The sequence below is a fragment of the Schistocerca piceifrons genome, chromosome 8 (genome assembly GCF_021461385.2).
Source record: "Schistocerca piceifrons isolate TAMUIC-IGC-003096 chromosome 8, iqSchPice1.1, whole genome shotgun sequence".
NCBI lineage: Eukaryota > Metazoa > Arthropoda > Insecta > Orthoptera > Acrididae > Schistocerca > Schistocerca piceifrons.
The window spans coordinates 368,125,640-368,377,740 of record NC_060145.1 but is presented as its reverse complement, the minus strand read 5'-3'; the positions used below and the strand labels follow the sequence as shown (position 1 = coordinate 368,377,740).

The 252,101-nt window shown below is 40.6% G+C and overlaps 2 protein-coding genes across 3 annotated transcripts; one reads left to right on the top strand and one right to left on the bottom strand.

Moving 5' to 3' along the window:
* Nucleotides 1–36,783: 36,783 nt before the first annotated feature.
* LOC124711378 (vacuole membrane protein 1) lies at nucleotides 36,784–145,895 on the bottom strand. 2 transcript variants are annotated; one of them, XM_047241430.1, is made up of 9 exons: nucleotides 145,670–145,895; nucleotides 145,229–145,510; nucleotides 105,245–105,465; nucleotides 76,257–76,347; nucleotides 68,573–68,763; nucleotides 64,707–64,935; nucleotides 63,646–63,726; nucleotides 63,279–63,560; nucleotides 36,784–40,692 (listed from the first exon to the last, which is right to left on the bottom strand). In XM_047241430.1, the coding sequence occupies exons 2-9, from the start codon at nucleotides 145,442–145,444 to the stop codon at nucleotides 40,546–40,548; spliced, it is 1,458 nt and encodes a 485-aa protein (XP_047097386.1). In that variant the 5' UTR covers nucleotides 145,445–145,510; nucleotides 145,670–145,895; the 3' UTR covers nucleotides 36,784–40,545. The 2 variants fall into 2 exon arrangements, with proteins under 2 accessions (XP_047097386.1, XP_047097387.1); XM_047241431.1 differs by lacking the exon at nucleotides 145,229–145,510.
* Nucleotides 145,896–148,038: 2,143 nt separating this feature from the next.
* LOC124711350 lies at nucleotides 148,039–234,076 on the top strand. Its single transcript, XM_047241388.1, has 9 exons — nucleotides 148,039–151,622; nucleotides 160,731–160,943; nucleotides 190,059–190,222; nucleotides 196,139–196,295; nucleotides 200,764–200,884; nucleotides 219,455–219,591; nucleotides 220,308–220,373; nucleotides 220,475–220,635; nucleotides 225,237–234,076. Exons 1-9 carry the CDS (start codon nucleotides 148,353–148,355, stop codon nucleotides 226,303–226,305), a joined length of 5,358 nt encoding a protein of 1,785 aa, XP_047097344.1. The 5' UTR covers nucleotides 148,039–148,352; the 3' UTR covers nucleotides 226,306–234,076.
* Nucleotides 234,077–252,101: the final 18,025 nt, after the last annotated feature.

Sequence of the window (252,101 nt, the reverse complement as noted above, 5' to 3'; positions counted from 1 at the left end):
TTCTTTCCAGTCCACTTTGACCTTCCTCCCACCCCCTCCACCCCACACCCTTCCGAGGAAGGCATTCCATCTCATGGGAGAGTCATGCTGCTCATCCTGGATTACATTCATAGTCAAACCATCTCCCTGACTACCTTGCTTCAACCTGTTGCAGTCCACACCTTCCTTCCTGGCTTCACCATTTCATTTTATACTGTTTAGCTCCCCCCATCATTCGGTGCCACCAGGGCAGATTTCTCCAGCTTATTGGGCAAATCCTCACCCCTTTTTTGCTGCTTGATGACTTTAATGCGCACTATCCCCTATGGGGCTCTCCCATAACCTGTCAGAGAGGTGTCCATTTGGGTGACCTCAATCACCTTAACCTCATCTACCTTAACACAGGAGCACCCACATTCCTTCCAGACACCACGAACACCTATTCCCATTCGGACCTCTCCTTCTGCACTGCCCAACTTGCCCATCGTCTAGAGTGGTCTGTTCTCTCTGACACATACTTGAGTGGCCATTTCCCAGGTGCTATCAGTTTCCTGACTCATACTCCACCTACATGCACACTGAAGTGGCAACTTTCTAAGGCTGACTGGAGGCTTTACTCCTCCTTGGTGACCTTTGATGAACAACATTTCCCCAGTTGTGAAGACCAGGTAGAATATCTCACAAACATTATCCTTACACTGCAGAACATTACATTCTCCGCACTTCCTCTTTACCTTACCTTGTCTCAGTCCCTTGGTGGACTGAGGCATGCCACACCACCATTCGCACGTGGAGATGTTCTCTCCACGTTTTTAACCATAATCCTACAATGGCAAACTGCATTTGCTATAAAGATTTGCATGCACGGTATCATCGCATTCTTCAGGATAGCGAAAAAGCTTGCTGAATTTCATTTACTAGTTCTTTTAACAGTTCCACTCCCTCTTCCGGCTAACCTCAGACGGCTCTCTGGGACCAAAGTCCATACCCAAATTTGTGTCCTGACCATATCAGATGTCATAGTGGACCCTACTGCTATCTCCAACACCTTGGGCCACTATTCCGTGGAGATTTCAAGCCCCACCCACTATAACTCTGCCGTCCTCCATTGGAAATGAGTGGAGGAAACTCAGGTGATACCATTCTCTTCTCAGAATCATGAGTGCTACGATGCTGCCTTTACTATGAGGGAGCTAGATCATGCTCTCAGTGGATCCGGATCCTCCGCCCGAGGGCCTGATGACGTTCACATTCAGATGTTGCAGACCCTTTCTCTTTTGGGCAAGCACTTTCTCCGTCATACGTACAATCACATCTGGGCAGCAGACATTTTTCCTAGACAGTGGTGCGAAGCCACTGTCATATCCGTACCTAAAGCCGGTAAAGACAAACATCTTCCTTCTAGGCATCGATCCATTTCTCTCACCATCTGTGTTTGCAAGATGATGGAATGTATGATTCATGGCCAGCTAATATGGTGGCTGAACTCTTGCAATTTACTAGCCACTGCACAATGTGGATTTTGAGCACGCCTACAGATGACCATCTCGTCTCTTTGTCAGTCCATGCTGTGAATAGTTTTGTGGAGGAGTTTGTGTCCTCTGTGCACTCTACACATGGGTCTTCTGTGGCCACATGCCTCATTTCCTACAGTAATCTTTAAAAGATTGAGTTTTGAAGGTGCATGTAGGCTTTGCCATGTTGGACACCTTTATCAAGGGAAATGGTGTGCCTCAGGGTTCTTTCCTGAGCGTGATCCTCTTTGCTATTGCCATTAACTCGCTTGTGGCCTGTCTCCTGCCGGGCATCACCGGCTCCCTTTTCATTGACGATTTTGCCACATATTGCAGTTCTCCACAACTTGTCTCCTTGAGTGGCGTCTCCACATTGTCTCAATCGTCTTTACTCATGGATAACTGACAGTGGCTTTCGAATTTCCACTGGCATCCCGTTTGTATGAATTTCTGGTGGCACAATTGGTTTCTTCCACTGTCTTTAGATCTTGGGCTTTTTGCTCTTCTGTTCGTTGAAACTGCTAAATTCCTGGGGATCACACTCGATTGTAAACTTTCTTGGTCCTCCCACGTGTCTTATCTAGCCACCCGCTGTACGCGGTCCCTCATTGTCCTACACGTTCACAGCATTACTTCCTGGAGGATCGGATCACCCTCCTCTGTTTGTACCAGTCCCTGGTCCATTCAAAACTAATCGACTATGCATCTGCACATCCATCCCTCTTATGCCGTCACAATGCTATTCACCATCGTGGCATCTGTTTGGCTACTGGTGCCTTTTACACTACCAGAAGCTACCAAACTACCTCTACCATGCCTCTGTGATTTTCTCCTCAGCAGATATGTGTGCCGTTTGTCTACCATGCCTGTCCACCCATCCTACGCCTCCTTCAATGACTCCTTTGATCGCTAGTATGGGGCACATGCCTCATCTCTGTTACCTCCTGGAGTTCACTTTAAGCTTTCACTTTGGCAGCTTAAATTCACGCTACCTGCCACTTTCCCAGTGAGTGTGAACCCTTCATCACCTTTGCTTCGTGCAGCAGCCCATGTTTACCTTGGCCTTCATTCGCTTCTTAAGGTCACTACTTCAGCCTCACTCTATCACTGTAAATTTATCGACCTTCACATGGAACTTTGCAATAGGACCTTTGTGCACACTTTTGGACTGACTGACTGACTGGTGTCAGGTGAGTCTTTGTCATTGGCACCGACGTTTTATGGTATCAGTTTCATGAACACTGCTCAGCTTTTACAGCAGAGCACTTCTCTCTGTATCAGGTCATGTAGTACATCTGGCAACACAGGCTTTTCTATTGCATCATCTGCTCTGACTCTCACAGTGCCCTTCAGAGCCTCTGTGTACTGTACACCGTCATCCCTTAGTGCAACGAGTCCAGGAAAGCTGTCACTTGCTCACTCTCAATGGAGGCACTGTGTTTGGGCACTATCTTTTTAGCCATTGCCATTTGTTAACATTTAAATCTTAAATAGAAACCCCCATTTTTATTGCAGATTTGGATTCTACATAATAAAGTAATCAAGTTTTGTCTGAAACATTTCTTTTAAACCAATGACAGATGGTGCTGAAATCGAGAAAAAGTAAAATTGGGGAGAATTCAGATATATGTAGAATGATCCAATAAAGACCCATCAAATCGATGCAAAATGTGCACCAATTCTTTCATTATGCTAAATTAAGATTTTTTTACAAAATGTATCCTACCCGCCACAGTTTTTGATGGAGGGAGGTGGAATGGTATTAAAATCTTGTTAGGGGACTCTTCACAATTGAATTACTCACCTGCACCTGACTGTGGCGCTACCATGGCCAAACTGTGAACTATGGCTCATTATGAAGGTCAGTGCAACGCGATCAGATGTCACTTTGCTTTCAGATTGTGAACTGTAAACATCAACTGACAAAAGTAAATTATTCTTTAGCAAAACATGGCTCACTATCCTCCTACAGAGATTGTTGGTATGATATTAATTTTAGGTGAATGCCATAACAATTATGCTGCAGCCGTGCAATTGTATGTGGATTGTGTCCCAAACAGACAACATCCAAGCGAAAACATTATTTGAAATTGCACACAACGAGCTTGAAATCGATACATGCGCCGTCCACCTCGTCATCGCGAATACAATGAAAATGACGCTCGTACCCTCACCGTTCTCGCCTGTGTTCAACTGGATCCCAAAATTAGTAGTCCTGCAATTCAGAGACAAACTGGAATACCGTTTTGAGGATTTTGAAGGCACATAAATATCATGCGTATGATATCACACTGACAGGTATTAATGCCGAAAGATATGCATATACGCGTGCATTTCTAACAAAGGGCCTTGGAAATGATACGAGGTGACAACGATCTTTTTAGATATGTTGTGTTCACCGATGAAGCCACGTTAAAAAACAAGGTTGAATTAAATTGTCATGATTGGTCCCCTGTCAATCCACACTGGCACAGACCCATTGACAATCAACACAAATGGTCGTAAATCATCTGGTGTGGAATTTTAAACGGTTGCTTGTTAGGACCGTATTTTTTTTACTGAAATGTTAGTGTGAAATTTTATTTACAACTTCTCCGCGCTGATTTGTTGGAGCTAATAGATGGCGATTTAGAAACTAGGCAACGAATGTGGTTCCAACAGGATGGCGCAGCTCACCATTATGCTTAAAATGTGCAGAATGTTCTAAATTTATGGTATCCTGGTCAGTGGATAGGACGCGGCAGACCAATTCAGTGACCTCCATGTTCACCAGACCTGACATCTCCTTACTTTTTTTCTTGTGGGGTTATTTAAAAAATACTGTTCATGAAAGCCAACCCACAACCCAAAACAATATGGAGCAATGCATTCGAAGAGCATGTGCAGCCGTACCATGGGATGTGCTGCTCAAAATTGTGGACAAGTTTAGCAGATGATTGACTTTGTGCACTGAAGCAAATGGGGATAGTTTTGAACAGTTTATTCGTGGCTAATTTCATTAATTAAGCACCCCAAATTGTGAAAGGCAAGGCGACTCAACACTAATGAAGAACCCCATGGGAACATCATTCTACTACGTCCATGTCGTCGTTCCTGTGTAACGCTAAAAGTAGGATAAGTACATTTTGTACAAAAATAAGTTTAATTTGGTGTAACGAAAGAACTGGTGCACGTTTTTTATCGATTTGATGCGTCTTTCTCAGATAATTCTAAGTAAATCAGAGTTCTTCCCCAATTTTACTTTTTCTCAATTTCAGCGCAATCTGTCAATAGTTTAAAAAAATGTTTCAGACAAAACTTGATTACTTTTTTATGGAGAATCCAAATCTGCAATAAAAAAAATGGGGGTTTCCATTTAAGATTTAAAAGGTGCTCCTCTGCCCCACCCAACTATTTTAGATGTCGATTTATAAACTCAAATGGCAGACTGCAAGAGAGGCGCTCTGCATCGCGGTGTAGCTTGCTGTCCAGGTTTCGAGAGGGTGCGTTTTTGGATGACGTATCGAATATATTGCTTCCCCCTACTTATACCTCCTGAGGAGATCACAAATGTAAAATTAGAGAGATTCGAGCGCGCACAGAGGCTTTCTGGCAGTCGTTCTTCCCGCGAACCATGTGCGACTGGAACAGGAAAGGGAAGTAATGCAGTGGCACGTAAAGTGCCCTCCGCCACACACTGTTTGGTGGCTTGCGGAGTGTAAATGTAAATGTAGATGTAGAAAGCATTTGCTACTACATTGTCCTTTCCACAGACATGTACTTTTTTAAAAATTGTATTCATGTAAGAATTGGAATCTACATGCCAGGTGTGCATTAAGCAGTTCACACATCATAAGAAAACTTAGTTTGGTGATCACAGAAAAGTTCAATATGTTTGCCATAAATATAGCAATTAATCATTTAAATGCCCAAACTAAGCCAGGATTTCTAATTCTATGGCAGAATAGGCCCATTCATGTTCAGAGAGTGTAATACTAGCAAAACTTATTATATGAGTATCACAATTAATATTTTCTTCATGAAACTGAAAGCAACACTTAGAAAGAGCCATCATTGACAATACAGATTCTTTTTTTTATGTGTCAGGGTGGTACAAAATTTCAGAATTCACTAGTGTTTGTGAGATTGCCTCAGAGTCCACCTGAAAGTTTTTTTGACCAACTCCACTGTCGGTTTTTCTTCAATAAACTTAATAGTGCTTTATTTTTAAGAAGTTGATCAAGCAGAAAGCCTATAAAAATGAACATAATTGCAGGAATGCATTAAGCTGTTTCGTATTTCTTGGAATCGGACAATTCTTTATTGTCCAAATGTTATTTAGATACAATCTTACACCTGTGGAAGAGATCATGTGGCCCATAAATATGATTTTGTCTCTCCTGAACTTTGATTTTTGGAGATTTGCAGCATTTACTGCATTTGAAAACTTTTAATGTCCTCACAAGTAAATCAATACATTCTTCCCAAGGAGGAGTAATTATTAACATGTCACCTATATGTAAGCTGCTTAGTCCAATAGGTCAGGTCCTAATTCAAGGTCTAACGCAGAGATACACTTAAACTTACATTTACTCCCAAAGTTGACACACAAAATTTCTAGCTTTTTCCTGGAAATATGAATGCCTTGCGAGGATCTAGATCAGTGCTTGTAAGGATCTTAACACCATGAAAATTTTATGGTTGTTCGTCTAAATTTTTTAGTACAACACAGGCATTACCACTGGGCTTGGGTACTGCTAATAAAAGGTTGCAACAAGGTGAAAGTGATGTTCTATAATTTTCCATTGTAAGAACTGTTATATCTCTATGGTAACCACCTCTCATTGTGTTCATGGGATGGAGTATGAGGCTTGGCAGCAGATTTTGAGTAGAAATACTTCCGTATGATATTGATAAGTACTTACAATACCATGCTTGTTATTAAAAACATGTATATACTTCAGTACTAATTCTTTTAGTTTGGCCTGCTGTTGTGTGTCAAGTTAAAGATTCAACTGCTATCTCATTTACGTGATCTTCATTCTTCACAGTACCACAGTGAGGTGGTTAACTACTAGTTTGTGAAGCTTTCATCTCAGCAAACTTCTCTGTTAAGCTCCGGCAATATTTAGAATGTTCCGCTTTTGCCTTTATGAAACCTGCATCTTCATCATCGATAGTCAGATAGCACTTGCCCAAGGGAAGTCTAGTTTTACATCCTTCTCCATCAGAAACACTGTGCCAAAAATGCATTTGACCATTAATCCATTTACGACTAGGAACGTGTAGCAGTTCTGCCTGCTTTTATTATTGTTTTTGTTGTCCTCGGTGTCGACATGCTGGCTGTAAAACTAGGGGGTGTCTACAGTACACTGTTGCATTTCACAGTCTTTTACTTTCACTTTTCATAACCCCCATATACAAATTTATATTTGGCCTGTGCAATATTGTTTATCTTTTGATAAGCCTCTTTAATAGGTTGCAGGCAGACATCCGCATACTGCTACAATAGTTTCCTGTTGAACATCTACGAGCAGCAAAACTTCACCACAAAGTTCACAGTTCTTGAAGAATAATCAGGTACGTATGGAGCAGATACTCATTGGTTTAACACACGGCCTATTGGTGTAACACTTATTTCACCGTTAAGTTGATGAATTTTTGTCATTCTAACCAACACAGGTTCCTCATCTGAAACTCGGCCGTGGGCTGACTGTCTCGGGACCAAACATCAGACCCTTACATATCCTCACAATAATAGGTACTGAAACTATACATTGTTTGAAGTTAAAGTTACAGAAATTGCAATTAAAAATTAACTCATTAAATTAACTGAATACATCAAAAAATTGATTCTTTTTAACGGTTCCTTCTACTGCAAGGGTGAAGCCAAATTATTTTTTTAAATCATGAAACTAACAAATATAGTTAGGTAAACAAAACTATTAATTACTTTGGAATTAATCAACATCTGGCTTTGCTAACATGTTTTTGAGTAGAACCAATTAAATACTTTAAGAATGCTATTAGTTGTTCCTCCAAATGTTTATAACTAGTACAGGATTTATATTTGTTTATACGTCAACAATAGAATTTAAGTTACGAAACAATTACTGATTTCACCTTATAACAAAAGATACTAACTAGGAATAGTCATAATAAATTAGAAAATCAATTACATACATAAAACTACCATCTGGTGAGCAAAATGTATGAGACAGGCGAAATACCCTCAGACTTCAAGAATAATATAATAATTCCAATCCCAAAGAAAGCAGGTGTTGACAGATGTGAAAATTACCGAACTATCAGTTTAATATGTCACGGCTGCAAAATACTGACACGAATTCTTTACAGACGAATGGAAAAACTGGTAGAAGCCAGCCTCGGGGAAGATCAGTTTGGATTCTGTAGAAATATGGGAACACGTGAGGCAGCACTCACCCTACGGCTTATTTTAGAAGCTAGATTAAGAAAAGGCAAACCTATGTTTCTAGCATTTGTAGACTTAGAGAAAGCTTTTGACAATGTTGACTGGAATACTCTCTTTCAAATTCTGAAGGTGGCAGCTGTAAAATGCAGGGAGCGAAAGGCTATTTACGATTTGTACAGAAACCAGATGGCAGTTATGAGTCGAGGGACATGAAAGGGAAGCAGTGGTTGGGAAGGGAGTGAGACAGGGTTGTAGCCTCTCCCTCATGTTGCTCAATCTGTATATTGAGCAAGCAGTAAAAGAAAAATTCGGAGTAGGTATTAAAAAACATGGAGAAGAAATAAAAACTTTAAGGTTCGCCGATGACATTGTAATTCTGTCAGAGACAGCAAAGGACTTGGAAGAGCAGTTGAATGGAATGGACAGTGTCTTGAAAGGAGGATATAAGATGAACATCAACAAAAGCAAAACGAGGATAATGGAATGTAGTCGAATAAAGTCGGGTGATGCTGAAGGAATTAGATTGGGAAATGAGATACTTAAAGTAGTAAAGGAGTTTTGCTATTTGGGAAGCAAAATAACTGATGATGGTTGAAGTAGAGAGGGTATAAAATGTAGACTGGCAATGGCAAAGAAAGCGTTTCTGAAGAAGAGAAATTTGTTAACATCAAGTATGATGTAGATGTTTTCAAATGATACTTTACAAAAGAAAATCCAAGAGACTTGCCCCAATTTAATCCTTGTGCCACTGAAAACTTGAGTGAAATCATTATTAGTGTCAGTGGTGTTGAAAAGTAGCTGAAATGGTTAAAACTGAACAAAGCTTCAGGACCCAAAGAATTCCTGTCAGATTCTGTACTGAATTCCTGGCCAAGTTAGCCCCTCTTCTAGTTAGTTCCTTCAAATAAAGAACTGTGCCCAGTAGTTGGAAGAAAGCACAGGTCACACCTGTCTACAAGAAGGGTATTAGAAGTGATACACAAAAATTGCTGTCCACGATCCCTGATATCAACTTATTGTAGAATCTTAGAACATATTCTGAGCTGAAACATAATGAGGTATCTTGAACAGAAGGATCTCCTCAATCTCAACCAGCGTGGATTTCGAAAACATCAGTTGCGCAAGACCCAACTCGCACTTTTCTCACGTGAGGTGCTGAAAGCCTTGGATCCAGGTGTAATGTTTCTTGCAGCGGTCTCTCCGCGATATTTTCAGAAATTTTATAAAATATATAACTCAGTACATATCTCGAAATGTCTCTTCTTATCTTACCGATTCCTAAACTTTAATATACGATGATTATCAATGCAAAGTAGTTTCAAGCCCTATTATTCCTTTGAGCGTCCATTTACTCCATGGAATAGCTTCTCTGCTATCTATGTTTTCTCTTATGAAAAGAATGGGAGAGCTGGCGGGTTAGCCGCGAAAGGAGGAGGATGTATATGTATGTATTGTTGAGCTAGTCGCCATCTTGAAGAGATTCTGTATGAGAAGGAACTTAATACATGAACTAAACTAAAGTAAGTGTGTTCACGCATTATTTAACTGATTATTATTGACAGTGTCTGCTTACTACGCTGTGTTGCACAGGATCAGTGGGCAACGTCTGATTTACACTGGACGAACCTGCTGTTTTTGTATGCTCGAGATATCCAGTTACTTCAAATAAACAGGATAACACGGTCTTACCAGCAGATCTCCGGTCTCCCCATGTGATCACCGAAAGTTAATAATTATTACAGATGTTTTCAGGAGATCGACTGACAATTTTCGTCGCACCGAGACTTCGAAATTGCTTCACTGCCTTATGGAATTTAAGTTAAGCTCAATTTAATCAGGATAGAACAGTATTGAACTGTGTGAATGTGATAAGCCTGCTTTGTGAATGAAAATTCCCTTAATATACGCATGTCTTTTACTATCCTGATCAGTGAAGCTAAATCAGGCCGGTGTGAGAGAGGTTTTCAAATTTTAGATCCCACAAAAAATATTAAACTGGCACTTGGGTAAATGCAGTATTTCTTTATTTCCAAAAAGCATTTGACTCAGTACCACATCTACACTTATTGTCAAAAGTTTGACTGTATGGGGCACTACGTGAACTTTGTGACTGGATTGAGGACTTTTTGGTTGGGAGGAGAGTCATCGTCAGATGTAGAAGTAACTTCAAGTGTACCCCAGGCAAGTGAATTGGGACTCATGCTGTTCATGTTGTATATCAGCAACCTTGTGGACAATATTAACAGTAGCCTCAGACTTTCTGTAGATGATGCAACTATCTACAATGAGGCACATCTGAAAAGAAGCTGCATTAACATTCAATCAGATCTTGATAAGTTTTCAAAGTGGCAACTGCTTTAAATGTTCAGAAATGTAAAACTGTGCACTTCACAGAATGAAAAAAAAATAGTACCCCATGACTATAATATCAGTGAGTCACAGATGGAATCAATGAACTCGTACAAAAACCTCGATCTACCACTTTATAGGGATATGAAATGGAATGATCACATAGGCTCAGTCTTTGGTAAAGCAGGAAAGCAGGTGGTATGCTGCAGTTCATTTGTAGAATACTGGGGAAGTGCAATCAGTCTACAAAGGAGATTGGTTACAAATCACTTGGGTGACCCATTCTAGAATATTGCTCTAGTGCATGGGACCCGTACCAAATAAGACTAACGGGGGATATTAAACATATACAGAGAAGGACAGCATGAAGGTCACAGAATTGTTTGACCCATGGGAGAGTGTTAGCAAGATGATGAAGTAACTGAACTGGCAGACTCTTGAATACAGGTGTGGACTACTCTCAGAAAGCCTACTAACCAAGTTTTAAGAACAGGCTTTAAATGAAGGCTATAGGAATGCACTACAATCCCCTATGTATCACTCACATAGGGATTGTGGGAAAAAGATTAAGAATAACGGCACACACAGAAGCATTCAAACCATCATTCTTCCTGCACTCCATACATGAATAGACTGGGAAGATACCCTAATAACTGGTCCAGTGGGATGTACTGTTTCCTATACACTTCAGGGCGGTTTGTAGAGTGCAGGTGCAGGTGTAGATGTAGACTGCAATCTGGGGATGTTCATTTTTCTCAGTGTCTCCACCCTTGGGTATATCCATCATAATGCTATAAGTAGCACTGGGACTTGCTGAAAAGGAAAAATGGTGTACTCCTGCTACCCGTGTTGCCATTGTGTGCATTACTGTCAGTGCACACCACTGCTGCTATTTCCAGGGAAGCTGTAACAATTCATCAACAATATCTGTGGTGTTCCATATTTCATAACACAGCCTGTGTTGTTACTTGTCTTGCTGCAAACAAGCCTATTTTTGGACTCAAAATATGTGATATTACTGTACAAACATGCACAGCCTGAATCAACAATATGTCTGCTAGTTGTGCAAGGCCACTGAGACCCTTCAAAGTGTTGAGTATGGCCTCCCTGAATCCATCAATTCTATATTTTCATGATATTTGCGAGGTCCTGACCAGTATGAGCAGCAATCGTGGAACAATAAATATAGTCTTGAGTGTCTATGATGCTGTCACTCTCAAATTCTTACATGAGCTGGTAGACACTCATAAGAAATTTAAGAAATCTAACATTCTCTTAAAAAACAATTTCTTTAAACATTTATGAAAAGAAATGGGTCTGTAATTTTTTCTTTTCTTATGAAGTGATTTTACTTTCACAATTTTTAAGCAGTCTGGAAATATGCCAGTAGGGTAGAACAAATTTTTAAGTCAGTTGTTCAAATATTATGTGTGCATATTTTAAAAAATAAAGTCTTATTACATTATCTAATCCTGCAGACTGTTAAAGTTTGTACCTTCTGCCTGTCCTTTTATTTTTCTATATGAAGATTAGAAGTTCATCCTTTTTATTAATAAAGTTTGTGATGGAAAATATTAAAATAAGTGTTCATGAATTCTGCTTTTATTAGACTGTGTGCTAAAAAATCTTGCACAGACTGTTATTAAAAAGTAAAACATACCCATTACGCTACAAAAATGCATTACAGGACTAAAGGAAAACAGTATGAAATATTATTCAACAAGAAACAAATAACAACAGCAAAGCAAATTAAATATTGGCCAACAAATTAAATAATTCATTCCTTGCAGTTGCAGCAAACTTTCCTCCTCCTAATAAACAACCAAATAAAATGCATTAGATTTACTTCAGTGAAACTTTATGCATCACAAACAGACATCAGTTTAATAATTACAGCCATTAAGGAGGTCACAAATTTCATCAGGCCATTAAAATGTAGTAATTCAGCTGCAGAATATGAAAATCTTGTCTAACTTGGTAGGAATATCTTTAAACTATCTTTGTACAGTCAATGATAGAGAACAGATTTTCTGACAGACATAAATATTATAGAATAACTCAGATATGAGAAACTGGAAATGAGAAAACAACCTCTACTTACAGACCCATTTTACTCCTACTGACCTTTTCAAGAGATTTTGAAAGAATTATCTGGATAGAATACTGACTCATTTTTCCAAGCACAGCCTATTAGTTTGGCGTTTGTAAAGGATTTTCCACAGAACCAGAGGTTTCCGAGAGAGCATTAGGGAACAGTTGTCAAGAACAGGGGAAATACAGCAGAAGAAGAATGGGTAGCATTGAGAGATGAAACAGTGAGGGCAGCAGAGGATGAAGTAGATAAAAAGACGAGAGCTAGTAGAAATCCTTGAGTAACAGAAGAGATATAGAATTTAATTGATGAAAGGAGAAAATATAAAAATGCAATAAATGAAGCAGGGGAAAAGGAATACAAACGTCTCAAAAATGAGATCGACAGGAAGTGCAAAATGGCTAAGCAGGGATGGCTAGAAGACAAATGTAAGGGTGTAGAAACATATATCACTAGGGGTGCCTACAAAAAAATTAAAGACACCTTTGGGGAAAAGAGAAGCAGCTGTATGAATCTCAAGAGCTCAGATGGAAAACCAGTGCTAAGCAAAGAAGGGAAAGCGGAAAGTTGGAAGGAGTATATATAGGGTCTTTAAAGGAGTGATGTACTTGAAGGCAATATTATGGAAATGGAAGAGGACGTAGATGAAGATGAAATAGGAGATATGATACTATGGGAAGAATTTGACAGAACTCTGAAAGACCAAAGCCGAAACAAGGTCCTGGGAGTAGACAACATTCCATTAGAACTTCTGATAGCCTTGGGAGAGTGACCCATGACAAAACTCTTCCATCAGATGAGCAAGGTGTATGAGACAAATGAAATACATTCAGACTACAAGAAGAATACAATAATTTTAATCCCAAAGAAAGCAGGTGTTGACAGGTGTGAAAATTACCGAACTCTCAGTTTAATAAGTTACTGTTGCAAAATACTAACATGGATTCTTTACAGATGAATGGAAAAATTTGTAGAAGCCGACCTGCCTACAGGAAAATTAAAGACACCTTTGACAAAAAGAGAAGCATCTGAATGAATATCAAGAGCTCAGTTTGGATTCCACAGAAATGTAGGAACACATGAGGCAATACTGACCCTATGACTTATCTTAGATAGGTTAAGGAAAGGCAAACCTATATTTCTAGCATTTGTAAACTATGAAAAAGCTTTTGACAATGTTGGCTGCAATACTCTCTTTCAAATTCTGAAGGTGGCAGGGGTACAATACAGGGAGTGAAAGGCTATTTACAGTTTGTACAGAAACCAGATGGCTGTTATAAGAGTCAAGGGGCACACAAGAGAAGCAGACATTCAGAAGGGAGTCAGTTAAGTGTCAGGAAGTCTTTTCTGAAAGTATTTGTATGGAGTGTAGCCATGTATGAAAATGAAACATGGATGATGAACAGTGTAGACGAGAAGAGAATAGAAGCTTTCGAAATGTGGTGCTACTGAAGAATGCTGAAGATTAGGTCGGTAGATCACATAACTAATGAGAAGGTACTGAATACAATTGGGGAGAAGAGGAATTAGTGGCACAACTTGAATAGAAGAAGTGATCGATTGGTAGGTCAGGTTCTGAGGCATCAAGACATCACCAATTTAATACTGGAGGGTAAAAATCATAGAGGGAGACCAAGAGATGAATACACTAAGCAGATTCTGCAGGATGTAGGTTGCAGTAGTTATTTGGAGATGATGAGGCTTGCCCAGGATAGAGCATGGGAAGCTGCACCAAACCAGTCTCTGGGCTGAAGACCACAACAGCATCAAAGTAATAAGACATTACAAGTCAAGTCCTGGGAGACCCAACCAAGGAAAAACGTCCTACTGGTGTATTCTGTGACCTTGTCAAGGAATTTGACTGTGTGGATGACAGCAGTTTACTCAGCTCACTAAAGTATTATGGCATTAAAGACATCCCTCTTGGATGGATGCAGTCTTAGCTCCATAACAGAAAGCAAAGGTTCAAATCAACTGCCTGTGTCATGGGACAGAAACCTACCTTAGAGTGGGTGAACAAACTGTACAGAATCCCACAAGGATTAGAACTGGGGCCACTCTTGTTTTTAATCTACGTAAAAAAATCTTACAATGACTTCAGATAATATTTCAAAAACTGTAATGATTGCTAATGACACAAATATGCTAATCAATGGTCTGAACCCCACCTTACTAGTTACATCTCCATTGATAACTGAACAGGCCTATAACTGGTTAACAGAAAACAGTAATGCCTGGAAACACTCATATTACAAAAATAATATGAAAAGAGCAGGTAGCTGGATGGCACAACTCATACACACATGGCCACTGTTATCTCTAGATTCTAATACCTTAGCATCCATTAATGAAATTGGCTGTGTGTGTGTGTGTGAGAGAGAGAGGATTCTGTCCAATTTCTCTATTAAGTAGAGACTGGTAACAGGAAACTCATTGCTTCATTTGATATTAATAACAGTAACTGTAAAGCCTAAACAAAAATGATTGGATTTACAAATCCTCTGCAAAATCCCTTGGCATCTGACTTGGTAAACAAATAAAAATAAAGTCAGCAAATTGATAAACTAGTCAAGAAGTTTAGTTCAGCATATTTGTCCTTAATGGTATCTCTCACTGTATTGACCTTAAGACAAATGTGTTGAATTTTTTTATGTACACAGCCTGACGAAAAAGTGAAGTCCCCAACAGACGTCGTTGGCTGTTGATGTACCCTCATACACATAAATACCATCAGTGGGTATGTAAATGATTAGAGTTGCAATTTTCTGTGACAGGTTGAGCAGCCACCAGAGCGTGTTAGTATTGTTTGTATTTAGTATTGTTACAAGGCATGGTGGGGTGTATATAGACACACGAACAGTGTTGGGTGTTGAGTGATCACTGTGAAGGACATGGAGATGCTGCATACTTATATCAGACTGCGTTAACAACACCTGACAGGGTTTGAAATGACCCTCATGTGGGTCTCCATTTGGCTGGCTGATTGAATCATGCAGTATTCACATTTTTGCGGCATTCAGATGTGACAGTAGCCTAACATTGGATAGTATGTGAATGTGATGGCAGTGACAGTCATGGTCAAGATTCTGGTCAATGACATCTGACCATAAGAGAGTATTACTGTATTGTGCACCATGCTTTGGGGAGGCACCATGGTGTTACTGCTGGCATCATGGGTGAGGAGCCATTGGGTATGACTTCAGGTAACAGCTGATAATGATTGAGGGAACTCTGATGGCAAAACAGTATTTCACAAACATTCTGTGTTCTCATTTTATCTCTCATGCAAAAATAGTGTGCTACCTTTTTCAACAGGATGATGCTTGTCCACACATGGCATGTGCCTCTATGAACTGTATGTGTGATGTTGAGGTATTTCCAGGGCTAGCAAGACCTGCAAATGTGTCCCTGATAGAACATGTGTGGGACTAGCTCAGATGTCAACTCTATACCGATGCCAGTATCCAGGATATAAAGGACCTGTCACAATAGTTGTGAGCCAACTTGGCTCTGGAGAGGATACAACAGCTTTGTGACAACCTTCCAATCAAATTAGTGCATGCATCCAGGCCGGATGGGACACAATGTCATACAGCTAAAAGGGCTCATATTGCCAAGTTATAGACTTGATATTGTGTCGATATAACATCACACACCCTCTCAACCCATGGAGATTCATTTTGTTTCCTCCTCCACTTCTGAGTCCTTCACTTTCTCATCAGGCAGCATAGATATTTTAACTCCTTGTTGTCTTATGGATTATCTTCTGCGCTGCACCTAAAACAAATAATTACACTATTCTGTAGAAGTGAACAGTGAGAATACTATGTAAAGTAGACAACCGTACATCTTGCAGAAGATTTTTTAATGATCCTGGAATTATTAAATTCATTTTCCAGTACATTTATTCTTTAATGTCTTTCTCTGCTGGCAATGAAACTCAGTTTGAACTGAACTGTGATCTACACTGTTACAACAGAAGGAACAAAAACAATTTTCAGTCAGACATTTGGAAAGGTATTCAACAAATTCCCACCCAACACGAAGCTAGAAATTGAGAAGCCTTACTTATTAAAAAGAAAATGAAAAATGTACTATATTTCATTAAACCCTCTTTTTTTTGTAAATTATCTGAATATCAGACAATTTGTGGAGAGGCACAGTAGTTAATGAGGTATGTTTATCGTTTTCTTTTGGGACTTCCAATTTATTTCATCATATTAGATGGGAGTCTGTTCAATACCTTTCCCAGTGTTTTCTATTGTAACTGTGTAGAACACAGTTCAGTTCAGACTGACTTTTATTGTCAGGGTAAAACAGATATTAAAGAGTAATTTAAAGGTACTGGGAAGTGAATTTAAGAATTCTAAGGTCCTAGAAATGGCTTCTGCAAGATGTTGGCATACAGAGTAGAAATTCAGCTTGGACATCAACAATGTAACAACTCACTGTCAACTATTAGCACCCAGCTTTAATATTTGTATACACAAATTACAATACAGTCTAGTTTTCATCGCAAGATTACTAACAATAAGAGGAAGCTGAGTGTGTAGAATGTAAACAACCAACTTACATGATAGATTAGAATAAGATGCCAATACTGAAAAAATCCTATTGGTGTAAGTGTTAATGAATCAGATGAACATTTGAGTGAGGGTTCAAAAGTAGACAACACCAAATACGAAATTATGAGCAGGTCGATACAGTATCAGTCCGAACAACAACAATAAAGTACAAACTTAAATTCTTCAAGATCCTTCAGTATTTTTATTTAGAGAGAAAGAGGGTTTGAATGTAGACTTCCAAATTTTTTGTGCCAATGCACTTATATATATTGCAATCTGTTATGGGAGGGAATATGGATCAGCTGTCAATGAGTTATTTTCACTTCCCAGACACCTCACAGGGGTAAAAACAGGCTTTTGCATTGTGTCAGTGACTAGGCCATTTGTTTGTTTAACAATGTCTGAAGAAACAAACGCTGATGATGATCTTCCAGCTGTACTAAATTTATGAAATTTATTTGCAATTGCAGAATCTTTCTGACATTGGCTGCATTAGATATTAAGATATTACCTGTTTATGATGTGTGAAAATTAGTATCAGATTGGGACTCGCACCCAAATTTCCCGCTTGTTGTGAGCAGTTGTCTTAACAACTTTGACTATCCAAGCACACTTCCAGGACCAATGCAAACTTCCATATGTCATACTGTCTTCGATGCCGCTGCTAACTACTTTACTTGGATTCTCAGAACAAGGTTTCAAGGACACAAGCATGTGCAACATTAGTATTATGATTGTATTTTGCCTGTTGAGGCTTGTAATACTTATTTCTAACAATGTCTAAAGAAACAAACCAATGCCTGTTTCTTCAGACATTATTAAAAATAAGTATTCCGAGCCGCAATGGGCAAAATGAAGATGGAATATGTTTGTCTCCTTGAAAGCCTGTGAAGGGAAACGAAGTAAAATAGCGAGCAATTAGATTCTAGACAGTATGATATATGAAAGTTTGAGTCAGTCCTTGAAGCATGCTTGGATAACTTAAGTGGTTAAGCCAACCACTTGCAACAAGTGGGAAATCAGGGTTCGAGTCCCAGTCCAGAACAAATTTTCATCAAAACTATGAATCCAGTGAAGTGGTTTTCTAAATAAAAATATACTGCGGCAAGTCAGAGGAAAAGACAAAAATTGGTCATGAACCTGGAGTTATTTTACATTTGGTGGAAGCCAACTTGAACAAATGATACTTGCTTTGCATGGGCAACTATTGTAACTTTGTAACTCTGATAAAACTGTTCTCTACCCTAAAACACAAGGTTTAGGGGGCATTACTTAATAATTCAAAGGATTTTAAAAATCATCAGTTACTTTGTAACTGAAGAAAGGTCAGATGGCTAGGAAAAGAAATGACTATGTAGTTTGCAAGTTGAAAGACAAAAGGAAAATCCACAGGATTTATATCATATACATGATATGATGGTCAAAGGTCCTAATTGAAGCAGGAAAACTTTCTTGAAACATAAATGTAGTAGTAGTAGTAGCAGTAGTAGTAGTAGCAGTAGTAGCTTTATTCATCCGTAGATCTCTTTTTACAAGGATATAGGACATGTCAAAGTATTTACAAATTTATCTAAAAACAAAGATGCTATAACTTACCAAATGAAAGTGTTGGTATGTTGATAGGAGACAATAAAAAACACACAAACGCACACACAAATTTCAAGCTTTCGCAACCCAAGGTTGCTTCGTCAGGAAAGAGGGAAGGAGAGGGAAAGACGAAGGGCAGACGTATGTAAATTGGGGATTGGAATGACTCCTTACCCTCTCCCTTAAAACCCACATCCTTTCGTCTTTCCCTCTCCTTTCCTCTTTCCTGATGAAGCAACCTTGGGTTGCGAAAGCTTGAAATTTGTGTAGGTGTTTGTGTGTTTTGGCATTTACATATGTCTGCCTGTGTCTGTATATGTGCAGATAGATATATATCTGTGTGTGTGTGTGTGTGTGTGTGTGTGTGTGTGTGTGTGTGTGTGTGTGTGTCCTTTTTTCCCCCTAAGGTAAGTCTTTCCACTCCCGGGATTGGAATGGCTCCTTACGCTCTCCCTTAAAACCGGCATCCTTTCGTCTTTCCCTCTCCTTCCCTCTTTCCTGATGAAGCAACCTTGGGTTGCGAAAGCTTGAAATTTGTGTGTGTGTTTGTGTGTTTTTTATTGTCTCCTGTCAACATACCAATGCTTTCGTTTGGTAAGCTACAGCATCTTTGTTTTTAGATATATTTTTCCCACGTGGGATGTTTCCCTCTATTATATTCATATTTACAAATTTAGATCAATTTAAAATAAGCTAATTCGTATACACATATATTTACAGACTTCTAGTTAGAAACAATCATTAGATTTAGTCCTGGTATACAATAATTTTTTTGCAAATAACTTATTAAATAATGTAATGCCACATTGTTCACTCATATCTCACTATCAGTCACTGCACACACTATAAACACATTGTTTCATAACACTTCACTCACTACACACACACACACACACACACACACACACACACACACACACTGGTTATCTCTGGGCCAATTTCTGTACAACGACTTCACATTTGCTATCCTGAAAAACTGAGTCAGCATTCCTCCATAATGAGTGAGATGTTGAGCTCAGAAAGAGGAAGAGGTCTTAGTATTGTGGTATGCATAGTTTGGGGGTAAGTATTTCTAGAAAGGAAAAAAAACATAAAGTGAAGGTGTAATGTGAAATGTTGGATATTTTATAATCACTATTATTATTATTATTATTATTATTATTATCATTTGTATAACATTTTTTATCAAATCCCTACTCTGTCTTAGCTAAGTAATCCTTCAATGTATAAAACGTATTGCATAACAGGTACTTTTTTAGCTGCCTTTTAGCAAGAGATTACACAACAGCACATCAAATGATTTCCTATTATTCATTTCTGCGATAAAACTATCACATGACTGACAAAGCTTCTGCCACGTAGCATGGAAATATATCTATTCAATGCTTATTTGATTTTCAGTCTACAACTGGAAAGTATATTTTTAGAGAAAAATTTGTGTAGATGTAAATAATAGAGAAGATGCTAGTAACCCAGAAAAAACTAGAACAGATGGCAAGGCTCATTATTTAGAGGCCAGACTGAGAAGATTCAACAATGCCATGCAGAGTGCGAACTGGATATACTGTCCCATTTATGAACTAATATATTGCCGTTTGCAGTACACTGAATACATATTGTCTCTAACACATATTTTTTTATGAGCCTTTGTATACGGTTTAGCTACTTCATTTTCATTCTGAAAAGAAAAATTCTGTTCCATCAAATCCAATTTATGATACCTGTCTCTGGCAATGGCAACCTGTAAATCAGATATGTTTGTTATGAATCTTTACATATCTGTTTTTGTACATGTACTCACTTTGTATGAGTTAACTTGTAGTTAAAGCCAGCTGCCAGATCATCAAGAGTGAGGTAACTTGTAGATGGCTCCAAATGTGTTAAATTTAGTGTATTGGAGTTGACCTGGTGGATTCCTCTCATCCTCAGACCTGCCTAACTAGCCCCACGTTTTAAAACTTCCTCATCCATTGCTTTCCCTTCCCAGTTCTCTCATAATTTTGTAGTTGTCTTGAGAGAGGATTTTAATCTTGTTACCATTAAAGATATTGTCATCCAAAGTGGTGAATGACATCTTGTGCTTGCTTTGCAGGTGATTTTGCTATTCTTTGCTCTTCCTCTAGCCAGTGGCATTCAATTACAATTTTTGATAGTCATTGAGGGAGTGAACAGATAGTGCCATTTTTAACTCTTTTTGTAGAAAAGTCTTTCCTTTCATGTAGGATAAACTTTAGTGGCCACTACATCTAAGGCTCTTGAAAGACAAAAACATCAAGCTATTCAATTTCCAAAAGTGCCCTAGCCACATGCTGCACTGAGGCAGCTCTTAGCCTGTAACAAACGTATAGTTTAGTGAGGCCAACATACCTCAGAGTAAATATGGTAGGAAAAGTTCTAGCAGAATGTAAATAATTTAGCACTAAAGGGGACAATTTACTGGTAGTAGAAGCATTGAGTCGTTGACCAGCACACACAAAAGAGTGAGAATTTTTATAGCTTTCAGATGAATCCTTTAATGAGCTACAATTCATCAGTTCAGCTGGCACAATATGTTCAGCTGGCACAATGTAGTGACATACACACACCAGAGAAAGAGAGAGAGAGAGAGAGAGAGAGAGAGAGAGAGAGAGAGAGAGTTGGGGAGGGGGGTTAATTTTTTTTTTTTTTTTTGTGTGCCTGACAATGACTCAAGGCTTCTATAACTCACTGAGTTGTCTACTGTACTCCTAAATTATTTATACCTCACAGTAACATGAGTATACAACATCAGGATACAGAAGTTTCTAAAAACAGTTTTACAACTGCACACAGAAACAAAGTACAAGTTAGATATTCTTGACACCAAGTCAGTTGTAAAAAATCTCCATGTATCATAATTTAGATGGACCCAGTGTACACTGGTAAGACCACAGAAGGGTCTCCCTATGGTTTTCTGTGGTATTACTTGGAGCTTTCATCAAGGTTCAGCACAGAATAAATTCATGTTTTTGATGTGTTGTTACTGTAATCAAAGGACTACTGGTTCCAACGAGATATAATTGTGTCGTAAAATTCATAAGGCCTTAATTGCCTTTAAAATTACCCAGGACATGTACCTAGGAGAGATACAAGTCCAGCCTACAACAGCAGTGCAAGTTTGGGTCATCCTGATCAGAGTTAGGACACATGATTATCTTATTTTAGCTGTTATTCTACTAACAATTTTCTTCAGAATGACACTGAATGAGTGTTAAGTCACCCCACCCCCTTGTCCTATGACCTCCTCCCCATTCGTCTGCCAATCTCTTTGTTTGCTGCCCTCTGCCAACATACCCTCCCTCCCTTTTCCCGCTCCTCTCCAGTTTGCTCATTGGCATTCTAATCCCTGCACACTCTGCCAGACAGCATTCCTCTGACCCCACACCCATACACTACTATCCCTCCCCCTTCCACTCCAGAATTCTGCTGCCATCCCACGTGATAGTTGCATTCTAGCCTGAGCTACCGAAGTTGGCAGTCATGTGTGCATCAGGTGTGCTTGCTTGTGTGTATGAATGGTGTGGGTTTCTCTTCTGCAAATGAAGGCTGTGGCCAAAAGCTTTGTGTGTCTTTTAACTGTGCCTGTTTGCAACTTAAAACGTCTTCTTTATGGTGAAGTAGCAATCTATCTCTTCATATATTGCTGAATGTTAATTTTGAATGGTCAAGAGTAAATGAATGAGAATAGCAAGAGAGGTCAGTCTTAACTAAGTTATTTTAAATTTTATAAATATTATGGCTCTGACTGTAAAAATTTTCTAAATGACTTCCAAAACTACACTTGCAGCAACTGTTTCAAAAACCTATAATTTTATTCAGTTTTGTTCATCTTATGATATGTTTCAGTAAAGTCTGCAGCTGTCACATCCACAATTTAAATAATGGAAACTGCACAAGTCACTTATTTTTTGATGCTTATCATAACATGTTTCAAGAATTTGTCCTTATTTTCAAGTGTATTTGTGCATTTGTTTACATGGCTATGTTTAGTGATGTCTGTATGTGTGATTTTCTGACTCTATTGCATCTTTTTGAAGTTAGCAAGTGTTATGCATCCTCCATCATACAGAATATTACATACACGCAAATCATAGCACGTTTTGTAAACAAACAGTGTAAGTGATGATTTGTGTGATATTCTGTATAATGAAGGAGGCACAATACCTTCTAACTTAAAGAAGAAGCAAGAGAGGTATAAAATCACATGTGAACATCAAACATATTCATGTAAACAAATGCAGAAATACTCTTGAAAATGAGAATAAATTCTTGAAACACATTCTACTATGCATCAAAAAAATAAGTAACTGGTCATGGTGATCCTTCCTTGAACTAAACTTAATCCTTTTATTTTTTTAAATATACCACTTTTGTTTTAATGGACTGTAACTATTAAGGACTATATATTCCTCGTGGCTTGAAATCTTCTGATATCAATAAAAATTAGTCAAACATAAGCTCATGAAACTCCTCAGAAGACCACTTGACATCCACACCTTTCAACAGTCTTTTTATGCTAGGTGAATAAACTGCCATTTTTTCAGTCTCGAATTTTTCAAATGATGTTCTCCATTTAAATTTTTTTCCCCCGATATATAATCCTCTCTATAATAAATAACCAAAGAAGAAATATACATAACAAAAGACATAAAAATAAGAGACATTCAATCCAAAATTAAAGTCATAACAACCATAGAACCATTTAAATTAAAAAGTTCTCATTCAACAAAAATTCTATAATCAATTATTAAATAATAAAATGCCTCTTCATCTACTACACACAGATCTCAAGATATATCTTGGTCCAAGGTCTAGGTTTTTGAGGTATTGTCTGTGAATCTGAACAAGACAAGGTTCTTCCTATTTTGTATGACTAGGAAGGACTCCTCTGTGTGTCCCCATAAACAGACTTGCATTTGAAGGTGCCATGCAAGTGCCCACAAATATGCCACTAATTTGTTGTATATCTTCTCCATGAAGGTGAAAAGTTGCAGGTAAGGATACCATTTATTGTTTGTGTAAGGAGGGAATCAGTAGAGTTGCATCTGAAAGGTTACAAGGGAGTGTATGTTTGACATGTAGCAAAGTTGAGCTCCTATACTGGCTCTGGTGTAAATGATCTTTTCTTACTTGTAATTTACTTTTAGATAATTACCTTGTAGTAGCTCCACTGCCCGGTCCAGATGTTGGAGCTCATTCTACAAGAGGAGAAGAGGGTGGGGGGCAAGGTGGAGGAGTAACAACTTCACATAAAACTTGGGGTCATCTTTATTCAGATGATAGCACTTTGTAATGGCCACTGCCAAAGGCTGTAGGTGTAAACTGGTCAATAGACTTAGTGGCCGAAGAGGACAGTGCTCTGTGTAGAAAAGCCTAGGACATGGACCAAACAAGGGAAGCTATGCAAGACCAGAAGTTCAAAGATAGCAACCCAGCACTGACCTACTCCAGACGATACTAGTAATGTCCTCAGACTTCATATTGCTCAGAAGTCACAAAGGAAAAATAAACTGGATGGATACACTGGTAACAAACCTGGATCAAACAAAAAATCATTTGGTATTCCTGAAAATTTTAAATCAGGCTACATGGAATGTTGTACCCTTCTCTTGCAGAAAATTATTGCCTAGTAAATATAAAAATTATTTTACAGTCTATATTTCCCAATAGACCCTACCAATCCAAAAAGTTTTGAGACTAGATTAATAAAAAGTAGAGAATGTTCTACATCATCCCCCCTTTCCTACCCTATTTGAGAACAATGACTAAAATATTTGCTTAACCATGTGAAACTGTCAGAACCATTTTCCTTTGAGATGATGATCAGCTCACACTTCACTCTGGCTTGAATGTAAGTTATGTCACTAAAGGGTTGATCCTTCATGTGAACTTCTGCACTTTTGTGTTAGGTTAGTAATGACGACACCTTCTCGTCACCTGTGATTCATTTTTTCAGGGAATAATTGTTTGCACTTTGAATTTCTGTAAATCTCAGCAGGCATCCATGTTTTTCTTCAGGAGTAAAGGTGGGCATGGCAGACTTTGCACACAATTTTCTCTCCTTCAAAAGATACTGTAGAACATCCTTAACACTTGATTTAGAGATGTTTCACCACAGAGATTTGTAACAACAACGACGTTTACACACTACAGCCACATGCCTAATACTTGACACTGCCTGTTCCCAAGTGACTCGTTGAATGCGTATCTGTTGTTTACAGTTGTTATAGTAGAAAGCACGTAAGAAGGCAGCAGCATCATGGGTTCCGCGCAGGGAAAGACAGAATACTTTGTGGCACTATGTGCACTCCTTCTGTCCCACACACACTCCAGCTGATGCCTACCCTATTAACTGGCAACACATAGGTGAGTGCTACACCTGGCCACTTTCCTACTTCTGACTTTGCCTAGCAGAATCTATATGCTCATAAAAGTGTGTCACTTCTTGCTGTAATACTTGTGTTTGCTTTATGTTACCCATAATAGACATTAAATCATCTCAATAATCTCACCATATTTAAACTAACATAAAAATTAATGCAAAATGTCCTACATGCCCCCAATGTATGTGCTATTGGCTCAAGCATCATGTGGTATAGTGCACACAGAATACCGTGGCTGGTAGATGCGCAGATGGCAGGGCACGCATGGGGAGAGTGGTAGTAGTGGGCTCTGTGGGCAGGCGCTGCAGGTGAAATTCTGAGCACTGAAGGGGAAGTACCATTCTAAACTGAAAACTACATTTAAAAAGATCTGTCACCTCTTTTTTAGTTAGCATCTAGAAAGAACTCTGCCAAAAATGCAGCAACTTATTTTCGCCTGGTTTGCTAACCATTTATAACTTTCAGAGAAATGTCACAAGTGGGGAATTTTGAGTAAAACCTACACATTTCTCTCATTGCCATGTTAAAATTTGCTTCTTTTGCCAAAACTCAGCAGAGTTCACTCAGTTTCACCTCACTAACGTGTTGTGCAGATGCAATTGTGAGAGAATTCTGAAACAGTGTTTTATTAAGTGAGGAACCGAGGAAAAATAACCTCAGCATCTTATGAAAAAGCATATCCTTAGTACAAAATAAATGTCTGATGAGCTCACTTATGTTGTTCCAAGACCCATAGTATTTCTCGTTTCATTAGTTATTGTTGGTCCTTAAAAATTACAATATTTCATTGGAAAAGTCTGTACCAGTGGAATAGCGCGGTAGATAATGAAGTTTTTCATAAAAAAACATTCAGAAGAATACTGTCCTCTCTGTGAGCTATCATTTGCCAAAATCTCATTTCAATATCTCAAACCATTTATGAAATGTGAGGTATGTTGAGGGTATTTCACTCTGGCTTTATCGCTGGTGTGGTACGATAGCAAATAAGTGCACTACATCAGATCAGTTTTCTTGAGATTGGTGACTGACAGAGACCTCCATCCAAGTCTACAGAAAAATTCAATACGTTTGCTAAGTTTCATACGCAGCAACATATTATGTAATATGCACTAAATGCAAAATCATAGCGACCCATATTTTTCATTGTAAACTCTTTCAAATTTCGTGCAGTGTCTTACTTCCACTTGCAAGTTACAATAACTATGACAATTAACAAAATGCTGGGCACATGGTAATGAACCTGACATATAAAGCTACAACTAAAACAAAAATGAAATTTTTTAAAAAGTAGTTACTGTAAAATTGTTTAAGAAAGATTGCAGAGTGTGCGTGTCGATTCTGTCATCATTAACCAGCCAAAAGATGGCCTCCCATTCTGAGCAAACGAATAAACTCACCTAGCACTTTGGATGAAAATTGGTCACTGCGCATCAGCCACTGTATCCTGCGCCATCTGTGCGCTGCTCCTTGCCACTGTGCATCGCCCCATCATCTACCTTCATATGTGCACACCAATATAGTTAAAGTTGAAACTGTAGTTACTGTCCTTATATGCCAGTAATAAAAATCAGTCTTGGAACTTTTTTGAGGGATGGTGTCTTCTTATTCTTATTCAGACAGTAATTTATGTTTTGTTGGTTCCTATAATGTAGTTAGTTTTGACCAGGAATTTTAATTTTCTGAAGAGCATAATATTTAAAGCTTCATCATAATATATTTTCTAAAAAAAATTGTCTCATATTAATATACTACTGGAACATAGAGCTACAATGATTTGAAGTTCAGGGTGATCAATCTGTAATGCAACCAGCTGGAGATTTTTTTCCCTTTGGCAGCTGCACTGGTGAGGTCTTTGTTGTAGCACGTGTTTGATAAGCAATGCACTACAGTGTGATGAGTGAAAGTGTTTCAAGTGAAATTGCAAAACAAGTTTTATATTCTCCAAAGAGTATTCGTATATGATTCATATGTACATACGTAATCAGTGCATGCAACAAACAGATTGTTTGAAGAGGAATTTCCTAATATTACAAGTTCTTAATCAGAGTACGATTCATCCATTGATAAATAAATTTCGTGAAGTGGGATGCATTATTGACAGGCAACACTGACTATCCTGTACAGCGCTCACAGAAGAAACTCTGGATAACATAGGGCATGTTCTGGAATGGTCTCCTAGAAAAGCAGTTAGATGTCTTTCTCCTATAAAATAACTACAGTGCAAGAACTTAAAAGTGAGTGACCCTGCGAAAACCTTTTTGGACAAATCATGATTCCACCAAAGTGGGTATGTTAATTAAAAAAAATAACTAAACTGAAGTTCTGAAAAGCCTAACACAATACATAAGGCACCACTGCATGATCAAAAAATTGGAGTGTGGTGCACTATTAGAGAGAATAGTACAACCTATTTTTTCCAGGAAACTCACAAGAGTGAGAGATATGTGAAAAACATTTTGCAGCCTCTTTTTGGACAATTAACTGAGCGAGAACATGATTTCATGATCTTCCCGCAAGACCCTGCAACAATACATAAAGCCGATGTCTTATTACAGGAAATTTATGATAAGTTTCAAGGCAGTGTTATCACTAACAACATATGGCCTCCTCGTTCCCCAATTTATCCTGCGATTATCATAAAGGGGAGGCATTAAAAGAGGAAGTGTAAAAATCAAATCCACACGCTTTAGATGACATCTGTCAAGAAAGTGTTGCCATTTCTCAGAGGAAACAATAGAGTTTAATGATGAATTTTCTAAGCAGGTGTCAGAAATGCTTCAACAACAAAGGGAAGCAGTTACATCATCTCCTTTATTAATATGAGGGTTGTACCAAAAGTAAGGTTCCCATATTTTTTACAAATAGAAAACATTGTTTATTGTTATTAATTTATATATCGTTGAAAAGCGTACACTTTTGTCTATTTTTCAACATACTCTCCATTTTTTTCGACACACTTTTGAAGACGGTGCTACAGCTTTTGTCTTCCTAAGTCGAAGAAGTCTCCTGCCAACCCGTTGAGGAAGCGTGCGACCTCTGCTAGGACTTCATCGTCACTCTTTAAGCCTTCACCTAAGTGTTCCTTTAGCTTGGGGAAGAGACGACAATTGCTGAGGGCTAAGTCCGGGCTGTACAGGGGATGGGGCATAACAGTCCACCCAAATTTCTTCAGAAGCTCCTGTGTTTGATGAGCAGGGTTCGAGTATTGTCGTGAAGAAGCACTACTCCCTCCTTCAGTCGTCCTCTCCGGCGATTCTGGATTTCTCACCGGAGTTTGGTCGATGTTTCACAATATCTGTAAGAGTTTATCATCCCAGGTTGCATGAAATCGATGAGGAGTGCCTCCTTCTGATCCCAAAACAGTCGCCATAACATTTTCTGCCAACTTGGTGGTGGTGAACCGGAGTGACGTCGCTGACGAGATTGTTGTGTTGTTTCACGGGTGTAATGAAACACCCACATTTCATATGTGATGATAGAGTCCAACAACTTCTCCTTGTTGCCTCCCTCCTCACATTGTTGAAGAAACTTGCAAGCACAGTCAAGCCGCATTGCTCCTTGTGTCTGTCAGTCAGCATCTGGGAGACCCAGTGAGCACGTACTTTGCGATAACCCATTGTTTCTGTTAAAGTTTTTTTCAATTGTGCTGTGGGAAACTTCAGGATTGCATTCAACAAGTTCACGGACAGTGCCCCTCCAATCTTTGAGCAGCTCACTGTTGATCTTCTGGGCAATCACATCTGAAACCGGCAGTCTTTCACTCTTTTCTTCAGCATGAACTTCTGTGGGACCTTCAGCAAAATGCCGATGAATGTCCGAGGGCAGTAAGTTCCTTGCGTGGAGAAACCGGAATACTGCTCGAACCTCGCACTTGGCGGGAGCGGCAATCAACACTTCCATCTCCAGCGGCTGCCAAGCCAACACTGAGTGACATAGCGAGTCGTGGACAGGTGGGCTCAAGAGTGAGAGAAACACTGCGCACAGCACTGTCGTCAGATTTGGCCTAGCACCTTCCCTAGAGACTGTAGGTCATTGGGAACCTTACTTTTGGTACAACCCTTGTATATGCGTGTTATTTATTTTTAAATGTTTATGTTATGTACATTAGAAGTGATTAACATGACAAACCATACTATTTTTACTGTGGACCTCCTGTCACCTATACTGTGGGCACAGCAGCTGGCCTCGCCAGCCACCTTCACATTGCGAAAGCAATTGCATAAACAACTGATCAGCCTGTAGTAAGTTTCTTGATATATACATACTGTATATTTAATTTATGAGTAAAGACAACAATTCATCAAAGAGTAGAGGCACTGAGACAGAATGTGCACAGGATAGGAAAGTGACTTATGGGCACTGTGAGCTCGTGTAGCGCACGATGACAATGGCGTGGACTAGCTTGGGATAGGTTGATAGAACAGAAGAAGGGGAGACTGAAGACGAGAGTGTGGTGGCAGGCTAAATGAAATTAAGCTCCTGAGATAGGGTGGAGTTGGGTACAGGGCAGGGTACTAGTATATGCTATTCTGTCGGTTCCTCACAGTCCACTCTTCCACAACATTGTCATTTTGTGCTACACAAACTCACCTGTGTAAGTGTCCATGTGCTGCATTCCGCTGCCTACCTCTGAGCTGTCAGCTGCCCTTTCTAAACACTCTCACGGACTCTTTGCATCCTTTGTGCCCTCTTCCATCCCACCTACCACAATCCCTCAAATCAGTAACCTGCATCTTGGCATTTTGTATTCAGCTGACTCAGGTGTAGCTGTATAGACATGTGTGGGTGTGCGCATGCACCCAACTTTAGCAACAAATTTTTAGGGGAAAAAAAACTACATTTTCATTTTTAAAGTGACTGAACAATAATTACACAATGCGCAAACAAATGAAATTCACATTTGTGTGTTCTTTTATGAAATCAGCCGTTTTTGGTTAAACCAAGAAACAATGAGTCAAGAAGTTTGTTGGTGCTTCTTGTTTATATGTATCTTTTTTAAATTATGTTTGGTGTCAGCCAGTTGATTCTGTATGTCATGCTCCAGTTTCATTCAGTTACTCATTATTCTTCTAAGTTGGTGGTGAGTATCCACAACTTTTGCATAAATGTTCTGTTTAATGAAATATGTTTTAAGTGTGTTGTTTTCTCAGAGCCCAATAAAGCTTAGAACCCAGGAATTATTTAGTAAATTTTGTGGTTCTGGAAAAAGAGTTGCTAATAATATTTATTAGTGAGTCAGCTACTGACTACTATGAGTGGACACATAGCAAAAGAAACAAGATGATAAATAGCCTCGAGTGCTTTTAGTAAAATATAATTTTAAAAACTAAGCTTCCAACTCATTTGAAATTGAGTTTGTAATCAGGATGTATTATTAGTTTTGACTTAGAACAAAGATGTAGATTTATTGATGCAAAAACCATCCAAGAACTGATTGTGGTGCAGAAAGCAATGGAGACCTACCTGAGGGGTGAAATATGAAAATAAACATATATATCATGAAACAGACTAGAGTGGAGTATGTAATTATAACTTCCATGTAAATGAAATGAAGGTAAGTGGGAGAGACAGCCAAATGAATAGATCGCAAGTGACTCAGAAAGTTCTCTGCTGCATTCTAAAATACAAGAGAAGAACTAGACAATCACAAGGGAAGATCATTAGATATAGAAATGGCATGGGTGCCTGTAACTGAAGACAGTAAATGAATAGAGAAGTCAGAGAGCTGCTTTATCCAGCAGTAGATGTGAAATGACTGACGATTATGGTAAGACTGATTTTTTAATAGCATTTACAGCTAGTATAATATTATTTTTTTCAAATTATTAGTGTTGTGACTCAACCATAGTTGAACACTGTTATTATTCCTCACAAAATTTCATTTGCTGATTTCCAGAAAAAAAGGAAAACTTGTAAGCACTTGGAACATTTGTGTCCTCTTTCAAAATATAATTTTCCATTAATAGCATTGCACAATAAATTGTTATGCAATAGGTAATTCACCTTCACTAACTGAGTCCACTTAGCTTGAAACCCAATCTGTCAATTTATTTTATGTTATTACTCTTTAAGTTTCAATATGCCACATAGTGGGTAGATAACACCAAATACTCAGAGTATTGTACTTATTAACTTGTCTCCATGACTGATACGTATGCCACAAATTTGTGTGTGTGCGCGCGCCTCACAATGTATGTATATTTTATTGATACCTTCTCTGCAGGATATTGGTTTTCTTTTGCAGTGCTGCTCTCTCAACAAGCAGTGTTCTCTTGTGCAGATTTAAGCCAACCAGAATGATTAGGGTATAATGTTCGATCAATCATTACATTGTTAAGACTGAGCACAAGGAGAGATGGAACAAGGATAGGATGTGAAATAGGCCCATCCTTTTTTTAAGGAACTATCCTGTTACTTGTCTTAACTAGTTCATGAGAATTACAATAAACCTACATAAGAATGCCTGGATAGTGATTTGAACACAGTTCCTTCCAAATGCCAGTCTTGTACTTTAACCACTGTGCTATCTTGGCTCAGCTACAGCTACCTAACTGCAGATTAGATTAGATTAGATTAGATTAGATTAATACTAGTTCCATGGATCATGAATACGATATTTCGTAATGATGTGGAACGAGTCAAATTTTCCAATACATGACATAATTAAGTTAATTTAACAACATACTTAAGTTAATACAACGACTTTATTTTTTTGTGTTTTTTTTTTTTTTAATATTTTTTTGTTTTTTCTTAATTTATATCTAAAAATTCCTCTATTGAGTAGAAGGAGTTGTCATTCAGAAATTCTTTTAATTTCTTCTTAAATTCTTGTTGTTTATCTGTCAGACTTTTGATACTATTTGGTAAATGACCAGTATAATTCACCCCTTTCTGTGCCAAAGTTAGATTTAATCTTGAATAGTGAAGCTCATCCTTCCTCCTAGTATTGTAGTTATGCACACTGCTATTTCTTTTGAGTTGGGTTTGGTTGTTAATAACAAATTTCATAAGAGAGTATATGTACTGAGAAGCTCCCTAGATCCTTAAATAAATGTCTGCAGGATGATCTTGGGTATTCTGATTACACGCTTTTGTGCAATAAATACTTTATTCCTCAGTGATGAATTACCCCAAAATATGATGTCATATGAAAGCAATGAGTGAAAATAGGCGTAGTAAGCTAATTTACTAAGATGTTTATCACCAAAATTCGCAATGACCCTTATTGCGTAAGTAGCTGAACTCAAACGTTTCAGCAGATCATCAATGTGTTTCTTCCAATTTAATCGCTCATCAATGGACACACCTAAAAATTTGGAATATTCTACCTTAGCTATATGCTTCTGATTAAGGTCTATATTTATTAATGGCGTCATACCATTCACTGTACGGAACTGTATGTACTGTGTCTTATCAAAATTCAGTGAGAGTCCATTTACAAGGAACAACTTAGTAATTTTCTGAAAGACAGTATTGACAATTTCATCAGTTAATTCTTGTTTGTCAGGTGTGATTACTATACTTGTATCATCAGCAAAAAGAACTAACTTTGCCTCTTCATGAATATAGAATGGCAAGTCATTAATATATATTAAGAACAACAAAGGACCCAAGACTGACCCTTGTGGAACCCCATTCTTGATAGTTCCCCAGTTTGAGGAATGTGCTGATCTTTGCATATTATGAGAACTACTTATTTCAACTTTCTGCACTCTTCCAGTTAGGTACGAATTAAACCATTTGTGCACTGTCCAACTCATGCCACAATACTTGAGCTTGTCTAGCAGAATTTCATGATTTACACAATCAAAAACCTTTGAGAGATCACAAAAAATCCCAATGGGTGGTGTTCGGTTATTCAGATCATTCAAAATTTGATTGGTGAAAGCATATATGGCATTTTCTGTTGAAAAACCTTTCTGGAAACCAAACTGACATTTTGTTAGTACTTCATTTTTACAGATATGTGAAGCTACTCTTGAATAGATTACTTTCTCAAAAATTTTGGATAAAGCTGTTAGAAGGGAGATTGGACGGTAATTGTTGACATCAGATCTATCTCCCTTTTTATGCAAAGGTATAACAATAGCATATTTCAGTCTATCACGGAAAATGCCCTGTTCCAGAGAGCTATTACACAGGTGGCTGAGAATCTTACTTATCTGTTGAGAACAAGCTTTTAGTATTTTGCTGGAAATGCCATCAATTCCATGTGAGTTTTTGCTTTTAAGCAAGTTTATTATTTTCCTAATTTCAGAGGGAGAAGTGGGCGAGATTTCAATTGTATCAAATTGCGTAGGTATGGCCTCTTCCATTAACAGCCTAGCATCTTCTAATGAACACCTGGATCCTACTATATCTACAACATTTAGAAAATGATTATTAAAAATATTTTCAACTTCTGATTTTTTGTTCGTAAAGTTTTCATTCAATTTAATGGTAATACTGTCTTCCTGTGCTCTTGGTTGACCCGTTTCTCTTTTAATAATATTCCAAATTGTTTTAATTTTATTATCAGAGTTTCTGATTTCGACATGATACACATACTTCTGGATTTTTTAATAACTTTTCTTAATATAACACAGTAGTTTTTATAATGTTTGATAGTTTCTGGGTCACTACTCTTTCTTGCTGTCAGATACATTTCCCTTTTCCGGTTACAAGATATTTTTATACCCTTAGTAAGCCATGGTTTGTTAGAAGGTTTCTTACGAGTATATTTAACTATTTTCTTGGGGAAGCAGTTTTCAAATGCATTTACAAAAATGTCATGAAATAAATTATATTTTAAATTGGCGTCAGGTTCACGGTACACCTCATCCCAGTCTAACTGCTGTAGGCTTTCCCTGAAATTTGCAATTGTTAAATCGTTGACTGAACGTACTACTTTGGAGGACTGTTTAGTATTGCTGAATGGAGCTATGTCATATATTGTAACTAGCTGTGCACCATGATCAGAAAGACCATTCTCAACGGGCTGAGCATTTATCTGGTTAAACTTATCTTGGTCTATAAAGAAATTATCTATCAGTGAGTTGCTATCCTTTACCACCCGAGTAGGAAAATCAATAACGGGTGTCAAATTGAAAGAACCGAGTAATACTTCAAGGTCATTTTTCCTATTACCCTCTTTCAGAGAATCTACATTGAAGTCCCCACAAATAATAATTTGCTTCCCCCTGTCTGACAGATAGCACAACAAGGAGTCCAAATTTTTCAGAAATAGATGAAAATTTCCTGATGGGGACCTATATACAGTTACAATTATAACTGTGCCTTTATTTAATTTAAGCTCATAGGCACATGCTTCTATATGTTTCTCTACACAAAACTTTTTTGTTTCTATACTTTTTGCACAATGATAACTTTTGACATATATGGCAACTCCTCCTTTCTCCATATTTTCTCTCATTACATGTGCAGAGAGCTTATATCCACTTACATTTACCTTATCCATATCAGTAACAATGTGATGCTCAGACAGGAATAGTATATCTATTTCATCCTCAGCTTCTAAATCTTCTAAACAAACCAGAAGCTCATCTATTTTATTCTTTAAACTCCCAATATTTTGATGAAATATACTTACATTATTTTTAATTATACTTTTATGAGAACCTTTCCTTATTATAACATTTGCAGTACTCTCCTGTCTGAGTTTCTCATTGTGCTTAGGCCTAGTTCCTATACCAGTGGTCACATGGTGTTCAGAGAGGCAGATTATGTCAACTGGGTTGGGTGACTAATTCATCAATGCAATTACCTAGGACTGAGATACAACTTGGTGGAGATAAAATTTCTGGTGACTGGTGAAAATTTATAATTGACAGCTGTGATTGGTGATCCAATGTGCTAGAATTGTGCTGTTTAATTTCTTTCCTAAACCGAAGATTTGTTTCAATCCTGACCTCTCGTAGAACTTGACATCTTTCTATCTTACCTATCCTAAAAAAGGTGCAGCTCCAACACCTGTAACCACTGGTATTTTACCATTCATGGCAGTGCCTCACCCCCTTAAATTTCCTGCTATTACCCCAGCCAGTTTCCCCTTCCCTTTCCTGTTGAGATGTAGGCCGTGCCTGGTATAGTCCCACTTACCGAGAGAATCAACAGGAACCACACCAATATGAGCCCCCGCACCCGACCCAAGCAGCCATTTCAACTCCAAATTAACTCTCCCAGCAGAAGAGTTCAAATGAAGCCGGTCATGGTGTCTCAGGACAGATACAAACTCAACATTGGTGTGTCTCGATGCCGACGCGATCTTTACCAGGTCACACTCTATACTGTACCCAGGATCTCTGTCGATGCTGTTCCCTGGCCCTCCCACGATAACCACGGTGTCTTCCCTGGTAAATCCTTTACAGAGTGAAACTAAATCCTCAGTCACCTGATCCAGACTAGCACTTGGTTTGAAAAAATTTGTTACCTGGTATTCTGGTCCTAATTCCTCCTGCAGAAGTTGGCGTACACCTCTGGCATGAGAACTGCCTAGCAACAAAACTTTCTTCTTTTTCGATGACTTTCCTACATTCTTTTTCAATTTACTATTGAAGGTTTCTAGTGTCCTGTCTACACCTACTTCTGCTTGAGGCTCATCAGTTTCTAACTGAAGCAACAGGTCAAACTTATTTTTGACATTCACCACAAAACTGTCAGACTTAGTTCTAGGCCTGTTCCTTCTGCTACCTGTTGCCACTTCCCACCTCTCTTTGCCCTTCTCCCTCCTTAACCTGTCCAGATCTTCCCTAGCCTGATCTAGCTCAGCCTGAAGGGCAGCAATTTTCCCCTCCTGTTCGACTATCTTCATATCTCTGCTGCGAATCCTACATAACCACTGATGAGCCTGACCCACTTTCCCGACACCCACGCCACTGCAGTCCCCCCCCCTCCCAGTGAAAAAAACTACTGCATCCATCACACCAAACCCCGGAACTAACAATTCTATGGCAAGTCAGGCACTTCTCACTCATGGCAAAAATAATACTTTAGCTAGAATAAATCAATTAAATTACCGAAAATCAAAAAGACGTTACAAGAATTAAGCCTATTCACAAATGTATATAAGCAAGTTTCTGATTTAAAATTCCGCTGTTTGTCTGAGATCTGTATTAAATCAATGAAGGTATACGCTATTTATTATATATTTCACTCGATGGAATGAAAAAAAGGACAATTAAATGAGATACTTTAACTTTGATTCTCCAAAAACGTTACGAGAATTAGGCATATAAACAAATGTATATAAGCAAGTTTCTGATATAAAGTTACGCTGTTTTTCTGAAATCTGTATTAAAACAATGAAGTTATACGCTATTTACGGTAGTTTACTTATTTGTTACCATGAAACAAGAAACAAACAAGTTTACAAAATTTAAACCTAAGCGCGACTTCGCGAAGTTACGATCTTTTCGTGTTTTCTGAAAAAATACGCAAAGAGAAGTCAAACCTTTAACGGCAAGACTAAACGATACACTAATACACGTATTTAATTTGTTGTCTAAATCACTTAACTTTCTGGAAATGGTTTCTGGCATCACTTACTGAGTGGCCATCTTGGAAGAGATGCCTTCAAGACGCTTCTGACTGCAGAATGGTCCATGTTTTGCTCTCATCAATTCTTTCTCTGTTTATAATTATATGACAAAAATTAACTGGAAGAACTTGTCAATGTGGTGTGCTCACCTGTACGTATCATTGTTTCTAATGTGTCAAGTTACTGTTAAAATTGTCGGAGACACTATTTTATAAATGCTATGCCACACTTTTTTGGGCCATACAGTACCAGTTTGAAGTGAAAGGAGATCACAAAATTTACAGAAAGCAATATCTGTTTACATTTATGTTGTGTCCTGCAGTAATCACAAACTTAAAAAACAAATTATACAATAAAACATTGCATTTATTTATCTGTAGCAATGCTACATACCCTCACACATGTACAAAACATTACAAAAACTGTACATATGTTCCACATGAAGTGACGAATTTATGATACATTATCTTTAAGAAACAATACATTTCAATTCCCCTTTGGCATTCCAATTCTAGACGAATGTCTTTTTTTTTAAATTTACCATAAAGTGGTAAAACTTTACAAAAGAGTCAAGCATACATGTAAAGTTGTATGTTTCTATATACATGTATCACTCAGTGTGTGAGATCACTTTTAATAACGTGTAACTCGCTTTTTCCAGGATGTGTCTTATACATGAACTATATATAAGTGCAGTTTGAATATCATCTTAGATCACATTGGTATAGAAGAACACAAAACAAAAGAAAGGGGGAGTCAAAACACTCCTGGCATCTCTGTATTTCATTGTAAGAACATACAGCAGTGAAAACATACTTTAAATATACAATTCAATACAACTAATTTTTAAAAACTTACGGATAGGATACACTATAGTAAAAGTGGCATGCAACCTAATCCATTACAAAGTGAAAAGTATTTCAGAGACATATCTCAAGAATAATTTCATCACAGGAAATGCCAATTTCAAGTTTTTCCATTGTGTTTTTCCATTTAGGGATTGACTCAAACTATAAAAAATACAATGAACCATTTCTATTTACGAGAAACAAGTAAAGATTGTGCGTTGCTACGACTAGGCAGAAAGAGAGAGTTCACAGGGTTTTTTAAACTCTCATTCAGCTATGGCATATTTACATTTAGTATGGTATAATCTCCAAAGCCACAACAGTAATATAAAAAAATAAAAATTGATCGGTGCAGACTTTAAGATGACAGATATTTCATTGCTGTATGCCATAAGGAAATTTAAATTGCTTCGTAACAGTTACTGGTTATGGCTACAGTGAAAACTGATAGGCGGAAGTATTTTTTATTCCACATACATTGTAGAAAAGAAGCAGGTAACTTTAAGGCTTCCCTGTACAGATTTTACAGAAATCACACAACTCTTTGAAATGAGGAAAATTGGATGCACTTCTGAGAATTCTGGTCAAAGGTTTATAGTATAAAATATTGCACAATTCTTTATCATATATTAAGAAACAGTTTGTCTGAAAGACTTTTTACACTGAAGTGCTCTTAGATCAGCAATTTTTCTTTCAGCCTTGAATTTAAAAATGTTAGTGTAGAAATATGGAACATTATAAAAACTTTGGTCATTGTAAAATGTACATATATATGTATATAAAAGCTGCAACAGGTTCCCTGACATAAAAGGCAAAAAAATAAAAAAAGAACAGTAATGTGGTTCATTTCAATGTGAAATTTAATGTGCACAAGCCTCAGGTTTCAGTTTAACAATAACTGAAGTGCTTCAAACACAGCATTTGTAACAATACCTAAATAAACATACCATTAACACATATCACAATGGAATGAGGAAAATAAATATTTCTATTAACAATACAGACATAGGACTCAAACATTCAGTAATGGACAAAGTCACAAAATGATCCTCATACTGAATAAGACAAAATGCAATTACATTTTTCAATGAGGTAGAGGGTAATTCAAAATTAAATTTAAACAGATCTCTTCTACATTTCTCAAATTTTATGCATCCAGGTATCAAATTCTCTGCCCAAGCTTTCACGCTGACTTCCTGTTTTAAATTTTTTAATATTCCAGTACACAATCAAAAACGCTTTTCATCTCTTATGATGATTATGAACAAAGAATAATGCAGTGAGAATATTTTTATGAACATCTCTTCAATTACATAAGAACATGATGCACAGTAAAGAATTTCAACTAACTTAATAACTTAAACAGACTTCACTGTATTGTTAATTCTTTGAAAAATTTTTCTTGACCTGCAGCATGGAAACGATGTACAATCAGAGTAATAATAATGAAAGGTATGAACACAATATCGCTCTCTGTTAGTTTGTGTCACGCGTATTGTAATAATTAGTGCATAGAATACCTTAACAGTTACAAAACAGAAGTAAGTAAAAGTAAATACAAATAAAAATCATGGAAAGACAAAGAAGTGTATTCTTTAAACATACTGGGAACATCTTTGAATTCTGAAGAGCACTTTCTGTCTTAAAATACTACGGAAAGACATAAGAAACAAATGTGGTGAAATCTAACAGAGGTGCAAATTCAGTTGGAACTACAGATCAAACAATATAATACGTCGATTCCATAATTTGTATTTTCTCTGTTTTGTATGTAATATTTATCTTTGGGAGTAGGACTAAGTAACTCATCATAACTTACATTATTTTTCTACGCTCATTCCTTGCTTACATTATACCACAGAACCAAAATAAATTTAATAGCTCCAACAAATCTCGATTCAAAGCTTATCTGGAAGGCCTGACTGATTTTAAGGCAATATCAACACAAATTATCACCTTTTTCTATCTAGTTTATCAATGTTAATAGCATACTACACAAGAAGGAAAGTGTTATTTACACGAATTTGTGTCACTTAACATTTGCAACCTCCCATTACTATGACATAAATGAGCAGAATATAGTGAATGCAATTACCAATTTCAATAAACAGGCTCAATGAAACTGGAATAATAAATGAGCAAAAGGTTACAAGTATGGCAGTATACAGTACAACACTTAAGGAAAACCAGAACATTAAGGAAACAAGTATTACAGCCAATCTGGTAATGTCACCAGCCAAAAATGCAGCATTCAGTTTTTCAAAAAAGTCTATAAACCTTTTATTTCAAGCAATCTCTAATTTGTGCAAGAAGTTCCTTAATTTATGTGCTAAAATTTAACATCAAACAGAACTAAAATGAGAAAAATCAAATTGGAATATGTATAAAAAAAAAACATGAATTATTACCAAGTACAGCCTGGGCAGAAAATTTGATGGCATTCGAAATACGGAATTCATATACAAACACACAAAGAGAGACTGTTTTGAACTTGTATGATCAGTCAAAATTCAGCCACAATTCAATTAGGTAATATAAACAAAATAACATTCCATCATTTCACTTTGAGGGCCATCTTTACTAAATAACAAATGGAGCTTGACACTTCTTGTCCTCAATGTATCTACACAGTTTCTGGTCCTATTAAGAAATGTTGTCTCTATAGCTCTTACGAAATCTTACAGCTAAAATTATTCACCCAATAAGAGGAAAGTATTTAAGATACTACAAAACTATAACTTGGCTTTAAGTTACTGTATACCAAGGAAAGAAAGGTATAATAATACTGCAAAAGTGTTTTAAAATTATTATATAATGGAATGTTAAAGGGAAGTACATTTTCTTTAAATTCAATGTAAATGAATATTCTATGGAATAGGTACACAAAGGTTAAATTTGGCTTTTTATTTAAAAACCAAAATGAAAGCCAATACTCCATTACACTCTTTCTTCATGCAAAGGACCTGTGTTCCGATTTATGCAAGTACACCTTAATATGGGATTTAGTCAAGAAACTGTTGAGTCTGTGTGCAACATGAGGAACTGTATTCTCAGAAAAATAAAACAATCTACTTGGATCTTAACAATGACTAATTATACACATTGAGGAAGCTGAAGTCAAGTTTCATTTGCTACACACACACACACACACACACACACACACACACCACTTCCATCAGTATGGCAGCAGATACGTGAAATGAGATACTGCATATAACACCATACCCCATCAATAAGAAATTGCTATATTGAGTGACCACTGTCAATCAGATGCTTGTTTCCCAAGTTTTCTTCTTTTATGCAGTCGTTTATGATAACTCTGAGCTAATGAGTTTATTATTGAAATGATAAAATACAAAACCATTGCAATAACAAATTTTTCAAATATGGATGCCAGCAAATTACTTTCCTGAAAAAGAAGAATGTCACTTAACAAAACAGCTATTACACATTAAATAATAATTACAAATAATTTTACAGCAACATATGACGAACTTCACTTTTCATAGTTGAAAATAACTGGTGACATTACTATAAAAAGATGTGACAGGAGGCTTTAAATTACAGAATTGAAACAAATGAAGTTCAGAAGAAAAAGTAGTAGTACCGATATAAGTGGAACCAATTTTTATAATGACCATTACACTGAAACTCACTCCCCCTCCCCCATCCTGCTCCCCCCTTTCCCACATCCACATATGCAACAGAGTTGTGTGTAAGCAAGTGGGCAAGTGTGGGACGTGTTCTGCACATTTTTGGGTTGTCACTACTGTGCGCTCTGTTCCTGACCAATAACACCAGCCTTAGCGTACAGCAGCAACTGGAAACAGCAGGTTGGGGTCACATTCACTCTTACAGAAAAATACAATGCACATTCCGTATTTGACATTACAGTCAGAGGTGGCATGATGACACTATTGGCTGGAGCATAACATGGCACACTGCTCTTGCTACTGTGCTACAAGACACCACCCACATTCTTATGTGCAATTCCTTTTACACTTGAAACTTTTTGAATTATTGTGATGCAAATGGTGTTCTCATTTGGAGAACATTTTTTCCCCTCATGGAGAGACTGCCCCATCGCTCTCACCCACAGATGGTCAGATTGTAGGTGGTGGTGGTGGTTGTTGGGATGTTTAAGGGGGACTAAACAGCGAAGGTCATCATTCCCCCATTCCAAAACCAGGCGAGCCGAAAATCTACGGAGCAGGTAAAAACCAAAGGGGGAGGAGACGTCCCCCCAGGCGCTAAAAGAACACAAATGCAGCAACAAACACGACACACAAGAACAGGACAGAGGAACACCAGACAGAAAGAAACAGGAGAAAGGAGGATGGCCGGAGACTGGTTGACTGACCACGAGAAAAAAAAAAAAAGGGAAAGAGTCAACCATCTGACGGCACACCAGAACAGCAACAGACACAAGGACAAAAGACACAGAAAGGGAAAGGCGCAGGACCTCCCTAAATCAAACCATAAAAAGGACTACTACGGATAAAATGTAAAACATTGTCAGCCATGGAGGCATCGTTGGATAAAACCAAAGCCAAAGTGCCCGGGAGATTAAAAGATTGCCGGAGGGTGCGCAGTCGAGGACACTCCAGCAAAATGTGGCCGACCGTCAGCTGGGACCCACACCGACACAAGGGGGGATCCTCCTGACGCAACAGATGGCCGTGCGTCAGGTATGTATGGCCGATGCGCAGCCGACACAGGACTACCGAGTCCCTGCGAGAAGCCCGCAGGGAGGAACGCCACACATCGGTCGTCCCCTTGACAGCCCGCAGTTTATTCGGGGCTGTCATGCCACGCCACTCAGCAGCCCACATCCCAATCAGTTTACGGCGCAACACCAGCTGCTGGTCGCGAGCCGTAAGGCCGATCTCCAAAGCCGGGGCGTCGATCGCCCCTTTGGCCAGCCTGTCACACGTTCGTTCCCTGGGATGCCAACATGACCAGGCGTCCAAACCAAGACCACCGAACGACCAGAACGGGCAATGGCGGAAACAGACTCCTGAATGGAGGACACCAGAGGAGAGGAGGGATAGCAGCGGTCGATGGCCTGAAGGCTGCTCAGGGAGTCACTGCAGATCACAATGGACCTACCTGAGCAGAAACGCATATGCTCAAGAGCGCGCAATATGGCCACCAGCTCTGCAGTAAAAATACTGCAGCCAGCTGGCAAGGAGCGCTGCTCAACATGGGCAGCATGAGCAAAAGAGCAGGCAGTGCGACCATCAACCAGGGAACCATCAATGTAGACAGTCTCACAGTCCGAAAATGAGGCGAGGAGCGCAAGAAAACGGCGATGGAGGGCCACAGGCGGAACCGAGTCCTTGGGTCCCTGTGCCAAGTCCAGACGGACGGACGGCCGGCCGGGACAAACACCAGGGAGGCGTAGGTGCACGGACCCGGAAGGGAGGCGGAAGAGGGAATGAACCCAATTCCGACAGCAGGGACTGAACGCGGACAGCGACGGAAAGCCCAGACCTAGGTCGCCGTTCGGGCAGATGGAGGACCATGGCAGGGAAAAGCAGGCGACGATTGGGATGGCCTGGCGAGCAATGCACGTGGACAGCATAGTCGGCGAGCAGTCGATGGCGGCGAATCCGCAGCGGGGGAACCCCGGCCTCCACCAGGAGACTATCCACGGGGCTCGTACGAAAAGCGCCAGTTGCAAGCCGGACCCCACAGTGGTGTATGGGGTCTAACAACTTCAACACTGAGGGTGATGCAGACCCATAGGCCAGGCTCCCATAATCAAGCCGAGACTGCACAAGGGCTCTGTACAATCGCAGCAGCGTGCAGCGATCCGCACCCCAAGACGTGTGGCTAAGGCAGCGGAGGGCGTTGAGGTGCCGCCAGCATTTTTGCTTCAGCTGAGTAACATGAGGAACCCATGTGAGCCGGGCATCAAACACGAGTCCCAAGAAGCGGCAAGTGTCCACCACGTCAAGCAGGTGGCCGTCGAGGTAAAGTTCAGGATGAGGGTGGACCGTCCGACGCCTGCAGAAGTGCATAACTCGTGTCTTGGCTGCAGAGAACTGAAAACCGTGAGTCAGAGCCCATGATGCTGCCTTCCGAACGGCTACCTGTAGCCTGCGTTCGGCGACTCCCGTAGTCGTGGAGCTAAATGAGATGCAGAAGTCGTCGGCATACAAAGAAGGAGACACCGACGACCCCACGGCTGCAGCCAGACCATTAATGGCCACTAGAAATAAGGACACACTCAACACCGAGCCCTGCGGGACCCCATTTTCCTGTGTATAAGAAGAACTAGAGGCGGCACCGACTTGCACCCGGAAAGAGCGGTGCAATAGAAAGGTTTGAAGAAAAGCCGGGAGCCGACCATGAAGACCCCACTCATACAACGTGGCGAGGATGTGATGCCTCCATGTGGTGTCATACGCCTTCCGCAGATCGAAAAATACAGCAACGAGATGCTGACGTCGGGCAAAGGCCATACGAATAGCAGATTCCAGCCGCACCAAATTGTCCGTGGCAGACCGGCCCCGACGGAAGCCACCCTGGGATGGAGCGAGGAGACCGCGCGACTCAAGGACCCAACACAAACGCCGCCCCACCATACGTTCGAGCAATTTGCACAAAACGTTGGTGAGGGTAATGGGACGATAGCTGTCCACCGCCAGTGGGTCCGCACCGGGCTTCAAGATGGGGACAATAACACCCTCTCGCCATTGCGACGGGAACACGCCTTCGCTCCAAATGCGATTAAATATCGCGAGAACGTGTCTCTGGCAGTCCCTGGAGAGATGCTTCAGCATCTGCGCGTGGATGCAGTCTGGGCCTGGTGCTGTATCAGGGCAATCGGCGAGGGCAGCGAGGAATTCCCTCTCGCTGAAAGGAGCATTGTATGTTTCAGAACGACGCGTGTGGAATGAGAACGGCGTCCGCTCGGCTCGTTCCTTTAGAGAGCGAAAGGCGGGGGGATAGGATGCAGTCGCAGAGCTCTGAGCAAAGTGCGCGGCAAGCCGTTCAGCAATGGCGGCAGCGTCCGTGCAGACAGCGCCAGCCAAGGAGAGCCCAGGGACACCCATAGGGGTCTGGTATCCATAAATCCGCCGGATCCGGGACCACACGAGTGAGGGGGAGACATGGGAGCCCAAGGATGAAACATACCTCTCCCAGCACTCCTGCTTACGCCGTGCAATAAGACGACGGGCCAAGGCACGGAGCCTCTTAAAGGCGATGAGGGTCTCGAGAGACGGGTGCCGCCTATGACGCTGGAGAGCCCGCCGACGGTCGCGAATAGCCTCAGCAATCTCCGGCGACCACCAGGGTACAGCCTTCCTCCGAGGGAGGCCAGAAGATCGGGGGATGGCAGCCTCGGCCGCTGAAATGATGGATGTGGTTAAAACACGGGCCACCTCGTCAATGTCACCCTGTGGGGGAGACTCAATGGCAGCAGCAGCAGTAAAAGCCGGCCAGTCTGCCCTGTGGAGAGCCCAGCGGGGCAGGCGCCCAGAAGAACGACTCTAGGGTAGTGACAAATAGATGGGAAAATGGTCACTACCGCACAGGTCAGGGTGCACCCTCCAGTGGAGGGATGGGACAAGTCCGGGGCTGCAAAGAGAGAGATCGATGGCCGAGAACGAGCCATGGGCAACACTGAAATGCGTGGGAGCACCGGTGTTCAAGAGGCTAAGGTCGAGCTGAGCCAACAAATGCTCCACGGCCCGACCGCGGTCATCAGAGACAGTCCCACCCCATAGAGGGTTGTGGGCATTGAAATCGCCCAGAAGCAGCAATGGTGGCGGGAGTTGAGCCAGCAGCGCAGCCAAGACATGTCGGGGGAGCTCCCCATCCGGAGGAATGTACACAGAGCAAACAGTAATAGCCGGCGAGAGCTCAACCCTGGCAGCAACTGCCTCTAAAGGCGTCTGAAGGGGTACTGGCGAACTACAGACAGAGTGGTGAACAAAGAGGCAAACCGCACCTGACGCTCGTTGACAGGCAGCACGGTTCTTATAGTATCCCCGATAACCGCGAAGGGCGGGGGTCCGCAGTGCAGGAAACCAAGTTTCCTGCAGAGCAATGCAGAGAACAGGGGAATCACTCAGAAGCATCCGGAGCTCAGGCAGGTGGCGGAAATAACCACCGCAGTTCCACTGGAGAATGGAAGCAGGAAGGGACCGGGAGGGCGTGAATGCGACTAAGAGGCAGACAGCGCCTCAGAGCCAACTGCCGCCACCGGGGGAGAGTCAGCTGAGTCCATAGGAGAGGCCCCCAAGGGTTCCGTGAGGGCGAGATCCGCGGCAGAGGCGAGGATCTCCACCTCATCCCCGGAGCCAGGACTAGGTACAGCAGGCAGTGCTGAAACCGCCGGAACGTCCTTTTTCTTGGACACATGCCGTTCCTTCTTCTCACGTCGGCCCTTAGGGTGAGAGGGCTGGGAGAGCTTCTCTGAAGGAGCGTCGGAGGCTGACGACGACGCAGAAGCCCTACGACCAGCAGGTGGCGGAACCTTCAGCCACTGGCTGACATCTGGTGAGAAGGAGAAGAAACGGAGGAAGGGAGAGCCCCGAGAGACCCCTTCCGCGAGAGAGGAACCGGCTGAGGCAACGCCGGCGGAGAAGGAGGGGGAGGAATCGAGCCTCCCGGTTGTGGAGCAGATGTCACTCCCGAACTATGCGTGGGGGGAGCGACAGAAGAGGGTTTGCCCCCAACTGCTAAGGGGGCAACAGAGGAAGGCTTGCCCCCAGGCACGAGGGGGGCAGACAGAGATACACGGCCCCGAGGGCCCACTGAAGGCGGCACAGATGAGGCGACAACCGTCGCTCGCGTGGGCGACGATAACGTGGCTGCAGCATAAGATGGTCGAATGGAAGCAGGATACAACCTTTCATATTTCAGTTTTGCCTCTCGATAAGTAAGCCGGTCCAGGGTCTTAAATTCCATGATCTTCCACTCCTTATGAAGAACGGGGCAATCCGGCGAGCATGGAGAGTGGTGCTCCCCACAGTTGACACATACAGGCGGAGGCGCACATGGAGAATCGGGATGAGAGGGGCGTCCGCAATCTCGACATGTAGCGCTGGATGGGCAACGAGAGGACATATGCCCAAACTTCCAGCACGGGAAGCACCGCATCGGGGGAGGGACGTATGGCTTCACGTCGCAACGGTAAACCATCACCTTGACCTTCTCGGGCAAGACATCACCCTCGAAGGCCAAGATAAAGGCACCGGTGGCCACCCTGTTAGCCTTGGGCCCTCTATGTACACGACCGACAAAACGTACGCCACGTTGTTCCAAGTCGGCTCTCAGCTCGTCATCGGATTGTAACAAGAGGTCACGATGGTAAATAATCCCCTGGACCATATTTAAGCTACTGTGGGGAGTGACGGTAACAGGGACGTCACCCAGCTTATCGCACAAGAGCAACGCTCGTGACTGGGCTGGGGAGGACGTCTTGAGGAGGATGGACCCATTCCTCATTTTAGACAACCCTGCCAGTTCCCCAAACTTATCCTCCAGGTGTTCCACGAAAAACAGAGGCTTTGTCATAAGAAAGGAGTCACCATCAGTCCTGCTGCAGACAAGGTATTGAGGTACGTAAGGCTCCCGCTTAGCACTAGATCGGCGTCCCTCCCATGGCGCAGCCAACGAGGGGAACGACTGAGGGTCATATTGTGCAGCATCAAAATCGACTCTACCACGCTTAGAGACGCTGGTGGCCGTGCGACCACCAGCTTGGTGTGATTTATTGCGCTTCATTGCGCCACATCCGCCCAGATGCCACCTACTCCGAACGAGGGCTCTCCCCAAGGGCGCCACCCAGCCAAAGCAACGGGTACCTGGCCGATATCCCGTTGCCTGGAGTCCCCGTGCCCCAGACGAGATGGGCACATACTCCTTGGCATGCATGGGGAGGAAACAGCTCTGGCATCTGTAGTGCGATCCCAGCGTGGTCAGGGGGCTACCACCAAGAGGGTACATGACGACCCCACCACAACGGACTGGCTACCGTGCTGGATTTTAGGTGTTGAAAGGGTCCACAGTTGTCGTAGGCACTAAGAAGAAGAGTGCGCACAAGGCAAGAAGGAGACAACCCAGAAGATGTTGGGCGTAGTCCCCCCCCCCCCCCCCCCCCACACGACAATAGGTAACATGCAAGATGGTGGAGCATGATGGACCAATAGAAAAACACCACGTAAGGTGTCCTTCCCCAAATGGCACGCACTAACAACAGAAATTTGGAAAAAAAAAAAGGAGGTCAAACCCAAGAGGGGACCATCACAAAAGGCCGAAACGTTTGAGACTCCTTTTAGTCGCCTCGTACGACAGGCAGGAATACCGTGGGCCTATTCTTACCCCCGAACCCGCAGGGGGTAGATTGTAGGTTCCAGAGGGACAACGAGCACATACATTACCCCAGAACCTCAACAGCTTTTCACCTGTTTGTTTTACATGGTCCACATCTGCAGTGTAGGTCACTTTCCTGCATGTAAAACACTGCAATCACTGGTTCATAAGAACTGTCTACATCAAATCCACCAATGGCTGGCAATACCTCCACATGACTGTTGTGTCACATTCAATACCGAAACTTATCTACCACTACGGCGTAGTGATCTGGGAATATCGCATGACAATCAGTCCTCCCAGCATTCTGTAAGTCTCGCTGATGCTTTTGCAGGTCAAAACTACTCTCCCCAACCTGACCAGGAAGAACTTTACTGTGTTAAATTTAAAACTTGCCCAGTGTACAGATTGTTCCATAATATTTTGGGAAAGCTGCCAAGTGTCTGCAACTTGCTGCCATGATATTTCAGAGCAGAGTCTTCTGGCCATCTTCAGGTGAATACTGACAAAAATGCATTGAGCTCATGCAGTTAAGGCCTCACTGGCATGCATTTATGTTCTAAGTAGATGTGCTGCACTGCGTACCTTTCATGGTGAGAGATTGCCACATCAATATCAAATCTAATATCTTCATACAATAAAATTGCAGAGCACCAACTATGAAGAGCATGATGTTTTTTTATGACAGGATTCCATGTAGAATTTAACTGGAAGCCACTGTCTCGATTGATAAGGGACTCAAGCAATTGAATTTCTACTGGTTCATTTATGATGGAGCTCCAAAAGTTTCACAAATAGGGCCACAATTTTTGGTTCGTTGTATTTCACCAAATGACCAGTGGAAAAGCAATGTTCAGTACTTCTTGGCTTCCAGAAGGCAAGTATGCTGCTGATCTACAATGTGATCCTGCAGAGTGCACGTAGCTTGCCCTGTATAAGCCGCGCAAGACTTGCACATTCACATGAAATCCTGTAAACACCTGCCTTGCGCAACTCTAAATCATCTTTAAACTTTAGGTCTTTATAGTATTACGTCTATTTTCACCAAAACATTTTCAGTATATGGTAGATAAAAAGTAGTTTTGAAGGCCTCATCCTCTTGCTCTGTCGTTCATATGTCTGCAACACTTTCTGTACTTGCCAAGACAAATATCTGTTGTTCAGGAGCACAGTCTGCATATGTTCCTACTCCTTTTGCAAATTATCTGTATCCAAGATGGTACACATTAGGTGGATTAAGGTCTTTAGAATGGCCATCATTTGTACCAGATGGTGGCAACCATTAGCCTGTAAGTACAGGTCTGTATAAAAGGGTTTTTTAAACACCAATTGCCAAGTATGCCATTGCTCTTATGTTAAACCAAGATGTCAAAAAATGGCAAGCAACCATCTTTCTGAATCCCGGTAGTAAAGTTTATTTTTTCTTGTATGGAGTTCAGATGTTGAAGGAACTCTGAAACCGTACAAACCGTAAGGCCACACTATAAAATTGTTGTCAATATGTCACAAAGTTGCTGTTGGTTTTAAAATAACTGAGGCGAGAACTTGCCCCTCAAAATCTTCCTTAAAAAGATGGGCCGTCAAGGAAGACAAACGACTCCACATGGTGACACTGTCAGGTTGTTAAAAACCTCACTGTTAAACACAGAGTACATCTCATGGAGTGGTTGTGTTCAAACAACACTGTAATATCAAGCCCCAAACATGCTGTCGATGAGTCCACCAAAGGCACATTAGTAAAACACAAAACAACAAAGCTGACTAATCAGTCATTGATTCCCAGCTTAAGTGACTGAAGTCTGCTAACAAAAATCACTACACTTTCTTGTATGGTACAGACACTTGCCTACAGTAAAGGTAACGTCAGTAAAGGCATCAAATACTTTAAGAAAATCATATGTGGCTGCTGCAATACTGCTCACTACAGGGTGTAAAGGCACACCTTCTTTGTGGATCTTGTGCAGTCCGTACTGTCCAAGTGGAACTAAAGTATTTGATCTCAGTCCTTAATGACCTACTTTGGTACTGAAATGTTAGATATAAATCTGTTGTATATTACAACGGTCTTGGAACACTATACAACACTGATTTTATTAACACAGACCTCCAGTGGTATGGACTTTAATAGTACTGTACCCATGTCTGCTGTGAAGTTACGGACAGGCCTCTCCATAGGCAACATGCTGCTCTTTGGTGGTGCAGCTCTCGTCAACATGTGGCAAGACTCCCAACATATTTTCTCTACTGCGTCTGTTACAACACAGCGCACAGCCTCTTCGATGGAACTGACAAAAGTCCACTAGTTGTGGTGAAATCAAAGTAGGAGTAAAATTAAGATCTCCTGCCAATATGCACACAGTCACATCATCCATAGATTTCCCTACCAATCAATGCACAGCATTCTAAGGTATGGCCACGTCAAACTAGATCAATTATTTGTGGAACATAATGTTTTTGTCAATGGCTGCTTCACTATCTGAGTCATCTGGATTCTGCCCCTAAACACACACAATTTCGCAGGTGGAGACTCTTCTTATGATATATACCTCATAACTGCAATCCAATGGTCTTAATGTCCTATACTTCCTTATTGCCATTCTTTCTAACCTGTCTACTTTTTTAATTATCTGCTTCAACCGAACTCACTCGTATCTTCCTTTCTCTACACCTTACTTCAGACAGTTCACCTTCCCACTGTATTTTATTTCCAGAGTGCCGTCTAATATACCATTACACCACCACTAAGCCTCCTAGTGTGAGTGCCAGTTAACCTCACCATGCTCCCAACTGGTATGATCTTTTGAAACCCACTCCCCCTTACTGTACCTCCCTTTCCCAATCCCATGTTCCTTACATGTTTATTTCACCTACACCAACCACTATGGTTACTTGCCACACTAAGGTAACAATCATGCAGACAACAATATGTCTGGTAGAAGTGAAGACATGAGTGTTTGCAGCTTTTTTACTACCCTTCGTTGATTACAAGTATGTTACTTAAATGTACCAAAATGCTGTGGTAAAATGGAATATGAAACCAGATTGATTGAGGTGGGTTATGAGACTAAACAACGAAGTCATTAGTGACAAAATTCAAGAGTTACTTGCATAAGACAAAGGCGCCTGCTAAAAGTGGGTGCTAAAAGTGAGGAAGCTAAAAACACACACAGTACAAAGGCATAAAAGGGTAGACCAAATCTAAAAACTGGAAAAACAGAGGGATAAAAGAACAGTCTTTGCAAAGGGTAGTGGCCATGGGTCCCAACCCCAAAAACACGAAGAGAGGCCCCAACCACAACACTCCTACTCCTGCTCCTGCTCCAGGAATAAAACAAAACCTTATAACAGAAAATAAAGACCATTCCATGAAGGAAACTGATAACCAGTTCAACCATGAATTATCTGCCAATATTAAAGACAAGGAATCTGGAAGGCTATACGTATATGAAGGGCCAAAAGAGGGGGACATTCCACCAATACATGGGATACTGTCAGTGTGGCCCCACAACCACACTGTGGGAGTGGTTCATTACACAAGAGAAAACAATGAGTCAGCCTAGTATAACCGATGCATAGATGGTATATGACAGTGAACTCCTTCCATGGGAAGCGTAAGGAAGAGGGCCAAACTGCACTAGTTTCCTTGGATGTGTGGAGTTTATTACTGAGACAATAGTGCACCATAAGTCATTCCACTTTTGGGCAAAGAGAGATCTCCCATGTAACCACATATCTGCACTGGGAATATTGAAAGGGAAGGGGGTAAGCATCTGTCTCTCTAGCCAAACAGTCAGCCAGTTCATTACCTGGGATGCCCACATGACTTGGGACCAGAGAGAGACAACAGAGCAGGTGGGACGGTCAAGGGCAAAGAGAAGGTCATAGACAGCAGAGACCAAAAAGTGATGAGAATAGCATCAGTTTATAGCCTGCAGGCTACTCGCTGAGTTGGCACACATTAAAACACTGTGGAGGGAGGCCTGAGTGTTGGAAAAAAAAACAGGGCCCAGCTAATGGCTAGCATCTCTGCTATGAACACACTACATGATCACAGCAGTAAATTGTGTTCCAATAGGAGTAGGAGACGTAAAAGCGTATTCCGTCTTGTGTATCATTTTAGAACCGTCAGTGTAGAAGATATTAGCATTCTGGGACTCTTCAAGGATGGAATGTACAAGACACCACAATATCATAGTGGCAACAGACCATAGGACCCTGGAACAGGTCGGTCCTAATCCACAGTCGAGGCACCCTCTAAGGGAGGGAAGAAATACATGGGGCACTTCCCAGTAAGCGGATATGGAGATCCGGACAGAGGGAATTGGAACATGTTCAAATTGGCAATCACACCCAAGGCTGGGTGTCAGGTAGATACATCCCTTGTTTGCAAAGAAAGAGCAGTACACAGGATGGTCAGGGAATTGTCTGATGCAATCGGATAAGAAAACAAGAGTTGAATTCGTCATATTTATAGAGGGGGAATCCCCGATTCTGTGAGGAGACTGTTGACGGGACTAGTGCAACAGGCACTGATAGCTAGATGCACCTCGTACTTATGAACAGGGTCAAGTAGTTTCAGATTGGTTGGAGCCATTGAGCCATAAACCTGACAACCATGATCTAGTCTGGACAAAACCAGAGTGCGGTAAATATGGCGAAGAGTAGCACACTCTGGACTCCAAGATGCATGGGCCACGAGGTAGAGAGCATTAAGTTTCTGCAAGCAGGTAGTCTTCAGGTGGGAAAATGGGGCAGCCACATCAGCTTCCTATCAAAAAAGAGGCCCAAGAAACAGGACAGTACTACATCACCTAGGTGCTGGTTGCCTAAATAAGTTCTGGATCAGGTGTACTATGGGTCAATGGCAAAAATGCATAACCCGCGTTTTGGAGGGAGAAAACTGGAAGCCATGGGAAAGGGCCAGGACGCCAGTCAGATGGCACTTTGGAGCTGGCATTCAGCAGATGCTACCATGTGGGAGCTGAATCAGATGCAAAAATCATATAACGCTGGGGAAATCAGAGGGCCAACAGACAGTTCAAGCTCATTGATGGCAATAAGGGACAGTGTGATACTTAACACAGAACCCTGTGGGGTACTGTCTTCCTAGACCCAAGGGGTGCTGAGCGAAATGCCAACTCTAACTCAGAAGAGCCAGTGAGACAAAAGCTCACAGATAAAAACCAGAAGGGGGCCACTAAAGCCCTAGTCATGGAGGGTAACTAAAACGTGATGGTGCCAAGCCACGTCATATGGCTTATGTAGGTCAAAGACAGCAAGGTGATGGCAGTTATTAAAAGCCTGTTGGATTGTTGTTTCCAATCTGTATAAATTGTCTGTAGTAGATCGTCCTTCTTGGAAGGAACACTGATACGGGAACAAAAGGCCCTGAAATTCGAGTACCCAACAAAATCTCAAGCTAACCATCCTCTCAAGCAGTTTACAAAGTACATTAATCAGGCTAAATGGGCAGTAGCTGTCGAGAGATGCTGGGTTCTTCCTAGGCTTAAGGAAAGGGATAACTATACCATTTGCCACTGCGAAGGGGAAGGCACCTGTGAGCCAAATGCAGTTGAAGACACTGAAGAGAGATTGCCTTTAGATGATGTCAAAGTGTTGGATCATCGATGGATGGAATCTGGGCCTGGGGCCATGTCATGTGAAGAGGTAAGAGCCTGTAAGAATTCCCATACTGTGAAGAGCTCATTATAGGGTCCAGCTTGGTATGGGTTGAAACGGGAGGGAGGATCTATTCATCTCAGTGTTTCTACCAGAGAAAGGTAGCAGGATAGGAAGAGGACGCCGATACTGTTGCAATCTGTGTCATGAGGTGTTCTGCAATGACCAATGGCATCAGTACACAGATGACAAGACACTGGATAGTTGACTGTCGCTGGTGGCTCACAAGGCTATGGAGCTCGGACCAAACATGCGATGAAGAGGCATTCATCCATAGAGAGGAAACATAGCACTCCCAGGATTCCTTTTCACTCTGCTTAATAAGGTAGCGAGGCTCAGCACAGAGATGCTTAAAAGTTGGTTAGTCTGGGAATGGTGTCACTTAAATCACTGCACCGCCCGTCGGCGGTCCTGGACAATGAATGCTACGTTCTTGGTCCACCATGGTACCAGTCAACAATGAGGGAGTACTGCAAATAGGGACAGTAGTGTCAGCAGCATGAAGAGTAGTGGCAGACACATCCCGCTCAACCACATCAATGCAATTCGAGAGAGAAGTGTCGAACTGCACAACAGATGCATATAAAGGCCAATTGGCTCTGCAGGAAGCCAAACATGGGGACTGTCTGCCTGGTGGGAGCAGGTGAACAATTGAAGCACCGGGAAGTGGTCACTGTCACAAAGATCATCTTGGGGTGACCAATGTAGAGAAGCCACAAGAGCACGGGAGGAGACTGTGAGATCAATAGCAGAAAAGTTGCCATGAGCGGTACTGGAGTGGGTATGGGAACCGCCATTGAGGATACACAAAGCAAAGTCTGTAAGAAGTTGGTTAAATATTGGTTAAATATTCATAGAGGAGGAATCCCCAATTCTGCGAGGAGACTGTTGACAGGACTACCGTATTTACTCGAATCTAAGCTGCACTCAAATCTAAGCTGCACCTGAAAAATGAGACTCGAAATCCAGGAAAAAAAAGTTTTCCCGAATCTAAGCCGCACCAGAACTTTGATATTCGAAATTCAAGGGGAGAGAAAAGTTTTAGGCCGCACCTCCAAATAGAAACAAAGTTGGTCCACTGTAATATGAGACACAATTTAGGTCGAATGAATGACGATACAGCTACAGTAGTTTGGTTCGAGTCGTAAGCTTAGAAGTTAAGCTTTACCAGGTAGCCATTACTATGTGTCAGGCGCTCCGTCCGTATTTATACGAGTATCCTTCCTTTTTCACGTGCTTCGTCTCGTTTGAATTGATTGCTATTTTTCTTTGACCTGATAAGTGCCGTTCTCTTTGTTATAGGTGTTTACGTCACTCTAAGCTGAAGATGCATTACTGTACTGTGTCCCGCATTGTTTGTCGCATTCTGATAATGAGTGTTTACGGCCTGTCGCCGCTCGCAGCATGGCTTGCTTTTGTGCGTGCTACCGCCACTTACTACTAAAAAATAGCGAAACAATGGCAAGAGACTGCTATTTGTTGTTACTTACACTGCTGCTTTCTTTGATAATGATCAACAAGAACCAAATAATAGACTGCCTATGATAGAAGATGTTCTGAACGAGAGTTTAGCGAAAATTTTTCTCCGTTTGAAAATCTTTGCAGATGCCTCTTTAGTACATTCTGCACAGGAATTAGAGTCATCTTAGATTTAAAAATCTAGTCAATTGCCGTGCTTGATTTCTGACTATCACTATTACACATAAGAATAATATGAATATAAACATGAAATGATATGTATATTCTTCCGCATTTGAAGAATACATGGCAAAATGTTTACATTCATATTATTCTTATGGTGAAGAGAATACTGCATGTGATTCACAATTCATATAAGTTCCTATTAGCAACCATCTCTTCTCACATGTAGAAAAAATTCAGAACGTAGGGATGTTTGTCAATATGGCCAACTCTAACAGCCTTGCCAGTCGGATTTTCGTAGTACATTGAAACATGGTAAGATTCGAAGATGAAACAATATGGGATTTGTATTTACTTCGATGGATAATGTATGAAAATGCAGTGGTCGAAACTCGGGGCGCAGGCAAAAAATCTCGTCTTCCACCTTTTTTTTTATTTTTAATTTTTTTACTGACGCAGAGGTTTTGGCGCCAGTATTTATCTTTGTGCCTGCAAAGCATGCCTGTGTAGCGCTACATATATTTGACGGCAGAAGTGGCGGCACCTCCCAACATTTTTCAGAACTTCCGCTTACTTTGCACTCGATTCTAAGCCGCAGGCGGTTTTTTGGATTACAAAAACCGGAAAAAAAGTGCAGCTTAGATTCGAGTAAATACGGTAGTGTGACATGCACTGATAGCCAGATGCACCACGTAATTATGAACAGGGTCAAGTAGTTTCAGAGTGGAAGGATCCATTGAGCCATAAATCTGACAACCATAATCTAGTCTGGACAAAACCAGAATGCAGTAAATATGGAGAAAAGTAGCACAGTCTGGACTCCAAGATGCATGGACCACGAGGCAGAGAGCATTAAGTTTCTGCAAGGTGGTCTTCAGGTGGTAAGTTGGGGCAGCCACATCAGCTTCCTATCAAAAAGGAGCCACGAGAAACAGGACAGTACTACATCATCTAGGTGCTGGTTGCCTAAATAAAGTTCTGGATCACATGTGCTATGGGTCGATGGCAAAAATGCATAACCCGCGTTTTGGAGGAAGAAAACTGGAAGCCATGGGAAAGGGCCAGGAGGCCAGTCAGATGGCACTCTGGAGCTGGCACTCAGCACATGCTACCAAGTAGGAGCTGCATAAGATGCAAAAATCATATAACGCTGGGGAAACCAGAGGCCCAACAGATGGTACAAGCTCATTGATGGCAATAAGGGAGAGAGTGATACTTAACACAGAACCCTGTGGGGTACCCATCGAAGTGGCACTCCCCACAGGGGATGGTATGCATTAAAGTCCCTGTGGAGGAGATACGGGAGTGGGAGTTGCTGTATTAAGGCAGGCAGTTCAACGTAAGGAAGTGGCACACCTGGGAGGGAGGTAGACATTGCAAATGGTGATTGGTAGGGTTGTCTGCACTCGTACCGCTATTACTTCTAGATTGGTATGAAGGGAGATCCAGTAACTAATTATATCAGTGCAAACCAAGGTGCAGACCCCTCCAGATGCAATCTTGGGGCCAAACTACAGAGTTATCAGTCCATTTTTCCTGACGCAAGCAAGGCTCAAGGTACAAAAACACCAAAAGAACATTTGAGAAAATAAAAGAGGGAAAAGGAATGGGGAACCACACCTAAAAAGAAAACGAATGGAACAAACAAAAAACAGGGAAAACATACACCACAAGGAAAAGCATAAGAGGTTATTAAAACCATAGAGCATATGGTCTAGGGTGGCTGATCACAATAATAAAAGAGGATGAGCCAGCCTCCCTGCAACACATTAAAATTTCCACCATAAAAAGACAAGGCAAGATGAACACATGTAGGGAAAAGATGATCACCAAGACAAACAAACACAAAGAAAGTGCAACAGAGTTAAAATGGAGGGAGGGTGGCGGACTTCGAGAGAAGGCTAATGCCCACCCTTAGATGATATGATAACCCCCCTTTCCCGCTCAAGAATAAAATGTGAAACAAAATCTGCTGTTGAGGCATTGTTGCCCAGCACCTGAAGGTAGAGTGCTGGGAAGGTTAAAAGGCCACCACAGAGGGGCTAAAAGTGGGCAGTCCAGCAAGATGTGGACGACAGTCATATGTGAGCCACAGTGACTCTGAAGTTGGTCCTCACAACTGATGAGGTAGCCATGTGTTAGCCAAATATGGCCAATGCGGAGCCGGCAGAGAACCAGAGAATCCCTGCGAGAGGCCCGCATGGAGGACTTCCACACTTTCGTAGTCTCCTTAACGGCACACAGTTTGTTGTGCATACTGATATTGTGCCATTCCGTCACCCAAAGCTGAAAAACCTTGTGGCAAACAAACATCACAGAGCGACTGGTCTGTTCCAGGGCATAGATGGACTCCTGAATGGTCGCTAGCAAAGGATGGAGGGGGGTAGCATTAGTTGATAAATTGTAGGCTACTCAAGGAGTCAGTATACAGAAGTGTATTGCTCCCTCCTACGCATATATCGCGAAGAGACCATGAGCATAAAATCAGAGAGATTAGAGCCCACACAAAGGCATACCGACAATCTTTCTTTCCACGAACAATACGAGATTGGAATAGATGGGATAACCGATAGAGGTACTCAAAGTACCCTCTGCCACACACCATCAGGTGGCTTGCGGAGTACGGATGTAGATGTAGATGATGAAATGACTCCCCAGGGCATGAATGGATGTGATCAAGACCACAAGATATAGCCACCAGCACTGCAGCCATTGGGCAAGGAGTGCTGTTCAATATGTCCTCCAAGAATATACACAAATCCAACATGACCATCAGCCATCAAGCCGTCAGTGTAAACCACTTCATGGTCAAAAAATGGGAGGAAGCACAACAGCAGAGAGCTGTGGGGGTTAAATGAATCCTTAGGACCATGTGAAAGGTCCAGGCAAAGCTTCGGCCTAGGTGTACACCATGGAGGTGTATGTGAATGGACCTGGACTATAGGTGGTAAAGGCAAGGACTCCACTTCAGACAGAAGAGACTGGGTAAGAACTGCAATCGTAAGCCCTGACCTGGGCCTTCAATGTGGGAGATGAACCGCCGTGGGTGGGAAAAGGAGACGGTAATTAGGATGCTCAGGATGGTACGATGCCAACAGAAGTGCATGACACATGACTTCGGGGCTGTACACTGGTAGCTCTGTAGGTGCCGCTCAGCAACACCTGTACTGGAGGAGCAGTACAAAGTCATCTGCATACAGAGAAGGTGAGATGGACAGCCTGACAGCTGCTGCTAGACCGTTAATGGGCACTAAAAATAGAGATACACTCAATACAGAACCCTGCGGGACCCCATTCTCCTGGATGTGGGGGGAACTAGGAGAGGCACCAACTTGGACTCAAAAACTACAGAGCTATAGGAAATTTTGGATAAAAATCGGAGACCCCACTCACATAATGTGGCAAGGATATGATGTCACCATGTCGTGTCGTAAGCTTTTCGTAAATCACAAAAGATGGCAACCACGTGTTGGTGTCTGGAAAAGGCTGTTTGGATGGCAGACTCAAGGGAAACTAGATTATCAGTGATAGAGCGACCCTTGCAGAAACCACCGTGGCACGGAGCCAGTAGGCCATGTGACACCAGGACCCAACACAACCACTGACTTACCATATGTTCTAACAGCTTACAATGAACGTTGGTGAGGCTGATGGGTCGATAGCTATCCACATCAAGTGGGTATTTGCTGGGTTTGAACACTGGAATGATGGTGCTCTCTTGCCATTGCAATGGAAAGATGCCATTGCACCAGATCCGGCTGAAGATGATGAGGAGATGTCGCTTGTAGTCGGACGAAAGATGTTTGATCATTTGACTGTGGATCCGATCTGGCCCAGGAGCTGTGTTGGGTCAATGTGCAAGGACACTGAGAAGCTCCCACTCTGTAAGTGGAGCGTTATAGGGTTCACTGTGATGTTCAGTGAACGAGAGAGCTTTCCTTTCCATCCGACGTTTGAGGGTGCCAAATGCTGGGGGATAATTCTCTGACCTTTAAGGTTGGTTGTATCAACCGGTTGGTGGGTCGCGCACTGAGACACAAGATGCCTTGTCCGTCTTGAGCGTCGGTACATGCGAGGTCGCCACATGGCAGCCAGTGGGCCACGCTGTGTAGCGAGTAGTGGCTTCATGGCCGACACGGGAGCAACAGGAGTCAACCCACGACATTGGTCTGGTCGGCGTGAGCTGTGACGCCGTGAGATGGGAGATTGGCGCAGCTTCCTGTGTCCATTGAAGCGGCTGGCAGCGGACGGTTCGGGAGAGCGTTTTGGGGGTGCTGCGCTAGGTCTTTGCCAGACATCGCCGTTTATTAGGAGTTAAGTGATTGCTAATATGTTGTTTCATTTACTTGTTAAATTCTACTTGTGTTCTGGGTCAGTCTCTCGTCCCCAGCTTGCTTGTCTGTCTCTAGTTCGCATTTGTTAGGCAGTTAGTGTCTGTCTGTCGGTCTGCCATACGTTAATAGCTGCCTCTGTCATGTTTGTTGGGTTGGGTGTTAACGAATTTATTCCTTGAAGTGAAGTGTAACGGCCGAATTCCTGAAATATGTTTTTATCTTGCCTATCATCTTGAGAGGCGGTATATGTGTAATGTAGAACATGTTTGTATATTTTTTGTGAGACTGCATTTCACGGGTTTTTACTTAAATGGCCATTTTAGTGTATAATGTTGCCACCCTTCCACCATAAGAGTTTTTTTTTTTTTTTTTTTTCCTAAATCAAGTTGCACCTTCGGTGGCAAGGTAATTTTTCTAATGTTAGTGTTTTGTACCATTTACATCCCTCCTACGCGGTGCATAGTTTATGTCCTTGTGTGAGTTGTTAAAATTTTTAGTTTAAAGTAATCTGGTGTGTTGCAGATTTGCAAAAGTGTAGTCTTTCAAACGTTGTTGCGAGCAGTCGTGACTACGGCCGTGTTGAAAGGGAGCGGCAAGCTTCTCAGCCCAAAGGCTCATACTGTCAATATTGTTCTTTCTGCCTCTAAATAAAATTGTAACTTGATGTTTCAAGGGGGTTTTTCTGCTTATAAATTTTTAATCTCTTTTGAAAAGGCTTTTATGAATAAAATTCCCATTTGTTAAAGGTGATTTCATTTTCATCAGTTACTCCCTGGCAATTACTTCCATGCTCACCTAGTGTGATTAAATGTGTTAATGTTCTTGATGAACCGCAAGTAAATAAAGTAAATTCTTCAAGAAAAGAAGTTGAAAGTAAAATCACGGTTCATACCACATCGATGGTACCATATAGGTGGAGATTCAAAGGTGACAGCAGAGGTGAAAGCTTCCCAGTCTGCCTCATTTAAAGCCCAACTTGGTAGACGTCCGGGGGAATGGTGCTTGGGGAGTGACAGGAAGATGGGAAAGTGGTCACTACCACGTAAGTCATCATGGGCTCTCCAGTGGACAGATGGGAGAAGTCCTGGGCTGCAGAGTGATAAATCAATGGCCGAATAAGTACCATGAGCCACACTGAAATGTGTGGGGGCCCCAGTATTTAAGAGGCAGAGGTCGAGTTGAGACAAGAAAGTTTCGACATCTCTACCTCGGCCAGTAAGCACAGTGTCACTCCACAATGGGTTATGGGTGTTAAAATCTCCCAAAAGTAGGAAACGTTTAGGGAGTTGATGAATCAATGCAGCCAATGCGTTCATAGGTACTGCACCACCTGGAGGAAGATAAATGTTGCAGACTGTTATTTCCTGTGTCATCCTTATCCTGACAGCCACAGCTTCAAGAGGGGTTTGAAGGGGCACAGGTTCACTGCATATTGAGTTCAGGACATAGACATAAACTCCACCTGACACTATTATGTTTACTACAGTTCTTGTAATATCCCCTACAGCCGTGGAGGGCAGGGGTCCACATTGCTGGGAACCAGGTTTCCTGGAGGGCAATGCAGAAAGCACGCATAAAGCTTAAAAGATGCTGTAGCTCAGCCAGGAGGTGGAAAAAGCTGCAGCAATTCCACTGGAGGATGATGATATTGTGAGTCTGGGAAGGCATGAAGCATGCAAGGAGGCAGGTTACACCTCACGATCACTTGCTGCCGCCGATCGAGTATTTGTATCCATTCCTATTGTGGATGAGTCATCAGTGAGATTCTGGCCCTCAGGGGATGCTAAGATCTGCACCTCATCCTCAGGTACAGAACTTGTAGGGAGCGGTGGTGTTGGGGCCACCGGAGGGTCCTTTTCCTTAGCAGACTTCTTTCTTTGCTTCTCCTTATGCACTTGCTGGGAGGACTTCTCCAAAGTAGCTTCAGGCACAGAGGAAGACTGTGAAGCTCTTCGTCCAGCAGCTTTTGGCTCGCCCAAATTACCAGCACTTAAAACACCATAAGGGGAGGGACGTATGGTTTAACACCACAGCGGTACACCATCACCTTGACTTTTTCAGGAAATGAATCACCCTCAAAGGCCAAGATGAAGGGACAGTAGCAACCCTGTTGTCGTTGGGTCCCCTGTAAATGTGCCAAATGAAATGAACACCCCGCCGTTCTAGATTGATGCAGAGCTCATTGTCAGATTGCAACAGGAGGTCATAATGGAAAATAATCTCCTGGACCATGTTGAAGATTTTATGGGGTGTGGTGGAAACAGGAATATCACCCGATCGGTCACAAGAGAGTACCGCCCTGGATTGGGCTGGGGATGCTGTCTGAATTAAGACTGTACCAATTCTCATCTTGGACAGCACTGTCACTTCCCCAAACTTATCCTCAACATGTTCAACAATAACTTGAGGCTTTGTAGGTAGAAAGGAGTTCCCGTCCATTCTGCTACAGACTAAATACCAAGGTGAATATGGCTCTCTTCTTTCTGTAGCCCTATGTTCCTCACGTGGTGTAGCGAGGGAGGTGAACAATTTAGGGTCATATCTGTCACCACTGTACTCAATCTTGCCCTTCTTCGAGACTGCTGGTGCCATATGGTCACCAGCAAGTCATTTCGGGTCATCCGCCCTGATGCCTCCCATTCAGATCCGGGCCTCTCCCTACGGGTGCCACCACCCAGCCACAGCAAAGGCCCTTGCTGGCAGTCCTGATGCCCCAGAAAGACAAGCATCTACTCCTTGGCATACGTGGGCAGTTTACAGCTCAGACATCAGCAGTGCGATCCCTGTGTTGTCAGGTGGCTACCACCAAATGGGTACCTGACGGCCCCACCACAACGGACTGGCTACCGTGTTGGATATTGGGTGCAGAGAAATCCGATATTGTCATGGGGGCAAAAGAACACAGGAGAGAAAACGGAAGAAGGTGACATACCCCAGATATTTTAATTGCAGGTGGAGATGCAAAGCCATGACAAGAGGTTCAGGAGATTGAATCGAAGGGCACTATGGATAACTCATGCACCACGTAAGGCGTCCTTCCCCATATGGCCTGCACTTCTGTAGAATTTGGAAAGTGGCAGGTCAAACTATAAAATGGGACCTTAACTTAGGGCCAAAAAGTGAGACTTCTTTTAGTTGCCTCTTACGACAGGCAGGGATACCTCGAGCCTATTCTAACCCCTGGACCCACAGGGGGGCCACAGATGGGAGTGGCATTGCATAGGGAGGACGTGTGACCGAACCTGAAGTGACCGAAGCAATGCATGGGAGATAGAATGGATGATTTGATGTCACATCTGCATACCATCACCCTAACTTTCTCGGACAGAGTATCCCCCCCTCAAAGGCTATGATGCATGCACCAGTGTCTACATGACTGCCCTTAGCACCTCTGGATATGCTGGATGAAATGAACACCACATCGTTCAGATGAGCCCTAAGTTCATCATCAAATTGGAGGAGGAAGTCCCTATGGAAAAGTACATCCTGTGTCATATCAGTAAGACTTGTGAGGAGCAATATTCACTGGAATGTCTCCTGAATGGTTGCAGGTGTGGAGGAAGGCATCCTGGATGGCAAAAGAAGGGAGCCATATCTCATCTTGTTTAAGGGATCAACTTCACTGGACATGTCCTTAATGAGCAAAAAGCTTGGGGACCTATGCACACCACACACACACATACCCACCGAAGAGTTGTTAGGCCCCTGGGAAGAGGGGGGGGGGGGGGGGGGGAGACGAAGTCATACATACGATTAGTGGCATCATTATACACATGCCTCTCGAACATACAAAGACTCAGCAGGTTACCATGGTGCTTGTCCACCAATCATTTTTTGTCACATACTGTGTTCTACACACAACATTAATACCAATTACATTATTTCTACTCATATCAACATTTGGAGCTTTCACATTTAGTTTACTAAAATTCAAACACTTGTAATGTCGAATATTGTAATTCTATAGTGAAATTGTGTTTTATGGAATTATGAGATTAAAAGATATACTCACTGATGGCAAAGGAGATCCTGATCTTCGATGTAGTTTCAGTTTCTGCTTTACAAGATATTCTTTAAAGGGTTCCTGGAGTTTGGGACCGATGTAAGGAACATATGCCAACATGCTTACTGCTTTCTCCACCAGTGTTTCATTAAATGCAATTATCACAAACATCTTCTGAATGTGCATTTTTATCACAGCCTTCCCAATCAGTGTAGCACCAAAGAACGTCCAAAAAGGAACTAAGAAATGCCCACAGGTTATTCCAGCTAAGTCAAATAATGGATTTGGTATCTGGAAAGTGTAGAACAAATAAGGTTTCACAGAAATAATACCAAATAATGCAACAATAAAACTATCAATCTGTCTGAATACTTACTGATGCACATGCTAAGATCCCAAGAAATCCAACCTTCTCAACCATCCTTTCAATGAACAGCTTTGCAGCATCAAGAGTCGTCTGCAATTCAAAACATTCGTGATCACTAGAAAATAGAGAGAGAGAGAGAGAGAGAGAGAGAGAGAGAGAGAGAGAGAGAGAGAGAGAGAGAGAGAGAGAGAGAGAAACTTCAGTAAAGAAAATGTATGTCATGACAGCATTAAGCATTTCATTTCACTGCTGAGATGTAAGTGCTCCAAGAGAAAACATTTGTTGTTAGCGATGTGTGCATTTACAATCATAAGTTTCCAATTATTTTTTGTATGGATGCATTCTTTCTCTCTGGATGCATTTTCTCTCTTCTCAAAGTTATTCACTGAAGTCACATGTTCAGCCACAATGAAAATATTAATTGCTACACTATCTGAACAATTTTTAGCAATAGGCTGTACCACTTCCTCTGCTAATACATCTTGTGGTTTACTGTTTAAGTTTTCTTGAACAGAAAAAATTTCCTTCAAAACAAAAGCATCTGATATTTCTCCATCCATCAGGTCATCATAGTATATCCACCACATGACATAACTTTCAATGGCATAAGTTACGTGAGAAATATTTACGAATACAGAAAGCAAAACATTTAAAGTACTATCTGTACAGAAATGAAACCCAACTTATTTGAAAAGTGATAAGTGTTTGCTGGAACCTGAAAATTATGATTTGGGGCTACAGAAATACAAGTATAGCAAAAGGTAATAGAGTTAGCATGTTGATTAAGTAGCAACAGTTAACGACAAACCCGAAGACAGGAAAGAAATAGGAGCAAAGTACGCGAAATTTGAAGTATGTGGTGGTTTAATGTAAAAAGCTATTTTAAACAAAAATATATGTTACTCATTTAATATCATTTTACATCACACGAAGTTACTACAAAACTTCAAAATATGTGTGTGTTTTTTTTATTGTTTCAGAAAGTTGTAAACTCTGAAGAAAATTGCTGACAAGTCCATCAAAATCTGAACAGAATATAGAGTTAGTATAGAAAATGTAAAGCACCCTACCATCCGCTGTGGATCATTCTTCTTGCGCTGCAATTCTTCAAATTCATTTAAATCATCCTCATCATCAGGATCATAGCCAGAAAGTCTAGCTGCACGTGCCATGAAGTACGGAGGCAGTTCACCTAGGGCTGTGCCCGCACCCCACATCATTGCCTCCAATCGCACCTTTGCCATGATATTCAAGATGCTGGCCTTCCACTGTTGGTCTGGGTGATCACTGCATATGATTCTGTGCAAGAATGATATTTATTTTGGTACACTCAAATAACATGTAATATTTCAGAATAATATACATGTATTGCCTCTAAAAACACAATATTTTCTCGAGCCATTCAATCTTTCATTTACACTAGGTGATACTACACATATTTTACATTATTGTAGTAAAAACTAAACGAGTAGCGATAGAAATACACCGTTTGTTGCAATATGCTTGGGACAACAGTACATTTTCAGGCAGACAAACTTTCGAAATTACAGTGGTTACAATTTTCAACAACAGATGGCGCTGCGGTCTGGGAAACACTATAGTACGATATTTTCCACATATCCACCATGTGTAGCAATAATATGGCGTAGTCTCTGAATGAAATTACCCGAAACCTTTGACAACGTGTCTGGCGGAATGGCTTCACATGCAGATGAGATGTACTGCTTCAGCTGTTCAATTGTTTCTGGATTCTGGCGGTACACCTGGTCTTTCAAGTGTCCCCACAGAAAGAAGTCACAGGGGTTCATGTCTGGCGAATAGGGAGGCCAATCCACGCCGCCTCCTGTATGTTTCGGATAGCCCAAAGCAATCACACGATCATCAAAATATTGATTCAGGAAATTAAAGACGTCGGCCGTGCGATGTGGCCGGGCACCATCTTGCATAAACCACGAGGTGTTCGCAGTGTCGTCTAAGGCAGTTTGTACCGCCACAAATTCACGAAGAATGTCCAGATAGCGTGATGCAGTAATCGTTTCGGATCTGAAAAATGGGCCAATGATTCCTTTGGAAGAAATGGCGGCCCAGACCAGTACTTTTTGAGGATGCAGGGACGATGGGACTTCAACATGGGGCTTTTCGGTTCCCCATATGCGCCAGTTCTGTTTATTGACGAAGCCGTCCAGGTAAAAATAAGCTTCGTCAGTAAACCAAATGCTGCCCACATGCATATCGCCGTCATCAATCCTGTGCACTATATCGTCAGCGAATGTCTCTCGTGCAGCAATGGTAGCGGCGCTGAGGGGTTGCCGCGTTTGAATTTTGTATGGATAAAGGTGTAAACTCTGGCGCATGAGACGATACGTGGACGTTGGCGTCATTTGGACCGCATCTGCAACACGGCGAACGGAAACCCGAGGCCGCTGTTGGATCACCTGCTGCACTAGCTGCGTGTTGCCCTCTGGTTGCCGTACGCGGTCGCCCTACCTTTCCAGCACGTTCATCCGTCACGTTCCCAGTCCGTTGAAATTTTTCAAACAGATCCTTTATTGTATCACTTTTCGGTCCTTTGGTTACATTAAACCTCCGTTGAAAACTTCGTCTTGTTGCAACAACACTGTGTTCTAGGCGGTGGAATTCCAACACCAGAAAAATCCTCTGTTCTAAGGAATAAACCATGTTGTCTACAGCACACTTGCACGTTGTGAACAGCATACGCTTACAGCAGAAAGACGATGTACAGAATGGTGCATCCACAGACTGCGTTGTCTTCTATATCTTTCACATCACTTGCAGCGCCATCTGTTGTTGAAAATTGTAACTACTGTAATTTCGAAAGTTTGTCCGGCTGAAAATGTACTGTTGTCCCAAGCATATCGCAACAAACGGTGTATTTCTATCGCTGCTCGTTTAGTTTTTATTGCCGTTTCAAATATACCGGTCATTTTTGAAACACCCTGTATATAAAATTAACTAAATGATTCTCCGCCCACTTGGAATGCTTATAACAAATTGACGAGTTCATGAGTCTGTGATTTGATGCGGCACATGTGTAACAAATATGATTACGGGATTATAATCTATTCGTAAACAGGCAGCAAAGTGAAAAACAGATACATTAGTTTCCTGCATGCTCTGTGAATCATACATGGTAAAACAGGCTACGATTTGAAGTGCATCAGTAGGTTCACAGGAAACAAATTTTGTGTGTGAAAATGTGGCTACAGTTTGGCCATTTACTTAACTAGACTTTAAAAAATCTAAATCCGCAATAAAATTTGATAAATCCAACCACATAGAGATTATTAGAAATTATTACAATTTCAATTTCTTTTTGAATCTCTCATTACCTACCAGTATCTTCAATTTACATATATAAGGCGGTCAAATATTTTTATGCTTACATACTCTGGCCCTTTCTGTGCAAGAGTAAGCTTAAATTGTGGATAACTTCAGCTATTTTTGTTCCCAGTGTTATAATTGTGAATGTTACAGTCATTTTCAAATTGTGCCAGTTTCTTCACAATGAACTTCATAAGAGAATAAATGTACTGTGAGGCTGCTGATAGTAAGCTTATTCTTTTTTGAACAGTTGGCTGCATGAAGTTCAGAGAACGGAAATCAAATATTACCCTTACAGCATATTTCTTTGCAATGACTACTTTTTGTCAGAGTGTGGAACTGCCCCAGAAAATTATTTCATAGGACATCAATGAAAAAAGTATGCAATGTAAGCTAATTTTGTAACATTTTCAATGGCAAAATCAGCAATTAAGTGTTTGAGGAAGATCTAATCCATGACTTCCGATTCTAGTTCTTATCAATATGAACACCTAGGAATTTTGAACAACTGGTTTTACACAGTCAACCTCCCACCTGCTTCTGTATGGTTATTGATGTGATGTATCTTGCCTTGTAAAGAACCGATTCTTTTAAAGTGATAGATCATTTACCAATAATCTTTTGAATGTATCATTTATAGCTCTTACTCTTGTTGCAGCACTGTTGGGTTTGATTATGATGCTTGCATTATCAGCAGAGAGCACTATTTCTGCCTTATCAGCTTAATATGGAGAATAGTTTGTAAAAGTATTTTTGAAACAGTTGTATAAACTATGGGAACAGGTTTGTTACACTAAAAAAAGAAAAATATTCTGATAAACATATGTCCGAAAATCCTCAGTTTTTGAGTTATTAATGAAAATTGACATTCAACAGCTTTGCAGGTACAACCTGAACCCTTCACTTATCTCTGTACCCTCTGTACCCCTAGGGTGTTGTATTACCAGACAGACTTGTTTACATTTATCATTCATCTACCTTCAATGTATTCATTGCATGCATGTACTGCACATAGTGAGTTAACTGAAAGTGCTCCACTCAAATGTGGCAGGATATTCATTTTGTTAGGTAATGGACACGAGGCAACACGGCTGCATCAGATAGTGTTTCCAGACTGAAGACAGTAAAGTCACCTGACTTACGTCATTGGGTTTTGTAATGTTGCCAAGACAGGATCCGGAGCATCACAGACTACTGACCGAGGAAGCTTGCTGTTACACCTAATCATGAAGAGCAATTTCTATTAGCTGTCTAGAACAAGCCAGAGATCAGTTCAAGACAAATGGCATGAGGGATACTTCATAAGCAACCTGTGTATCCATATCATCTTCAATGAGCACAGGACCTTACGCTTACCAGTCATCCACATTGGGAGAACCTTTGCCAATGGTTTGCTGCACAACCTATCAATTCATTGAAACTTCCTGACAGACTGAAACTGTGTTCCTGACTGAGACTTGAACTCGGGACCTTTGCCTTTCATGGGCAAGTGCTTTTGTACCAAGTTGAAGCAGTACTAAATACATTCTTTACATTCATATGGATGTTTTAGTCCTTTGTATTTCCTTTTCAAAATATCATTATGACTACTTACTCATCAGGATAAGGTGGCTCTGGGAAGTTCAAGCTGCCACATTCATAGGCTGCAAGGGTAACAGACGCAATGTGCGGGCCGAGGTAGAGCAGGAATGTATGCAGGCCTGTGCCAAGGCCTACAGAAGACAAGACTCCCAGCCCCACCCAGTATAGGCACCATACCATCTTTGACCGCAGCACCTGTACATACTGATGAAATCCACAATAAGCACAGAGGAAATTCAGATATATATAATTGCTTCACAAGGCAAAATGTTTAGCTGACCCAAAAGACACACATCAAAGTAACTGGTGCCACAGTTCTGCCTTTTGGAACCACTTGAACTATTACTTCTTTCCTCAGGGAGGAGAGAGGGATACACTGAAGGAAGTTGAAAAGTAAGACCCACACACACTAACCTTAGTATGAGAGGGACCTACCTACATGTCGTCAGTTAAAATTTAATTTCCTACCATTTACATTTTCTTTCAATTTACACCTATACATCCTCAGTACAAGTGGACCCTTAGTGTCCTGCCCTTCTTTTTGACGTTCTCCAAGCCATCTCCCCCCTCTCTCTCTCTCTCTCTGAGGAAGGAACTAATAGGTCCAAAAGCTAGAACTGTGTAAACATTTCACCTTCTGAAATTAAGCGATCACCAGAAATTATGTCCTTCATTTAAACACATAATATAAAACTAAAAGGTCAGACAGACAGCCTCTATTCCATCACAAGTTACTGAAATGTCTAACTTTTCAAGATTAGTTAGCTGAAGCCAATTATGCCAACCATCTACACTCACACCACGTTACGTCACCATTGAATACAATATTTAACGCAGTGCTCATTTGTATTTGAATTCTATCATCACAACATCCCTGCACACCAATATCTTCTTATTGCACGCATAACCAAAATATTAACTCTACATATGGTTTTACTACAAGTGGACAAATGAAAAGCTGTAATGTTTATTATCTCAAAGTGATCTAAATAATTACTGAGACATTAATTTAACAAAGCAAGCAAAATATTTTTCCCTTCCGTAAGTCCTTTGACCACATGCGTGAATACTTACCACATCCAATTACACAAATCTTGATGTAGTGGAAAATAATGTGCACGAATGTGTTTCTTTAGATAATACAATGAAAGATATGGACCTAAAGGAGAATGTTTAAACATTTTTCAGAAAAATATAAGAATTAGTCCCCACATTGTTTTCAAAATGTGAAGTAGAATGAAATCAAACAACGGAGAGTCCAGGATAGAATAATGACAATATTATGGAAAGGATAAATTGCTACTCACCCTATAGTATAGACACAGAGTTACAACAGGCACAACAAAAAGACTGCTAACAAACAAGCTTTCGGCCAAAAGGCCTTCTTCTAAATCAACTCTAACACACACGACCACTGTGTATGGCATCTGGCCTCGGCAGCCAAAAACTGTGGTCAAACAGAGGGTCCACCATACAGCGGGAAGACATATGCTGAAAACGCAAGCAGCAAAAGCACCTTACGGGTGGTGGGACGTACAGCTTCATGTCACACCTGTAGCACATAACCTTGACCTCCTCCATCTCCCTCAAAAGCTATAATTAAGGTGGGCATCAGTGCGGTTGTCTTCTATACACGTCGAACAAAATGAACACCACGTCGCTCCAGATTAGCCCAGAGTTTCTCATCAGTTTGCAGGATGAGGTCCCTATGAAAAATCACTCCCAGGACTATATTCAGAGACTGGTGGAGGGTAATAACCACTGGGATATCGCCAAGATTATCACAAGCACGAAGAACTGCAGATTGGGTGGCAGAAGAAGTTTTGACCAACAGGGAGCCCGAAAAAAAAAAGGGCTTTGTGGCGGTGCATGTGTCCCCATCCACCCTAGTACAGACGACATAGCAGGGAAAGTGTTTCATCCAAATACAGCGAGCCTTGCCCTCCTCCCAGGGTGTAGCCAGGGAAGGGAAGACTGCCAAATCATATGAAGCAACATTCAATGTTCGATTATCATTCAAAAAGATGGCCATTTGAAAACAGCCAGATTTTTGCAGCTTGACACACTTCACGCACCAAGCATTCATCCTGATACTACCTACTTTGATCAGGGGCTCTCCCCAAGGACACCACCCAGCCACAGCAAAGACCACCTGGCACGGCAGCTGTTGCCAGGAATTCCAATGCTCCAGCAAGACAAGCAACCACTCCTTGGTGTACATGGGGGAGGGAAAAGTTCATGTATCAACAGTGTGATCCCTGTACTGTCAGGGGCTTAGCCAGATGTATGCATAACAGCCCCACCACACTGACTGGCTACACACGCTGGTGACTTCATGAGGTCGAGAGGGGCTACAGCAGGGAAGGAAAAGGGGAAGGAAGGGGCGAGAAGAATCCACGTCATAGCACTAGGGAGAGCCGGAGTTCTTGCCCAAATGGCTCACACTAAAAACACAAAATGTAGAAGTGGAGGTCAAACCTGAAGTTGTGACCTCAACTCCGAAAGGGATGAAAGAGAACAGGCAGGAGGAGCAAAATTGCAAGCAATGCAGGGAAATAGGTAGATAATAACGTTGACATAATTCAGAACACCAAGAGAGGGGAAAGGAGGGGGTAGCAAGGAAGGAGTGAAGATTGGGAAGGCAGGGGGGGGGGGGGGGGGGGCATGAAGAAGGAAATGCAGCCAGGGCAGGAAGAATGGGCTGCAATAGCTCGGGGCCCCACGTGCGGCATGCACGAACTCACGAAAGAAACACAAGTCCCCTGGGCGGCTGTTTATATTGTTTAGGTTGGCTAAACATATTCAGATTTTCAAGATAAAAAGGATTCGGAACAAGAAAAGTACACCTTATGCAAAACTGAAGGATTTATTTAAACTGTCTGCATCTGACATTAGAATCAGAAATACTGACAGTCATGGAAATACAGTAAAGTAGGCAAAACTTTTGCTAATTACTAAAAAATAACATGCCATGAACTAGCCAATTACGCATTAAGATTTTATAGACACCATCACTAGTTACTTACTGCAGAGTAACAATTCCTATTAAGACAATTATCTGATGCACAATAATGGAACAAAAAATTCAACTTTCACCATAGGTTCTCTGATAAGTATGAATATCATGTTTCTAAGTCAGCAGACTTGAGATATCAGCAAACAAGTGAGTAATGATATGGATATTTACTGCCTTTGAGGCACTTGTCTCCAGAGCTTGTTTTGCGCTCAGCAAACATCTGCCACCCGTGGATTTACTCTTCTAATATTTGCTGGTTTAAATAACAGTAATTCAATCCGCAATAACATTTCCTATATTATAAAGTATAAAATCAATTTGGGAGTCATTTCCAGGAATTTTATTGCTAGTTTTTTTCTGTGTGGTGTAGTAAACAAAGACTGTCGACAACATAAGAAAAGAATAGACTGCTACTCACCATAAAGATGACACTGAGATGTAGACAGACACAATATAAGGACTGCTACTCACCATAAAGATGACACTGAGTTGTAGACAGACACTATATAAGGACTGTTACACATTTAGCTTTCAGCCAAAGTCTTCTTCAGAGAAGAAAAACACACACACACACACACACACACACACACACACACACACACACACACACAGAGAGAGAGAGAGAGAGAGAGAGAGAGAGAGAGAGAGAGAGAGAGAGTGCATACAGGAGGAGGATATGAGTGTAAAATGAGTGCAGTTGGCAGCATGGGAATAGGGTTGTAAGTGGGACAGGCTAGCACCGATTGAGACTAGAGGACTGCAGGATCAGACGATGTGTTTAAGGACAACTCCCATCCATGCAGTTCAGAGAAGTTAGTAATGAGGGAAAACAGAGGGTGTTTTTTTTTGGGGGGGGGGGGGGGGGGGGGGAGAGGGGTTGGGGTATTGATTGATGGATTGCACAGGCTGCAAAAGAGCTATCCTAATTCAGCACTGTTTGCTCAGCAGCATGTTCTGCCACTGGTTGATCAATGCTGTTCTGGCACCTGTCCTAAACCTGCCTATTACGGGTGAGGAAGACATTGGGTATGTGTTATAAACCACAGTGACTCTGAAGTCACAGATATCAGATCAACTTAACAGAATCTAGCTACAATTTCAGTCACAACTAGGAGTTGCAAGTAGCACTTAACATTCAGTGTCATGTACCATCTGTTGGTCAAATTTTGTACTTCCTGTGTACCTTTTATCTAGCTGTGATTTCAGTGACATGTCTCAAGTAGCAACTAAAAAGTGCAGTCAACATTCGATGCCATGTGCCTTCTGACAGCCTATCTATGTACTACTGTTTTTCTTTGTGACACGCTACCGAGTCTTAACTTTGATTTTTGTGACAAATCGCAAGTAGAAGTCCCAAGTAGTAACTAAAATGCGCAGTTAACATTAGATGCCATATCCCATATGCTGACCTATATCTGTATTTTGTTCTAAGAACCTTGTGTCTCACGATATGGATGTATTACATACTTATAGTCAAAAAACTGAACCAAGAAGATAATTTGCTCCGATTTTATACTCAGTTGACAATTGGTGCAGCCAAGGAATTTGAAGGCCGAATAAAGGTTGTGCTAACAAACAAACCTATAGTGTAGCCAGGAATTTTCGTTGCGTATTTAAATGCACTTTTCCCCATAAAAGCTAAAATTGCATGGTAATTTCAGAAAACGGATAATGAGTACAGCTCCAATGAGTATTCTGTTGCAAATCACACACATATATCGTACATAAACTACTAAAAATGAGGTCTGGTGTCAGCTCTGTAACTTTTACCAAATGTTTAACAATTGTATTTACAAGATGGGTATTTCTTCTGATAGTACAATACACAGTTAAAATTTTGTCTGTATTTTCAAATATTGCATTACTACTATTCCTAATGTCAACTTTTAACTGTAAGATCAAGTACTTTCCACTGTTTTCACTTGCATATCATCAACCATAAAACACACAACCATCCAACCTAACCTAGACCTTGGGCTGCGCTGAAGCTGCCATCACAACCAACATTCGAGGTGGGATGAATTGATAGATCAATATCACACTCTTGCAAGTCTTTATCACTAAATACATGGGGTGTAGGACGGCTTAAACATGGTGTGAATGGAATTTTCACAGTGTAGTGAGAGAGAGAGAGAGAGAGAGAGAGAGAGAGAGAGAGAGATGAGAGAGAGAGAGAGAGAGGGGGGGGGGGGGTAGTGAGAGACACGGATGGGGAGTAGTGAGAGACAGGGACTGGGGGTAGTGAGAGGGAGGGGAGGGGTGAGTGAGAGGGAGGGGAGGGGGGAATGAGAGGGAGGGGAGGGGGGAGTGAGAGGGAGGGGAGGGGGGAGTGAGAGGGAGGGGAGGGGGGAGTGAGAGGGAGGGGAGGGGGGAGTGAGAGGGAGGGGAGGGGGGAGTGAGAGGGAGGGGAGGGGGAGCGAGAGGGAGGGGAGGGGGGAGCGAGAGGGAGGGGAGGGGGGAGCGAGAGGGAGGGGAGGGGGGAGCGAGAGGGAGGGGAGGGGGGAGCGAGAGGGAGGGGGGAGTGAGAGGGAGGGGGGAGTGAGAGGGAGGGGGGAGTGAGAGGGAGGGGGGAGTGAGAGGGAGGGGGGAGTGAGAGGGAGGGGGGAGTGAGAGGGAGGGGGGAGTGAGAGGGAGGGGGGGAGTGAGAGGGAGGGGGGAGTGAGAGGGAGGGGGGGGCAAGTTGTGCTTGACTTATTGATGAAGATGCAGAAGGACAGTGTTACAGAAATGATAGCCGATATGCTTCAAGTGATTCAAAGGAGTTTTTCACTTCATCTAACTGGAGTGAAATTACATTAGGTGTTCCACAAGGTTCAATCATAGGTCCCCCCCTGTTCTTGATGTATGTGAATGACCTTCCTTCTTATGTGAAACAAGATGCTGAACTGACACTGTTTGCTGATGATACAAGCATAATTATTAATCCAGTAAAAGAAAGTTCAATAGAAAATGATATAAATACTGTCTTTGGAATAGTGATTAATTGTTTTTCTGCAAATGGGCTTGCTCTGAACTTTGAAAAAAACACATTACATCCAATTTTCTGCTGCAAAAAGTACAATTCCTTCAATAAACATAACACATCAAAAGAAGTCAGCAGCCAGAGTAGAGCATACTAAGTTTTTGGGTGTACATATAGATGAGAATCTTAATTGGAAAATTCATATTTTGGATCTCCTGAAGCGACTAGGTTCAGCAACTTTTGCAATCTGAACAATTGCAAATTTTGAGGATGTAGAAATTAGTAAGCTAACATACTTTGCATACTTCCACTCTCTGGTGTCATACGGAATAATATTCTGGGGCAACTCAACACTTAGGCAAAAGGTATTCACTGCTCAAAAGAAAGTAGTTAGAATAATGTGTGGGGTACTTAGTCACACATCTTGCAGGCATCTGTTTAAAAGGTTAGGAATTCTTACAACTGCTTCACAGTACATTTACTCAGTAATGAACTTTTTTCTCAACAGCATGGACCAGTTTAAAATCAACAGCGACATTCACGATTACGATACCAGAAAAAAAAAGAAAGACCTACACTATCCTTTACTTAACCTATCTTTGGCACAGAAAGGGGTAAAATATGCTCCTATAAAATTTTTTGATAAATTACCAGATGAAATAAAATGTCTGCCAGACAGCAGTGATAGTTTCAAAAACAAATTGAAATCATACCTCCTTGACAACTCATTCTATACCACATATGAATTCTTGAATATGAGTAAATAAATATGGATATATAATATATGCATTTTGTGCCATTTAAGGGAATGGGATAGGTAATAGAAATATTTAGGTATAAAACTATAATGTAAACAAAAAAGAAAAAGAACTTGTTTCCTGCGTGCATTTCTTGTGCATTTGACACGTTCCACATCATAAAGGTTTTCTGCGTTATTGACCGATGGAACACGTAACTAACTAACTAGCTGAAATACAAATGTTTCTGACTACAGGATGTCTTTATGTATTGGAAAATCTAGTCACATCTTCATCCACCTGTGACACTTGGTAGAGATTCTGCAATAATTTGGGCAGTAATAATATGATGTTCAAAGGGGTTAAATAAACTTAACAATGCAAATGATGACAAGGAAGGTCTATGATACCATTGGAAGTGACCATGTTTATTCAGTGGTGCATGAATATCTCAGTAGGAGATTGGCAGATGATAATGCCTCCACTCACATGGTAAGACATAGAACGAGATATCTGACAAGGGAACAGTCTGACATTTAATACAACCATAATTTTTTGGCACTCTTAATGTTACTTGAAATCTACATGCCAAATTTCAGCTGACAATACATACTGGAATTACCAAAAAATCATGTATACTGGCATGCCTTGGATCAGTACTTGTAACTAAGAGAGTATAGTGTGTATGTGCGCCTGTCCTATCCTCATGAAAATGCATTTTGTGTGTATGTAGATTTTGAGCTAGTTATTTTCATTGTATTATGACAAAACTTATATCACTGTGAGATGATCCCTGAATGAACAAATAAATGAAATCAAACCAAATGATGGTGGAGATGTGGCTATCTTATTATAGGTGCAGGTTTAGTTAAATTGCTTCAGCTGATTCTTGTTTTACTTTTCTGCCTCCAAATGCTTTATAAAATGCTTCATAAAATTAAGGAAACTGTCACTAGTTTATAATAACAGAAATTATAGATACCTGCTGATGGGGACCAGCTGTATTGAAAAACATGAAGAAGAAAACTAGGAGCACAATACATGCAGCAACAGTTGTCCAATGATACAGCAACCTGTTGGAACAAGAAGAAAATACAAGCAATTAACGTATAAAGAAGTTCGAGTTACACACACAACTGTTTCTAATTCTGGAAGTGGAAACTGATTTTCCCCAACTACTCGTACTCATACTACTCTCCTCCCCCACCTCCTCCTCGTGCTGATGACAATGTAATCGAGAGAAATTACTTTCAATTTTGGTAACAGTTAGTAAGATCATGACTTTGCCCAAGCTTACACACACTTTACAGTCTTCCTGGTTTTATATGAGAACTCTATTTTCTGAAAACATGACAACTGAAGTCATTTTAAATTAAAATTTTAAAGTTTGGATTCAATCTGCCATTTTCCAGCAGCACCGTCAAGACAATAGCTGTCAATAAAAAAACCTTTTAATACGCTTACATTGGTTATTGCTGTTGCTTTAAACCTTTTGCTGTCTAATTAAAAAGGCAATCATAATACTGCTCCACTTCCTGTTCTTAAATGTCTGCAATATTCGTTAACTTACACAGTAACTTAAAAACCCAGTGGATATTATTTTTTAAATATGTGCTCGAGATAATTTTCTGTGTTCCTATTATTAATTTCACCACCTAAGACACTGATGTTACGAGATGTCAAATTTTAGCTCATGGATTATGATTGTCTTTTATAAATCACCTTCTCACTAAATTTGATGACCATTCTCCAAATACTAAAAAGGATGAAAGAAATGCCATAGTTTGATGTTCTATCAAAAATCTTCGTAGGGTCTCCTGATGCATGGTTGGATTTTAAAACATTGGCTATGTTACAGTAGAGGGACTAAACAATGCATCTATTGGATGAACCCAAATGAAATCAGTCACAAGGCAGTCAGGAATTCGCTGTGAAATAACATTATCTTCTTACTTTTCCAGACTGAAGTTATTAAACAACCGCTTATTATTAAAATAATATCAGTCAGAACTAGAACGTAAGTTGACCAACATCACATGTTCACTTAAACTTCAGAAAATCCCTACAGAATACAGTTCATCAGCACACTTCTATGCTGAAGTTCCATTACTGCACACTAATGATTTTTGAACTGCAGATCACCATCAAAGATAAATGCAGAACAGTTCATAGAAGTTTAAACTAAGTCACCTAAACCGAAATTTAGAGACCTCATCTGAAAAATGTTTCAAACTCTTCACGATCGATACTCATGAAATATTTACAAGTCCCAACCAACCAGTCCATGCGATGCAACTTTTTCTAAGTCCACACATGCTTAAAATATTTCAGAGTTCTTTATGATTGTCACATGCGGAACTTTTGTCCTCAACTGATGACTTAGAAAATATTTCAGTTAAACATACAAGGACACTTACAGCCACACACGTCCTATACATATGCTAACTCCACTCAAACTCCTGCTGAAATCCAAGTCGCCACACAAAAATGGCTGCCGTTACCTATACCCTCGCACTGATGTGAGTAGCATCAGACTTCCAAAAACATATAAAAACTATAATGTTACAGATACATGTTACAGATACATATTACATATGACTTAGGATGCAAATTTCATTAGCTCTTGAATTCTGCCTGTAGCTATAATGGTTTTCTCACAAATAGTGTTTTGCCCATACGGATGCTATTTTGCATCATTACATCCCTATTAAACATTAAAAAAGAAGTCCAATTACAGTCACACATCTCTAGTTACTAATGCTGGCACTACCTTCACTACTTCACATTTTATTTACTAGAAAATTCACTACTTCATGTACAGAACATATATTCCAGCCTGCAATTTGAACTACATAATATTCAAAGAAAATCTATTAGAATAGTTCAATAGTGCTTGCTGAGCCTTAATCATTTATACTATGTTGTTGTTGTTGTTGTTGTTGTTGTGGTCTTCAGTCCTGAGACTGGTTTGATGCAGCTCTCCATGCTATTCTATCCTGTGCAAGCTTCTTCATCTCCCAGTACCTACTGCAGCCTACAACCTTCTGAATCTGCTTAGTGTATTCATCTCTTGGTCTCCCTCTAAGATTTTTACCCTCCACACTGAACTCCAGTACTAAATTGTGGATCCCTTGGTGCCTCAGAACATGTCCTACCAACCGATCCCTTCTTCTAGTCAAGTTTTGCCACAAACTCCTCTTCTCCCCAATTCTATTCAATACCTCCTCATTAGTTACGTGATCTACCCATCTAATCTTCAACATTCTTCTGTAGCACCACATTTCGAAAGCTTCTATTCTCTTCTTGTCCAAACTATTTATTGTCCATGTTTCACTTCCATACATGGCTACACTCCATACAAATACTTTCAGAAACGACTTCCTGACACTTGAATCTATACTCGATGTTAACAAATTTCTCTTCTTCAGAAACGCTTTTCTTTCCATCGCCAGTCTACATTTTATATCCTCTCTACTTCGACCATCATCAGTTATTTTGCTCCCCAAATAGCAAAACTCCTTTACTACTTTAAGTGTCTCGTTTCCTAATCTAATTCCCTCAGCATCACCCGACTTCATTCGACTACATTCCATTATCCTCGTTTTGCTTTTGTTGATGTTCATCTTGTACCCTCCTTTCAAGACACTGTCCATTCCGCTCAACTGCTCTTCCAAGTCCTTTGCTGTCTCTGACAGAATTACAATGTCATCGGCGAACCTAAAGTTTTTATTTCTTCTCCATGGATTTTAATGCCAACTCCAAACTTTTCTTTTGTTTCCTTTACTGCTTGCTCAATATACAGATTGAATAGCATCGAGGAGAGGCTACAACCGTCTCACTCCCTTCCCAACCACCGCTTCCCTTTCATGCCCCTCAACTCTTATAACTGCCATTTGGTTTCTATACAAATTGTAAATAGCCTTTCGCTCCCTATATTTTACCCCTGCCACCTTCAGAATTTGAAAGAGCGGATTCCAGTCAACATTGTCAAAAGCTTTCTCTAAGTCTACAAATGCTAGAAACGTAGGTTTGCCTTTCCTTTATCTTTCTTCTAAGATAAGTCATAGGGTCAGTATTGCCTCACGTGTTCCAATATTTCTGTGGAGTCCAAACTGATCATCCCTGAGGTCGGCTTCTACCAGTTTTTCCATTCGTCTGTAAAGAATTTGCGTTAGTATTTTGCAGCCGTGACTTATTAAACTGATAGTTCGGTAATTTTCAAATCTGTCAACACCTGCTTTCTTTGGGATTGGAATTACTATATTCTTCTTTAAGTCTGAGGGTATTTCACCTGTCTCATACATCTTGCTCACCAGATGGTAGAGTTTTGTCAGGACTGGCTCTCCCAAGGCCGTCAGTAGTTCTGATGGAATGTTGTCTATTCCCGGGGGCCTTGTTTCGACTCAGGTCTTTCAGTGCTCTGTCAAACTCTTCACGCAGTATCACATCTCCCATTTCATCTTCATCTACATCCTCTTCCATTTCCATTATATTGTCCTCAAGTACATCGCCCTTGTATAGACCCTTGTATAGACCCTCTATATACTCCTTCCACCTTTCTGCTTTCCCCTCTTTGCTTAGAACCGGGTTTCCATCTGAGCTCTTGATATATTTGTCTGAATTACTTAAGGCATTTGTGATCGAGTTATTACTTTTTATGGATCATTTTATAAACAAAAATTTTATTTTAGCATTTAATAACTTGTGAACTAAATCTTGTAACAAAGGAACACTTTCACTCATTCACTCACCTAATTTTTGTCTTTAAAACTGCCCTTCTTTCATATTTTCTTTATTCAGTTAGTTCAGTCATGGTGACTATCCTTGGCTATTCATTCAAACTGTTGGGTTTTACCCAACATGCGGCCTGTGTCTCCTGCTAGCTGACCTGCAGACAGGATTTCTTATACGAGATACAATCATTGCCCATGAAAGGTCCCACTACTTTGTGCCTGTTGACGACAGAGAATCAGGTCTTTACGTGGGTGGGCAAGGTCTAGTGGTCCCAGGGGTTTAAAATGCAGCAAGAAGCATCCCTAACACAACCGCCCCAGCCCTGATTTGTTGTAGTCAAAGTGTTAATGATAGGAATGTTACTCACTTTCAGAGGAAGAATAAAACCCTGGAAGAAATGGAAGAATAAAAACCTGTACCACCACTCTTTTTTCATTAGCTAGTGTTGAGGGACAGAATCCTTATGGTCTTGCCTACATGAGAGGGTTATATGAAGGAATGGTCCTAAAAACGTGAAATAAGGTACAACAGAAAAAAAGGGCTAATTGCATTTAAAAGTAACTAAAAACTGGTTGAAAGAGGGACGAATAGGTGGGCTGAGGGCTCTCAGGGCCCTGCGTGTGGTGGAAGACCGCAACCCCAGCCAATCACCTCTGCCATGAAAGCAGTTTGAAGGCCTTTTTGGCCTAAAGCTTTCTTGTTCGACAGTGTTTTTGTTGTGCCTATCAGTGATTCAGTATTTGCGCTGTATTATGAGTAGCAATTATCCTTTTAATAATATTGTCATCGAACTGCAATTGATTATTTTTTTAAAGCAATTTCCTACCAGAATATTTAAATATGTTGCCAATCAAAGATGGGTGAAAGGTAGAAATGCGTACTGGTATAAATAAAAATACATAATGTGACAGGTTATTGAATTTCTTAAAGTAAAGGGGATACCAGTTCCAGTGGTGTGGCAGATCACATTGGAGACGTCTTTGAAAATCTTGTCCATATAAAGTAATGGAGAGGGGACAGAGGTGATGGTTGAGGTATATAATTGCCAGCTGGGCCTTTGGAGAGCCCATCGTGGCAACTGGTCCATCGGGTGTTGATGAGGAAGAGAGTGTATCACAGGAAAGTGATCATGGTCACAAACATCATCATATAGCAATTGTTGTGGTGAAGCTGCAAGATAGGAGAAAAAGATCATAAGGCCAATAGCTGAGAAGGTATCATGAGCTACACTAAAGTGGGCAGGGGTACTATAATTGAAGACACAAAGATGAAGATTTTCTAAGAAAGCTGGTCAATCAGAAGGCTCATGCCACATGGTACTCCCTTGTAAGTAGTGGTGTCTGTTAAAATTCCTAAGAATGATAAGAAGTGGTGGTGGGAGTTGGAGGGAGGGGGGGGGGGGGGAGTTTAATTGACTAAGGTCCTTAATTCTAATTCATGGTGGGTAAACAGGGTGTATACGGGGACATAGAAAAAAAATTCCCGGATTTCTCCCGGATATCCCGTTTAAAAAATATGCTTTTCCCCAGGCGAAAATACACTTTTTCTGTGCTAAGTGACAGTAGGTTTTCCGTAGATTTTCCCTCGGAACTGTAAAACTTATCAATCCTTTGAATGGTTAATGTTTTATACAATCGCGTAGAACTTCCCGGAAAAAAAAGAAAAGACGGGGCACAGAAGTTTTGGAGAGACTTTTAATAAAAAAGGAGAGAAGTTTTGGAAAGACCTTCTTTGATTTGCAGCAACATACACGCTGCATATTTTCGTATTACGAAAGTATAAATTCGAATTGCACCAAACACAGCGCGTTAGTTTCCGCAGCGTTGAAACCGAGGTTGCGATGTCCTTTTGTAAGCGAGTCATATCTCAAGCCACGAGATCTCGCCAGCCAATCACAGCAGCTATTCAGAGCATAGGACAAGTGTTTTAGTAAGTCAATAGCAAGACCACTGGTCACATAGCGTGAACAGGCAAGAGGAGAAGTTAACGGTTTACATTAATGTACACAGTATCGTATATCTACAAGAAAAGCTAAGCTTTCACATATAATTTTGGTCTCTAAGATTAACACGCTACAACAGAAGCTAAGCTTTCACACGTAATATTGATTTTTATTTTATTTTATTTATTTATTTATTTATTTTTTTTTTTTTTTTGCGTGTGTTATACTTTCAGATACATCACACAAATGTCCCAGTAAATTTAAAATTCTGACATAAATGTCTCGGCTCGAAATTCTTGTAAGTGGCTGGTTCTCAAACTGTTCAGTTTTGAACGCTCTGTGATTTAGATATCCATCCCACTTTCTCACACGTAACATAATTCATCTTGCGTAAAAAGAAATTTACTTTGAAAGTAACGCTTTTCTAACCACCGTTCGCAATACTATCTGGAGACTGTTAGAAATAGGTTCGATTTACCAGTTGCCAGAAAGAAACAGAAAACAGGCATTATTGTGCGTGTGCAACTGTAGCGGTGTAGGAAGCCCGCATGTTCGTGTATAAAGCACTAACAGAGCTTACATTACACCATAAAAGAAACGGCATCAGAGAATACTCAAAGAGCATCGAAATTTCGTAAACCATTCTAAACTGCATAATTCAGCTTGAAGTGCAAATTGGCTTTTTCCAGATTCACACTGAAGTAGGTCCCATCTGATATTAAGCTTTTCAGTGTGGTTTTTGGGATGTAAATTTTCTTGGAGTACCAGTACTCTTGCGATCTCATTTTGGTTCTTTATTATGGCATAATGCCATATATGGCAGAAGGTGATAACGTGCACTTGAAATTCAGCGAACAGTTGGAACTAGGCAATACTGTAGAATGAAACACTTCGTTTCAAATAAAATGATTGCCTCAGCGGAAAGATTAATAAAGCCAAATTACTTTAGCAAACTTCACTGTTCTGCAAGGCGATTAATGCTTGACTGCTACTAACTTGGAAATAAAGTAAAATCAGAAAACTGAAATTAATAATATATTTTTGCCCTACATAATTATGTGAATGTATTTTAATTCACTTGATAGCTCTCGGCCACAGAAATCCATTTTGTTTTCATTTGATGTGGGAGCTGTACACGAAGAGAAGCAGCGAAATCACTTAATGTAAACACGGGTCACATGGAGGTTAGCCCCCTTCCCACTACAACTCGGACAACTCTGTGCAAGCGTGAATCTGGCAGGTAGGCCGCGGGAGAAAAATTTTTCTCGTTTGCATCTGGCTGCTTGCTGCAACTACCGATACAGCTAACAGCCAAACTTCAAGAAACGGGAGAAGGTACTGCTTATACGCGAGTCAAATGAGCATGTGCAACAGACCGCTGGCAACTGGTCAAACGAACCCAACGTGAACAGTTGTGACGTCATACTCATAGAAAGCAGTTTATTGTTACGAAGAATTACAGTCTGCGCCCTAAGGTCTTTGACATATTTTTGCTATTTGCAGACGTTGTGCGTGCACGGTGTTTTGTTGTTGTAAATTGTAAATTTCCTTTGCCACTAAAGTTTTATTTTTTTCCCTCTCGTTCATATTTTATTGCTGCAGTATCATTCTCGAGTAGCAGGATACAACATTCTTTGCTAGAGAATCAATTCTACAGTCAAAATTACAAAATTTTAACTGAAGGCTAAAACAATGAAAAATTCCCGGGCTTTTCCCGGTTTTCTCCCGGATGAAAAAATTCCCAGGTTCTTCCCGGATTTCTCAGTTGTCCCGGGTCGTATACACCCTGGTAAATGTCCTGCCTGGGGGAAAAATAAAAATTGCAAATAGAGAGTGCTGGGGTTATTGACAACACACTACTATTGTTGCTAATGTGGTACGGAGAGCATCCAATTGCTGATGACAGCTGTCCAAACAAACATATAAATCCCCCCCAGATGCGCACTTGCGGCCAGTATGGTTCTGACAGAAGGTAGGGTAACCCTGAGACTTTCTCACAAAGTAAATCACCCTCAGCAGCCAGCAAATCATACTAAATCTTGAGCGTTACTTTCTTGCATAAAGCTTGGTGATACACCTGTTACCATAACATCCCCTAAGAGCCTGAACATATGAATATAAACAACAGAATTAATTCAAACTTTCTGAACTATGCTTCCACCACATTTTGCTTTCTCTTGCCAACATCAGGCTTCAAGTGCAAGCCACACCATCTCCTTTCTTTACTGTATGCCCCGATTACTTTCCTCGCTGAACACATTACATCTACATCAGGACTCTGCTATTCACACATAAGTGCAAGGCAGAGGGTCCTTCAAAGCATCTTCAGACTGTTTATCATTCCAAACCAACTGTGTGTGAGAAAAATAAACACTTATCTTTCTGTATGTTGTCTGATTTCTCTTATTTTTATTATGATGACAATTTTTCCTTGTACAGGTTGGAGACAATAGAGGCATAATCCATATCACTTCAGGCAGGGGGGTTACCTTTATAGTCTCTGATGTTATTGAATTTAGCATATGTTAAAATTCAGGAGTAAGTAAAAAACATGCATTTTTTGTTTGTCCCAAAAAAATTCCTGTTGTTGCAAATTATTAAGTCTGAACAATACAATTTCATTTAAAATGGTCTATTTCTTAGGATACAGATTTGGCACTTAACTGGAAAAAACGGACTTCGAGGAGATCCTATATACACAAAACATACTTCATGAAAATACCAAGGAATACTACATTGAACGATAAAAACATTTTTCCTTTTTTACAACACTTCCTCCAAAAGGATAAATAAAACAGTCATATGAAAACAAAGAGTTACTGTTTGACTTCCTTCACACCAATTTCTGCACGCAGCAAGTTAAATCAAACTCGCTCAAGTGGCTTTGTCCATTTATATGTTCTACCAAAATTTCACCATTCAGAAATCTATCACGAACATAGAAGTGTCGGACCTCTGTGTGTTTTGACAGACGATGATATTCAGGGTTTTTCCCCAATTTTAATGCACTGGCATTGTCAATATAAAGTGTTGGAGGTTGTTCCGGCATTTCAACTAAGTCATTTAGTAAACGACGTAACCAAATTACTTCTTTGGCTCCTTCACTTGCTGAAATGATTTCTGCTTCAGTTGTAGATGTAGCCACTACCTTCTGCAACTAACTTGTCCATGATATTGCCCCTCCGTGGTACTTTGCCACAATACCAGTTGTTGAACGTCTTGTCTGCTTGTCTCCAGCAAAATCAGCATCACTGTAAATTCTCAGATTTTCTTCTCTACCATAGATAATGCCATAATTTAATGTACCATACAGATACCGAAATATGCATTTAACTCGGCTCCAGTCTGAAACAGTTAGTTTTCTCATAGCTCAAGCACCTTTATTGATAGCAATGTCTGGACAAGTTGCTATTGAGAAATACATATGACATCCAGTTGCCTCGCTATAGGGAATGGAGGACGAAATTGCTTCGGTTTCATTCTGATCATTTTCTTCATATCCAATGGGAGTTGAATTCATGTTACACTCTGCCATTCGAAATCTTTCCAGTATTTCTTTCGTGTACTTTTCTGGACTTATCATAATTGCTCCATTTTAATTTTGTTTTATTTTTATGCCAAGAAAACTGTCAAGAGTCCCTAATGTTATATCAAATTCACATTGTAAAGTGTTCAGAAATGCTGTTATTTCTTCTTCGTCACTGCCAACAATTAGGCCGTCATCAATGTAAATAGCTACATAAAGTCTTTTTTCAATGCCTTTGCCATAAAACAAACAAGGATCTGCAGCACTCTTCCAAAAACCTGCTTTCTCCATAACACCCATAAACCGTTTGTTCCAGCAGCGTGGTGCTTGTTTTAGTCCATAGAGACTCCGTTTCAGGAGACACACTCGATGCAAACTATCTTCAAAGCCTTCTGGTCGTTCCATGTATACTTCATCTTTAAGTATTCCGTTCAAAAATGTCGTCTTCACATAAAACTGTTTCAACACCAGTTTTTTTTTAAAGCAGCTACCACTAGCAAAACTCTAATGGTGTCATAACGTGCAACAGGACTAAATGTATCTTCATAATCTATTCCTGCTTGTTGAATATATCCTTTAGCAACTAATCGGGCTTTGAAGCAAGTGTTTCGATCAGCTGAAATTTTTCGATGTAGAACCCAACGATTTTGTAATACTTTGGCATTTATAGGATGTTCAACTAACACCCAAGTATTGTTTCTCTTTAGTGATTCTAGTTCTTCATTGATAGCTTGCATCCAATTTGCTTTCTTATTCGACTGTAATACATCAGAAAAACAGTTTAGATCTTTTTGTTCGCGAGCAGTAAGTTTTGAAAACATCAAGAACTCACCATTTTCTATCCAGGCTGGTTTTCTTCATTGTCTTCTGTTCTCCAGTTCATCTATGTTAGAAGATTCTGATGCTCTGGCTTTCTGGAATTCTGCTGATTTTTTGTTATTGCCATCTGATCCTAACTTCCTCCAGGTTCAAGACCGTTAAGGTTTTCTTCACTTTGGCTTCCTCCAGAAGCAGACTGACGAGGAATGTCTAAGGTAATGTGATCACTGTAGGAGCTACACACTATCTCTGGTTTAAATTTTGTATCACGACTCAAACCAACTTTCCTTTTGGAAGGAACCCAGACCCAAAATCCATATTTGCCATTTACATACCAAACGAGTTGTCCAAAAACAGCTTTGTCATCAAATTTTGAACGGAATTATTTGCTTATATGGACATAGCAACCTGTGCCAAAAATTCTGAGATGATCAAGTTTTCACATTGATGGTTTGTACCACAACTCATATGGAAATTTGTCTGGAACTAAAGACCTTCCAGTACGATTTAAAATAGAGATGGCTGTATTGCCTGCTTCTGCCCACAGTCCTCTTGGTAGTTTACTTGTGTTTAGCATCGAACATGCGGCTTCAACAATTGTTCTGTTTTCACGTTCGGCCACACAGCTTTGTTCAGGAGTATACGGTGGAGAAATCAGTAATTCTAATCCTTTATCCATGAGTAATTTCTTAATGAAGTAGTTGTTCAATTCCTTGCCTCCATCACATCGAAATTGTTTAACAACATGTCGTCTGGTTTGTGCTTCATTTAAAAACTGCTTAAGCATATCGTACACTTCATGTTTGTGCTTAAGAAAGAAAATTCGACGAAATTTACTGAAATCATCTATAAAACATACATAATATCTAGCACCTCCAAACGACACTGTACTCATTGGTCCATTGACATCTTCCTATTTCGTGAGTTATACGCAACCAATGCAGTTACATCCATTGTACTTTGTTCACGCAGTTCAATAGCACAAAGTTTTTCAATAAGGAAGTTCAAATTCTGGTTTTCAGCCAGTAGTATGTCCCAGAGATCTTTAAAATTATCATATTCCTTTCCCAGACTAGATAAAATTCGACCATTTAATATTCTTTCAGACAACGTATTCTCTTCATGTTTCATTAATTCATCATTTAAATTTACAAATAGCTTTTGTAACTTAGCAACATGTGAGCTAATATCTTCTGCTTAGTCACATTTGAAATGGAAGAATGTTTCAATTAACATGTTCAAGCGTTGCATGCTACTACATTCAAATCTCACATGCAGTTTGTTCCACATTTCTTTCGAGTTTCTGCACGTCAATACAAGTTCAGCTACTGCTTTGCTTAGCGCACTTGCTATCAAACTTGCCGCTTTCACGTCATTCTTTTGCCATTCTGCATACGCTGCCTTCTGTTCACTTGTTGGTTCCCGAGGCAGCACCGTGGGTTCACGCATACCGATAATAATGTCTTCCAGTTCATACGAATGGAGTACCATAGATATATGCCATTTTCATTTTGCCCAATTTCAATTTTCAGGCCTTTCGAGTTTATTGATAATCACTTCATAGACTCCGTTTGCAGCCATATTCTTACCATACAGCTAGATTCAACAACAGATAGTTTCTACCAGCACACACTGAATTGAATCAAACTTGAAAAAAACTGTATTTGTTCAGTTTCATGTAGCCTGAGCCCATAACCTGTTGCAAATTATTGAGTCTGAACAATAGAGTTTCATTTAAAATGGTACATTTCTTTAGGATACATTTAACTGGGAAAAACGAACTTCAAGGAGATCATATATACACAAACCATACTTCATGAAAATACCAAGGATTACTACATTGAACGTTAAAAACATTTTTCCTTTTTTACAACACCTGTCCCGAGATACAGGCCCCCAAAGATGACACTGTGAACACCATTCTGAAGATGCAAATTTTGGAAAAATTTTTAATATGCTGTATCTCTAACAGTTCTAAATAATTGATTACAGTTTTGTTTTATTTGAAAGATAATTGCTTTATGATTACAATGGTATCTTCCGTTTGGACATATCTGTCAAAGTTCTTTTACTGTTGGCTTTGAATTTTTTTTATAATCTACAGATTTTATTTCAAAAATGCTAATCCAGAAAAGTTAGATTTTTTTCTGTTGATTAGTACCATGTCTGTAAAGGAGAGCTTCAACTTTTAAATTGGATAGGTTTTATTTTTTTTAAAAAAAAATTAACTTTTAAGGGTATTGTATGTCTTCACTGAAGTTGTTTCTTTCTACTTTCTTTGTTACAATGTTTATTTCTATCGTCTTTGTTGCAGTTATTTCTTTCACTTTGTTGTGGTTGTTCATTGCAGGTTTCTGTATTGCAGTTGTTCAATGCTTATTTGTTTACTGAAGAGGCTTGTAAGAAATTTGAGACCATCCAGTGCGTTGTGTGTTTTTGTGAGGAATTTGTCAGTTGACACAGCTGCAGTGAGTTTTGTGAAAAGGACTTTTTGAAATGTCTTCTGACTGGGACCACAGGAGAGTGAAGTGTGCTCACTATTTGCTTATCCATAAAAGAGTGATATATAAAACAAACAACAAAAACAGACTTTGCTCAGGTTGAGAATAAATGTTTTCATTTGAAGACTCTGCTGTAAAGTGAAGATGTTTCCAGTGACGACTTTGTGTGTTCTAAATGTTTTGACAGAATAACAACAATGATAGTGCCTGAACAAGGTAAAGCCTCCCATGGTGCAGATGATGCAGATTTTGCATCAATAGAGGAAGAATTAAATACCTTGAATTATTCAACTACAGAGGTAGGTGTTAGTCCTGTTCAGAAACCGTGGTCAGTTAAGTCGAGTCATAAGCTCTATGCATCAAGAAAGCACAGAGAAATTACTAAAGCTATGGATGAATACACTACAGCAAAAGTGACCACACTCTTCGAAGTAGATATTCCATATTCAGCAGAAAATGAATCAAAGCACTGTTGCACCTCTTGCCAGGGATTTTTCACAAATATCAATTCAGCTGTTGAATACTGTGCATCCTACAGTGAAAAGGTGCGAGTTTTAATTATTATTCCTGAGACATTTTCAAAGAAAGCAATTTTGAACCACATTCCATCAGCATCAAAGTAAATGGTAGACAAATCAGGAAATGTGAGCTCAGTAAAAGTAGTCTTTGGAAGACCAGATCCCTATTACGGTCAACCTGTAGAAGCAGCTCTAGTTCAAAAAGTGCAGATTTCTTCTGGAAGATAAATGGGATTGTTCTCGCCTGAGTGCCAGCAAGAAGGACACTATAACTATAACAGTTGAAGGTCAAAAACTTGTGAAAGTGAAGAGTTACATGGCTCACAGCATTAAAGAATTTTCTGCAATTTATAAGAGCTACTATACAACTTCACATATTGGAAGACCAAATTTTATGCACTACGACCTAAGTGGGTAGTTTCATACCCACCTAGAGATGTCTGTATGTCAGTACTGCGCGTATTTCGAACTTTGTGTGGTAACTGTGAAGAACTTACAGGAGCATGTGACATATGACACAATGGTTGGCGTGTCAAGTCAATAGTAGTCTGTGACATAAAGGGAGATGATAAGGATTATGTTTGGTTTGTGGGGCGCTCAACTGTGCTGTTATCATTGCCTGTGCAAATTCCCAAACTTTGCTCAGTCCAATCTCACCACTTTCATGAATGATGATGAAATGATGAGGACAACACAAACACCCAGTCATCTTGAGGCAGGTGAAAATCCCTGACCCCGTTGGGAATCGAACCCGGGACCCCGTGTTCAGGAAGCGATAAAGGGAGAGACTTGTTTGTTTCAAGTATGTGGTGACTGCCTTGGAAAGGGAGGACTGTCTTTACAGACACTTGGCCTGGAAGTCAGTCGTGTGAAGTTAGCACCCCTTTTTCGAGAAATATACATTTTTTTCAGAGTTCTTGATAGATATGGCATAGTTCTAGAGTTCTTTGTACAAAATTTCAATAGTTATGCAGAATTTAGCGAAGAAAACAACAATATTCGAAAAAATTTTCGTATCGAAAACGTTCTTTGGCAATTTCCGCAAAATGTAAATAAGTACAAGAGTTCTGAGCACAGTTCTGAACAGAGCTCCAAGAGTTCTTTCGAAAATCCCAGTAACGTTTTTTTGTGCAGCTAATAGTTTACGAGATAATTGCATTTTAATGAGAAAATCTTTTCACTTACTGTGAAGTTGGCACCCTTTTTTTCAGAAAGATATATTTTTTTCAGAGTTCTTGATAGATATGGCATAGTTCTAGAGTTCTTTGAACAAAATTTCAATAGTTCTGCAGAATTTAGTGACGAAAACAAAAATACTCGAAAAAATTTTCGTATCGAAAACAATCTTTAGCAATTTCCGCAAAATGTAAATAAGTACAAGAGTTCAGAACACAGTTCTGAACAGAGCTCCAAGAGTTCTTTCGAAAATCCAAGTAACATTTTTTTGTGCAGCTAATAGTTTACGAGATAATTGCATTTTAATGAGAAAATCTTTTCACTCACTGTGAAGTTGGCACCATTTTTTTCACAAATGTATACTTTTTTCAGATTTCTTGATAGATATGCCATAGTTATAGAGTTCTTTGTACAAAATTTCAATAGCTCTGCAAAATTTAGCGACGAAAACAATATTCGAAAAAATTTTCGAATCGAAGACATTCTTCGTCAATTTTCGCAAATTGTAAATAAGTACAACAGTTCTGAGCACAGTTCTGAACAGAACTCCAAGAGTTCTATCGAAAACACTATTAACGTTTTTTTGTGCAGCTAATAGTTTACGAGATAATTGCATTTTAATGAGAAAATCTTTTCACTTACTGTGAAGTTGGCACCCTTTTTTTCAGAAAGATATATTTTTTTCAGAGTTCTTGATAGATATGGCATAGTTCTAGAGTTCTTTGAACAAAATTTCAATAGTTCTGCAGAATTTAGCGACGAAAACAACAATACTCGAAAAAATTTTCGTATCGAAAACAATCTTTAGCAATTTCCGCAAAATGTAAATAAGTACAAGAGTTCAGAACACAGTTCTGAACAGAGCTCCAAGAGTTCTTTCGAAAATCCAAGTAACATTTTTTTGTGCAGCTAATAGTTTACGAGATAATTGCATTTTAATGAGAAAATCTTTTCACTCAATGTGAAGTTGGCACCATTTTTTTCACAAATGTATACTTTTTTCAGATTTCTTGATAGATATGCCATAGTTATAGAGTTCTTTGTACAAAATTTCAACAGTTCTGCAAAATTTAGCGACGAAAACAATATTCGAAAAAATTTTCGAATCGAAGACATTCTTCGTCAATTTTCGCAAATTGTAAATAAGTACAACAGTTCTGAGCACAGTTCTGAACAGAACTCCAAGAGTTCTATCGAAAACCCTATTAACATTTTTTTGTGCAGCTAATAGTTTACGAGATAATTGCAATTTAAGGAGAAAATCTTTTCACTTACTGTGAAGTTGGCACCCTTTTTTTCAGAAATGTATACTTTTTTCAGATTTCTTGATAGATATGCCTTAGTTCTAGAGTTCTTTGTAAAAAATTTCAATAGTTCTGCAAAATTTAGCGACGTAAACAATATTCGAAAAAATTTTCGTATCGAAAACATTCTTCGTCTATTTTCGCAAATTGTAAATAAGTACAACAGTTCCGAGCACAGTTCTGAACAGAACTCCAAGAGTTCTATCGAAAACCCAATTAACATTTTTTTGTGCAGCTAATAGTTTACGAAATAATTGCAATTTAAGGTGAAAATCTTTTCATTTACTGTGAAGTTGGCACCCTTTTCTTCAGAAATGTATATTTCTTTCACAGTTCTTGACAGGTATGCCATAGTTCTAGAGTTCTTTGTACAAAATTTCAATAGTTCTGCAGAATTTAGGGAAGAAAACAACAATACTCGAAAAAAATTTTCTATCGAAATCATTTTTTGTCAATTTTCGCAAAAATTAAACTGGTGCAACAGTTCTGAGGACAGTTCTGAACAGAACCTCAAGAGCTCTATCGAAAATCCTAATAACATTTTTCTATGGCGATAATAGTTTGTGATAAATTGATTTAATGTGGGAGACACTTTCTCTACAGAAAATATAAATATATTCGTACAACAGTTCTGATGACAGTTCTGGACACCACGTGAAGAGTTCTATCGAAATTCCTAGCAGAATTTTTTAGTGCAGGTAATAGTTTAAGAGGTAATCGCAACTTAATTAAGAACCCCATAAGAGCTCCTACTGTGAAGCTGGCACCCTTTTTTTCAGAAATATATATTTTTTTCAGAGTTCTTGATAGATAAGTCATAGTTATAGAGTTCTCGGTACAAAATTTCAATAGTTATGCAGAATTTAGCGAAGAAAACAACATTGTATAACAAAGCTGATTCAGGAACCCTTTCCTTTTGATACAATTCTTCCTGTTGCCACAATAAATCACTTGTGCATAGATTCCAACTGTACTGATCATTACAAAAATACAACCATTGACCAGCGGCGTACATTTCTTGCAGCGTTGTACAAAGCATTCGGCTTATCCACTGTGAAAATACCACACTTAACGCTATTTTAAAATTTACGGTGGATGGCTTCCGTTTATCTACAATGTCAGCATCTATCGAATTATCTTCATGCAAACGTGATGCCTGGATCACTCACTTCCCCTTTTAGGTACGGAGGAAACTAGAGTTCAGTCTTGTGGAAGTCAAAAAAGGAAATGTGGGCAGCCCTTCTTTTACTGATAGCAAACTCTAGAGAAATCTCCACACTTGTTTTTCTTCATCATGCCAACAGAAGAAAAACTCTCCCTTCATAGCTCTATTATCATTCCAGTACTAGTAAACCAGTTGTCCGCTTTCACATTTCGACCTGACTGATATATAGGTTTACACAGTCACAGAACAACATCAAATTGTTTATTGCTCAGTTGGTAAATCCTTCTGGTTGCAACACAGCGTATATTTCCAAATTTTACAGGTAAAATACTTAAGAATCCACACTTAAGAATCCATACTCGTTTGTTTTGATTGATACATATTGGCGAAAACTGTACCTTCCACAGAATACTTCCAGCTTCTTGCCTACTGTAACATATTCTCCGAGGTTTAAGATTTGTGGTAGTTGCGTACAAACACAGTAAATATTTCCCGAATAGCTGTTAGCTTGTCTAATTGTCTCCTTTCATCACGAATAGCGCGACTGTAAAATCTAAGGCTCTCCAGAATAAATTTGAAACGTTTTATGTTCGTTTGCGAGGTGAAATTTTTCAATGCCATCACCATCAGTTCCACACAGATCTTCCAGGCTTTATCTGTTACTTTTGTTAACAACAATTAAAAACAAGAGACTGATGAAGGCTTTCAATTCAATATCATCTATTGATTTTACCCCTCTCTCACGCTGAAATGAGGCTTTGATGCTCTCTAAATTCTGATTGGAATACAAAACTACAATAGACAAAAATCGTTATCTATGAGGTAATTACAGCATCACAAATGCTGCTTTGGCTGCACCTATTGGTACAGGTAAATTTCGAATAATATTATGCTCTTCGAACAATATGCTTCGAATTTCTTCAACATTATCTAGTACTTCCCACTTAAAATAATAAAATTCCTATAAAATAACGCAACCAGGCGCAGTGTATTAATCTAATATTTGACGTTCAGACAGCGGACACTGACTATTAAACAGTTCAAACAGAATTTAAGTGCAGTTTACATTCTGGATTAGCTTTGTACTACTTACTACGTTGATAAACAAGTAAACTAATCGCTGAAATGAAATACGAAAGGGCACAGTGGATAAAAACGAGCAATCGGCTCATATCTCATCAAGAGAGCATTAGCGTCGATACTGAATCATACATACAACAATGAAAGGCACACATGAAGTGTATATTTTTAGAATCAGGAAGAACCAGATGAATTTTATCACGTAAAACAGTAATTGTTTTGAACTCTCATGACATCCAGGACCCACTAACAGCTAAAAATATGCCCAGGACCCTCATGGATGAAAGTTATATTGCAACATCACCAGCCACTAGGATACATAAAAACATGTGCTGTGTGTAACGAATAAATTTGAAATTGATGTCGTTAATATTGTTGCAAACATTTGTTCTAGTTAGAAAGGAAGTGTGGAAGTTTGATGAGTTACACTACAGCGGGAGTTAAAAGTCTTTACGATGTATAGAAATGTAAGTATATTTACTGAATATATCGTACAAACGAACTAAGTAGTATGTTTAAATCCTAATTCAATACATGACTGATAGAGGTGTTATAATGTTGAGGGGATACAGTATTAAAGTTAATAAGAAGTTCGAAATTTGTAAATAAGAACCTCGTTTATTTGGTCCTCAATAATCCGGATTTCCAGTTTATCCGGATTCATATTTTGTGTCCCTTGGTATTTTTCTCTTTTTTTTCTTATAACACGAAGATGTGTAGTCGGTGAGGTACACAGGCTGCTTATCACCAGGCCGGTAATTTAGTCTAGTACTGAGTGATAAGGAACTTGGAGTGTGTGAATGACATTGTTTCTCAAGTATTGTACATTAATATAACGGTGTATTGATGCCCATCAAGTAAGTTGCATAGTAACCACGCCAACAGCACTCCACCACAGCTCATTGTACCTCTGGTGCGATTCTCGACAGGTGTGACACCATCTGGTTAGTGGCGCGTGTGAATGTATCTGCTCTCTCAGCCATCTGTTTGTTTTGCACTGACGAGCCTTCTCTCCTTGAATCATCTAAGCGTGCACATCCCACGCTTCCACCTACAGTTACTACAGTCAGTCTTAAGAAGGTGTACTGGCATTTGTATAGTGCTGAACATTTAGACTTTTTGTATTTAGTAGAATATACATCCGGTTTTCGATTTTCGGTTTTCCAAAATAAAAGTGAGAATTTACGATCGTACTCATAGCTGTACTTCCAGCAGTACTTCATCTCCTGCGTTCCCAATTTCGTAGAAGTTGTCCTACGAAAATTGCAGAAGAAGCACTCCTGGACGAAAGGATATTGTGACGATATTCTTTGGTCACAGCCTGGGGTTAGAGACCCGGTCCGGCACACAGTTTTTATCTGCCAGTAAGTTTCACATCGGCGCACACCCACTGCAGAGTGAACACACAATCTATTTCATAATCTACTGGCACCATAAAAATGTTATGAGGGTTTTTAAAAGAACTCTTTCGGTGCTATCCAGAACTGGCAGCAAAAGGGTTGTGCCAATTTATTATAATGTAGACCAAGTGGGTCTCTCGAAAATGCTATTATCTCATTAACTGTTATCCCCACAAAAAATGTTATTACAGTTGTCGGTAGAACTCTTAGGGTCGTATTAAGAAATGCCGTCAGATCTTTTGTACGAATTTATTACTTTTACCTGACAAAAGTGAGTCCCACATTAATTATCTCATATAATGTCATCGTCACAAATAATGTTATTATAGTTTTTGGTAGAACTCTGTAGGTGATATTCAGAACTGTCATCAGAACTATTCTACGAATTTTGCTATATTAGATAAAGTGAGTATCAGATTAAAACAATTATTGTATAAACTATTATCGCCACAAAAATGTTCTTATCATTTTCATTGCAACTCTTCCGGTGCTATCCAGAACTGCCAACAGAACTGTTATACAAATTTATTGTTTCCAAACTGACAAATAATTTTTTACCATACCAAAATTTTGCTTTGTTATTGTTTTCTTCCCGAAATTCTGTAGAACTATTCGTGTTTTGAGCAGGGAAATCTAGAACTATTGCATATATATCAAGAACTGTGAAAAAAATTTATATTTATCGTAAAAGGGGTTCAAACTTCACGGGAAATGCTCATAAGCATTCCTTAATAATGGCAGTTACTACGTAAACAATTACCTGCACAGAATATGTTACTAGTTTTTTCGATAGAACTCTTACAATGCTATCCAGAGCTGGCATGAGAGCATACGAACAGACATAATTATTATTTTTTTGAGTAAGAGTGCCCCACAATTAATCAATTACCATACAAACTATTACAACCACAAAAATGTTATTATGATTATAGATAGAAGTCTTGACGTGTTAACCAGAACTGTTCATCAAAACTGTTGAACGAATTTACTTTTTCTGTGGAGAAAGTGGGTCTAACATCAAAACAATTACCGTAGAAACTATCATCGCCACAAAAAGATGTTATTAGGATTTTCGATAGAGCTCTGGGTGTTCTGTTCAGAACTGTTGTACGAATTTACTTTTTGCGAAAATTGACAAAGAATGTATTCGATACGAAAAATTTTTCGAGTATTGTTGCTTTTTTCGCTAAATTATGCAGGACTATTCAAATTTTGTACAAATAACTCTAGAACTATGACATTTCTATCAAGAACTCTGAAAATATATATATATTTCTGAAGAAAAGGATTCCAACTTCATAGTAAGTGAAGAGGTTCCCTAGTTAAATTGCAATTATATCGTAACGTGTTAGCTGCACAAAAAATTGTAATTAGGATATTCTATAGAACTATTGGGGTTCTGTTCAGAACTGCCCTCAGAACTGTTGTCCGAATTTACTTTTTGCGAAAATTAATAACGAATGTTTGCTATACGAAATTTTTTTCGAGTATTGTTGTTTTCTTCGTTAAATTCTGCAGAACTATTGAAATTTTGTACAAAGAACTCTAGAACTATGCCATATCTATCAAGAACTCTGAAAATAATATACATTTCTGAAAAAAAGGGTGCCAACTTCACAGTAAGAGAAAAGATTTTCTCCTTAAATTGCAATTATCTCGTAAACTATTAGCTGCACAAAAAAATGTTATTTGGCTTTTCGATAGAACTCTTGGAGTTCTGTTCAGAACTGTGCTCAGAACTGTTGTACTTATTTATAATTTGCGAAAATTGACGAAGAATGTTTTCGATACGAAAATTTTTTCGAATATTGTTTTCGTCGCTAAATTCTGCAGAACTATTGAAATTTTGTACAAAGAACTCTAGAACTATGGCATATCTATCAAGAAATCTGAAAAAAGTATACATTTCTGAAAAAAAGGGTGCCAGCTTCACAGTAGGAGCTCTTATGGAATTCTTAATTAAGTTGCAATTACCTCTTAAACTATTACCTGCACAAAAAAATTTCACTAGGATTTTCGATAGAACTCTTCACGTGGTGTCCAGAACTGTCATCAGAACTGTTGTACGAATATATTTATAATTTCCGTAGCGAAAGTGTGTCCCATATTAAATCAATTTATCTCAAACCATTATCGCCATAGAAAAATGTTGTTGGTATTTTCGATAGAGCTCTTGAGGTTCTGTTCAGAACTGTCCTCAGAACTGTTGTACAAGCTTAATTTTTACGAAAATCGACAAAAAATGTCTTCGATACGAAAATTTTTTCGAATTTTGTTGTTTTCTTCGCTAAATTCTGCAGAACTATTGAAATTTTGTACAAAGAACTCTAGAACTATTCCATATCTATCAAGAACTCTGAAAAAATATATATTTCTAAAAAAAAGGGTGCCAACTTCACAGTAAGTGAAAAGATTTTCTCATTAAAATGCAATTATCTCGTAAACTATTAGCTGCACAAAAAAATGTTACTTGGCTTTTCGATAGAACTCTTGGAGTTCTGTTCAGAACTGTGCTCAGAACTGTTGTACTTATTTACAATTTGCGAAAATTGACGAAGAATGTTTTCGATGCGAAAATTTTTTCGAATATTGTTTTAGTCGCTAAATTCTGCAGAACTATTGAAATTTTGTACAAAGAACTCTAGAACTATGGCATATCTATCAAGAAATCTGAAAAAAGTATACATTTCTGAAAAAAAGGGTGCCAGCTTCACAGTAGGAGCTCTTATGGAATTCTTAATTAAGTTGCAATTACCTCTTAAACTATTACCTGCACAAAAAAATTTCACTAGGATTTTCGATAGAACTCTTCACGTGGTGTTCAGAACTGTCATCAGAACTGTTGTACGAATATATTTATATTTTCCGTACAAAAAGTGTGTCCCATATTAAATCAATTTATCTCAAACCATTATCGCCATAGAAAAATGTTGTTGGGATTTTCGATAGAGCTCTTGGGGTTCTGTTCAGAACTGTCCTCAGAACTGTTGTACAAGTTTAATTTTTACGAAAATTGACAAAAAATGTTTTCGATACGAAAATTTTTTCGAATTTTGTTGTTTTCTTGGCTAAATTCTGCAGAACTATTGAAATTTTGTACAAAGAACTCTAGAACTATGCCATATCTATCAAGAACTCTGAAAAAAATGTATATTTCTCGAAAAAGGGGTGCTAACTTCACACGACTCTGGAAGTCATAGCAGATAACTATGGAGAAATTACATATGCGACACGGGAGGAAAATAAACTAATTAAGAAAACTGTTGCCTTTGACAGTTTCATTGATGAACTTTGTAAATGGTCAGTGAAAGCAGTATCACACCACCATCTGAAGAAATTGCAACAACACATTGCAGAAGTGAATGGACTCTGCTTAAATCTACCGCACTACGCTACATTGCTAATCCTCTACACTTCATGAAATTTGGCATCAGGGTCGCAAGCACACCTTCAGTTGCGCACTTTTTAGGAGCTTTTTTGCACGTGCAACTGGCATCACGCAATTGCCTTACAGGCCAAAAACATACATATCTGATTAACAATGTGACGGTTCTCAGTGTGCACATCTAGCACATACCACTCAACTACAAGTTTATGTCAGTGCCACCAAGTGGTACCAAACGGTAGCAGACTTTTATCCCCGTTTGCTTGGCATAAATCCCTGTAGACGGTAGCACAATTTGCAGACTTGCCAATTCATTCACTATATAGTAAAATTAGATCAGACATCAGTACATGTTCTAGTTATCCTGATAGAAAAATCAATTTTCTGGAATTCTAAATGAGATGTAGTATACTGGAGTTTATTAAGTTCTGGATTTTTGTCATATAGTAATTCGTTTCAGGTGCTGAGAAACATAAAGCACATCATCATCGATTGTGAGACTGTAGCATTTACTCATGCTTCTGACATCTGTTGATCTTATGGTGAGTCAGGTTTATCTGTGCTGTAGGTCCACATTGTATATATGAATGTTCACAAAAAGCTGTCTGACTGGTTTCTCTAATATTCACTTAAATGTGTGATAGATGACGGTGTGCTTTTGGCCTTTATGGTTCTCAGTGCCTCATTTGTGTTCTAGCCAAATTACCATATTGGTAGATGGTATAACCTGAATTTAATCATTTCCCCAAATAGCAGTTTGTGTTTGGACTTTGTTGTTTACTGTGCAGGGACTGGCTTTCATATGCAGTGCCAACATGAACTCTGTTGAATCTGTTTCAAGTGTTAACAGAAAACAAAATTACCTGTAAAAGTTAGCCACAAAGGAACTAAGGACTCCCATACCACATCTGTTGACTGAGAAAGGGATGAAATTAAATAAGTGTGCCTACAAGCAAAAATTTAACATATAAATGTGTAATAAGTGTAAGTTGTTGTTTGGGTGCAACGTAAGAATTTTCAGCCGGGAAGTTACTTTGTTAACTAGTACACGTGTTAGAGATCTTAAACAATTATCCAAAAAAATAAAATAAAAATGCACACAAACTCCCACTTACACAAAAATGTGAAGCAGAGAGGAGCAAAAGCTTTAACATTATTTCGTTCTTGCCCTAAACTGCATTCAATTTCGCACAAAACATTAAAATTCAACAAAAACAATTCTTTCTTTTTTCAGACAAGTTATATAATAATAATAATAAATAATATAATTATATAATAACCTCAGCTCAGTACAGCCGATAGATACACATAAAACAGAACTGAAAATTTACATTCCTAGCTTTCGGAACTTTGTTCCTTCATCAGGGAGGAGAGAGGGGAAAAAAAGGGAAGAAGGGAAAGTGGATTCAGTTACTCACAACCCAGGTTATGAAGCAACAGGGAAAGGTAAACAGGGAGGGTAGCAAGGATGGAGGCATGGTTGTCAGAGGGAAGCCAAAGATATTCTACTGTAAGTACTGTGCCAGCTTCAAACCAAAGAGGATGCATACAGAAGTAAAGTATAAAGATAAACACAACTATGTAGGATGAAAAGATGCGTGAATGGCTAAAGAGGAAAGGGAAAGAGGAGAAGACTGAAGAGTGAATGGGAGTGAGGTTCTTTAACGTAGGTTCAGTCCAGGGGGATGGCGGGATGAAAGGATGTGTTGGAGTGCAAGTTCCCATCTCCGCAGTTCAGAGGGACTGGTGTTGGGTGGGAGAAGCCAAATGGCACATACGGTGTAGCAGGTTCCTAGGTCCCTAGAATTATGCTGGAGGGCATGCTCCGCTACTGGGTATTGGGCATCTCCTAGGCGGACAGTTCGTCTGTGTCCGTTCATTCGCTCAGCCAGTTTGGTTGTTGTCATGCCGATGTAAAAGGCTGTGCAGTGCAGGCACGTCAGTTGATAAATGACATGTGTAGTTTCACACGTAGCCCTGCCTTGAATTGTGTATGTTTTACCAGTAGCGGGGCTGGAGTAGGTGGTTGTGGGCGGATGCATGGGGCAGGTTTTGCAGCGGGGTCGGTTACAGGGGTAGGAACCGCTGGGTAGAGAAGGTAGTCTGGGAATATTGTAGGGTTTAACAAGGATGTTACGGAGGTTAGGGGGGCGACGAAAGGCAACTCTGGGTGGTGTGGGGAGAATTTTGTCAAGGGATGATCTCATTTCAGGGGTTGACTTGAGAAAGTCATATCCCTGGCGGAGTAATTTGTTGATGTTTTCGAGGCCAGGATAATACTGGGTGACAAGGGGGATGCTTCTGTGTGGTCTGGGGGTAGGAACATTGTTGTTGGACGGGGAGGAATGTATTGCTCGGGAAATCTGTTTGTGGACAAGGTCTGCAGGATAGTTGCGGGAGAGGAAAGCACTAGTCAGGTTATTGGTGTAGTTGTTGAGGGATTCGTCACTGGAGCAGATACGTTTGCCACGAATACCTAGGCTGTAGGGAAGGGAGCGTTTGATGTGGAAAGGATGGCAGCTATCAAAGTGAAGGTACTGTTGTTTGTTTGTGGGTTTGATATGGACTGAGGTGTGGATGTGAGCTTCAACAAGATGAAGGTCAACATCCAGGAAGGTGGCTTGGGTTTTGGAGAAGGACCAGGTGAAATTCAGATTCGAAAAGGAGTTGAGGTTATGGAGGAAATTAAGGAGTGTTTCTTCACCATGAGTCCAGACCACAAAGATGTCATCTATAAACCTATACCAGGCCAGGGGAAGCAGCTGTTGGGTCTTCAGGAAAGCCTCCTCCATGCGGCCCATGAAGAGGTTGGCATAGGAGGGAGCCATCCTGGTTCCCATGGCCGTTCCCCTGATTTGTTTGTAGGTCTGGCCTTCAAAAGTGAAGTAATTATGGGTGAGGATGAAGTTGGTAAGTGTGATAAGGAACGAGGTTTTTGGAAGATCTTCGGGTGGGCGTTGGGAGAGGTAGTGCTCAAGGGCAGAGAGACCATGGGTATGTGGGATGTTTGTGTAAAGGGATGTAGCATCTATGGTGACAAGAAAGGTTTCAGGTGGGAGAGGAGTGGGAATGGATTTGAGGCGTTCTAGGAAGTGGTTTGTGTCTTTGATGTAGGATGGGAGTCTGCGGGTGATAGGTTGTAGGTGCTGGTCTACCAGAGCTGAGATACGTTCGGTTGGGGATTTGAAGCCTGCTACAATGGGACGGCCAGGATGGTTCTCTTTGTGGATTTTGGGTAATAGGTAGAAGGTAGGGGTACGTGGCTCAGGTGGAGTGAGTAAGTCTATGGAAGCCGTTGTGAGGCCTTGTGAGGGACCTTGGACTTTTAGGATTTTTTGCAGCTCAGTCTGGATGGAGGGAATGGGATCCTGGGTAACAGCTTTGTAGGTTGAGGTGTCAGAGAGTTGACGCAGTCCTTCTGCCACATACTCCACACGGTCAAGTACGACAGTTGTGGAGCCTTTATCCGCCGGGAGGATGACAATAGAGTGGTCTATTTTCAGCTCTTTAATGGCACGGGATTCAGCTGGGGTGATGTTGGGGGTTGTCGGGATGTTCTTCAAGAAGGACTGGGAGGCAACACTGGATGTGAGGAATTCCTGAAATGTCTGCAAGGGATGGTTTTGGGGGAGGGGAGGAGGATCCCTTTGAGAAGGCAGTCGAAACTGTTCTAGACAGGGTTCAACACTGGGTCTAGTGCTTGGGGGCTGTGTTTGGGTAGTGAAGTGATATTTCCAGTTGAGGTTCCGGGTGAATGAGAGGAGATCTTTAACCAGGGCAGTGTGGTTGAATTTAGGTGTGGGGCTAAAGGTTAAGCCTTTTGATAGAACAGATGTCTCTGGAGGAGAGAGGGATCTGGATGAGAGGTTTAGGACTGAATTGGGACTGGTGATATGTGGCATTTGACTGTGGTTATAGTTGAGATTTGGTCTGTGTGGGGTATGTGCTGGGATGGGGAGATTGAGTAGGGTGGCTAGGCTAGGTTTGTTGGCTATGAGGGGGGTTTGTTGAAGGTTCTGTTGTGGTTGGTGTTTGTGAGGGATAGGGAGAGGGACCCCACTTCTTAGGTGTTGCACTAGCACTGTGGATAGTTTTTTCAGGTGTTGTGTGGCATGACAACAACCAAACTGGCTGAGCGAATGAACGGACACAGACGAACTGTCCGCCTAGGAGATGCCCAATACCCAGTAGCGGAGCATGCCCTCCAGCATAATTCTAGGGACCTAGGAACCTGCTACACCGTATGTGCCATTTGGCTTCTCCCACCCAACACCAGTCCCTCTGAACTGCGGAGATGGGAACTTGCACTCCAACACATCCTTTCATCCCGCCATCCCCCTGGACTGAACCTACGTTAAAGAACCTCACTCCCATTCACTCTTCAGTCTTCTCCTCTTTCCCTTTCCTCTTTAGCCATTCACGCATCTTTTCATCCTACATAGTTGTGTTTATCTTTATACTTTACTTCTGTATGCATCCTCTTTGGTTTGAAGCTGGCACAGTACTTACAGTAGAATATCTTTGGCTTCCCTCTGACAACCATGCCTCCATCCTTGCTACCCTCCCTGTTTACCTTTCCCTGTTGCTTCATAACCTGGGTTGTGAGTAACTGAATCCACTTTCCCTTCTTCCCTTTTTTTCCCCTCTCTCCTCCCTGATGAAGGAACAAAGTTCCGAAAGCTAGGAATGTAAATTTTCAGTTCTGTTTTATGTGTATCTATCGGCTGTACTGAGCTGAGGTAAGTACTGGCCAGCCCCTCTATCTCTTTGTTAGTATTTGTTTCACATCTTATATGAGATTTTCCATTAATCATTTAATTATATAATAATAAATACTACTACTACTACTACTACTACTACTGATCTTATTATTGTTGATGGTGGTTGTAGTTGTACAAATATCTTCATAAGCGTAACTGTTATACAGAAGATGCTATTAATTTCACACTCTCATATTTATCTGAATCTAAAAATTTATGAACACCCAGACTGTATACTCATGAGCCGCAGCTGCCCAAATGCCTGACCAGGTAAAGTACACACTAGGTGCTGTCAAAGAAGAACCAGATATCAGTGCAAGACAAATGGCTATGGCATGCAGTACATCTCAAAGGTCAGCATGGAGAATACTTCACAAGCAACTGGTGTACCAGTATCATCTACAATGTGTGCAGAGCCTTACACCTGCTGATCATCCACCATGGGAGAACTTCCGATGGTTTGTTACACAACCTATCGATCCATTGTTTGTCTTTTCAGTTTTGTTTACAGATGAGGCAACTTGGAGAAGAAATAAAGTATCAAATTTACACAACCAACAATCCCCATGCTCTAGTACAGGATAGACTTCAGGTCAGGTGACTCAGGTGGTGAAACAGGCACCAAGGTCACAACTGTCAAGTTGTAGAGCATGCTCTGCAACACAATGATGTGTGTTGCCTGTATGGCATAGGTATGGGCATAATCAGAGGGTGTATACTGAAAATACATAATATCCTGTTGCAGAGCATGCTCTACAATATGACTGTCATCATCTCAGTGCCTGTTTCACCAACTGGGCCATCTGGATTCTTCCCCCGGGCACCAGTTTATCAGAACTCCACAGGTGGGAACAGCGCTCCAACATATCCTTGGTTCTCGCCACCCACCTGGCCTCAATTTACATCAATTTCTTCCATGTCAGCAGTTCTTCACAGTAACTACTCCATTTTTTTATTCTGTTTTAGTCTTCTGAATCTTTCATTTTCTGGCATGTCGATTTTTCAGTCCTCCTTCCACCTCTGTAACATACAATGCACTTTGCTTTTCACTCTTACTAAGTTGTGCACGTTGTTTTAGCAGAAATATCTTTCTTGCATATTAACCTGCCTCCCGCCTTTAAGATCTCCAGTTTTCAAATCTGGTCTGGTGCAGTTCCCAACAGTCAGTCTTTCCTTCTCATCCTATCCGATAAGTCTCCCCCGACCCGGGGTTCTGCATGACTTGATGAAACTATTATCCCTTGTCCTAAGCCTCTCTAGTTCCTTTCCCTTCACCTTTCTTCCTTCACCATCAACCCTTCTGCTGAGAGGAGGAGCCATTGGCTCTGACAGCTTCCATAAGTAAAATCTTTTTTGTATTTGTGTTCTCCTGCTGCCACTTAGTAAGTAGATTTCTTATCTATTCAAAATCTGTTCATATTATTTGAAAAAAAAATCATTTTTGATCAGTATTATTAATCCTAGAAAATATCTGTATGTTTGTTTGTCAGCTACTGAAGTTGTGTTGAAGAATAGGAACAAACAAGTACTATGCACACATTAAGAAAATTAAAATTTACAGAATACAATGTTTCAATTTTTGAAATGAAAGTCAATATTAGGTCTATCTGTTTATAATTTAAATAAATATTGGAAATCACAGATAAAAGGTTTTACTTACTTTGAACCGTAATACTGAAGATCAACTATCAATTCCTGAAGAAAATACTTTGATGTCCTAAAAGGCTGCCGCCAAAGTACCAATTTTTTTCTATCTAGTACTTCCTCTTCTCTACTTGTAAAAACCTCTCTAAGGGAGGTACTTTCACCATTTGAATGTCTGGTTGATCCTTCGGGTTTCCTTTTAAGTGTTGTAGGCATAGTGTTATTCAGTCTCTGCAACTGAATATTAAAGAAAGTCACTTTAAGGAAGACTATGCTTTGTGCAAACATGTACATGAAGAGCATATTTTTATTTTTATGAGATAATTCAAGAATCATTTCAATACAAACTATAGGATGACGGCAGCTCTTTGCAATGCACAATAGTGCCATTACAAACAACTAGCACAAAAATATAAGCACTTACATACCTAAAATAATGAGTTCAGCCATCAACATACAAAAGTGCAAGAAATAAGCCAAGTTAATATCATTCTTAAAACAGTTATGGAATCATCTACATGGAATTTTAAATTCTGCAGATTTTCAAACTTAATTATCAATTTTGCAGTGAAAAATGTTTAGTTGAACTATAGTAGATGTACCCTGCAAACCTGGATTTCTGACATAATACTATATTGTACACAACTAAGTAGTGACAGTGAAAACACTATCTCAGTAACAGGTGTAAAGAACATCTTAGAAAGCAATTCTCTGATAACTGATTCAGCAGCCAATCCTTTGACACTAAGATCAAGAAATAACAGTTTCTAAAGAAACACCAAGCTATTCATCATTACTGTCCATACCACAATATATTTAGCCATATCCACATCACAGAAGTACAGCTTAAAGTAAGTTAGTTTATGATATACCAGGTGTGTCTCCCAAGAGTTGTAAGGTAGATTTCCTCTCCCCCTTTCGCAAATACTTGCAAATTTTATGTTTGCAGTGTGTAGATGTAGTGAGCCCAGTTGTAGTTCATGGGGTTTTTTTCTTTTGGGTTCACTGCAAGGTGGACTACCAATTTTCACGTAATGTACAATGTCTAAAAATGAATACACTAGTAAATGATACACCGAAGCTCACTTATATTATGCCTACTGTTTGTATGAAGAATCCATCCTTCTCTTTAGAATAAAGAGTGTAACAGTGATGCATTTATTGAAGTTACAATTCTGTTTACTAAGTCTCTCTCCCAATGGAAAAACTTCTAATGCTATTAGTCATTCCCTACTACCAGTACTTCACACAACAGAGAAATAGCACTCTGTTTCAGATGTTGTCATGTGAACTGTAATAACAAATACTGAGTGTTCTAATTTCAGACAGAGGAGGATTGTGAGCACTGGACAAAATTTAAGCCCATTCTACCAAACAACCTGGTATAGCATGCTTCCTGGACAAGAGTGTTCAGGAATGCTCCAGAAGCAGGCCCAGCCACCTGCAGACTAAAAATGATGCTCATTGATGGATACTTTTGCCCTCATAAAGAGTGAATAAAAGCAATGTTGAGACACATCAGGACTGAAAGATGGATGCCTGCAGTCAGGACTCATCTAGAAAGGCTTATCTCTTGACTACTGTTAGTATGTGTGTCATGATGGTACATGGGTCCATTGACATTCACCTTTAGTTACTTCAATTAGGTTCATCTGAAAAGCTCAAGAAGGCATGCTTCTGCCAATGTGTATATGTTGTTGTTGTTGTTGTTGTTGTTGTTGTTGTGGTCTTCAGTCCTGAGACTGGTTTGATACAGCTCTCCATGCTACTCTATCCTGTGCAAGCTTCTGCATCTCCCAGCACCTACTGCAACCTACATCCTTCTGAATCTGCTTCGTGTGTTCATCTCTTGGTCTCCCTCTACGATTTTTACCCTCCACGCTGCCCTCCAATACTAAATTGGTGACCCCTTGATGCCTCAGAACATGTCCTACCAACCGATCCCTTCTTCTAGTCAAGTTGTGCCACAAACTTCTCTTCTCCCCAATCTTCTTCGACACCACCTCATTAGTTATGTGATCTAGCCATCTAATCTTCAGCATTCTTCTGCAGCACCACATTTCGAAAGCTTCTATTCTCTTCTTGTCTAAACTATTTATCATCCATGTTCCACTTCCATACATGGCTACACTCCATACAAATACTTTCAGAAACGACTTCCTGACACTTAAATCTACACTCGATGTTAACAAATTTCTCTTCTTCAGAAACGCTTTCCTTCCCATTGCCAGTCTACATTCTATATCCTCTCTACTTCAACCATCAGCAGTTATTTTGCTCCCAAATTAGCAAAACTCCTTTACTACTTTAAGTGCCTCATTTCCTAATCTAATACCCTCAGCATCACCCGACTTAATTCGACTACATTCCATTATCCTCGTTTTGCTTTTGTTGATGTTCATCTTATATCCTACTTTCAAGACACTATCCATTCCATTCAACTGCTCTTCCAAGTCCTTTGCTGTCTCCGACAGAATTACAATGTCATCGGCGAACCTCAAGGTTTTTATTTCTTCTCCATGGATTTTAATACCTACTCCGAATTTTTCTTTTGTTTCCTTCACTGCAGATATATACACATTGAATAACATCGGGGAGAGGCTACAACCCTGTCTCACTCCCTTCCCAACCACTGCTTCCCTTTCATGTCCCTCGACTCATAACTGCCATTTGGTTTCCATACAAATTGTAAACAGCTTTTCGCTCCCTATATTTTACCCCTGCCACCTTCAGAATTTGAAAGAGAGTATTCCAGTCAACATTGTCAAAAGCTTTCTCTAAGTCTACAAATGCTAGAAACATAGGTTTGCCTTTTCTTAATCTTTCTTCTAAAATAAGTCGTAGGGTCATTATTGTCTCACGTGTTCCAATATTTCTACGGAATCCAAACTGATCTTCTCCTAGGTCGGCTTCTACTAGTTTTTTCATTCGTCTGTAAAGAATTTGCGTTAGTATTTTGCAGCCGTGACTTATTAAACTCATAGTTCGGTAATTTTCACATCTGTCAACACCTGTTTTCTTTGGGATTGGAATTATTATATTCTTCTTGAAGTCTGTGGGCAATTCGCCTGTCTCGTACATCTTGCTCACCAGATGGTAGAGTTTTGTCAGGACTGGCTCTCCCAAGGCCATCAGTAGTTCTAATGGCATGTTGTCTAGTCCCGGGGCCTTGTTTCGACTCAGGTCTTTCAGTGCTCTGTCAAACTCTTCACGCAGTATCACATCTCCCATTTCATCTTCATCTACATCCTCTTCGATTTTCAAAATATTGTCCTCAAGTACATCGCCCTTGTATAGACCCTCAATATACTCCTTCCACCTTTCTGCTTTCCCATCTTTGCTTAGAACTGGGTTTCCATCTGAGCTCTTAATTTTCATACAAGTGGTTCTCTTTTCTCCAAAGGTCTCTCTAATTTTCCTGTAGGCAGTATCTATCTTACCCCTAGTGGTGGTGGTGGTGGTGGTGGTGGTGGTGGTGGTGGTGGTGGTGGTTAGTGTTTAACGTCCCGGCGACAACGAGGTCATTCGAGACGGAGCGCAAGCTGGGGTTAGGGAAGGATTGGGAGGGAAATTGGCCGTGCCCTTTCAAAGGAACCATCCCGGCATTTGCCTGAAACGATTTAGGGAAATCACGGAAAACCTAAATCAGGATGGCTGGAGATGGGATTGAATCGTCGTCCTCCCGAATGCGAGTCCAGTGTGCTAACCACTGCGCCACCTCGCTCGGTCTTACCCCTAATGAGATAAGCCTCTACATCCTTACATTTCTCCTCTAGCCATTCCTGCTTAGCCATTTTGCACTTCCTGTGGATCTCATTTTTGAGACGTTTGTATTCCTTTTTGCCTGCTTCATTTACTGCATTTTTATATTTTCTCCTTTCATCAATTAAATTCAATATTTCTTCTGTTACCCAAGGATTTCTACTAGCCCTCGTCTTTTTACCTACTTGATCCTCTGCTGCCTTCACTACTTCATCCCTCGAAGCTACCCATTCTTCTTCTACTGTATTTCTTTCCCCCATTCGTGCCATTTGTTCTTACGCTCTCCCTGAAACTCTGTACAACCTCTGGTTTAGTCTGTTTATCCAGATCCCATCTCCTTAAATTCCAACCTTTTTGCAGTTTCTTCAGTTTTAATCTACAGTTCATAACCAATAGATTGTGGTCAGAGTCCACATCTGCCCATACAATTTAAAACCTGATTCCTAAATCTCTGTCTTACCATTATATAATCTATCTGAAATCTGTCAGTATATCCAGGCTTCTTCCATGTGTACAACCTCCTTTTATGATTCTTGAACCAAGTGTTAGCTATGATTAAGTTGTGCTCTGTGCAAAATTCTACCAGGTGGCTTCCTCTTTCATTTCTTACCGCCAATCCATATTCACCTACTATGTTTCCTTCTCTCCTTTTTCCTACTACCGAATTCCAGTCACCCATGACTATTAAATTTTCGTCTCCCTTCACTATCTGAATAATTTCTTTTATTTCATCATACATTTCTTCAATTTCTATGTCATCTGCAGAGCTAGTTGGCATATAAACTTGTACTACTGTAGTAGGTGTGGGCTTCGTGTCTATCTTGGCCACAATAATGCATTCACTATGCTGTTTGTAGTAGCTTACTCGCATTCCTATTTTTTTATTCATTATTAAACCTACTCCTGCATTACCCCTATTTGACTTTGTATTTATAACCCTGTATTCGCCTGACCAAAAGTCTTGTTCCTCCTGCCACTGAACTTAAAAAAAAATCCCAGATTTTCCCCGGATTTCCCAGTTAAAACCATACTTTTCTCTGGGTGAAAATATGCATTGTCCTGGGTGAAAATGCAGTTTTTCCTGGGTGAAAACACACTTTCTCCGTGTTAAGTGACCAAACGAAACAATGTTATGTAATCTCGCCAGCCAATGACAGCAGATATTCAGAGCATAGGGCACTTAGCGTAGTCAGCCAGTAGGAACATTACTGTTAAGTGGTGTGACCCAACAAAAAGGAAAAGTTAATGGTAATTAATATATATATATATATATATATATATATATATATATATATATATATATATATATATATATATATATATATATATATATATATATATATATATATATATATATATATATATAAAAACAAAGATGAGGTGACTTACCGAACAAAAGCGCTGGCAGGTCGATAGACACACAAACAAACACAAACATACACACAAAATTCAAGCTTTCGCAACAAACTGTTGCCTCATCAGGAAAGAGGTTAAGGAGAGGGGAAGACGAAAGGAAGTGGGTTTTAAAGGAGAGGGTAAGGAGTCATTCCAATCCCGGGAGCAGAAAGACTTACCTTAGGGGGAAAAAAGGACAGGTATACACTCGCACACACGCACATATCCATCCACACATACAGACACAAGCAGACATATATGTCTGCTTGTGTCTGTATGTGTGGATGGATATGTGCGTGTGTGCGAGTGTATACCTGTCCTTTTTTCCCCCTAAGGTAAGTCTTTCTGCTCCCGGGATTGGAATGACTCCTTACCCTCTCCTTTAAAACCCACTTCCTTTCGTCTTCCCCTCTCCTTAACCTCTTTCCTGATGAGGCAACAGTTTGTTGCGAAAGCTTGAATTTTGTGTGTATGTTTGTGTTTGTTTGTGTGTCTATCGACCTGCCAGCGCTTTTGTTCGGTAAGTCACCTCATCTTTGTTTTTATATATAATTTTTCCCACGTGGAATGTTTCCTTCCATTATATATATATATATAAGTTTCATCATCTTTCTTTTTAGATATATATATATATATATATATATATATATATATATATATATATATATATATATATATATATATCTAAAAAGAAAGATGATGAAACTTACCAAACAAAAGCGCTGGCAGGTCGATAGACACACAAACCAGCCAGCCAGCGCTTTTGTTTGGTAAGTTTCATCATCTTTCTTTTTAGATATATTTTTCCCACGTGGAATGTTTCCCTCTATTATATATATATATATATATATATATATATATATATATATATATAAAAACAAAGATGAGGTGACTTACCGAACAAAAGCGCTGGCAGGTCGATAGACACACAAACAAACACAAACATACACACAAAATTCAAGCTTTCGCAACAAACTGTTGCCTCATCAGAAAAGAGGGAAGGAGAGGGGAAGACGAAAGGAAGTGGGTTTTAAGGGAGAGGGTAAGGAGTCATTCCAATCCCGGGAGCGGAAAGACTTACCTTAGGGGGAAAAAAGGACATATTTAAATATGTCTGCTTGTGCCTGTATGTGTGGATGGATATGTGTGTGTGTGCGCGCGAGTGTATACCTGTCCTTTTTTCCCCTTAAGGTAAGTCTTTCCACTCCCGGGATTGGAATGACTCCTTACCCTCACCCTTAAAACCCACTTCCTTTCGTCTTTCCCTCTCCTTCCCTCTTTCCTGATGAGGCAACAGTTTGTTGCGAAAGCTTGAATTTTGTGTGTATGTTTGTTAATGTGTCTATTGACCTGCCAGCGCTTTCGTTCGGTAACTCACCTCATCTTTGTTTTTATGTATAATTTTTCCCACGTGGAATGTTTCCCTCTATTTTTATATATATATATATATATATATATATATATATATATATATATATATATATATATATATATATATATATATATATATATCTTTAAATATGTCTGCTTGTGTCTGTATATGTGTGGATGTGTGGATGGATATGTGTGTGTGTGCGCGCGAGTGTATACCCGTCCTTTTTTCCCCCTAAGGTAAGTCTTTCTGCTCCCGGGATTGGAATGACTCCTTACCCTCTCCCTTAAAACCCAAATCCTTTCGTCTTTCCCTCTCCTTCCCTCTTTCCTGACGAGGCAACCATTGGTTGCGAAAGCTAGAATTTTGTGTGTGTTTTTGTGTGTCTATCGACCTGCCAGCGCTTTCGTTCGGTAAGTCACATCATCTTTGTTTTTAAATATATTTTTCCCGCGTGGAATGTTTCCCTCTATTATATATATATAAAAAACAAAGATGAGGTGACTTACCGAACAAAAGCGCTGGCAGGTCGATAGACACACAAACAAACACAAACATACACACAAAATTCAAGCTTTCGCAACAAACTGTTGCCTCATCGGGAAAGAGGGAAGGAGAGGGGAAGACGAAAGGAAGTGGGTTTTAAGGGAGAGCGTAAGGAGTCATTCCAATCCCGGGAACGGAAAGACTTACCTTAGGGGGGAAAAAGGACAGGTATACACTCGCACACACGCACATATCCATCCACACATACAGACACAAGCAGACATATTTAAAGACAAAGAGTTTGGGCAGAGATGTCAGTCGAGGCAGAAGTGTAGAGGCAAAGAAGTTGTTGAAAGACAGGTGAGGTATGAGTGGCGACAACTTGAAATTAGCGGAGATTGAGGCCTGGCGGATGACGAGAAGAGAGGATATACTGAAGGGCAAGTTCCCATCTCCAGAGTTCGGATAGGTTGGTGTTGGTGGGAAGTATCCAGATAACCCGGACGATGTAACACTGTGCCAAGATGTGCTGGCTGTGCACCAAGGCATGTTTAGCCACAGGGTGATCCTCATTACCAACAAACACTGTCTGCCTGTGTCCATTCATGCGAATGGACAGTTTGTTGCTGGTCATTCCCACATAGAATGCATCACAGTGTAGGCAGGTCAGTCGGTAAATCACGTGGGTGCTTTCACACGTGGCTCTGCCTCTGATCGTGTACACCTTCCGGGTTACAGGACTGGAGTAGGTGGTGGTGGGAGGGTGCATGGGACAGGTTTTGCATCGGGGGCAGTTACAAGGATAGGAGCCAGAGGGTAGGGAAGGTGGTTTGGGGATTTCATAGGGATGAACTAACAGGTTACGAAGGTTAGGTGGACGGCGGAAAGACACGCTTGGCGGAGTGGGGAGGATTTCATGAAGGATGGATCTCATTTCAGGGCAGGATTTGAGGAAATCGTATCCCTGCTGGAGAGCCACATTCAGAGTCTGGTCCAGTCCCGGAAAGTATCCTGTCACAAGTGGGGCACTTTTGTGGTTCTTCTGTGGGGGATTCTGGGTTTGAGGGGATGAGGAAGTGGCTCTGGTTATTTGCTTCTGTACCAGATCGGGAGGGTAGTTGCGGGATGCGAAAGCTGTTTTCAGGTTGTTGGTGTAATGATTCAGGGATTCCGGACTGGAGCAGATTCGTTTGCCACGAAGACCTAGGCTGTAGGGAAGGGACCGTTTGATGTGGAATGGACACAGGCAGACAGTGTTTGTTGGTAATGAGGATCACCCTGTGGCTAAACATGCCTTGGTGCACAGCCAGCACATCTTGGCACAGTGTTACACCGTCCGGGTTATCTGGATACTTCCCACCAACACCAACCTATCCGAACTCCGGAGATGGGAACTTGCCCTTCAGTATATCCTCTCTTCTCGTCATCCGCCAGGCCTCAATCTCCGCTAATTTCAAGTTGCCGCCACTCATACCTCACCTGTCTTTCAACATCTTCTTTGCCTCTACACTTCTGCCTCGACTGACATCTCTGCCCAAACTCTTTGTCTTTAAATATGTCTGCTTGTGTCTGTATGTGTGGATGGATATGTGCGTGTGTGCGAGTGTATACCTGTCCTTTTTTCCCCCTAAGGTAAGTCTTTCCGCTCCCGGGATTGGAATGACTCCTTACCCTCTCCCTTAAAACCCACTTCCTTTCGTCTTCCCCTCTCCTTCCCTCTTTCCTGATGAGGCAACAGTTTGTTGCGAAAGCTTGAATTTTGTGTGTACGTTTGTGTGTCTATCGACCTGCCAGCGCTTTTGTTCGGTAAGTCACCTCATCTTTGTTTTTATATATAATTTTTCCCACGTGGAATGTTTCCTTCCATTATATATATATATATATATATATATATATATATATATATATATATATATATATATATATATATATATATATATATAGTATAGCTACAAGAGAAGCTAAGCTTTCACATATAATATTGGTCCTTTTGTGTGTGTGTTATGTTTTACGATATCAAACACAAATGTGCCAGAAAAAACTTAAATAGTGACATTAATGTCTGGTCATCTGGTCTGAAATATTTCTATGTGGCTGGACCTCAACGTGCCAACTGACAAATGCTCTGTGATTTAAGAAAGTTAGCACACATTTGCACACATGGCATAATTGATCTTGGATAAAAGGAAATTTACTTTGAAAGTAGTGCTTCTCAAGCCACCATTCGCAATGTTTTTACACTCGTACAAAAAAGATTGTTGTTACCAAGTATTGCATAATCTTTGTCCTGAAGCCTTTGACGCTTTTGCTGTAGGCATATGCTTGTGTACATACTCAGTTTTTTGTTGTAAATGCTATTTTCTTTGCAACTTAAGTTTTATTTTCATGTTTTTCTCACAATACTTATGTTTTATTCTGTAGATGCAGGCTAAACTAAAATTATTTGTTAGAGTATCAGTTCTTACCACTCAAAATTACAAAAATTTAACTGAGAACTAAAACAATTAAACATTTCCAGAATTCTAAAAGATTCCTGGTCGTCCCGGGGCATATACATCCTCTTCTGCACACTGACAAGCAATCAAAGGCCTTCCTTTCATCAGATGATTGTGTCACTAACCACGTGTTACAAAGAGGAGCACACACACCTCTCTTCTGTTACTGTTCTCTTCTTCAGAACAAAAATCTCCAGAGGAGATCCAGATGCACAACTGCTACTTTACCTCTGGGCCACAATGGCGTAGCACTATTTCATCACCAATTATGATGCAGAATACTGATTTAACACTGCATAACTAAATATATGAATATTTACTGACAGAACTTCAATGCTAAGTCCGTCTGTTCCTGCGTTTGAAAGTGAGGCATCCACAAAATGAAAATCTTACCAAGCTTCTGGTAAGGCCTCAAGATTGTCACCAATTCTATGCAAAGACTGCAGTGCATATGCATAGTTAAAAATGCTGTCCTCTTTGACTGTTCTCCAAGCAAGGAATAAATTTCATTTGGCACTGGAAGTTGCTCAATGTCTGGAATGGTTTTCATATTCACAATAATTTCTTTATTGCACAATTTTTTTTAACCAATTAAGGTCACAATCACAGAAAGAGGACTATCACATGCCAAACAAAACTGTTCAAGGTGAAGATCTGCAGAGCACTCTACTCGAGCTCTCGTGTCACAGATGACAGTGACTAGATACCATGTACAAGGCAACAGACTTTTATTTCAGTTATAACAGCTGCACAATGTTTGGACATGCACTTGATTAGACTGGATACATTATCACATGGCTATCTTGGAAATGTAGCTATGAACCCACACCATCCATTCCCACAACTTTCTCACTATAAATCGCAAACTTGCTCCAATAAATTACGGTTCAACAAACACAAAACAAGATTCCTCTATAATGTCGCTAAAGTCCTTTAAGATAGGTATTTTAACTCTTGCAAGCATTTAAAAAGACTTATCATTTTTGGTTACTGCATTCATTCTTCCTCCAAAACATGGAATTGCCTGAATAGTTAACATGCACAATGGTTGGTGGATTGGATAGAAAGGGACCAAACTACAGGGTCTTCAGTCCCTATATGCACAATGAAGCAGGCCATATAGTTCCTCACACACATGCTGCAATGTCACAATTCACACAGTTTATTTGACCTACACATTACAGAAACATTTCACAGAAATATTTCCCATGCAAATTTGCGAGTACAAAGGGACACAAGGACACATTATCAAACACACATTTCTTTTCCTTCTAATGCAGAAAATATATCAACATGATGTTTTTCAAATTTCTTACCTGAATTTTGGACAGAATTTTCTCTGGGGCAACTAGCCTTACTAGTCAAGGTTACTAATGTATATTACTGATGTGGCATTCCCCTCAGAAATGACTAGTTCAAAACCCGGTAGGATGCTAGAGACACGACAATAAAATTCCCTGTTGCTAGCACTTGTGCCAATGTTCTGAGTTAAAATTAAAAACTCTTCTGTGTTGTTTCATGGAACAAGGGCATCCATTACTGTTGCCATTAATGCATCTGCTGGGTGGCGATTACAATCCCTGCACGGTGCTCGTTTCAGTCTACCCAGCTCATGTCTTTTAGTATGAAACTGACAGTGCATCGGCCAGCTTGTATGGGTTCCCAAGACTAAGCAAGTGAGTGCAACCTGCCACCCGCAATGAGCTGATGGTCTGTCACTTTCTCAACCTGCTGGGTTGTATACCAGGACAGCTTGTTGCCTCTTCTGCACGACATCCTGCCTCAGTCTGCAAATTTTATTATTTCTTTTCCTTTATTATAATTTTTATTAAATATGTACGGACTGGTGGGCAGCAGTTACAATTAATGTTACAATTAATGTTTTAGTGTGTTTCAAGAAAGTACATATAGTTTGTAACTTCAACAAGTTATAGCAGTCACACAGGTATGGCACTTTTTTACGATCAGAAGAGTTCATGTGACAGCAATAATAATCATAGACTATCTTTATGTAAACTAAGGGAAGGCAATCACTTACCTATAGAGGACTGTGTCTGGTATACCTGTAATAGTAATGGTACATACAATTCTGTGGGTACTCTTACTAGAAAAAGAGCAAGAGCTCAAAAACTATTGTTCACTGTTTTCTATTATGTGTTTCTGTGTACCACGCACCAGTCCTATATAGCTATAGGTAAATGGTTCTCTCTCCCTTATTGTACTTCTTTTTCCATCCAGAAATTTCCATTACATATTTAGACAGATTCTTCATTTCTAAATAGAAGAAGTGAAGAATACACTGATGGAATTATAAGGACTGCATTCCAGTATGGCAAACACACTTATAATTACAATGCATAAGTCAACTGAAGCACAAAGTAGTAAAACAACATCAAAGTCAGATTCTTTCCGCTTAAGTCTAGGACACTGCAGACAGATGCTAGGCACCCCACAGCACAGTAGGTGTGCTGGAGCAATGAATACCGCAAGCAGCAGGCATAGTGCAGTGGGGTGGTTAGCAGACAGCTGTTGCTGCTGCTGCCTTGAGGTGTAACACAGCTGAGGTCGTAAGTGTTCATCTCATAACTTTAAGTGGTCAATTACCATACGAAGTTCAAGTCGATAGTACTCAGAGCCTAATTGGTTGCAGTAGATGGGTAGCTAAAAACAATCACTTCGCCTTTGAAGAGAATGCTCAAATGATTGAAAATTAAACTTTCTTCGCCAGATTATTACAACAAATAAAAAGTAGAACGTGATCTCCAGCTAATGCTGCATCTGCTAAAATATCTGGTAATTCAGATGGCAAACATAGCTTAAAATGTAAACAGTTTTAAAATTAGCATTGGATCATAAAATGGCACACTGTCAATGGTTGGGTACAGTAAGCACAGAGTGGTGCGAGGTTTGCATTTAACAAATAAGTGTCCAATAAGCAGTCAAGCTGAAGGTCTCTCCTCATGACGAGAGGGGTGGGAAGTCCTCCAAGCTGTCAAGTTGTTCCCATATAGAGAAGACCAATGTTCATGCCAGAGGACCCAATGTGCCTATGTGCAACAACACAGAGATCATCTGAAGGGACAGAATAGCTAAACAGCCTAGGCAGTCAGACTGCAGCCTTAGCGGCAACAGCAGCTCCATTCCTTGACACTCTGACATGAACAGTCAGTTTTAGCAGAAAACGTGTCAATGTTTGTCTAAATATTTATTACAGTGTCATGTAAATATTTCAAGTAAATCAGTGAAGAACATTATGAGATTTTTATTTGGTAACAACAGTAGATGATGACAAAGCGCGCACACACACACACACACACACGATGATTAATGTTTAAAAACACTGAGGCGGCATAGATGACACTGAGATAAGTAATTTTATACAAGACACATGGGGTCACAAATCATCATCATCATCATCATCATCATCATCTTCTTCGTTTCCCCTCTATCCAACATCTCGTTGGGTTGAGGTATCAATGGTACTCCGCCACTTTGATTGGTCTTTCCACCATTTGGTTCCATAGCAGGTTTCTCTTCCTGAAACTCATCTTCATTATATCAATCCATCTTGTTCTCGGTTTTCCTCTTGGCTTCTTGCCCTCAATCTTGAACTCCATCATTTTTCTTGGTATTCTTCCCTGTCCCATCCTCTTCACATGCCCAAACCATTTTAATCTATTCATTTCAATTTTTTCAGTGAACTTTTCCACTCCAATTCCCTTACTAACATCTTCATATTTCATTCTCTCCCTCCTCGTCTTCCCTAGCATACTTCTCAGAAACTTCATTTCACTGGATTGCATCCTATTCTCCTCTCTTCTAGTCATAGTCCAAGTCTCTGAGCTGTAAATTGGTATAGGTGTAAAGTAAGTCTTGTATAGCACCAGATTGCACCTCATTGGCACTTCCCTTCCCTATACCAAGCCCCTCACACACTGGTAAAATGTACTACTCTGTTGTATTCTTTTGCTAATTTATGTCTCCAAACAAGCATTCCCCATTAATACACTTCCCAAACATTTAAAGTTGTCCACTATTTCAACATCCTGTCCCTCAATATGAATTTGTCCCTCACCCTCTCTATCACCTCTGGTTACCACCATGGTCTTGCTGTTCTCCTCAGTAAATTTCATTCCATATTTCTCGACCTTATCATTTAGGATGTCTATTTTTTTTGTACCTCCTTACTGCTTGTGCCCCACACCACAATATCATCCGCAAATAGTAACAGCTTCATCTTCCTTCCTCTATGGGCTTCTTTCATCTCTCTGACTGTTTCAACCATCACCATTATAAATAGAAGAAGTGATATCACACTTCCTTGTCTTAGTCCCGTAACATTCTTAAACCATTCAGTTCTCCGCCAGTGCCGGTCCCAAGCCCGGGGCCTCACCTTGCAAGTGGTGAGGAAGGAAGAGGGGGGAGGAGTAACAACCTCGTTAAAAAACCTGGGTCCATTTGGGTCCAGATGGTAGTACCCTGTAAGGGCCCCTCACCAGGGTAACAGGTGAAGACAGACAATGGTTGTAAAGCGGAAGAGGATTTTACAAGTCCCAACGGTGGAAAAGCAGAAGAACTGTCTTCGTATCTTACTTCCTGTAGCGTCTGTACTCCAGAGGGACAGCTACAAACAGCGTCTGTTCTCCATGTTAGGAGCAGCCTAAACACATACTGGCAGCAGCTCTAAAATGCCTTTGGGAGTGGCGACCCCATTGTAATAATAGCCTATATATGAAATGGTACTTCAAAACAATGTACCAAATGTTCAGAAATATCCCAAAAATAGGTGAAAAATTTGAACATATGATGTCACCGGATGACATATCTCACTGTAAGTGCAATGGTCGGGCCTGTGCCTACAGGGATGATTGAGTGATGCGGGCATTTTATGTAGGCCCTCTGATTTGATTTTTAGCAAATTGTGTCAATTATGAACACATTTTGTAAATGTGATCTGCTGTAAACATAGAAGTTTACTGTCCTCACTGTAATGAAGTAAAAGCTGTTGTTATTTTGTATTTCTTTCCTTCTGTTCCTATTTTTTTTTGTTTACTGACATTATTTAGTGTAGAAACCGTACGCCATTTCCTAGTAATGACGGGATTTGGAAGCCTATACTCATCTACTAGTGACACCATACAGCAGACTTTTGTTGTACTGTACTTTACAACAAACCAGTGGAGACAGCAAGACCAGTAAATAATAAGTGTTACCTCAATGTAAACAAATAATTGTTTAACATAGTGAAAAATGTACTGCCTGCCAAATGCAAGACTCTAACCCCGAGCTCCACAAGCTAAAGCTGTGCATACGGGCCCAAAGTCACACCAACATGAATACCTGACTTGGGTTGGGACAATCAGATGTGACAGACCAACAGCCTCAATCGCTGCACATGCTGCGATGAATGTCAACTGGTGACGTCACACATTCAACATCTGTCATCCACTTTTGGGGCATTTCCCGACATTTTCAACCACATGTGTCTTAGATTACTTGCCTCAGTGTCATCTATGTCGCGTCAGAGGTTTTAAACATTAATAAGAATCACCCTAAGAAATATGCAGATGCAGCCCATGACTGAACATTTATTGGAGTATCATGTAAAAATTTGAAGTAAATCAGTCAAGCACATGTGCAGGGAATATAATTACTAGAGGATTGAGGGACGAAGACTGCAGCTTTGGTAGCGCCTCATTCCCTAGCAGAGCGACATGACCAGGAACCCACAGAAACATCACACTGGCTCCAACAAGAGTGAGCAAGTGACAGTTTTCCTGGACTCACTGCACTAAGGGATGGGCGATGTACAGCACAAATAGACTTTGAAGGGCACCAAGTGAGTCTGAGCAGAGGAAACAATTGAAAAGGCTGTTTGGCCGGATGTATTCTGTGGCCTGATAACAGGGCAAATAGCTCAGCTGTAAATATTGAGGAGTGTGCCGGAAGCTGATATCTGAAGACACGGGTGCCAATGACGAAGGCACATCCAACCCCATGGTCAGTCCGAGAGCCATCAGTGTATACAAAGCTACTATCGCGAAGCTCCATGTGAAGGTCTTGAAACTGAAGGTGATAGACCAAGGCTGGAGTATTGTCCTTAAGAAGCAAATGAAGGCTAAGGTTAGCATGGGCCGCTTCACGAAGCTAAGGTGGTGAAGGGCTCACACTCACCAGGAAAAGTGCAGGTAGTGTGCAGTTGGCCCACACGGCAGAGGAAGGGGTGGAACTGTTAAAAGAACTAGCTATCGCCTTGCAAACGCAAACGCATCTGTTTATGACGAATGCAGTTTGTCATTGTGGGATGACAGTTAAAAGCGCAGAGAGCACGTCTCCGTGCGCGAACTGCATCGCGGCATGCCTCAGTCCACCAAGGGACTTTCTGCAGCAGTAAGGATAACGTTGGTGAGATAGTCCACCTGGTCATCCCAACTGGGGAAATCTTGTTCTTAGAAGGTCGCCAGGGAGGAGTAAAGCTGCCAGTCAGCCTTAGTAAGCTGCCATTTGAGCAAGCACGTGGATGGGGTAGGAGTGAGCAAACAGAGAGCACACGAGAAATGGTCAGTCGAGTAGGTGTCAGTAAGAATTTACCACCCGAGACGATGGGCAATTAGGCAGTGCAAAAGGATAGGTCCAAATGGGAATAGGTGTGAGACGAGTTGGAAAGGAAAGTGGGTGCTCCAGTGTTAAGGCAGAAGATGTTAAGTTGGTTAAGAAGGTCAGCCAAGAGGACACCTCTCTGGCAAGTCCTGGGAGAACTGAAAAGGGGATGATGTGCATTAAAGTCACCGAGTACCAAAAATTGGGGTGGTAGCTGCCCAAGAAGCTAAAGGAGGTCTGCCCTGGTGATACTGAATGATGGAGGTACATAAATGATACAGAGGGAAGAAGTCAGGTGGGGAAGGAAAAGGCGAACTGAAACAGCTTGAAGATGAGTAGTCAAGGAGATGTGTTGACTGTCAATGTCACCCCATGAGATGGAATGCTGTCCTCAGAGGGAAGGTCAAAACGAATCAGTAAGTAATGTGAAATCTCAAAGCGGTCATGAGGGCACAATTTTATTTCCTTCAGGCAGAGTACAAGGGGACGCTGAAATGCTACAAGCAGCCATAAATCCTCCATTGGAGGAGAGTCATGATGAAGAGATGTAGTGGTGTCACCTCGGTGGCTGCCAAGTGACAGCCGGTGAAGAATCGCTACTACAGGGTACAGAAGGAGGAGGATAGTGCTCCATGGGGTCCAACATAAGAATCAGCTTGCTTGTGCGGTTGGTCTGTGGAGTCCTACGCTGAAAAACAGTTGGTGGTGCGCACCGGCGACACAGAGGCCAGCCGGGCGAAGGTTTCATGTGGCGGCACCGTCGAAGAGAATCTTCGAGTCGGCAAAGGAGAAGACCGTTTGCCTTTGGTGGACTTCTTCGAGCCTTTCTGGTTAGAGGAAGTCTTGGGTGTTGTTTGGCTGGAGGGATGGAGGAAGTCTTCACGGGAGTACTCTTTCTGGCCTACCGGTTGTGTAGCTGGTGGCTTTGCCCCTTGAGGTAAGTGTTTGACAGATTGTTGCACATCTGGATGGGAGAATGGCAATGCTACCTTGACACTGGGCAATTTCACAACCTCAAAGCTGAATTGGAGAGCGCATGTCTGCATGGCCATGTCCTTCATGGAATGAGGGGTAACAAAAACAGAACTATAGGTACCGGACGGGAGAACGCAGGTTTTACAACTAGCCAGTAACTTGCAAGTGACCGGATAAGGCACCGAAACCATGACACTGGAAGCAGCGCATCGGGTTCGGAATGTATGGCCGGATGGTGATAACTTCATAGCCTGCTTTGAGCTTGGACGGAAGCACCACACTATCAAAGTTGAGAAAGAGAGTGCGGGTGGACACTAAGGAGGAATCTACTGTTTTCATTACACAATGGATGGCAATGACACCCTGATCAGAGAGTTAAGAATGGATTTCAGCCTCTGTTAGATTGTCGAGCAGCCTAGTGTAAATTACACTGCGGGAAGAATTCAAAGTCCTATGGGCTTCAACACAAACAGGGTAGCCATGGAGAAGTGAGGCAGCAAGCAGTTGTTGCACTTGAGAATTGGAAGTGGTCTCCAAAAGCAAGTGCCACTCCGAAAACAAGATCAGGATTTCATAGGGCCAGCAACTGCATCTAAACCTTTCTGAATAGTAAATGGATTTACTGTGGCGAAGAACTGTCCATCTTCAGTATGAGAGACCACGAGAAACCATGGTGCAGTGGCAGTCTTTGAATCATTAGCTTCATTACATTTACGTTTTGTAGATGCTGAGTGGGAAGAGGATTGACTAATCACGAGGAAATCCCCCACGATTGCCAGTGTCTCGGATGGTGCACTCCTTTCAACTGGGGGCCCCCTTCATAAGGGGATGCAACCGCCTTAGGTGATTGTTCACACCTCAGGTCACACCTCCCGAACACCTGGCAGAGGGACCAATTAGCAATTATGGAAGGTTATAGCTCAGGCCATCACCCTTCCCTGTGCCTGGCCTGTAACAGGGGGTATGTGCAAACACTACCTGTCGACCCATGGCTGGGAATTACAAGGTACCTAGTCACCTACTGCTCATCAGACGCATAGCCCAGCCTTCAGGTGTGCACAGGGAAGAAGAAGAAGAAGAAGAAGAAGAAGAAGAAGAAGAAGAAAGAGTAACCTCGAACGCCGAAGCAGAGGAATGAGAGGAAATGGGAAACAAAGAAAGGAAAATGGAGTGAAAAACAAAGGTGAGACTGTTCTTGTGTCAGAGACAGAGAATGCAGAGCATTCCCAATAATATCCCAGACATGTTCCCCGAGTGAGGAGAAAAAGAATAGCAAGAGGATAGACATGCAGCACAGATGGGAAAAAATGCTGCAAAGGCTGGGGCCCTGTGGTAGCCAAGTATGAACCCGCCAGCGAGTGGCGAGCCCCCTGGGAAGTGCTTAAGACATGTGAACAGTGTGTATAACATTAGCTTATGGTGATATGCGTTAAGGTGACGATGACATATGTACTTGTCAGGGGATTTTAAAGACTGACATGTTGAAGCAAAATATTTTGCTGTATCACTTGATAGTGGCTTTAAGGCTGAATAACAACAGCGAAATAATTTCTATAGTAAGTGAAGAAAATCATGTCCTTTCCAAAAATCTCATGTACAATTCAGTGTGAGACATTTGTAGGTTCAAAGCAGGCAAAACTGCGCTTTTTCAATGACTTCTACAAGTACTGGTGCCATGTCAGCTTATTATCCACCTTGATGCCTCTGAATTTCATGATGAAGTACTGTTTAAGGTGCATCATTGATCTCAACTTTTTGTACCTGGAAGTAATTTTTATTTGTTTGGAAGTGCTTAGTATTATTTTATGTACAATTAAGAGTTTTGCTGTTTGATGCGAAGTTGGTGTACACTTGTTCCACTATCATCCTGATGTGCCTGGTGTGGATGTGTCGAAGTTGTTCATCCACACATTCATGTAATCTCAGACAAAGTTTTTGATAAGTTCTCTCAGGTCTTTGACAAATCAGGTCCACAGATCCAGAACACGAGTGGGAAAAGTATTCACCTTCACAGAATACTACATTTTTCCCTCTTCCATTCCAAATTTAAACTTGTTCGCATGCTATCGTTTGTTAATGTGTGCCTCCATTTTCAGTTGTTTAAGTAAGACTCCATCCATGCAAGAAGGATGCTTTAATGCCAAATATTTTAGTTTTCTTAATAAAATTTTATGATCTGCACAAAAGAATTGGCAATGTCACAGAAAATGTCAGCACAGAATACTTTTCTTATTTGAATCTACCACAACTGTGTTTGTGAGGTCATATGTTGCTTTCTGTGAATTTTTGTACAGAAGCCAAAGTAAGAAGTTAATAAAAGACCACTCTAAAAAAAAAAAGCTACCTACTGGAGGGAAAAGGAGATGAGTTTATCATTAGATTTCACTTATATCTCCACTATTAATATTGCATTATTATGAAAAGGGAAGTTGCTATTCATCATATAGCAGAGATGCTGAGTTGCAGATACACACACACACACACACAAAAAAAAAATTTATTATTTCTCACAATTAAAGCTTTCGGTCATTAAGGCATTCACCTTTTCATAATAATGTTACATTCTGTCCTGGATTTTCCACTGTTCACTTTTAATATTGGCCTTTTAATGACTACAGCTTGCCTCATACACCAATAAAAAAAGGTAACTTGGGGGGGGGGGGGGGGAGGAATAGGAATGATTTTTATGTATCTCACTTAACAATTCAGCAGCCAAAAGTAATGTCTGCTGATGGACTATGTTACACCTAAGATAATCAAATAGATCTTTTCAGTAGTTCATTCTTTCTCTGTGTTTCTGGTATTGTCAGAAAGAATTCAGAAGCCAAAGATTTGAATCTAACTCTGTTTCAAATTTGATACAAATGATATCTTGTTATATCCACAGATTGCACTTCAAAAGTATTTATTTGTCAGATTGGTTGTTTAGTTTGGGGTATAAAGGGACCAAGCTACAGGGTCGTCAGTCACTTTTTCCTGACGCAAGCAAGACTCAAGGTACAAAAACACCAAACCTAAAAAGAAAACAAATGGAATGAACAAAAAAATGGAGAAAACATACACCACAAGGAAAAGAAGAGGAAAGCATTAAACCCATAGAGCATATGGTCTGCAACACATTAAAATTTCCACCCCAAAAAGACAAGGTGATATGAACACATGTAGGAAAAAGACGATCACGAAAACAAACAAATGCAAAGAAAGTGCAACAGAGTTAAAATGGAGGGAGGATGGCACCCTCTGAGAGAAGGCTAAATGCCCATCCTTTGATAATATGATAACATCCCCCACCCCCACGCTGAAGAATAAAACGTCAAACTAAATCTGCTGTTGAGGCATTGTCGCCCAACACTGAAGGTAGCATGCTGAGAAAGTTAAAAGGCCACCACAGAGGGGCTAAAAGTGGGCAGTCCAGCAAGATGTGGATGACAGTCATATGTGAGCCACAGTTACTCTGAGGTGGGTCCTCACGGCGGAGGAGGTAGCCATGTGTTAGCCACGTATGGCCAATGTGGAGCTGGCAGAGAACCACAGAATCCCTGCGAGAGGCCTGCATGGAGGTCTTCCACACATTCGTTGTCTCCTTAAGGGCACACAGTTTGCTGTGTGTACTGAGATTATGCCATTTTGTCTCCCAAAGTTGAAAAACCTTGCGGCATAATAATATTTGCAGGTCAGTTACAAGGATGCCGATCACCAGAAGTGGTTTCCGTGTAGCCTGTTTGGCCAGCCTGTCAGCCAGTTCATTTCCTGGGAGTCTGACATGACCTGGGGTCCACACAAACACCAAGGAGAGACTGGACTGTTCCAGGGCCTGAATGGTCGCTGCCAAAGGATGGCGGGACTACCATTGGTCGATAGCTTACAGGCTGCTGAAGGAATCATTACAGAGAAGAAACGACTCGCCAGGGCACGAGCGGATGCACTCATGAGCACGAGAAATGGCCACCAGCTCTGCAACGAGAACACTGCAGCCATCTGGCAAGGAATGCTGCTCAATATGAGCTAACATGAACGTACGCGAATCTAACGTGATCATCAGCCATCGAGCTGTCAGTGTAAACCACTTCATGGTCCTGGTACATGTCAAGAATCGAGAGGAAGTGACAACAGAGAGATGTGAGGTTAACTGAGTCCTTAGGACCATGTGAAAGCTCCAGGCAAAGCTTCGGCCTAGGTGTACACCATGGAGATGTACATGAATGGACCTTGAGTGTAGGTGGTGAAGGCAAGGACTCCACTTCAGACAGAACAGATCGGACACAAACCGCAGTCTTAAGCCCTGACCTGGGCCTCCGATGTGGGAGATGAACTGCTGTGGATAGGAAAAGGAGACGGTAATTCGGATACTCAGGAGAACTATGAATATGTGTGCAACGTAACTGGCACGCAGTTGTGCACGTCAGATCTGCGATGGAGGGACTCCGGCCTCCACCAGGATGCTGATTACTAGACTCGTCCTAAAAGCTCCTGTTGCCAGTCAAATGCCACAGGGGTGCACTGTAAACGCAACACTGAGGTTGCCGCCGAACCATAAACCAGACTCCTATAGTCAAGGCAGGATTGAACAAGAGCTCTGTAGAGCTGCACCCCAGTTGGTGTTGCTCAGGCAGCAGAAGGCATTGAGGTGCTGCCAGCACTTCTGCTTCAGCTGACGAAGCCACGTCAATCAGGTGTCAAAAACCAGTCCTAAGAATCGATATGTCTCCACCGCAGTGAGGGGATCATCATAAAGTTCTGGTTCCGGATGAATGGTACCATGCCGACAGAAGTGCACGGCACACAACTTCGGCTGAAAACTGGATGATGATGATGATGATGAGTTGTGTTGAGGGGGCACTCAACAACACTGTCATCGGTGCCCTGACGAAAAGTCAACATGAAGTCTCATGGGTGAGGATGAAGGCTGTCCCCACATGCAGAGCAGTTTATAATGCACTAAAGTCTGCCGCCCTTCCCCACCAGTTTAGGGATGAGGCCTGATAGGCCACAAAATTTCACCACCCTTTTAACACTGGTATCGGTGTCTGCGAGGACGGTGGGCAGATCTCCAGCGAGACCCAGGGCTGCCCCAGTGCCAGTATACAGGACACACATAGCCACAATATGCTGAACTGAAAGCGGCACACCACAAACTTCACAGAAAGGTGGAGCCTCCCCCCCGTAGGAGGAAACCATGTGTGAAAGGGCTATGCCTGATGCGCAGTCTGGTAAGCAAAACCTCCTTCCAGCAGCGAGGCTGACACGAAGTCCGCCACGCTTTTGTGGTCGGTTTGAGCGACCGCAGTTTGTTGTCTGACACCTGCAACCATTCAGTCTCCCACTGACGCGTGATGCATCTGTCAGCTGTCAGAAAATGAGATAATTGCATGCAACGGGATGGGACATTGATGGACAGCACCATCCCAACATGCTTCCTTGGCAGCTTTATCAGCCATGTCGTTACCCTGTATCCCAACGTGGCCAGGTACCCAGCAAAATATCACCTTCTTGCCACGCGCGTTGGAGCCACTGTAAGCAGTCATGGACGAGCCGAATCAGCGGGTCTACCAGATAGATTTGGTGAAGCGCTTGCAGTGCACTAAGAGAGTCAGAACAGACAAGAAAACTCTTACAGTGATGTCTATGAATCCTCTCCAGTGTCATTAAAATGCAATATAATTCCGCATCATAATTTGTAAATTGTTCTGGAAGACGCACTTTAAAAACCCTATCAGAGAAAACCACAGAACAACCGAGAGCATTCCCCTGCTGGGATCCATCTGTATAAATAATGATAAAACTATGGTACCTACTTAAAATAGAAGAAAACAAAAGTTGTAGAAACCATATCTGGAGTACAATTTTTCGGGTACTGTGTCAAGTTTAAAATCATTTTGGGCCTCCGAAGACGGCAAGGCGGCAGTGCGTTCCATCCCCGGGTGTGCATTTTCATGCCTGAGAGATCCAGATCCTTGAGGCAGTCCGTAGCACATATACCAAATGGTTGGGTCGCTTGGGGACGATTCCTGAACAGTCATTCGAAGGTGGGTTGGATCACTGAACTAAATACGAATGACTGGGGTGATGCTGAGATTTTCAGCGCCTGTTGAGACAAAAGGATACGCCGCCGAATCCAGAGTGGTGGTTCACCAGCCTCTGAACTGAGCTGGTCCGAAAGGCTCCAGGCGATATCTGAATGCCCGCATGGTGGACAGCATCTAACATCCAGAGGTAGGAAGGACGGGCTGATCCAGAGATCATGCTGCCATAGTCTAAGTGTGATAGAACAAATGCCCTATAAAACTGAAGGAGGCGGGACCTGTCAGCTCCCTATGTTTTTTTCACCAAGGAATTTCAAAATGTTCAACAACTGGAAGCCCTTTGTTCGTAGGTCTTTCAGGTGTGCGAGCCATGTTAATTTCGAGTTAAATAATAAACCCAAAAAGTGCACTGTGTCTTGAAAAAGTAAAATACGGTCCCCCATTGTAAGCCCTGGTTCGTTAAAACTCTGATGAGCACGATCACAATTGACATACACAGTCTTCTCAGGCGAGAACTGAAAACCAGTTGTCTGGGCCCAAGTTTCCAGCCTCCAAATGGTCAGCTGTAGCTTCCTCGTCGTCATCGTAAGGTCAGAGGAAGAGTAGAAGATTGCAAAGTCATCCACAAACAAAGAGCATTTGACAGGGCTCCTGACTGCAGTAGAAATGCCACTGATAGTGATGGCAAACAATGTGACACAGAGGACACGTGCCCCACGGCATTCTCCTGAACATAGCAATCAGACATGGCATCACCAATGCGATAACGAAAATGCCTGTCCTCAAAGGATTGGATCAGAAGTGGCAAGTGTCCACATAGTTCCCATTCATGAAGTTGGCAAAGGATATTGTACCTCCAAGTAGTGTCATACGCTTTTTCGAGGTCAAAAAAACACACAAACTAAATGGTTTCAGCGCAAGGAGGACTCCTCTATCGGTGACTAAAGTAGAATTAAGTTGTCAAGGATGGAATGGTAGCACCTAAAACCACACTGGGAGTGGCTCAGGTAACCTCAGGACTCGAGCAGCCAGCTGAGGCAGTGGTTGACCATGCATTCAAGAGTCTTACCCATACAACTAGTAAGGGCGACACTCCAGTAACTGTTAGGGGCGCTGCGGTCCTTACCTGGTTTCCAGAATGGAATTAAGATTGCCTCCTTCAAAGTTGTGGGGTACTGTCCATCAAACCAAATCTGACTGAACAAGAGAGGAGCTGACCTTTCACTTCAGGGCACAGATGACAAAACCTGGTATAACGGGTCTCATCAGGTCCTGGAGCTGTGTGTCTGGCTGCAGATAAAGCTGATTCCAGTTACCACATGGAGAATGGAAGGTTGTAGACTTCTTCATTACATGAGAAAAAATTGAGCTGCTTCATCTCTGCAGTCCAATGGAATACCTGAACAGCAGGAGCTTGTCTGGGTAACTTAGTAACAGTAAAGAAGTGTTCAGTTAAAACATGAGCCCTCTCTTCTGGCATGTCCACCAAGACCCCATTATTCGACAAGGCTGTAAGGGGATGTGGACTACCCTTGCCTGAAATCCGTCTTATTGATTCCCAAACGTGCGCAGCGGAAGTGGACCGATTAATGGAAGTCGTGAATTCCCTCCAGGAAGTGCTCTTCCGTTCTTTGATCACTTGCCTTGCATGTGCTCTCGCAGTCCTGAAGACATGAAAATTGTCTGTAGTTGGACACCGTTTGAAGTTCCAAAGAGCTGTCCGTCTGGCCCAGATTGCCAATTGACAGTCACCATTACACAAAGGTACAGGCCGTTGTCCAAGGTGGTTACTAGACCTGGGGATGGACTCTGTGGCAGCCCTTTGGATCTCATGAGTGATATGGGCCACCGCCTCTTGTGCACAATCCTTTTGTTCAAAAATAGCCAGTCGACTGTACTGAAACCAATTTGCCCTTTGTATCGTCCACCTGTGTGGCCTCCTGCTGGTCGCTGTCCCAGGCGGCAGATGAATCCACACTGGGAAAGGGTCACTAGAACGTAAATCTGGAGCCACTTCCCACTGAACTGAATCTGCAATAGCTGAGGAACAAAAGCAAAGATCAATAGCTGAAAGACCCTGTAGCTGTGGAAAAGTGAGTCACCTGACCGGCATTCAAAAGGCAGATATCCTCAGAAGGGACGAGTTGCTCGATCAGCTGACCCCTGGAGCAAGTAGTAGCCGAGCCCCACAGCACACTGAAGTCCCCCACACAAGAAGGAATGGGCACGGGAGTGCCTGGAAGAGGTCTGCCAGAGAAAAATAGCCACTCAACCTTCAGCCCTGCCTGCATTAGTATCGTCTTTCCTGTATATGTGGTAGCCTCGTAATGTAAGTGTGTCTGTGACTAAGATGCGTTTCTTGTAAGCAGATGCAGAAAGGTTTATCATGGACCAGCAGCTGCAATTCTTCCAAATGTGAGCGATATCCATTCTAATTCCACTGCAACACAGAAGTCCCTATGGAAGCCATTGGTTAGTGATGGTGGTTCTTTCCTTTCTCCCTCGGAGGTGGTGATTTACCGGGGAGGTCAGGGGGAACGTTACCGGTTCCGCGTTCTTTAGTTTCTGCGATTGGGAGTCCGTATCTTCAAGAGCATAGTCGTCATTAAAAAGGGAGAGTCCTCGTTGATCCGAAGGCTTACCTACCGCTTTCTTGGACTTAGAATTACTTTTAGAAGGATGTTTTTCTTTACTGACAGGAGGAGGAGGCTGCCGGGGTTGCTTGAATGGCTTATCTTACGTTGCTTCTGAAGTTAGGGGAGTGGTATGTGGCTTAGGTGGTAAGGCTACTGCTGACAGCTTCTGAGCGACATCAGTTGCAAGTGGAGCGTTTCCCCAACAGGTACAGCGACAAGTGCCATGTGCTCCTACTTGAATCTGTGGTCTGAGTTTGTGCGAAGGCATCACACTTAACTATTGGTGTTTTAAGGGCTGATGCAAAAGAAGTTGCAAAACCAGTGGTTGCACGGCTTTGTAAGATCTTTTAGCTTCACCATAGGGTATGCATCTCTGTACTTTCAACTGTTGAATTTTCTTTTCCTCATTGTAAACCCCACACTTTCTCCTCAACACTGGGTGATACCCAGAGCAGTTAACACATTTCAGAGAAAGTGTACAACGTAATGTAATCGACTGTCGGAGATACAGTTTATCTGAAGTGAAAAGTACGATGCCCACAATAAAGAGTAAGGTAATTTATTACATTGCCAGAAAATGTGTTTAATTTATTTAATTGTGAATATGTTCTTTTATGATAAATAATGGACTTGTTTAAGATGTTAGGAGTTTATAAGGACAGTAGACCAAAGAATCTTGGAAGCAGGAATGTCTGCAACTTCCGGGCACATGTTGGCTTGCCCGCCACTTCTTTGTCAGTATTGGAGAAAGATGGACGTGCTTTTGTGACAAGTGTAGTATAATGGATTTAGATTATCAATGTTGATAGTGAAAATGGTGAAAGTACGAATAAATATAATTTTTACCTGAAAGTATTTCAGATCCGGTGGAGTCTATTTCAAACAGAAGAACACCCAGGCCATGCTTGATATTGGAAAGATTATTTTGCAGACAAAACTACAAAAAACCCCTAGACAAACGAGATCTGCAGTGTATAATCTTTCAGCAGCAACTAAAAAATAATTCTTGCTGAAATTGTGCTGGAACTGGTCGTATTATACCCATTCAAAAACACGTGGTCAGAGTGTTGTCCTACCACAATGTACCGCGTAAGATTCCATAAACAATTTTTCAGTTATCTAAGAAACAAGAAAGATAACAACCAGTACAACATGAAGTACCCGACTCATAAGTGGAGCCTCCACAATTGCCACACACAGCCTTCCCGTTACATCCTATAGTGGTATGACCAAATCTTTGACATTTACAGCATCACATGGGGGTTAGAAACAAAAAGGCGAACCTTAAGGCGGATATAGCTGGCAAGGATATGTTTCGGTAAAACGGGAGTACTAAACGTTAGAATAAATGTTGCCGATTTTTCCAATTTGCCACTAACTCTCCTCATATAATTCTGCACCTCCATGACCCCCACGTTCTTCCACTCTTCACGCAACTCCGTGGGGCCAACCTCCATTATATCGGAGCAGGTAACCATTCCCTTACTATAGTTAAGGGTGTTCTGCAATTCAGCCTTGATTGGGTAGTCATCTAAGGCCTTACATCCCAGAAGCTTCGATATTTGAGTGGAATTAGTAGTTTCAACCAAAAGCGTTGCATTACGTAGTCATCTGACACTTTTCAAAGACCCAGCAATAACTTCTAATGCCTTGTTAATATAGAATAGGGACATCTTCTCAAAGCTTCTCCCGTTTTGCTTGATTACAATGAAAGTGTTATGGCACACTAATGCCCTGTTACTATTACTCGGAGACTTCTTTTTGGGAGGACTGACCAACCGAGCTCTCTTTGAGGAGCGGGTGTAAGTGTTGCCTGACGGTACACCCATCCTGTCAGGAGTAGCAGTTTCATGAAAGAGTTCTATAAGGATCCCACAAGACGCTAAGGAAACAACCATCGACCCAGGCAGAGCCCTGCATGCCTGAGCAAGCCTGATTCAACTGGGGTGCGGCAGGTGCCCCAGAGGTTGCTCGCTAAAGACTGTTTCACCTCAACAGCCATTCAACTCCTCAGCACGTAACACACCTTGAGGTTGAGTTTTTTTTTAATAAGAGGTGAGTACCTTCCTCGCAGTCCAGGCGGTGAAGCCAAAAACCCCATTCTCCGAAACACACAACATTCCACCGCTGCGCCACACGGTGGTTGTTGAAGTATAACCAGAGCTTACAGTGACAGAGGACTGGTGGCACTTACCAGTCCCCAGCTCAGGAACCCCAGAGTCGCCACGCCCGTACTCAGCAAATGAATGCTGAGCTCCTGAGGGGTGAAAACTGGAAGCTGTGGGCTACAGCCCATGACTGTGCCTTGTGTATGGCTCCCTGTAGGTGCCGCTCGGCAACACCAGTACTAGAGGAGCAGTATGAAATGCAGAAGTTGCCTGCATACAGAGAAGATGAGACCAATGCCCCCCCAGCTGCTACTACACTGTTAATGGTCACTAATAATAGAGATACACTCAATACAGAGCCCTGGGTGCCCCATTCTCCTGGATATGGGGGGAATGTGGGAGACAGAAAGTACGGAGCTACAGAAAATTTTTGATAAAAATCGGGAGCGGGCCCCGGAGACCCCACTCATGTAATGTGGCAAGGATATCTCGCCAGGTCATGTCATAAGCTTTTCGTGAATCAAAAATGATAGCAACCAGTTGTGGGTGTCTGGAAAAGACTGTTCAGATTGCAGATTCGAGGGAAACTAGATTATTAGAGGTAGAGAAACCCTGGCGGAAACCGCCCTAGCATGGAGCCAGTAGGCCACGTGACTCCAGGACCCAACACAGCCGCCGACTTACGATACAGTCTAACAGCTTACAAAGAACGATGTTGAGGCTGATAGCTATCCACATCAAGAGGAGAAGATGTCGCTTGTAGTCAGATGAGAGATGTTTAATCATCTGGCTGTGGACTGTTCAGATTGCAGATTCGAGGGAAACTAGATTATTAGAGGTAGAGAAACCCTGGCGGAAACCGCCCTAGCATGGAGCCAGTAGGCCACGTGACTCCAGGACCCAACACAGCCGCCGACTTACGATACAGTCTAACAGCTTACAAAGAACGATGTTGAGGCTGATAGCTATCCACATCAAGAGGAGAAGATGTCGCTTGTAGTCAGATGAGAGATGTTTAATCATCTGGCTGTGGATGTGATCAGGCCCCGGAGCAGTGTCGGGGCAATGTGCAAGGGCACTGAGGAGCTCCCACTCAGTAAACGGGGCATTATAGGATTCACTGCAGCATTTAGTGAATGAGAGGATGTTCCCTTCCAGCCGCCGTTTGAGTGTGCGAAAGGCTGGGGGGGTAATTCTCCAATGCAGAAGCTCGAGCAAAGTGCTCGTCAATCGCATTTGCGTCGGTACGTAGCTCACCATTTATGGTAACACCGGAGACAGCTGTTGGGGCCTGGTACCCGAAAAGACGTTTGATCTTTGCCCAGACTTGTTAAGGTGACGTGTGGTGCCCAATGGTGGAGACGTCTCTCTCCCAACACTCCTTCTTCCATTGTTTGATAAGGTAGCAAACACAAGCATGGAGCTGTTTAAAGGCTATGAAGTGCTCCAGGAAAGGGTGCCGCTTATGCCACTGTACAGCTTGCTGACGCTCCTTAATTGCTTCAGCGACTTCCGGCGACCATCAAAGGACTGCCTTACGCCTCGGGCACCCTAAAGAGCGAGGGTCGCGTTTTCTGCCACAGAAATAATTGTGCTAGTCACCTGCTCAACCATCACATCGATGTTACCGTGTGGGGGAGATTCAGTGGTGACAGCAGTGGTTAAAGTTCCCAGTCCGCTTTGTTCAAAGCCCATCTGGGCAGGTGTCCGTGTGCTTGATGCTGGGGCAGTGACAGAAGATGGGAAAGTGGTCACTACCACACAGGTCGCCATGTGCTCTCCAGTGGATAAAAGGAAGAAGTCTTGGGCTGCAAATTGATAAATCAATGGCTAAGCAACTACCATGAGTCACACTGAAATGTGTGGCGGCCCCAGTATTTAAGATGCAGAGGTCGAATTGTGACAGTAAAGTTTCGATATCTGTTCCTCTGCCAGTAAGCATGGTACCACCCCAAAAGGGGGTTATGGGCATTAAAATCTCCCAGAAGTAGGAAAGGTTTAGGGAGTTGATCAATCAGTGCAGCTAATACAATCAGGGCTACTGCACCATCTGGAGGAAGATATACATTGCAGACAGTTATTTCCTGTGTCACCCTTATTCTGACAGCTACAGCTTCAAGAGGGGTTTTAAGGGGCACATGTTCACTACAGACCGAGTTTAGGATATAAATGCAAACTCCACCTGACACTCGACAATAGTCACTACGGTTCCTGTAATATCCCTTATAGCCGCAGAGGGCAGGTGTCCGCAATGCTGGGAACCAGGTTTCCTGGAATTCAATGCAGATAGCAGGTGTAAAGCTTAACAGATGTTGCAGATCAGCCAGGGGGTGGAAAAAACCGCCACAATTCCACTAGAGGATTACATCATGAGACTGAGAAGGCATGAAACATTCAATGAGGCAATTTACGCCTCAGAGTCACCTGTTGCCACAGATTTATTGCCTGAGCAGTCTATATCCATAGTGTCTGAGGGTCTGGCGAGATCTAGGTCCTCAGTAAACGCCAAGATCTCGAACCCCATCCTCAGCCGCACAGCTTGTAGGTAGCGGGAACTAGACCATATTGGTCTTAGGTGTTTTATTTTTGGATTTCTCTCGCTGCTCCTTGGGTTTCCCTGCCTGGGAGGACTTCACTGGCTCAGTCTCCGGGACTGAGGATGAGCGTGAAGCCCTATGACCAGCTGCTTTTGGGCTCTTCAGCCACTGGTGGGTGTCGTCTTTCCCACGAGAAGAAACCTGGGGAGTCACCCAAGGGATCCCTTCCTAGCGAAATAAGCCACAGAAGCCACTTCTCCGGCTTAGAAGTGGGGACGGACGTGCCCGATGGTTGGGGAGGGGTGGGGTTGCTCCCGAAGTAGGTGGTGCACGAGCAACAGGGAGGGAAACGCCCCCCACCATAAAGGGGGCAGGTGTAGTCTTCTGGTTCTGAGAGGTGACCTGGGTTGGCAGAGCTGATGGTGCCAGAACTGTTGTAGCGGAGGTGTAAGACGATGTCATATGCACAGGGTGCAGGCGGTCAAATTTTCTCTTAGCCTCAGTGTAGGTCAGTCTGTCCAGGGTCTTGTACTCCGTGATTTTCCTTTCTTTCTGGAGAATCCTGCAGTCAGGCGAGCAAGGCAAATGGTGCTCTCTGCAGCTGACACAGATGGAAGGCGGGGCACACTGAGTATTGGGATGTGATGGGCATCTGCAATCTTGGCATGTGGTGCTGGAAATACAGCGTGAAGACATATGGGTGAACTTCCAGCACTTAAAGCATCGCATCGGGGTAGGGATATAGGGCTTTACATCACACCGGTAGACCATCACCTTGACCTTCTTGGGCAATGTATCACCCTCAATGGCCAAGATGAAGGCACTGATGGCAACCTGATTATCCTTCAGACCCCGGTGGACATGCTGGGTGAAATGTACACCTCGCCACTCTAAATTGGCACGCAGCTCACTGTCGGACTGCAAAAGAAGGTCTGTGTGAAATATAATATCCTGGACCATATTTAAGCTATTATGGGGTATGATGGTTACAGAAACATCCCCCAGCTAGTCACAAGCAAGTAACTCCCATGACTGGGCAGAGTATGCTGTTTTGATCAAGACTGACCCAGATCTCATTTTGGACAAGCCCTCCACCTCCCCGAACTTGTCCTCTAAATGCTCAACAAAAAACTGAGGCGTCATCATCATGAATGATTCCCCATCAGCTCTCGAACATACAAGGTACTGGAATGAATAAGATTTGCTGCCATCTTTAGTCTGACGTTCCACCCATGGTATGGCCAGGGAGGGAAACAACTTGGGGTTGGACTTCTGCGCTTTGAATTGAGCTCGTGATCACTTAGAGACTGCTGGTGTTTCAACACCAGCAAGAGATAATGGACTATGCTTCATCGTGTGTCATTCGCCCTGATGCCGCCCACTCCGACGAGGGGGCCTCCCCACGGGCGCCACCCACCCGCAGCAAACGCCACCTGAGAGGAAGGTTAAAGTGGACCAGGAAGAAATGCAAGAGCTCAAAGCCGTCACGAGGATGCAATTTTGTTTCCTGGGAGCAGAGTACAGGTGGACAATGTGATTCTAAGAGCAGCCATAAGTTCGCTTTGTTGGGAAGGCTGCAAACATTCCATCGGAGAAGAGTCATAGCGAGGAAAGGGGAAGAGGGAAAAAAATGAAATGGTGCCAGCTTGGTGGCTGCTAAATGCCAGCCTTCAAAGACTCACTGCTACAGGTTGCAGAGGCTTGAAGATCGTGCTCCAAGAGATCTATAGAGGCACTGGCATTGTCTCCCTGTCAGTCTGCAGAGTCCAGGGCAGCAAAACAGTTGGTGGTGCACACCAGCAACACGCAGATCGTAAGGGCAAGGATATCACATGGAAACCCCGTCTAAGAGGATCTCTAAACAGCAGAAAGAGAAGACTGTTTACCATTGTTTGACTTCTTGGAGCTTTTCCGGTTGGTGGAGGAAGACTCAAATGTTTGTTGGCTGAAAGGATAAAGAAAGTCTTCGCAGGAGTATTCCTTCTGTCCTTTCTGGCATGACTGTTGTGCAGAAGGTGACTTCGCCCCATGAGGTGAAAGTTTGGTGGCTTGTTGCATAGCAGGAGGAGGAGGAGGCAGGGATGCTACCACGACACTGGACGATTTCACAACTGCAGTGGTGAATTAGAGATCGCATGTATGTGTGGCCATGTCCTTCATGGAGCAAGATATAACACGCACAGTACTGTAAGTGTCAGTGTCAGATGATAGAATGCAGGGTTTCCGACTAGCAAACAACTTGCGAGTGACTGGGTAAGGAACTTCCTTCATCCGCATCTCCTGGACAGTTCGCTCTCCGAGATACACGAGACAAGATTGGGAGGCAGCGGCATGCTCACCACTGCAGTTGATACAGCGGGCAGAAGGAGGTGGACACTTGCCGTCGTGAACTTCTCTACCACAGGTTACACATTTGGCCTGGTGTTGACACGACATAAGAGTGTGATTGTAACGATGTCACTGGTAGCAGCACATCAGGTTTCTCCTTGTTTAGTCTTGCGTTTCTCCTACGGCATGGTAATGGAAGAGAATTCTTTCAGATCGTACTTAATAGCATCATATGAGGCTGTTCTATTTGAAGATACTGCTGGGGTTGTGAGTGGGGAAAGTTTAAGTCAGTTCATGTGCGGACTATCCACCATGGCGCCACTCACTCTCCACATGGGCACCACTCAGCCACAACAACAACAACAACAACCACATGGCCAATAATCTGCAGTCCCTGTGCCCCAGGCATGACAAGCTCATACTCCATGGCATACATCGGGAGTGTGCAGCGCAGGCACCAACAGTGGTCAGGTGCTTCCATTGTGCAGGTACTTGATAACCGCCAAACAATGGGATGGCTACCACGATGTATTCTGGGTGTACTACAACAGGAAGGAAGGATGCCAAGGTGGAAGGGTACTGAGTCAGTGTATACACCATAGTCAGCGTCCTTCCCTGCACGACATTCATTTTTGTAAAATTTGGAAAAGATGGCAGGTCAAAGTCAATGATGTGGACTATATAATCATTAACGGAAGGTGAAGATAGTGCTGGGAGTGAAACTAGAAATTCAAACCCAAATTGTATGCCAAGTCCAAGCAGGGTCTGCACCAAAAGGACCATCTGACAGAAAGTAGAGGAGCGAAGAGATAGAAGTAGTGTAGGTTTGCAACACAGAAAGAGGAAGCAATGCTGCAAAAGTTTGGGACTTGTGGTAACCATGTACATGCTCACCACAAAATGGTGAGGGCCTTGAGGGAGGGGGGAGTTCCCTCAGGGTAGTAATGTATTGTACCAATGAGAATGGTTGAATGTAATGGTTTCTTTTGGCACAAGATATGAACTTATTATATTTGTTTCCGATATGGAGAGTGACAGAATAACTTTTACTGATCCGATTGCTATGAATATTAAGGTTGCTTACTGATGTTAATATTTATTTGTTGACAGATGGACCTATAGCTTGGCACAAGGCCCAGGTTAGGTTGGTGTGTGACCATGTGCTTTTGAGTTGGTGAAGCCAATCAATCTCAACACAAAAATAGGAAATAACATTATTATAACAGACTGATGTTGTACATCTTATTTCTGATATGCTGGTAATTCCAGTGACGTAGTTACATTCTAACCTAAAAAAAGAAAATGTCAGCTAACTTTATTTACAAATCATTCAGAAGTACTGGCTTCCATGATTCATCATGTAAACCATGGCCATCATCAGTACGTAATGGGAAAGGTGCTGACATTGTAAGTGCACTTTTTATGTGATCTGGTCTTCCATATAGTCCTTTCACAGAGCTTAGCTTTCCTGTTCTGTCCACCATGTATTTTGATACGGATGGTATATGGAGCAAAACTGTTTTCTTTGAAAAGGACCCCTGGACAGCTGTTAGAAGTTGCACCTTTTCAGCTTAGTATGCACACAATCCAATGGTCGAATTAATTTACGACATCAATACCTGGAAAATTGTGCTAACATCCTTTGATTAATTTCCCTCTGAAGGTGGAATTCCTACTTCCAAGAGCAGCCAGTTTTGCATTTGTGTACACTCTGCAGTTTCTTGATGCTCACAGCTTATGACTTCACTTCATTGGTTTCTTAACTGGACAAAAATTTACCTCTACAGCTGACTAAATCAAGGAATATAATTCTTCCTCTACACCTGCACTATGAGAGAGTTCTTTCTGTTGAGGAGTATCTTCTTCAGGGAGCTTTTACCACATCAGATTTGTATTCGGTTTCCCGCTCCAATGACTTCCTTCATCATTTTCAGGAGAGTGTAGTAGAATCTTTAGGTACTGCATTTATGTACTTCACTTAGTTGGCCATCTAACAACCTAATGAAGTGTCCTGATAATGGTGACAGAGGAAGTCACTGAGAGGTCAAATACAAATCTGATTCAGCAACAACTCTGAAGCCAAAGTATATTGCCATGAAAAGTTGCGTTTTCATATTCTTATTGTTCAGTTAAAGTCACTTGTAATGTTATGTCATAGCATTTAGAACACAGCCATCAGTAAAGCATCTTGACAGTAAAACAAAGTCTTGAACTGACTGCTTTAATTGCCATCCTGAACAAAGATTTTTTTGGCAGTCTTGTATATCACTCTTATGGATATGCAGTAGTCAGGAATGTCATTGGAAGTATCCAATTCTACCCATCTGCTTTGACCCATGATGTAATTGTGGTGTATGTGACGTCAGTATGGCATGGTATTTTTGAGTTGGTTCATATTTGTTGATGTTGTGGTGTATTTGGTGGCACATTCTGGTGACGGATGTTAACGTGTGGAGTTTAACATATGAAATTGGGTTCATTTGAATCTTCATAATCATTGTGATAACATGGGTTTATTGGAGTCTAGATAGTTGGTGCTGTAACATGGATTTGGAAGCATTTGCTTGGCTTTCACTGTTATTTTTCCTGTGGTTTATGTATTTGCCATTTTTGTTGGGTTTGATTAGTTTGGTGCTTGTTGTGCAGAATGAAATTTAATATTTTTTTATTGAGCTCTTGTTAGAGATGGATATGACTGATAAGTTTACCAGTTTTTCGTTATGTGCTGCTATGAGTAAATATATGCTGTCACCAATAAAGTTTCTACAGCTTTTTGGATTAATACCAGAATATGTTACATGCCATGCCTATGGGCAGCACATGAAGTTGTTGAGCTTTCCAGTGTCTTGGACCAGGGTTCTATACATGTGACATTGTTAGCACATCATCTGGCTTTTAATATGTGGTGGTACCTAGTTTGAGAAATCTAGGTTTGGTGTAAGGGAGATTGTGTTGTTTACATATTACTTTTGTTATAGGTCCTCTACAAATTTTCGTGTGCATGAGATTGGTGTGAGTGTTAGAACTGTTTTAGATTGGCTTGCTTATTATATTGAGGGGTGTTCAGAGTATATGAAGTACAGGGGCAAGTAGGGCGGGCCAGGGATCATTGCTGAAACTGACGAATCGCAGGTCAGTAAGTGGAAGCATGAGAGGGATGGTATTCACGTTGGTTTGTGGGTGTGAGGTGCTTTATTTTGCAGGGATGGATGGGGGTATTCTGTCTGTGTAGTTAGGATTTTGCAGAGTCTTGTTATGAGCGCAGTTGGGCAATTGTGGGGCTTACTGAGAAATATATTGAAGAGGGTAGTACTGTTGTCAGATGCATTTTCATCTTATAATGGTTTGGGGTGGAGTTTTTATGACCACTTAGTAGTTAACAACAGTACATAGTTTATGGGGCAGTTAAATTTGTTATAGGAAGGGGGAAGAGCTGCTCTTCCAACCTGCAATCCCATTTATGTTTTCTTTGGAGAGGACATCACACACATCCATGCCCGAGGCAGGATTTGAACCTGCGACCGTAGAGGTCGCGCGGTTCCAGACTGAAGCACCTAGAACCACTCAGCCACCGCAGCTGGCTATATACCAATATAACACACTGCACCATCTAAAAAAAAAAAAAAATTAACAGTAATAATCTCAACTTGCAACATAATGCTTCAGCCACAAAACCAACAGGAATTTTACACTTCACTCCACCTATATAGCTCAAATCAATCCCACAATATCAAAAAACCAACATCTGCAATTCCGAAAAGCAGAATCTGACATGTCCCCTAACCTATATAGCTCAAATGAAGCCCTCGATATAAAAAAAAAAAAAACTAATACCTACAACTCTGAAAAGTGGAATCTGACATTTACCTTGACCTATATAGCTATTTAAATTAAATAAAATAAAATAAAATAAAAAACACGAACTTCATATACCTACATAACTCACAAAGCACCACCAAAACCCTAACACCACCAACACCCAGAACCCCTCCATATTCACTACATTAATTAAAACACAACCAAAATAATATAAAAAACGCAAAACAGAAGAATTAAAAACAAAAGTTACTTGCCAACAAAAAGACTCCAACAAAACCATCTAGGTCGGACACACACACACACACACACACACACACACACACACACACACACACACACACACACACACACAAACCATAACAACTCACTGAAAACAAAACAAACACTTCCAAATCCACATTACAGCACTGACTACCCAAACTCAAACAAATCCGTGTTACCACAGTGAAAACCAAGGATCAAATGCACATGTTTAGCTTAACGCATAACATCCATCACCAGAGGGTGTCATCAAATACAACAGATATGAACAAATTTGTAGACTTTAGAGAAAGCTTTTGACAATGTTAACTGGAATACTCTCTTTCAAATTCTGAAGGTGGTAGGGGTAAAATACAGGGAGCGAAATGCTATTTACAATTTGTACAGAAACCAGATGGCAGTTATAAGAGTCGAGAGGCATGAAAGGGAAGCAGTGGTTGGGAAAGGAGTGAGACAGGGTTGTAGCCTCTCCCCGATGTTATTCAATCTGTATATTGAGCAAGCAGTAAAGGAAGCAAAATAAAAATTCGGAGTAGGTATTAAAATTCATGGAGAAGCAGTAAAAACTTTGAGGTTCGCCGATGACATTGTAATTCTGTCAGAGACAGCAAAGGACTTGGAAGAGCAGTTGAACGGAATGAACAGTGTCTTGAAAGGAGGATATAAGATGAACATCAACAAAAGCAAAACGAGGATAATGGAATGTAGTCAAATTAAATCGGGTGATGCTGAGGGAATTAGATTAGGAAATGAGACACTTAAAGTAGTAAAGGAGTTTTGCTATTTAGGGAGTAAAATAACTGATGATGGTCGAAGTAGAGAGGATATAAAATGTAGACTGGCAATGGCAAGGAAATCGTTTCTGAAGAAGAGAAATTTGTTAACATCGAGTATAGATTTAAGTGTCAGGAAGTCGTTTCTGAAAGTATTTGTATGGAGTGTAGCCATGTATGGAAGTGAAACATGGACGATAACTAGTTTGGACAAGAAGAGAATAGAAGCTTTTAAAATGTGGTGCTACAGAAGAATGCTGAAGATTAGATGGGTAGATCACATAACTAATGAGGAGGTGTTGAACAGGATTGGGGAGAAGAGAAGTTTGTGGCACAACTTGACTAGAAGAAGGGAGCGGTTGGCAGGACATGTTTTGAGGCATCAAGGGATCACAAATTTAGCATTGGAGGGCAGCGTGGAAAGTAAAAATCGTAGAGGGAGACCAAGAGATGAATACACTAAGCAGATTCAGAAGGATGTAGGTTGCAGAAGGTACTGGGAGATGCAGAAGCTTGCACAGGATAGAGTAGCATGGAGAGCTGCATCAAACCAGTCTCAGGACTGAAGACCACAACAACAACAACAACAACAATGAACAAATTCAGAAATACGCCGCCATAGTGTTCTAACACGTCACACACAACACCATTAAGTCACGGGTCAAAGAAGGCAGTTAGAATCGAGTGCTCCCAATGATCCTCACAACTAACACAAAAGGAATTACTGTACATTCGTTCTAACTGTTCAAATGGCTCTGAGCACTATGCGACTTAACTTCTGAGGTCATCAGTCACCCAGAACTTAGAACTAATTAAACCTAACTAACCTAAGGACATCACACACACCCATGCCCGAGGCAGGATTCGAACCTGCGACCGTAGCGGTCGCACGGTTCCAGACTGAAGCGCCTTTAACCGCTTGGCCACACCGGCCGGCACATTTGTTCTACATTTTTTATTGAATGCTATCCGTAAATACTTGTCACTGGAAATGGTGAGAATTTCACAGAACCCCACACGTACGCATTCATCATCAAACATTCAGACAATATCAAAATCGCTAACAAATTAATTTTTACACTACATACAAGTATTTACCACTCAGATAATCACTCATGTTAGCAAGCCAAGATTGAGATTCAGGAAGGCGGTCCTCAGATCAAATCTGGCTGGCAGATTAATGATGCAGGGAAGTATGCTGGCCAGCCTGGATGTGGCTTTTGGTAGTTTCCTACGTCCAGTTATGTGAATATTGGGCCATAAACCTATATCTTATCTGAGTTATACGACTTGCAAACATTTCAAAAATGACAAGACTATTTCACATGGGATAACAGACACACAGAGATGGAGCACACAAACTGATTCCCCGTGTGGGCGAGAGGGATGGGGAAGGGGGGGACAGGGTGCATGGTGGTGACAGGAGGGCAGCTGGCAACCCTCTATCACTGATAATACCAAATCACACTTGGAATAAGGCCAGGAGAAAGAAGAAAGAAAAAGACATTACATTTTGAATACCTAACCACACACCAGCATGTTTACAAGCTTCAGAGATTATATGTATGAATTAACACAACTGCATTGCAAGTACAGACTATTCAGACTATTTGAGCTCAAACTTTCATGTCTGCCCATCTTAATTGCATATTGTTCAAACAACATAATAATAATAATAATAATAAATATTTCTCAGATTAAGACACGAGTTATTCTGTTTTACAGTGGTTTATATATGCACCAATTTAAGGTTGTAATTTGCATTTACTTAATTTAAATAAGACACAATGTTACTAAAATTAAATGTAAACAATGACAAGACTATGCACGAGACTAGCTAATATTGCAGGAAAATAGGACACACAGATCTATATTAAACGAATTATGTTTATTGCTTACAGAGCAATTATATGACAGTCCTGGGATATCTATCACAATATCTGGCGACTCACTCATTTCTGATATTCAGAGGCATTTCAGAATACACTTGCCAGCTCAGTAAGAAAAGATATTACATGGCCTGTCAAGTAGTCAATTAAGTACCACTGATAGCAAAGGTCACAGACATGGAGATAAAGACCCTGTTCAGAAATAAAACAACGTACTACCATGGGCAAATACACAAAGAATTATGAAGCTCTAGCTGTTTCTAAAAGTCTGAGCAATTACAAGCGAAAAAGTTACCATTTGAATATTTCTTTCATATTTGTGAGAAATGATAGTTTATAAATTATTTTATATACAGTATTTAGAAAAAAAAAGGTTGCTCTTGTAACCTGCATACCTTAAGGGCTTTCATTACCTCCCACAAAATACTAGTTCACAAAACTCTGTAGCAACAATAATACACATGCATTTCCAAAATAAAAGAACCACAACGTAGCAAATCTAACAAGTAACTACACAGCAACATATAAAAGTTGGGCATACCAAGTCCGCTTTACTCCCATGCACTTTCAAGCCACGTTTCTTCAATTCTGCTTTAAGCTGTTCTTTAGTCAAGTGATGAAATTCCGTGCGATCAGTTCTGTCATCAGATGAGGAACCAGCCTCATTGTGAGCACGTGACAAATATCCTTGGCCCTTTCTGAAGTTACTGTTAGACACTTTAGTTTTGCTTTGAGATGGGTTCTTCTTGGTGCCCATTACTCAGCATTACTCTACTACTTTCCTCTCATACGCTAACCTTCCTCCACCATGAAGTACATGCAACTAAAACCACCAGATACAGGTCTGTTAGTATTTTAGACATGTTAATATACATGCCACCAGTTTTAAAGATTTTACTGTTACTAGCAACTCGTGTAGGCATAGTAAAAAATAATTTTCCCAACAATATACAAACGCGCTGAGAGAAATATATTTATTTACCTCTTATCGTGTTTTAAACGTATACAACTTAGATTATTTCTCGCTGCGGCATAGTCAAAATAGTCTAAAATGAAAAAGCACAATCTTCATCACACACCACACATCGCTCACATCAGGTGATCAAAACTACAAAATTGAATATACAGCAGACGTCATCATAATCGTTGATTGTACAAAGCAACTGTGATTACACAATTCACACCTAAACCCATTGGCCAAACATGTTGCCAATATTAACCGAAAGTCGTTCCAGAATTTTTAACAAGTAAAGTAATGTATAAATTATACATTCATAAAAAATGACAGGGAATATCACATGTGCTATTTTATTTGAAAACGCACCACTTATCCGAATATTATCGTGTTTAGTCCGAATATTCTGCTTTATCTTTTAACTTTTCATGAATTAAATAAACAGAAATAAAATTTCTTTATTGCTTCCTAAGCGAAATACATTTTGAAAGCTCCTCCTAAGTGTATATAACGTTCACGATTATCAGTTTTCCTCTAGGGGGGGGGGGCAGCGGAAGTATCGCAAATCTGAAGAGGGCGCTAGTGTTTTTGTTGTATGGGGCAAAGGTCAAAAGTGTAGGGTTGTGGGAGGTTAATACTAATGTTTACATTTTGCTGGTTGGTAAGTTGTCACCACGATTTGAAATGCAGTTTATCACGGAACTATTTTCGTTGTATGTAAACTATTGCTTCTACAAATGCAGTGATATATACCAAACATAGTTTCAAAATGTAAGAACGGAATAATGGCTGCCAAGCCCTGGAGTTGAACCCAGGCCCGTGTTGCTAGAGCAGCGAAAGAGACATATATTGTGTTAAATGGTAGTATCTGTAATTCATTTCATGACACATCTGAGTATTATATATGTTCTTATGAGTAAAGAATGTGCTAATACGTGTTTCAAATTTCGTGGTCAGATTAATCACAATGTATGAGTAATAAATTGTATAGAAATTATTGAATGACTAAACATACAATATTTTATACCAGAGAAATATTCAGTAGGTCGTCACAGTCGTATTTAGAGCGTCAAGTGTGACATTATTTAAGAGGACGCAGTGGAATGAGGCCAAGGTGGAAAGTGAAAATTATGTAATGGTTTAGATCGCCAAAAACCGTAATTTACGAAAATCTAAAAACCAGCTTCCAAATAACGTTTGAAAATTTGTTGCTTATTTGATGTGGTCGGCTATGACGACAAACAGTCCTTGTGCTACCAAGTCTACGGCAAATGTAAGAATACTCGCAGCATCCGGTAACATCGCTGTCCTGTTGACATGACAAGACGCTTGTGGTAAATTGTAGGTTATAAACGCTGTAGTTTGCGATTGTTGTGCTTTAAATCGCATCATTCGAAGTATGTCAATGTATAGTGAGTTTATGCGGTAATAACGTTGATCGTACCTGATTATAGTGTTCCCTTGAACTAGTATTCTCGCGCAAGAGAACGCACAGAAAGATAGCTAGAAAGTGTTGAATATAATTTAATTACATTTAAATTCGATGTATAATATGTTGTCAGATTGTAACCAGGTTAGTTTTATTTTACCAAGAACGTAATTTAAGTACCTAAGCCATCGTACTTTTCAATATAATATTTACATAGCTTGCTCTCATGGGCCTGAGAAATGCCCCTTGTTTAAAATTGTTTGTTCAAGGAAATTGAAAGAAGTATTATTATTAATAATTTATTATCAAAAATGACATGTGCATTTACTTAGTATTTGTTATGGCTTATCAACTTTCCAGTTCGCAACAGTACAGTATTGAGAGAGATCTTTTTTTTTTTTCATATTTGTTTCAGTCCTGGAAATCGCCCCCTCCATATGAAGACAAAATGAGAAGAAAATTCGTTTTATTTGGGTTGAAAAGTTTTTATTTACATTCATGATAGGCAAAAAGAAATGGGGGAAAGAAAGATGAGGCCAAAATCTTGAAAAAGAGAACAATTTAACCATAATGTATACAACTAGTTCTCAGGGACAAGCCAATAAAATATTTTTTTCATAGTCAAAGGACCTTACTAGTCCACATTATCAAGAGGAATCTGAATTCAGGAACAGATAAAGCCAGTACAAGTAACACAAACATATTATGCCTTATTATATAATCCTTTTTTGTCTTACATGCAGATGTTTATAGTTTTATGTTACAATAGTTAAACAGGGATAATTTTTTAAACAGATATACTACAAACTATATCTCTCTTTTATATATATACACACACACAAAGCATATTTTCCATAGTTATTGTTGACAGATTCACTCTTTGTTCTGTTGGACAAAGTAATTTTTTACAATGTTGTTATACTAGATAACTAATTCCTTTTACAATTCTATTGAATACCAAAGAAGACTAACATACTGGGTGCATCACTTCTTTAAATAGGTTTCTTTCAGTCATTCATCCTCAGTAAAGAAAACCCATTTTACACAAGTCATAATTGCCTTGTTATATACATTACTATTATTTTAAAGCAGTATCTATACCTGATCCAAGAAAGGATATTTCATTTTAAACAAACCACTCCAAAAGAATAAATGTAGATAATTGGTTCAGTTTGTTTGTTGTAAATACAGCCTAATAGAACCATCTGATGAACGTACAAAGGAAACTATACTTTTTAAGTCACAACTGGTTATGCCTTTTGTAACTAGTTGTTGCCAAGAATGAGTGATGACCATGAGGGGAGAGACGGGTGCCTGGAGAGAACTAGTTTCCCCTTATTTCACCCAAAGAAAAGTAAAATACTCTCCAGAACTGTTACAGGAAGTGATAGAGCTAGGAAACTTGACAGGTATGGAGGGACAAACATTGAGGAGTTGGAAGATGAGGGGTACAGGGGGAGAGAGAAGGACTTGCAAGCTGAACAGTTGACAGGCAGTAGTGCTGGCAGCAGTAATATTGGCATGAGGCTTCCAGTACCAGAAGTTGCCAGTGCTGATCTCCTCATGAGTCAGGGATCATCTGTTTCTTCAGGAAGTGGCCTTGGCCAATATGTACTGAACCCATTTCTAGCCATGGGCATTCAGTTGCCACAGCTGGCCCTTCTGCTGCAGCAACAACATCTTCAACGACAGCAGCAACACCACCACCACCATGAACAGAAGCATCAACAACAACTTGGACAACATACATTGCACCAGCCAGCCACCACACCTGCCATTGGTCATTCACTGGCATCAGACCATATACGTGATATTGCTCCTCCATTAGATCACAGCAAGACCTGGTCACATAACATTCCAGCTTTTCCTCACCTTGGAAACAGTACCTCAACCAGAACTGCTGCTAATCCAGTATCTTTGGCTGGTGCCACCTCAAATGTAGTAACATCACAGATCCGGCCAATGGTGCAAGTGCCCAGAGAAAACCAACCAGTGCAAGCAAACAAAGACGATTCAGTTTCTGGTAACAATAGCAGTGCTAACAAACACCCATTTGTATGTGAAATATGCCGGCAGTGGTTTTTTGCAAAGGAAAAGTTCATTATGCATTTAGTTATGAATCATAACATGCATTATTGTCGCTTTTGCTCAGAATTGTTTGATGTAGTTGAGATGCGGGATGTGCATATTGTGAGGACACACTTACCCTTACAATGTGATATGTGCGAATCTCAGCTTCCAAGTTCTGAATCATTGTCAGAACACTATCTGAGTTCTCATGATGTACAAAGTTGTCTGTATTGTGGAGTTCTGGTACGCCCAAAATCCTATTACAGCACACATGCCAGAAAGAAACACTTTATATCAAATGAAGACATGTTGGAAAGTGAAGCAAGAATACGAATTTTTCAAAATTGGGGAACAGAAATAGGCAGTGGTGGCTCTGTTTGGAACTTTACTTGTAACCTCTGTGGCAAAGAACGTAAGAGAAGTGAGACATTTGGACATTTCTTTTCATATCATCGTGTGTCGCTACCATGTTTAATGCAACTTTTGACAGGAGAAGGAGTTTCTATTTCTGTGCAAGGCACGCCACCTACTTCCACTAGTTTTCAGCATTCTGCAGATGAAACTCCATTGTCTGTAGTGCCAGAGTCTTCTGTTATCTCAGGGAATTCATTAACTATTGATGAAAACCGAAGTAGTCAACTGTGCTGTATTGTGTGTGGAAATTCGTTTACACAGCTTGTGCCAAAGTCTGCTCATGAACTTTTCTGCCGTGGACTGAGTGTGTGTCGTGTCTGTGAACAGGCGTTTCCAAATGTGATAGTGCGAAATGCTCATATGCTTGGAGAGCATGGAAAGTTACCATGCCGCATCGGGTGCTCTCCAGATTCAGCCAGTTTCTCTCAGGATGTGGAATTGTCAACACATTATTGGCACGAACACAATATTTTTGTCTGCGCATACTGCAAAGCTCTGGTGGCTGCTGATAAAAAGCTTTTTGCGGAGCATCTGAAAAGGGAACATAATTGCTTACCTGATTGCCCAGCTTTGCAGGGAAATGGTGTTGGGAATGGGATCTTCCAGTGCAGGTCTTCTAAAATGAGTTTATTTGTGTATTGCACTCTTTGTGATTTGGATTTAACAACTATCATGAAAGATATTAATCTCCTTTTTAAACACTTTCAGTATCATAAGATTAGTGTTTCTGCTGCACTGGAGCTTCTTGAGAACCATTCAACATTCAGCAGTAATTCATTTCAACATACAGATGACAAAGGAGAACAACTTAGTGAAAAGGATACTTCAGTAATTGGCGATGAATTTCAGACTAATTCCAACAAATTGCCTGCCATAGACGAGAGAGAAACATTAGAGGCTTCATCAAGAGATGACAAAGAAAAAACCAAATCTACACCAGACTTGTCTTCATCTGTAACTGATACTTCACAAATCAGAGGAACTGATGATGTGTTCAATGATGACATATCAAATGTAAGAGAAAGTAATTCAACATCAATGGATTCATTTCCTAGAGTGAGTATCAAAGAGAAACGGGAGTCTTGCAGGAGTAGTAAACAACTTAAAGCTAAGTTAAACGTGGTAGAAGAAAGAGATGATGAAAGAAGTGGTTCAACAAGAGTAAATGATGACATAATTGATGACTCGTCTAGTGATCTGCAGTCATCAGATGAAGAGTTTGGAATATCTGAGGCAGATGCAATTGATAATGAATACACAGAAGAGGATGAAAGCACAGCAACAGAGGAGCTCAAACCGGGAGGTGGCAGTAGTGGTGTAGGCAGTGATATTGCCGAAGCAGAATTTGATCCACATGATGTTGAATGTGTGTTTACAGACACAAGTGATGATGAATGTGATGATGCAGAGTGTTCACTAAACATCTCCGTGAAAAGAGAACAACTTGATGCACAAGAGAGAGGAACAGAACCGGAAAATACTCTGGCCACAGCAGCTGGGACTGATGAAAGCAGTGATGTGCAGGTGAAAGTAGAAAAGGCAGATCAAGGAGACCAGGAAAACAAAACCCATTCACCACCAGCAGAAATAATGTGTGAAATCTGTCAAGGACAGTTCGTCACAGAAGATGGTGCACTCGAACTTGCACGCCACATGAATGTTTCGCATGGATTTGCAGTATCTACCTATGGTGTTCGTCAGTTCACATGTGATGTGAATCAGTGTGGTGAATCATTTGGCTCCCAGACTGCTTTAGACCACCATATGACAAGATTGCATGAAGGACCACCTGCTAGTTCCAGTTCAGAAAGTACAACCGAATACGGATGTCCATTTTGTGCTATTCGATCATGTGTGAAGGCTGCTCTGCGCCAGCATATTTTCTCTGCCCACTCTAAAGAAAGTGCACGTGAATCACCACCCCAAGAGCTCAGATATCAGTGTCGACATTGCAACATTGGATTCTGGAGTGTAGAAGAGAGAAATGACCATCACGTTCTGAAGCATGAAGACCAGATTGAGAACTTCTACAAGTGCTGTATCTGTCAGCGGGTGTATGCCAGTAAGGTAAGTGTCTTCCTGCAATTATTTAATAGAACCAAAATTGAGTTGCTTGTGTATGGGGGATGCATTGGATGAAGAAGAATGTTCAATACTAGTCATTGGCTTTGACCAGTGGTGTGAGAAGTATGTGACTAATGTCATAAGCAGTTTGGCAACTATAATATGATTTTGGTGGTGACTTTTTTTCAAAAAGCATAAGTTACAGACCAGTCTGTCACCACAGCCAAGTGTTTTGCTTTCACATTCATTAGCTTTCCCAGCTAACAATCAAATTGTGAAAATGCACACGAAAAGGTGATGTCACTGGTCAAAGCTGACCACTAATATCGAATATTTCTGTTGACCTTATCAGTCCTATGATTTTGTGTTGTTTGTGAGTAGCATATCACTATTAGTTACACGTGGGTTTTCCATTTCAGTGTTCACTATCACAAAGATTTGCAGGCTTCTTGCTTAAGAACAGGCATTTCCATGCACTCATCTCCTTTCTTTCTTATACGTTATTATACTCTGTTTTTTTGTTTTTGCACAGACTTACTTTTACCTTTGGCACATTATAATTTCTTCACTTTGTTATTAGTCCTTTGCAGTTGCTTCTTCGGTCTACTTATCATCTTTTTATGGTTGTGATTATACTGATTATGTGGATTATCATCATACCAATACCAAGCTTAAAATAAGTTGCAACTTTTGAAATTTAGCTTGCAGAAGGGTAGATGACACTATTGCTCTGGCGATGACTGTGAGGAGCCAATTTCCCCTCCTGTGAGACCAATAATTTGGTTGGTATGTTACATGTTACCATACCATCAATAAACATGAGCAGATTCAGTCAAATATGAGTGACGTGTGTGGCATGCATGTTGCACATTTGCAAGAATGTTATCTTCCACCGGGACTATCTGTAAAAGCAGTCATGTTATTTACATGCTAAGCTGGTACTACTGTGCTGCTTTCTACATGGGCATGATATCTAACAAGCTGTCTGACTAGATGAATGGGCACTGACAAACTGGGCTAAGAAATAGTTGGAATATCCAGTTGCTGAACAAGCACCCCAACACAGTGTGCTTCACTTCATTGACTGCTACACAGCCTGCATCATCTTGATTTTTCCTACCAGCACCAGCTTTTCTAAATTACGCAGGTGGGAACTCTCCCTGCAATATATCCTACATTCCTATAACATCTTCAGGCTTTTAACCTGCACTAGTCCCTGTCCTCCACCTACCTATGCCCTTTCCTGCTCCCACTCCAGCCCCACATGGCGTTCTATTCTGCCAGTGCAGACAACAGTCTTCTTTACGCGTTTCTACTTTCCTGCTCCTCACAAACCTCCCACCTGCACCTACCTCCTCCACCGTGCACCATGTCCCTGCATGCCCCCATAGGCAACACTATACCTTCCCCAATTCCTGTTCTGCTATCTCTCCCTTTCACCACCCCATGTTGCCTCTGTATCCCCAACACCTGCCCCAGATTGCTGGACACATCAGACGCTGGCACAGTTCACAGTCTGCATTCTAGTCACAGCTGCTAGAAACAGTGATCGTGTGTTTGTTTGATTTTGTGTGTGTGTGTGTGTGTGTGTGTGTGTGTGTGTGTGTGTGTGTGTGTGTGTGTGTGTGCGCGTGCGTGTGCGTGTGTGTGCGCACGCACCCCCTTCTCTGCCCCCCACCCCCTTACACACACACACACACACACACACACACACACACACACTCTCTCTCTCTCTCTCTCTCTCTCTCTCTCTCTCTCTCTCTCTCTCTGTGACTCGTCATCTCCTCTGTATAGTGATTAGCAGGCTATCCTTATAGTACTGTTCTTATTCCATTATGTACTTTCTGTTGGGTAATATAGTGGTTTGGAAGATACCTGGTGAGCAGAGGTTACTTATGTCTCACATTCATTTGTTTCTTCATTGTGGCCCTGTGTCATGTGCCATAAAGTGATTGTGATGCTGATTATCTCGTAAACTTTTCAAATTGTGACGGCTGTTTATTTTTTAATTCAGAACTAGTTAGTCTTATCTTCCATGGACTATTTGCACAATAAATTGCTCTGGCATGGAATGAATCATTTTTCATTTACATCGCAAATTAGTTTGTGAATATGGGTTCAGGCAGAATATTTTTGTCCTCCCTCCTCGCCACCCCCCACCCACCCTCCCCCGAAGAGTTATAATCATGATATTATTTGATTATCGCAATGCGTTGCTAATAATATCATCCGCCCACTAGTATTTACGGCCAGCTATTGGCACACCATACTTCACTGCCAACATAGCTTCACAAAACATGCAAGCAAAGACAGTGCCCGTGATCTAGAGCTTTAACCCAACCAGATCAGATTAGGAAAATTCTGCTGCCTCTGAGCAGACTGGTGGTCTACAATGAATCTGATCCATGCAGGAATGTGTGTCCTCTTATGAAATCTCCTAAGCCCTAAATGTGAATCTTCACCTCGGCGAAAAATACTAGATGGCCTGAAGTTGTTTGGGTAAAGCACTGCCCATAAAAGACAAGGGTCCAGTTTCAGTCCTGGTGTGGCACATTGCCTGTCTGTCAGGAAGTCTCAGGCAGATGGTGTGTGCACTCAGAGTAATAACAGTATATCAATCAGAAAGACTTAAATCTGCTTGGCAATCTTGAAACTGTGCTTGGCAATCTTGAAACTGTATTTTTGCTATTTGGCTGTTTATGAGTGAACTCTTCTGTCTTAAATCTGGTTGTCTTTGGGCCCAGCAAGAAGCATCAGAGAACAAACACTATGCAACTATTATTGAAAAAAAGAGAGGAAGAAAACAGGAGGAAGGACATGTATTCTCTAGGATAATTCCTAAACGAATGTGTATCTTTCAGCAAAGTTAAAATACAGTTCTTTCCATAACACCTTCGATCAGAATGTCTAAGTACAGGGCTATTCAGAGATCACACTGAATCATTTTGCTAAGATACTGCACTATCTTTTCTCATCTTGAAGTGAACACGAGCATAGAACACCAGCTCGTGGAGCCTCAGGACTTTCACATTTATGAATCATGTGTTTACTGATATGGCAATATGATTGCAGTGTGCTTCTTTCTTCTCCTGTAATCTTGCTAAGCAGTTGTAGTCAGATATGTTGCACACATCTCACTGTTGTAAAATGTTAGAATCAGATTGGAATACATATGATCCCCTGGCTCACAGCGATCATTGAATAAAGATAGTGGAGAAAAGAACAGCAATCAGTCATGAAATCCACCATTTTATTGCAGCATATCTAGATTTCCACCATTACGTAGTTATCTTCAGTGGATAAAACAGCAGGTGACACTAGCCTAAAGTATCATGTAATGAACAATATTTGGTTGCTGTAGAGCATACAGGAGTCAACGTTAGACTACTGCATGCTTTTAGCAACCAGTATTGTTTATTATGTGATACTTTGGACTAATGTCACCTGTTGGTTTATGCACTGAAGATGACCATGTAATAATAGAAATCTGGATCTGCTGTAATAAGAAGTGATGGATTTCGTGATTGACTGCTGTTTTTTCTCCATTGACTAAATGTTAGAATATCAAATAAATTAAACAGAAAACTTCCTGTAATATTGACTAATCATGTTCATAAAGCATTTTATGAAATTACTGTTTTTGGCCTTCATTTTCAGAACCTCATCTTACATTTACTCTCTGGTACCACACCATCTTAGCGTAAATTTTCTACTGGCCACCCACTTCTGTCCTGTTAGTTGTCTGTTTGTGTGTGGATGATGCACGTGTACCGTAGATAGATAATTTTTGCTGTTGACTAAGCCATATGGCTATGCCATCGCATTTCTATGGATCACACAATATGTGACACGTAACTTTATTTTATATTTCAAACGTATGTAATTTTTGGGGTTTCTGTTTTCTACACATATGACTTCCATGTATTGGTTGAAATATATCCTATTTTAATGTTGTTACACCTTCTGAGGATGACTGGTCTATATCTGTCGAAACATAGGTAAAGGTTTGAAGAAACTTTTGATGTGCAGATGGTTGGCTGTATGATCCCCATTGCATCAAACTATATTTGAAAAAGATCAAAAAATACAATTCATGCCCATGGAAAATCAATATTTCAATTTAAAAAACAACATGTTGTAACCACTTGCAAACATGTTTGTTAAACAAATGCAAGGCTATAAAAGAAATCTAACAAAAAGCAAATTGTACTTCAGATAAACAGCATTAAAATTAAAGTTTGACATTATCATATTGTTTAATTGGTTTGCATCTACAGTTAATACTAATGAAGGCACTTATATTTTCACTAATTAATTAGCTGTCTTAAAATACCTCTTTCAGTACTGAGCAAGGCCAAAATGTCAAGCCTGCATTGAAATATAGAAGCTTGAAAGCAACTTCATTGTTGAAAATGACTTTCCTCCATTGCTGATTGTGGCCATAAGTAACAGGTGTGTTCTTAGATCGATCTTGATATTAGGAAAACAGTCTTAGATTTTTTTTGTGTGAAAGGTAGTTTACACGGTCACCTTTCCTAACTGCTGTTTCAGTTTTGTCATCATTTTGATGCTTTCTAAATCTGCTCCGATTTGTGGAAAGAAGCTCTTCTGTCGCAAGGATATTTATTGTATTTGAACTCAGTCTATGTTCAAGAATTCGGCAGCAAACCAATGTTAATGATATTGGTCTGTAATTTGGTGGGTTCATTCTTTCACCCTTCTTGTTTGCAAAAGCCACCTGAGCTTTTTTCTGGTTGCATGGGACTTTACACTGTGGAGAGATTCACAAGAAATGCAAGTTAAGTAAGGGATTAATGCAGCAGAGTACTCTTCTGTAAAACTGAATTAGGACTCCATCTGGGCCTGGTGATGTATTTCTTTTAAAAATCTTTCAGTTGTTTCCCTGCATCAGGGATGCCTATTGCTATTTCCTCTATACAGGAATCTGAACAATGGTCAAATGACGGTATGTTTGTGTACATTCCTCCTGTGTGAATGAGTTTTTAATTGCAAGATTTAAAACTTCAGATTCTTTTTGCTGTTTCTAATGCAGCACCAGATTCGTCAATGACTGACTGAATAGAAGACTTCGACCTGCTTAATGATTTTACATAGGACCAGAATTTTCTTGTGTTCTGAGCAAAATTTTTTGCTAAGGTATGATGGTGGTAGTTGTTGCATGCTTCCCTGATCGATCTTTTTGTAGATGCATGAAATTCTGCTAACATTTGTTTGTCGTCATCTGCACTTTGTGTTTTTGGTCCGAGAGTGCAACAATCTCTGCTTCCTCAAAAATTTCCAAATTTTGCTGTTAAATCATGATGTGCCTTTTCCTTCCTTGATGACTTACTCAGCACATACTTCTCCAGGGTGTGATTTACAGTCCATTTAAACTTTGCCCGTAATTTCTCTTTGTCTGTTGTGTGGACTTGATGATGTCCATTCATTGTCTTAGTGGGTGCTAACAACCACTTATCTGCTGGTTTTAGCAAAAATACTCTCCTACCGTTCATGATGGATTTATTATTAACTTTGGTAACCATTGTCACTGTGATAGCATGGTTGCTAATTGTCTCTATACTAACATGGTACATAAGCTCAGTCTCGCATCTCCAGACAGTTTTCCGGAAAAGTGTTCAAAAGTACTTTCAAGACTGACTGTCCATACCACCTGCAATGTATCCATAGGTGTCCCAGTCCATACTCAGTATGTTAGTCACCTCCAACTAATACGGGGTGTCCCTCTCAAACCTCCCTGATTTCAAGGACCCAGGAGGGAAAAAACCACAGTAGATACGACAGTGAAAAATGCACCGCATTGTAGAGCACCTCAAAGACTTTATATTCCCACGTCAGAAGTGCCAAGTATCATCGCCAGAGTGCAGCATGCTCGCATGAAGTGAAAATGGCAACTCCACAGCAGTGCTCACAATCAGTAGTATGGTCTACAGAAACAAAATCGCCGATTATTGTGCAAAGAAATCGTCGTCGTGTGTATGAATGTGATCCACCTGATCTGAAAACAATTAAGGAATTGTATAGGACGTTTCTGGCAACAGGAAGTGTTCTGAAACATTCTGGTGGTGCACGTTATGGAGTTTCAGAAGAGACAGTGGAGGATATCGGACAAACATTTCACAGAAGTCCACGTAAGTCAATTCGTCAAGCACCTAGGCAACTTGATGTACCTCGATCAATATTGCATCGTGTACTTCACCAGCATCTTCATATGTGTGCTTACAAAGCGCAAATTCTGCAACATCTGACGCTGAACTACAAACCACCTCGACAACAGTTTGCTGCAGATATGCTGCAGCGTATTGATATGGATGTCAGCTTCCTGGAAAGATGTTTATTCTCAGATGAGCAACCTTTCATCTATCAGGAAGGGTTAATAGGCATAATGTTCGGATTTGGGGTTAACAAAATCCACACATTGTCATTGAACATGTTCACGATAGCCCTTAACTAAACATCTGGTGCGGGTAATGCACCACAGGATTGTTGGACCGTTCTTCTTTGCGGAACAAACAGTGAATGGGTAAGTGTATCTGGACATGTTGGAGCAGTTTGTCTACCCCCAGATACAAGACTTGTAACCCAACATCATTTTTCAACAAGATGGAGCTCCGCCGAATTGGTCAACAGCTGTTCGCAAGTTCCTGGATAGGAAATTTCCCAGTCATTCGACGGACACGGAGGACCCATTGCCTGGCCACCATGTTCACCCGACATTACGCTGCTTGATTTCTTCATGTGGGGATTTGTGAAAGACCGTGTGTATCCAATCGAAGGGGACGATATTCCTATGTTGCGACATCATATCACTAGTGTGATCGCAACAATAACAGAGGAAATCTTACAAAGAACTTGGCAAGGAATTGAATATAGACTCAGTATTCTTCGTGCTACAAATGGTTCACACGTAGTAGAGGTGCATTGATGAAAAATGTATGTATAAATCCTTTGAGATGCTCTACAATGTGGTGGAGAGGAAATGTTAGGAGAAAGTTTTATACATCAACTATGGCCTAATAGCCTGGAAGTTTTAAGTGAAGTTTCAGCATTGTCTCTTTAAGTTGTAACTGATTATTGTGGAATTTGTTGTTTACAAAATTGAGGGTAAGGCCTAGTTATAAAATATGCTGTTATTAAAGCTACTCTGCCACACATGTTCTGTATTTTTCCACTGCCCAAAAATTCTCTACTCTTAAAATTTTACTTTTAATAACAGACATTATGGAAATGTAATTGACGAATTACTTAAAAGCTGATATTGAATTCACAAAATTCCGTGTTATATTGTGTTAAATAGGAAAAGTTCAATTATAACCACCCAGTATAAAAAGTCAGCCTTGCCGTCTATGTCTTCAGACAAATGTCCATACTGAAATTGTCAACGGGATCATCTCCAGTTATATAATTCACCAATTTTATGATGTATATATCAGTCTCGTTTTCAAATTGAAATTGGACTTTTTTGAGCCATCTCTGTGTAACATTTATATTATTTGCCAAGGGTAACAATTTATTCTGTAATGGGGCAGTTCTGTCTAGTTTCTGCCCCGAAGGGGGAGTCTTGAAATAGTTCTCATATTTTCTAAAACACTGAAGGAATTCATTTTAGGGAAGTAATTTTTGATAATTTTACTAACCGTGAGCCAGACTATCCCTACTGCCATGTATTTGTAGCTTCAGGGTCTCCATTTTAGTTGTATTTTATTGGATTATCTTTAGATGGTGCAGTAGTACCATTGTTTCTAAAATATTGAAAGAGGAAAAAAAATACTGTATCTATTGGCAACAGATTAGCGAACACATACAGTAGCTGACACATTTTTGAACTTTTGGTGCTTCAGAAAATAGGAAAAAAGTTGGAAGGAAACAATAGTTCTTGGTCATGAAAGTCCTTTAGGATACTGAGTCAGTAGAGCTTCCCTAGCATGTATTGGCATTGAAATTAATGCTAAAATACCAGCAAGAGACAAATTTGAAAACCTAACAAGATAGGGCTTATAACCATGAGGACTATTTCATTTTGTAGCTTTTTTTTAGACAGATAAGTTTCTTATTTCAATGGAGTTAGTTAATTTCATATTCCATAGATCATTATAGCTGCCATGATAAATCATGTTCATTGGTCGCTTTGCATTAACATCACAAATTATTTTGTAAATCTAGCTGTATTGCTGTTTGTCAGACATTTTATGTCACTAGGTAAGTAATCTTTTTGTGCTGAAGACAATCTTTATGTGGAGTAGTGAATGCCATTTTTTCTTCTGGTATTGTAACTATGTACATTATTTTTACTTTTGAACTGCAGTGGATTATTTATAACGAACTCCATGAGGGAATAAATTTACTGTGACACTGTAGTCGAAATGCATACCTTCTTAAGCAAATGTCTAAAAGATGATTGCAATTGAACACCACCTATTCTTACAGCGTGTTTTTGAACAGTGAAGACTTTCTGCCTCAAAGATGAGTTACCTCAGAATGTTATTCTATAGGTCATTATTGAATAAAAATATGTAAAGCACATCACACTATTAATTTGTCTCTCCAGAAGATTTACAGTGATTCTAAGTGCAAATTTGGTTGAACTAAGTTGCTTTGTAGGAGTTCCGAAACATGCTTTTTCCAGTTTCAATTCTCATCAATATGAATATCTAAGAATTTTGATGTTTCCACCCCATTTATTATTCCCTCACTCTGTGTTACACTTATTGGTGCAGTAACTATAGATGTGCAGAACAGAAACTGCAAGTCAGTGATAATTTTAAGGACATTGTTTATTATTTCTTCCATTGCTGTATGTCTGGTTGGATTGATTACAATACTAGTGTCAGTTCCAGAATTCTCAAATTGCTACTGCATTTTAAAAGTTAACTAACAAATATTTTTATATTGTTTAGTTTCTAGGTTTGTCAAGCTATTACAGTTCTAGGTTGCAATGTGAATATACGAATGTTTAATATTAGAATACTGACATGTGATATAATATTAAGCTGTCCGGTACTAAAATGTATTAATGTTAGATATTGTTCTTGTTAATTCTTGCAAGACAAATAAATAAATAAAATAAAATACATACTACTGGTGTCTCAACAGTTGTGTCTCAATCGCCACATGCGCCTGGATCATGCAAGTGAGCATCTGTATTCATCTCTGGCATACAAATGCCGTCTCTGCCTGACTCTCATCCCATCAACATTAATGTTGCGCCAACATTTCCGAGAATGTCATCCATCATCTCTGGTATTCCACTGCCATCGATGCAACACCACACTCAAGACTAAGAAAACACTGAAATGCCACATAAAGGTAAGTCATTCTTCTGCATTACTGGATAAATCATCTTAGAGTGCTTTACTTTTATCAATTTTCCATTGTTTGTAGTTTTTAATTTTCTTTGTTTTCTGTTTATAGTGTAACCATTGTCACTTTCTGTTTGTGTGTGGCACTCATTATAGAATAGTTATCTCTGTGCCTCCTCTTTACAACACTCTGTACTTGCGTCAGTGAAAGGTATACTTAACACTCATTGTATTCTAGAATTGTATCTAACATACCATTTGAAACTTACTGCCAGCAGATAAACAGAATAATTAGAATAACTAAAAAGACAGTTATTGAATTGTGTGCCTGTGCAAGTAATCTGATTCTGGATACTTCCGTTACAGTTTTTATTTTCTTCCCATACCTAATAACCTGACTAAGTAATGGTAATGGTGATGTAAAAGTTGTGGAAAACTTGAGTGGGACTTTCACTTTTCAAACTGAACACCTTCTTTAATGAATTACAGTAGTAATCCTTGAATATGAGTGATACAAGCGTAACAACATATTCTGGTTATGGTATGGAAAAACTGTTGATTCTGCAAGAGGCATCGACCAATTTTCTCTTAGCATTCCTCCCTGGGGCTAGGGGGTGTGGGGGAATTCTACTAGCCTCCTGTGGGCGAATGCATTGCAGGTGTGGTGCCCTGAGCCATTACAGTGCTACTACTGCTTTATAGTGCAATTTTTGCCTCCCTTTGTTATGTTCCATCCCCTCACACTATCTTTCCCTGCTTTCCTGATTACAGCATGGCTTTCAACTAGGTCTCTTCTTGGCTACTTCCCATGACCCATTACGTTACCTCTTACCTTTCTTAATTACTTTTGATCTCTGTTCAAGTTTCAAATCCATTATTTTCCAAATTTCTCCAAAGTGTAATTGTGCAGGGATTGGTATACAATGTTGTACATGGGTATCAGCCCAGATGCAGCCATGCTGACACCCAGTTCTGCATAAAACTGCCTGCCAAGCACAAAACCTAATACAATAACCAGTCCATTGGTTCACTGGAGGGGGGAGGGAGTGGGTGCCATGTTGTAGCCCCCTGACAATGTAGCGGCCACATTGCTGGCATCTGTGGTGTACTGTCCACATGCATACTCCAGTAGGGCACAAGGATTCATGGCGATACTTGCCATGCCAAGTGGATATCGCCCTAGTGGGGTGGCACCCTGGGAGAGCGACCCCCATTTGGTATGGGTGACATCAGGGTACAGCCCCCATGAAGTGACTCAGAGTTTGCAAGCCAGCAGTTGCAAGGCCCCGCTGTCTCTTCAGATCTTAACTCTCACTACAATACTCTTTTAGTGCAACCTCAAAGTGTCTCAGTCATTGGTTCCATCTTGGGAGGGGGGGATAATGCCATCGGAAAACCCTATGCATCACAGTTGACAAAATTATTTAATTGTATAGATAAAAAATCTACTCACCAAGCGGCGGCAGAAAACACACACAAAAGACTGTTGTAATTGGCAAGCTCTTGAAGCTAGTGGCTCCTTCTTCAGGAAGAATGGTTGAAGGGGAAGGAAGAATGGTGAAAGAAAGGGACTGGAGAGGTCTAGGAAAAGGGGTAGATTTTGGGAAAGTCACACAGAACTGTGGGTCAGGGAAGACTTGCCGTATAAGTATTGACTTCTAAGACTTGCCGTATACGGTAAGTCTCCTCTGACCCACGGTTCTGGGTGACCTTCAAGAAATCTAGCCCTTTTCCTAGACCTCTCCAGTCCTTTTCCTTCACCATTATTCCTTCCCCTTCAACCCTTCTGCCTGAAGAAGAAGCCACTGGCTCATAAAGCTTGCCGATTACAACAGTCTTTTATGTGTGTGTGCTCTGCTGCCGATAGTGAGTAGATTTTGTATCTATCCAGTTAAATAATTTTGTCAATAATTGACAGTACATAGTTAGTGCTAGAACAGACAAGATCTTTCTAGAGATGAAACCTCATGGTGTGGCACCATCCTGATCAATGCAGAGGACTCCACTTGGTCTTGAGCCTTACGTTCATGTACTACTTTGATTGGAATTCCAGTTTCTTTTACTTCACATTGAAGTTTAAACAAAACAAAGAGCATTATCTTTGAGTGGGATTTGATATTACAATCTGTTGAAGAGCTCTGTGCCATCCTAGCAAGGATGCAAGGAGTCCATGTTGTCTTTCATATCCAAAAGGGATGATGCTCTCAGAAAATGTGAAGATCATAGGTTACTCCAACATTGAACCTAATGTACCACCATCTATGCATTACTTTAAGTTCTTCCATTTCAGAGATATTTTGATGTCCCACTGAACCAACCTGTGGCAATTGTGAAAATGCTGAGCATGACAGAACATCTTGTGTCCATCCTGCACCTCATGTCACCTGCTATCACTGGCACTGCCCCCACCTGCCAACGTGTTTCATTTATGAGTGAAGGAACAGATAATCTAAGCATACAAGTCCTTTGTCATATATCAATGTTGAAAACAGGTACAAATCTCTTAACCATGTTATGATGACAATTTCGTCAAAATTGTGGCAGGAATTGTTGTTGCCCACCTAGGCGACATAGGCCTCTTGTCACAATGCAGTGAATAACACCTGATTTGAGTTGACCTGACCATTTTATCATGCCTTCTGTCCAAACTTTGCTCCCCTAGATTTGTCCAGAGAAGCACTCATCTACTCCAGTGTCTCCTGGTATAGGGACCCTCTGTGGAGAATCCTCCTATCGCCATGTGGACTTGAGGCTCAACACGAACCAGCAACTGAAGGAAATGTTAGCTGTAAATGCAGGGCAGCCCACTCTTTTTCTGCCCTCAGGGGCTCAGCATTTGTTTGCTGCGTGAAGGCTTGGCGACCCCATGGTTCCTGAACTGGGAATGGGTAAGCGGCGCCAGTGTCCTGTTACCGTAAGCTCTGGATATGCTTCAACAACCACTATACAGTGTGGCAGTGGAACGTCATGTGTCGCAGGGAATGGGGATCTTGGCTTGACTGCCCGTATCGTGAGGATGGTAAGAACCTCCGTAAAGGAGTGCTGTGCGCTGATAAGCTACATGGCTGTTAAGGTGGAACAGTCTTTAGAGGGCAACCTCTGGGGAACCTGCAACACCTTAGTTGTATAAGGCTCACTCAGGCATGTGGGGCTCTATCTGAGTGGACCATTGTTTCCCTAGCTGCTCGTAGGACTGAGATGGAACCCTCGAAATCATAATCTTCTTCTCCTCCCAGTGGGAAGGGTGTACCGTATGGGAGTATTCATAACCAATCCTCCAAACAAATGAGGGAGACTAGCCCTTTTGGTAACCTGCATCAGTTGAATTACAGTAACAGTGCTCAAGGAGTCATAAATTAAAGTGTGTTTTTGGTCATTAAGAGGAAGGAGGGGATGTTGGAAAAAGTGTCCCCCTTCTATATCAATTCAGAAGAATGCAAAATCCCGAAGACTGGCTAAGTTTCACCGAAGCTCGAAATTTAGTGCGGACGTCAATGCGAGATGCTTTTAACAGTTTCCACAATGAAACAATGTCTCAAAATATGGTAGAAAACCCAGAGAGATTCTGGTCGTATGTAAAGTACACCAGTGGAAAAAAAACGGTCAATACAATCACTGCGCGATAGCGATGGAAATGTTACCGATGATGTGCCACTATAGCGGAGTTACTAAATACAGTTTTCCGTAATTGCTTCACGAAAGATGATGAAGTAAATATTCCAGAATTCGAAACCAGAACAGCTGTTAGCATTAGTGACATAAAAGGAGATATCTTAAGTGTTGCGAAACAACTCAAATCACTTAAGAAAGGCAAGTCTTCTGGTCCAGATGGTATACCAATCAGGTTCTTTTCAGAGTATGCAGAGACAATAGCACCTTTCTTAGCAATCATATACAACCGCTCACTTGATGAAAGGTCTGTTCCTAAAGACTGGAAAGTAGCACAGGTCACACCAATATTCAAGAAAGGAAATCGGAGTAACCCATTGAATTACGGACCCATGTCACTGACCTCAGTTTGCAGTAGGATTTTGGAGCATATGCTGTACTCGAACATTATGAAACGCCTTGAAGAAAATGAGTTATTGATACATAACCAACAGGGATTCAGAAAATATCGTAATGGGTGCTGTCGACAAGGAATCTCAGATCGATTCCATATCCCTACATTTCCAGGAGGCTTTTGATACCATTCCTCACAAGCGACTATTAATCAAATTGATATAATGGAAGGAAACATTCCACGTGGGAAAAATTATATATAAAAACAAAGATGAGGTGACTTACCGAACAAAAGCGCTGGCAGGTCGATAGACACACAAACAAACACAAACACACACACAAAATTCAAGCTTTCGCAACAAACTGTTGCCTCATCAGGAAAGAGGGAAGGAGAGGGGAAGACGAAAGGAAGTGGGTTTTAAGGGAGAGGGTAAGGAGTCATTCCAATCCCGGGAGCGGAAAGACTTACCTTAGGGGGAAAAAAGGACAGGTATACACTCGCACACACGCACATATCCATCCACACATAATTGTGTGCATATGGAGTATCGTCGCAGTTGTGTGACTGGATTCGTGATTTCCTCTCAGAGAGGTCACAGTTCGTAGTGATAGACGGTAAATCATCGAGTAGAACAGAAGAGATATCTGGTGTTCCACAAGGTAGTGTCGTTCGCTCTCTACTGTTCCTGATTATGTAAATGATCTAGGTGGTGATACGAGCAGCCCCCTTAGATTGTTTGCAGATGATGCTGTAATTTACCGTCTAGTAAACTCATCAGACGATCAATTCCAATTACAAAATGATCTAGAGAGAATTTCTGTACAGCGTGAAAAGTGGCAATTGGCACTAAAAAAAGAAAAGTGTGATTTCATCGACAAGGGTATTAAAAGAAATCCAATAAATTTTGGGTATACAATAAATTGCACAAATCTAAGGGCTGTCAATTCGACTAAATAAGAGCAACTTAAATTGAAAAGACCACATAAATAATATTGTGGGGAAGGCAAAACAAAGACTATGCTTTGTTGGCAGAACACTTAGAAGATGTGACAAACCCACTAAAGAGACAGCCTACATTACACTTGCCCGGTCTCTGCTGGAATATTGCTGTGTGGTGTGGGATCCTTACCAGGTAGGATTGGTGGAGGACATCGAAAAAGTGCAAAGAAGGCAGCCCATTTCGTGTTATTGCGCAATAGGGGCGAGAGTGTCACTGATATGATACACAAGTTGGGGTGGCAGTCACTGAAACAAAGACGGTTTTCTTTGTGGCAAGATCTATTTACAAAATTTCAATTACCAACTCTCTCTTCTGAATGTGAAAATATTTTGTTGACACCTACCTACATAGGGAGAAATGATCATCATAATAAAAGAAGAAAAATCAGTGCTCGAACGGAAAGAATTAGGTGTTCCTTTCTCCCACATGCCATTCGAGAATGGAATGGTAGAGAAGTAGTACGAAAATGGTTTGATGAACCGTCTGCCAGGCACTTAAGTGTGAATTGCAGGGCAACCATGTAGATCTAGATGTAGATGAAAGGTTTGGAAGGACTTGCGGGAAACCTAAAGTCTGTTAAGTGGCTGCGGAGTAGTTCCCTACTGGTTGAGACTAACAGGGCAAAGCAGGTGGAACTACTTATGAAGACCAAAAAATTGGGTGAATATGATGCAACTGTTGAACTGCATAATTCCCTTAACTTCAGCAAGGGTGTGATCACAGGCCGTGATATAATGGATATCGACATAGCCAAACTTAAACAGGAATGGGCATTACAGGGGATAGAGGATGTAGAGCAAAGGATGGGTAGGAATAATGGAGAAATTGAGAAGACCACCACCTTCATTGTGACCTGTAATTCTCCAACGTTGCCTGACCACATCATGGCAGGTTTCCTCCAACTTAGGGTTAGGTCTTACGTACCCAACTCATGCGGTGCTACAAATGCCAGTGTTGGTCACACTACGCTGAGTTGTAGGGGTGAAGTAACCTGTGGGAAATGTGGAAAGGCAGCCCATGAAGCTGGTATTGACTGTCCATCTCCAGCAGTCTGCATTAACTGCTCTAGCAGCCACCCATTCTGGAACTGAGTCTGCTCTGTTTTTACAGAGGAACGAAAAATTCAGGAACTATGTCACAAAGGGGATCCCCTATGCTGAAGCCAAAAAGGAGACTAAGGTGGCGAAACCTCCCATATTTACCAATGCTTATGCTTACATAGCACAGAAACCTGTTCCTAAAGTCGACACCTCGACGCAGATGTTGTCCAGTGCACAACCATCCAGCACCAGCACCTGTACTTGCATGTGTACATGCCAAGGCAAAACGAGTAAGGATAAAGCAATCCAAGCAGCCACCACAGAAAAGACTCCTCTGCAGGCCCGGGGGTTAGAATAGGCCCTAAGTATTCCTGCCTGTTGTAAGAGGCGACTAAAAGGAGTCTCAAACCTTTCGGCCTTTATGTGATGGTCCCCTGTAGGGTTGACATCCATTTTTCAAATTTTTCCCGAAGAGTGAGCCAATTGGGGAAGGGCGCCTTCCATGATGTGTCATGTCCGTTGTGCATTGAGAGCTTTAGCCCACTTTCTCGTAATGGCATTGCAGTGCCACTCTCCTCCATCTCTAGAAAGAAGGCACCTTCCTGAGTGCGTTTTCCTTCATCCACTGTGCAGTGTTGTTTTCTCCACCGATGAGGACCATGGAATTCTTTGCACTTCATATCCAGCACAGTAGCCAGTCCACTGTGGTGTGGCCGCCATGTACGCTGTTGGTTGTAGCCCCATGACTACACATGGATTGCTCTGCTGATGCCTGTGCCGCTAACTCCCCACATATGCGAAGGAGTAGATGCCTGTCAACCTGGGGCATTGGGACTCCCGGCAATGACCATCCTGCCATGGTTTTTTCTGCGGCTGGGGGCACCTGTGGGGAGGGCCCCTGGTCGAAGTTGGTGGCATCGGGGCGGATAACGCATGATGAAGTGTACCACGTCATCACTTGCTGGTGGTCATATACCAGCAGTAACTAAGCATTCCAAGTCTCAGTACATTGCAACGAAGTATGATCCTAAATCGTTCCCCTCCCTGGCCACACCATGGGAGGAACGCCAGGTTAAGGATGGCACTGAACCTTATTCGCCCCGGTACCATGTATGTAAGAGACCTGATGGGGACTTCTTTGCCTCAATGAAGCCTCAGTTTTTTGTAGAGCATTTAGAGGACAAGTTTGGGGAGGTGAAGGGCTTGTTCAAAATGCAGTCAGCGTCAATCTTGATAGAAATGGCATCTTCTGCCCAGTCACGGGCACTACTCGCTTGTGACAAGCTGAGAGATGTTTTTGTTACCATCACACCTGATAAGAGCTTAAATATTATGGTCCATGGTGTTATATTCCACAGGGACCTTCTTTTGCTGTCCAATGACAAGCTGCGTGCCAACTTAAGAGCGACGAGGAGTTCATTTTGTCTGGTGCGTCCATCGGGGTCTGAAGGATAATCAGGTTGCCACCAGTGCCTTCATCTTGGCCTTCGAGGGTGACACATTACCCGAGAAGGTCAAGCAGATGGTCTACCCCTGTGATGTCAAGTCATATATCCTTACCCCAGTGCAGCGCTTTAAGTGCTGGTAGTTCAGCCATATGTCTTTCCCCTGTACTTCCAGCATCACAGGTCAAGATTGTGGATGTCCATTCCATCCCAATACTCCATGTGCCCTGCCTCCCATCTGTGTCAACTGCAGAGAGCATTGTTCCCCTTGTTCACCAGACTGCAGGAAAGGAAAAACATGGAATACAAGACCCTGGACCGACTGACCTACACTGAGGGCAAGAGGAAATTTGAGCGCCTACATGCTGTGGCTATGACCTCCCCTTATGCTGCAGTTACGAGAACAGTTGTAGCCCCATCAGTTCTGCAAGTTCCAGTCAGCTCTCAGAGCCGGAAGACTACACCTGCCCCCTTGATGGTGGGGCAGCACTTCCCTCCATGTTACTCCTGCACCACCTACCTCAGGAGCACTATCTGCCCCAACCATCAGGGACACCAGTCCCCACTTCTCAAGCCGGAGAAGCATAAGTCTTGTTTGGCTCCTCTCGCTACTTAGGGGTCTCTTCGGTCACTGCCTTCCCAAGTTTCTGCTAGTGGGAAAGATGACACCCACCAGTGGTTGAAGTGCCCAAAAGCAGTTGGTTGTATGGCTTCACGATCATCCTCAGTCCCGGAGACTGAATCAGTGAAGCCCTCCTAGCCAGAGAAACCCAAGGATCAGTGAGAGAAATCCAGAAAGAAGACCCCCAAGACCAAGGGAATTGTGGTGGCACCCACACCACCACTGCCTACAAGCTCAGTGTCTGAGGATGAGGTGAAGATTGTGGCATCTGCTGAGGACTCAGATCTCGCCAGACCCTCAGACACATGGATATAGCCTGTTAAGGAAATAAGTCAGTGACAGCAGATGACCCTGAGGTGTAGACTACCTCACTGAGTGTTTCATGTCTTCCCAGTCTCATGATCACGTCATCCTCCAGTGGAATTGCAGCGGTTTTTTCCACCACCTGGCTGAGCTATGGCAACTGTTAACCTTTACACCTGCTTTCTGCATTGCCCTCCAGGAAACTTGGTTCCCAGCAGTGCAGACCCCTGCCCTTTGCAGCTATAAGGGACATTACAAGAACCATAGCGAATATAATAGTGTGTCAGGTGGAGTTTGTGTTTATGTCCTGAACTCGGTATGTAGTGAACCTGTGCCTCTTCAAACTCCTCTTGAAGCTGTGGCTGTCAGGATATGGATGATGCAGGAAATAACTGTCTGCAATGTATGTCTCCCTCCAGATGGTGCAGTACCCCTGAACTTATTGGCTGCACTGGTTGATCAACTCCCTAAACCTTTCCTGCTTTTGAGAGATTTTAATGCCCATAACCCCTTGTGGGGTAGCACCATGCTTACTGGCCGAGGCAGAGATGTCGAAACTCTACTGTCTCAGTTCGATCTCTGCCTCTTAAACACTGGGGCTGCCACACATTTCATTGTGGCTCATGGCAGTTCCTCGACCATTGACTTACCCATTTTTAACCCTGGACTTCTCCCATCTATCCACTGGAGAGCATATGATGACCTGTGTGGTAGTGTCCACTTCCCCACCTTCCTCTCTCTTGGCGTCATGCCCACAGATGGCTACCCAGATGGACTTTAAACAAGGCAGTATGGGTAGCCCATCACCTCTCCTGTCACTGTTGAATCTCCCCCATGTGGTGCCATCGATGTTGTGATTGAGCAGGTCACTACAACGATAATTTCTGCAGCGGAAAACGCGATCCCTCATTCTTTAGAGTGCCTCCAGTGAAAGACAGTCCCTTGGTGGTCGCTGGAAGTCGCTGAGGAAATTAAAGAGCATTGGCGAGCTCTACAGCAACATAAGCAGCACCCTTCCCTAGAGCACCTAATAGCCTTTAAGTGGCTCCGTGCCCGCATTCAACTGCTTATAATACACAGAAAAAGGAGTGTTGGGAGAGGTACGTGTTGATATTGGGTGCCATACGTCACCTTCTCAAGTCTGGACGAAGATCAGATGTGTCTGTGGGTACCAGGCCCCAACAGGTGTCCCTGGCATTAACATCAATGACTTGCTCTCTACCGATGTAAACACATTTGCCGAACACTTTGATGAGCACTATGCTTGATCCTCTGCGGCGGAGAACTACCGTCTAGCCTTTCGCACCCTCAAACGGCGGATGGAAAGGAAAATCCTCTCATTTACTACACGCCACAGTGAACCCTATAATGCCACATTTACAGAGTGGGAGCTCCTCAGCACCCTTGCACATTGCTCAGACACAGCTCCTGGGCCAGATCAGATCCACAGTCAGATGATTAAACGTCTCTCGTCTGACTACAAGCGATATCTCCTCGTCATCTTCAACCGGATCAGGTGGGACAGCGTCTTTCCATTGCAATGGCAGGAGAGCATCATCATTCTGGTGCTAAAACCTGGTAAAAATCCACTTGATGTGGATAGCTATCAGCCCATCAGCCTCACCAACGTTCTCTGTGAGCTACTGGAACGTATGGTGTGTCGGCGGTTGGGTTGGGTCCTGGAGCCACGTGGTTTACTGGCTCCATGTCAGGGCGGCTTCCGGCAGGGTCACTCTACCACTGATAATCTTGTGTCCCTCAAGTCTGCCAACTGGATAGCCTTTCCCAGATCCCAACGTCTGGTTGCAGTCTTTTTTGACTTTCTTAAAACATAAGACATGACCTGGTGGCATCATATCCTTGCCACGTTGTATGAGTGGGTTCCCGATTTTTATCCAGATCTTTCTGTTGCTGCATTCTCTTCGTGTCCAAGTTGGTGCCTCCCATAATAACCCTCGTTATTCAGGAGAACGGCGTTCCGCATGGTTCCGTATTGAGTGTATATCTATTTTAGTGGCCATCAACAGCTGTAGGGCCACCGGTCTCCCATTCTCTGTATGCGGATGACTTCTGCATTTCGTATTGATCCTCCAGTACTGGTGTTGCTGAGCGGCGCGTAAAGGGAGTCATTCACAAGGCGCAATCAGGGGCTCTAGCCCACGGCTTCCAGTTTCAGCCACGAAGTCGTGTGTCATGCTCTTCTGTCAGCATTGTACCGTTCATCCGTAACCTGAACTTTATCTTAATGCCGATCCACTCACTGTAGTAGAGACTTACAGGTTCTTAGGAATGGTTTTTGACACCCGATTGAGTAGGTTACCTCACTTTTGTCAGCTTAAGCAGGAGTGCTGGCAGCACCTCAATGTTCTCCGCTGCCTTAGCAACACCAACTGGGGTGCAGATCGCTCTACGCTGCTGCAGCTTTACAGAGCCCCGTTTTCAATCCTGCCTTGACTATGGGAGTCTGGTTTACATTTCGACAGCGCCCTCAGTGTTGCGTATACTCGACCCAGTGTACCACTATGGCATACGCCTAGCGATGGGAGCTTTAAGAATGAGTCCAGTGACCAGTGCCCTGGTGGTGGCTGGAGTCCCTCCATTGTGGATCCGACATGCACAACTGCTCGCCAGTTACGTTGCACACATTCGCAGTTCTCCTGAGTATCCGAATTACCGTCTCCTTTTCCCACCCACGGCAGTTCATCTCCCACATTGGTGGCCCGGGTGAGGGCTCATGATTGCAGTTCGCGTGCGATCCCTTCTCTCTGAACTTCAATTTTCCCTTTACCACCTCTACTTGAGGTCCATTCATATACACCTACATGGTGTACACCTTGGCTGAATCTTTGTCTGGACCTTTTGCATGACCATAAGGACTCCGTTAACCCTGCCACTCTCCGCTGTCATTTCCTCTCAATTCTTTGTGTGTTCTGGGGCTCAGAAGTTGTTTACACCAACGGCTCGATGGCTGATGGTAATGTCGGCTTTGCCTATGTCCACAGAGGCCGTATTGAACAGCATTCCTTGCCCACTGGCTGCAGTGTATTTATTCACTGCAGAGCTTGTGGCCATATCTCATGCACTTCAGTACATCCATTCGTGATTCCCTGAGCAGCTTACAAGCTATCGACCAATGCTACCCTCGCCGTCCTTCGGTAGCAAACATCGAAGAGTCCATCTCTGCCCTGGAATGTTCCAGTTGTTCATTGTTGTTTAGGTGGACCCCAGGACACGTAAGAATCCCAGGCAATGAACTTGTTGACAGGCTGGCCAAACAGGCTACACGGAAACTGCTCCTGGAGATGGGCATCTCTGAAACTGACCTGTGTTCTGTCTTACACTGCAAGGTTTCTCGGCTTTGGGGACAGAGTGGCATAACAGTATGCACAACAAACTGCACGTCATTAAGGAGACTGCGAATGTATGGTAGTCTTCCCTGCGGCTTCTTGTCCTTTGTAGACTCCACGTTGGCCATACATGGCTTACACGCGATTACCTCCTCCATCGCAAGGACCCACCTCAGTGTCTCTGTGGCTCCCAAATGACAGTCGTCCATGTCTTGCTGGACTGTCCACTTTTAGCCACTCTGCGGCGGACTTTTAACTTTTCCGGCACCCTACCTTCGGTGTTGGCAGACAATGCCTCTACAGCAGCTTTAGTTTTATGTTTAATCACATGGGTGGGTTTTATCATTTGATCTGAGTTTCAGCACATGTCCTTTGTTCCTCTGTGTCCTCCACCCTAGGGCTTTTAGGGTGCAGGTTTTAATGTGCTCTTTTTTTATTCTCATGGTCAGCCAGCCATGGTAATCTGCTTTCTTGTTTCTAATCTCCTCTCTCTGTTTCTTGCATCACCCTGAGGGTTTCTTGTCTTGTTTTGTCCATTGTAGTGTTTGTTGTCCTTCTGTCATTCTTCTGGTTCTTCCTATCTCCTGTTATTGTGCTGTACGTCGTCTTTGTTTTCTTCCTTCCCTTGGGTAATTGTTCTACTGGAAACAAGGGACTGATGACCTCGCAGTTTGATCCCCCCCTCCCTCCTCCTTTCTAAACCAACCGACTAACCAGAAAACACCAGCAACAGTTCTGTAGTGAGTGTCAAAAAGGCGCACAACAAGCACAGTGCCTACCAACGCCCCCTTTCTGCCTCACCCATGAAGGGATAGGGTGCAGGGAAAGGTTCAAGACCAATTGCCGTCAGACATCATTCTTTCACATATGACTGATGATGAGGACATCATGGGGTTAGAAGCCTTGGATCCAGGCAGCCTTTTGTTCTCCCTTGGTCTATAAATGTTTCACCCCCACAGTGAAAAGATAAGGGTAAATTAAAACCACATCAGTGAAATGGCTCCCATCCTACAGTGGAACTTGCAGGGGTTCAGGACACATGTGGAGGAACTCCGTCACTTATCTCGGGGAGACCACAGTGTCTGTGTCTCCAGGAGACTGATTTCCGTCAATTGTACATCCCTGAGCTACAAGGCTATGTACTTCACAAAAAGGATGTCCTCAGCGGAGAGAGAGCTAGAGAAGGCATAGATATTTTGTTCAGTTCTGACTACCACTCCTGCCTCCCTCACTGATGACTTCACAAGCAGTTGCTGTATCAGTGTACGTGCATCATCCGTTGACAATATGTTTCCTTTACTTGCCCCCCCCCCCCCCCCTCCACATGATACACTTGATGAAAAGACCCTAACCAACCTTATTACACAGCTCCCCCACTGCTTCATCCTCTGTGGTGATTTTAATGCACAAAATGTGCTTTGGAGTTCTGCAACTACCTGCACCAAGGGTAGAGGAATTGAGAAGCTTCTCGTGTCATCATACGTATAATTCTTAAATGCGGGGCAGAGCACTCACTTCTTAACAGCAACTGGGTCATTCTCTGCTATTGATCTCTCGCTTTGCTCTCCAGCTTTTGCTCACACTGCTCAATGGGAAGTGGTTGATGACTTGCACGGAAGTGATTATTTCCCGATCTGGATTAACTTGCGAGATGGGATGGAACCTGAAAGGAAACTGCCGTGATGGGTGCTCGGTAGAGCTGACTGGACACTTAATAACCAGTTAGCCCAGTTTGAACATTGTGCGAATGTCGAGGCATGGGTGGATCATATTACCAAAATGATCCACCATGTGCTGCAGCTTCCATTCCACAGTCCATGGGACAATAGATGAGAGGCAGCCTGTCCCTTGGTGGAGTGCTGAATGCTGCTCTGCAATCAGGACCAGGCATGCGGCACTGCATAGGTTGAAGTTTTGGCCTACTACAGAGAGTCTTGCAGCCTTTAGTTGGTGAGGGCAAAGTGTCGTTGAATTATTGTAGAGAGCAAGAAGAGGTCATGGCGACAGCTCCTGAACACCATTAATTGTTCCCCCAAAAGTTCCGTTGTGTGGGAGACCATCAGGAGAATTTCTGGGAGAGGAGGCTGTTGCCCCATGGCTGCTGTAATGGGGAATGGGATTCTCCAAACCAATCAGTGAGACATTTCCCAGATTACAGCCGCGTATTTTGCCAGTTATTGCAAGATCTAGTCAAGGTCCAGGTTTCCAGTGCCATAGAGCGGTTGCTGAAAGATGTAGTTTGGACCTCTGTCCACCTCTGATGAAGATTACAACTGCCCATTTTTCCATATGGGAACTGGATTATTCTGCATTGTCTGTGGCTCGTGACACATCCCCTGGTCACGACAGGATCCATTACAGTATGCTGCGGCACCTAACAAGACAAAATAAAAATATCTTTTTCGCACTTTTTAAGGCCGTTTGGGCATGAGGCAACTCTAACTCCTCTTTTAAAACCTGGGAAAGACCGTACATGCCCAAGTAGTTACTGTAGTGTTGCCCTCACCAGCTGCATGGGGAAGGCCTTGGAGCGGATGGTCAACTGCCGACTTGTCTGTATCTTAGAATCCAGGCAACTCCTTAGTCGCTTTCAATGTAGGTTCAGGAGGTATCACTCCACCTTTGATAATCTTTCCCTCCTGGAGGCAGCTTATACAATAGACTTTCCTATGCAGGCATCATCATTTGGGTACATTTTTGTTCTAGGTTTATATTGTAGGTGTATTTATAGGTACATCAAGAAGGCCTTCGATACTACTTGGAGGTATGTTATCATGGAGCAGCTTCACGAATGGGGTTTTCGTGGTTGTCTTCCCCTTTTTATTCAGTCCTTCCTCTCACCACGATATTTTAGATACTGAGCTGGTGACATCCTGTCTGATTTCTTTGAGCATGAGAACGGTGGCCCTCAAGGTAGTGTTTTAAGTGTGACTGTCTTTGCCATAGCATTACATCCATAGTGAAAAGCCCTATCCAGTACTCTTTGTTTGTGGATGACTTTTCTGTGTTTTGCTCTTCTTCAGGCCTCACAACGACACCACCTCAGTTGCAACTAACTCTTCGGCATTTGGATGAATGGGCGCAGAAGAGCGGTTTTAAGTTTCCCACCGAGAAGTCTGTGTGTGTTCTTTTTAACCGTTCTTGTCTCATTTTATCACTTACAGAGTTTGTAGTTGCCGTCACCTGCGGACTGGGTAAAGTCAGTGTCTTTCTGTAATTTATTACTGCTTTACAGCTCACTGTTACTGGAATTCCAAAACATTTTTATGTTTATTGAACTTTTTATGTTCAGTACTCAAATTTTGGGGTCAATAATTTAAAATTTGAAGGCACCAATGAAATTTGAAGTCAGTGGTATTTATTGCCAGAAAAAAATTGAAAAAGAATTACAGTACTGCTATGTACAATGAAACATGTTATTATCCTCTAAAAATATTTACAAAACACTTGAAACAAAGAAAAATAACAATAAGCATAAGTTCAGTACGCAATTTTGCGGTGGACAACGGTGTGATAAACTTTGAAGCAGCACAACCCAACATTACATTCGGTGCACTCATATGAGGTGTCCTTTCTTCCAGCCTTTCCTGTTGAACAGGAGTGTAATTTGTAATATAAAATTCTGGGAAGCTAGCAAAAAAACCATTTGCAGCATCAAAATCTGCAACAAATCTTGACTTACTGCTATTTTCAGATGACGTGTAATCTGAATCATCATCAGACAGCCCTATTTCACCATCTGAAAACTCATCAAGGACTTCATAAATCTTTCCCTCCAAACATTTATCCTGTTCACTACACATATCGAAAAGAAAATCAAAACGAAAACACTCAAAACAAATGAAACTGAGAGGTTGCCACTGTCTATAAAGTAAGCTACAATAACAAAGTCTTTCATAAACACAAAGTATTCCACTGAGTTCACTGCTGCCATCTAGCGCTCGCAGTTGAAACTACGAAGCCTGCAGACCACTCAGACTTCGCGGTCTTTCATAAACACAAAGTATTCCACTGAGTTCACTGCTGCCATCTAGCGCTCGCCGTTGAAACTACGAAGCCTGCAGACCACTCAGACTTCGCGGTAGTTGTAAATATATGTTTGATGCCCCAGAGAAACATTGTAACTGCTGAGATGTAACATTACGTCGGCTGCACGCTAAGTGTGAAACTTTCCTGAGTCGAGGAAGAGGGACACTGTCCTTACTTTTAAAGACACGATGAGGCTTCTGGGCCTCATATTTGACTCTAAGCTTATGTGGTTACCACATCTTAAGGATCTGAAAAAACGTTCACTTACGGCTTTAAGTATTTTAAAATGTCTTAGCCACAGTATATGGAGAGCAGACAGGACTTGTCTGCTCTGGTTTTATGGGGCATTTGTGCGATCTCAGGTCTACTATGGGTGCGCGGTGTATGGGTCTGCAAGATGTTGAATATGCTGCACCATGAAGGGATTCAGTTAGCCCCTGGGGCATTGATAACAAATCCCGTACCAAGCATCTGTGCAGAGGCTGGTGAACTGTCCCTTCCCATCAAGCGACGGCCACTTATGATGCGCTAGGCGTATAAAACACTGCCCACATCATACACACCCACCTACCATACCATTGCTCAGTTACCATTGGAAAGACTTTTTCGTAACCGGCAACAGGCAATGAGGCCCTATGGGATTCATGCACAGAACAGTCTTAATGTTCTACATTGTGGTGGGAGCAGGTTTCAACCTTGGCTCCTCTGGTGGCCCAGACTTATTTTAGACATGAGGAATTTTAAGAAAGGTTGTATGTCAAATTTTTCATTTCAATCTCTGTTCTTTAGCATTTTAGATATGCATCACGGTTTCACAATAGTGTACACTGATGGCTCCAAGCAAGGGAATTCCCTTGGCTACTCTGTCTTATTCCCCAACCATATATACCAACAGTATGCTTGCCAGGAAGGTGAATCCTGGTGTGGTGAGGATTCACCTTCCTGACAAGTATACTGTTTTCTCAACAGAGCTCCACGTGATCCTGAAGGCACTGGGGCAAATGCGTCATATTCGGGAAAACAGTTTTTCATTTGCTCCAATTCCCTTAGTGTCCTACAATTGCTACAGAACCTGTAACCAGCTGAGGAGTTGGTCCGGCTGATACATGACCAACTGTACTTGCTCCAATGGCAGGGTAAGCAGGTGTCATTCTGCTGCATGCAAGGTCATGTAGGGATATGGGGAAATGAACAGGTCAATCAGGCTGCCAAGGAGGTCTGCAGAGGGCAGGATGTGGCACAGTGTCCTATTCCCTTGCAGGCTGCAGTTTCTGTACTACACAGGAAGTGCAAGCAGTTATGGGATGAGGAATGGCTGGTGGTGACGGCCAATAAGCTGCGGTTGTTGAAGTTAACAACCCAGCTGTGGCGTTCCTCCTGTCAGTTGCTCAGGTGGGATGAAGTTACCCTCACATGTCTTAGAATGGGGCAGTGCCCTCACACACACACACACACACACACACACACACACACACACACACAGCTTTTTACTACGGCAAGAGGATCCCATTTTGTGATGCTTGTGGCATGCACATCTCTATCCGCCGTATTTTAACGGAGTGAATTTTATATCGTGATGCAAGAGCGGAAGCAAATATTGGTGGGGATCTGCCCTCTATTTTAGCTGAAGATGAGACGAATATGACTAAGGTTTTAAAGTTTTGTGATGTGTCTGGACTCTGGGATAAACTTTTAGGCTGGAGGTTTTAGTGTGTTGCAGAGTGGCTGGCTTCTCCTTTTTTTTTTTTATTCTTGTGGTCAGCCAGCCACATCGATCTGCTATATCGTTTTAGCTCCTTGAAACACATTCTTCCTGTATTGTTAATGTTTTACTACTGACGCAATACTTTGTTCCGTGGTTCAGTGTGGATACGCACATAGTTTTCCAACTTTTGTTACCTGTGTTTTACGTGCTGTTTTATCTTCCTGTTTTGTGTATTTTACTGACATTTGTCTCAGTCTGTTTTCACATGGGTGCTAGAGACCTTGCTGTTATGCGCGCATACAAACATGTTCATGTCCATATCCATACACCCTGTTTCTGTCACCTATCTTAAATTCAGCAGATCTTCTTAGACCGTGAAAACCTTCAATAGTTTGAAAGAAAAGTTGACAAAGAAATCAAAGATGGTGATTCCAGCAGACTCATAGATACTCATGATCTGCCAAACACAGACCTTATGTACCTGGACATTATACCTAGTCATTTAGAGGAAAACTGGACTGTGATTCACTACTCTGGCCTCTGCATCCTTCCCCTCCTTTTTCCCCCACACCTTTTTCTCTCCCCATGTTACCCCCAGGGTAAATGTATAGTGGAACTGTAAGGGTACTACTGCCACCACCCTGAACCACAACATTATGTTCACTGTATCGTGCAGTTTGTAGTGCCTTACAAGAAAACCATGATTCTTGTAATCAATGTCCTGAGCTCAGTTCCTATTGTTTATAATCTAGGAATCATGCCAACCTCCAGAGGGCCATCAGAGTAGTCTGCTTGTTTATTTATGCAGTTGTGTGTAGTGAATGGGTTCCTATTGAAACAGTGTTAGAGCTGGCACTGTGCAAGTTTCAACGACCATTGATATCAATATTTGTGGTATTCACTTGCTGCCAGACAGGTGCTCTGATTACTTAACCTGATACAGCAACTCACCTCCCTCCCCCATCCTTCCTACTTCTTGAAAGGGAATTCCAGACAATATTGTAGGGGTCTCCTCATCAAACGGATGCTTGATGGTTTTGAATTGTGTTATCCCTTATGCATGTCATTCTTGACCATTGATCTTACACTTGGTACCCTAACTTGTGATGACTTCTGATAGTTCTGTCATTCCTGTTCCACTCCTTTCCTAAGCAACTGCCCTAACGGGGTGTTCCAGAGAGGAAACTGGGAGACTTACAGGGTGTGTCTGGGAAATAATGCAGAACTTTTTTTTTACATGACTGCACATCGCACAGCGCTTTGAACCGACTGGTAGATTTGGGGGAGGAGGTTGACCCTTAGCTTTCCAGCAGTAGATTTCTCAATTGCCACCATGGTCTTGGAGGGTTAGGACTTATTCTTCCTTGAACCTCCATATAGTGGTTGCCTTGAACTTAGTATGGAGAAAATTCTAGCACAATGCCGTGCAATAAATTTTTGCTTGAAGCCTAACAAGGCACTGGAGGAAACTATTGGAAAGCTTTAGGAAGCCTTTGGGGATGATTGCCGTTCCAAACTGCAGTCAAACAGGCGGCACAAGATGCTTAGAGGTGGTCAGGAGAAGGTTGCTCGTCAGCATTGCAGACGGATGACCGTGTATGACAGTTGCTGGATTCAGACCTTTGAATGAGTGTTCACTTGATGTCAGAATTATTAGACTTGCCAAAAACAGTTTTTCATGATATTGTATTGGAAGATTTGTGCATAACTTGTGCCCAGAGTTTTGACTGATGTACAGAAACAAAAATGTGTGCAGTACACGAACAGCTCTCTGAAAATGATCCCAGTTTCCAGGACACATGATCACTGGAGATGACTCGTGAATTGTTCAGTATAATCTGAAGTCAAAGAGGCAGAGTGCGGAATGGCATATCACGTCTTCACTGCGCCAGAGGGAGGTTTGCATGAGCAAGTCCAGGGCGAAGTCGATGCTGGCCATATCGCCTAGGCTCAGTTTTATAAGTCACTGCTCCAGAGACTGAATCACAGGGTCGCCCAAGTTTGAAAGGAGTTCCACACTTTGTGGAAACTGCATCACATGCCTGCCCACACTGCCATTGTTGTCACGGCTTACCTGACCTGTATCAGTGTGACAACGTGCAGCAGATGCCCTACAGTCCCAATGTGGCCCCAGGAGACATTTTTTTTGTTTCCTAGGCTGAAAAGGGATCTCAAAGGAAAGCATCTCGAGTTGATGAACATTGTACAAGCTACACGATGGCTTCCGTGAAGTGCTTCCCAATTGGGAAGATCTGGAAGGCTTATGACGTATGGAAATCGTGCTGGCAAAAATGTGCTGAGGAAGAAGGGTCATGCTTCAAACTATTTTAAGTTGTTGAACATATATGATAAAAAAAGTGATGCGTTACTTTATGGACAGGTCCTGTATACTTCAAATGTCACTTTTGAGTTCCTCTGTCTGAACCTATTGTTGATGTTCTTCATGGTCTAATAGTTACAGTTACCAATTCTGCTGATGTAGTAATCCTTCTATAAGGGCCTTAATCGCTGATGGCTGATCCTCTGTTAGGTTGAGGATTTGGCAGTGACTGCTGGTGAGCTCTTCAATGATTCAAATGACACCCTTTATGGTCAGTCTCATAATCTTCAAAAAGCTGTGTACAAGGGCGTATTTATTAATCAAACATGAAAAGAAAGAATGCTGGGAATATCTCCTCTCTCGGAATGCGTGTCCTCTCTATTCAGGTAGAGGCGAATTTTCATGTGTAGCTTGACCACCAGCAGTTGATGACAGTTTTAAACCTTTTGCATCGTAGTATTATTTTCACTGATTCATCTCATCTTGTGGAACAGTTTGTTCCACTTTGTGATGCCATCAGTGATAGTCTCTTTCCCTTCCATCTTCCAGGCACATGAACAAAGGACAGAAGACCCCTTTCTGCTCTTCACTGAACGCTATTAGAGCTGTATAACAAACCATTTGCAGAAATGAAATGGCTTTGTGCCTTCAACTTGTCCCACAACGTCGTCTCAGGCCCTAACTTGACCATTAATCAAATGATCCAAAATCTGATTACAGAACATAAATATTTTCTTTTCAATGTGTTCCATCTGGCACAGATATGAATTCTCCACATGGCGGGGGAACATATTATTATCCCAGTCCTTGAGTCAGGAAAGGACACAACTTCTGGTGATGATGTTGTTGTTGTTGTTGTTGTTGTTGTTGTTGTTGTTGTGCTCTTCAGTCCTGAGACTGATTTGATGCAGCTCTCCATGCTACTCTATCCTGTGCAAGCTTCTTCATCTCGCAGTACCTACTGCAGCCTACATCCTTCTGAATCTGCTTAGTGTATTCATCTCTTGGTCTCCCTCTACGATTTTTACCCTCCCAGCTGCCCTCCAGTGCTAAATTTGTGATCCCTTGATGCCTCAGAATATGTACTACCAACCGATCCCTTCGTCTAGTCAAGTTGTGTCACAAATTCCTCTTCTCCCCAATTCCATTCAATACCTCCTCATTAGTTACGTGATCTACCCACCTAATCTTCAACATTCTTCTGTAGCACCACATTTCGAAAGCTTCTATTCTCTTCTTGTCCAAACTATTTATCGTCCATGTTTGACTTCCATACATGGCTACACTCCATACAAATACTTTCAGAAACGACTTCCTGACACTTGAATCTATACTCGATGTTAACAAATTTCTCTTCTTCAGAAACGCTTTCCTTTCCATTGCCAGTCTACATTTTATATCCTCTCTACTTCGACCATCATCAGTTATTTTGCTCCCCAAATAGCAAAACTCCTTTACTACTTTAAGTGTCTCGTTTCCTAATCTAATTCCCTCAGCATCACCCGACTTCATTCGACTACATTCCATTATCCTCGTTTTGCTTTTGTTGATGTTCATCTTATACCCTCCTTTCAAGACACTGTCCATTCCGTTCTTCCAAGTCCTTTGCTGTCTCTGACAGTATTACAATGTCATCGGCGAACCTCAAAGTTTTTATTTCTTCTCCATGGATTTTAATGCCTACTCCAAACTTTTCTTTTGTTTCCTTTACTGCGTGCTCAATATACAGATTGAATAGCATCGAGGAGAGGCTACAACCCTGTCTCACTCCATTCCCAACCACTGCTTCCCTTTCATGTCCCTCGACTCTTAAAACTGCCATTTGGTATCTGTACAAATTGTAAATAGCCTTTCACTCCCTGTATTTTACCCCTACCACCTTTAGAATTTGAAAGAGAGTATTCCAGTCAACATTGTCAAAAGCTTTCTCTAAGTCTACAAATGCTAGAAACGTAGGTTTGCCTTTCCTTAATCTTTCTTCTAAGATAAGTCGTGGGTATAAGGAGGGTATAAGATGAACATCAACAAAAGCAAAACAAGGATAATGGAATATAGTCGAATTAAGTCGGGTGATGCTGAGGGAATTAGATTAGGAAACGAGACACTTCATGTAGTAAAGGAGTTTTGCTATTTGGGGAGCAAAATAACTGATGATGGTCGAAGTAGAGAGGATATAAAATGTAGACTGGCAGTGGCAAGGAAAGCGTTTCTGCAGAAGAGAAATTTGTTAACATCGAGTATAGATTTAAGTGTCAGGAAGTCGTTTCTGAAAGTATTTGTATGGAGTGTAGCCATGTATGGAGGTGAAACATGGATGATAAATAGCTCAGGCAAGAAGAGAATAGAAGCTTTCAAAATGTTGTGCTACAGAAGAATGCTGAAGATTAGATGGGTAGTTAACATACCTAATGAGGAGGTATTGAACAGAATTGGGGAGGAGTTTGTGGCACAACTTGACAAGAAGAAAGGACCGGTTGGTAGGACATGTTCTGAGGCATCAAGGTATCACCAATTTAGCATTGGAGGCCGCGTAGAGGGTAAAAATTGTAGAGGGAGACCAAGAGATGAATACACTAAGCAGATTCAGAAGGATGTAGGTTGCAGTAGGTACTGGGAGATGAAGCAGCTTGCACAGGATAGAGTAGCATGGAGAGCTGCATCAAACCATTCTCAGGACTGAAGACAACCACAACAAGATAAGTCGTAAGGTCAGTATTGCCTCACGTGTTCCAACATTTCTACGGAATCCAAACTGATCTTCCCCGAGGTCGACTTCTACCGGTTTCTCCATATGACTGAACAGAATTCGTGTCTGTATTTTGCAGCTGTGACTTATTAAACTGATAATTCGGTAATTTTCACATCTGTCAACACCTGCTTTCTTTGGGATTGGAATTATTATATTCTTCTTGAAGTCTGAGTGCATTTCGCCTGTCTCATACATCTGGTAGATGGTAGATGGTAGAGTTTTGTCAGGAATGGCTCTCCCAAGGCTGTCAATAGTTCTGATGGAATGTTGTCTATTCCCGGGGCCTTGTTTCAACTCAGGTCTTTCAGTGCTCTGTCAGACTCTTCACGCAATATCATATCTCCCATTTCATCTTCATCTACCTCCTCTTCCATTTGCATAATATTGTCCTCAAGAACATCGCCCCTGTACAGACCCTCTATATACTTCTTCCACCTTTCTGCTTTCCCTTCTTTGCTTAGAACTGGGTTTCCATCTGAGCTCTTGATATTCAAACAAGTGTCTCTCTTTTCTCCAAAGGTCTCTTTAATTTTCCTGTAGGCAGTATCTGTCTTACCCCTAGTGAGATAAGCCTCTACATCCTTACATTTGTCCTCTAGCCATGCCCGCTTAGCCATTTTGCACTTCCTGTCAATCTCATTTTTGAGACATTTGTATTCCTTTTTGCTTGCTTAATTTACTGAATTTTTTTGTTTTCTCCTTCATCAATTAAATTCAATATTTTTTCTGTTACCCAAGGATTTCTACTAGCCCTCATCTTTTTACCTACTTGATCCTCTGCTGCCTTCACTACTTCATCCCTCGAAGCTACCCATTCATCTTCTACTGTATTTCTTTCCCCCATTCGTGCCATTTGTTCCCTTACGCTCTCCCTGAAACTCTGTACAACCTCTGGTCTAGTCTGTTTATCCAGATCCCATCTCCTTAAATTCCAATCTTTTTGCAGTTTCTTCAGTTTTAATCTACAGTTCATAACCAATAGATTGTGGTCAGAGTCCACATCTGCCCCTGGAAATGTCTTACAATTTAAAACCTGGTTCCTAAATCTCTGTCTTACCATTATATAATCTATCTGGAATCTGCCAGTATATCCAGGCTTCTTCCATGTATACAACCTTCTTTTATGATTCTTGAACAAAGTGTTAGCAATGATTAAGTTTTGCTCTGTGCAAAATTCTACTAGGCGGCTTCCACTTTCATTTCTTACCCCCAATCCATATTCACCTACTACATTTCCTTCTCTCCCTTTTCTTACTACCGAATTCCAGTCACCCAAGACTATTAAAATTTCGTCTCCCTTCACTACCTGAATAATTTCTTTTATCTCATCATACATTTCTTCAATTTCTTTATCATCTGCAGAGCTAGTTGGCATATAAACTTGTACTACTGTAGTAGGCGTGGGCTTCGTGTCTATCTTGGCCACAATAATGCGTTCACTATGCTGTTTGTAGTAGCTTACCCGCATTCCTATTTTTTTTATTCATTATTAATCCTACTCCTGCATTACCCCTATTTGACTATGTATTTATAACCCTGTATTCGCCTGACCAAAAGTCTTGTTCCTCCTGCCACCGAACTTCACTAATTCCCACTATATCTAACTTTAACCTACCCATTTCCCTTTTTAAAATTTTCTAACCTACTTGCCCAATTAAGGGACCTGACATTCCATGCTCCGATCCGAAGAACGTCAGTTTTCTTTTTCCTGATAACGACGTCCTCCTGAGTAGGCCCCGCCCGGAGACCTGAATGGGGGATTATTTTACCTCCGGAATATTTTACCCAAGGGGACGCCATCATCATTTAACCATACAGTAAAGCTGCGTGCCCTCAGGAAAAATCACGGTTGTAGTTTCCCCTTGGTTTCAGCCATTCGCAGTACCAGCACAGCAAGGCCGTTTTGGTTAGTGTTACAAAGCCAGATCAGTCAATCATCCAGACTGTTGCCCCTGCAACTACTGAAGAGGCTGCTGCCCCTCTTCAGGAACCACACATTTGTCTGGCCTCTCAACAATTACCCCTCCATTGTGGCTGCACCTACGGTACGGCTATCTGTATCATTGAGGCACGCAAGCCTCCCCACCAACGGCAAGGTCCATGGTTCATGGGGGGGGGGGGGGGGGGTCATAGCAAATAGGAGAATGAAAATGTTAATGTAATACAAGTTAACTGAAGGGATGCCTATGGAAAGGTCCCAGAATTAGTCTCGCTTAAAAACAGTAACAGTGCTCTCATGATACTAGGGCAGAAAGCTGGCTGAAACCAGACATTAAGGGTAGTGAAATTCGAAATTCTGATTGGAATGTTTTATCTCATAGGTTGGTTGAAAGCTGGTTGTGAATGTGTGTTTATAGCCATAAAAATATATGATGATGATACATAGTGAGGTTAGTACTGGTTACAAATGTGAAATAATATGGGTGTAGATGAATGGATCAAACATGGTCATCAGATGCTTTTATAAACCCCCTACATTAGCAGCAGTAGAGACGGAACATTTGAGAGGAAATTTGGGGAGAATTTTGTGTAAATTTCCGGGCCATTTTACAGCACTAGTTTGAGACGTCAACTTGCCAACGATAGACTGGCAGACTCAAAAGGACAAGGAGGGGTAATAGGGATAGGGAGTTAAGTGAAATTTTCTAGATGTTTTATCCAAAAATTATCTTGAGCAACTAATCAGAGAACCAATCGGTGAAAATAATATATTAGATCTCCTTGTTATAGTCTGTCGGTAAACTGAAGAGCGAGCTAGCGAGTCCCCACTCTGCCAACCCAGCTATGTCACAAGGCGCTTCTACATGCTGTTTCACAACGCAGTACCAGCCCTGCCACGGTGCGCGATTTAAATCTGTGGCGACGCCGTGTACAGATACGTCTCGGCCGCTTTCATTTTTAGACAAATGCGTTAAGACCATAAGGAGTACAAAAAACTATACCTTCTTCCAAAACACAATATTATAGAGTAAATAATATTAAGATAAGAATGGAAGTCAGGATTATACTACAAACATAGAACCTAATGCCTGTTCATGTGGATGTATTGTATGTTCCTCTATTGTTATTCGTAAAATGAACCCCATATAATGCAATCAATCTGTAGAATTTGAGGCTTTCTTACTTTGTGTTTCTACCAAAAGGTAGATGTTTCCTTTGAAGAACTGCATTGAAACTTAACAATTCTTGCAACACGAAGAGTGTTTAAAAAGTAAGCAGAAATTTATAATTTTGCGTGTTGTATTAGTCTGATTTGCACTACTTATTGTCACTGTCTACGTAAATACGTCTCAAAAGTATGTGTACAGTGTTATGCATATTGGGTATTTACTCTGTTGTCAGCTGTCAAAAAGGTTACAAGTGTTTTGGTAGCATCAACGATTATTTGTTTTGTATAAAAATAGATTAGAGAATCTGTATTAAATTTTGTTATAGGAATGGAATGAAGTGTATGAAATTTTTAGAAATGTTAAATATTGCTTTTGGTGAGCCTGTTATAAATGAACCAAGAGCATACAAGTGGTATTAACATTTGAAAGCTGGCCTTAAAGGACAGCGGTTTTACAAGCATGGATGAGATTAAAAATGCACTGTTAAGAGACCTATAAACTACCCCGAAGAAACAGTTCCTAAGGAATTTTGAAGAGGATAACATTGCTGTAAATTAACAAATAAAGTTCTTACCAAAAATTAAAAATTAATACGTGAACGCATCTCGTATGTCAAGCTTTTTGAATTCCAGAATCCACGTACATGTTTCGAAGAAAATTTCAGCAGTGTTTAGAATAGCTATTGCGCACAAATTTCAAGCAATATGTCTCAGAATCAGGTGAAGAGTGACCGAGATAGAGATTTAGTGTTCCATAAGCGTGAAAGGTTTTACGTGATTTAGAAACTGTCTATAACGATCGGTTTCCTCCCAAGATTGTTAGTATTCCTTCGTGGCAATTCCACTAAACCATGCGGCTTATTTTCGCGTTTCTTCCTTATGCGTCCTATTGGACGCGGCTGACGTTTGCATAAATTGCAGCCCTTTGACTGGGACTGGTAATATTAGCCAACAGTTCTTTCTGGGTCGCCTCTTTAACACACGCTGTAATAACGTTAGAGACGATCGAACGCTCGTTACTCTGCAAGTACCTCCTCTTCCTCGTATTCTACACATTTTCTTGCAATGCTAGACGATTATCCATCACTTCGGAAATCGAAGTATATCAGTAAGTATACAAAGTTAACTCACTGACGCTGGCAACTAAGATCATACGAACAGAAACGACGTATATCACTGCACCTCTAGACAGGTAACAGGCAACAGATTTTGGGTGCCCCTGTAGGCCGGTGGCAGCCTTCATCCGGGAAAGGCCACTTCCCCCACCAAAAGCGCTGCTCACTCTTGAGTTTACACAGACTATACCAGTATGCATAAATTTTTTGACTTGAACAGTGAATCAGTGATGTTAAAATCATTGCAGCATCACTCAGTAAGGTTGTAAATAGGAGTATAAAGAAAGATAGGCAGGTATTTCTCTGCCTAGTAAGAGTGGCAAGAAACAGAATTCAGATTATCTTGCGTGGTCAGTGTGAAAATTTCATCTCCACCACTGAAAATGTTGAGCATCAATGTACGAAGTTGACAAGTAGTGCACAAGACACTTTAGATTAGGTATGTTCGAAGCAAAGTTGTGGAGGATGGGAAAGAACCTGCTGTGATTCATTAAAAGCAGAGAGCATCCCTGCAAATTTCAACGTAGCCCAAGCCTCACAAACAATGAATGAAGCCAAAATTAGCATAATGAAAACCATGCATGAAGTAAAATTCTGTCTACTGACATGCCAGAAATCCTAATAAATTTGTTTGAAAATGAAAGCAGAAACGTACTGAAGTCATCTTGTCCAGACACTCTGCCAGCAAAGACAATGAAATGGAGGATGATACAGTGAAGACCAAAATACTAAACAACTCAGATCTGTTTGACACTGCAGAAGATTACACCTACTCCAGTCTGGTCACTAACATCACCTCTCCCATCAAAGGCAGGGCTACCTCCACCACACACCTTTGGGTGGCTTGCGGAGTGTAAATGAAGATGTAGACGTACCTTTGTAGTCTACAAGCTAAGCTGCAACCACTGTGCTGCATTCTATGTAGACATGACAACCAGCAAGCAGTCTGTCCGCATGACTGACTACCGACAAACTGTGGCCAAGTAATAAGTGTACCATCCTGTTGCTGAACATGCTGCCAAACATGATATCCTTCATTTCATTGACTGCCTCACAGCCTGTACCATATGGATCCTTCCCACCAACACCAGCTTTTCTGAATTGTGCAGATGGGGACTTCCCTGCAATACGTCCTACGTTCCCGTAGCCCTCCTGGCCTCAATCTTCATTGGTCACTGTCCTCACCCATCCATCCTCTTCCCTGCTCCCATTCCAGCACTACACAGCCGTCATTCCATCACCACACCCAGTCTCTTTATTTCTCTCCTTTTCCTCTACTCCCCCCCCCCTCCCACCCCAACCGCGCCTCTCCCCTATCCTCAGTCTAACCTGCAGTGCTTCGCTGTCTGCCACACCCACCATACTCTCTCTCGCCCTCCCGCTCCAGCCACTTCTTTACCCCCACCCAGTCATCACTCCCTTCATGCACTGGTGCTGCTGCTCACAGTGTGGTTTCAGTTGCTTGAGATTGCAGTCGTGTGAGTTGCAGTTGTGTGTGTGTGTGTGTGTGTGTGTGTGTGTGTGTGTGTGTGTGTCGGGAGGGGGGGAGGGGCATGCGCATGTGTGTGCTTTTGTTTCTGTCTTTTGTTGGCGAAGGCCTTAATGACCGAAAGCTGTAATTGTGAGAATCATGTTGTTGTGTCTATCTGTGATCCAGTATCTCTGCAACACTATTATGAAATATTAACGTACCCAAATTATGTAATGGCACAACAATGTGTGTCAAACGACTATTTCATAATATTATTGAAGCAATGATTTTAACTGGTAAACAAAAAGGAAAATCAGTGTTCATGTCAAGAATCCCATTGGTAACTCATATACCATTTTCTTAGAAAAGAGTAAAATTTCCTGTGAAACCAACAATTAATAATAATAATAAGGCTCAGGGCCAAATATTTCACCACTGCAGAGGTAATTTGGAGGAAGCCTGTTTCTCACATGGTCAGCTCTACAGTGGATTTTCACGTGTTGGACAAGCAGAGAGTATATATGTGTACGCACCACACAATCAGACCTGAAATATAGGTATATAAGACTGTAATTTAACAATTTACTTTATATTTTTCCCACGTGGAATGTTTCCCTCTATTATATTGAATTTACTTTATATGTAAGATATTTGTCCGAATAAAAAAAAGAGCAAAGAAGTCTCTTTTGCTCCAATTTTTTTGTCCATTATTACATTTATAAAACTACTGACAGAAAACTAAAACCATAGTGAAGTGGTTTATCATCAGCTAGTAGCTGGTAATTGTCTTAATAAAAGAATAACAGTTTTTAGTGTAATTTCAGAACATTCCAACTTTTGCTGAAAATGATGATATTGTTGCAGAATGTACATTCAGAGGAAAGGAGAAGAGATTGTGGCTTGTGTGGAAAAGTACTGTGGAGCAAACGAGCTTACGCTATTCACTTCCGTATGAAGCACAGTGCTCAGTCTAAAGTTGGATTCCGGTGTCGTATTTGTCAACAACGCTTTGATTCTAAAGATGAAAGGTAAGTTACAATATCTTATAACACTGTGTATGTCCTTTGGGCTAATATAACAAAGAAAATAATTGCTTAGTGACAATATAATGTAAATAGATAGATAAAAAATCTACTCATGAAGCGGTGGCAGGAGAACGCACATACACACAAAAAGGTTTAACTTTTGCAAGCTTTCGGAGCCAGTGGTTCCTTCTTATGGCATAAGAATTAAAGGGGAATGAAAAAGGGTGAAGGGAAAGGACTGGAGAGGTTTAGCAAAGGGGGTACCGTTCAGGAAACTCACCTAGAATGCCAGGTTGGGGGAGACTTACTGGATGGGATGAGAAGAAGAACTTTTCTTTCTCATTCCGTCCATTAAGTCTCCACTGATCCAGGTTCTGGGTGACTTTTCTGAATTGTACTCCCTTTCCTAAACCTAAACATCTCCAGTCCTTTCCATTCACCTCTCTTCCTTCTCCTTCAACTCCTTTCCTCGGAGGAGGAGAGGGAGCCACTAGCTCTGAAAGCTTGTAAAAGTTAAACCTTTCTGTCTCTGTGTGTGTGTGTGTGTGTGTGTGTGTGTGTGTGTGTGTGTGTGTTCTCCTGCTGCCACTAAGTGAGTAGATTTTATCTAGCCGTTTACGTTATACATATGCCCTTTGTCAGTTTTAGGGATATGAACCTAAATTCCTCTAATTTTGCTACTGGCATAGATGACACAGTGCTTAAATTGGAGTATGGGGAATGGGCCATTTGGATTTAGACTTTCCATGGTTTCTCTAAAAACATAAAGGCAGGATTGTCCCTACAACAAAGCCATGATTGATACCTAAGAATATTTGTGTTGCTGTTTTGTTTAGTGGAAAACTATTCATAAAAGTATCAAAGATTTTCCAGAAGTCAAGAAATTAGATGTCAAACAGGTTTCTACTGCATACAGCATTTTCAGTCTTCTAAATGAATAGAACAAACAAAGTTTCACATAATTGGTGCTTGTGTGTCGATGTTGGTAATGTAAGTCTGTGATCATACCTAGCCACAAAACAATGAATGAACTGTTTCTTTTTCCATCCACATGTTGAGCTTTGTTGTTATAGAGATCATATGTAACTTGATATGCATCTGGACATTTCTGGTTAAAGGCTATTTGTGTAGCTCATTACTAGTTACATTCATTTTGACAAAGACAGTATCCATTCTGTCCCAGTAATGTGATTGTTTTCATTGGGTAAGTTTTTTCAAACAAAAATGCTGCAGAATAGGTGTTGGAAATTGCCAGCGCAGCAGGCTATTACATCTTGTGCGGATCAGTGTGTAATTCATCAAAACATTCATTTAGAAACAAAACTGACACTTTAGTATCAGTGAAGCAAAATGAAAAGGAAGCTGGAATATAATATTTTACAGGCTACCAGCCTGTTCTGTCAAACAGTTAGAAAGCATTAGTAGTCTAATGCTCACTTCATGCAAGATTCATTTCTCTTTAATATTGATTTCCCGTCAGATAGTACTGTTGGAGGAGAGCTAGACTTATTGGTGTATGGCTTTGGATTATTTTCCATAATGATGTTCCAGATGAAATTTAAGAACATAGTTCCCTCGCCCTTTTTGTAAGTGGATCAGGAAATGAAATGACTAGTAGTCATCATACTTTAGCTTGCAGAGTATGTACGTAAACATAGGTAGTAAAATAGCTATTGACAATTTAGACCTGAATACCTTTGGTGATAGAAGATGTAAAAGTGATAGCAAAGGCACTGTCTGTATGTTGTCAACAGTTGACAGTGAAACATGCAAAGCAGTTACGTTTAGATCATGGGAGAGAAAAAAGTGTCTCATGGAAACCTTATTTTACAGTATTTACAGAAAACATCTGTAAGAAACACTTCGAAGTCATTACTAAGCAAACAGTGTTGATCAAAATTTTAATTATTTCTCAAGTGCACTTTTGCATAAATCAGTGGTGGTTACAGAAAAACCTCAAGGAGGGGGCACTAAAGGTATCTTGAGCTACCTTTACTTTTACCGTAATAAAACATAATCAAGTCACATGCAAAGTTTTAAGAAAGTTTTATTTAAGCTGATTATATACTTATATAAAACAATGCCATCTTATGATATAAAAATGTTACAGTCATGGTTCTCTTCCTTAAATGATGAGTTCTATACACCTATTCTTCGTGGCAAATTGGTTAATTACATCATCAGTAGGACAATCAATGTCAGGGTGAATGTTCAACAGAGCTAAACTATTAAGTCGATCCTCCTTCATTGTCGACCTCAGCCATGTCTTTGTATGCCACAATGCTGGAAAACTTCTTTCTGTTGTAGCAATAGATGCAGGTAGACAAGCAAGTATTTTGTACAGCGTGTGCAAAGTAGGACAGTCAGATTTAGGACAACTATTTTATTATTCACAAAAAGTGAACAGTTGATGTAAAGAAGTGCCTTTTTGACTTGAGAGCAACAGCCATGGATACTGTTCAAAGTGATTATCATGCACTAGTCTGCGTTCAACCTGTCCCCTCCTGTTGTGCTTGGAAGTAGGAAAGATACAACCTTTTTCAGGTTTCCTTGGAGCTGTGAGAAGCCTGTGTTTCATATCATCACTAATATTTCCTGATGCTAATATATCCAAATAATTGCTAATGTTTGTGGGAATAAAGGAATCAGTTGACGAATTTCGTGTGGAAGTGCTGAGTTCTGCCTGTTCATCTGGTGGTGGTTTTTGCAGCTGAATGGTGACCAGAATCTTGACATGTTTCTACATTTCTTTTTCTTATTACGTAACGATACATTTTATTATATTGTTACGACATAGGTAAATTAGATGCCAATTATTCTCGAATAAATAAGTTATTTGCTCTGAAAAATGCAAAACTAGTACAATTGGCACTAAAACACAGAGTCATACTCCACCTATTTCTAATATCACTAAGCACAATACAGACTGAAGTCTGTGGTAATAGCCAATAATTGCAAATTTTAACTTGTTATCACTTCCAAGTTATCACGACAATTGTTGCTTTCAAACTGACTGCTCTGCTTGCCTTATATATGTCACTCAGTTGTTTCAAGAACATTCCCTCCCAGAATATTCACTTTTGGACTTTCATGGAGTGTGAACAAATACCTACTATGAAAGCGACAAGCCAATATGTACCAATATAAGGGGGGCGTGCATATGTATCCACCACTGCCATCAATACAGTACTGGATATGCCCATTACCTTAGTCTGTCCTTTGTTGTTGACTCTTTTCTTGTGTGAAACCTTTTGTTATCCATCCTTTGTTGCCATGATCACTAACAGTTCTGTGTTTCCCTAGAAAAGGAGGTAAACTTCAGAAGAAGAGCTAGGAAACAGATAGCACGAGGAGAACTTCCTGATAATGCAATATCCTAAGCCAGTTCTCTCTTTAATGTCATCATAATAGCATTATAATCAAGACCCTCTGTGCTCATTCTTCCATAGCATCAGTACTTTCTCTCTTAGCCACTTCACCTGCTCATCCATAACCCAGTGTATCACATTTTTATATGTTGACCACCACCTCTCCAACAACTTCCCAAAAACTCACGCCCCTATAAAACTTACAAATGATAAACACCACTTCCATCTTGATGTGCACAATACCCCCCAGCCTAAAATGTTTGTTCTGTAGTGTCTGGCCCAATGTGATGATCTTGCTGAGCCCATTGTAGCCAGTCATTTCCTTCCAAATGTAATCTGCAAACAGATCTCTTGTCCATTTCCACATTTTCCCGTAACCGTCCGAGCACTGTTATGTTAACATTTGCAAAGGAGCACTGCCTCCCAAACCCCACCTCCCCTCATTACCACATCCTCCTCCAGGGTGTCAACTATCTATTGTCATACCCTCCCCTCGCCACTCCCTCCAAAGTGGTGTTCCACTCCCCAACCAGTTTCAGGAATATTGTAGCCCATCTGTATGCCACATCTATTCCCAATCTCTTTGCTACATGGATCATATCCTTGTTTTAGAACCAGGTGCAAGACCTACCTTTTGCACACACCAGCAAGTCCTACTGTAGTCCCATCACAGGCATATCCTGTCATATCAGAGGCAGGCCTACCACACCAGTCAAAGCAGTCATATCAGCTGTTCCCCCCCCCCCCCCCCTCCCCCATGGCTTCATGTGATCAGGTCATTTGAAAGGCCAGGAGCAAAGTTGACAGCACAGTGGTGGAACACACTAATGTTCGCAACATGCTTGACCTCAGTAGCTGCTTCATAAATAGTACCATCAGTCCTACTTTTCCCCTCTCCCCGACCCCTTCTTCCACCAGTACCAGTTCCTCTGAACTACATAGACAAGAATTGTCCTTACAACATTTCCTTCACTCTGGCAATCTTCCTGGCGTCAATCTTTACTAGTCCCTTTTCCACATTGAATTCTACCCCTGTTCCTATGCCCCACCCCCACCCCTTCAATTTCTCATTTTACACTCTCAACCGTCCTCTCCACTGTCCTCCTTTTCTTTTGTTCTGTCTGTTCATCCCAAATCATTCCATATCATTGTGTACTACATGCCACTCCCTGCATCTGCATCAAAGTTAACTCACATGTGGCATAGTCCTACTTGCTGCCTTTCCCTCCCTGCCATCCCCCCCAACCCTCTTTCTTTCTTCTCACCTTCTTTCCATCTCCTTCCTCTCCTCACCCACTCCATCCAAATCACCCCCAGTCTAGTTCATGTGCCTGCCAACTGATGAGTGTCTCAAATGCAATGTGAATTGTTCCCAGTACTCTTGTTTTGATGAATGCAGAATTTGAGTAGGAGCAGGAGTGTATTTAAAATTTGATACACTGTCTTTTCAGAATACCCATTATTGTCCATTTTGAGATTATTAACTTTGTTAACACACAAAATAAGGGAAAGGCAACCACTCACCTGTAGCAGACCTATGTTTGGAGCACAGAAACTCACAACAGAAAACAGCATTCACACTAGCTTTCAAGCAGTAGCACTTTGTCTTAACATGGCCACGACAGTGTGCATTTGAATGTCTATGTGGCTGTGTTTGTCAATTGTGTACTGTGCTAGAAAAAGAGCTAATGCACAAAAGCTAGTGTGAATGCTGTTTCTTGTTATGTGTTTCTGTGCTCCATGCACCAATCCGCTATAGGGGAGTGGTTGCCTTTCCTTTATTTTACAAATTTCTCCAGATATGAATTTCCGTTGTTGTTATTTATGTTGCTGAGTTGATGCTTGCCCAAATAGCTGCAATTTCTGAAAATATTATATCATCTGTCAGTGACTCTCCCTAGTCTCTTTCATTTTTTTATTGACTGTGATTTCCATTTACACATTGTGAGCTTTAAGTTTCAACCTTCATCTTTGTTAGTAGCCTGCAGTTCATTATCACCGCTACAGAACTTTTATTTTCACCTGTTGCTTTTGCGTCATTCTTGTACCTTTCCCTCCGTCTGTTCCCGTGATATGTAGTGACTTCCAGCTCGAAAGAATCTCACACTCTAATGTAGTGCATAGAATATATAGTTAAATTGTGTGCTGGATTAATACGTTGACTAGACCCTATTAGGTATTACAAATGATGATGGCATCGCGCACAAACTACAAGGTAATGGGTTTGAGTCTTGAGTTAGTATACTCTTTTTGACAATAAATTTCATAATTTTCCATCAGTAAATCATTGCCACCTATCATTTTTAATACTAACAATGACCTACCTATCTATCTCACGATCCAGTTTCTTTGTCTACTTATACATGGCAATTTCAGTTGACATTATTGTAACAAGTAAGAAGGTTCCCCTATTCTACATTAAGTAATGTTGAAAATTGAACCTAATTATTTAGATACTATTCTGCACCGATACATACCTACATTTTTTTCCTTGTTCAAGTCACTATAATTTGTCACTGGCTAGATTTTATATGGTCTTTGTATATTTCAGGAAACTGCATTACCAAGTAGATCATTCAGGAGAAAGTCCATACCATTGTGCTGAATGTGGCAAAGGGTTTGCCTCAAAATCTGGAATGTATGGCCATCGGCAGCTGCATACTGGTTCTGGTATCTCAAAGTGCGAGTATTGTGGCAAGGAGTTCACCGTAAGTAGAGTAACATAGTCAAAAATCAGTGTAAATGACACATTTTCAAATGGATTTTCAAGTTTTGTTCACTTCATTCAAGAAAATAGTTTCAGCATGGGGGGGGGGGATCCTTATGAACACTTTTTTAATTTTCGCAATTCATCACTCTTCTCTCCTCCCCCAGCTATTCCTTTTGCACGTTTTTGCATTTTGCTGTCGCATGTCACACCTCGACACAATGATTTAAAATTATAAATGGGATCTAAGAAGGAAGTTCCTTGTCACCACTTCTCTTAATCATTGTAACGGGTTAACTTACGTAAACAGTAATGGAAAAAGTGCCATACTAGGACATATCAGTGTTTTTGGTTTTACTTTTGGGGGTGTGATGAAGGGAAGTTAGAAACCAAAAATAAAATACTATAGGCTTCTGACAAGCAGAATTCCACAAATTGAGACTATTCGCCAATAGGACAGGCAGTTGGCTTGATAACAACTAAAAATCTGTTAGTAATCCACTTTAATGGTGGAAATTAAGAAGTCAATATGGTAAAAAATAGTAAATATATAGGCAACTTTATTGATTCAGACAATAACATGGATCTGGGAATTGCTAACAGAATACTGTCTGCTTCCAATTTCTACCACTATGTTCTGCTGTTACTATGGGACAGAAGTTTTTCTTTATCCTCCATGACCAGTCTTCACAAAAACATACCTTTTCCCAATTTTGGCACATGCTTTTAAAACAGTGACGTCAATTGCGCCAGTCAGAAATAATGCTTTCCTAATATTGTCTCAAGATTCTTTTTAAAAGAAAGATTTAGATGAAGACCTTGCAGTTTAGGTAGAAACATATGATCAAAGACGTACCCATATATCAGTGATGTCAAAAACCAGGCACATTCTGTGTTCATACACACACAATGGAGTTCATGCACAACCACATAAAGCCTGCTCAAGTGAAGAACAGATAATATGGCCGTCGTGGTGGTGGTGGAGGTGGGAGGAAACGGGATGGTGGTTTTGGAGGGAAGGGGCTATCATAGTGAAAATCTTGGATTCTGTGAGCTCTCTTACTTCTGCTGATAATATTATTGCACTTGCCACTTTCAATGTATATTTTTTTCTGAAATCTATTACCCACAGTTGTTAATGAATCTGTGTAGGTGATTGACAGATATGGCTATTGTTATTCAAACTCCACAAAGAGATGAGATTGTTTGAAGAATGTTGGATACCTCAGATGAAGTATGTCGTTACTGCTTTGTTGTGAATTGGATGCTTGTGAAATTAAGTCAAATAATCAGTATATACACATTACTCTTAAATCCTCGGCATGTGTTTGCACTTTTATTCTTTGTTTTGATCTCTGTATCTAATTTGAAAGATAAAAGTAAAGAAGAAAAAGCTGTATTTATACAAAGTAAGTTCACCTGCCAAAAAAACTGCAGTAATAACAGGGTGTATACAACCTGGAACAACCAGGAAATCCGGGAATTTTTTCATCCGGGAGAAAATCGGGAAAAACCCGGGAATTTTTTGGAATTCCAGGAATTTTTCATTATTTTCGCTATCAGTTAAATTTTTGTAATTTTGACTGGTAAGAATTGAATCTCTAGCAAAGAATGTTACTGTATCCTGCTACTGGAGAATGATGCTGCAGCAATAAAATATAAACAAGAGGGGAAAAAAACTTTAATGGCAAAGGAAATGCACCATTTACAACAGCAAAACACCGTGCACGCAAGCGTTTGCAAATAGCAAAAATATGTCAAAGGTCATAGGGCGAAGACTGTGTAATTCTTTATAACAATAAACTGCTTGCTATGAGCGTGACCTCACAACTATTCACTTTAGATTTGTTCGACCAGTTGCCAGTGGGCTCATGCGCATACGCAGTTCACTAGCGTATGAGCAGTACCTTCTCCTGCTACATGAAGTGTGGCTGTTAGCTGTATCGGCAGTAGCAGCAAGCAGCCAGATGCATACGAGAAAAATTTTTCTCGCCCACCCTAGCTGCCAGATTCGCACATGCGCAGAGTTGTCTGAGTTGTGGTGGGAAGGGGGCTAGTCTCCACGTGACCCATGTTTGCATTTATGTGATTTCGCTGCTTCTCTTCGTTTACAGCTCCCACATCAAATGATAACAAAATGGATTTCTGTGGCCGGGAATTATCAAATGAATTAAAATACATTCACATAATTACAGAGGGCAGAAGTATATTATTAGTTTCAGTTTTCCGATTTCATTGAATTTCTAAGTTATTAGCAGACAAGCATTAATCACCTTGCAGAACAGTGAAGTTATTTTTGCAAGTTTGCTAAAGAAAATTGGCTTTATTAAGGCAATCATTTTATTTGAAATGAAGTGTTTCTTTCCACAGTATTGGGTAGTTCCAACTGTTCGCTGAATTTCAAGTGCATGTTATCATCTTCTGCTGCATGTGGCATTATACTATAATAAAGAACCAAAAATGATATCATACAATACTGGTACTCCAAGAAAATTTACATCCCAAAAACCACACTGAAAAGCTTAATATCAGATGGGACCTACTTCATTGTGAATCTGGAAAAAAAACAAAGTGCACTTCAAGCCGTTATCCATTTTTAGTATGGTTTACGAAATTCTAATGCTCTTGGAGTATCCTCTGATGCCCTGTTTCTCTTATGGTGTAATGTAAGCTCTCTTAGTGCTTTATACTTAAGAACACACTGACTTCCTACACCAATGCAGCTGTGCATGCGCAATAATGCCTGTTTTCTGGCACTCTCTGGCAACTGCTAAATCGAACCCATTTCTAACAGTCTCCTGATAGTATTGGGAACGGTGGTTTGAAAAGCGTTACTTTCAAAATAAATTTCTTTTTACGCAAGATGAATTATGTTACGTGTGAGAAAGTAGGATGAATTTCTAAATCACAGAGCATTTAAAACTGAACACTTTGAGGACCAGCCACTTACAAGAATTTTGAGCCCACAAGACCAGACATTTATGTCATAATTTTAAATTTACTGGCACATTTGTGTTATGTATCTTAAAGTATTACACACGCAAAAAAAGATCAATGTTATATGTGAAAGCTTAGCTTCTGTTATAGCTTGTTAATCTTAGAGACTAATATTATATGTGGAAGCTTAGCTTTTCTTGTAGCTGTACTATGTATAGTAATGTAAACCGTTAACCTTTCCTTCTTTGTGTGTTCGCGCTACGTAACCAGTAATCTTGCTATTGGCTGACTATAACAGGTGTCCTATGCTCTGAATATCTGCTGTCATCGGCTGGCAATATCATGTGGGGTGAGATATAATTGGATTATAAAAGGACATCGAAATCTCAGTTTCAACGCTTCGGAAACTAATGCAATGTGTTTGGTGTAATTCAAATTTATACTTTCGTAATACAAAAATATGCACCGTATATGTTGCTGCAAATCAAAGGTCTTTCCAAAACTTCTCTCTCCCCCCCCCCCCCCCCCCCCTTCCTGGGAATTTTTTTCCTTGTCCCCGTATATAGCCTGAATAAACGAATAGACAACTAATCTTTTGATGGGAAATTCAGACAGGAAATGTTGTATAAGAGCTCCAAATATCAAATGGAGGACGGGCTCTTCACTACTGCTGGAATTGAAATATACCTCCTCCAACACTGAGACATGTTATAATATAAGGGGCAGTCAGATGAAAATGAGACTTGTGGGGGGGAAAAAAGCAAACAAACTGTTTGGTATTTCAAAAGTAATCTCATAACTGTTAATACATGTATTTCACTCTGATACAAGACAGTCAGTGTCTTCATGGGAAAATGGTTGCTTTTCATGGAGAACCATGATTGTACCGAGACGTGCACCTCTTCTTCAATTTACTTCAGGCGAAGAGGTGCGTACCTGGGTTCAGTCATGCTTCTGTAGGCAACCAAAAATGGTTTTTTGTGAAGGAATTGATGATCACGTCTTACAGTGGGATAAACGTATTAACAGTTAGGGTGATTACTTTCGAAATAGTAAACAGTTTACGTAAACAGTGGAAAATCCAGGATGAAATGACACTATTATGAAAAGGATAGATTGTTACTTATCATACAGTGAAAATGTTGCATTGCAGACAGGCGCAGCAGAAAGACTGCTAAACAAGAAATCTTTTGGCCGAAAAGCCTTCTTCTGAATTAGACATTAGACAAGAAAAAACGTTTTTTGTCTAATTCAGAAGGAGGTTATTTGACCAAAGCTTACTTGTTTAGTAGTGTGTCTGTCGTGTCAGTGTGCAACTCAACATTTCCAGTACACGGTGAGTAGCAACGTATCCTTTTCATAACATTTTCAAACAGTTTATCTACTTTTTTTTATTTCTCTTTTTCATTGACTGTGCCATATACAAATTGATGTCAGTCATTTATTTTATGCTACAGTAAACATAGTAGTGCTGCTGTATTGTTCTCTAGAGATTTTGGCAGAAGTATAATGCACTGTTACTGCTTTTACAGCGAAAGGACAGCTATAATGAACACCTTCTCATCCACAATGGTCCAAGACATAAATGCCCTCACTGCCCAAAAGAATTTGTACAAAGATCAAACTTAGTCAGACATATAAGGATACATACTGGTAAGTGAACCTTCTCTTCACTAGTTTTGTCTCATTCACCAAATGATGTTTGTAATAATTATAAAATTTTAGCATCTGCTGAGTTTTCCAATATTTTATAGTAATACATCTCTGACTTCGGAATTTTTGAGATAATGTATTCCACCCAGGACATTTCAGTAACACATTTGTGTTTATGTTAGCTAAACATATCTGCTGGCTTAGAAATACTATATATTTCAGCCTGCTTCATTGTAAATATTTATGGATTAAGTCAAATTGTGAAAGTAGGAGACTGCAAAATTGATGGATTACTACTTCTATAAACCATTTAAAAGAACAGGTCCTTCAGGGCAAATTAAAACTGTACTTCGATAAGATTTGCAACCATACTGCATTTTGCAGGTAATGCTTCACTGTCTCGGTTATTACACCATTCTTCGAGGACTGATACAAAGTTCTGGTCATTTCACCCAATAGTCATAATGTCCAAACAGGATGGAAGTGTGAAGAACTGATTTGAAATGAGTATTCATCAATACTCACTTCACAGTTAATATTAACCAGGATAAGAAGTTTTCAATCAGAATAATTATCTTCCACACATTCAGGTTCTGTAATAAGAATGGATAGACTGGGGGTTATATCAAAATATTATTGGAAAAACTGAAGTGCAGTAACAGATATATTGGTACATGAGACCTGTCTTGATGAGTAAATGTGTCTTGATGAGTAAGTGAAGAGCTAATGGAAAAAAATTGATACAAATATAAAATCACTATTCATGAATTTATTAGTAGCAATCATTTTCATGATTCCCATGTTTTGCAGCAAGTACCTCAGGTACAGAGTGAACTATGTGATATTTGGATTCAAAAACTAGCCAGAAAATATCATGACATCCTGTAATTTTACACAAACCTTTGATAGTATTATGGACATAATTATATTTTATGTGATGTATTGAAAGGAGGGGCTTGTATTGACAATATGGAATCTGAAAGGTAAAGAGATAGTTGGGGCAGCTGCCTTTCCAGTAGTTGCAGGGGCAACAGTCTGGATGATTGATTGATCTGGCCTTGTACCAACAACCAAAGCGGCTTTTCTGTACTGGTCCTGCGATCAGCTGGAAGCAAGGAGAAACTGCAGCCATAATTTTTTATGATGGCATGCAGCTATACTGTATGAGTAAATGATGATGGCATCATTTGGGTAAACTGTTCTGGAAATGAAATAATCCCCAGTTTTGATCTCCAGGTCGGATATCATCATCGGGAGAAACAAAACTGAAGTTATATGGATATGAGCATTAAATATGCAGATTGTTTAAAAAAATTTAAAGAGGGAAATGATTTTAGGAAAAGAATTGATTGCTGTTCACTGCCAAGATGATGCATTGAATTGCCAATTGGCACAACGAAAAGACTGTTACACATAGCTTTCTGGCAAAGCCTTCTTCACCAAAGAAAACACACACATTCACACAAGCAAGTATGCCTCATGCGCACATGACTGCTACCATTGGCAGTTCCAACCGGAGTTCCGATTGGAGCTGCTGATGGTAGCGGTCATGTGTGCTTGAGGTATGCTTGCTTGTGTGAATATGTGTGCTCTCTTTGCTGAAGACATTGCCCGAAAGTTATAACGTGTAACAGTCTTTCCATTGTGAGAGTCAGCAACTCAAGGGGCCATCTTTACAGTGAGTAGTAATCTATCCTTTTTCTAATATTGTTGATATTCCTACGTCGAGTTTCCATTTGTTAGAAAGGGAAATTGCTAAGTTAACGTTAGATATACTGGGAATTAGTGAAGTTGAGTGGCAGGAGGAAAAGGACTTTTGGTCAGGTGAATACAGGGTTATAGATACAAAATCAAACTTGGGTAATACAGGAGAAAGTTTAATAATGAATAAGAAAATATTAATGTAAGTTAGCTACTATGGACAGCACAGTGAACGCAGTATCATTGCCAAGACATGACACCACAGTAGTAAAAGTATATATGCCAATTAGCTCTGTAGATGGTGAAGAGATTGACGAAATGTATGATGAAATAAAAGAAATTATTCAGGTAGAACAAAAAGTTAACAGTTGTAATGTGGGATGGAATTCGGTAGTAGGAAAAGGAAAAAAACATGGCTGAATGTGGACTGGGGAAAAGAATGCAAGAGGAAGCCCTCTGGTAGAATTTTGCACAGAGCATAATTTAATCATTGCTAACACCTGTCTTAAGAATCATGAACGGGGGTTGTATACATGGAAGAGACCTTGGAGGTATCAGAAGGTTTCAGGTTATTATATAATGGTAAGACAGAGATTTTGGAACCAGATTTTAAATTGTAATACATTACCAGGGGCAGATGTGGGCTCTGGCCACAATTTATTGGTTATGAGCTTAAAATAAAACTAAAGACATTGCAGAAAGGTAGAAATTTAAGATGATGTGACAGGGATAAGATGAAAGAACCAGAGGTTGTTGCGAGTTTCAGAATGAGCACTGGGCAACTACTGACTAGGACAGGAGAAATGAATACAGTAGAAGATGAATGGGTAGCTTTGAGAGATGAAATTGTAAAGACAGCAGAGGATCAAATACATAAAAAGGCCAAATCATTGGATAACACAGGAGATATTGAAATTAATTGATTGAAGGAGAAAATATAAAAATGCTGTGGCTGAAGCTGGTAAAAGGAAGTGCAGAGGTCTAAAAAATGAGATTGACAGGAAGTGCAAAATGGCTTGACAGAAGTAGCTGTAGGATAAATATAATGATATAGAAGCTTATTTCACTAATGGAATGCTAGATACTGCCTACAGGAAGAATGATAGATACTGCCCACAGGAAAATTGAAGAGCCCTAAGGAGAAAAGAGAGGCAACTGTTTTAAAACCAAGAGCTCAGGTGGAAAAGAAGAGGAGAAAGGAGTACATAAAGGGTCCGTACAAGTAGATCAACTGGAAGGCAATATTATGGAAACGGAACAGGATGTAAATGAAGATGAGACAGGAGATACGAAATGGTATGAATAATTTGACAGAGTACTGAAAGACCTAAGTCAAAACAAGGCCCCAGGAGTATTACTGAACTATCAGTTGGAAAATCCTAATATAAATTCTTTACATAAGAATGAAAAAACTGACAAAAGCTGACTTCAAGAAAGATAAAGTTGGGTTACAAAGAAATGTAGGAATGCGCAAGATAATATTGACCATACAACTTAAAAGATAGTTTAATTTTTCAAATGCTATAAACGTGAAGTTGTCTTTCCTTGGAGAGCTTTTGAAACTGTTGACTGGAATACTCTCTTTGAAATCCTGAAGGTAACAGGGGTGAAATACAGGGAGTGGAAGGCTATACACAATTTTTACAGAAGCAAAACAGTAGATACAAGATTCGAGGGGCATGGAAGGGAAACAGTGGATGAGAAGTGAGTGTGACAGGGTTGTAGCCTATTGCCAATGTTATTCAATGTGTACATTTAGCAAGCAGTAAACGAAACTAAAGAAAAATTTGGAGTAGGAATTAAAGTTCAGGGAGAAAAAATAAAAACCGTGAGGTTTGCTGATGACATTGTAATTCTTTCAGAGAGGGCAAAAGACTTGAAAGAGCAGTGGAATGGAATGGGCAGTGCTGTGAAAGGAGAATATAAGATAAACACCAGCAAAAGCAAAATGATGATAATGGGATATAGGTGAATTAAATCAGCTGATGCTGAGGGAATTAAATTAAATAGCAAAACACTAAAATTAGTAAATGAGTTCTCCTATTTGGAGCAAAATAAGAGGTGATGCTCGAAGTAGAGAGGATATTAAATGTAGACTGGCAGTGGTAAGAAAAGCATTTCTTAAGAAGAGAAACTAGTTAACATCAAATATTGATTTTTAAGCTAGGAAGTCTTTTCAGAAAGTATTTTTGTGGCATGTAGCCATGTATGGAAGCGAAAAATATTGGTGATAAATGGTTGAGACAAGAAGGGAATAGGAGCTTTTGAAATAGGGTGCTACAGAAGAATGCTGAGGATTAGATTGGTAGAGCACATAACTAATGAGAAAGTAGTAATGTAAAATGCTTGGGAATTTATAAGTTGGGGCAAATGCCTACAATAAATGCCTCGGCAAATTCCCAAAATTCATGTGTCGGGGCATGTTAAAAAGTTTTAAAGATTAATTGATAAGTGGTGCTAATAAAAAAATTTCAAGCTGATATTTTTTGTTTGTAAAGGTGTTTTTCAACACTGCTTCTTTAGTGGTTGGGTAAGTAAGTTAAAAAAGCTGCCTGAGAGTTAGTAGAGAGTTGTTAGGGGAAATAAATTTGACTGTAAATATAACTGTTTACATGTTTAAAGAGGTCAATTCTTGGGGTATTACATAAAAAAGAAAGAAAACAACATTCAAGTTGAAAACTAATTTTTGAAATGAAGTATAGTTTATATTAAGTAGCTAGCCTGTAGGTAGTATTTTCACTTATAATGTAGTATTGCAAAAAAATTAAAAAAATATTCTGTCAGTTTCTTGATCATCATAAGTTGAAGAGTCATGAAGTTTTGACTCTGCCTCTGCCTCAGATTCTCCTGAATCTGATTCCTCACTGACTACTGGGTTCCTTTCCATTTTGTCTTAGCTTGGACTGTTCAGAATGGGTTTTTCCTTGGAGTCAACAGGATTAGGTCATGTTCATGCTCTATTCATCAACTTACAGGTATAGGGAGCTCTCCCTAATGTGTGTCTGTTTCTTTTTTACTGTGCATCCATCCAAAAGTGCTGAAAGAATGCTTTGTAGCAGCAGATGTAACTGGTGCACCCAGAATTTTTATGGTGACTTCTGCCAATTTGCAAACTCCTCTTAAACTGTGCCAATACAATAAAGGATTTACACCATGATTTTTATCTTTCTGAGGGTGCGGAACCACTTCTTCCCACATAAATTGTCTGGACCAAATTCCTTGTTGGTGCCTATAATCAGCCAGGTTCTCTCTAACCTGAATAACATTTAGTCCCTTGTTCTTTGTTGTGCCACAAACCGAGGTTATTGCATCAAGAATCTTGATAGGCTTGAGGTTACTACCTTGTTTTGCTGAATGAAGATGATTAACTGCAAGGTGGGTAGAAGACCCACTCATTTCCTTCATAGCTTGGAATTTAGATAAGCTCGACTTTTCTTCTGCAGACTGTAGTGGAGAGGATGTTATTTCTCAGTGAGAACTACTTCCAACTTCTTGAATTTCATGGCAATTTTATGAACTTGAGGCTCATTTAACTCTAAAGCTGTAATCAAATGAACAGTTGTGTTCATGAGTTGTATCATTTTATCGACTCTCGCCCAGAAAACATCATCATCCAGAACTTTCTTCTTCATTTCAGGCTGTGGATATGACTGCACCTTTTTGTTTACAATTAAGACAGCTTTGTTTGACTACAAACTTTCAAGACAAAATAGATGACTCCCTCATCTTGTCTTCTCTGGAAACTACAATGTAATCCTATCTTTGAAATTTTTTTCAGCTGATATTTCATCGAACACTGCTTGTTAAATGTGGCTGTGTTTTACTGTTTTGACAACTTTTACTACATTTGCCATTAAAGTTTTGATTGTTTGACAGCCTAAAATATCTGAGCACTACAATTTTAATAGGTGAGCTAGGCACCCGAGTGGATCGACATGAAGGGACTTATCCTTTACCAGGTTCAGTGTGGTCACCTATTACCACCAGAAACTTTTCTGGTCCATGCTTCTTTGAAACATTTGTGGTAAGGTGAGCAAGGTACTCGGCATAGTGTGGCTGTTGCTTTTAGTCATTACAAACTCAACAAAATGTGGTTCAGGCTTTGAAACAATGATGTTAATAATGAATTTATTGTTGAGATTACTCTAGCCATTGTACAGCAGATGATATCTATAACACAGAGATGAGATTAACTTCCTTCTCGCTCAACAACATAGACTTGAATGGCTGTCAGTCAGTCAGACCAGTGTTGCCAATTCTAATTAACTAAATAACCAGCAGAATTGCATGAATTACCTGAAATCACGAGCCACTCATTCAAAATTTCATCTGCTATTTGCAGTAGCTGGTAAAAGTTAAATCTCTCTCTCTCTCTCTCTCTCTCTCTGTGTCTCTCTCTCTCTCTCTCTCTCTCTGTCTCTCTCTCTCTCTCTCTCTCTCTCTCTCTCTCTCTCTCTCTCTCTGTGTGTGTGTGTGTGTGTGTGTGTGTGTGTGTGTGTGTGTGTGTGTGTGTGTGTGCTGCCCATTTATAAATGTCCGCCCACATCACTATGAGGAAGTACTGGACAGAATTGGGGAGGAAAGAAATTTGTGGCAGAAAATGACTAGGTGAAGAGTTTGGTTGATACAACACATTCTGAGATGTAAAGAGATCACCAATTAGTATAGGAGGGGAGTGTATGGTAGGTAAAAATTGTAGAGGGAGACGCAACAGATGAATACAGTAATCAGCTTCAGAAGTTGCCATAGTTATTCAGAGATGAAGTGACTTGCTCAGGATAGAGTAACATGGAGAGCTGCAACAGACCAGTCTTTGGACTGAAAACAATAACAACAACAAATGTTAAAGGAGCTATCATGTGACACAAGGAAAAAATGTATGTTATTGTAAAGGTCAGGTATTGCCCTGTGTGGATGTTTTTTTTGTAGTGACTGTCATAGGCTAGAAATAACATAGACAGTGCACACGCCTGTATCTGACTTGTTGAGGTTTAAAACCAACACTAAGTCATGTGATGCATGGCAGGAAGCTGAGTTTCTGTCGTGTGAAGTGGAGCTAATAGGTATTCTCATTTAAAACTGAGATGAAGCATTTTGTGTGCATAGTTAAAGAGGTAGCTTAACATAAAAGACATCTATGCACTCCGTCTTTAGGCCACGAGTGGCCTACCGGGACCATCCGACTGCCGTGTCATCCTCAGGGGAGGACGCAGATAGGAGGGGCGTGGAGTCAGCACACCGCTGTCCCGGTCGGTAAGATGGTATTCTTGCCCAAAGACGCTACTATTCGGTCGAGTAGCTCCTCAATTGGCATCACGAGGCGGATAAAATATTAACACTAGGAGGGCTGGCATTAGTGAACTATATAGGAGGACAACGACCTGTCATTTTGACAGATGGAGTTTTCCTTCTTTGTTTTCAGTTTTACTTCTTAAGTTTCAGTAAGGTGTCTTTATAGGTCAGTAGTGCATTATGCTTATTGTACAAGTGCATTATGCTTAAAAATTTCTAAGAAAGTGTATTTAATTAAATAAAGACGATTGAAGTAAAGAATACACTGTAAATACAAAATCAGTTTAAAATGAACTTTTTTTAAAAAAAAACACACACACATTTTTTTATCTGTTTGACTTCTACTGAGTCAAAGCCTCAAACAGTTCATTAACGTATATTTAGTAGGAAAAATGAAGTAAAATGGACACAAATTGCTGTAGAAATAACGAGAAAATAACATTCTGTCTGTGTATGACACCTTTTCAGTTAAAGCCACCATCTTTGTCAGAACAGTTTGCACACATATACTGAGCACTACCAGTACATGGATGACATAGAAATTTCTTGCACTGCACACACAGATTTTTAGTTTTGTTCTAACTTTTACATCCTTCTATCTGGCACTTTTTCCGTACCGGTGCTTTACATATTTCAATGGTCACAATGAGTGTTTGAACAGGTTCTTTTCTTGATTGTACACACACACACACACACACACACACACACACACACACACACAGAGTGGAATTGTAGCAGCTCACAGTTTCAGGGACTTTCTTCTGTCTTTGTTTGTCCACTGCAACTGACTGGTGCATTGTGCTCAACAGAACATTTTTCTTCATATTCCTCTGATAGGAAGTAATTTTTGTGTCACGAGATTTGTATAAAATAATATCGTACAAATATCCGGCGGTAGACTTCACTGATGGAGGAACTTTTCTTCGGGTTTTCTCCAGTGTACCCATCATGATCGTGTTCTCCCACTTCAGTTGCGCTGCAGGATGTTTGGCTGTGAAGAAATTGTCACATGTTACATTTCTTCCTTTCAAAGTGTAATGCTACATGAGCTGTTTAACAACATGCTCTGCAACACATATGTTAGTGGGTGTTTCACTTTGTTTACCCAAGTAAGGAAATCTGTTCACCATATAGTGACTACTGCCGTCTGCTGCAGGCCATAACTTGAAACCAAATTTTTCTGGTTTATTACTCATGTGTTGTATATAGCAGCACCAGGCTTTGCATGCATAGAGCTGCTCATCTAAAGTTATAAATGTACCTGCTTTATAGTTCTGGATACAGTTAACTACAAATGAATTCCAGCCTGGGGTAGCTGCTGCGAAGCCATTGATCTTTAGTCTTTCAGCCCAAGTGTGCTTCTCATTGAATCTTAAAAATTGCATGACTTCTATGAACTTATTCCTTCCCATATTGCGAGAAAAAAATGACAGCCCCCACACTTGAGACCACAGAAGCTTTAGGGGGATATTCTTTTCTCCATACAGTCCATGTACATACATTATACCCATGGCAGCTTCTAATAGGGCAGTGTTAAATACTCATGTGTCATCCTGGAGAAGTTCTTGGGCTCTAATTTGTGTAAAGTTTTTTATGTTCTGTAGAGTATTATTGTCTATCAACATCTGCCATGCACTCAAGTAACTATCTACAACTATAAGTTTCTTAGCATGTCGTGTTGGCCCAAGAGTTTCTCCCAACACATTGTGACACCCTAATCTTTCCAGATGCATTCCCTTGTGCAATTAGAGTCCACACTGTTCCATCGGCTCCAGCCTCTGCATTTCCAACTTCCAGATGCTGAGATGGAGGCGACTTTTCCCGCTTCTTTCCTTGACTGGGAGTAGAAATTTGTAGTGCCACTGGAACCAAACATCTAAGAACTGGGTTGTATGGGTTCTGAATATTCATCTTCCAATTCTGATGATTTGCCTTATTCTGTTTTATGGGCCTGATATTCAGTGTCATCATGACGACCTTTGCCGTCGTTACGACCTTTGCCGTCGTTACGACCTTTGCCGTCGTTACGACCTTTGCCGTCGTTACGACCTTTGCCGTCGTTACGACCTTTGCCGTCGTTACGACCTTTGCCGTCGTTACGACCTTTGCCGTCGTTACGACCTTTGCCGTCGTTACGACCTTTGCCGTCGTTACGACCTTTGCCGTCGTTACGACCTTTTTTCCATCGTTATCAACCAATTCATCACATTCAAAAATATATTGTTCTGGTAAATTGTTCATGTAATTCAGTAACTCTACATCTGAACAAAAACAATGGTGTGCCATAAAAATGAGGAGGAGCGCTAAACTTCCGCAGAGCACAACAGCGTACTGACAGAGAACAGCAACTAAAATATGTTCACCCTTCCACTAATTAAAGTAAAATGTAAAGAGATAGAGCAAATGAGATCGCAACAGTGAAATAAAATAAGTCAAGTGGATGAAAAATCCGTTGTTATTCCTTTACAGACATAAAGCATAAAAAATATCGCACCAGTCAGAATTACCAGCTGCAGCCCTTTAAGGTAAAAATGATTGTAATTCATTCAGTTTTTGTAATAGATGTTTGTCTTTTACAGAAATTATAAACCACCAAGGTACATTAAAAGTCATAAAAAATAAGACTCATAAATTAAAATGTGTGCTATTTGTTAAATGATAAACATCGCTCATCGGTCAGATTGAACGGTACGCTCCTTCTAGTGCTAACACATTTATTTACAATATATAGAAGTTGAAACATGGGGAATACATAACTAGGGGATGCTATGAGTCCGTCATCAGTGTTGTGGTAGATAAATTGTTGAATTGTCCTTTGCACAAATTGGTTAACATTCTAGCATTTGCAAGATACACTCACTGGCTAGCTGTTAAGACTAATGGCGTCATACTATGTTGATGTATTCTCACTAAGTCCTCAGAGATATGATGTGTGAGCTTGGTGTGTGGTTCCTTAAAAGACTTGTTGATAGAACAAATGAATGTAGTTAGTGATTTGAAGCAATGTCATCTGATGGTGTCTATGGTGCCAGCCATCGTAGATGGCAAGCTGTAGAGAGAGTGCAGGTGTGCTCGCGAGTGTTAAGTTGTACCATCTGCTGTGGAGATGTGAGCAGCACGCCGTGAGTGGTCAATGAAGACATCATTGATACTGCAGATTTTAACAATTGAGTGAATTGTTATGTTACTGTTTCATGTATTATAGTACAGGTAACATAATTTCTTTGTAATTCCTATCGTTAATGTAGCAGTTATTGTTTTAACATGTGCCCAGGTGAAACATTTTGACCACTTTTTCAGTGACAGAATTAGAGTTCTTCAGTGACTATCTGTTTTTGTGAATCTTTAGTTTATGGTTTTCCATGGGACTAGAAGCAGCAGCACAACCTTGGCAGACAGCACTATATTTCTGGTAATTCCTTGACATACATGTGAAATGTTTTATTATAATTTTATAAAAAAAGAAATCCATTTATAGCCAACATATCCCGTTTTTATAAAAAAAAATATTACATTTTATGACTTTCACTTGGTCCAATACAGATCTTGAAACAATATGAAGATAGGAAGCATAATAATTTGAAAACATTGGTTATAGGGGAACCTCGTGTGTTGTTTAGTTAGATGTAAACATTGTCGTATTAAAATCATGTCATTCATAGAGTTCTACATCTAAGGACTAACATAAATCCTAATTTTCAACAATGATAAATATTTCTACAAGGATTTTGAAATAGTTCACTTTCAGAGATGAGATTTTTGACAGTTAGCCTAATCCATAGATTGCAGAAAAAGAATTATCTGAGAATACATGAATGTTTTTACTTCTGTTTCTAGTGCAAAATTCAGGATTTCACCTGTGATATATCTTTCATTCATTGTGCACTGTAGATCTCATCAAGTAATATTAATCTACCTATCACTATGCAGGGTGTCCAAGTAGAAATGGTCAATATTCTGTGATATGGCAGGAGTGATCATTCAAAGCGAGAAAGTCTAGTAAACGTGGCCTCTAAAGTGCGTACGTCAAGAGCTGTCAGCGCTTACCACCTTCGCTGCTGTGAAACATATGTTTTCTACTGAACAAGTGCTCACAGCTCTTCAGATATTCCTTTTAGAGCCCATGTTTAATGGACCTTTTCGCTTTGAATGTTTGTTCCTGTCATATCCCCGAATACTGACCATTTTTTCTTGGGATACCGTGTATTGCTTAGTATTATTTTTGTCTATGCCATTTAAAGGGAATCAAGTAAAGTAAAAATAAAGCTACTACTATGAAAAAAGTTACTGCCTCCACAGTTATACTAAACTGTTTCTTGTATTCTCAATACAAATATTGGTCTGCCCAATCCACTCCTTTCATTTATTTGTTGTAGTCTAATACACTTTCAGGTTTTTAAATTGGGTAATTGGTTTTTCTACCCCCCCTCCCCCCTCCCTTTTTTTTAGTGTCAGTCAAAAGTGGCATTGTGTATTGTAGAGATCATTCGTATTGTTTCAGTTTTCAAAGCTCTCCATACCTGTGCAAGTACTTCACCTTTATGTTGATGACAAGCTTCAAATACCTTGACTTTTGCACCCTGTAATTTTTCTGGAAATCCTCTATTTTGCCGTATCGTTCCCCAAACTCGAGTTTTCATTTCAAGTAACTTCTCTGCAAATTCTACACTGCTATAATAATTACCCATGTAGAGGTGATGCCACTTTCCATAAGAAGGTTCAGTAGTTCCATCACTGTTTTTGCTAAAGGCTGTCCAGTGCCAGAATATATCTTGAATGAGGAATTGTATCCCGCATTTGAACCACACAGCATCTGAATGAGTATGCCATATTTTGTAATTTTCGACAGATTGTAAACTTTAAAATTTAACCGTCCATGCTACGGTATCATTCCTTCATCAATTGAGATGTTTTGACATAGATTAAAAGTTGCTTTAAACTTTTTGGAAAAATAATCAGTTATGAATTGCACTTTGAAAAGTTGGTCGGCATTATCCGGTTTATTGTTGTTATCGGAAAAATGGAAAAATGATAATATTTGTCTGAATCGGTTGTGGGACATTGGTGTGTCTATCAACGGATTTGTTGACCAGTAATCATTGATCCTTGGCAATTTTGACTGTAGTACTTGCTGGTTTCGTTGCCAATATATTCAGATAGATCTTTCCCAGTATATAATTCTGCGATATCCTTGACACTGTGTGTATCTTTGGAAAATGTGTTTGGACCCGGAGATCCTTCAAATTTATTACTGGTCCTCTGTAAATCGAAAGTCTGACCACTATGTACTGTCTTCTTCTGACTCATCCAAATCAGTTGTAAACGGTAGCATTCGCCAAATTCTTCTTAGACGTACTTCACTATCTTCCGATGATTCTGCTTCACTTTCATTTTTTTGTATTCAATGTCTTCTTCCCAATCAGCAAAGTCGTCCGGAATGTCAGACAAGACATCCATGCATTCATCATAAATTATCGTATCATATCGTCTCTTTCGTCTGCCATGATGAAGGGGAACAAGTACTTATAAAAACAAAAAACTTGTTGACGTGTGTAACTTATTGTTTCCTAAGCAAAACACCAACAGAATGCAAAAGATACTAAAGTGCTGTCGCTGGCCACTGCGTGATACTACACTCACGACACCACTGTGGTGGTGCAGACCATTGACCGCTATTTCGCGCATAACACCACTGTGTTGTCGCTGGAAGGTACCACAAAGGATGACTTGTTTAGGCGCTTCAACAATTCTGTGATGCGCCCTTCACAACTGAATTTATTATCAAGTTGTAATCCCAGAAATTTAACACTGTCAACCTCTTTGATTAGCATGTCTTAAAGTGTTATACACATGCTGGAAGGAAATCTCTTACAGGTTCTGAATTGCATATAGTGGGTTTTCAAAGTTAATGACAGTGAATTAGCTTTAAACCATTTATTAATGTCAGTGAAGATTTGATTACCAGCTATTTCTAAATCTATACTTGACATGCACTGTTTGTATCATGTGCAAACAAATCAAACTTAGCATCTGGCACTGTAACAGATGAGAGGTCATTAATGTACACAAGAAAAAGCAACAGACCCCAAATGGGACCTTGAGGATCACTGTGTGTAATTAATTCCCAATCAGGTGAACACTGACTGTATACTGCTCAGATATTTCTCAATGACACCCTTCATGTCCTGTTAATTAGGTAAGACTGGAACCATTTCATAACATTGACGGTGACTAGGGGTTCTGTGCATCATGTTTTTTCATCTAAACCAGCTGTGACTTCATCTCTTGACAGTTTTATTCAATTAATGTAATAATTAGAGAAAGTTGCAAAGCATATATAGAAATAATAAAATGGAGACTACCTCTGATCTCTTTATTAAAAGTGCATTGAAGGCTGATTTTTGTTGCTGGGCAAATAAAAGGCAAATGATAGTTTTGTATCAGCAAGAACTTGATTCATTTTGTACTTTCGACAATATATAGATCACCAAAGTACCCTATCAGACTATTGTATTGGTACTCAAAAGGAGCCAGACAAGAGTAGAAATTGTTAATTGTAGATTTGGGGATACAGTACAGCAGTATTTTCCTTGGAGTATCAAATGTATATCACTCCTTGAAATTACAAATTGTACTAAATATGTGTAGGTTGTTGTTGTTGTTGTTGTTGTGGTGGTCTTCAGTCCTGAGACTGGTTTGATGCAGCTCTCCATGCTACTCTATCCTGTGCAAGATTCATCATCTCCCAGTATCTACTGCAGCCTACATCCTTCTGGATCTGCTTAGTGTATTCATCTCTTGGTCTCCCTCTACGATTTTTACCCTCCACACTGCCCTCCAGTACTAAATTGGTGATCCCTTGATGCCTCGGAACATGTCCTACCAACCGATCCCTTCTTCTAGTCAAGTTGTGCCACAAACTCCTCTTCTCCCCAATTCTATTCAATACCTCCTCATTAGTTATGTGATCCACCCATCTAATCTTCAGCATTCTTCTGTAGCACCACATTTTGAAAGCTTCTATTCTCTTCTTGCCTAAACTATTTATCGTCCATGTTTCACTTCCATACATGGCTACACTCCATACAAATACTTTCAGAAACGACTTCCTGACACTTAAATCTATACTCGATGCTAACAAATTTCTCTTCTTCAGAAACGCTTTCCTTGCCATTGCCAGTCTACATTTTATATCCTCTCTACTTCGACCATCATCAGTTATTTTGCTCCCCAAATAGCAAAACCCCTTTACTACTTGAAGTGTCTCATTTCCTAATCTAATTCCCTCAGCATCACCTGACTTAATCCGACTACATTCCACTATCCTCGTTTTGCTTTTATTGATGTTCATCTTATACCCTCCTTTCAAGACACTGTCCATTCCGTTCAACTGCTCTTCCAAGTCCTTTGCTGTCTCTGACACTATTACAATGTCACCGGCGAACCTCAAAGTTTTTATTTCTTCTCCATGGATTTTAATACCTACTCCGAACTTTTCTTTTGTTTTCTTTACATCTTTCTTCTAAGATAAGTCATAGGGCCAGTATTGCCTCAAGTGTTCCAACATTTCTATGGAATCCAAACTGATCTTCCCCGAGGTCGGCTTCTACCAGTTTTTCCATTCGTCTGTAAAGAATTCGCGTTAGTATTTTGCAGCTGTGACTTCTTAAACCAGTAGTTCGGTAATTTTCAAATCTGTCAACACCTGCTTTCTTTGGGATTGGAATTATTATATTCTTCTTGAAGTCTGAGAGTATTCCCCTGTCTCGTACATCTTGCTCACCAGATGGTAGAGTTTTGTCAGGAATGGCTCTCCCAAGGCCGTCAATAGTTCTAATGGAATTTTGTCTATTCCCGGGGCCTTGTTTCAACTCAGGTCTTTCAGTGCTCTGTCAGACTCTTCACGCAGTATCGTATCTCCCATTTCATCTTCATCTACCTCCTCTTCCATTTCCATAATATTGTCCTCAAGAACATCGCCCCTGCACAGACCCTCTATATACTTATTCCACCTTTCTGCTTTCCCTTCTTTGCTTAGAACTGGGTTTCCATCTGAGCTCTTGATATTCATGCAAGTGGTTCTCTTTTCTCCGAAGGTCTCTTTAATTTTCCTGTAGGCCGTATCTATCTTACCCCTCGTGAGATAAGCCTTTACATCCTTACATTTGTCCTCTAGCCATCCCTGCTTAGCCATTTTGCACTTCCTGTCAATCTCATTTTTGAGATGTTTGTATTCCTTTTTGCCTACTTCACTTACCGCATTTTTGTATTTTCTCCTTTCATCAATAAAATTCAGTATCTCTTCTGTTACCCAAGGATTTCTACTAGCCCTCGTCTTTATACTTATTTGATCCTCTGCTGCCTTCACTATTTCATTCCTCAAAGCTATCCATTCTTCTTCTACTGTATTTCTTTCCCCCATTCCTGTCAATTGTTCCCTTATGCTCTCCCTGAAACTGTACAACCTCTGGTTCCTTCAGTTTATCCAGGTCTCATCTCCTTAAATTCCCACCTTTTTGCAGTTTCTTCAGTTTCAATCTGCAGTTCATAACCAATAGATTGGAGTCAGAGTCCACATCTGCCCCCTGGAAATGTCTTACAATGTAAAACCTGGTTCCTAAATCTCTGTCTTACCATTATATAATCTATCTGAAACCTTTTTAGTATCTCCAGGGTTCTTCCATGTATACAACGTTCTTTCATGCTTCTTGAAGCAAGTGTTAGCTATGATTAAGTTATGCTCTGTGCAAAATTCTACCAGGTGGCTTCCTCTTTCATTTCTTAGCCCCAATCAATATTCACCTACTACGTTTCCTTGTCTTCCTTTTCCTACTGTTGAATTCCAGTCACCCATGACTATTAAATTTTCGTCTCCCTTCACTACCTGAATAATTTCTTTTATCTCATCATACATTTCTTCAATTTCTTTATCATCTGCAGAGCTAGTTGGCATATAAACTTGTACTACTGTAGTAGGCGTGGGCTTCGTGTCTATCTTGGCCACAATAATGCGTCCACTATGCTGTTTGTAGTAGCTTACCCGCATTCCTATTTTTTTTATTCATTATTAAACCTACTCCTGCATTACCCCTATTTGACTATGTATTTATAACCCTGTATTCGCCTGACCAAAAGTCTTGTTCCTCCTGCCACCGAACTTCACTAATTCCCACTATATCTAACTTTAACCTATCCCTTTCCCTTTTTAAATTTTCTAACCTACCTGCCCGATTAAGGGATCTGACATTCCACGCTCCGATCCATAGAACGCCAGTTTTCTTTCTCCTGATAACGACGTCCTCTTGAGTAGTCCTCGCCCGGAGAACCGAATGGGGGACTATTTTACCCCCGGAATATTTTACCCAAGAGGACGCCATCATCATTTAACCATACAGTAAAGCTGCATGCCCTCAGGAAAAATTACGGTTGTAGTTTCCCCTTACTTTCAGCCGTTCGCAGTACCAGCACAGCAAGGCCGTTTTGGTTAGTGTTACAAGGCCAAATCAGTCAATCATCCAGACTGTTGCCCCTGCAACTACTGAAAAATCTGCTGCCCCTCTTCAGGAACCACACGTTTGTCTGGCCTCTCAACAGATACCCCTCCGTTGTGGTTGCATCCACGGTACGGCTATCTGTATTGTTGAGGCACACAAGCCTCCCCACCAATGGCAAGGTCCATGGTTCATGGGGGGGGATGTGTAGGTGTAATAGCTAAACTAATTTTGGCAGTGGTCTGAGTGGAATCTGACTGCTCTAAATAGTCTGAAATGTCCCATCCAATTCATCTAGCTCTGCGATGGTAGTCGATGAGGAGGTCAGTGATTATTAAATTGCTGGTTGCTTCAGGGTATGGTGGTACACTTGTGAAAACTGTATTTTCCATACTTGCTCTGCAGAGGAACAAGACTGCTAATGAACTTGAGTAACTAAGCTGTGCTAGCAATGAAAATCTTTGCAAAATTTACAGATATTAGTGTTTCTTAGGCTGTGGGGGAGCAAGAAAGGAATGTGTAAGTTGACAGGGATGAAGGAAGTACTAGAAAAATGGAAGCAAGTTGAGTTAAAACAAATCCTATACAGCAATTATGTCATTGTATACGTACTTAATCTTTGTTTCTCACATCAAGTGATCATTGTATTTAGTAGCTGGTTGCCCGATTTGATCATTATTTGCTACAGTGACACAAATGTTCCCTTCTGTTTTATATCACTATACTGTTAACTTAAATTTTATGAGCTTGGATATTTCTTACATAAAATACCTCTTATTACAATTGAGAAATCATTAATGCATATGTCCATGGATGTGTGTCCTATATGTTGATTTTGGTCTTGTGTTTGCCCTTTAATTTATGATACTCCTGTAAGGTCTTATGATAACAGTTGTTGATGGGAAAGGAGAAATAATGTTTGCCAGTATCTCAGTGTTCAAACTATTTTTTTTATAGTGTTTCCACACTGTATTGGCTCAGAATATGAGTTGTAATGTAGGCTATGTATACTACGGGGAACAATGAATATCATACAGGACACTGCCCATATCTGGTATCGATGGATTTATGTGAAATGAGTACAATGTGGGTGTTTTTTGAAGAATGGAAGAAAAAGTTTAGTTTAGGAATAGAGTTCAATGGACACACATCCATGATGATAATAGGAGAAAACAGCAATAATTCTCCTGTATGATTTTATCAATTTCGTTTCTTCCATTGAGTAGATTCCATTCTTAAACTGAGAATGTAGAAGATCTACAAAATACTCGTGTGTTGTTGTGGTCCTCAGTCTGAAGATTGTTTGATGCAGTAATTTTGTTTCCCAAATAGTGTTAATTATACAGCTGCCATACTATATTCATTGGACTTAGCAGTCACAGATTTCTGTAGGCTTGGCAGTAGGTGAATGTAAGAAGGTAGATCCACATGATTTGCATAGTTTCACCAGTATTGTTCTAGCATTTGCAAAGTAATCGATAGGAAGAATCCCTTTGGCATCTCAGAAAACAGTGACTGTACCCAACACCAGCAGCAATAATAATAATAATAATAATAATAATAATAATAATAATAATAATTTGTGTGGCCCAGCAGTCTTGTGCAAATCTTTCAGTTGGACGCTGCTTTGACCTGTATGGGTTACAGCACTTAATTATTTATCCTCATTGAAAAGTAGAGGGAAACAGAGAATAATTGATAGAAAGTAGACCTTTTAGAACATATAATTTTATTATACATATTTCACACTTCTTGTCAGCTGCTGGTCTCAGGATGTTATTTTTTTGTTCCGTGAAATTTCACAATCTTTTTATTTCCGTCTTTATGCAATTGATGTCCGTGTGACATGTTCTTTCATTTTTGTAAAGTTAAAAATTCTGCACTTAGCAATAACTGCCTGATTATATATTCAAAGTTTGCTTTACGTACAATACGTGGAATGTGGAATAAGTATTAGATGTATTATTTATACTTATTATGAGTGACAATAGTATTCTGCAGAAGATGAAGATGTTCAGTATGGTTACCTTACATTTTATGAATATGCACAGAGTTCGAAGATAATTATGAATCTTCATTATTCCAGGAGAAAAACCTTACAAGTGCCTCTACTGTGAGAAATGTTTCTCTGACAAGGGAGCTTGCAACTCCCACATTAGAGTACATACTCGTGAAGAAACATGTAGTTGTCCATACTGTGGGCAGACCTTCTCAAAGAAACAGGTTTGTAGAAAACCTTCATGTACTGTATTATAAACTGAATAAATTGCATAGTCCTTCTTAAGTGCTTAATGAAACATAGGCAAAACTGAATAATTAGAAATAGCTAGCAGTTTCACAGAGAGATTGCTATGGTCTAACTGTAGAACATACTCCATGTGTACCTATCTTCAGGTTTCTCTTGAATTGTATGTGGAAAGTCATTACTAATGCTTCAGAAGTGAATGGTACCTACTATATTAGTACTGACACATTTAATTTTCTGTGTAATGTAACTCTCCACTTATCAGACAGTGTTCATGAGGGTGGACAGCTGTAAAACAAAGTAGTGTGTTCTAAAACACAACCATGAATACTCTTTTAAAAGGTCCAGATGTCATGCAATTTCTGAAGTTCTGTTGTATAACTGTTACTCTCCATGCATGTGCATGCAAATAAATTTGTTTTCTGTTTATTGTGCAACATCTCTGGAGGAGCTTACTAACTGTGCCGACATCTCAGATCTTGTGGGTGTTAATCTGTTATATGACTGTATATCTCCTAAGCATGTGGTGGTCTCTTATCCTTCTTTCATTTTAATTAGTCCTTAACTTTGCTGCATTATTACTAATACATTCAAAGATTTTTTTCTGAAAGTGGGTAGCTGGACTCCATTTGCATGTTAGCTGTATTGTTGTGAAGGTCATTTGACTTGAAATAACTATGCTATTTGATTTCAGAAACTGAAGTACCATATCCGGAAACACACTGGGGAAGGTTTAATGACTTGCGAGATATGCAATAAAGTAAGATAATATATTGTTACAGATTTATTTTTGTGTGGATTAAACATAATTAAAGAAAATTAATCAAATTCATTTATTTCCACATATTTGCTATATTCCAGACATTCACAAATAGTTTTGCACTAAAAGAGCATCGTGTCATCCACAATCGGCAGACCCAAATCCTATGCCAGCAGTGTGGAAAGGGATTCAACAGTGAAAAATACCTCCAACGACATGTGGCCATAGTGCATGAGCCGACAAAACTTTTTGCTTGTCCTTTGTAAGTACAACTTTTTCCTTGTTTTAAAAATGTTGTTGCCACCCTTGCTGCCTACAGCTCCCTTCACTTCTTTCACTAAGATACTGAACTAACCAAATCTTCCCTTCATGGAATTCCAAATTTAATTTTCCTCTGCTTTGCCTAAATTGCTTCTTTTGAAGGGACATGGCTTATTTCCTTATCCGATCCAGACGTATTCTGTCTTTTTAAATCTAACAGTAATTCCTTCAGACTTTAACTGCACTAATGAAAATCAATATTATTTATTTACAAAACACTTCTTAATCGTAAAATTTGAAATTGTGATTAGGTGAAATGTTATTCTCGGTAAAGTACCTTAACACAAAATACAAAATTGTGGTAGGTTTTCTGCAGGGTATTTCATGTACACTGCATGCACTGAATCTGGCATTGCATGGGAAACAATGCAGTGGATCTAGACTCGGAGGGCCGCATGTAGTCTCGCCTCTTTCTTGGTCCCTGGCAGATTATGTAACAGTTTCAACCATTCTAGATTAATTAAGAGCTGATTGGAAAGCAGTTCAAGAAAATCTTCGTCATTTACCTTGTCAGTAGCATTTACTCAAACAGCATTTCAGGTATTGTTACTACTTGCCTCCCGCATTTTGGTTCCCCCTGCAATGCAACACACAGTGCTAGTGAAGTATGTGGAGCACCCTGTGTTTTGAATTTTGATTCAGAGCTGAAGGAGTTCTGAATTATGTTACAAGTTCTGCATTGTGTATTGTGCCTAAATAAAGATTGTGTATTAGTGTATTTCATTCAATTATAGATAGATAGCCTTGGCTCACAACTCCAGATTTGCAGATTGTAAAGTGTTTTATTACATCTCCCTTAGCTTATGCAGACAAAGATGTTTACATTTGCTTCCAGACATATATGATTCAGCAAATGGCCTTTCTTGACAAAATATTGTGTTATATCATGAATGCTGAAGTTGATTTTTCCAGCTGGGGCTACAAGGAATAATCAGATGAAGTGTTATAGTGATTGGAACACTGTACTTCTTTTCATGAGGAGTGGCTTTCAGATATGCACAACAAATCCTTTTCTTTTCTCATCCTTGTCTAATCGAAACTAGTAATCTTCCCATGGTAGTGCATTACTAGTATTATTTCTCCAGAATTTGTGCTGCTTTCAGGTGAAGTTTGGTTCTCAGCAGCTAGCATACAAAATTGTGTAACTATAATGGGTACAGGTATACTAACTTCTTGTCAGTATGTGATTTACATCATTCTGTGGGCAAGTAGTAAATACAGATACATCAAGAATACAGAATATTCTTTAATCACATACCAGTAATACATTACCAAGAACTGTTCTTAAAATGCAACACTGCAGACACAATTTAATTTTGATGTCCTATGATGCATTAATGTACATTATCATAACTGTAGGTAACTTCTGTAATTTATGTGACCAGATATCAATTCTGTGGATTTCATTTTGTAGGGGCATTAACACACCAGTGTATTCAGAGTTGGGAAAAGAAAGATCATGTTGTGCAGTTCAGGGAGTGCAAATTTTGGTGCCTCATAGATCTAAATAACTTCGATGCAGATGAGCCATACATTTTGAACAATTTACCTAAGAAATTGTGAAGCAATTTTCTTCCTTGTGTGGTAGTGGTCTCCATGTATGATATTCTTCCATACTTTTGTTAAATTCTGCACATGTGAGCATCAGTTTTAGTTTTGTTAGCAGTGTTTGCCCTCGTTTCATTCTTAACCACATTAACACTAATTTGCCTTAGCATTGAATTAAAACATTTTTGTGGCTGACATTTTATGGGCTGTTAATAAGCCAGAAGAACAATTACACAAAACTTAGTAGGAAAGTTTTGCAGTACAGCTCCATTTACATTACTTTTTGCAGGGATTTCCCTTACTTTGATTCCCCGTGAAAACATTTATGAAATCAATTTGCCAAGTAGCTGTCGTTAGCTCTCAGTCCCCATCCAGCAACTGCTGAAATTCACCTGTAGATACCCTTTCACTTACCACATGGAGTGCGAGTAGGTTTGTAAATACTAATGAAACACATCTGTGGGGGCAGAAAGGGAGAGGAGAGAAGCCAAAAAGGGGAAATGACTATGTAGATGTGCTGGGAAGGGAAGGGAAGGGGAGGGGGATGGGTGAGAGGCTGAAGTGGGGTCAGGGAATGGAATAGGGCAAGTGAAAAACAAGGACTAGTGAACGTTGAGGTCAAAGGAGTTACAGGACTGAAGGTTAGGTTGCAGGGAAAGTTCTCACATGTGTAATTTCAGAAAAGCTGGTGTTGTTGGTTAAGGATCTAAATGGCATGAGCTGTGAAGCATACATTGAAGTCAGCACACCATGTGGTGCAGCATGCTTGGCAACTGCATGGTCCAACTGTCTCTTGGCCACTGCTTGTAGATGGCAATTTATGCAGATGGACAGCTTGTTAGTTGTCGTGCCCGCGTAGAATGCTGCACAATCTTTTTAGCTAATTTGACAGACTTCTTGGCTGCTTTCAAAAGGGGCCCTGCCTCTGATGGGATAGAAAATGCTATTTTTTACATAAGTGGAGTATATGGTCATGGGAGGATGTGTCGGACAGTTCCTGCAACTATGCCTTTGACACAGATATCAGACATTGGGTAAGCAAGCAGTTCATTGCCACATGGCTTATAGCCCTGTAAAAGACCTAGATGCAAGATGTGTCCCATACATGCTCCCACTACTGCTTACTGCAGTCATCTGCCCTCCCCTGCCACACCACCACACTACACTACACTAAACTACACTATTCCATACCCCATCAAAGGCAGGGCGACATGTGAAAGCAGTCATGTAGCTTATCAAGTAAGATGCAACCACTGTGCTGTTTTATATGTAAAAATAGAAGCATTACTTCCAAATCACAGTGACCAGTTAAAAATGTTGCACCATGCTGAGCTGGGGTAGGAGATAATTATCCTATCATTTCCCAGTGGCACTTTTGTTGTACCTTATGCTGTGTGGTTCAACCAGAATTTTGTCATTGATTGACAGGAGTTAACCGATGTCTGTCAAGCCACCTAATGTCTTTGAACAAAATTTTTCTTAATGACACACAAATACTGGCGTTTCCAGAACATGAAGTCTCTTAATTTGTTGATAACCACCCAAACAAAAAGCTATTCATGTTTGAAATATAAGTTTGTGAAGGCAGTTAGGTTAATCATTACCTTTGATAATAATGATTTCTATATGTGTAATGTATCTGCTGGAATGCTTCCATCTTGGCTATTTGTCTGCTGTTACTTCCCGAGTTTCCGTGTGCCGGACCGAGACCCGAACTCGGGACCTTTGCCTTTCGCAGGCAAGTGCTCTACCAACTGAGCTACCCAAGCACGACTGATGCCCCGTCTTCACAGCTTTACTTCTGCCAATACCTCATCTCCTACTTTCCAAACAGTTTTAATCTCCCAGGAAGTTTCATATCAGCGCACACTCCGCTGCAGAGTGAAAATCTCATTCTGGAAACATCCCCCAGGCTGTGGCTAAGCCATGTCTCTGCAATATCCTTTCTTTCAGGAGTGCTTGTTCTGCAAGGTTCGCAGGAGAGCTTCTGTAAAGTTTGGAAGGTAGGAGACGAGGTACTGGCAGAAGTAAAGCTGTGAGGACGGGGCGTGAGTCGTGCTTGGGTAGCTCAGTTGGTAGAGCACTTGACCGCGAAAGGCAAAGGTCCAGAGTTCACATCTCGGTCCGGCACACAGTTTTAATCTGCTAGGAAGTTTCATATCAGCACACATTCTGCTGCAGAGTGAAAATCTCATTCAAGAATGAACTAGTATTGTTTCATTGTATCATAAATTGTACTTTAAATTTCTGTTTCCAGTCACAACACTGTAGCCATGCAGATGTCAAGTACAGTAATTGTTATGTTTTTGGCTACATCTAAAATTGGACCCTCTTTACTTACCCTCCAGTTCACAAAATACTTGCACATGTAACACACGCATATTGGCCTCTCCCAAGAATTGTAATTCCCTTTTCGACCCTTTTTATCTTTGAAGCAGGTGAATGTGTTCTTTGACAGCCTTTTGTGTGGATCTAGTTTTTCACACATACCACACTGCTCCCAAAACAGTAAAAATACAAAAGCTATAATGCCTAACTCCGTTGATGAAAAAATATTACTCTAAGGCTCAACAGCACAACTTAATTGCAAAGACTGAAAAACACAAACTATTGGCATGTAGCACCAAATGCTTTTGTTTGCTAATGGCATGGCGACAGGGTGCATTATACCTGCAGACTGAAAGGTGATGTGGGAGGGGAATCAAATTTGTCACTGACATCTGTGTAGCTACAGCATTGTGTCAACTTCGGTGCATTAAATGTCAGTAACTAATTATTGTAATCATTCTGTAAGATTTTGTAGGTATTCTTTTGTGACAGTTTCTAAATTATATATACTGTGTATGCTAATGTTGCCATAATTTTAACACCGGAACATCTTCAATTTTCTTACTACAGAGAACCGAATATATTACCATGTCATTCGACATGACTGTAAAACTCGTATAAAATCTTTGCTTTTTAAATTGACTGATATATTTTCTCTGTATTTAGGTGCCCTAAGGTGTTTTCACAGCACGGTCGTCTTAAGGCACATCTGATGACACATACTGGTGTGAAGCACATGAAGTGTCTGTTATGTGAGAAAGCTTACTCTGTTCGGAAGTCATTACGCAGACATTTATTGGAAAAGCATCAAGTTTCACCAGAACACCCACAGTATAAAAACTGCTTCTATGCAATGTCGGCTGCAGAAGCGGGCTTACTTATTCCAGAGGGAGCAGGTCCATTTGTGCCCCCTGATGATGATTCCACCAGTCAGTCAAAGGATGATGAAGATTATCATCCAAAGAAACCACCACCTCGTAAATTCCCCCGAAAAACACCTGGCAGGAAAGGACCAGGAAGAAGAGGTGTATCAAAGGGCTCTGCAGCGTTTGAAGTGTATAACTCGCAGGAGGGTGGTTCACCGTTGGGTGAAGTAGGTGAAGTGAAGAGGACCCGTAGAAAATATAACACAAAAAAGAGGCAGAGAGAAGCAGCAGAGGCAGCTGCCTTGGCGGCTGCTGCTGCAGAGGGAGGTGTCACTGCTACAACAACATCTGACTGTGCCATTCCTGCCCTGTTGGATACAGAACCTGTAAGTCCATCATCAACAGATGGACCAGCTAGGAGAACACGCCAGAAGTCATCTCCGAAAGTAGCACCACCGTTGATTTTTCATATGGACTCCAGCAGCAGTGCAGATGAAGCTCCTAATTCTCCTCCTCCACTTAAAAGAAAGGTGGGTAGGCCTCCCAAACGTCAACAGCCATCTACAGCACAGATGAAGAAACTCCAATTGGCAGGCAAAAAGAAACGCAGGGTGGAAGCAATTGTGGAGATTCTTCAGAAGACTAGCAGTTCTCCAAGTAGTGCAAGTCCTAGGGAAGAGGAGGAAGACCGAAGCTTAAAAGGCTCAGAAATTAAATCTGAGTCCACAGGTAGAACTTATCGAGACCCTGACAGTGACGATGCGCCAGTCTTGGCCAAAATTTTGCCTCTTAATTGTCCTCAGAAGCAAAGAAAAAGCTCATTTGAATCTCAGCCTAGTGTTTTCAGGGAGGAGGACAAGATGTGTTAGTTTAGAATCTTTAAATAATACAATGCCAAATGATAGCATAAAAATTTTTGTTTCGGCAGACATTTTTAAACATCTTTTTGTATTCTACCCAAAAATTTCTTAAATGAGTCTTTTCTTGTGAATGTTCATAAGAAATTATTGTGATGTTTATCTTTGTCCCTGTTCAGAGAAGTTTGTTATGGACAGGTGACATGGTTGTGAAAATTTCTTTGCCATTATGAGCAGAGTGCATATTTGTCAGATACAGTAGTAATGAGAAAACAGACAGGTGCCAGTTACTATCCAAAGCATTTATAGTAAAGATGTTTGCATTATTTCATTGTAGGATATATTGCTTATTCTGATATATTTAGGAGGCTGCTGTTTGTTTTTATGCTTATTTTTTGTTTTCAGAAACTGGGAAATGGAACTATTTTGTAGCAGATTTAAAGCTGTTAATTTATATATTGCTTGCATTATATGTCATTTAAGTACATATCCTGTGTAGTAATACCTTTCAGGTACTTAAGGATTTTGTTAAAATATTTGACTGATTATCTTTGAAATTTGTCACTTAATGTCTAACAGTTATTACAAAGTAATACAGAACTGAAACTATCACTGCCACTAGAGATTGATGATAATTAATTCTGCATAAGTAAAATGTGTGAGCAGAAGTTGGGTGGAGCACTGGTCACGTTCTAAAACTTTTAGTTGTCAAAGGACAGAGAAATTCCAGTTTACATAGATGAAATAATTAGAGAGTTTATCATTAACTGTTCTTTGTAACTTTCTCAATAATAACAGAAATCATTCATAATTTGAGGGAACACAGCTCAGAATGGGAGTGTACTTTTCTAGACAAAGCAACGCTGACAGTGCATAGCCAGTTTATAGGGAGGCGGGAGAGGGTGGGGGGAGGGAAAGCTTGTGCAGTAATGAGTTACTTGTGTACAGTTCATTTTGCAGGGTCTTTTTACTATCATCCTGGTCATACCACCTCTGTAAAGCATCAGTTAAGTTGTGATTGTCTTCATCAGTTTTTCATTTATTTTCTTTATTTTGTTGCTACTTCTCACGACTGAAATACATAACTTGCAGAGCAATTTGATGAAGTAAAATTGGCCTTCATAGTTACACAACATTGTGACATCAGAAAATATTACTTGGGTAGAACCTTATTCTTTTGTGTCCGGCTGTTAGTGAAGTGGGAAGTGACTATTTTCTGTTTAACTGGAATTTTTACTTCCTCTGTTAGAGATAGTAATACATTTTAACATTTTATTGTTGTTTCCACATTTTTCTATAACTCCCAGTAAATTGTGGGGTATTTCCTGTGTTCTCTTGACATGAATCTGATGGGGAAACAGTTACAACTTAGTGGTTCACCTCGTAAGAAAAGAACAAAGTTTTTTTAAATATTGAGTTTGTAAATTGCTTTATTACAGTACATGAGTAACCCTTCTGTGCAGTGCTGTAGAAATAATTTTATTGCTGAATTAATCAGCATAGTTTAAAAGATTCGAGCATTTTTTATTTAATGCGTCAGTGCATTATTTAAAAGTAATGTGTATGATGCGGGGAAATGTTTCTGCCAGGTTTAAATTCTCTTTATTATTGTTACAGACATTTAAAATAAGACTGTTGCATTTGTAATACAAGTAAGGCATGATTATATAGTCTCTGTTGTCTTATGTCATATACTTATAGTATTGTGGATGTCTATGTAAAATATGCATATGCACCATATTGGTTTGTTAGCATCTTCACACTCCTCCCTGAAAGCAGGACAAAATACTTACGATCTTCAATAAGCAATGACATATTTATTTTATATGGATCACTCATTGTGCTATTATTTTAAGGCTCACACACACTGTCTCCCATTTGTGTGTGGAAATATTAAATGTTTTGTACAATCCTGGCAATGGATGAAATAGTATTTGGCAAGCAAATTCTGTTATACTTGAAAGAGATAACGTTTTGGACAGAAATTGGCATAAAACTGCTCAGTTAGAAACTTGTATGTGGTTGTATGTGCTTGTGTGTGATCATATCTTTGTTTTATTAGCCACAAATATCAGGCAGCGTGTGATGTATTTCAAGAGGGCTCGGAACAGTAATATCAATTACATCAATATTTACGTGATATTTTTTTAATGCCCTAAGAATTAGCAGTAATACCATGTGTTAAGTGAAGTGGTATAATCTCAAAAATCTACTCGAAATTATCTTGTGGAACAGACAGTAGTCATAACAACAAAAGAGGAGGAAAATCATTTCATTTAAGACTTTCTGTATGCAATATTAGGAAAAATCAATTCTGACATTTGAATGTCAAAAATAATTTTTGTATATTCTGGTCGATTGTAAAAAAATAACTTCCTAAATAATACATTCCCCTGGTATAGTAGTTTCTAAAATTTCAATTTTAGGTAAGGCTAGGAATATTCGTATTTAGGAGGAAATTGTATTGATAGTTTTTTTTAAATGTTGGTATCTTTGTGACTTCACAAAATCTGATTTTGGCAACAGATATTTTGGTATATGTGAGTGAACTGTATTAATGATGAAAACATTGTATTATCTTTGTATATCTATCTTTCCATTCTAAAATATGTACGGCCCTTAGATGTGTTGACCAGTATTTGTAAGAGGTAATATGTACATGATGCTCACCAAATGACTACTCTTCTCTACTTATTATAATGTAATTCATACCAAATTATAGTTTCATGTAGTTTATGCTCGAAGAACTAAACAGTGTTCTTTACTGCAGTAAATTGGTATATACGTTTGTGACTGTAAATCATCATCTCATTCACAATGAGCAGCTTTTCTGTACCTCGATTTTGTGCCAGCAAATACTGGGAAGAATGCAGGGAAGGAAGAATGAGCCTCCATCTTAAGATCAGAATGTAGCTTTTTTTCAAAGATATTAGCATCATTTACATATTTTCCTCACAGTAAATTTATAGAAATAATGAATTTTGTGTGGAATGATTGTTTTTGTTCTCACCTTTTCCCCAATTTCTTTTGTTATACTGTCATTGGTTTGTTTACTCAGAGATAAAGTTAATATATCAAGTGACATTTAGTTTCATCGCAGAAACTCATTGAATCAAATGTATCATTCTTTTTTTAAATATATTCATGTAAATGCTGTTTTTTTTTCCAGTGTGTATAAATGAACAGGGGTACAGCTAGCGCATAAGCACATTACTTTTAATGTTATGTTTTAGACTCTTATGGCTAAGTATAATTTAACCCAGTCGGCTTTCCATTTTCCCCCTTTTTAAGTGTATCATATCACTTAAGAACTGTTCATTAGTTATTAGTGTATGTATGTTTCATACATTCTCTTATATTGTATATTGTGGCTCATGTAGGTCCAAGAAGTGCTGGTAATTTTGCATAATGCTTATTAGTATTGTAAATTATATTCTATTGTATGTTTCCTGCTGTATGTCATTTTCAGTATACATATTGTGCTAGCACAAATAGGAAACATATGCTGTAAAGTGCAGTTCTATTGACAGTCATTGTGCATACTTGACATCTGTGTGAACTTATTACAGTTTCTCTCTTAGCTTTTCATTACTAAAGCCATGAGTTGCATTTGCAGTTCTGTGCTATTTAGAAACTAGTAATGGTCATTTTTTAATCATTTGAACAGTATTGGGGAAATGGGGATTTCTGTGCAAATGACTTACCAAAGTAGCAATTATTATTAGTTTTGCAAATATATTACAGCACTAAAGCTTCTGTCAGCTTACCCTATATTTTTACTGAAAGATACATTCAGCTTGAATCATTATAGTTCACATGAAGCAGGCTTTTACTGTTTAGTGTTGTGTGATAGGCAGGTAGGCAGCCTTCTTGGAACTAAAATGACTGCAGGTATTCAACCATTTATAATAGAAACTAACAAGGTATTTTTAACACTACAGATACAATTGACTGATGTTTACATAATAACCGGGTATATTTTATAAATACAATTTGTTACCAACAGAATGCAGGTCTATTTCAGCAATACACTCACACACAGGTATTTTATGATATATGCAAGGTGGCTACTGTGTTTATCTGTCTGACCTCTTTACAGCAGAATATATTGGTTTTTGTAGAGTTGTTGTTGGTTCTGTTGATACTTTAACTGTTCAGTTGGCTGACAAAATACATGGATGAATAATATATATTTAGATATATAAGATAGTGTTGTTTATACAAGAGTATACAGCTATAACTGTGTTACTGATTCACCGATTCATTGAAAGACACAGCAACTCATAGAAGAGTTGTCACAGTTTTCTTGCTTCATTGTTATAGTACCAGACCAATTTCACGTGTATTTATGAATTCTCAGAAGTATCTGACTTATTTGTGTGGTGAAACAGTTTGGTTACTGACAGGATTGAATTTATCAGAAGTAATGAGACACAGAAGAGAGTACTATTTTTTGATGTTGATATTTAAATAAATAGTACAGTAAATGACATGTTTGAGAAATATTTCTTGTTACTTCTGATAAATACCTTTGTTCTTACACTCACAGTGAGATGAAGTGGTTAGATTCTGTTATTTAAAAATATATTTATATGTACGTGTATATATATACCTCATGTTACCTGCTCACCAGGTAACTTACGCATTGTGATATCAAACGTTCATTGGAACGATTCTTGCAATGTACTTCCTGCAGTATAAATAAGTTTATTTGCAGCTATATTATGACATTGTTTTAAAGTCAGCCCATTCTGAACAGGATGCCAGGTCCATAATCATATATTACAGTTACATGCCAATACATAGAAGGCGGCAGGTGCAGTTTATACACAGGCTTTGCTGATTTATATTGTTACAGAGATAAAGTGTAGTGTGACTGACCTTTTTATCTTGTAACAGTATTGAGCATAAAGGAGAAAGTGAATGTTGTCATCCAGCAATAATATTTATAAGAGAAGATTTTTGATACTTTATTGGATTTCAGCTGTGACTTTTTGCAAGGCTGTTGTTCTGATAGTATGAATTTAGTGACAGGCATTTGTAAGTAACTATTTTATTTACAGGACTTTAATATTGCTATACCATAGATAGTTTTACATGTTGTTTGAATATCATAGTAAGCACTTAGTGACGAAATGGGTTTTTTAATCACGGGGTTGTTATATTACAGATCAGCATATCCTGTGTTTTACATCTGTTGCCTGCAAAATATTTTATATATTGTATATAGCATTCAATGTAGATAAATATATATAGATCTATATTTATACATGTGCATTTCTATGCTAATAACTGTTCATTTATAAGGAAAGAGGCTGGATAAACATAGTGGTCACCTTATTCTGGATATATTATTTTGTTGACAGTTAACACATTGCAGTTTTTCTTAACATGAACTGTTTCTACCTCAAGCCATACAGATATACCAATAGATTATAAAGCCAAGTAAATAAATGAATGATTGTTTTTATTCTTGTTATTGTGTATCTTTTTGTGCATTGTGCATAAGCCATTATGTAAATCATTGTCATCACATTTTCCCTGTGCTATGCTGCAGGTGAAATATTTTCATCCCATTTATTCATGTGTCTTACTGTTAATCTTTTTTGATATTACTGTGTTTTTATGGACAGAAGACAGCTGATTTTGCAGCTGTATTTGGTTTCATAAATTCATAAATGGGTTCCTCTTTTTCTGGAGCTCATTTTCACATTTTTTATTTAATGTATAGTAAAGCTAAAGTGTAAACTTTTACAACCAAAAATTATTTCATTATTGGGAACACCTAAAAGCATTTAATACACATAGAATATGTAAGTTTGGCAGAAAGTAGTTTTACTGTGGGAACAGCTGAGGATTGATGAGTTCTTTATGTGCGATTTCTTGAGAGACTACATAAAGTTGACTAGTTTTGTTGAAGTAGTACACCTGAACTGCTAGACTGGTCACTTAAAATAGCCATAAAAATATGAGTAACTAAATTTTTTTGTGTACACTATTTGATTATTCTTTCTTCTCTTCACTGAATTGGCATTACTACTTGAATGTTAAAAATTATTGCTTAATTTCCTGTCTGACGGCTGTCTTCTGCCTTTAACTCTTTTTCCCACCCCACCTTCCTTTTGTTTGCATTTCATAAACATTGTTGCAGACAGTATCTAAAGTCTGAAGTTTTGGAGTTGTGCACATAAATTTTCCATTTTTGTCTTATTTTATATTTTTTCTAGTCTTTTGCCTCAGTCTGAAGTGAAGCAAAAGTTTGGGATCTGGACTGTGATACATATGTAAGAAATTATTCATAAGAATAATATTTGAGTATGTTGTTGCTTCATTCCTATTCATGAATTGTGGTAGCAATTTTTCTCTTTAACTGTCAAAAGTCTCTTGTTTTTTTGAATATTGATAGTTGTGTTACTGTTTAGTATGCCATTCACGTGAAGAGAGGTATCTCTCAGAGTTTAAAAATCATATTTTTATGGTCACCAAATGACAGACAACAATGTCAAAGAATTCTACTTTTGCTTTATCATGTGGACGTGGGTGCCCACAAACATCTCTCGTGGGCTGGTATGGGGGGGACTGCAGGACTCTATAATTGTAATTTTTTTATATGAAGTACAAGTTACACAGCAACTGGTAAAGCACTGCAGTCAGGCATGTAGTGCTACAATTGGCTAAATGAAAGCTTTAGTGGAATTTTGGGAAATAACTTCCAGAAGTGTATGAGGAATAAAAACTCTGTACACTAGATTCCAGGAGGAAGCAAATGCCCCCTCTTGCCACCTCCCTGGAGGTTAGCTTAAAGAAATATTCTGCACCTAAAACAAATAGTGTGCCTCACAACTTTGGTGTCATTGATTCACTATACTTTCATGTTTCTTGTAGAGGAACCTTTTGCTCCCTGTCACTTCCCCTCCCTTCTCTTTCCTTCCATTTTTTGCTGTTTACACCCATACACACCGCTGATATTTGTATTCTGTGAAACTCTGCAAACAAACATTATTCCATAATTGTTTAGAATTTTCTTGTAAATTTTTGTCAGCTGTCAATTTAAAATTCTAAATATACCTGTTGATATGCAATAAATATAAATTATAATTTCATACCACAACCTGATTTAATGTGCAGAAGCTTCTTTGGATTTAAGCATGGTCATAATTTACTGAAGTATTTTTTTTTTAATATATATTTACCATGGTGGATTTATCATATTATTGGGACTGCTTCCCGTAACTGTACTCGTTGAGGCCTTCAAAGGTTTAGGTTGATTACACTCCCCTGCCCTCTGCCCCCACCCCCCCCACCCCAAATGCTTCCTGTGTGTAAAGAAAGTATTATACTTTGACGTTTCTGTTTGGTGTATCGCTCAATGGTGGAGTTCTGTTAACTTTTTATTTGTTCTGGTGGGATTGTATTTCAAGAAGTGAAGATAAATAAGTACAAAATCTGTAACAAAACATTTTTCTTAATACTAATGTGAGTATATGGTATGTTCTTCTATTTCATGGTCTCTTATTACATATTTGCAGAATATATGTATATGTTATATGTGAAATCAGCTTCTGTCTTTTGCATAATATATTGCAACAACATGTTCTACAAAGTGCCAGTATGAGTGGGTAGGGAAAATGTATAAAATTTTATTGTTGTAAGTTTATTTTTCTTATTGTAGTTATGTTTTATTGTTTTTCCCTCAGTGTATGAAATTGAAATCTTCAAGTATTAAAAGGTCATCTTCTAAATGTCATAATTGGCATTGAATATTTACAGAAAAATAAATGTAGTCAACAAAATGAAACTGTGTTATATTTCTGACCTTCACATTTTTTTTAATGCAGCAGGGTGTGTTGATAGGATAAAATAATAACCACCATCCCTCCCCCTTCCATCACGCCCCCCCCCCCCCCCCTCTCTCTCTCTCTCTCTCTCTCTCTCTCTCTCTCTCTCTCTCTCTCTGTGTGTCTGTGTGTGTGTGTGTGTGTGTGTGTGTGTGTGTGTGTGTGTGTGTGTGTGTGTAAATTGAAAAATTAGTCATTGGATAGAGACAATGTTATCAAGAGTTTTAATCATTAAAATTAGGAGGCTGGACAACAAAGTTGACTTGACGTATTTCTGCCTTTGGTCTTCCAGCATCAGGTAAAATTTACATCTTCTCATCTTGTGCTATGAAGCACCTAGTAATATAAACTACTTAAGCATTGTAACTTCACTGGTAAAGTCTCACACACAGGTAGTGCAGGATGGTTATGCCCTAATCTTTCCTGCATTCAGTTTGGTTGTAGTACGTGGAAGTTATGAAGAGAGCATCATTGTGCCTCCTCAAGCCAAGAAGTTACAACAATGAGTTATTCAAATGATAAATTAATTATAATATTGCAATATTGTGTCAGTTAATCTCATAGTGGGCTGTTGTGTGTAATGAATGAGGAATTCTAGTTGCGAGAGAGAATGAACATATGACGATAAAGGGCAAAAGAACTGTGCAAACTTTTGAAAAGTATCAAAAAGCAGACAGGGAATACATTGTCAGTGTTCCTCTGAGAATTATATTTTTTGTAGTTGCTAGCAGGACTACCATTCTTCCTGGTGGCATCTTGGCTCTGGTTTGGTTCTATTTTGTACTAAAAGTCTAATTGCCACAAAAAATATCAATCTGACCTTTCATAATGTCGTACAAGTATGTCTGTCTATGGAAGCTTAAGAGAAATGGCATATATTGTAGAAGAAGGAGAAGGTACATTTGTTGTTCCTCATCTAGGCAAGCTTTCTATTTTGAAGCAATTTAAGCAGTTTATGTATTTATTAATCATTTTGTTTTGCATATTGCATTGATCTTTGTTCATGGTTTCAACACAGAAAAAATGTTTTTGTTGGAATTTAACATGAAACTGCCACACTGTGGCCACCTATGTTAAGTATTAGCCCACAGAGGTAGGCCTCACCAACGGAAGAATCCAACAATTTAAAGAGCTACCGGTGTTTTCGTGTTTCTTGAAGTGAACGTGAAATGAAAGCAGTAAACATTTTATAAGGGGGACTCATTATTTCTTAACAAAAGGGATTTCTATAGCAGAGCAGAAATGTTTCATGAATTCATACTTTTGAACAACAGTGGCTGATAACAAATAAAAGCCACTTGTACACAAGTAAGTCAATAACTAAACAGTACAATAGTAGGATAACAACATGCAATCGGGACAGGTACTGTTTTCAGATGCTTTGAGAGTTCTTTGAAAAAGTCCACTTGTTTCACAAGTACTCCCATGACAAAAAGGCATTAATATGGCGCTTCATTTACAAGTGTTCAACAGCAAAAATAGTGATACTTATTAACATAGTAGAATATTGTTGTGGCAGATGATGTAATGTCTGGCAGAGAGAAACAGAATACTGGTCATAAGAACTTTCCTTAAGAAAACTGAAAATTCATGATAAATTAATTACAATATTTTGTGCAGTGTGCTTAGTTTAGCTTTCCCTTACAATCTTTCTTCTGGAAGTAAGCAGCAAATAGTTTTGTGTCTGTATAGTGCATTATAATTCCTGTACTTACTTCTGTATCCATGAGAGCAAGGCTTGTAATGCAAGTATTATAAAGGACAGAGTAAACCTTATCAAATAGGAAACTTCAAAAATTATCAGTGACACTGAAGGCCAATTTTCGGCATGATTCAGTGGGCCAAAATGGAATTTGGGGACCATCAAAAATTGCTGGGTCTGTTTGCAAACAAATCACATTTATAATAAATTGATTGAAATGGGTGCATATGGGGATATGGCAAAGTTATCAATGCATTAGTATTAATGTTTTAATTAATTAACAAATTGACTGCTGTGAGACTGCCAGTGGATGTGGCAGAGGCTCACACCTGGCACCATGTGCCTGATGGCGGCCATGCAATCCACTCTGTCTAGATGGAGTGTAAAGTTGCAAAAAGCAGAGTTCCAATCATAGAACAAGATATTGTACTTGATTTATTGTACATTGGCAGCACCTCAATTAAGAAATAGAAATTGATGTAAAATTCTGCATTATATACTGCACTAAACTAACAAGGGGAGGCCATGACATTTGGATCACGAATTAACTTAAAACTTTGTACACCTTAAGTAAGCCATTAAAACAACATTACTTGCAAGTAGTAAGGTGCACTACTCTGGCAATTCCTAGAAAATCACGAGAGAAGTTTTGCATGCGCCTATTATGTACCTGATACATCTGTGCGTAAGTGCTGGATGTTCGAGTTGATGGTGGTCAAGTGGTCATCGTTCGAGCTTCGTAAAAGGAATGTGTACAAGGCAATGGTCCGACTCCTGCTCAAACCTTTATTTTTGTAGTACAGTTTTAAATTCTGTGATATTAAAAAAAATTGCACCTACACTATTCGTTCTTGCTACATTAGCAATGCCTCACCGCTACACAAGTTAACTGCCAAATGGGGCCTGCCTCTGTGTGTGCAGCTCAAAGTGTCGAGGTGCAAAGTAGTTCCAGTACCTTACAAAATTGCATGTATAAGGGATTTCACAATTCACGACATTTTCAAGAAAACACTATGCGTTTCTTCATTAACTTGTCGATAGTTATAAATATGTTTGTCCTGATGGTTAAATTTAATTAAAAATAGTAAGTAGTCAAATAACATGAAATTCACTAACACTTCATTCTAATACACATAGCTTCTTTTTATTATATTACATCTCAAATGTCATATAAATTAATAATAAGACCAGTGATAAAAAAAGAACAATAGTTCAGTTCTGAGCAGGAGTTGAACTGTCACCTCATACACATTCATCATATGAAGCACAAATGCTAACCAGTTGACTACCATGAAGGGTAATGTGCAGAACCTACACACAGATACATCAGGTATATAATAGATGCCTAAAACTCATCTTGCGATTTTCCTGGAGCTGGCAAAGTAGTCCATCTTACTATTTGCCCATTATGTTGTTTTAATGGTCAACTAAAGGTGTACAAAATTTGAAGTAAATTGTGATCCTAACGTCATGACCTCCCCTTGTTAGTTGAGTGCTTGGCCACCAGTGGGCGTACAGTGTCAGGCATTGACATCTGCTGTGTCTGCAGGTAGCCTCATTGGAGTCATCATGTTAAAACATAATCTTTTTGATCAAATAAAAGGCCTGTATTGAGGCATTTCAACGTTGTAGTACATTGACTGTGATACTTAAATTACTTCAGAATATCTTTCAGAAAAAGGAGGTTGAGCAGTGTTGTCATATCAGGCTTTGCAGGATTGGTTCATGGATGCTATACCCTACAAAACCTTTCATGTTACTGTGTGCAAAAAAGGTCATCCTGCGAAAGATGTCAGATTTTGTACATGTGTTCGTACATAGTGTGTCATGTTTTCAGACAGTATTCATTACCCGAGTCTGCAAAGGATTCATGTTGAGTTTGTCAAAGAAATATGATCATGAGAAATTAAGATAGCTAACACTCGAGGCAAAAAAGATTGGCAAGATGTCAGAGCTAGTCCCTTTTGACACATTTCCAAATGAATATTTCTGGTGGAACAGCTCTTCATGTTCATTTGGAATGGAGCTGGAAAGCAAAAAGACTTACTTCCTCCTGTCCACAGAGCTGTCAAGTTACCACAGTGAAGAGGCATCAGCAGTAGCAGTGGCTGCTGAAGGATTGGATAAGTGTTACATAGACAGATAACTTGTCACTGTGTTTATTTGAACTAAGCACGCTGAGTTGTTCAGTAACCCCAGAAAGCCTTTCAGAAGAACTACATTTAGGAGTGGAGCAATGAATGAAGTAGCAGTAGGACAACTAGGTTTTCATGCTTGCCTGCTATGTAATGACACTGTAATAAGACGGCAGGTAGTATGTCCACCTGGTTAAAACTGCAACTGTTTTAGAATAATGAAAATTCAGGGGCAATCACATCAGAATGGTTCAGAAGATCAGTAATTTGATCTAACTGGGAAAACTGCCTGGAACAATTAGCTTAACATCAGGGATAGCATTGTCACACCTGGAACCTGGAGTGGTGAGACAGTGGCACCACCAATGTCAGATAAAAGTCCATTCTATGCCACAGTGAATGACAGCTGCTCTTGAGCGGCTCCATCATGTCACGAGAAGGCTGATTAAAATTTTGTCCAGCGAGTCTATTTTTTGCTCTCTATGTTCTGCAAGCCACTGCATGGTATGTGTAAAGGGGGTAACTTGTACATCAGAATCAACCCAACGTCCTCCCCTTCTTCCTGTTTTGATTCATGGAAATACCACTGTAAATTCTCAGCCAGTGATTATGCTTAAATTATTTTATTGGTTTAAATGCAGTATTGGGTTGTATTAGTAAAATAAAATGTTCCATTTGTAACTTCATCAGAGAAGGATCGTGCAGAAGTAAACCTGTACCTACGGTACAGGGAAGAAAATGCAGCTAATCTTGAATATGAGGGATTTCTGAAAAGTGATGCTTCTGAATTTTCTGTGTGAAAACTCGTACAGCTTTTTAAATAAAACAAATTTATTTTCTACATCATTACTCTTCGTGTCTACATATGTCTCAACATAGTCACACTGGTGATGAACATATTTCTCTCAGCGAGAAACGGATTTGTTGATATTGCCACTGTAGAATGTTGAAGCTACCACCTCACCTCTGCTTGCACTGCTTCATCACTATCAAAGTGAGTTCCTCAAAGGTGTTTTTTAAGTTTTGCAAATAGATGGAAATTGGATGGTGCCAAGTCGAGACTGTATGGAGGATGATCGATCAGAGTCAGCCCAAGGTGATAGATTGTTGCATACATTGCAGTACTTGTGTGTGGTCTGGCATTGTCATGCTGAAGGAAAGCGTGCTCCATGTGTGGACAAACTCTTTTTTAATTCATGCTTTCAATTTTCTGAAGGTCTCTATGCACTGATATAGTTACGTTACACACTACATGCTACAATTCAGAGTCCTCTGGTGACAGAGGATTGCAACTTGCATCAGCAAAGTGGTAAAGTCACCTGCATAATATGCATGACTTGTAATGCCTCAACTGAAATTCAGAACAGAATAAAAAATTCAGAGGCATTGCTTTTCAGCACACCCTTCTGCCACACTTTATAGAAGTAGCCAATAGTGGATGCTTCTGCCTGTAAATGTATAACTTGACACATCTTTGAAGGCTCTTCTCCATGCTAGGATTTGCAAACACTGTGAGTGGATGACAAGCCATGTGTGAAGCATTATGTGAAACCTGTACACACCACTGCCTTGTGGTTAATCTTGGTAAGGAAATAGGCTAAAGGAGGAACCCTGAAAGGAAAACTGGAGTGAGGCCCCAAACGTCAATGGAAGGTGTACTATGTCCTCTCCCAGCAGCTCCTGCAGCTGAGGTGATAACAGGCATATTGGCTTGCCTTTCCTCTGGACACTATCATGTAGGTCAAGAGGCAGACACATGATTGGGCAAATTCATGTGTCTTTATACACTGTGTGATCAAAAGTATCCGGACACCTGGCTGAAAATGACTTAAAAGTTCATAGTGCCCTCTATTGGTAATACTGGAATTCAATATGATGTTGGCACACCATTAGCCTTGATAACAGCTTCCACTGTCGCAGGCATACAGTCGCTCAGGTGCTGGAAGTTTTCTTGGGGAATGGCAGCCCATCCTTCACAGAGTCCGCTCCTATAGCTGAGTGGTCTGCACGGCAGTTTGTCATGCCAAGGGGCCCGGGTTCGATTCTTGGCTGGGTCGGAGATTTTCTCTGCTCAGGGACTGGGTGTTGTGTTGTCCTCATTATCATTTCATTATCATCAGTGGAAGGCAACAGGAAACCACCACTGGAATCACTTCCCAAGACACTCATGCAGTGAACCTCTCTGACGAGGCTCCCCCATGACAAATACCTGCCATAAGGCAGAACACACAAGAAACACTGAGGTGAGGTATTGATGTCTGTCGGTCAGGCCTTGCACGAAGTCGGGGTTCCAAAATGTCCCAAAAGTGTTCTATAGCATTCAGGTCAGGGCTCTCTGCAGGCCAGGCTATTACAGAGACGTTACTGTCATGTAACCACTCTGCCACAGGCCATGCATTACGAACAGGTGCTGGATCATGTCGAACGATGCAGTCACCATCCCCGTATTGCTCTTCAGCAGTGAGAAGCAAGAAGGTTCTTAAAACATCAATGTAAGCTTGTGCTGTGATAGTGCCATGCAAAACAACAAGGGGTGCAAGCTCCCTCCATGAAAAACACGACCACACCATAACACCACTGCCTCTGAATTGTACTGTTGACACTACACACGCTGGCAGATGACATCACCAGGCATTTGCCATATCCACACCCTGCCGTCAGATCGCCACATTGTGTACTGTGATTCGTCACTCCACACAACATTTTTCCACTATTCAGTCATCCAATGTTTACACTCCTTACACCAAGCGAGGTGTTGTTTGGCATTTACCGGCATGATGTGTGGCTTATGAGCAGCTGCTCAACCATGAAATCCAAGTTTTCTCACCTCCTGCCTAACTGTCGTAGTACTTGCAGTGCATCTTGATGCAGTTTGGAATTCCTGTGTGATGGACTGAATAGATGTCTGCCTATTACACATAACGACCCTCTTCAACTGTCGGCGGTCTCTGTCACTCAACAGACGAGGTCAGCCTGTACGCTTTTGTGCTGAACGTGTCCCTCCACATTTCCACTTCACTATCACATCGGAAACAGTGGACCTAGGGATGTTTAGGAGTGTGGAAATCTCGTGTGCGGACATATGATACAATTGACACCCAATCGCCTGTCCATGTTCGAAGTCCATGAGTTCTGTGGAGCGTCTCATTCTGCTCTCTCACAATGTCTAATGACTACTGAGGTCGCTGCACAATGGCACAATGCACCTAATATGAAAAATGCATGTTTTGGGGGGGTGTCCGGATACTTTTTATCACACAGTGTATTTATCACTCAGGCATTTAGCATCCTGGTGAGGATACTTCAGTGACATCCAAGGACATCAGTACAACACAGGAAGATGCTCTGTCTGATTTGTGTAAGATTCGAGTACTGGGAGCCATTTCTGTCAGTAGGAGAGATTGTTGCATCTCATTGGACAGCTACTGCCACTCAAGCTGGGCAGCTCCAAGCCAATAAGGTACACTCAGGAAGATGCTCTATCTAATTTGTGTAAGATTCAAGCACTGGGAGCCATTTCCATCAGTAGGAGAGATCGTTGCATCTCATTCGACAGCTACTGCCACTCAAGCTGGGCAGCTCCAAGCCAATAAGGTGCTGTCCTGCACTACCCACCTGTTTCACAAGATGTGTGGAGCTTAAAAGTAATCTTCAACAACAAAACTGATATATTGGTACAAACAATAAAAAAATCAACATTTCATATTGCCACCTGGAATGTTAGGACCATGTGTGCAAGGTACATTGATGATACCCGAGAGGTTGATTTCGTTTGTAAGAATGCTGTAATTGACAGTTCCATTGCTTGAATCTGGACATTGTGCGACTGCAGGAGACTTGTCTTGAGATGAGCCAAGACTTAATGGAGTAGTATTTCCAGCTAAAAAACAACATCCTGAACAGTGAAGAGTGGATTCTTACATTAAAAACATGCTCTTCAAGTGGCACTATCAACATTTTCAATGTGCACACTTCCACTTTATCATCCAGCGCAGAAGAGGAGGATTTGTTTTATCATTTACTCAGAAACAGAATTCCCAAAGTACCTGATTCTGTGTCACTACATATTCTAGGGGCCTTTAATGTTCACGATAGATCAGATAATGACACGTGGCCAACAAGGCTGGGTCATCATGAAGTGGAAAAATCAATGAAAATGGCCAGAGACTGCTAGAAGTCTGCTGTTTTTATGGGCTATGCATTACAAATAAGTATTTTCAACTTAGGATCAATACAAGGTGTCCTGGACATGACCCCACTCTCATCACTGGCATCAACTTGATTTTGTCATCGCTAGGTGTACAGATCTCAAAAATGTCCTACTGTCACAAAGCTATCATGGTGCTGACTGCAACACTGACCATGCTCTTGTGTCCTGCACAGTGAGGCTCGCCCCTAACAAATATTGCAACACCGAACCAAGAGGTCACCCTCGGATCAATACATATCATGTTCATGAGCCAAGACTAAAACAGTACGTGAAATAAAATATAATAGAAACAATGACTGGCTCAAGCAAAATTTGGAAGAGATTGAGCCAGTCATTAAGGCTAATGGAAAGCCTTGCTTGTTTGCAAAAGAAATCCAAATGGAAGATGTCAGATGACTTGCAAGAAGCAAAGAATAGGGCACAGGAAACATCCGAGAGATGGGCAAATAACTATTGGCTGAATTTATGTGCAGATATTTAGAAAGTGGCCTATTCTAGGGACACTTAGACAGTGCATGATGGCATTAAGAATGCAGTTGATTCAACTGTCAGAAAAACAGTTCCTCTGAAGACCAAGCTGGGTTAAACACTACCTTATGTTGCTGCAGCTGAGAATTAAGTTGGCAAGGATGCACTTAATGCCATCAAACAAATGCCAATTATGGAAGAACAGGATGCAATGTCTGCTATGGAAGAATTTAGCAAAGAAATAGATTCCATTGCTAATGGAAAGGGTCCAGGTAAAGATGGGATCCCTACAGAGGTTATTAAATATACCAAGTCTGTCCTCAAACTCCTACACTCACTTCTAACAACCAGCTGGCAACAAGGTTACGTTCCACTGAGTGCGTGGAATCTGAAGATCATCATTCTGTATAAACTGAAAGTGGACAGAAGTGACAGCAACAATTATCAAGGCATTTCACTGCTAAGTGTAGCTGGAAAGACATATGCAAGAGTCATCCTATTGCAATTACAAATCTTAGCTTCCAGGATCTCGATGTGGCTTCAGACCTGGCCGATTAACCATGGATATGATGTCTCTCTGACAGCTGCAAGAGAAGTGCCATGAAGCCCACTTTATACTGCTCATTAAAGCATTTGATTTAGTGAGCATAAATGGGCTCTTCAAGTTACTGCAGAAGATTGGATGTCCGTCCAAACTACTACAAATAACTCTCTCTTTCCATGAGAAAATGCAAGCAACAATATGCTTCAACAGTAAGTAATAATATGCTTCAACAGGAAACAGAATCATTCCCTGTTAATAATGATGTAAAGCAGGGGTGTGTGTTAGTTCCTACTCTGTTGGGTATCTTATTTTCCTTTCTGTTGAGATTTGCTTTGAAGACTGTAAGGAGAGTGTGTATTTACATACTAGGTCTGATGGAAATCTCTTTGACATTGCTCACCTCAAGGCCAGGACCAACGTAAATACGGTTGTTATTCATATGTTGTTACATGCGAATGATGCAGCTTTGGTAGCAAACACAGAACGTGACCTGCAGTATCTAATTAACAAATAATCACATGCATGTGAAAAATTTGGTGTGACAATCAGCCTCCAAAAGATTAAGATCATGGCACAGGACACCACCAACCTTGCATCTATCAGCAATGACAGCTATTCATTCCAAGTAGTTGACGACTTCACCTATTTGTGATCTGAAATATGTAGCAACTTGTGTGTGGACAGTGCACAAAAGCAACATCTGTCATGGCTGGACTGAAAAACAGAGTATCAAACAATGGACTGCTGACAATAAAAACTAAATTATAAGTATTCTATACTTATGTTATCAGCACCCTTCTCTGTAGCTGTGATACATGGAAAACTCTTACTGAGAATGAGTCTTGAGTGAACAGCTTTCATCTCCATTGTCTCTGGAGAATTCTTCAGGTCTCATGGAGAGATAATGTACCCAACAGCAATGTCTTACAACTGGCAAACACAACTGGCATTCATTCACTCCTGAGCCATTGATGTCTAAGTAGGCTGGGACATGTCAGGCACATGGATCCTGACTGAACACTGAAAAACGGCTGTATGGAGAACTTCAGGAGGGTGTGACACCATTGGGAAGACCACACTTTCACTTCAAGGATGTCTGCAAGAGATACCTGACCAAGGCCAGTATTAATCAAGTCAGTGGGAAAGTACTACTGACGATCATTTCAAATGGTGACTAAAGATGCGAAATGGTATCAAGCTTGAAGAGGACAAACGCACACACGAACGAATCGGGTAGAGGATAAGACAGAAAGGAAGAGCAGCTTCTGTTCGAAGCCCTCACGTTTCATTTGCCCAGACTGCGGTAGGAACTTTCCACCCACAGCAGATGTTGTGGTCTCTGAACAAAGTATGCAACACCACCATCTTTTGAGGATGCATGGATGCCACATAATCACAATTGGTAGTTAAATCTGACTCAGGTGAAAGCATATGAAGGAAAAGAGTAGCAGAGGAGGGGGAGGGAGGGTGCTGAACTGCAAATCACTTGTGCGGAAAGATGTTATCAAACTGGTGCTGGATCTGCCACCTGCTTTACCTATGACTGAACCTATGTGGTAATTTGATTTCGTACCACAAAAAATGTTATACCTAGTTGGCAAATTACAGTTGTGACTCGTTGATATTGTAGCATTAGAGTATTATGTTTTTGTGATTTCAAGCAAATTTTCAGTTGTAACACGGCTCTGAAAGCTTATCAAGGTCTGACTGGATTTTGTACAGCCTTTTCTGATAGTACAGTACTGTGCATGTGCAGTGTGTACCCTGTAAGGACAGCCAAGGTGTGTGTGTCAGTTTTTTATGAACCATAAGAAAGTTTATTCATTATGTGAGGTTCAGTTGGATGCTTACAAATGTCATTGTACGTCAAAGAATTCAAACTACAGTATGTTTTTACATTCATACCTCATTTTTACTATTAATTTGATCTAACAACTAGGACTTTGAAATCATGGAAATCATATTGCAGGACATGAAGGGAAGTGCAACACATTGTATGAGAAAAAGGAAACAAGATATACCTAGAATACCATAAGACTGAAGAGAGAAAAATAGGAATTGCTTAGCAATATAAAATAAAAGACCTCCCAAGGAAAAAAAATAAAAAAATGCAGTGTGAGTTCACAGCCTAATGACCAGAGAACAGAATGACCATGAGACCATGGAAATGGTAAAATGAACACTTCTTTAAGGTACAGGCATATTATGGCAAGGAATGGAGTCCATCAGGATAAACAAAACACAGTTATCATGATGCTGGGAATATCTAATTGTAACCCATGACAACAGAAAAAAATGAAAGAAATTGCAAAGTCATTGACAGGAAAAATACAACTTGTAAACACTCAGTGCGGCGTAAATGTTGTGTGCTGCACGGGTATTGAGTGTGATGGAATTAGAAAAGTGAAACAACATCACTGATGTTTTAAAGAGCATTATCTCATCTTTTGAAGTCGAGTAGAAACAAAGCTGCTATTGGAGCTACTTCCCATCATTAGTTCAGCTTCTCTTCTAGCATGTATGCAAGAAAGGAGGAAGGAAGAAGGAAATGGGATGAGCATGAAAATGATAAGAAATAACACCCATTCTGACTCAGATACTCTGTGGTGGTTGCCTCATGTACTCAAAAGACATAAGCTCCTGGAGAATCTGTATGGTAAGATCAAACACTCTGACAAAACAAAATAATAGCACAACGTAGATAGGTTGGGGGGGGGGGGGAGGAAGGAAGAGGACGAGGAGGATTCCTGACTCAGGTCCTTGTTCTCAGTCAATAACAATGTTTTGAGTGCAAAGCATATTGATCATATTGATATGGTGCTAATGGACGTCCACATTAATTTTCCCAGGAGGGGACAAGATTCAAAACCTGTCAGTTTTGATACAAATTATGCAGTGAGTTTGAAAATGTGTCCTGCCCCAAGAAATAAATGTGATGAGAAGTACATAAAACTAATTGTACCTCAAAAAACTGATAGTTATCTACTTAATATTTTTAGGGTAGATTACTTTGTATCTAAACAGTAAATGTATTTCAGTAGTATATGCAAAGTACATTTTATGTATTAATATGAATACAGATACCTCCTTTTTGATTAAACAATCTGAAATTACATCCTAAGGCTCCCATAATGTTAGGTTGCAACTGAAAATTAAAAAGCTGATGTAGGAAAAAGGAATGACACAGAAATTCCTGTTAGCTGTCAATAGAAATCGTACATTAATACCCTTCGAGTGGAGAAATGGAATAAATAAAAAAAGTCTTATTCAGTGTTGATACTACCATATTTATAACTTAATATTTGTGTGTAAAACTTCACAACTGTTCTTGTTACTGAATTTATTGTGTTACTTTGTGATTTCTATTATTTAGTATCTCTTGGTGTAACTGAAGTTAAACAAAATGTCTTTTGAAAACTACATATTTTCATATTGGTTAGTTAAAGAGTAGTCCAGGGCCAATATACGACAACATGAAAGTGGAAGACCTCCCAAAACTACCCTCAAATTGGCCAGTAGAATCAACTTTTAGCAGCCTAGGATTGAACTAAGGTAATCCTCATACCTCCAGTTTGTCACTCTGTTGTGTAGCATGCCAACTAGAATGCAGTATTCATTGTGCTCTAAGTGTGCTGTTGTGTTGTACCCATTGACTTTGATATGGCCCCAGTCCTAGAGAGCACAGTTTTTCAACCTTGAAATCCCGTACTTTTCTCCTCTCTTCTAGTGCAGAAAACTGTATTTTATTTTATTTTTTTTTGGATGATGTGTTTGGGGTTGAGTATGGATGTACACACATACAAAACAGCAGTGTTGTTCTGAGGGTACTACAGTATGTCTGTAGTGTAAAACTGATTGCACAATCAGCAAGCCATCATGGGTTTCTTTTTCTACAGATAAATGGTATACTATTGCTGTATCAAGTGGAGAGGGCATCTTTATGGGAATTGGGGACAAATGACATGCATGTATACCGCTGACAAGTGTATGTGCTGGAAAGCGGCGACGGAATCTGTGCACCAGGGTGTTACACTCCTTTTTGCAACTTGGTAAGGGCTCAACCAGGAAGCAACAAAGTAATGATTGAAAATATTATTTTGGTATGGCGCTCTAAAGGTTCACATCCATCTTGACTGCAGATTATAGCTAAAACTGCAGTTGCATTGTGGAATCAGCGTAATTTCCCGTGAACAGAGTTCACAGTCTTTACTAAAGTGACTGTGCTCTGCTCCAGACTGTTCAAAAAGAAATTTCTGTATTTTCATTTCTAGTAGTCACAACTGTGAGGAGAGATGACATCAGACTCAAAGCCTGCATTAGATTATTTGCCTTTCCTTGTAATGACCTACTAAGATGAAGCAACAAGGGTAACTCTTCATCCAGAGTGAACAGTAATATTATAAACTTAGAATCCTTTAATGCTAAGGGTGAACAGGGTGGTTGATAGCCTTCTTTATGTCTTCGTGTGGCTATTTCTTTAACACTTCTACCACTACATCTAAGTCTTCAGAAAAGAGATGCACAGATTCATGACTCTCTACCTACCCGCATTCACACAGAGACAGCAGAGAAGCACCTAACTTTGACAGCAGTAGAATTCAACATTTTTGGTTCTGATTGTGACAATAGCATTTTTTACTTGGGCTACCTTGTTCAAGAAGATAAGCAACCCCAGCTAGCACTCAAGCTTATTTCAAGGTGGATTTTGAGTTTAGGTTCAGTTGAAAATTCAAGATTGAAAAATCAACCTGTTACTCAGTTTACATCAAGCTGTAAAAATTTAGCTTGAATTAAAATAATTTTCCCAAGCTTGAAATAAACTGTAATTTCCCTGGAAGGCTGTACAGCAGATGTGCGCGCAGCATAGCTTCCATAGATGTCCACGGGAAGTGCCACAAGCGTTTATAAGCCTTGCACTGACTCTGCTAGGTTATCCCTCCAAAACCCAGGTGATCCTTCCGCCTCCTTGATTTCTACATCACCATCTATGGCCGTCCTATCGCCCTCACTCCCACCCTTAAGTAACTTGGCGTCACTCTCGACCGTCGCCTCTCCTGGACTCCCCATCTCCGGACAATCCAAGCCAAGGCACGCTCCCGACTCAGTCTCCTCAAGCTCCTCTCCGGCCGTACGTGGGGTCTGGACCCCTTCACCATCCTCCACACCTATAAATCCCTCATCCGCCCTATCCTTTGTTATGCCCATCCGGCTTGGATCTCCGCCCCCCCCCCCCCCTACCTTTTATAAATCCCTCCAAATCCTTGAACGCCATGCTCTCCGCCTCGCCTATCGCATCCGTCTCCCCTCCCCTACGCGGATCCTGTACGATCTCATCCCCTTCCCCCACCTCCTCCTTTTCCTTGAAAGGATACGGATCCTGTACACCTCCCGTAAACTCGATCCTCCTCACCCGCTCATCTCCCCGATCCTCTCTCACCCCCGCCCGCTGCCACGCCTGTATTCCCACGTCCCACCCGGTCTCCATCTCTCCACCCTCCTTACCCTCTCCCAAGGTGGCTTCCGCCAGCTCCCCCTCCCTGATGATGTCCTCCTCCCCTCCATCTACCCCTCCTATCAACTTTGACCCTGCCCCACCCCCCACTTCCGGTGTCCTTTCCTTTAGGCACCCTCCCTCCCTTCTCTTCCCTTCCCTTCTCTTTCCTTTTCCCCCGTCCCCTCCCTCCACCCCTCTTCCCCCGGGCTTCCCCTCCCGCTTCCTCCCTCCCCCCCTATCTCCCCTGCCCGTGGCATCTCTGCTCTCCCCTCTCGCTCTCCCACTCCCCTTCCTCCTCCTCCTCTCTTGGCAGGTCCCCGGACTCGCACACGCATAGTGAACATTCGCGCGCCGGAGGTCATCGCCATTAGTGTCTCGTGTGTGTGCCTTCGTCTGTGTTTAGTGTTTGTTCGCCGAAACGCCGCCACTGTTCACGTGTACCATCGCCATCATCCCTGTTTTGTGCGCCGTGTCGACTAGTGTCAGTGATGTTTTCTCGTCAGGCGTGAACGGCTCCGCGTTTTTTGTTTTTTGGTGTCTACATTGTTTTGACCGCCATTTTTGATTGTATTCTCTGTGTCCCCTCTATTTATTACTTATTGTAATTCTCAAGGCTGAAGTGCGGCGTACTCAGCTGCTGACAGCCCGCCTTGTGTAAAGTGATAAAAATTACAATAAAGAAAAAAAATCTGCTAGGTTTACGGCCATTTTACTTTTGTGACGCGCGTTAATGATTGTTGACTGTTGTGAAGTTTGTTTTATACTGGAAAATAGTTCGGAAAGTGTGTGGCGTCCCCTGCCTTACTGCTACACTGGGTCTGAAGAAGATATGTAGTGTATTACAGGTACGTTGGTGCATTTTTCTCTAGTGGTACGTTAATATTACAAATATTAAATATTATTACGTAACGTAAAGAAATATCATATTCTTTTACGTAGAAAAATTGAGCCTGGATGAAAGTGAAATGGATGACCAGCTAAGAATACATATTACAAGTTGTTCAGCACCAATAAATTAAAACTTAATGTTATTTTACCTTTTTAAAATCTCGCCTTTTTATATATATCGCCCTATTACATTTGTTTACTTGTAAGTACTCGCGTGTGTCACACTATGAATGAATAATTGTGAAGTGTGAAAAGTGTCTTTGCGAATACAAATAGTAATGACATGGTGAACGGGAAAAAGTGCTCAAGAACCAGTCACTACATAGGTGTCAGTCTTTTTTATTTACGTAGCTTTGACTGCTCTTCATCTGCTCTTAATTTTGTTGTTCCCTAGGTGAAATAATACTGCAAGGCCTACAGGTACTTTTTAATTTTATTGTTATTTGTAATGTGGCTGAAATCTAAAAAAAGGCAATATTAAAATATGACAAGGAGAACATTTTTTGTTCTTTTACATTTCAGTTCCACTGAACTGGTAATTTCTTAAATTCATTTTGATTTCTTCCTTTATTTCGTTTTGATTCAGTTTTACTCACCAAAAAATAATTGTGGATAGAATAAAATGTCTACATTTTTCTAAGCCGTAGTTTCCTTATAAGCTTACAGTATGAGGTGTATATGATTTCAAGTAATTGTTTCTTTATAATTCAGTTTAAATGGCCCTGAAACTGTTAGAAATAGTGATGCGTGGCTTCTTCATGAAGTCATCGCAAAATTACCCAAATATCATCTTTATTTTAAAAATTTCAAACAAAAAGTTATTTCAAATTACTTTAAAAACTCTTTGGAATGAAGGCACCAGAAGCAGCTGCTTACTCAGTGACATTTATACTAGTTAATGATTTTTACTGCATCAGTGAGTTTGAAGTTATTTTGCTAATCTGGGGCATAAATTATATTTAGGTTGATCAGTTTAAACTTTTTACATTTTTTTATGTTTAGGTATGGCTAACATTTTCTTTTACCTTTTACAGGATCATTATACCGGCAGAAGTCAGCGATATTTGATCCTGCTCTGGTCTGTGTGCTGGGGCCGGAGGGGCTTCAGAATAATTAAATTTTAAAATAAAACAATTTTAAACACTTTGAAAATAATAAAAATTAAACATACATGTCTTGATAATTTTTTTCACACCATTTCCATTCTGGTATTTATTTAATTAATTAGGTTCAATAAATTCAGATTAATACTTATGTAGCTTAAAACAAGCTGTAAATACCAGGCTGTATTCCACGTGTGTAGATACAGCTGGAGCCAAACTTGATAAGTCAAGCTTGAAACATAGCTTGAACTCTGCCAACTTTGATGTTTGTTTCAAGCTTGAATCCAACTAACAGGCCTGAATATTCCAGCTTTGATCAAGCTTATATACTTGAACTTTACATCTGGAAACAAGTTCGAAACCGGCTTACTGTGCTATCTGGGACTGTTCAACTTACAATTGAAATGTAACATCTGCAATGCATTCAGTGCCTCTAACTGGATTTCCTTAACTGCTCCATGTCAGTGCATTTACCAGTGCTGATGCCAAGCCCTACCTTCTTCAGTTTCCTCAATACAGTTTGACCAACAGCCTTTCCTGTAAGGCTCAACTCATAATCAAGTTGATTAGATTGGCCACCATGATGAGTTATCCCCAATCTCTCTTTTGATACTCCTTTATGGATGGCTTCTTATTATTCTTCAGTGATATGAGAATTGTTTCCATATTTCTTAGCTTCCAAAGGGCTCTCAAATGTGCTTCACACACCTTTTGGTAGTAAACTTAATGTAAAACTAGGCTGACTTGAGAAATCTCAGCAGTATCTGTGGTTCCACCAGACTCGATTGAGTAGGTTCCATTCTCGCTAACTGTCTTCAGAATCTCCTGCTTTGTTTCCTGTTCACTAATGCCAATAGATTCATTCTGGACAGTCTTGCCAATATAAGTACAAAAGGTGTTGAAAAAGTTGCCTTCAGATGATTTTCTAGTTTTGTGTTGCAGCTATCTACTGGACTGACTGGAAGTTCCTGTCATCTGAAACTTCACAGTGGCACTCTTGGCTAGTAAAAACAAAAGGCTGTCATTTCAGTAATCTATTAATGGGATACCTTGATGGCCTAAAATTTATACTATAAACAATTGGCTTAACTTCTCTATATTTCCTTTTATTCCTGACAGAAGCTTTTGATTCATTCTGCAAATAATATCCTCTCATGGATTTTCATAGTTATGCAGGAAATCATGTTCTGAATAAGCATCTTGTCTGTGATATTGATTTTTGTCATGAACTGAAAGAGCACCATCCTTCCCAATGATTTTTTTTAAGGATTTCAATAGCTATGTGATGATCTGTTAAAGTTGTAGAGCAGAGACTTTTCTCTAACCTAGCACAAGCTAGATTTGGATTGTCCATAAAACTGTGAATTGATGCACATAGGTCATGGGATACCATCATTGTCAATTTAATTAATTGTTAAATTAAAGG

Bases quoted from the DNA above. Each gene is read 5' to 3' on its own strand.
- LOC124711378 (XM_047241430.1), bottom strand. From the start codon at position 145,444: ATGGGCACCAAGAAGAACCCATCTCAAAGCAAAACTAAAGTGTCTAAC. The intron at 64,936-68,572 runs GTAAGTAGTCAT...ATTCTTGCACAG, and splicing joins GAGCCACCTTATCCTGATGA to AATCATATGCAGTGATCACC. The intron at 63,561-63,645 runs GTAAGTATTCAG...TACACTTTCCAG, and splicing joins GGATCTTAGCATGTGCATCA to ATACCAAATCCATTATTTGA.
- LOC124711350 (XM_047241388.1), top strand. From the start codon at position 148,353: ATGAGTGATGACCATGAGGGGAGAGACGGGTGCCTGGAGAGAACTAGT. The intron at 151,623-160,730 runs GTAAGTGTCTTC...GTGTCTCAACAG, and splicing joins AGCGGGTGTATGCCAGTAAG to TTGTGTCTCAATCGCCACAT. The intron at 160,944-190,058 runs GTAAGTCATTCT...ATATTGTTGCAG, and splicing joins CACTGAAATGCCACATAAAG to AATGTACATTCAGAGGAAAG.